We start from the raw sequence: 288,358 nt of genomic DNA, 5'->3' as shown, positions 1-288,358 counted from the left end.
ACTTAACACGCAGGCAGGCTTGCGCGACCAATATTACGAGTAAGGAATTGACAAGTTTTGTTTACGTGACAACCCTTACTAATTGGCTGTCTCGGGTGGTGGTGGTGGTGGGCTTAACGACACCTTTATATTTACGCGATCTCACCCAAAAGAAGAAGAAAAAACCCTCTTAAATGGTCGACAGAATTACGCAGACTCACAGACTTTGCGCACCATGGCACAGCTATCCGGGGTGCAGGTGGCCAGATGCAGCAGGCCACACAACCCCGAGGGCGCTCGGCTAGGAAGCGCTGTGGGGGAGGGAGGGGGGGAGAATCGGATAGGCACGGTGCCCCATTTCATCCTGTGCACCAGGGCCCATGCCAACCACCCCAACCACGCAATGCCGCTGCGTCACTTGAGCTCAGTGTCAACGACAAAGACGCACCGAGACTTTAGCTCACGGCGGTGCTGATGAACTGCACCGCAGAGCCGATCGCCGTGCCCTCCGCTTTGTTTTCACTTTCATGAGCGCGCCGCCGACGACAATGCCATCATCGCTAAACGCTCATTGCTCTTCCACCTTCACCGGCTTATCCGCTTGGGTGATGTTGAAGGAGCAAGTCTTACCCAGGTTGGATGAGCCGCACCAGTCAGCCTAGCCAAGGGCTCCCTCCTGGCTGGGTTGAGGTCACCCTTAACCGAGTCTGACCACGTACGCATGGGTGACCCTGTGCACTCTTCCTGACCTCTTTATTCGCTCTCGTAACTCTCCCGGGCAGCTTATCTGGCAGGCAATGCCAGTGGCATTGTCAGGGCCGTGCGGTAGGGACAATGTAAACAAAAAAGGTGCCTCACAGACAATATTGGTGGCCCAAACGCAGAAATGATTTCACTACAAACATTATATTCTGCATGAACTTTCAACGCTAATAACTTAATTGTATTACATTTGTGGTGAAATAATTCAGTTTACATATTATTTCGAATTATTTTAGGAATGTTATGGGAACGACGAAACATGTTTTGCTAATTCGGATTTTTTTCTTATGAATGTTGGAAAAAAGTAACTACTTGGGTCCCGAAGCTTTGCTTTGTTTGTGTATTCCTCGTGCCGCCACTGTACGCAAGGCGGCTTAGTACGTGTGCGTATCCTTGGAACTATTTAGTGCCCTCATACGTCGCTCATACCGAGCCCCTACCGCTTCATGAATTCCGCGCAGCTTGAACTACTTGGGGTTCCCTTCGCTTGCGCGTTCCTCCCCTGCGCCCACTACTCTGTGTAACTGTATCGGCTTCGTCAATTGGGGGCTTGGTTACCCGAGTGTTTACTTAGCTTCCCTATTACTACTCCTAGTGCCCACCACCGGTGCACTCAGAGGGGGTGGGTAGGGTGAGGGCTTTATGAGGGCGAGTGGGCGGGCGGCCGGGCGGCCGGACGGGCTGGGGGAAACATTTGCTGGGTGTCAGGCGGAAGGTACCTCACCCCACCCCAAAGCTTCCTGCCTCCGATAGCCAGGCACGTGGGTCAGGCGGAGCAAGGGGAGGCCAAGCCTCGGGTCAGCTGACCTGGAGGGAAGCTGGTGTGTTTACAGCGGGGGCGGCTCAAACAATGCCTCCGCGTGTTTGCTCGGCGCGTAAACAAAAGTTGGTGCCGCCGCTCGGCGTTTTACGAGCGCCGCGGACTTGTTTGGACTGCGGCTCCACGCACAAGCCCAGGGCCCAACATGCGGCTCCAAACCGACAACTTCCACAAATACAAAAAAAAAGACATTCGAAAAAACTTGGGGGGCTCAACTCCAAACAAAAAATTACGTTGAAAAAAAAGCGGGGGGGGGTGTGTGGGAGTGGGATCGGTACAAAAGCAAACATGTTCTTAATGCAATGGCAATAAACATTGAGACGCGGACTACCTGGAGTGCTTTGTCTAAGAAACTCTGTTTTGTGAGTCATTTGCCACGTGTAATTGACACTTTTAAGAAAAGTAGTAAAAGTTATATATACTGTGCTTCTGAGTGTGTTACGAACTGGCCTGTATACTGGCAAGGAGCTGCTCGAAGATTTGCTGACACGTTTCTCTCTTTGGTAAAATACTTACGTGGTAGTAAGCCCCCTCCCACCATCGTACATTTAGGTTTTCTCCGGGCACTGCGGTTCCCTGCCAAATGCTCACGCATTCGATGAGGAATTGGCCAAACTTTCAAAGTAGGATTCAGCAGAGAGCAAAAAAATGTGGGCGTGAACGTCGTCCCAATTCATCGCCTTGATCTTTTCCGAAAAATGTACTTAATATTGTGATTAATGTAGCGGTCTCTCGTGGCCAGATCGGTTATGTGGCATGAGCCCTTTTCATACACCATATTGGCATCGATTCTTGCACGCGCGATTCGACGGATGTATCAGCGCAAGACTCGATATGAATTGAGGCATCGTTATAACATCGCTGCTTGAGAGATTATTGAGACTCGCATGAGACCCTCACTGTTGAATAAAGGATTATCGATGGGGGGGGGAGGGTCGAACGATTTAAGACTTGGACTTTGCTGAAACAGCTGCAGAACCCTATGATTGCTGCAGAAATTTTAGCTCAAAGCTGTTGCAGTTGAGTTGATTGGGAGGAGAGGTTAACACAATCCCTTGGCATTAACAAAAATAATCAAACATGTTGAGTTGGCTTCAAAGTATTCTCACGTGCAAGCGCAGATGATAGATGCAAACGGCATTTGATATTTTAAAATATATAAATGTTAGTGGTGTCCAGAAATAAGTTGGGTGTTTTGAAGTCTCTGAATGGAGCCAGCTGTACAGCTGTCCGGTGCGTTTTCGAGTTGTCCCACGTTGTTGGTCGGCACGATGTCTGACGTTTCGCTCCACGATCCGAACGCACATTGGAAACCTATCGAGCACATCCGCGAAAACCTACACGACAGTCAGCTGCAGTTAAAAAATAGGGCACAGAGAACCAGATAGGGGAATTAATCTAAGTTAACTTAAAGTAATTTTTTCATCTACTGCTCGATGAAGGCCACGTCGGTCATGAGGATTGTTAAGCCATACTTCTCCATGCTGGTCAATGAGCCATCGCTCACCACTGATGTTAACTGCGTCCGGTGGATCAAACTCTGGTCACGAAATGTTTAAAGCACAGTGCACTATAACCGCTGCACCACCAGTCCCTTAGACAGAGAGAGAGAAATAAATGCCGCATTAATAATTCTGGGCGGTTATTGGAAGAGGTCCAGCCGAAAAGAGCATAGTTACTGTTGGTTTTCTGAGATATAGATCAAAAGAACGGTGGTCGTGCACATATTTGCTCAGTGATATGAAGCGCATTAGATTCGATGAATGCAATGCACTGGACAGTTTAAGCTGTTAAGCCTTCAGCGATGATAATAATTTTTAAATGGGCTCATCGGAGCAAGATTACACGACTCAAGGGGAGAGGGGGGGGGGTGCAAAATTAAAACAGCGATAGACCTCGCAATGCCTGGGAAACAAAGAGCATTACGCACGTCGTGGGTCCAGTGACCTCGTCAAGGGGCAAAAACCATGACGCAGACTCTGGTCATCCTCAAGGCAGCGGAGGATTGTGGCTGATAGCCATTGAACCGCTTCTGCGGCTGCCTGGAACGCTCTTCCTTCCGATATTAGTAAGCCACTGGAGCTATGCACTTTTAAATCATCTAGATTGAAAAGTAATCGCTTTAAATTCTAGATTTGAAGCTTTCGTGACTGCAAGGAATCATCTTCTTAGGTTTTTTCGGTAAAGTCACGTAGAAAGTAAAATAAAATAAAAAACAAAAATCACGACGTTTCGGAGGCAACACAAGTCTCCGTCATCAGGTGGGATTACATCTTGAATCATTGCCTCACTTGATACAGCTAATCTGACTGTGACGGTCCCACCTGATGACGGAAACTTGTGTTGCCTCCGAAACGTCGTGATTTTTGTTTTTTATTTTATTTTACTTTCTACGTGACTTTACCGAAAAAACCTAAGAAGATAATCGCTTTAAAACTGCCTTTTGTATTACGTTTGTTGTCCCAGCCGCCCTCCTTCCCCGCATCTCCGATTGGCACGGTTGGCTACGTAGAGGTGGAAAAGAAGTTCAACACGCGTAAGCACATACAAGTCTCATTTCACGATAAGCAATGAGGTTTCCTGAAGAGAGCGCGGTGCACCCATGATGCGTGCGTGCGACAAACACAGTGAAACCCACCCCTTGCTTGCTGAGTTATCGTCATCATCATCAGCAGCAGCAGCTACACACATCCCCGGCCATGGCTAACAACATCTGTCGCGAGGGGATATCCGAACCATTCCTGGTGCCCACCCCTCGCTTCCACCGACAAGGTGAGGCATGGTTAAACAGCGCCCGTAAACCGATACGGCACGTCCCCGGTGGCTTTCATCCAGCAGCGGATTGACGAAAGGACCCGCAAGTTGTAAAGGTACATTCTTTTATCTTCTTGGTTCTTTCGGTAAAGTCACGTAGAAGGGAAATAATAAAATAATAAAAATAAAACATAATAAAATAATTCTCACGACGTTTCGGCCACAACGCAAGCAGCCGTCCTCAGGTGAAGAACAGGTCTGTCGGAAAGATAGCCTCTGAATGAATGAATGTCTTTCCGACAGACCTGCTCTTCACCTGAGGGCGGCTGCTTGCGTTGTGGCCGAAACGTCGTGAGAATTGTATTTAATTATGTTTTATTTTTATTATTTTATTATCTCCATTCTACGTGACTTTACCGAAAGAACCAAGAAGATGAATCCCTGCAGTCACGAAAGCTTTAAATCGAAAGTTAATGTTTTAGTGTAAAGTTCCCCCTACTAGCAGGCCGCACACAGAGACCGCATGACGCTCGTGAAGGATGAAGAACTGGACGCGCATTAACCCCAACGCGGGGACAAATTATCCGCGTCGCAGGCTGCAATGAAACGACCTCAATATTTGTCGTAACTTAACGTGCCCGATAACGATAGTTTAGTCTTGGAAGGGAGCTTAGAGCGCTCAGAGCAGATTAAACTACCTGTAAAATGTTTGCGAAAGCGCGGAAAACCACAATTGCCAGCAGCGCCATGAATCAAAACAGTCTTTGCATTCATCCATTCAGAATGCAGCCTGCAAGCTCCCCCTCTCTCTCTCTCTCTATCGCGGTTTCAATAACGTCTGCCCCAGTTACGCTAATATTCTTTAAAATTTAGGCTGGGAGGTTTAACGCGCGTATATGTTTCACGAAATATCACCTAAACTCAACAGTACGGCACACGTCGCCGCAAAGTGACGGCTCGCGAGGTCGACGCATTCGCAGTTTTGCGCAGGCGGCTTTCGCTCCCTTTGTGAGACTTCTCAAACTCTGTGGTCGCGCTCTCCAGCACTGCGATGCAGGCGCCCCTGCGACCCGGTGCCTGGGGGTCCCTGGGTCGTATTTTAGACTTTGTTTGCCTTCAGTTGTAATCACAGTCAGGAGTCTGGGCAGGACCTCTAGCAGAGAACGGCGTTAATAGGATTTATTAAAGAAAGATGTGCAGCGGCTGCGGTGAAGTCTTTCACTTTTATGGGGGGGAGTGAGTAAATAACTAGCCCACGTGCTTTTTTTTTTGCTTGGAGCTGCCATGCACAACATGCACCACTGAAAATTAAATTATTAGTGGCTTAAAGACGATACCCTCAATTCTAGAGCTTGCCGAGTCAAGGCCAGGTGTGGCGAAAACGAGTGCACGTGGGACTCAGCCAAACAGCCCCAGAACGTCCTCAAGAGAAAATGAACGAGAAAATATCTAACCGAATTTGCCCAGGTTAATCGCAGTCAGATATGAATCTCCAAACGTGCGGGGAAAATTGTTCCATTATAACTGCCACCGTTATTGAAGTGGATGGGCAATAATTATGAAGTACAGCCCTTTGTCAATCCACTTGCTGAACGAAGACCTCCCTCACCACACAATGCCAGGCATGGGATTTGTTTGACCACACTTATTTCACCGCTCTGGTCAGCGCTCGTACACTTATGTCGGGCGTGGCAAGGAATCAAACGGCGGTTGTTGGGCTCACAAGCACACCACTCAACTCCACGACACATTATGCACACAAACGAACGGGTATGAAAAATATAAATGTCTTGAAACGCAAATGTGTGCAACGTGAAACCCTTTAGTTCAGTGGTCCTTAACCTTTCCTGCAGCCTGCGCCCATTTGGTTCTAAATCGTTAAGAAATGTATGATGTTGATAAACACACAGGGGTTTGATTAAACAAAGTAGTTGTACTTACATGCCCGTACTTAATTTGCGTTGTCGATGATTTACCTTCTAAAGAAATCAGGCCATGTCTCGCACCGCCAGAAAGGGCATGTCGCATCCCAAGGCCTGCGTGCACCCCAGCTTATAAACCACTGCTTTAGTTTATAGGTTAATATAACATCGAGGAGGCAACACGTCTAACAGTACGTCCACCGCGGAGATGAAGCAACGAAATCAGCAGTGAAACATGCCAGCGCAAGACGGATTGTTGCATCGCAGAGACCTTGAATGATGGCAACAGTTCAGGCAGACCTTCATCCAACGGTGGATTGATCATGGCTGATGATGATAATGATAACCCGAGGATAGTTACAGTGGGGTCAACCCACATATACTTACAAAATAGTGCTGTATAAGAAAGAGAGATGCTGCGCTCGTGCGAGTGAATGAGATCTCGTTGACCAGCCCATGAATCAGTTGGGGCCCTATCTCTGCAGACCCACTCCTTCCCATGCGCCCAGGCCAAGATTGCTATCCAGCCGTGGCCGGTGCGGTATTAGGATGCGAAAGCCACCGCGCAATAAATTTTCTCTTGTCAAAACAGGAAAAGTGCCAGTGGGGGGGTGGGGGGACGCAAAACTTCCTCATTGCGACAACGCTTTTGGCCTCTTCCAAAAAAGAAAAAAAAAGGTGCCGGGTTGTGGCTAGACCAGGCCGCCGCACCGTGACCCGCACCGTTTAAAAAGCCACAGAGAGCGGCGGTGTCACTCGTTTCGTCACACCAGCCCCCTCCAACCCCTCCAAACAAAGACAAACAAAGATCCCCCGTATAGCCTTCACAGGCTGTTGGGGCAAGTGCTGTTAGAGAGTAGCGCCTATGAGGGCCGGCACAGCACACGAGAGGGTTGGGTGGCCAACACCACACCCGGCCGTCGACCCAGGACCGGTTCAGATAATCGTCACCGGAGTTGGCCGTGAGCGAGAATCGAACTCGGGTGGCCAGGTTCGTAGCGCAGCGCGCTAACCGCTACACTACCGCACCCCCACCACACACACCCCCAACCCCCCCCCCCCTGCATTTGTACCTCTCACGTCGACACAAAACCGCACTAACCGCCGCTCGTTTGGGACTGCGTGAGGGGGGGGGGTAAAGGTGCAGCCCTGCAACTGACGTGCTCACGCCACTGCTGGCGCAAGGACCTCCCAAATACTACATGGAGCCCAAGAGTGTCCCCGTATAGAGGGAGCATTGGCCTACTCTTCCACGCTGAGCCAGTAGTAACCAATTGGCGCGTTGTTTACGTAACGGAGGGTTACGACACATTTACGCTTACGCGATCTCAACCCAAAAAAACCTTGATGATGAATAATATTGGTCGCGAAAGCCTCCGTGTAAAACTGAGCCAGATGTCTTGGAGGAGGTGGGATCTGGTGCTCTGTGCGTGAGATCCACTCGGCGCAGAACAGCAGGACGGAGTTTGTAAATCTGCAGCCCCACGTGGTCTGGAGCAGTCTCCTGCCGACTGATGTTCGTCCAGCTGTGACAATCGGTGTTTTTAAGAGCGGACTAAACACATTGCTTTTCTGTTTCCGATTAATTTCGTCTAACGTCTCAATGTTTTTTTTTCGTCTTACATCTCAGATGTCCGCTGAATATGACGCGGCACAAATCTTGCATCGATCGACTGAGTACCCACACTTTACTCCAGCACACGCGACCTGCCGGTCGTACACAATGCCACTGCCGTGCAAACAGAGGCGGTGGGGATTTAACGAACCTGCCCCAATGCTTCGACTGCCGCGCCAGGAGATCGAATCGAACCGGAGGCCTCTGTGTTGCAAGTGCGGGGTGCGAACGGTTGCAACAAGCGGAGCATCACTCCCTGTTCTTTCTTTGGTCAAAAACACAGCAAATAATTCACACCTAGCAGGATAGCTCTTTGCAAACACGACCTAAAGCGTTTTCATCTCATGTTCATATATAATTCTATTAAACATTTATACCACAATAAAAACAGAACTGAAATACAGTTGTAAAAACACACACACACACACACCGCACACTACGAGCAAAGACATCGTGCATTTCGCTTGCTTCTGGGTGCTGCCTGTCGCGGTATAAATCGTCGCATTTGTCATTTGACAGCCCTGTCGGGTGAGCTCCAAAGAACCGCGGAACGCCATTGCCACCGCCGTGGATCACACGCGTGTGAACTAAAATCAAATCCTGCATTAAAAATGTAGCCGTGCCGTAATAAAACGCGCCTGAGCGGGTTTCCAAGGGGAGTTTTCGAAACTTTACGGCGCGGCTGGATTCGTGGAAAGAACGGCCGTTCGGACTTTTCAGACGTTCACGGCACCTCGCCACCGGCCACCGCTGGAGGAAGAAGGAGGCATTTCCGTGCCGGTTGCGGAGGATGTTTGACCATGACCACACCGTTGCTGGTCAGTGCAGGTTGGTCAAGTTATTTTATATTTTTCCCCACCAGGTAAGGCCCCCACTGAGCTTCACAGCTCTTTGTCAGAAGCGACGTGGCCACGAATGATAGCTCAACGAAGTGGCTTATCACGTGGAAAATTAACAGCAGCCACGTACGTTATTTGGCTGCTGTAAACGCATGCTTCTAAATGTGGAAGGAAAAAACGGAGGACCCAGAGAAAAACCAATGCCACCACGGGGAGAACATGTAAACTCCAAATATACAGCAGGCATCAGGGTCGGGATCGGCCTTGTTCAGATGTCACTCACCACTGACGATTAGCCGTGGTTGGAATTAAACTCAAGTTGACAGATTAGTAGTGAAGTGCGCTCATCATTAATCACCACGCCACCGCCCCCCCCCCCCCCCATTTAAACAGAGGACGTCCTTTGATGACCTTGCACTCACCATAGGAACGTGGAATTTCCACGACTCACCCGAGTTTGGGAACCACAGCATGGTGGTTTTTACAGCTTGACAATCTCCCCCTCTAGTTCCCGATTAGTGCAGCTAAGATCCTCGCAGTGGTGGATAACTATCATTTTGGGGATTAGTTCTCAATTATAGGTTTCATGTGGTGGTGGTGGTGGGCCGTAATAAATGAAGTCATGGGCGGTATCCAGCCGGTGGGTCGTAGGTTTTCCACCCCTGGCTAAGTTGGTTGGGCAAATGATCACCAAACCTGGAGCACCAAACCTACAATCATCATCGTTACAGCACCATTTTCCTGGGATAAAAAAAATAAAATTCGCGAGACGTGGTGAGAACCACTTGATGAAATGCGAACAGTGGTTGCCATGCCGAGATACCGGACCCCGGCACAGTAACGTGGAATTTGCACGAGTGTCTGAGCGCTGACTATTACTCAGAAACCCGTGGGTAACCGTTGACCTTTAATTTTTTTCAAGTCCTGAAACAAAATCCAAAACCAACCCCACCACCCCTTTCCCCCCCGAAAAAAGAAGAATTGGCCAACATTTATTTTCCGCCCTTCTCTGCATTTACGCGTAATCCCTGGATACGCGCGATCATCTGCTTGTTGTCTCTGCAACAACAACAAAATCAACAACACAGCCCCGCGGCCTCGGCAACGGGAGGCACGGCACTTCAACAAATCGACAGACGGCGGCGGGCGTCGGGGTGACGTGTGAGCGCGTCTCGAAACTGTGCGAGCGATGCACGAACAAAACAAAAAGTCATCATCATCATCATCGTGCTGGTGGAGGTGGTGGTGGTCGTACCACGGAGGACTGCCAAGGTCTGTGTGTGGGCTCGCGTGGTGACCCCCGGGAGGAGGGGCGGGGAGGTCTGCCGCGCCGAGTTTCTCGATCAGGATCCGCAGAATATTTATATCATCAGGTGGCGCTGGAGGTTGTGGTGGTGCAGTTTGTGGTGGTGCAGGTGGCGGTGGTAGTGGTGGCGGTAGTGGTGGTGGCAGCGGTGTTGGCGGCGGCGGCGGCGGTGGTGGTGGCGGTGATGGCAGTGGTGGTGATGGCTACGCTGCTACTGCTGCTACACGTGGCCGCCTGTAGTGATCCAGCGCTGTGGAGGCAGTAGCCAGGGTTGGTGGATCACCGCCACGCAGAAGTTGCCAAACTCGCTCTCCGGGAGCGTCGAAGAGGTGCCGTACCCTGGCTCGCCAGGGGAACAGCAAAATGTGAACTAATATCAACTCTCCCTTGTGTGGGGCATCGTGTGTTGCTCCCTCGCACGCGTGAGGTTTCCCCGGATGCTCCGGTGTCCTCCCGCATGTGTAAACGTTCATGAATTGGCTGAAAACATCTTCATGTCGAGGTGGCTGCCGAGGTTGGGTAACGCATGCCGCTGGCTTACCGGCGGCGTAGCTACCTTCCTGTTTGTCTGCAATTTTTCGTCGAGGGTATGTGTGCATGTAATGTTGCACCTTTTTTTTTCTACACCGTACGTAGCCAACCGCGCTCATCGGAGGTGCGTGGGACTGACAACAAACTCCACACACAAGGAGCGTACTCTTTGGTTCTTTTGGTAAAGTCACGTAGTTAAAAATAAAATAAAACAAATCACGACGTTTCGATCGCAACACAAGCGGTCGACATCAGGCAAAGAAAGGTGCCTGAACTAATATCAACGTCATCAGGCAAAGGTGCCTGTTGACGACCGCTTGTGTTGCGATCGAAACGTCGTGATTTGTTTCATTTTATTTTATTTCTAACGACGTGACTTTACCGAAATAACCAAAGAGTATGGATTCCTGCAGTCACGAAAGCTTCAAATCAACACACAAGGAGCGGTTCCGTTTGTCCGCTTAGCACGTTCGTCTACGTGCGAGGAGGAAAGACGTAACGTTTGGTGGCCACGTCTCACGTTCAAATTATATCGTAACTACCACGACTATTAATATCATTGTTACCGTTGTACAGGCTCGTCGTGGTCGTCATCGTCCTCGACTGCTGGACGAAGTCTTCCCACGGCCGTCGCCATCTGTGAAGGCCGGGTGATGTCGCGATTTGTCTAGCGCCCGCACACGAGCCGATGTTACCGCTCCATCTCCGCGGTGGACGCTCCTCTCCGATGCGTTCACTCCCTACGGCTGCCGCTCCGTCGCTGTTCTCGGCCCGCTGGCCATCGTCCGTTCCAGCGACGACGATGAAGACGTGGCCAGCCTAAGAAGCCCGCTTCAATTGAATCGCGGTCAAAATTGCGTCTTCGGTCTCCCGTGTAGGTTCTAATTTCATTTCTTTGGAACTGATTCTTCATGGTGTTGTCGTGGTTTCGCTTGTTATCATTGCCCCGGCGCCTCCAATTAGCACGTTCGGCAACATACCCAAGTACACGCATATATATCCGGTCATCCTGGCAGAGGCTTTTTGGGTAAACAATGGAACAAAGACGGGTCGCCGCGTCGCGCGCTTTGAGACGCGCTTCTGCGGCCGTCTGGAACACCTCTTTCTTCTGATATTAGGAAGCCACCGGCAGCTATGCACTCTGAAATCTTGGTTGAAAGATCATTTTTTCAGAGCTGCTTTTTGTGTGTAGTTCGTTGTCCTTTCCCCACTACCTCCGATTATCACGGTTGACTACGTACGGCGCGAAAGAAGTCCAACGTGCACACAAACACACAATCTGTTGTTACATTTAGTTTCGTGGCGCAACGCCTAAGATTAAATTGGGGTTCCTCCCATGTGGCAATCGGCACGACGCCCCCCCCCCTCTACCCACCCCTCTCCACACCCCCACAAATCCTCCACCAACACGCACAAACAAAGATCGCCTGTATAGCCTGTAACAGACTGTTGCGGCAAGTGCTGTTAGCGAGCACCTATAAAGGCCGGCACGGCACACGAGGGGGTGGGTGGACAGCACCACGCCCGGCCGCCTTTGTCTCCCTAGTGGCGATGTTGACACACCGAACCAGGTACTCATTTGAGGCTGAGTGGACCTAGGGGAGGCCCATGACCGGTTCAAATAATCGTCACTGGTGTTGGCCGTGAGCAGGGAATCGAAGCCGGATCGCCGGGTTCATAGCGCAGCGCGCTAACCGCTACACTGCCGCTCCCCACACACACACGCACGCGCACACCCACGCATACACACAAACGCGCGCACACACACACACACGCACACACGCACGCGCACACACTCACACGCACGTGCACACCCACGCGCACACACACGCGCGCGCACCGCCTTCCAGAAAATTTCGGAGAATAAAAAAATATCTCACCCACAGTCGTTATGGTGACCGCGCAAACAAGCCATCGCGAATTAAGGCCGCATTCAGACTTCACCTTTTTTTGGGGGGGTGGGGGGCTTGCGGTTAATTCCAAGGGTGAAGTTCCAGTTTAAAAAAAAATCTCTTTTTGTTGTTTCGGAGAAGCAGCTGCCTCCTCCTCTTTCTCCCCCACCACCCCCTGCACCCCGAGGCTCAGGTTTGAGACCAACATCGCAGGGTGCTCCCATCCCTTCTGCGTGACGGCGCCCAGGAGCGCAGCTTTTCAAACCAACGACAACAACCACAAAGAGGGCCGCGGAGGCGATTCGCGTCGATTTTCGTGGTTGTTGTTTTGTTTTGTTCGGGCCCCCCCCACCCCCAATCTTCAGGTCTGGGCGACGTTTGCAGCGGAGGCTTTGCGAGTTTAATCGATACCTTGACGGCGCATATACCTGATGCATGTAGATACTGGATAGGTGTGTTCTGTGTGTGTTTACGTATAGAGCAAGTATTGTGTCACACGTGGTGTTAAATTAGCCCCGAGTGGTTACAAGCTTACTGGGGGTTTTTTTTTCACCCCATTCAGTGTATTCATATTATTATTATTTTCTCTTGCTCGATTGTCTTAGACAATGAAAGGTTGCTGTTTGGGGCTTAATAATATCACCGTTACAGATTCAGCCACCTGGTGGGAATTTGGTGCGGGTTAAGGTTATGGGAATTAGGATCGCGGTGTGCGTGTGTGAAGAGCGGAGCGGTAACGTAGCGCGAACAACCCGGCCACACGAGTTCGATTCCCGCTCACGGCCAACACCGGTGACGATTATCTGAACCGGTCCTAGGCCTCCCATAGGTCGACTCAGCCTCAAATGAGTAGTTGGTGCGGTGTGTAACCATCGCCACTGGGTAGACAAAGGCGGCCGGGCGTGGTGCTGGCCACCCACCCCCTCGTGTGCCGTGTCTCGCTGGTAGTACTTGCCCCACCGTCTGTTAAAGGCTGTAAGGGGGATCTTTGCCTTTTCAGAGTGGATATATGGTGGTTAAGCTATGATGCTCGAGTTAGCGGTGCTGTACTTCCAATGCGGCGACCTGAGCTCCATTCCCACTCGCGGCTAACATCGGCGACGAACATCTGAACCAGTCCTGGGCCTCCCCAAGGTTTACTCCGCCTTAAATGAGTGGCTATTGCCGTGTGTTCTGCGGAGACAAAAGGTTCTGGCCACGTGCGCTGTGCCGGCTTATGAGGTGCTCGCTAACAGCACTTATCCTCCGTAACAAACTATTAACGGCTACATGGGGTATATTTGTATCTGAAACAGCTAGAGAGAGAGGAATGTGTTTTGTTTTTATTTATTTTATTATTCATCCTTCACCCACAAGTAAATTGCTCAAGTATTTGCCCAACAGGAGTAATTAAGGTTACTTAATCTCACCTCCCATTTGGGGACGTTGGCAGCCCAGTGACACATAAAACCATCGTTTCGATCGGCTTGTCCATGCAAGCAGCTCGGCAAACCCATCCAAGAGATGCGCCCAGCTCTACTGCCAGCGGAAAGATTCCTCTACGATGATCTCACCACCCCCCCCACACACTACCAACGCAACATACCTCTCAATTAAATCACGCACAGTCAGCGAAGGGGCCGACGCGCCGACCGTCCGAACTTCCTTCGACAACAATCGCATCGACTGCTCTTGGCTGCCATGCACCGGTGTCTCCGACTGATGCTCCTGTTGTTGTGGAGTGACTCATGCAGCCAGCTATGGCTTGCAGAGTTTGGTAGTACATGTTGTTCACGTCGTTTATTGTGAAAATTCGGTCACAGTTCCTATGACCACTGTTTCATTGCTTTTATGGCTTTATTTTGGTGATTTTCGAAAAGTTTTTTGGTTTGGCCATGTTTGTTTGTCGTAGTACAGAGTTAGACTGATGGCATAAATCTAAGTTGTCTTGTGGTTGTTGTTGTTGTTTGACTTGCATCCAACTGGGATTTTTGCACACAGTGTTGTTGTACGGTGCTTTTTCTGCAATATGTTGCTGTCTTTTCTTGGATTTTCTGTTTGCACATAGTCACTATAAGATGTTTTCTTGTTCATGTTTTCTGATTTTTGTTTGTTGCGGTTGCACCCGATTCACGAGCCGAATTGCTCTCAGGGCTATACCTAATAAATTAACTTGAACTTGATGAACGCATCACGAAGGGGCCCATTTCGTCGCCGGTCGCAGTCCACTCGGAACTTTAACCGCCAGCGGAAGCGCGCAATTCGCTGCCGGAGTTTTGTGCATCAACTGCGTCCAATTGTCCGTGTCCAGATTTGTGTTTTTTTTATTGTTTGTCAAAGCTCAGAGTCCACCTTCGCTCTGCGCGACGTCGCTCATTCTCCTCCTCTGCCGGCTGCTCGTACGCCGGACCTCCCTTACCCTGTCGTCCGGGCTGTTGGCTCCCTGCCCCTGTTCAAGTGGCACGCACCACTAAAACTGGGGGTGTGCGCGCTATGTCTGTGCGTGTGTGTGCGTGCGAGTGTGATGCTAATGCGGGCTGCCTTGGCTGTCTTGATCAATAAAGATGCTGCTTCTGTTACCGTTCGTGATGCTGTATGCATGTATCCGACACTGTATATGTGTAGTGTGAATAGGTTATTGAGACTGTGTATATGTTGAACTTATTTTGCACCGTACGTGCTAATCGGAGGTGCGGGGAAAGGACAATAAACGAAACGCAAAAATGAAAGGTTGCATATTCGTGACTTACGTGTTTACTATGTATGTGTTGTCACAAGAAACGCTGGACATTCTTGTAAATGAGACACTCCATCTCAAGGGTTAAATATTTACATTTTTTGAAATGTCCAGGTTCCAAGGCCGTCCCTTTCTCCGCCCTGCTGATGATTGCCCGTCTCTTTATCGCGATAAAATAAAAACAAATGTCCGTTGCTCCTGTACGGCATCTTATAGTGGGAATTGCAGTTAGATGCTGTGTAAATCCACGTTGTATTGTTTTGTAAGAGACAAACAAATATATATATGAAGTTGATTGTTGCAAATATTTGCTGTTTGGGGCAATTGTTGAAACGTTTGTGTGGAAAATGTTGGATTTTTTTTTGTTAACTGGCCCAAACTCTCATATGAATATCAACTCATGAACGTAAGATTAATAAAAACGTTATTTTATCATTAAATTAAAATGTCAGTGTTAATATCAGCTTCGTACGTCAATACTTACACGTATTTAAATATAACATGTTAATATCAACACAAATACAACATCGGTATGTTTAAAGTCAAATTCAAACAATGTAGCAATCAATAATCTCAATGTGAATCAATTCGGTTAAAGCCATTCACTGAATCCTGTATCCTCAGAAGTGGGCACCGACGCATTACATATTCTGTCCGTAAACTTGCAATAACAAACAAATAAAACATCATCGCAGGGAATGCACGAGTCAATTAAGGGGGGGATGGGGGGGTCTTTCTTTTTTTTGCGTGTTTATCTGTCCGCTCATTATAATTTACAACTTCAGGACTGAGCAGGAGCGGGCAGGGGGGTGGAATAATGCGGCACCCACAAAAAATGTGCGCGCTGTGGAGTTATCCTCTTCCATGGCACCTTTAGCCACCCTCTCTGAGCGATTATCATCTTTAGTGCGGAATGACCGCGGAGGAATTCCTCCTGTGATCGCCGTCCAAATGTGATCCGTCTTTTAGAGAAGAGGACGCTTCACTCACACGCGGGGGAGGATTTACGGGAGAAGTGAGAGGGGGGGGCGCTCTTAAGAGAGCCCCCACCCTCCCCCTGTCGCAGGTGAACGGAGATCACCTGCGGCAAACCGTTTGGCGTCTTAATTCGTGCCATTTGGTTCTTCACGAAATCCGCGCTCATGTCTCTGCTGTGTGTATGTGTACGTATGCCGGGTGTTAGTTCGCACCGGACGTAGCCGACCGTGCTAGTCAGTGGTGCGGGGGTAAAAGGACAACAAACTGAAGACAAAGACGCAGTTCTTGTGAGCACGTGGCATGACCCTTGCCCCTTGGCGCGCGACGTCGAAAGCTCGGGCACACACGACAGCAGCGGTCGCATCCCGGCTCTACCACGCAGGTTCGCGACCCACTGGGTTCAGGCCACATCGGAGCACCTCTGGCAGTCGGCAGAGAAAGAGAGAGAGATACTCGGCATGTTGAACTTCTTTCACGACGTACGCAAGCCGAACGTGCTACTCGTAGGTGCTGGAGGACAACAAACTAAACACAAAAATCAGTTCTAAAGAAATGCGTCTTCAATCTAAATCGTGTAAAAGTGCATAGCTCCAGTGGCTTCCTAATATGGGAAGGAAGAGCGTTTCAGACGGCCGCAGAAGCGCATCTGAAAGCGCGCGATGCGATGGTCGTCTTTGTTCAATGGCCAGCCAAAAGCCACTGTGACGATGACCGGAGTTCGCGTGATGGCTTATGCTACGGCGGTGCAAAAGGTTAGCGCAATGGACTTGCAATGCAAGGGCCATCAGTTCGATTCCATCTCCCAGTTGAAGCGATGGGTATGTGTTTCTTAAGTCCTCCCTCCTCGCTACAACCCAGCAGGATGATCGCTAGTTAATAGGCAGAACACGTGTGGTGTGTTAAAGTTCTGGTATCCTCACCCCTACCACGATGTCTTGCTCGCATGGACGAGTAGGCCAACTACCCTCTCGAGGTGCTCTCTATTAGAGATATCGTGTTTGGCTCACGTCTCTCAAGCTCACCTGCCTTCATGGAACGAACACTTGTGGTGATTACGGAATGGTCATGACTGAAGCGCATACTTGGAAAACTTGGCTACTGTTATTTTAAGTTGAATTATGCACGTAGAGTCTGTCCTACGGTCTGCATGAATTATAAGACAGGTAGGAAAGTTGCCTGCTGCATCATAGCGCCTTGAAAGAGCTGGCCAAAGGAACACGCGGTTCAAGAGCGCACCTGTGGTATACAGAGCATGTTTGGCATACTTTAACGAAGCCCTCCCAACAGTAGCATAAGCTATTGTTTTCTGCCGTGCTTATATTTATGGCTGGAAAACGCTCGCACACAGACATTCACACACCACACACACACACGTGCAGACGCCGCTGAAACACACCGCGCGGATAAGATTACATTTGCAGGCCTATAGTCAATTTCCAGCATGGAAAAAAACAGCAAAGCCAAAATATTAGTTGGCCATGGCACGTGGGTCACTGGGCCCAAGTTTTGGCAACCAAAAAAGTTGGCAGCCATCATTTGCCCTCTCGCCCTTGCCGCGGGCACCGCCCTACGAAAGTGTTTTGAGCGACACGCAATCTGGCCGCACATTCGGGTGGTGTCCCCTCGAAGGTGGAGGCGCCTGGGGCATCCATCCGTCCGTCCGTCCGTCCGGACCACCCCGCCCGCCCGCTTGCTAAGGGCACTGGAGAGAAAAGCAACGAGGCTTGGCTCACTTTGACGGCAAATAGCAGCGGTTGGAGCATCAGCAGCGTATCGTCAGAGACCGGCGACACAGTCGTTTTAAATTCAACATTGTGCCCAAACAAAAAAGAGGCCTTTCACCAAGATGGCAATGCGCCCATGTTGTACGCGAAACATTCGCAGCGTATGCCGCATAGATTTCGTGTCAAGATGCGCGTCTGCTGCCGTCTGGAACGCTCTCTTCCTTCCGATATCAGGAAGCCACTGGAGCTGTGCACTTTTAAATCAACTAGATTGATTTCATTTCTTTAGAACTGCCCTTTTGTTTTTTCGTTTGTTGTCCTTTCCCCGCGCCTCCGACTTAGCATGGTTGGCTACGTACGGTGCGAAAGAAGTTCAACATACGTACGCGCGTGCATCAATCAGGCGACTCGGGGCCGGGTGTGTGCCTTTGGCCACATTCGTGCACTACAATTCCAAGGCACAGCGCTCTTTTCGGGTCGCCAGCGAGGCTCAGGATTGCCACAAGGATGGCTCGTGGGTGCTCCCGAACAGAGCATCAAAGGGGTTGTTGGATCAAAAGCACATGGCTGATGCTGCTGCTGCTGCTGATGTGTGCTGACAATCAGAGAGAAATGTCTTGGATCAGACGGGTGTTTGTCAGACTGTTTCTTATGGCCCAACACAGCCGACTCGTCCACGTTTCACTAATGGTCTTCGTTCAACGACGGCAACAATTTAAATTTACACAACGGAGGTCTAAATGCAATCCCAAAAAATGAAACCACTTCGTGAAAATAAAAAAAAATAAGCCCCGCGCTCGGGTATAAATAGAGAGGGTGGGAGGAGACCGGCTGAGTGAAAAAGGAATCTTGGCAGAGAGGAGAGACAGTAAATGCGCGTTAGGTTATTATAACGGTCGCTGTGGGTTATCCGGGCCAGTTGGCGCAGCGGGAGGTATCCGGCTCACCAGGGGAATGTTATATTCTTTGGGTCTTTCGGTAAAGAGTCACATAGATAGGTTCAAAGAAAATAATAAAAAAATTACAAAAAAAAATGTGTTTCCATTGCAACACAAGCGATCCTTCTTCTTGTTTCTTTCGGTAAAGTCACGTAGAATGGAAATAATAAAATAATAAACATAAAACATAATAAAATAATTCTCACGACGTTTCGGCCACAACGCAAGCAGTCGTCCTCAGGTGGAGAGCAGGTCTGTCGAGTAGACAGAGTCTGAATGAAATACAAGCAATCCTTTGTGTTGCGATCGAAACGTCGTAATTTTTTTATCATTTTTATTTTTTACCTGTCTACGTGACTTTACATAAAGACTCAAAGAATATGAATTCCTGCAGTCACGAAAGCTTTAAGTCAAGATTTAAGGGGAATGTTGTGAGTTCAAACCCTGATCAGGTGTCGACTCAGTAGTTCATTCCTCTGCGATCCACATGACACTGGTTGTTGTCGTGCAAATACCGGCACCCGCCATCGGAATGGGAAATGTCCACCAGTGATCCACAGTTATAATCAGACAAGCACCATGTCACACACTCAATTGAGCAGGAACATTTTCCACCAACGGGCGTGGTTCTCAACGGCTGTGGCGTGGCGCCTTAGGAGGTGATCTTTTTTAAAAAGGAAGGTTTAAAATAGCGCAATGACTAGCATGGTGAAGTAAATTCAACGAATCACCACAACCCACGGAGCATGGGAGAGAATCATCCAGCAGCGGATTGACAAAAGGGGCTGTATGTACATGTGCATTCTTTTTCAAAATATTTTTTACGGTTTTTTTTTTCTTCTATCCGTAGTAACCTAAAACTATACACGAAAATGCAAAGGGAAACATTACGTGTTCGTCAAACTGCTATAAATATTCTTAAGAAAATAGCACTCAATGTTAGTTGGCAATTGCCCTTTGCCACAGTTGGGAAAAACATTGATTCCGTACGGGCGGAAAGTGTCAAAAAAAAAAAAATGTGGTCGCCCAACTCCTGATTTGAAATACAATTCCAGCCGTTTGCCTAACGCACCGCCGCTCTCAGTCGTACGCTGTTGGAATTGCCAGATTTATCTTTGGAGGTAAAAAAATAATAATAATTGTGTCCAAGTGCTGTGCATATATACGAGGGCAGGTCAATCAAAACATTGTAATTATATGGAATTACTATAAAAACACACACACACAGCACCTATATTTCTAACCTAGGCAAAATATATGCTCAGCAGCTCCAATAATAAAGCAGCGCTATTGGCAACGAGGGATGAAAAGTTGATGCTATCGGGTCCATTGCACAGTTTTAACGTTATATAAGGGAAAAAAAAGCCACCTCCTTTTAAAAGATTAAGCAGAGGCTTGGTTGACGTTTCGTAATTGAGCCCCCCCCCCACCCCTACGGTGTTTTGTAAGGGGGATTGACCACTTTGCGAGCGTTATCTTGGAAATGTACGAACAAAGGGAGACGCATCATTGCCAGGATGCACTGCCGCTTGTGCTTCGAGAAATTTCGGCACGAATCAACTTCCCGGTATTCCCGTGTCTGTGCGTGTGGATGCACGCTGCATAACACGTGCAGAGCGTCAGGACATGGCGGGGCAGCAATGGATCCTTGCACCTATCCGTGTGGAGTTTTGAGCGTTGCCCACCTTCCGTGTGCGTGCCAGGTCATTTCCAGACACCCACGATTTTTTCCCGAGAAATTCAAACACTCTCTCGTATAAATCGCAAGAGCGTCACCCTATTCAGGACCCTCCTGGCAAAAAAAAAAAGTCTTGAGACTCGGCGAGGATTTTACGAGGTAAACAGAGGGCAATGTTGTGATTGCGAACGCAGCGTGGCCTTCACGCGTGTTATGGCTACAGGCAGTCGTCAATCCTGCAAAGTCATAACTGATTAAAATTGTAGCAAACAAATGTCATTTCCAGTTTTATTAAATGCCCATTTCCCGCTAATCATCTTTTATTTATCGTGAAAAATGATTACTTGCACGCTGTGTCAATTATATCAGAGGGCCTATCACTAAAACGGTTATCTTTCCCATATGCTCACTTTCAATAGATTCGTTACACAAATGTGAAATAAAGTGTCACACGACTTGTTGATTATAACCAAAATCGCCCGGATTGCACCTAGGTCTCATCAGAGCTCAAGAGCTAAGCAGGATTGAGCCTGGAGAGTGCTTGGATGGGCAGCCACCGTGGTGTCCTTGCTTGGTTGTCCATTCCCGCACGTCCGATGAGCATGGTTGGCTACATAGGGGGTGATAAAAGTTTGCATACATACAAGCAGGTTGTCATAGGTTGCAGGCGATGCATAAATATCTCATCGCTGTGTTCGCAGGTCCGTGCTCTAGGCCTTCACCAACTTGTACTGACCAGAGTGGTGAAGTATGGTCAAATATTCCCCACGCAACGTGCACGGCGTGGGGAGGCCTTCATCCAATAGTGGATTGACAATGGAGCTCTATCCACATGGACACATAGGCGATGGTTGATATTCCGATTTATTTAAAGAGTTGACAGAAAGTGCGTGTTGTGTGCTTGAGAGAAAGAGGCAAAAAAGGGCATGTTTTTTCGTCTGTGTATACACACATTCATTACACACATTCATTTTAAATACATATTTGATATTTTAGTGTCGACAAAAAATATGTCAACGCTATTACATCGGACAATCCTCTTGGCAATATCACCTTATTAAAATCTTTGTATTTGTCATGATACATTAAAGCCGCATAAAGCATTTTTGAAGCTGTAAAATATAACCGTAAATTACTTATTTTACTGGACTAAAGAGTATATTAAACCGTGCCGAAATAAATAAATATCCGCTACTTTTTTTTTTATTTACGAAAAAAAGTAAAATATATATAAAAGAGACCCATGGAATTAGAAACACAGGACATAAATTTCTCTTGCCAAAGTTGCAAAACAAATTCGTATCGAGCCTCACTCGCACCCCCGTAGGTTCAATCTCAAAGGAAATTAGCGGCCGAGGCTCTGTGGATTTGGCCCAAGACACCAGGGGCCAGACCGCGAGATTAGAAGCCCCGCTAAAGGCGCGTCAAGCGGGGGTTAACGCGCCACCGCAGCGCACTCCTCTGGGCGAAAGTCAATATTTATACGCTGCGTAATGAGTTGGGCCCATCGCGCTCCAAATTAGGGATCGCAATGACGGATGGAGGCAGGACGCTTAAATTACACTTTGTTACCCGGCCTACTCATCCATCCCGAGCGGATCAATATGGGCAAGGACGGCAGGCGATGCGGTGTGGCGCTCAGACACGCGCACACCCTGCTCACGGTCGGCGCGTCCAACGCGTAGCCCCCCCCCCACACACACACCCCGCCCCTAACACCCTCCCCCCGCCCCCGCCCCCCGAGAGATGAAGTCCGCGCTCCGAGTCGTTTTGGGGCCGTGCTTTGGCCACATTCGCCAAGACGCTCTTGTTGGAGGCCTTCACCCGGCAGTGGAATCATTCTGGCTGATCATGAAAATGATGATGGCCTTGCAAAAAATATTGTTAGGTGTTTTTTTTTATTTCGTTTTCCCACAAAGCGGCCAGCAAACAAACAGCACAGTTACCGTATAATGGCAGATGTGTAATGCGATGTAATATACACAATGTGCAATTGCGGCATGTACGTTTAATACGTAAGATTTCATACATGTTCTTGAATTGAGCACGGTTATAAGAAATAGACGCTGGGGAGGGGAGGGGGGGCAGAGTAGCACGGGATAAACAAGCAAGACGCGAATTGTGTGGCCTGCGGAGCGGTGGTCGACCACAGTCACGGATGAGTTTGAACGAGTGGTGGAGCGAGTCCTCGACGACACGGGCGGAGATGTTGACGGATGAGGTTCACGGGAACAGTCACAACCACCATTGCGGTCGAGGAGAGCGGCAGGGGGGAGCGAGCTGGGATTTGACAGAAACACGAGTCTCACACACACACTGCGGATGGACTCGAGCACTATCGCTGGCTGCCCCGGGGGCTCTGGACAATCGAGAAGGGCACGGCCGGCAGTAAAACCTGGGCGGCTTGGCAGGGAAGCGTGCGGTAATGCCACGCCATTATCACAACAAATGAGTCACAAACGCAGGCCATCACTGAGTCAGCGTTCGTGCGGTCAACATATAGCTAATCTGCTCTGATCGATCGGGGGCTCAGTCGAGCCGAGATTAAAGCAAATTAAATTTTCAGTGTGTGTTTTTATTAGTAAAATACACAGCGGCTGTTTGCACGCTGGGATATGGATCCACATTTTAGTGCCAACTACATCTTAATGGGGGCACAGGTGATTCAATTGCAAATGCCACGGAGTGGAGTATTGAATTGAGGCAAATGCGCAGATTGCCTCTGCGACCGTCGCTTGAGGCGGTTGTGGGGAAAGATGGGGGGGGGGGAGACACAAAAAAATCTTGACAGCTCACGTGTTTATAATAGTGCCGTTTGAAATAATTATAATTGTAATTAGTACATCGGGGGAATGCTGCCACGGTGCAACGTTTAGCCCACTGGATCCGTAATCCAGAGGTCGCAGAGTTCCATTCGATCTCGAGGCGCAGTCGTTGTAACAACGGAGAGGGAGCGTTTTAAATTTATCGGAGGCCAATCAAGAACTAAATGGGGTGGGTGAGCTCGCATTTCAGGACTGCGGGGTCACAAGACCACGAGAGGACTTCATCCAGCAGTGGATAGATCAGAGCTGTTGGGTGGCGATGATTATGAATGTGATGTCGGCTTCCCTTCGATGGCACTGCTGCGATGTGTATTACTATATTTTGAATGCTACGTTTACAGCAAATTCTAATTAATTTATCAGTTCAGGATGTGCAACTCCCTCTGGAACTGGTGTGAATGTTCACTGCTCTACTAATGGAAATGTATTATGAAGTAACAAAATGAAGCGTGCAGATTTAACAAAAACATCTAACATTTCCGTATTTTGAGCGAATCAATAACCTGCTAGTGTTTGATATGAAACCCCTGACCAATTTGTTCGAGAGAAAGGAGAATCAAATTCAGTCCGCTTGTAAGTATCCATATGTGTATGCTTGTTAAGGAGAAACGGCAGGACTACATATCGAGCAATGAGCTCTGTGAAATGTCAGCTGAGATACCGCTTGGCATGATAATCCAGGGCTACGTTGGGTCATCCACACAGTCAGAACTTCACAATAAGAGAATCCCTATGGTCACATCGGTCAGAAAACCAAAAGCCTACATGATCATCTTTGGCAGAGAACAGAATATATTCAATATACATGCACTGTATGAAGACGTATTGAAAAATATATTGCTAAATCTTTCTCATGTAACTTTGAGAGCCAACTTCAAATGCATTAAGTGCTACTCGAGTAGATATTTGAAACGGGCCCAGATGAAGGCTCGGATACCTCCGTGCTAGACACAGCTGCTGCTGCTGTGTGCGAGACAATGATTCAATTGCACACGCGCTCAACGGCACTGCTTGTCCCATGCACTCACAAATGCCCGGCCATCACTTGCACGATACGCATGAGCGCCACGCCACCCAATTACGCGGCACCGCAAAGCCACGGCACCTTTCAGATTTTTTTTCCATTCTCCCTTCCCCCCCCCCCAAACCTCGCCGCTCATACCTGTGGACAGGATTATAAGAAAGAAAGAAAAAAAAATCTCCAATTTTAATGCGGTTGCGCGATCGGCTTCGTGTCACGAGATGACTAATCTGTTCACATCTCTCGCAGAGCAGTGGGACCTTTTATGTTAGGGAACGGCCCGTGGAAGCTGATATTACAGAGCTACCGCTGAGATCCGTCCGAGTGACGGCAGTTCCACACAGAAGGGGGGCAGCGCATTCCCGACTCGCTGTGCCACTGAGCGGAATGTTTGTTGTATGACAGTTACATTCTCAGGATTTTTTTTTTTCTTCAGGCAAATAAAGTGCTGGGCCAAATTTGAATGCGATGGTGTTCATTGTGCAGAAGCCATGAACTCATTACACCTGAGAACCAGATTTAAAATCACACAGTTCAAACTCAGCAGGATTCAAATCTTAGCAGCAACAACTCGAGGCTCTGACCTCTGAGCCACCCGGCCAACTGGGACGGGATATTTTGTTTTAAAGCAAAGCTGTGGAAGAAGCTCCCAACAAGAAGTGGGGTTCACTGAGCACCCTAAAAAGCCAGAGCGAGATTTTAAAGGAAGTTCTTGCTGCAGCAGCAGTAGCCCGACTCGTGTGGAAGAGGTTTTTGCTCGTGAGCCTAGAGGCGAGTCACATTTCAAAAGTCAAAAGCAATAGCTGCCATAAACCACGCAACCCGATGTGGCACACAACCACCTGCAAAGGAGTTCGTTTTCAGTTTTGCGAAAAAAAAAAAGTGCAAAAATTGAAGCCAGTTGCGGCGAGATGCAGCGAAGTTCTTATTGACATAAAGCACATAATAGTTCGTATTGTTAGGCCGCAGGCTAGAATGTACACATTCCAACCAGTCTTTCATCATTAAATGTACCGTATTACTCATTTCATATATGCAGTACTGGTTTTATTTTATGGGGTTTTTTTTCCGAGCGCGTTTTTTGTTGTTCACAGGGAAAGGGGTGGGGGGTGGCGGCAGGAGTCATATTTTTGCGTGCAATCTATAATTATTTTAATAGATTAATGCAAATAATAACACGGTATTGAATAAGCGCTAATGCATGGTAGACAGCGTACATTTCATTTCGCGTTTGTTAGTTGCCCACGACACTATGGGGGTGCGTGCTCGCGTTGATGACTCAACACAATCAACTTTCGGCACATGCAGTGGAGGCCAAAAAAACCCGTTCTCTTGAATGTTGGTGAATTCATGCATTTGTTTATAACCGGCACTCTTGGCCACTCGGGGAAATAGAAAGGAAAAAAAAGTGACGTGTAATTTGCTTCACTTAAAAGAACAACGTTTGAGTATTCATTTTCCACCGGTGCAGCGGCGTGGCCATCGGTAGAGCAGGCGGCGCAACTGCAACTGGGCCGCAAAGAGCGAAGGGGGAAGAGGGGGATTTAGAGAGAGGGCCCTAATATAATTCCTTGCACCAGGGCCCATGCCAACCATACAGCGCCACTGCCCCAATGCACATCGCTGCAAGCCCCGTGTGTAGGGAAGGCACACGCGCAAGAGCAGAATGTCATAAAAATAGAAAATAACTAAACGTAACACCCTGCGCTGCTAAATCTTTCACGTGTTACCAGATCTTCGGCGCAGCACCCGCCAAAAAAAATCCCAAATTACATTTCTACCGTTATAAACATTTACTTCGTTACCGTTAGCACGAGCATATAAATGCACGGACGTGTAATTATGCAATTTTGTTCCATGTAAGTGCTCATTTTCTGCCAGTATTGTGATGTTTTTGTTTTAATAATACGAGATGCATAAGAACCTCCCTCCCTCGTTCTTTTTTTACGCGATTTTATGCAAACCGGGAACGCTTATTTAGAGTGACACAGGCGCGGATATATTTTTTTTACTCGCGAGCACAGAAGGGAGGCAAAGACCACGCTTCAGAATAACCCCTTCCTGCAACGACAATGAATCTCGGTCATTCACACGGCCTAAGTTAAAAAAATTGTTTCGTCTTTCTCTGCTCTTTTCTTTTAAGATGAAGAGTTAAGGTAAAGGTAAAAGTGCCACCCTGAAGTTGTTTCCTCGCGCCACTGCTTGCGTGGGAGTCTCAAATCAGGGTGGGGGGGGACTCCAGAGAACCACTCTGGGGAGTGTTTTTGGCCTACTCTTCCACGCAGGTCAAACGTCTTTACAAAGGTGACAGTTGCCCAGAGGGAGGGGGGCTGGTGAGGGTATTCCATCGAACTTGCTTTGGATTGCAAGTCCAGTGGTGCCAACCATTCCACAACTGGCAGAGTCCTAAAATGAAGTGCATGCACACACAAGGGAGATGAAGATCTCCCATGTGGCCTGACAGACTGTTGAGAGGACACGGTGTAAGCGAGCACCTATTAAGGTCTGAGCAGGACACACGAGACGAAACTGTGGCAAGCACCACGCTTTGCCAGTCCTGATGTTTACACACCGTACCGAAGGCTGAGTCAACCTAGGGGAGGCCGAGAATGAGTTCTACGATCACTCGCCACGAACCTTAGTTGTGACCAGGGGTTTGAATCCGGGTTGGAGGGTTTATGGCGGACAAACTGTCTTTATTTTATCGCTGCTGATCATCACACAACACAAGCAAAACTAATGTTAGGCTAAGTCAGCATAGGGGAAACCCAGACCAGGTTAATGTTCAAATTCTCACTGGCATCGCACACAGCCAGGAATTGAACTCAGGTTGATGGGATCGGAGTGCAGTGCGCTAACCACTGCGCCAAACGCCAACTCACACATACACTAAACAAATAGAATATTCCACGTAGTGGGCTCACAATATCGGGGGCAAATTGCTTTCCAGGCAAAGGAAAACAACAGTCCAACATAAACAAACACAACGCTTACTTCATATATTTTTCTCATTCATTCAATACGGCCCACAACATTCATTTGCCTCTGGCTACGAGAGCAGTAATACTTTTACCTAAAGGGATATTGCAAGTGCTCTCCAAAAATAATGACGATGACTTATTGATGAATGCTGATTGATGAAGGACGGATGATTGAAGATTGATGATTCACGATTGATGGTAGCTTGACAGTGACTGATGGCAGCTGATTTATTGACGACGCAGTTGATGATATGATGTATGGGCGATTTTAGAAGATTAATTGATGACATCATTAATGACATTCATTACCATTATTACATTCTGCATTCCGAGCTATGGGCTGACTGTTTGGGGCATCTGAATACTGGACATCTGTGTAAAAGATCCTTCATAGCTCGTCGGATTCCGCGAGGATAAATTACGATTCTGCATGTAGTAAACCTGCAAAAAAAACATTTACATGCCAAAAATGTATACATATGTGTAAAAGCCCCAGTCGAGTAAACAATGGTGTGTAGAAATGAACACGGTACCCAATTTTTTAGAGGTGTCCAAGCATAACAAGGCAGCCACAAAAATGAAGGAAATACTGCAACTATTAACTCGGAGCTTTGTGGCTTCCCAGACTGCCTTTGTGTATTTTGGAACAGACTACAGTGGTAACACAAAAATTGAAGAAGAAAATAAAACCCCAGACTCCTCAAATCAGGACGGCCCACACTCGTCACGCGGCACGGGAACGAACTCCACACAAATTCATTGCCCATTTCCTTGACGTCTTGCCCGACTCCAACGCATAGCTTGCCGAGGCGTAGTCCAAAATATATTTCTTATTTTTCATTTATTTACTTTAAATACCACTACGGTTTAGAATGGTAAAAAAAAAAACCCGCTGGGATCTGTTTTCTTTTATTAAATAAAAATAAGGAAGGGGGGGGATGAGGGAGTTGTGGGAAAGAGAATGAACGAACAGGGTGCCACCGGTGTAGTGCGGCAATGTTTCCCTTCCCCACAGTATGACAACCAAGTGCACGCCCGTTCACGGACATTCTCATCAACCCACTGGCGCACAGAGGTCGCAAACGGGTTTTGATTCCTTACCCGTACCCGTACCCGGCCGCACCAGGGTCGCAAACGGGTACCCGTACCCGTACCTGTCCGTACGGGTATCGGATACCTGATTGCAACCTCTGGGATGAAGCCATGTTGCAGGCGCGGGTGGGTTGATTCTAGGACCTTGAATTGTGAGAAGAGACAAGACGTTGGGAAATGAGTGACAAACAGTTACTCACCAGTGACTCACGGCCTACCCGTACCCGGCCGCACCAGGGTCGCATTTTGACTGCTTGTGTTGTGGTTATTGCAAACATGATGCCTTGTATAAAGGTGTCAGTTTTTGTACCAGTTGAAAGGGTAAAAACCTATCACTATATTTTGCCACTGGTAAAGGAGGTCTCATAGTCTAAACGGATTTAACTCTGCGAACGGCGGACATTTAAGCGCAAGCGCTCTAACACAAGCTTATGTAACTCAGAAACGGATGCCAACATATGCCGCACGAGAGGAAAACGTGGTCGACTGTTGATCGCAAGCAAGCGGTTTTCACTCGCCTTCTGCGGCCGTCTGGAACGCTCCACTTTCCGATATTCGGAAGCCACTGGAGCTACGCAATTTTAAACCAATTAGATTGACGAACTTCCACCGCACCTCCGATTAGCACGGTTGGTTACGTACGGTGCGGATAAAGTTCAACACACGTGCATACATATTGGGCAGCCAGCCCTGATGAGAGGCAATGTAAAGTCGGAATTTCTCTCACTTGATACAGCTATCGTGCGGTGACTGTGCCACCTGAAGACGGAAGCTTGTGTTGCCTCCGAAACGTCGTGATTTTTATTTTTATTTTACTTTTATTAATTTTAATTTTTTACCTACGTGACTTTACCGACAAAACCTAAGAATATGAACAAGAAGGGAAGAGGGCAGGCGGGCAGTGGCGGCGGGGGGGAGAGGAGGCGGGGGGGCGTTGAAGAATTGAAGACGTCTAACCTTCCACGCACACACCGATTTGGAATAAATGACGCACTAATTGGTTCACCTTTGCATGGCCTAGCGATGCGTTTCTGTGGTACATTCCTCAATGTAAATGGTGACACAGGCCTCATAAATCTGTGGCCACTGGGACCATAACTTTTGAAGAGGGGTCAAAATGTTTTGCTATTTTTCCATCGGAAAAATCTGGCATCTGTCTGAGTGCTGGCGCGCATATATTTTTTTCATTTTTTTCCACGGTGCTTTAACTTGGGACAAATTGCTCTCTCTCTGTTTTTGTTTGTCGGGGGGGGGGGGGGCGAAGGTAGAGGGGTGGAGGGGGGGGTGCCCTCTCAGAAAAGTAGAGGCGTCACGGTGCAATGACCAAGTGTCATCCGGGCGTGCACATTCGTCACCTGAGTGATAATTTTAGAAGGGGCCGTTACCGAAATTTTTTTAAGGAGACGGTGAAAAAATTATAATCGGCGCGATCAGCTAAGCGGTTAACAACAAGTCGCGAGCTGTGGTTACGGAGACAGCAACGCACGATCGACCGCAGCCACGAGGACATGGCAAACGAATCATGGGCACTATTCCCTCTTACGTTTGGGTTTTGTCCCGATACTAGGTCACCCTCCTCCTCGCGTAACTTAGGAACTAAAAATAACCATGAGCGCTATTGTGGAAAATACAAGTAACGGAATAAGAAACGAATGCCATCGCGTCGGCCACACGGCCTTCTGGGAGTGCACTATTTCAACAACGATGGTATGACACAAGCATCCAGCAGAGTCAGGCTTGCTTAAACAAATGCTGGTGAGAGCTGCCTGATGTTTTGTAGACAAAAGTCACTCTCTGTGCGATATGCCTCATAACGATCAAAATATCACCCCGGCCACATGTCGTGGAAAGGAACTCCCGCTGACAGCGAGCTTCGTGGCTCCGTGACATTTGCATCGGGAAAACAAATGAGACGTAAATAGTCTACTTCACTTGTATATCATCTCACGTTTACCTTCTTCCTCGTGTATATAGATGAAGGTAAAGGTGCAGCCCTTCAAGTTCTTTCCCCCCCTACTGCTGGTGGAAGGGCCTCCGCTAGACAGAGCTCAATAGATACCCCCTTTTTGTGGGTAAATGTACCAAAAATATATAATAATCTATGTAAATCCTCAAGGAATGTATCCGCAGACTTATAGGTTTCCATTAATTCTTTGTTGTGTTTTTACTGCGATAAAAAATAATCCCATCTTTCGTTAGCGTCGCCAATATGGGACAGTTGAATGTTGGTGTGAATCACTTTTCCCATTGAGTTCAATAAACACCCCCCCCCCCCCCCCCACGATCGCCACGACGTGGGAAAGCGCTCATCTAGCAGTGGATTATAACAAGGGCTCTGTGTGTGCACGCACGCGTGCAGTCAGCATATCCGTCCACTTAAAATGTACTGCGGATGATATGATCGTTCGGATGCAAGTGCCTTGCATGCAATGCAGTTTTACAGGTTTCAATCGCAAGGGAGGTTATTAATTGTGGTGTGAAATGCTGATTGGAGTGCAGTGGTATGGCCTGGAACACCCCCGTGTCTCACTGTGAATTCACGAGTTTTAACACCATTAAGTGGCACCTGTTTACACGCATCCCTGTAAATGTTTGCAATCATCCTTGTGTTTTCCCACGCGTACAGACCAGCAACATTTCTGCTCTCGGCAGCCTTTCACGAGTCAAATCAGTTTCCATTTAAGACTCTTGCAGAGCAGATCAGTGCATCTCCCAGGGTTATAGAGTAACCTGTGGAAATAGATAATACAGAACAACATCTGAGATTCCTTCAAGTGACTTCTTAGCCACACGAGAGAGGCTGTACTTTCCCATATGCCCTGACGTAGAGATATTTGGCACATAGTAAGAAGAACACATTGATATTTAAAACAAATTATGAGGTTAAATATTCGTCAAAATTTGGTACCAAAAAAACGAATATAAGGGTGTTATTATTCGTCAATGATGATCAAGCATGATAACAGCCACGTCACTCGCATAACTGTTACAATATCTTAACACAGAAGCGGAAAGACGGCAGGAACAGTCAAAAACTAAACATTACTTCATGATAGAGGTGTATGGGTTAGATTGCATAAATATTAATTTGGAGTTAAACAAGCCATCACCCGACACAGCCAATTAGTAAAGGGTTTGTCACGTAAACAGAACATGCCAATTCGTTACTAGTACAGCACACGGGTGTGTTTGAGATTAAACCCACAACATTTACAACCAGCATCATCAGGTGACAGCCAGAGTGGTGGAGAAATCATCCTGCTTCGGTCTTAAACATGACTTGACCGACAGCTTATTTGGCGAAGTTAAGTTGGTAGTCGTGCAGAACCAAAAAATTATAATAATAAAAACTCAACACATTCGTTAATCAACGATGTGGCCTCAGCAATAACAAGACTATATAAGAGGTGATGTTTCGGGCAATGGACCTTCCTCATCGCACACCTATACTTATTTATTTGTTTTCAAGGCAGTTTTGCTGATGAATAAGTTGAGTCTCTTGACAGACATCCAGTGATTTGTAAGTTGTGCCATGCCGACATTCACAACATGATACCGTGCTTAGGTTAGCTCTGCCGTGCAGAAAATGCAAATGCAGGTCAGGGGGGAAATAGTTGTCAACAGTTTTTTTCCTTCTAATTTCAATTAGAACAATTACACATTTGGAGTAATTTCTATTTTAATTCAAATGAGTCGGTAATTAAAACACTCTCAGATAAAATGTCGCTTGAAGTTCGTGTTCCTAACGTGCAACGTTGAACTGATCACAACAGCTTTTGTATTCGCAATAACAAAAGGGATCTTTTCACGTAGCAAGTAACAGAATTACAGCACAGAAAACGCAACCTGATAACGACTTAAAAAGAAAAAAAAGTACGCAATAATTTTGGCTTTTCAAGTTCCTAAACTTTATTGCACAGCAGGTTTGGTGCTATATATATAAAGCAGGCCCCATTTAATTGCTGTATCTAATGCGCCTTCACTGTGCTCGTAATTCCGCTACCCTCAAACCGTGCATATACCGAGACTCCATCTCCAGCAAAGGATATCAGTTCCAGGTTCTGTAAAAATGTAGACTTTTAAAAGTTCCTTCAAAGGTGTCCCCTCTTCCTACAGTCTTGTAAAATATTAGACCAATATTTCATGTAAATGTTAAATATTTAAAGGGCCTTTTTTAAAAATTAGAATCCCACCTTGGGGGTGAAACTGGAGTAAAAGAAACAAAACATTTACGCGGAGAAAATCCAACAAAAATCCATACGCGTGAGTCGGCAACCTACTTTCTGTACTACGTTCCACTGCCCACGTTGTGATCCACCAACCCCCTGTCTCCAAAGCGCCGGATCAGAGGCGTGCGCGATCATATCTAGCAGCTTAACAGCCGCTACTGCCGATGATTTCTGATGCTCCGACGATAAATACTACAACGCAAAAACATATATTTATACGCCCCCCCACCACCCACCGCCGCCACCCCACCAAAAAAAATGAAACTAAACACTCCTTATTCATAGAGGACTAAGGCAAGAACGGGAAAGAACGACAACGCATTTGCAAAACAAATCCCCCTTTAAATCACCGCGGTCTCGGCCTCATTCTCCCCGCTGAAAAATACAAATCTAAATTCAGACAGACATCTGCGCGTGGCGTGAACTTAAAACAAATCTTAATAAACACATATATTTGATATTATAGCCCGCGCTCTGAATTTAAATGCAGTATAAACATTGCATTTTTTACGGCCCGGGACTCTGCCGGATAATGTACCGCTAGATGTATATTGGTCGGGTAATTATCGACGATGCCGTGTTAAAATCGTCCATCAGACGCCGGCCTCGCTTAATAAATCATTACCGATTCGCCAGCTCTCATTAGATTAAAATTAAACTGATACATCTTTTTTTCCCCGTGTCTCTGCCATCTGCTAGCGGTAATTGAGAACAAATGTGGCGATTAGAGATATGACAGAGGAGAGACGAAATTCTCAAGCCGAACATTAGCGAGGCCCGTTAGAGCCCCCATTGCATAATAAAGCTGGAAGCAGGCACAACTAACGATTTCCCCAACACTGCCGGGCGGGCGGGCGAGCGGGCGGGCGAGCACACGCCTGTGCCTACAGCAAGCGCCACGGTCCTGGGTGGCACGTGCCCTCTTTATTCCGCGCGATAAAAACCAACAACGCGTTAAGAAGCACGCGCGTGCCACTTAACGCACTTTGCCACGCCGGCTACCGCCCCCGATGCACGCGGATGCGGCCGGTATGGATACGTGTGACGCCGCATGTTATTGGGGAGGAATGGATTTTTCGGGATTTGTTGTTGTTGAAATGAACATACTGTGTGTATCGATATTAATTGTACAAGTGCCTGGCAACACTGGTCCACTGTCAAAGTTGGCGCTCATGCACACAATCATATTTGTGTCATTTGCAAAATATTTAGAGTCTTCGGAGGGGGAGGATATTGGCGTGCTGGATTTACTTCGACTGTGCCATAAGTATCACGATACAGAGAGAGCGACCACGCTTTTACGCAAACTGTTACACAAGAAAAGTGTCCAAACTCGCTTGCATTCGTGCAGTTTGCAACTGAAATCGCATCTTCTTCGTTCTTTCGGTAAAGTCACGTAGAATGGAAATAATAGAATAATAAAAATAAAACATAATAAAATAATTCTCACGACGTTTCGGCCACAATCGTATCGTCTCTCGCCTCGACGACGCCGGACAAGCACGTCGGTTGCGCAACTCGGCCGCCAAAATTTCCCCCAAAAAAAGCTATTCACGTACGAAGATACATCAATTCACGTGCACGGAGTAATTTTGACCCAATGCTACAGCAGGCGGGCGACCTTCCCTTCCAGAGAACGTGGTCGCAGACCATGGGGACGTGAAATTGAACGTCCCTCTTAAAAAGTGAACGCCGCACATCGCGCGCAAGTCCAGCGAGGCCTCATCTGAGCGGCCGTCACTGCCAGAAACGGCAATTAACAAGCGAAATAAAGAAACCATAATTAAAAGAACACACAGGGAAGAAGGGTGCGGGGAGTGCTTGCACGAATCCAATTATGCCGAAACCTCACAGCGGGGATGATAATGGCTTCAGGACGATTGTCCACAACAAACACGAGCCATTCAATAATTACCTTTTTATTTTTCTCGCGGGCAATAGTCTTAGGCCTACACGCATCAATACAGGTATGTACACATACAGAGACAAACACCCCCCATACAGCGATTCTCGGCTGTTGGGAGCAAGTGCTGTTAGCGAGCACCTATTAAGGCTGCCAATGCGCACAAGAAGGTGCGTGTTGCCAGCACCACGACCGGCGTGCCTTTGTTTTCCCAGTGGTGATGTTTGTACACTTCACGAGGTACTCATTTTAGGCCGAGTCGACCTAGGGGAGGCCCAGGATAAGTTCAGATATTCCCCACCGATATTATCCGTGAGTGGGAATTGAACTCGGATCACTGGGTTCGTAGCGCAGTGCGCTAACCCCTAAGCTACTGCTCCCCAAATGCATAAACATACACACACACAAAATATCTCCTCCATGCATTGCCGTGCTAATGAACATTCAACATCAGTACATACAGCCAAATGAGCCATTCTTCACTTAGCGACCGGCACAATCGTTACGAGTCAATGACGAATAACGCTCCACTCAATCAGGACGCTTCACAACTCCGGGAGGAACGACGTGCGGTGCGTGATGTTTCGCTCCTCCTTACCTCGGCACGCTCCTAAAGCCTCCGTAAACTCGCAATGATGCGGCCGGCGAGTGTCGCGGATTTCAGCCGTTTCTCCCGCACTGTACAAGAGGTCAAAAAATGCGGGGAATCTTTATAGGGCCATAAAATTACATGGAGAGCAAGTGTCCAAAACCACATGCAGCTTTGCGGGACTACGTTTTTTTTTAAATTGCTGCTATGTGCAAGATTATAGCTTTCGTTATTCAATTTATGTTTGTTTTAAGGCACGCGTTTTATACACACAGTTGCAAAACGTTTGTTTTCATGAGCCCATCTTATTTTGTTGTACTATCACATGTTGCTTTTCTTTTTTCTAAAACACTATAACTTTTGGGTTCTCATATAATTCATTGTTAGAGAGTGGTGGCGCAGTTTGTTATAAAACCTCCAATAAGCAGGGTTGGCTACGTACGGTGCGAAAGAAGTTCAACATACAAACACAAATACACAACCAATTTCTCGCCATCAAACAAAGACGGTCACCGCATGGCGCGCTTTCAGATGCGCTACTGTGGCCGTCTGGAACGCTCTTCCTTCCGATATTAGGAAGCCACTGAAACTGTGCACTTTTAAATCTGGATTATAAACTCATTTATTTGAAACTGCTTTTTTGCGTTTAGGTTGTTGTCCTTCCACCGCAAATTCAATTAGCGCGGTTGGATATGTATGGTGCGATAGAAGTTCAACATACAGAAACTACGGATCCAACAAACCGAGTTCAATCCCTGGCCACAGCTGTCATCCGTGACGAGCGATATCTGGACCAGTCTTGGCTGTACCCCTCCACCCCACCCCCCTTGACTGACCAGCTCAGAAAAAAGTATGGTCAAACAACCCCCATGAACGGCCTGACACCTTCATCCAGCTGTGGATTAACACGGGGCCGTAAATAAGTCCCGCTATTATTATTCGGCATTGGCATTGAGAAACAACATGACACACACGCACACATTCCGAAAGACTCACCAGAGATAATGGCACTGTAAGCCATCTCAAGGACCAAAATGTTTCCACTCATGCCACAAATTGGGCCAACATGTGCTTTGTGCACGTGCGCGGTGGGGGGGGTTGTGTTTTTTTTGGGGGGGGGGGTGGGGGGGTTTGCGTTATTCACAAAACTGTCAACTTTATTTTACAACTGAGCCTGTAGAGATTAGCACCCCTCATTGTTGAGGCCACGTAAAATCGCGGGTCCGTCTTCCCACTGCCGGGGCGCTAATCTTCAGCGATTTTTCGCGGCAAAAATCTATTCGAGAATCGCGAAAACCCCGGCAGGCAGCAGGCAGCAGGCGGTAGGCAGGCAGGCAGCAGGCAGCAGGCGGCAGGCAGCAGGAGGCAGGCGGCAGGCGGCAGGAGGTGTCTTCTTCTCTGCGAAGCAGCGCGGATTTGTGCGAGCGAGCTGGGACGCCAAGCCCAGCGGCATCGCGAGACTGCCATCTCCTGGGTGGAGGGCAACGCTGTTTACTGCGTTTGTCCCAAAAGAGACCACCTTCCTTCGTCTTCTTGGTTCTTTCGGTAAAGTGACGTAGAAGGGAAGTAATAAAATAATACAAATAAAACATAATAAAATAATTCTCACGACGTTTGCGCTTGCGTTGTGGCCGAAACGTCGTGAGAATTATTTTATAATGTTTTATTTTTATTATTTTATTACTTCCCTTCTACGTCACTTTACCGAAAGAACCAAGAAGATGAATCCCTGCAGTCACGAAAGCTTTAAATCGAGACTTATTTTATAATGTTTTATTTTTATTATTTTATTACTTCCCTTCTACGTGACTTTACCGAAAGAACCAAGAAGATGAATCCCTGCAGTCACGAAAGCTTTCAATCGAAATTCACCTTCCTTCGTGTCTGTTGGTCTGGCGACGTTCGCCCCGCGTTAATAACGATGAAAGCAACCACCGCACCACCGGGAGGTTGCTCCGTCTCTCCTGCTGCTTCTGTTTGCTGACCCCCCCCCCTCCCACCCGTTATCTGCAAATACCCATAACCCCTTGTCATCCGCACCTCCAATGTCCCAAGACCAGGTTCCAGACTTTCGTCTTTTTCTCCTGACTCGGAGGGAAACGAGACCGCAGTTTGGTCAGGGTGTGAATGAAGATGCTTCATACAGCGGTTGGATGGTAGGGGGGGGGGGGAATCAGCGCCCGCGGCCATACGAAGCCCCCCACTTCGAAACGCACCGCAAACAATAGGCTAGCTTCTAAGCCGAACTAATCGGGTAATAGAGGGGAATATTTTTAGTTTGACCTGGCAACAACGCCGCGTTTGAAATATTAGCGTCCTCAGTTGCGTGTGCTCCTGCAAGGGGCTCTCGCAGTAACAGAAGTGTACTCTGGTGCACGCTCGCGCACGCGTGTGTGTGTGTGCACGTGGTGTAACGTGGTGTCACGTGGTGTAACGTGTGGCCCCTCAAAGGCATTTGAAAGTCCTCTCTGGCCCTCAAGTAAGGAAAAGGTTGCCCCACCCCTGCTTCAAGTTCACGAGGAAGCAGACGAGACCGCCGGCTTAACGTCTCCTCTGAGGACGAAAAGGAAGCAATGCTAGTCCGGCAACACATTAACAAGGGGGGCCAGAGGTAATGCATCCAATCGGCGGATGTGCCCCCCACCTCCCATCAGCGAGGAAGCCAATCCAATGGCAGAGGAAAAAAAAAACTCGATCGCAACAGTGCGATAATTTTTGCTGTGAGAACGAGGATATTTATGCTGGCGCCAATCTGCTGGGACACATATGTCTCGTTTACAGATCTTTTTTTTTCCTTTTTTTTCAGTGACCATTACAAGGGAACACTTGATTTTTTGAGGATTGGTTCAGGCCAGGGGTTTTATGAAGCTATACTGGGGTTGCAGCCAGGGTACCGGGGATTAACGACCCTGATCTTAAACGGAGGAGTGCCATGAGGCCCCTTTAATGTCCAGAGGTAGACAAGGAGTTTGCTGTATTTAGCACTACTGTGCTCGGCTGCAATCCAGCGCTTCGGAAGCGAGGGTTGATTGGAGTCATGCAGATTTGCGAAACTCCAAAAACCCCGCCTGGGCTCTGCGGTCCACCACGGCGCACGGCAGCCAACCGCACAGCAAATGGGGTTGTACGCCTATCTGTGTGGAATTCAGAGTGTCACCCCCTCCTATGTGTGTGTTGGTTTCCTCCAGGTGCTGCGATATCCTCCTCCACGCAACACGGTCATAAAACGGAAATGGCCAAAATGTGGCTGGGCTGCTCAGAGGTCAGAGCACTAAGTTGGCATCACTGAAGTCCTGGATTAAAAATCTGGGTAATTCCCAGACTTAATTATTAAGTGTCACCAATAACTGCACACACAATGCAGAGAAACAACTTTGGTTTATCACTAAATGTACTAAACAAATCCCACTCGGCAAGAGAAAACATTAAAACATGTTAGATGACTCGCCATCTAACAAACATCTGTATATCAGTGCCCAGAGTCGATAATCGGTCACATGAAAGGATCTCAGTAGTTTTGTTGTAACAACTTCCACAGGTCATGCTCGAGCACGGGGTGCTATACTGCTATGCCAGCGTTTCGAATGAAAATTATTTCATCACGTGACATGATACCGATAGCACAGTGAGAACAAAATTGACAGAGACGTAAGAGACCAAAACTAAAAAAAAGAATTGGCCAAACATCCCAATGTACGACCATTCTAAAATAAGTATTCAGACTGAGTGAGGCTTCCTGGATAAATGACATTACAATTGAAGCTTGAAAAGGATAGCCATTGGGAGCAAGGCCAAGTGTTCTTATATCCGAATTGTGCTTAGATCAGAAGTCGCCCTTCACCTTCATGCCACCAGAATAATGTAAAGATGTGTTGCTTATAACAGAACTGTGCTAATACAAGGTGTGCTTATATCCCACTTCTACCGTATTGTTGACGTCCGGCCTGGCAGGTCAGCGGTAGAGTAATCGGCTCACAATGTGAAGGTAACGTGTTAAACTGAAGGTGAAGGTAACGTGTTAAACTGAAGGTAACAAGTTTAAATCCTTGTCGGCGGCTTGACTCAGCCCATCGCCCCTCTGGGGTCGATAAAACGAGCACCACATTGCGAGTTAATCGGCAGCGGTTGTCCTACGGATAGGCTCGCCTCCAGATATTAACGACGTGGAATTGAATTCTCACCACTGGCTCGAGACTGCAAACAGGAGATGAGCACCACTTCAATGTTCATTTGAGTAAGAAATCTCCCTTGACTTTGACACGGCAGAGCAATGCTACAGCCTTCAGTTTTCCGAGAACCACACCAGGGCATTAGGTCCGGCAGTGACACAGAGGGGAACGCGCCCCCTGAGTGAGGCCATTTCAATTCCCCGCAGCAGAACTGATTTGGTTTCTCGATCTCGATACATTCGGGCTCACCCCTTGCTTAGCTTCCGAACCGTAACGAGATCAGGCTCGACGGCGGCGTGGCCGCGCAAATAACGTAACAGCGAATAACAAATATAAGCTGCAACAGCCGCATTTTGTTGTATGGCACCATTGGGGGTGGGAGGGAAAAAAAGCATTGTTATTGAGTTACCCCCTTCCATAATAACGTGAGTTGATAAGTCACTTGTCGTTTGCTGTTGGCTTTGAGCAGTAATCCGGTGACATTTATCGGGGGAGTTTTTTTTTTTTGGAAAGGGATAAAGGAGGCCCCCGTTTTTTGGCTAAATAGCTTGAGCACACACACTTATATTCCTAAGCAACTATCTCCATGAGTGGCAGGGTGGATTAGGGGTTGCGTGCTTCCCCTTGCAAGCCAAGAGGTTGATGGTTTAAAAACTCAATCACCGAAGACGTTTGCGCGGGGAGGGGATAAAAACACGCTGATAAAGACGACTGCACCTGCACGTCGCCGCGCACAGTAGCCTCGTCTTTACACGGGGGCTGGAAACATTTCCCTTACCGGGGACCGAACAGGTCTGTCAAATAAAGACCTTTGGCGGAAATCCAGATATTTCGCACCTCCGATTCGCACGGTTGGCTACCTGTGGTGCGAAGGAAGTTCAACATACGTACAGAAAGACAAAGATCCCCCGTGTAGCCTTAACCGGACCGTTGGGGCAAGTGCTGTTAGTGAGTAGCACCTATGAAGGCCGGCACGGCGCACAATGGGGTAGGTGGCCAACACCACGCCCGGCCGCCTTTGTCTTCCCAGTGGTGATGTTTACGCACTGCACCAGGTACTCGTTTGGCCGTGAGCGGGAATTGAACTCGGGTTGCCGGCTTTGTAGCGCAAGCACCCACACCACAACACTACCGCTCCCCCCGTACATACATTCATACACACACACCTTGGCATCATCCAATAATAATGCAAAACATTACGTGCGCGTTGACCGAGTATAGACAGCCCATTGCAGTGACAAGACGTGACGATTGCGCTAATATTGCACCGCATTGCCAGGTCAATAGCGTTGCCCCCTCGTACGCGTTTAGTGCGACTTAAGACGTTTGCAGTGATGGATGGACAGATATCGTTTGGGCCTTTTTCTAAGCGGTAGCCCACGCGTGGCCATGGGCCGTGTGAAATTAAGTCGCGGGTCAGGTACGGCTCATGGGCCGTAAGGTTCCCCGCCCGTCGCTGCCTTGAAGAAACGAACTACGAATATAAAGCGGCGGAACCCAATGCTTGAGAAGCACTTGAAAAACTGCAAAGAAGAATCACGTTGCACCAACAGCTGCTTACATGCTACTTAGTATATAAATGGGCGGCTGCTCCATAAATCGGACGCTGGAACTCGAATGGATTGGCGAGATAGGCAATGACGCAGCGTGGAGTCCACTCCGATAATTTGTACCCCGTGACTGATTTACGGTGCACTTCCTCAGCAGTGCGCTTTGAGTGCCCGTGTAACATGCCCCAAAGAGCAATGTTTACATCAACAGCAGAGCGTGTTACGGACATGTAGCTCCCAGATTTTCTATTGCTATTATTTTATTCATACACATCAAAAAGGGAATGTTAATGTAAAGATGTTTGTCTTTCGCAGTGGAATTATTTCTAGTGTGTGTGTGTGGTTTTTTTTTCACTCTAAACCTCAATGCCTGGGGTAACTTTACTGTAAGGGTTGGGCAACGTTTTCAGGACGGGCTTTGACAGCATGAATAGAGATGAGTCGATAAGAAAGTGTATAAATAAAATAAATAAATAACAATGGGAAGAAAAATGACAGCTTGCTTTCCCTAAAAAGACATTCCAAGCAGCATGCCAAACCTGTCACTCTCACGTCAGCGACGATAGATGTTGGGTTTGTTTGGCTTGTTGGTGAGGTTTCTTGTGCAGAGCTCTACAATGGTACCAGCCGGCTACATTAGGTAGCTTTCTTTTGCGAACAAGATCTTAATTCACGAAGCAAAACCCATTAAAACCAACGCTCACCCAACGCGGGAGTGGAGGCCTCCTGCGCCGACAGAACTGTGCGGTGCGTACATGCGCATGCACACTCAAGCGTGCCCATCCGCCAACGCGTGTTTGTAAGTGCACATGCGTGCGTGCGTGCGCGTGTGTGCCTGAGCGTTGCAGGTACCAATTCCAATTATAGCAATTTCATCTCGCTGTACAGCAGGACATCCAAATAGGAAAGACGGGCAGTCGAGTGGGGGGGTGTGGGGTAGGGGGGGACAAGGTTGAAGCAGGAAAAAAAGGTGTCACATTTTATTCTGCTTTACTTTTCAGGGGCCATTGCTTATGCACTCGACATGCTATGCCCTAGAGCAGATAAGCCTGGTCCAGGCATGTTTGGCTGAAAATTAATGCATACTGTGATGAGAAGGGCGAAAGCACTGAATATGGAACAATGGTATTGCCTCTGACTTTGCCGATCAGGATTCCGCACGCGCGACCATGCCGGATCAACGATGCTAAAAATATATATATATACATTACACGTGCAAAATATATGAAAAGTCAATACTACGTGGTATTAAAAAGACAGGTGATGGTAATACATGCGCATGTCAGCCATTAATTATTTCTTTATTTTGATGCCAGAGGACTCAAATCATGGAGGAATTCTTCTTTCGCTGCCGTCATATTAGCCGTCTGCAGCCGGTACAAAATGCATATTAAAAAAAATGTCAAACGAAGTGACATATTGCAGTAACAACAACAATAAAACTGCTTAACGCCAATTCCAAATACATTTTTTTGGGGGGGAAACATTATATATCACCGCAACACCAGCGGCGATCCACCGAGCCAGCAGGCACAGCTGCAGCCGGCTTGCTCCGCCGTGTGACAATCACAAGGAGGGTGAAAAAAACAGGGGTAAGGACCATCAAACCTTGAAACCCAGGAGAGAAATAGCAGTGTAATAGACAATGAGGAGCTCATTTGCTGGAGCCGAATAGCTTTGATCAAGGCCAGGCGGAAAAACTAAGGACTTTGATAGCATCCCTTCACTCAGACGTCTCTTCCAATAACGGCAATACCCCCAAACGCATCGATTCCAGCCAAGAAGCGACATGCATCAATTAGACTGTGACAGCCGCCCTGGCAATAGCGGGCAGCATGTCGGCAAGGACTCCAGAAAAGGCAAGGGATGGAAACCGGGCTTTGGAAATAGGCCTAAATTGCCTAATTAGTGATGGAAAATGAAAACAACACATAGGATTTGGCAGGAGACGCTCTGATGTTATTGCGGCGAGGGGCTCTTTCCGTGAGGAGTCACGGCCGGGGCCGATGCGTAGACGGAGGGCTCCCCCTACAGCACCGCTCGGGCAAGCCCTCAAACTCACTCGATTTGTCACTTGCGCTCGCTCGCTGTGGCACGGTGTGGCACGGTGTATATTGCCCCGCAGTGAGTTGAAAACCGCCGCGAATTTGGCGACTCGAAACGACGTCGCTCGCCACCGCCGTGCGAACACACCGCGGCAGGAATGAGTGATGTTTACCGGTGCACCGTAATGAGAACATTTCGAGGAAGAGCCGTGCAAAAGTCAGAAATTGAGCGGGCCAAGGACACGAGTTGTAGATGGTCCGGCAAACCAGATTAAAATGATAATCCGGACGACCATCCACGAGTCTGTCGTACAGGCTCGGCTGATTTAGATCCGAGCTGAGACCTCGCCTTTCAATTTTCATGATGCGTTCCCTTACTGTCAGAGGACATTACCTCTTGTTAATGTCAGTGCCGCCGTGGTCACGTTGCGTGCCGGGCAGGGGGTGGGGGCTCTCTTGTGGGCAGTGGAGCGGCGAGGATTCTGTGGACTGTGGGGGGGGGGGGGAGGCGGGGGGGCGTAGGGGGATGGTAGGAGCAACGGAGATGCGGAGAGCGCGAGCGAGCGAGCGGCACACGCTGAGATAGAGACCGCATCCCCGGGATCCGCGGGCGATTCTGCCGCTTTCGCCGGAGGATGCTCGCCCGGCCTCGCCTGACAAACTCGATGCGACAGCGCCAGGATCCGTGCGCGGCGGCGGTTTCCAGAAATTGCGTTTTTCTCCGCCGGCCGCCGTAATCAAATTATGACAGCCGCATCCGCTCGCTTCTCCGAGGTCACCAAGCTGTGTATTTTATTTCTTTTTTTCTCCCCCCCCCCCCCTCTCGCCGTATCTACCTCCGCCCCTTGAATTCTCATTTATTTCATTCATTCCCGGAGTGGCGCATCTATTCCCACGTACGACCTACAAAATACGAGGGGGGGGGGGGGTGATGGAGAGGGGAAACATGGCCTTTTGGAAATATATAAATAAACGAGCTTACAAAACGGGATCACGTTGAAGACAGCCCTCATTGACATTGCCAAAGGTCTTCACTTTTCATGTATAACTACGAGAAAGATGCATCGTATTTGTTTGCACTTTACCCTTTTTAATTCACGGTTCACCAGTGCTTGAACTTTTCCACTGCCTCTGGAAATTCTCGTGCTGCCTCCCCGGTCCCTACAACCACAGCAACGAATAAAAGAGACGCGTCCGACGATTTACATCCGACGTACATAATGTGTTGGACGTGTTGTCAAAAATAGTAATTCGGTACGATTATACTACAACTCACAGTAAAACATTTCTCTACTGATGTACTTTTCTAATTTGTTGTTATCAATGCATACCAAACTATACAGCCACTCACAGCTACAGCACCAAAACTGATGCTTACTCTAAAATAGCACTTGGTCACACATATAGGAATCATCATTATTATTATTATTTGCTCGGGCATAATCAAGAAAATGTTAAACCACATGTAAAAACAATAGCCGGTCTCGAATTGACCGGAATCCCTTTTTGCGAGGCCACAGACACCACAGAAGCAAGAGCAACATTCTAATTCGGGGTGGAGGAGCGGGGGAGGGTGGTGAAGGGGAAAAGCCAGCAATCGCATCGCGAACATTTGCCTTAAATTTGTGTGGCGGGTGAGTGGAGGAAGGAAAGCAGGTCATTGGCGATGCACGATGCAAATCCGTCGCCCCCGGCCGGCGCGCGTACACCGCCTTGGTCGTCTGCTCTCAGCGCCGAGCATGGCAGTGACAGCTCTGGATGGGCCCCCGCCTGGCCTGCGGCAATCTCGACGAAATAAAGCAAATAATTAATTAATAGATAGAAAAACACTTTTAGCAAAGATGCTGATGCAACGCCGCAGCGAAGTAGTTCATCCTCGGTGTCACTGATGGTGAAAAGCAAAAAAGGCACGCACAAACGACGACCCACAAGGCCGTGTCAATAAAATTGCATACATTTCTTTTCAATTTACAATCCAAGCATCATAGCGCGCGAAACTGTCCGCAAACTGCATGAAATTAACATGGCTTTTGGTTTAGTGTCAAAACATGTTGCACTTTCAGCATTGTTCACTGTCGACGGCGGTTTATCATGACTTGAAGTGTTGGACAATCATTGAGTAAATACTGTGATGTGGATAAGGCATGAGGTAAATTATAATTGGAAAAATGCATAATGCAGGCACATCCTAATATCGCTTATTCCTGGGACCATCCACAGGAAAGGAACAATGCGATAAAAGTTCATGCCTTAACTCTTCAATTTCCTGCGTAACAGCGCCCCCTTACGGGTGAAGCTGATATAATTTTTATCACGATAAATTCATCGTACTGTATAGTGTAGTATAACAAAGCAGTATTACAAAAATGTTAATGCTGTTATCATACAAGTAGGTTCTTTTTACATATTTGATGTGATGTAACATAACACATGCAGATTTCTTAAGTTCACAAATATATGTTGAGCCAAGATCAAGATACGCATGAATACATTACAATCCTTTCTAGTAATTTGAAAATTCCCTTTTGTTGGTTTTATATTTGAAAGCTATTTTTAGTTAATAGTACAAACATTGGATCGCTTAAATATACACGAGAAAATTTAGTAAAATCCAAGACACAAAAACAAGTTGAATACATAAATTACAAACACCTTGCTATATTGAATGCTAAACAATAACAGATTGTTATGAAACGATTTTACCAAATGAATCACGTTTCAAAAAACTTGTAAATAAATGCCTTATACCAAATGCCAAAAATATGAAACGAAATTATAATGCCGTCCCCAGGCATTAAACGTGAATATTAAGTCATTCATAAACAGACGTAATAAAACGAATTTGTAGCAGTTGAAAATTTTACTAAATACATTTTCAGAGATAACAGATTGTTCAGCATGCACATCGCTATTGGTAGCACACACACACACACACCACTTTGCCCAACTGATTCTGGGTAAGAACAACCTATTACACTACATCATGGACACAATCCGCCAGTATTAATTACTCTCGACTCCCACTTGACAACAGTAGGGCCAATTCCCAAGACTTCACATTGTGCAAGTCGTTTCCTGCTGCCCAGACATCATCTGATGTTCTGCCAAGTGTTGGGGAAGGGGATACAAAAAAAAGAAATTTAAATGAGTTGGAAGTTCATTCACTGTTTACTTTGGAATGCTGTTCCAGTAAAAAAAAATCCAGAATTCAGGATGGATCCTTTCCCATCGTGTCACGTGCAGTACCGTACACGGTCCTTTACTCCGTTTTATTGTCTTTGTAAACGATAGGAAAGTGAAATGTCATTCAAGGCAATGGACTTTCAGAGCATAATAAAGAGCTTGACATCACCACCAAATTTGCCAAAAAAAAAACACACACACCTGCATTACTTTAATACAATATATATTTAGCAACAACAAAAAATGCCTACGCCCACAATGCAGAACGTGTGATAAAACCGAATGCTTACCTAACAGTTTAAAATGCACGGCACCACTTGCCTGTGAAAAAAAAAAGCCATTCTCCGGAGAGAAATGCATCATAATTGCCGATCAGGCCGGCGAGACAGAGGTCCTAGCCGGTTAATATTGATGTAGGACATCCAAGGTTGTTGGTTGTCTGTTTTGATTCGTGCTCAGGCCAAAACGCGCTGCTTTGGACGCCTCCGCTGGGAATTAATGTACATTATGCATTTCACTTCTGCCTTAAATGTGCATTCCCTTGTCAGTTTAGCATTACAGCCCAGGCTGAAATAACACTTGGTACTACAGGACTGACCGCACTACACAGCCCGATAATGGACAGAAATTAAAGTTTAATTGAGTGCGAAGTGCACAGCAACCAAGACGGGGGTTTTTTGGGAGGTTTTGTGACAAAATAAAAACGTTTAAGTCAGCCACACTGCAATAGTATCTCGAATTTCTGATTTAAGGATGTTTTGACATTATCGTGAACCATTAAATCCATGCAACGGATTTTTTAAACGTTTTTTTACATAAATTAATTACGCAACAGATCCGTAGATTAACGTAACGTTACCCACAATAGTTGTAAACACAACGGCTTATTACATTTGACCTTTCACATGGGGGGTATTTTTTCCCCCAAAAGTATATTAGTGTGGGTTTCTTTGAGAAATGCACAATAAAAGAACAATGGGAATTCGAGCTGCCAGTACTTTGGGGCTTGTACAATAAACGTCGCAGGAAATGCAGACCATTTCCCGCTATTGTACTATTGGGATTTTGTCCATTCTGTCCATGCAAATGCTGACGTATTGCAAAATACCCGTTTGCTATTAAACGACAATACATGTTACACTTCCTTATTTTTTTTTACAATGCTTCATGGTCACTTGTAACTTGTGTTGAGGTCACTTACCAGAAATATGAGGGGCATGTAAGCAGTAAACTTGGGATTTGTCTTCTCATTTAAGCTGTCTTACGGTTAAAAAAAGAAACAAAATAATAATTTGCACAAACACTATCGTTAAGTTCAATGAAATATGTTGATGTGAATCCTAAAGTACATACATATTTTTGTTAGAAGTTGAAAAACTAAGATAAATTTCCACACCACAGTGAATAACACAGACACAGAAAAGTGCGTACGTACATTTTTTTAATACGTTTTAAGTCCACAGATGTTGAAATGGTAAAAGACAGAGTACATTTAGTTACATTAAACAATTACCACATCCACTCCAATTATTTCATTAATCAAAAACATCACCATCATACACTGTTGATTTAAAAAGGATATGTTGATAATTTGTCTCTCAAAGGTAAGGAGAACTTGCATGCAATAAGGTTTATAAAACTAAAATTAACGGTGCATTACAGGTTTTTCTATCAGTAACACTAAATGCCATATATTCGGTAAATCAATACTTAAAGTTAAATACAAATTGGTCACTTTTTTGACATTCAGAACATTTACAGACATGTATTACTATTTAGTGAATTTCATTAGCCATGTTGTCGGCATTTGTGGAATGGTTTCCTCACGTCAGAAATTAATGGAAACATAATTGACTGCTTGAAAACATAACTTTATATTTTGTTAAGCACATTCACAAATTAACAACCCAGTATGGCAGGTTTCAAAAAAAATGTCAACAGACTGTACGAGGAATTTAAGCGTTTCTATACGGTATGCTTAAGTGCAAGGGTGTGATTCCAGTTTAAATAGTTACATTTACAAGATACACTATTTTCTTTACAAAGTCTCTTTTAAACCAACGCAGCAATCAGTGATAAATCACAGCAGTAATACAGCAATTGTATTTTTGAAAATTAATTTAAAATCACTGGTTTGCATTGCTTTAAATAAAGAATTTGAAAAAGGGTTGACTTGATTTTCATAAAGTGGTTTTCTTGAAAATGTATTTTCATTGTATGCTGAATATGAAAAGAAATATAACACTTCCGTGTGATCGTAACTTCTAACCTAAACGCTATCCTACTTTTTACAATTGTGCCACCAATTATATTCCAATTGCGGGGAAAGGAGTCAATCACGTCAAAACAGGTAGCACTTTAGTAACTTTCTACCGACAGCAGTGACATCTCTATCAATAAAGGTCCAACAGGCGACGCCATGGAAATATATCTGGTGACTCCCCTTTTGATAACTCGGCTAGCTGAGAGCATTCCTTCACCATGTGCACAGCGAATTCCAAAACCATCCATGATCCGATTAATGTTTACAAAATATACCACACCAGGTCTGAGCTCAGCCAAGTTACGCTGAAGTTTAATCCATCAGTATTTTTTGTTTGTTTAGTTAACGGTGACTGCAATAGGTCTATTGCTGAACAAAGGATGAGAATCTGCTTCAAGCTTAGATAGCTGCTTGGGGTGTTAATCCTGCATATCTGCAGCGCTGCCTCAGATTTTTTTTCTGGACATGGGCATTCACTCCTTTGGCCAACTACCACTCATCGCGTTAACATGATGCCTACGTGTGTGCTGTATCATCAACTATGCACTGCTGAAACCTTCACATCAGCTTAATGATTTAACATGTACAGTTGCGCTGAAGGAACGTTTATAAGCGTAAAGTCACCTTCGTTGGTGAAACACACACACAATTTTACAATTTGTAACAAAAAAATGTGTAAGCTATATAATATTCCAGCTAATATTCATACACAGCTTACGGTGCTACAATTTTCCTTGCAATCGGGAATTGAGGTAATTGTGACGCTTCAACACGTCACCGTTCAATAAAGCAGACGATTCACGTGAACATCACAACTGCAGCTCGATTATTCAACTATGCACCGATCATATCATCCTTGCTGAAATCAATCTAAACTGTGGGGAAACCATTACCTCGACTCCTGAACACAATAGCGGGTTATTTATATATATATATATGTAAATGCTGTCCCGACATTTGCCTTCTGTGATGTTACACGCGAGGAAGGTAAACTTATGCCGGGCACTGGTCTTTACTCCAGTGACTGCAACATCAGCAGCTGCTTGAGCACCTTCGTCTGGCTCGTCTCCCTTATCTCCCCGGCAAGGAACATCTCATCCACCACCGTGTATACCTGCAGCGGAACAGCGGCAACAAAATTACAAGGGGGAAGTGGACAAGCTCGAATACAATGGGGGTGGAGATCTCGCGGGGAAACTAAAGACACAAGGACAATACTGGAATGGGGGTGGGTGGGGGGGCACTTGGCTGGCTGCTCTTTAGTATCCTATAATTTTCCACATCATCAAAACTCAATAAATGCAGGGACAACACTACTGAGCAAGAAACAAAAACTTTTATGAGTAAATCCCATGGGATATATTTTCCAATTTTCTGCAATTTTCAAGCCAAAAATTTGTTTTTGGCAACGCGTGTTTTTAATACACTCCAGAGAGTGAAATGTTTATGACCCAACAGAGTGTGTGTGTGAGTATGTGAGTATGCACAAAGGGCAGATACAACCATGGTTGCCAGTGGGAAGTGGGATACTTTAAAGCACAATCTCATGCATTTGTTTTTACAAAATGTTCATTTTTTTAATGTTTTAAAAAGGCTGTTCTCGTTCACTCAGACAAGAACTGATGTTAAACAATCATAAACAAAATAAAAAAAACAGTGTGAAACAATTAAAAGTACACATACCTTGTAGAAATTGAAAACAAGGTCCAATTCACATACATTATGAAAATATTCATTCAGCACCTGAAATAAAAAGGATCGTGTTATTATAAACGAGTGAGATTTCCATCTACAGCACAATAAAATACATAAAAAAGGCAAACTGCATAATAATTTGGATGTTTTCAGCGTGACAAAAAAACATACCTCCACAAAATTGTGTATGGCTTCCAAGTAAGCCAAATTGTTGTCATTTACATCCACACATATACAGAAGTAGAGACCAGCATAGCGACGGTAAACAATCTTGAAGTTACGAAACTGTTAAAGACAGAAAAGGCATAACAATGTTATAATGTCCTAGAATAGCTATGCTGTACAAATCAGTATGCATGAGCTCATTCACCGAGCTCCAAAAAAATTCTGCACTAACCAGCATGGTTATAATCGCCAAACATTCCTTCATCCAGCATTGGATTGGAAAACATCTGCAAACTACATTTTTTATTAATATAACCCTCATGTTAATGAACTCCCAAATATGCACAATAAAGCACAAATGTAAAACAAATACGATTTTACCGGTGAAAATTACATCGCTGTTAAATTTAAACAAAAAAGTTTACATTTTCAAACAAAACTAAATCATTGTAACAGTGGCTCAGGTCACACAGTGCTCTATGAACCAATACAGGAGCATCGTCTGTCTAATACAGAGATGAAGAGTTGTGTTGCTGGTCTGTCACCTCAACAAAGTTGGTGTGCTTGGCGTCGCGCACTGTCACCACCGCGTGCACCTCCTCAATCAGCTTCTGCTTTTCGTCATCATCAAACTGCATGTACCACTTTGCCAAGCGCGTCTTGCCTGCTCGGTTCTGAATCAAAATGAAGCGAATCTGTGGAGACAAAGGGTAATATGTTCGTTGTTAAGCTCACCGCCGAAAGGGGTTTTCTGGATGATGGTAAAATGTTACATTTCATATACGAGTAAATGCATTTATATCGTTTAAAATCAGAGTATTTCTAATTCAGACAACTTAACAATGCAAGTAGCCATTTCTATACTTAAAGGTAGACTTTCAGGAGGGTTCTGCATTGGGGTTTTTGACCTGTTGATTTTAAAGTGTTTATCATCCGAAGGAAAAGTCAGCGTACCTTAAGAAAACCTGACCACTCATACGAGGGAAGATTTTCAACCATGGATGCACTTGCTAAACCTCCATTTAGGGACTTTAAGTTGACAGATGAACAGTTTAAAACTGCTAATTGCAAAGTTTACAATGACCAGACCACCGCGTTATAGAGCGTTGAAACCCCAAAAATGCCTGACACTGGCAGCCATGCAACAATACGTCCCTCTTGCTATTCGAAAGCGACTGTCAGGTCAATGTTGATGCAACATTCATTTCGATAAATGTACCCGATGCAAAAGTCACGTGAACATACAGTATGCACGTGAACCTGTACAATAATCTAAGCGTACAAAGTATTAGCGCGACCAAAAGAATACATATTAATCGATGGGTCGTTAGTGTATGACTGTCAGCCATTCAACCTCAGGCAAAAATAGTGATTGAAATGACAAAATTTCATTTTAGGCAAATTCCAATACAGCTGTAAAAGAAAAATCCACTAAAATAATTTAAAATCACTGGTTTGCATTGCTTTAAATAAAGAATTTGAAAAAGGGTTGACTTGGTTTTCATAAAGTGGTTTTCTTGAAAATGTATTTTCATTGTATGCTGAATATGAAAAGAAATATAACACTTCCGTGTGATCGTAACTTCTAACCTGTCAGCCATTCAACCTCAGGCAAAAATGGTGATTGAAATGACAAAATTTCATTTTAGGCAAATTCCAATACAGCTGTAAAAGAAAAATCCACTAAAATAACGAACAAAACTAAATGGGTTGGCGCTGTTAATGCATTTGAAGGCGCAATCTCTTAACGACTGTGTAGTAAATCCTTCAACACGTCAGTGGCTACCAGAGAACGCGCCTATTCACGTTCGCTGGTAGCGGTAACGACTCATGTGGTGCTCTTGCATGTGTACGTGTGTGTGTGTGCACCGCTGCAACATAGTCCCTTGACTTGAACAGCAATCACGCGGTTTATATAGTCGTCGTTTTGGAATTGGCGAAAAACCATTCGAGTGTAGCAGGACAGTCCCCAGACACTTGAGAATCAGTAAGGATTCTCTGCATAAACGATGCCGCTATAACAGTATCACGCATCTTAAACATACAAATGGTAGGTGGGGTTCACGAGAGCCCATACAATCAACATGCTTTCCCCCACATTTAATAACATAAAACAGCCCCTTTTTTATCCGGTGAAATCTCAAGACACCGGGCGGTCACGCCCACGCCTAGAGCTTCGGCTGCTTCTCGCTGCCCGTCGTGGCGGCGCCGAGGGCGGCGGAGAAACCAGGCAAGGCAGGCTGCGCCTCGAGGCCTCAACTCGCAAGGCGACGGAGCGCGCGTGGCAAGCACACGACAATCATTGGCGAGAGTCAGACGCCTTCGGTCAAGCGAAGAGGCAAGCGTTTGCAAACATCGTACCATTGTGAAATGTCCTGCGGTCGTTCCAACTTCAACTTCGCCGAGCGTAAGTGCCGACGATTTGCCGCTGTATAACCGGAAGTCCGCGCGCGTGACGTCGCGTCACTTCCGGTCTTGTGAGGGCGGGGCTGCGTGGTTCCGCGGTCACGTGACCCCCCTCCCCGCCCTCGATTCGATTGCTCCAGAGACGACTTCCAGTATCGATTCCATTCCAGCGATGGATTATTGATGTTTCCTTCACAATTTTGTGAACCGGAGCAGTTAAAAAAAAGATGCAAAAACGAATATATATCGATGACATTCAAGCCCAATTTATAGAATCACTGCGGGCGAAGGGGGCGCGAGAATTGTCGTTCATCACGCAATCCTTCACGGTTCTTAGGTTTTTCACGCACGCCACATGGCTTTTGATTTGCTGTTACAAGCCACGCACGCATTGCCCATTGTCTACGGGGATGTTGCTCGCGCGGGAGACGCCGTGTGGACGGCAACTCAGATCCACGCTGTGCCCACCGAGGCGTTAAAATGTGCGGCCACAAAGCACCCATTTCAAACCTTTAAAACAGCCTGCCTCAGCAGCTTTCCTCTCTCTTTTTCTCTCCTGATGGCGATCGCTGGTGTTGCGATCGAAACGTCGTACTGTTAGGTTTTTTCGGTAAAGTCACGTAGGTAAAAAAATAATAAAAAAAATAATAATAATAAATGAAAATAACTAAATTTTATTTTGTTAATTTGGTTATTTTCTTTTAACCTATCTACGTGACTCTACCGAAAGACCCAAGAATAAGGCGAAAGTCACAGCGAGGCACATGCCCTCTGGTGGACATGTATGGACACAGTTTAACACGTAGGCTTTCGCGACCAATGTTATTCATAATCAACGTTTTTGGGTTTAGATCGCGTTATTTATAAATGTGTCGTAACCCTCCACCACCCGACACGGCCAATCAGTAAAAATGTGTCACGTTGACAAAAGACAAATAGTTCACTGCTTTAGCCCACCGGTGTGTTGAAGCCACAACATTTACAATTTGAGTACGACGTTTCGCTGGTAATTGCATCCAGCATCATCGGGCAATTCGCCAATTGCCACAACATTTACAATTTGAGTACGACGTTTCGCTGGTAATTGCATCCAGCATCATCGGGCAATTGGCGAATTGCCCGATGATGCTGGATACAATTACCAGCGGACACACCGGTGGGCTAAAGCAGTGAACTATTTGTCTTTTGTCAACGTGACACATTTTTACTGATTGGCCGTGTCGGGTGGTGGAGGGTTACGACACATTTATAAATAACGCGATCTAAACCCAAAAACGTTGATTATGAATGTATGGACACAGCAGCCTTTTGAGGAGCGCTATTGCCCAGCCACCGCATTGCCCAAGCAGTTTCTGTAGGGCCGGATAGAGGGGGACCAAAACGGGCACTGCACGGGCTCGAGAAGAGATGAGATCGCTGATGCGGTACGGGAGGCTGTGGAGCTGAGTGGACTTGCCGATGACCGGCACCAGCGGTGTCAAGATCGGCCTCTGTGGAGGAGGAGGCTCGTGAAGGATGCTGCTGGGCAGTTAGAGGCAGTCGCCCTCCAGCAACAACAACGGAGGGCAGAGTGACGCTCACAACAACGAGCGGAACGCCGGGCGATTAACATACAGAAAAAGTTGGCACAGCAGTTGGGTGCATTTGCCAGTCATCTCAGTGAACCCATGGCACCTGGGTATGTTTCGCTTGACCTGTCAACGAGCTTTCGACACTTTACGTGGCCTCAACGTGCACCTGGCCTGGCACGTGCGCGTGAAGACGTCACCGCCACCTCGTGGCGAATGGCAGCTGCTGTTGTTGTTGAGTGAGCGGTAGTTGTAGCGGCTAGCGCACTGCAATAACCAACCCAGTTCAATTCCCGCTCACGGCCAATACCAGCGACGATTATCTGAACTGGTCTTTGAGCCATCACGAGGTCGACTCCACCTCAAATGAGTACCTGGAGAGACAAGGGCGGTCGAGAGTGGTGCTGGCCTTCATAGGTACTCGCTAATTGACTCTGCTGCCGCTGCTGCATTGCTTGAGTTGATCACGGAGTCTTAAATCGAGTTCTAGATTTTAGCTGACTGTCCCACCTGAAGACGGAGACTTGTGTTGCCTCCGAAACGTCGTGATTTAATTGATTTATTTTCATTTATTATTTTATTTTTTTATTTTTACCTACGTGGCTTTACCGAAAAAACCTAAGAGTCACAAATCGATTTATCATATTGGGCTCGCGGAATTGGGGCTTCATGGTTGGGCAGCAGAGGGCAGTGAAGAAAACTCCATCGTTGTACCGTCACTTCTACGCCTCCACGTGCATGGCACCCCGCATTCGTAAATCGAGGGAATTCCTCTATTCAGGGATGGTCTCCAGTTATCCCATTCGGCATTTCTAATAATTTTAAACCACACTGAAATGTGACCGAGAGGCAGCAAAAACACAATTTACTATTTGCAAAACTGATCTGAATCTGCAATGTCGACTTAAACTTGAAGATACCTTTTTTTCGCAGTCATGCTTGTAGTCTTGCCTACGATGTCGCTTGCCGTGAAAGTCACGAATGCAAAACTGATTAAAAGCAAAACACTTGATTCGTATTCTTGGTTCATTCGGTAAAGTCACGTGGAAGGGAAATAACATTTGGAAAAAGTGGCGTTTTTTTCCTTAAAATTTTTTCCCAAAATTTCTTGCTGTGGTTTTCACACCTGATGATGATTGCTTGTGTTGCAATCGAAACGTCGTGATACTTTTATTGTTTTATTTTTATTATTTTATTATTTCCCCTCGACGTGACTTTACGGAAAAAAACAAGAATATCAATCCCTGCAGTCACGAAAGCTTTAAATCGAAACTTGATTCGTAATTGAACATTTTCGTCAGATCACGCGAGTACAATGTCAATGTGTGTATTGTACCCTCCACCCAACAGGCAAATACAGTTACCACGTGAACGAGCGCGTTTTTATTGCTACAGCACACGATACGTTGAAGAACAATCCACAACGCATACCTTTATTGTAAAATAATATTGAACTTTTTGTTAACGTGATTTTATTTGACTCGTGCGGAGGAGCGTGAACAAGACATTTGCACTGTACTTGCAAGATCCGACGCAAAATTAATTAATCACAATCAATGATTAACATTGGTTGTGAAAGCCTACATGTTAAATTCAAAAAACACTTGTTGCTGTTTTAACTTCATAAATAGTGTCTGTCACGCGTATTTAACGAGAACTCGAATGAATGTATGCACTGGAGAATTAAAGTGTATGGTCATTCATCATAAGAACTTGTCTATTCTAACTTTATTTGGTTATTCAGTCATATCTGAATAAAGTGAGAATATTAATGGTAATCGAGGCTGCAGAAACCTCAAATCTATCTACTGCTGGATGAAGCACTGACTAGGTCCTCAGTAATTCCTGAGATGACAATCTATATCGCTCCTACGGATCAATTAATCACTAACCCTCGACGGTTGATTGCCCTGTCGTAAGTAAATCTCCGTTGTATATAACGCCCTCTGTATAGCCAACCATGCTAATTGTAGGTCGGGGAAAGGATATAAATGTAGATATTTACCAACAAATGCAGTAATTACTGAAATTCTTACCATATGTATTTTACTGTGGCTTACATGGTCTTCGTAATGTTATTGTAATATGGAAACTCAAATAATAAATATTGTTTGCAATGGGACCGCCATTACGCCTGGATATTGCAGACTATAACATTTTATTTCATTCAGTGGCAAATGGGTCATCTAAGCTCTCACAAATCAAGTCTTTACTAATATATAAATGAAAGAAGAAAAAACACTGTATGGTGGAACAGCTACTCTGAGATTGAAAAAACAACAACATACAAATCAGGAGGATTGCAGCAAGCAGATCTCTCACCAAGGCTATTCAGTGACGTAACCTTTTTTCCCTCCAGAAAATGAATTGGATAAAGAAATGAATATAAATGGAGAAAGTATTAACCATCAGATTTGCAGATGGCATAGGTATTACAACCAAGAGAAATTAACTACAGGAGATAATTTATAAACTTAAATGTTGCAAAGTCTGGGCTAAATAAATTAAAGCATAGCAAAATGGCACGTACAAGTTCAATGAACAAAATCAATCGTTGGAGGACCACTACTGGAAAACACAATGGTGTATGTATGTATATACACGTCTTTGGCAATCAATAAAGATGGGCAGGGATTCGATTATAAAATAAAGAGGTGAGCAAGAGCAGGTTAAATTGAATTTAATAATGAAAATCAATACAGCAATGTGCCTAAAAAGGAGCATTTTCAATCGGTTGATATTGCCCGATATGACACAGATTGGAAAATTGGAAACTGACAAAGTAGATGAAACTAAAATATGTATACAAAAATGCATGGAGAGATGCATGCTGGGAATTAAAAAAAACACAGAATGAGGAAAACATTTAATCACAGAACAAATGTAAATTAAGACACCGACTGGTAAGAAAAGTGATCTTGGGTAGCACACATCGGTTAGAAGGAATGATGGCTAAGAGGAGACTGGTGGTGGAATGAAAGCCAAAAGAGAGGACACCCAGGAAGATGAGCAACAGAGATGAAGCGATGAGATTAGCGCTCGTGCAAAAGCGAGATAATAGCATCACAAGAACATAAAAGATGGCAATGACTTGGGAGGGCCTTCATCCAGCAGTGGCTTGACCATGGCTGTTGATGACCAAGTTGTAATATGTAGTATTAGGCAACTCAAATACTAATTATTCATTTATTTTAGCAATGGCACTGACAGCAAGGCATTATACTAGACAGTAACACGTATTTCTGGACGAAAATGTACACAATTCACAATGACTCAACCTGTGACCTGCAAGAATATTCTTTCTTTCAATGAAATGCTGCCTATATGGCAAGCAAATGCATTTACATATCAGCACCTTTCTATCTGCAGAGCATGTTCTGTGAGCTTAATATAGTGTAGCATAGAAAATAATTAACTTAATGCTACAGATAAAAGTGCTTTACTATACCGTACTTTTAAAATTAAAGTCATATACCATAGCTACAAGAAATGCAAAGGTAAATCAGAATGTCATTTAGGAATAGTGGAACAAGCACGACCAAACATAAAAAGTATACTTGAGTTTACAACGAAAAACCTTAACATTAAATCAAAACTGTGTTCAAGTAAATATATTTTCTTAAAATATAGCCAATTACATGACTCGGAAATAATGTTACAAATGCAAATAAACAGGACAAGTGTACCTTCATATCGACAAAAATGTACGGATTCATATAGAATGAACTCTCCTGTGCTTAATATGCAGCGGTATTAAACACTTTATAGTGTACCATTATTCAGGAACATTTTTCATGTTGCAAAGTGTTCGGATTTTTTCCCTTTAACTCACCAAGTGCGATTGGCCAAATTCAACAATTGTTTACAGGCGTTGACATTAATATTTCCATGCTCTAAAGGAATTTTTTTTCGTTGCTTTTATTACACGTAAAATAGTTTATGTTTTATAAAATCATGGTAATGGCGTAAACAATGTCTGACACTGACAGTGGTCACCTCGCTTTAGACCGAACCAAATAACAAGAAGACTTAGAAACACTACATTTTGGCAAAGAGAAATCCTCAGTTAAAGCCAATAAATCCGATCCCTAAATAAAGTAGTAATGGCTGGAAGAAACTAGAGCGAGAACAATTTTAATTAAAAAATGTAAGAGGCCACTGTTGTTCATTTTACCAAAGTAAAATAATTTTAATTTCCACAAAAACAATATTCAACCGCTTTGCCTCTTTAAAATGTTTCCGACATCACATTAGATCAGACCAGTTAAACAAAGTGCCAGAGAAAGTATCCACAAACATTGAATTCCTCTGAATGAAATGTTTTGTTTTGGCGTACAGTACTCTTACCGCAATATATTTTAGTACAACGAAAAAAAAATGCTTCGAGTTGAAGATAATTTCGGGCATTCCGAACGGGTTAAATTTGGAAAATGGTGAAAACAACTTTGGATACGAGAGCTGCATACAAAGTCAAATGCTTTCTTGAATATTAACAAGTTATCAAAGTCTAATTGACAAGCCACCTAACCATCTCAAAGCAGATGATCGACAGACATTAACCCGAAAATGTAAGGCTTTGTTTTGTATGCATTTACATCAATTCATGTCGGTTTTAATTTATTTCTAAAAATGTAATCTCAACTACCAATATTGCAAAGAGTAAAGTTCAACAAGTTTATGATTTTTATCTCATGAATCTTAATAGGAAATAAAAAGCCAAAACTAGTGGGGTTTTCTTTGCATTATATGTTAATGTGTGCAATGATGCAGAACAATAACACTACAAAATGCGTACCAATATGGTGTCGGGGTATACTGAGAACCAAATGCTATGTTCCTAACATTCACTCCAACGTGGCAGCCTAGCACACATTAACTTTCGGTAAAATCACAACTAGGCCCACCCAATTGACATAGCAACTCTTTTGGGGAAAGCATAAAATGACACGTGTCAAAACGTTTAAAAAGTTAGTGTACTATTCCGTTTTATTTATTCAACCTTTAATAATGGTATCACCCGCCCATGCGTTGACCTGCCGACTGGTAATAACATCCCAAAGCTGGTGGCCAGACTGTGAACTTTGGCAAAGCTTAAATATGCAAGGTTGGTTATTAACATCCTGCTCGAACCATAGCCATTAAACCGAGGAAACTTGGAAGATAAGACGCAATGCCTCTGTCCAATTCCAAAAAGGTGACTCGGCTCGTATTCAAGTATGGTATTGGTCAGTTTGAAAAAAGATTTTAGCTGCAAGTAAATAACAGAAAAGCATGCATTTTACTAAATTAGTAACCCGATGAAGTTCCTCATTTTGACTGCACCTGCACGCAAAAATGTTGTCTGCAGAATATAGCAAAGCACAAAAGTGTCTTGAAACTCATTGGTGAGCGCCTGCTACTCGGTTCTTGCGGGACACGGTTTAGCCACATCGCCGAAAGCCAAGCAGTTGAATGGAGAGAGAACGCTTGAGCAGACATGCACACGTGTAGGGATGCACCACCCACCGAGTGTTTCACAAGCTGCCAAATTGGAGTGAATTCAAGCAGTTACAATAGTTTGAGCCTGCACCCAATGCAATGAAATGCAAATTGTACCACTGTGAAATAAACCATATACATAAACAAATAAGGTAGTTAAATAAGTGGTTATAATAACCAAAACATTTTTACTTGCATTACTTGATTTTTGTATGATGGAATGGATTTAAATAAAACAACCCGAATATGGCATTGCTTATAAACAGAAGCCATTCAGGATTAATCTGGCATCGTACACACGTAAATGCTTTTAAACATTTTCTAAGCATATTAAGGCCGCTCAATCCACCTGTGCACACACGTCGAGCCTGCTACTGAAAACATCTGCCTTATAGTAGTTCAGTTTTATTTTTTAAAATGATGGTTTTGCCTCACTTTGGGTAGTTGGCATCAACACATGTTAACCATAGCCGACGCTCATAGATTGTCAATTTTATAAAATGTCACGAATAAAGACACCCACAGTATGGACATGAAGTTTTCAGTAAACCCTTTTAAAAAGAAACGTGTTGCATACAAGTTGGTAAAAAATAATAATGGTTAAATATAAACAAACGTGTGTACAAGGCCTTTGATGCCACTGATTGGAATATCCATTTTCAAAAAACCCGTAGGATCACTGGGAATAATAGAATAATATTAATTACTTATTAATATTCCAATGTACAACTACAAAAGCATACACGTAAATATATAATCAACAAAGCAAAACATGTGGCATTATAAATGTTTTCAGACCTTAACCTAAGTCTTTAATATACATACCAGTTTCCATATGTAACAAAACAATGTGGAATATGAAACACTATTATAATGTACAGCAATAAAAATGATATTAAGTGTTTGCAAGATTAACAAAAGCATATTCATTAACAACAAACGACTTAAATGTAGTCCAGCTGCTACTAGATTTATAAGACAGTTTGTGTATAGAAAAATAAAACCAAAGTAATAATCGTATTTACAGTCCCTGAAAAAAGAATGTACAGCTTCATTACATGCAAAATCATATTCATTAACTCACACAGCACAGATGAACAAAGGCATTCAGTTTCATGCGTACACATATCAAGTGGAATAAACCGCAACAGACAGCTGTGCTTGGTGTACGAGGAGGTTATGAGTTAACAATACTTACGACTAATGGCAATTGTAATTTATTTTGCCAATAATTATATAAAAGAAAACATGAACCTCAGAATGCAGGGAATGGCACTTCATCGAAGTTAAAGTGTTGTACAAGTTACATATGCCAGCGCAGCTAAAAATATCATACATTTTATTAATACCTCTAATTTCTATGGAAACTATTGGACTTTTTTTCTGCTCATGTTTTTATAGCAACTATGTAAAAAAGGAATTTTTTTTAGAAACACATTAAGTGATATTGTTTTTGTTGGTGGCGTTCAAGTCAAGCTTTGAGTGTTTAAATAACAAAAGTGGAAACCCTAGCTGTACGCACTTTTGTAAACAAGCCATATTTTTGTTTCTGGGACGGACTTTGAACAAAGCACCACTTGAAGCGCGGCACCACTGGCCTCATTCTATGCCACCACACCACCCACGGCTGCTCGACCGTGGACTGCTGTGGCATGCGCACAGCCTCAAAACGTGCATCGCCAGGTTCACACGTCTGCGCACCTCAAAAAAGCCAAATGTTGAAACCAGAGTTGTGTGCCGCCTTCCGCAACATTCATTGGTGGATGACGCGTCATGGCATGTATGGTTCTTGACGCTTAATAAGCTGATTAGTGTTGTTTTTTTTTCTCTTCCCCGCAATGAAAGGTGAACAGAGAGAGAAACAGAAAATCAGTTCCTGTAACTTTCTTAAAGGTTATAAAAATTCAATAAATTTTTATTACATATTAGTCCCAATATAATTATTATTCATGATTGATGTTCTGAGCAACACGCACGTAATACTTGATGTGCAACTTGCCTTTAAATGGCATCTTTAGTTGTTTTTCTCAACATCAAGATATTGCAAAGTCATCAAGCATTAACAATTACATTTTCACTATCAAGATACAACCTTAATGAAAAGTTACGTCATTTAGTTTAAAGATGCCCAGCTTTGACAATGATAGAAACAAAAATGTACTTAAATTCTCCATGGTTTTTATAAGGACAATTGTAATTTTAATACTGTTTTATTTTTCAGGTCAAGAACAACCGGTTGACGTGTTCAACATTACCATTAAAGACGTAAAGTGCAGTACACTGTTCCAATATTATAGTACTACCAGGATTGATTATCTCACAATTTCAAGCACACATCAACATTAAAAAGGCCACAAGATTTTGCTTTCTTCATCATAACGATTCAAATCAAACTCGGTTCATACAAGTGTCTGATGTTACTATGTTGAATCCCCTAAATTGGGATAAACTGGTTGAGTTTTTTTTAATCAGCGACAAGTCAACATTAATGATTTGTAAACCCAATCAAATGTCCCTTTCATCTTCTGCCATGTGACGTGGCGCTTCGCAATAATGACTAAGGCGACGTTTGTTCACACATACAGGTCCAGTTAAAGTTGGGGTCGAGAGGCCTAGTCCGTAGTTTCAATCCACACGGGTAGTTTTTGTATTCATCCCGATTTAATTCCCCCCAAGGGCTTTGCAGAAGGTGGAGCCAGACATTCCGCAAAAAAAAAAAACGTTTGTCTCTCTCTCCCCGAGCCGCTCTATTAAATCACTGCCCTGTGCTTGCCTCCACAGCAACCACATGCCACCCCGCAACTGTAGCAGCCCCTCAGCGGCAGGTAGCAGCACATACAGGGCGCGAGCAGGGACAGGCCGGCCAGCACAAACCAGCGCTGGCAGACACGCCCATCGCCATCTCCATCGCACGAGCACGGGTCCGAGAAGTCCCCCTCTGGGTCCGACATGCAGTGGTAGAGCACCGTCTCGGCCAGCCACAGGCAGCTGGCACGCTCCACGCAAACGCGGGCGCGGTCGGGTGCGTCGGCGCAACGGCGCGCCCGTCCCGGCCGCGACGGGTCGAAGAGCTCGCCGCAGTAGATGCAGCGAGCGCGCTCGCCGCTCGGCTCCCCCGGGTCCCAGCGGTGGCCCCGCCGCGGCTGGCTGCGCACCACCCGGAGCTTGTTCTCGAGGCGGTAAGCGTCGACGTAGGGGTACGTGTACTCGTGCTTCTTGTGGTGGTGGTGGTCGGCAGCGGAGGGCGACTTGTCAAAGGTGACGTAGGAGCCGGCGCCGGCGTCGGCGTCGAGTTCGCGGCGGCACATGGCGGTGTGGCGGTAGTCCTCGTAGCCGCTTCGCAACCAGCGCTCCTCCAGGGGATTGATCCTCTCGATGAGGTCACTCTCGTCGAAGCTGACTACCTTCTGCTCTCACGGGCAATGGCGAAGAGGATAAACAGACAAAGGCAGGAAAGGCAATGTGAATTAACCGTGGCACACCCACACAGGCCACGGAAGACGTTTTTCATTTGAATGCGTACAACAGACACGAGATGTGCACCGTTTGAAACCTGCCTCGGGGAATGTGTGGACTGTAAATCCTGAGACGTGAGGAACGAGTGATTTTTCATTTGTAGACCAAGCCGTGTAAGGCAATTTTTTTGATGGAAAGAATAAACGCGAGAGAATGCAATGTGTTTAAAGACCCTTCTGAATCTAATATGAAAAGTTCTCATTCTATCTAAAGTTGATTGAATTTCCTGTTCAAAAGATTGCAGCTTTATCAACGTAATTTCTGAAAGTTCCCAGCAGGTGGCAAACCAAATGCATGGAGCGTATACAATGTGCTTGCACACATGCAAAATACATTAGTGTTCCGAGCGGGTCCACAGGAAATGGTCGTCACAGACGCACTCTGGAAAATAGGTTTGGTTTACAAAACTAAACATCAGCATACACAGGAGGAAAATGGTCATTTCCTTCAGCATCAAACAACGTTAATTATTAAACCGTGTGTTTATTCCGTTTTCCAAACAAGAAATCTAACAATGGTTGGCGTTTGTTAGGAGAAGCCCCGTGCATCTTTTACAGATTGGAAATGACAACGGCGTGCAGCTTCCGAATAAGCAAAGGGAGATTACTAAACGTACGCAGCAGGTTTTATAAATAAAAAAAGACTGCCAAGGACAACGGACGTGCCCCAGTACAGTGGTTTTTTGCAGGTGCACTCGGATTAGTCAAACCTGTCACCCTGTTTACCAAGTAACCCCCCGTGAGACCGTGCATGTGGCCGCTCTTCCGAGAACGTTTACTGACAATGCGCAAGCCCCCTTTCCTTTTCCAGGTGAAATAACTTACAAGCTATTAGGGCCAGCCGTTTCCCTCTTTAAGTTCTACCATTCTGAACATGCCAGAGGCAACTGGCACCATTTCCCAGTTGTACTTTCAATCAGAGGAATCTTACATTGCCATAATTAGAGCGTTATTACATATACATCGCACAAATGTTCAAGTGTATAAAGATTGTTTCGTGCGTATAAAGCTGACAATATTAGCAAATAGTTTCTGTGCAACACGTTCAGAAATATACATTGTGTTGAATATCTGCGTTTATATGTTCGTCATGCATAACAAGAGGTCGCTGAACAAAAGTAAATAATTGTTGGAAGGACTCCGTTAGAAGAAAACGCAGCATAAAATGTGAAACTAGAGAAATTGCTGAATGAGGATTTAGGATTTTTTTTTACGAGATAAATAAATAAAGATGAAGGTGAACAAGAGCAGAGTTTAGCGTCTTTGGAAAACTGAATGTCATCATGAAAAGCAGCACATCCTTGTGCCTGTAAAAGAAAGTTTTTAATCAATGCATATTACCTGCTATGACATGGACCACAAATGCAGACACTGACAAAAAGAGCAAAAGCTGAAAAAACATGCAGAGAAGCGTGGGGAGATGCATGCCTGGAATTGCACTCGGAGACAGAGAGAGAAACAGATGGATCGGAGAAGACACACAAGTCGGATACATTAGCCGTCAACGAGTGGGCTTGGGTAAGGACCTATCACGAGAAGGAATAATGGCCGATGGATAAGACAGTATGCTGAACTTCTTTTACACAGTATGTAGCCAACCATGCTAAATCAGAGGTGCGGGGGAAGACAACAAACTAAACACAAAAAGCAGTTGTACAAAATGAGTTTTCAATCTAGATGTCACAGTGCATAGCCTCCAGTGGCTTCCTAATATCAAAAGAGCATTCCAGACAGCCACAGAAGCGTATCTGAATGCGAGCGATGCAGTAACGATCTTTTGTTCGATGGTTGAGTAAAAAGCCGCTGCAAGGATGACTGGAGTTTGCGTGACAGAATGGTATTATTCAAGAGAGAACACGCTGGGAAGGACAACCGCCGCAAAGATGGCATTGCGAGACGAGGTCTTGTGCAGGAGTGAAGTGCATTGTGGTTTTATGAGAGCATGAGGAATTCCACTGGCCTGCAGAGGCCTTCATCAAACAGTGGAAAGGGAATGGCTACGCTTGTCAACAATGAAGCCTGAACAAATGTAAAATTGCTCACGGACAACTCGAACACCTCTCTCTTTAATGTAGCGTAGAAGGGAAATAATGAAATAATAAAAATACAACATAATAAAACACAATTCTCACGACGTTTCGACCACAACGCATTATTATTTCCCCTCTACGTGACTTTGCCGAAAGAACCAAGAAGATGAATCCCTGCAGTCACGAAAGCTTTAAATCGAAAGGTAAACATCTTTGCACGTCCACACCTCCCCAGCTGCGAATGGCTCAACAATGCCACCGATGTTCATCCGGTCGCGGTTGGAATGAAGGGTACGACGAGTCATAAAACCAAGTGGGGACTGAATGAAAACTTTAGGGGGCGTTAATCTAAGCCCAGCATTCCGGTATTAAAAAAACACTTGAGAAGCTGACTTTTGAGGGTCTTCAAAAGAAACCACATGCCGCATGTCACAGCCACATAACATGGCTAATTTAGCGGTGGGGTCCCCAAGCATTTTATCCATAATGAAGGTTTTTTGGGTTAGATCGCGTAAATATATAAACGTGTCATTAAACCCACCACCACCTGACACCGCCAACTCGTAGGGTTTGTCACGTACACAAAACGTGCCAAATAGCCACTACTTCAGCACACCGGTGTGCTGGAGAGTAAACCCACACAACATTTATAATTAGAGTACAACATTTCGCTGGTGATCACAACCAGCTTCATTAGCAGGCGATAGCCATGATTGTGAAGAAGTCCTCCTCCTGAAGAACCCCATTATTTCCATGAAGACATTTAGTCAATTTACAGCTTGAAATGGTACATGCAATTGTAAAGGTTAAGGAAAAAAACCACGACTGAATTCAACAAATACCACAAGGCAATTCGGGAAACATGCGATCCAATGCAAAAGGAGTGACTAAACTGGAACTGCCTGGCACGTGACGTTTCTGCACAGCACGGAGATTTCAGCCAACGCAACAAGTCAGCATCGCTTCGCAAAACTGAGCTTCGGGGGAGTGTGCTTCAAATATTTTAATTTACGGGTACATGGTATATTTCAAGGACACACCATATCAACTAAACTATTTTTTATTTTATCAGGCAAGGCCCACTAAGCTATATAGCTTTTTTTCAGAAGCGACCTGGCCACAAATGACAGCTCAACGAAGTGGCTTATCACGTGCAAATTTTAAGGAGCCAAATACTCTAAACACATCGATTCTAAATTTTTGTGAAAACCAGAGGACCCGGAGAAAAATCCATGCGACCACGAGGAGAGCGAACCCGCAAATTCCAAATATATAGCAGCAGGCGTTAGGGTCTGGATCGAACCCACGACCCTCCCGCATACCAGGCGAGGTAGTTAACATCTCGCCACCGCGGCGCCCAGTGCAGGAGGAGGACTGGGTGAGCAACAGTTGAGACGGACCTGCACAACGCGCTCCGAAGGCAGCTGCACCATATGGCGGTAGTCCTCGTGCGCGGGCCGCACCAGACAGCGGCCCCGGCACGGCTCGACGGGCCTCGGCGGTGGTGGCTCCCTGCGACTGGATGCCGAGGAGCTGTCGGTCGCCGTCTGCCACGCCAAAACGAAGAGACGCCGCGAAGAATTAGCAAGGGCGCCTACCCTAGTCACAAATGCAAGTCCCGTCAAGGATTTCGCTCAAACTTGGTCCCGACAATGTATGTTCATGACTTTGCTTGGATAGAAATTATATAATATTGCTGGCAATGGACCACTTTAAATACCTGACCTACATAAATGCGGCTGAGCCTTGTTTTCTTTCCGTGAAATGTCCCACTCTCGAGGCACACAGGGAAAAAAATGTACGATCATTCTTTGGAGTCTAAGGAATGATCATGATTTGTCTTGCCTCTGTGAACATGTGGGAACATGTCCTGCACATTTGATTTAAAAAGAGCTCCTTTGTCTGATGCTTTAATGTAAAAGTTTGCGGTCAGCAATTTCATGCAGGTGTGAAGATTAAGCAATATTTTAACAGATTAAAATAAATTATAAGACTTTTTCCTGCAGGCTGCAGCATTTCAGATATGTAACTGCCACAGTAGTCGGGTCCACTCTGTGCCCCGTATGACAGCATTAAGCCTATAGGTTCAAGTTCAGAACAGGATCTTCTAAGTTTATTTGGTTCAACATGAAAAAGCACTGGAATGTTGACACATGGTAAAGTCCACCAGGGGATCAAACATAACTCTGAATGAACTTACGGCATTGACCTGCTGCATTCTAACCCCCCCCCACCACAAAAATTAAGCCACTACAAAGATCACATCAGGCAGATGAGACCGCAAATTAAGCACAAGCCACCAATTTGTTACAAAGATGAGACTAGCTACCCATCAACTGGTGAGAAAATTAAAAGAAGCATTAAAAATAAAAAAAACAATACAGCATTGTAGTCCCAATGGAAAGAAAAGTTAAACTTGCAAATACAAAGACCTTCAATTCGCACAAAATGTTCTCTTTTTAGGCAATGTTGCTATTTTCTTGGCATGCTATGGTAATTACTCTCCGTCGTGTTTGGAACACCTGTCTGCCATCGCCGTTAATTCCCAGGGCTAAAGGTTACACTAAGAATTTCAGAAGTGTGGAAAGAGCGAGGTCAGCTGAATGCAGCCTATGGATTTGTATTAGAAAGTGATGCCAACTTTCAGAATGACAAAATTTCAGAAAATTTTACAAATTTTAGATATCTGTAAATTGGAATTTGCTTTAAATATCTGAAACGTATAATGCATGGCAAATGTTTAAACAAATTATCAATAAATACACAGACAGCTATCATATCTATGCCTTGGGTGACAAGTGCAAAGTTCTATTCGTTTTTTTTTACATGAAATGTATGTTGTTGTTTTTAAACAAATGTTGCAACAAAGTTGGCTAAACTACCCACAGGAAATGGATAGCAAGAGCAAAAGAGTTGTAACAAAATATTTAATATTATGTTAACAACAAACCTTTTTTCTTATCAACACACTGCAACAGCCACGATGTTCACTCTGCAAAAGTATGACTAATGTGTGGTGGGAGGTCAACAAAGAAAACACAGAAGCAATGGGCACGTTTAACAAACGTCGAATTCAGCTCTTGAGTAACTGTGAAAATTAGGGAAACACCCACCCAGAGTATGTCACGGAGTGGAAGTTTAACATTTTTTTTACATTTTCCAGCTGACGGTCTGCAAGAGCACATTTTGCCACGTTAAACGTCAGAACGGCACTATGAAATGAGTTTGGACTTCAGAGAATCTAAGTGTTTCTATTGGCGATGCCAATACTGTACCAAGCGCCGAGGTCCAACAGCTGCCCTGCAGCCTTTTCTAATGCATTCAGCATGTGAGCTATGCAGGCAGAAAAATGTAAACACAAATAGGCCCCGATTGAACAAAAAACTGCTCACTTTAATGTGCCCTACCCTATTGCCAATCCCCTTTAAATTTCATTACCCGTGTTTGTGACGTGTTAAGTAGGGTGCACTTCCCGTGAACACCAGAAAAGGGGCTATGGCTGGATGCAATTTAAACAATAACAATAATGAGTTGTACTTTAAACAAAAGTTGACGAAAATATATTTTCACAGAGAGGTCTAAAAGGTGTTGTAGATATTCCCTCCACCCACCCCACCTCCATTGATACCGAATCGAAACAACAAAAAAACATCGCTTTTAAAATCATCAATGAATGGATGGAATGCTCTTGGGGCAATGTTTACTTGACAGCTGAAATCCTACCGGTCTGTATGGTGTTACGAGTGAGGCACCGCCAAATGTGTAAGCTGCAATCAACCCCACTTTGTGACGACCAGTCACCCTGGCGCCTAGTTTTGTGTGTGTGTATGCGCGTGCGCATGTGTTATTTGCACACATGTACGTGTGTGTGCGCGTGCGCATGTGTTATTTGCACACATGTACGTATGTGTGTGTGCGCGTGTGTTATTTGCACACATGTATGTGTGTGTGTGTGCGCGTGCGCATGTGTTATTTGCACACATGTACGTGTGTGTGTGCGCGTGTGTTATTTGCACACATGTACGTGAGTGTGTGTGTGTGCGCGTGCGCATGTGTTATTTGCACACATGTACGTGTGTGTGTGCGCGTGTGTTATTTGCACACATGTACGTGAGTGTGTGTGTGTGCGCGTGCGCATGTGTTATTTGCACACATGTACGTGTGTGTGTGCGCGTGTGTTATTTGCACACATGTACGTGAGTGTGTGTGTGCGCGTGCGCATGTGTTATTTGCACACATGTACGTGTGTGTGTGTGTGTGCGCGTGTGTTATTTGCACACATGTACGTGAGTGTGTGTGTGTGCGCGTGCGCATGTGTTATTTGCACACATGTACGTGTGTGTGTGCGCATGTGTTATTTGCACACATGTACGTGAGTGTGTGTGTGCGCGTGCGCATGTGTTATTTGCACACATGTACGTGTGTGTGTGCGCGTGTGTTATTTGCACACATGTACGTGTGTGTGTGCGCATGTGTTATTTGCACACATGTACGTGAGTGTGTGTGTGTGCGCGTGCGCATGTGTTATTTGCACACATGTACGTGTGTGTGTGCGCGTGTGTTATTTGCACACATGTACGTGAGTGTGTGTGTGCGCGTGCGCATGTGTTATTTGCACACATGTACGTGAGTGTGTGTGTGCGCGTGTGTTATTTGCACACATGTACGTGTGTGTGTGCGCATGTGTTATTTGCACACATGTACGTGTGTGCGCGCGCAAACCGGACTTTCTCACGTAAGAATAAACGAAGGAGATTCTACTACATCGGTGGCTTGTAGCCAGCAACACAAGGAAATGCTGCTTTGTAATGTGCAAGTTAAAACCAGTGCGATGCGATTAAATAACTCATACCGCTATAGGGTGAACAATATCCTACAGTGCTGGGTAGGCAACTTCCATCTTTTTACCAAAGCGCATTTTGATTTGGCAAATATAAAACCTGTACGGTCAAGTACACCCAGATGTCATGAGCAAAACACCCCCCCTTTGCCCCCCCCCCCCCTTGTCTTCCTTGAGCCTGAGAACCGAGCGAAAAGAAGACTGCGGCAAACGAATTGCAAAACCAACAGAGCGGAAGCACCAGCTTCCACACCGCTGCCGACAACCTTACGCAACAGGCAACTTCCAAGAGGCAAGCAGCAGAGGCAGTGGTTCCTTTTTTTTGAAGGAGCAGACGCCAATTTGCAGATCCTCTTAGATTTAACATTCCTCACAAAAACCTGCGTTAGGCATCAGGCGTTTTTTCGCCGTCCACCCCACCACCACCACCACATATTATTTACATTGCCATGGCCTGTAATGTGGATAATGGCACAGGCTTTAATGATGCAGTGCAAGAAGTCAGTGGGTTTAGTGTGCACATGTTTTAGAAGGGAGTCGAAAAACCAGCAAGCACACTTTTGCCAGTCCCGGCAGAATGGATTACAGTTGTAGGGAGAACACTGTTTTTGTGTATACTGCGGGACGGAAATTCTTGCGGCAATCATTTGTAACGTAATCGAAAATTGCAACCCAGTTGTTTGCACAATTGGCGAGTGGTGACTTTCCTCGAGTTCAATGACAATTGGCCCTCCTTACCGCCTAGGTTACGCAATGGCTCCTTAGCCAAGGGCAAAGAGCAAGGCAGTGGAACACCTACCACAGCGACTAGGCAATGTTTACACTGTACACATAAAGCCTATGAACAAGCAAACTCCATATGCTCGAAAACACACATCTTCCTGGCGAGATATGGCTGATATTTTTGAGATGCGTGTACTTCTTATGGTGTGAAAGGCTACGTAAAAGATTAGCGTAACATGCGAGTAAGAAATGTGAGCTTAAATGTAAAAATAAATGAAAAAAATTGCTGCCAGTGACATTATCGAGCTAGAAAACTCATTTGAACGGTATGAAGTTTTCTAATGATAGTTTATTAAAGTGGCTAGGCTAAGCCCAACAATAATACAATGATCCCCTTTGTTTTACCTCCTTAAAATAACGATTACCTGTGAATGTTTTAATGACAACATCAAAAAGAGTTTGGCATTAGAAGTACCCCCTTCTTTGGGGCTTGAGCCTACTGAATTTTTCCACCAATCCCACATAATTACAAAATGAAAGCCAGATGTGCAGGGAAAAATATCAAGCAAAAAAAAATCATGAGCTTCAAAATGTTAAAACAATGTCCTAGTCTTTGCTTCTAGTCCAATGGTATTTTTTTATAACCTTGAAAAAGGAGGGGAAAAAAAATGCCAAACTAAGAAAGCTAAATATGCACAAACAAATTAATCATAAGAAAACAAAATGAGAGTATTGGTCGGTTATTTATTTACAAGTTATGTTTGAGACTTGGCATCTATACTTGTGTGCAATTTTGCTAATTCCATGCCCAACCCAGGCTTTGTACAGTTAATGTGTTTTCCATAAGGTCTACATTCGGCTTGTATGAGCACATAAAACAAATGTATAAAGTATCGCTCATATGTTTAAGCCGACTACCATGGCAGGATTTTACACACGCATACTGTACACGTTGCCATTTCATTTCAGTTACTGGAAAAATTTGGTCGCAAAAGCAGAGATGTTTTGTACATCTGTGCGAAAGAGAAAGAATTTGAAAGCAGGATGTGATTTTTAAATGTGATGGGAATGAGGCCAAGTGGAAAAGCATGGAAAAGATAGAAATATACTTCATGCCCCAAGTCAGTGGAGGGCTGTTGCAAGCAGAAAGGTTAACATTTAACAAGCAATGCAATTAGCTTAGGAGCAAGCTGACCTAACGGGGAAAACACAAGTTAGACATTCTAATGCAATTATTTGATTTGTTTTCAATGTATTTACTCTATCATCGGTGCAAATGAAAAGCACAGTACACCGGGACGAAATAACGAGACAAGCACTCACGGTGAAGACATCGTCATCCCCAACTTCAGATTCATTTTGCAACGTGGAAGATGACGTTGTGGACCCTGCTGGAAGACGAAGAGCGAATTACGTGCGGCAACAAAATGCGTGCCATTACAGAAAAATTTCAAAGAGTAAAAGGTACACCACACACATCACTAAAGCCCATTACAAGCAAGGGAACTCCTTTTGTCAAGTGGCATTTGGCCCGCAGTTCTTACACGAATGTATGATATGACAAGACCTCAGCCTATTACAGGTCACATGTGAAGTTACTTATTGCAGTACACCAATTTGTTCCTATAAAGCGCACTTATCATCCAACTTTCCAAGCATATCGTCGACCAAGTAAAAACGTTATTCTTCGAATAGCTTAGAAAGATAAATAAAAACACACGTGTGGAACCAAAAAAATCTATGCCATGACACTTCACTATAAAAGATGAAATTGGTCAGGATACATTTGCAGAAAGGATGAAAACCAATGGACACAACCAGTGGCAGAATGGCAGGAAAACACATGAGCGAACGACCACAGGGGAGAAGGAGAATGACATCAAGGCACATGTGCGAGTTAAGATGGATTGCAGCTGCGCAGCGCGGAGGCAGCGGTATATGCAAGTGCACTTTTTTATGCAAGTGCACAAAAATAAATTGTCAAAACAAGCACGGAAAGGCATGACAATGCGTTTACAAATCGAATCTCACAGTGAAGGTCAAATAAAGAGGGGAAGCGCAAAGCAGAAAAAAAAAATGAAAAACCGAATGTCCCGTGACTTCCTCTACCTTCGCTGAGGTCCTCAATGGCCTTGCGCACTCCGCGGTCAAAAGCGCGAGCATCCGCCGGGCTCTGGAAGGTCAGGCCAAACTTCTGCTCGTCAATCTTCCAGTGGTGGAAGATTGGCGTTACCTTGTTGTACACCACATCCTTCTTCAGGACACATTCCAGTACGACCTGTCAACGAGGCGAGTGGTCAGCGGTTAGCGGTCCAGGCGAGGGAGTCGGAGCGATGAGCAAGGTGGCGAGGCGAGACACGCTCACTGCGGAGATTTAGAGAAGTCGTCTTTAAAGACGATGGAGACAAAGACAGTGGCTTTTGGATGACCCTGTTCAATTTAATCTGACAAGAGGCCCCCTTCAATCATTCTTAAGTAAAATACGTTGTACACATAGGAAGTCTGTTTGAACAGCAATTGATGGATCATATGACAAAGTAGTATTTATAGATACACAATATAGTTTTAATATATGTATGCGTAGCACGAACATGGCTCACCGTGAGGTTTTACGTCACGACACTAATGTGTGTAAGCGCCCTAACCTTTGAAGAATTTCCATGGATGAATGTAGTTGTGGCATGGCATGTGAAGGCCAACGTTTGCTCAGCAAGTCACAGAATGCTCCCAAATTGACAAGAGCCTAAAAATCAACATTCCGTCCTAATTTTATACTGATTGTGCTATCATTGTCGTGTCATACGAAATGAAAAATGCAAGGTTGGAAAAGAGTCCATGGATAGAGAGAGTACATCACTAATACTGAAACATCTTCAAATGACCTCTTACACTAGTGTTTGCACATTTCCACCCACTCTGCTGAAGGAAGATAAGTTAATTTTTAGGCAGTCAAACCAATAATTTTATTTATCAGAGATTGAAAATTGGCGAAACTAAGTAAATAAACATAATGTGATTTTTGGTTGTTATTTAAGTCACTTGTGATCGGGCGGAGACCATCAACTCGGTAAGACTTGAGAATCCAGTTTTGATCGCAGACTCCTGCCACGGAACGTAACGGTACCAGCTCAGTGCTCTAAGACCTCTGAGTTTGCAGGCCACCTCCAATAAACTGCATCTTTTAATGCTATGGCTGCAACACATGCTGTAGATAAGATTACCAATCGGCTCAATAAAAAAACCCTTAGGGCCAAGAATAAAACCAAGTCATGCCTGATTATTCTGTATATTCACAGTTACCATAATAATAATCTGAATACATTTAAACAACCAAGTGTTACAGCTCTGGACTGATGAGCAGTTTTCAACTAAATAAAGGTTCAATTTAAAATTTGATGCAGTAAACGTCTGGCAGACCGTTAAAAGATCCAATGCAAATTCAGCTTGAGGAAGTAATTTTTTAATATATATAAATTTTAATCTGGATAGCCTTTCAACGGTTTCTGTAACTAATTTATTTTGTATTCACTAATGTCAGGAATACGTTCAAGATTTTCCAACTGTATACATTACTACGTTGTTGCCAATTTAGTTGGCAGCAGAGGGCAGTGTAGCAAACTTCATTGTTGTAGTGTACGATGCCGCGTCTATGGTGCACGCCTTCACCAACACGCACTACTACGATAATGAGCCAAGAATGTCTGTTTGTGTGTAACACGCGTGACGTCACTCCACATGCCGCACCCCCCCATCATTAATATTCATGAGTGGGTGGATTTTTACACTCGCGCAGAAGGTCGAGCGGAAATAACTTTGTTCGAAAATTCGCTTTAAGTTTGACGTTTCTTAATTGAAAGTGAATCTAATAAATAATTCTATGAATCTAATCAATAATTCTACGCGGCAACAAAGTGGATTTGGTGTCTTTATTTCTTCAGCACTTGGGACAAAAGGTAAGTCTAATTTATGCTTCTGCATTATGGTATAATAGACATTTCTCTGTGATTTTCCAGATATTGTATCGAATTCCCATTTATTTCAACCCCAGCGACCGGAAGCAGAAGAGAATAAAGTATCAGAGCAGTGAATTTGAACAAATTGAAGGTCAGTTATATACAGTGCTACAGTGACATGAAGTGAGGTGTTTTATGGCATACTTTTGTGCAAGATTCACTGCCATTAAGATACTCTGCTCAATTTTTTTGTAAATATTACAGATTCTGTCCTAGGATGGGCAAACAAGCTCGTGGTCAAATAATGACACAGTGTGTGGGGAGGCCCTCATCCATAAGTGGTTTTCAAAAATTGCCACATATGTACATATGCTACCAGCTTGTGAACTTCTAAATTGTTGTCCTTTCGCAAGTGTGTTCGAGCACTGGGCACAAGCGTGCCACCCCCCCACGATTCTCCGCGGTTTAACTGCACACGCGTGGAAATAACTTTGTACACACTCTTGAACGGCAATGCGGATATTATTCACCAGCTTATCCTTGAGACGTTCTCCCAGGATGAGGAACTCATTGCGCCCGGTCTCTTCATGGTGAAGCACTTTGTAGATGCCCACTCGGCTGATGCCTCCGCCAGCCAGGGGCACCCAGCCGCCCGTCGAGTCGTCCCTCGTCATCACGACAGCGCGCACGCGAACGATGTAGTTTTCACTGTCGCGCACAGGCACGCGTGGCAACACAGGGCCACAGTTAGGGAAAGCCACGAAACTTTGCGGCCACAAAAAAACACACTGCCTATATGTGTGTGTTTGTGCGCACTGGCAACTCGCTTGCAAGGAGGAATGAGTTGCGTGGTGTTGCACGTGCGAACATAAGAGGATTGAAAGACGTGCGCAGGTGCGTCATTTTGTACATCTCAACATTTACTCGTAATATTACGAAATCGTGTTTTACATTTGAGAGACAAAAAAATAAACACGTGCATTCTCTTTGAGTGTTTGCAAAAATAATATTCCGCCTTTTATTGTTGTATCAGTCGCGGCCATAAACAGCCATGATTTATCCACGGCTGTATGAAGGTTTCCCTCAAGCAGTCAAAAATCTGAGCCCACTGCACCATCCCCACTGGCAAATCCTCTCTGGCACATGCCCTCCTTCGGTTGTAACTCCATTGTTAGTTCCAACCGCTGGCAATCATGCCTTCTCGTGACATGTTCTGCCCAGCCCAATATTCTTGACAGAAAATGTCATGTCTCTAATATAATGTCTCTAACATGCCATCAAATCCTTCCCCTTTCCTTCTCTCCACGCTTATCTGTACACCACTCTATGCTTCATATGCACGCTTTGCAGAATTTGCTCAATTAACTTAATCAATAACCCACGTTGGTTAATGCTGCCACCATTTATGCATATGCCTCTTTCTGCAATCCAATTTTCACAAAACACCTTCGAACATCATTACAAATAAGCCAAGGTGAAAGTGTGTCTCCGTGCCGAACTCACCATCTAATATGTATTTTGTTAATTCCTTCAACATGTGTTATATACGTTCAATACAATCATGAAATCAAAACCATGAGCCTCTGATCACATGGATATAAATTGTTTGTGCAGATCATTGGGAAAAGAATAATGGAAAATGTAGAGGTCAACCAACCACAGCAGTAAGCTGGGTTCAGGATTTACGGTTTTTCTCCCATTTACTCTACCACAAGCAAACCAAAAATTGGTTTCTGAAATTTTTTAATGAATATCAAATACCATTATGCTTGGCCTTTGTAGACTACGAAAAGGTATTCGACCCAGTGGAAACTGATGCGGTCATCCAAGTTCCCATAAACTAAGCACGCGCTAAGGCCTAAATAACAACTATTTTGAAATAATCAGTCATTGTTGAAGAATATTCCAAAGCAGATTGAAGGGAACATGAATGAAGACAACTCAAAAACACCACTCATCTCATTGTTGTTGCTAAAGCCTAAACTTGTAAACTATCCTTTAAAAAATATCCAGTAAGTATAAATTGATCACTTCCAAATGTACAAGGTTCGCAAAGTCCTGCCAAGATTTGTTGTACGTGCAGAACTTCAGTGCTTCATATAGTTTATTACTTCCAGGTTTATAAAAAAATAAACAGAATCAGCCTTTTTTCTATATAAAAAAAATCCAAATGTGTTTTGCATGTAGACTTTAACGGATGCAAGACAAAAACATTACACGCACAAAAACAACTGCTTTATTTCAAAAAAAAAATGTACTTACGAAGACATACTGCACCATTCATTTACTAACGTGCCACAATGCAATGGCACAGAGCGAGAGAGAGAAAGCCGCTGGGCCGGGCCAGAGTAAAAAATGGCATGCACCCAGTTTTGACTGCAGGGTGTGGGTGTATGGGTGGAGTGTTGCCTTGCCGAACTATAGACTTGGGCCTTAGCACTGGCTCGAGCGCAATCCAGATTGTGTGCGACACGCACCGTGTCATGCGGCTGTTGTTCTTAAGGGTCACGCAAGTCGCAGAGAAAGCACTGCTTTAGAGTTAGAGTGAGCCGAAATGTATCTGAAGAAAACAATAATCATGAAGGCGTTATACAAAGTTGTGAAGCCAGGAATTCCAGCGTGATAATGCCAAACAATGAAGTGACACGTGGTACGCTTGGCATCTGTCCACCGCAATCTAGATCCAATGCATGAATACGCATGGATCAAAATTTAACCGAGTCACAATTGGGTGTACGGTATATAAAAAGACATCCTAATATGGACATTATAAATCCTAATTTCTAATTATGAGCTTTACATACATCTTACTGCTAGAGTACATCGTTATCCCAGGGATACCATCATGGACCCTCCGGGCTATATGTTCCAGGCACATTATTCTCAGTGGTATATTAATTACAAGTAAATCCCTTGCCATGTGGTTCTTAAAAGACCTAACTAACCATAATGCCATCATGTGGCATTCTGTTCTCCGGATATGCCACATTTTCAGTCGTAAAATGTTTCACCAGGAAGTGAGATGGTCGAGTTAATGCTCTCTTTATAGAAAAGATGTTCTATGCAGCTTAATAGCGTTATCCTGTCATGAAAAATGCCATTGCAGGATGAATAATAATTTAACAAACGCCAACCAGTTCTAGAAAGTTGATATCACAAATCATCAAAACAGTAATAATAATAAAAAAAACAGCACTGTGATGGTGGTCAATGTAATTGGAAGAATGATGGATGCATGCATTGGCGAAACGCATGTTGATGGAAATTTGTGGTAACTACATGAGGCACACGCTGTTAAGATATAAATTGGCGCTGCTGTACATTAGGTGGAAATTTAAGAGATTTGCATGCAACATGAATGAGCAGTTAAACCGCAGAGATATACATTTTTGCAAAACAAGGAAGTAAACCAAATCCCTCAAAACCAGAAGCTTATCTCAGTGGCTTCGCTTGCATCACTTCCATCCGCTTTGTGGCATTTATGTTAATGGTGCAGTGCCCTACGCTGTGAACGAAAAAAGTATCAACACCCAGAATGCCACTCACAAAAATTCCAATGAATAAAATACTTTAACTGGTGGAGTAAACATAGATTGTTATACATAGACATTGCGCGTGAACAATTTTACATAATACGCCACTTTACATTCTTGTATTCACATGCTGCGAAAATATAAACCTGCAGACACATTTTTTTCTTTAAGAATGCCTGCTTGGCAGGGCGATTGAGTAGTCAAGATAACACCGTTGGCCTCAAAGTCCACATTTTGACAGCCGAAGCATCTATCTCGGCTCCATTAATAACTTGTTATGAGAACATTATCAAACACCTGGCTGTGCCCAAGAGGGCCCCATCCCATCTCCTTGCTTATGAATATAAAATATCCCAAAGCGCGTTATGCAAAGGTATCCCACTGTGTGCCCCGTGTAATGGTCAACCTTGTGTACGATTAAACACCAACATTCTCCAAATTCTGCAACCGAGGCAACAGGGCCTCTCCTTGTATTTAACTAGCTCTGTGCAGACTTAAGTAACTATGCTGTAGTGAGAGTAAAACAATCCTGTACATTTGTGTTTAGTCTTAAAGAGTAACTGCTGGAATCAAACAATGAAGGCTATGTGTTATACCTAAATAATGTAATATTATGGGGGGGGAATGTATAAAAAGCAGAATGATGTGAATGAGAAAGTTACTGGATCTAGGTGCTGAGCATGCTCATTAATAATGGAGACTAAATTTAAAATGGCTGCTGTGATTCTAGAAATGCATACGTGATATTGTGCAATGCCATTGTGCCAATTTCGATACAATTTTTTTTCTTTTCCAAAATATGTATGACGAACGCACATGCATTTTTCCACCATTAAAAATACAAATGTGCTTTGTAACTTCCCAGAAAATGTGTATGCGCCACGACATACCATCCCCGCCAAAATTTAGCCTCTAGTTCATGAAGTTTCCAAGACAAACAAAGCAACTTAGAGGATGTACTGCAGGCAACCCAGCGAAGGCCACTGTCAAAAACAAGGGGGGGAAAAACAAAGAGAAAATAAAAATAATACCACAATCAACCATGGTTCAAGCATTAATTTGGGTGCTCCACTTTTAGCCACAAAGAAAGAGGAGGAGGAGGAAGCAGCAAGGGAGGAAGGAAGGAAATGCGGTTTATCCTAATAGCTGGCCTCCTGTGCAGAGATCGCTTCCAGACATGCCAAGCTTTTCAGACAATCCTCCAGGACATATCTGGGACCCATTAGAGCCAGCACCGTTACATTGCAGCATTTGGAAAAATCAAGTGCTTGGCCTCATTTACCGAGAGATTACAAAAAGCTGAATATTTTAATAACTAGCAGGCTTGTAACATGTGTTACCCTTTTTCCACAAGGTAAAAATGAATACATACCTTATGCCATGTTGCAAGTGAAAAAAATGCAATATTATTAAAACAATAAATTTGGACCATGACTATCCATTCATAATACAATGCATATTTCTTCAAAGATAGGCCAAATACATGTTCAATTCCTTAGCCGAGGAATGGACTCGTACCACACAACATCTGAAGTCACTTTTCAGGTAAGGTGGAAAGGTGAATGATTGGCAAACCAATCATGCCAATAATTGGTAGAGACAAGAGTTAACTAGCACATATGCAGAATTCCAATGCATATCACACTGTATAGCCACTTAAATGTAAAGTCTAAAATGCTACATAGTTTTAATTATGAGTTGAAGGGGTCAGCATATCATCAACCACATATCTAAGGACACATCTCTCTCCGTCTCAACATGTGATTGTGATGTGCATGTATCATGCTTCCAAGGACATCTTCTTAACCACTTGACCAATTCGAACAGCATTTTTAGGGCTAGTCTGGGCCCACCACATCCCAGCAGAGATTACTTTTCAGAACAAAAGTCGATGCTTAGCTTTTCCCAAAACGTGTAATTCTGGTATGCTTTTTGCATACTCATGATATCAGGTAGCCAGATGGTCTTCAAGCCCAACATACACAATGCCACTTGGTTTGAGATCTAAACCCATTTCCAAATGGTAAATGTTTTATAAGGGCATTATTTAATAAGTGTTGTCCTTACGAGCGGGTGACCTCTGCCATCCAATGTACGCATGTTTTGACTTAAAGTTACTCAGTGTCTGAACCTCACTGCCATTTCAAACGTTATTTCCTCAACTGTTAATATTGATGTGCTAAATAGTACTGCTTAAAACGCTTTATTGGTGCATGTACATCCCTCATTCTTAATGGTTTAATAGTATAGACATGGTATTTTTACCTTTAGCGAGAATTTTAAATGCTGTATACACTATGTTGTCTGGGGAAAAAAAAACTTGCTATATTAACATGGAAATTTGAGGCAGATTCATATCGTATATGGTTACAGTACAGTAAAATCCGCGGTAGGAAAATTTTAACGTACTTTAGCTGACCATACAATTTCTCACATGTACACACGGTCCATGACATTGCACGCTTTCTGCAAGCCATTGCTTTTGTTCGTCATAAATTGGATATTTAAAATACATTAAAAATCTAAATACAACGTATACAAACTTGTATTGATATTTTCAATGCCAACTTATGTTTTCCAGAATTTGAAATTTGGGCACATTTTTTTTCTCAGCTGACACCCCCACTCCATGTTTGCGTCGATTACATTTTGCCGGACTGTCACAAATATTACTCAAACAACATGTTTGCAATGAACGGCTATTCATTTTCACCAAAAAACTACCACATGAACCAGTTGGTAAGTTTTTTTTTCTCTCATGGCGTTCTGAATGGGGCCATTTTCCCAAGTAATTTATATAATTAACAGTATTTCTACTGGGAGCACCCATGGAAGCCACAGTGGAAACCTAAGCATTATTGTAAGTACAGCACAATTTTACCTGCGTTTTTTAAAATTAAATTAATCCCCACAATTTATATTCCCAATTGACCACTCTAACTTTGTAATGGGCAAGTAATCCGAATCACACACAGACTTTAAATACTACTAAATAACGGACTGGACAAATGAGTGTCCCTGAAATATTAACGATGACAAATCAATATTTTTTTGTAAAGATTTTCCCAATATAAGTTTGTTTCAAAAATACAAGAAAACCAGGTCTACGTGACTTTACCGAAAGAACCAAGAATACAGGTCAGTACCGTTAAGACATCCCTGTGTGTTGTTTTAAAACTTTAAAACGGAGAACCCATAAAGGAGTGCCTGTCTGACTTGCAAAAGCCTTCGTATTAATTGCTGCAATTTGCCTTTCCGTACCGCACACTAATTTCGCATTCTTGAGCGCATGTGCACGCCCTTTTCCTTAATTAAAGTGACCAACTTCTGTTGCGCTCATCTGGCGAACGGAAAATAGCATTTGTGCCCCGAACAATGTACCGTTTTTGAGAGCCTCTAAATACTAAAGTATATGCTTGCGAGAATGTTATGGTCATTTTCTTTCCCCGAAGCGTAGCATTGTTGAAGTACACTCCAAACCTCACTTTGAGCAGACCTGAGGCCATCTCTACCACAACAAACCTGTACAGTACATACACGGCCAAACTAACGAAGAAGAAAAATACACAAGTAATTACGAATGTACAAAACACCTAAAGTAATAAATACAATTCAGATATCACAATAAACCTATTTTCCAAAGAGATTTTTTTTACCGTTCTTTCTTACACGATTACAGTTAATGCAAGATAAAAAAAACTGCCCCAACAATGAAAGATAACTATTACTCTTTGTGAAACAAACATCAGCCGGTTCCTCAATTCTTCATTGTATTTTTTTACTTTCTTAATTTAATTAATGCACACGGCTCCACTTGTTAACCTTTTTTCCACAAATGTCTCGTATCAGTTTTTTTTGTGGGGGGGGGGGGTAATCCACTCCTTCCTCAAACCAAACGAGACGGGGAGATTTCCCGCCCCACACACAAAAAAAAGTGGCATGCGTGACAAGGTAGGTGCTTTTTTTTTCTATCTCCTCCCGAGGTTCTCTTTCCCACCCGCCACCCCACCCCACCAACAAAAGGGTCAGAGCTGTAGACCTCGGCCCCCTGTGGATGTCTTTCCTTCCATGCTGATCCCCTTGACCTGCAACTTGCGTAGCACCGACAGTGTTTTTTTTTGGTATTTCTGTATACAAGCAGATACCATTGCCATGGCCCAGTGCATACGTTTGACAAGTACACCGCTTTCCCTTTCACCGTGCCAACGTTTACTTCAAGGATAATTCATCAACTAACGCACGTCCGTACATGTGCGCGTCCACGGTTAAATTTGGAACGTGCCATTCGGTTGCGCGGGAAGAGAAGGAGCGAGGCGGGATGCATAAAAAGGGCCACTTGTGGTCCCAAACACACCAAAAACCAGGAGAGCTTAGTGGAAGAACTGGGGGGGCGCGGTGAGGGGGCGCGCTTCTTTCACGGTTCATGTCCAGCGTTACAAACAACTTTATAGAAAGAAAAGCACACGTGGGCAATAAAGGGTGGAACAGTCAAGCAAAGTGCAGAACACTACGCTCCTCTACTTTACATCCGGAAAAATGGTTAAATGTGTTCCATCACCGCTTGTTAAATTTGGATCCAATGGCTTTAACAAAAATCGCTGTTCTGCCTGTGGGATGCCCGAAGGCCAAAAAAGTGGCGGCGTCAAAGCGTATAAGCGGTGAGCGTATTTGCAATCAACACGTTCGCAATACCTGACGCGGGAAGGGGGGGGTTCGAAGTGTTATTTCATTGGCTTCGCAGATTGCCTTGTCAGCATATTTGTGTTCATACCGGAATAACCATGCACAAAAACACAACACGCTGCTGGCGCATTTGCACAATGCTCGCATTGTATCGCGCCGTGTTTTTGCATGCATGTGATAGCGTCGCTACCAATCGAAGAGAGAGAGAGGGGGGGGGAGAATGACCGCTGTTTTAATCGACTTCCCCACCCCGACCGGTTGTGATGCAGACAGCCTCTAAGTAACCTGCATCACCTCTGTGCAAGGAAAACACACAATTTCAACCACAGCACAAACACACACTTCAAAATACAAACTATGCTGCTGCTGCTGCTTTGAAAACATTAACTTTTTTACACTTTAACCAAAAACAACCCACTTTCTATCCACGGCTGATGCATACAAATCAAACCGGAGCATACAACTTTTTTTTTACACGGCAAAAATCATAACATCACGGTGGTGTGTATTTCCCAAATGAAGCAGTCTGGCTAACTCGCGATGGAAGATGGCTTTGGAGCTCGAACGCTGTAGTGTTACAAAGAACAACAAGTTGTTGCGTGCATTTGCAGACCGCGCCGCATGAACAACAGCTGGGAATGCTCCGTTTGCTTAAATGAGCTTGGCAGGTATTCAGACGGCCAAGCACTCCCCGGAACGACCATCACCACCCGCGTTTCGGCGACTTACTGGCCATGCACCCCTCTCGTTAACCTGCCTCTTGAACAACTTGCGCACGTTCGACGCCTTCAACAAAGGCAGGTCACGTTTGGCACAACGTGCGCAACAAGAGTGCGCTACGGCGAGTCGTAAAATTCCAGGGATTAAGCCAGAGGTCCACTCCGAATAAGACAAATATGCCAGCCCCGGGTTTCCCACCCCCCACCCCGTGCAGTGCCTGTGGTCAGGTGTTGCCAGTTGATTTAAAGTGAGTGCATGGAGAGCGGTGTGACATTTGTGGCCACGGCTTTGACGAGTTAGTGTTCGCTAGAAAAACAGCTTTGGCACATTTGTGGCACGCAGAGTCGAGTTAATCCATTTGATTGATGCGCATACGTTGATTTTACATGCAGATGGTGGTCTGTCCCGTGCACACGATGAAAAGACCATGATGTAAACATATAAGGATGGTGTTCAGAAGCAAAGTTTGTTAAACTGCTTTGAAATTAAGACCTTAAAATTACACATGTACGAACACCAGAGAACTGGGAAAAAAAGTTACCCGGTAAAAAAATTCAAATAAATGTAGTGCATTCCATGTAATTTGGAGCATTGCATCATTACATTATTGCCCTTTTTCTATTCAGGTGAACGATGCTCATACTCACACGGAACATCCTGTAGGTTTATATTACAGCACTGTACATTATTTGAAAAAGGCCCACATAAATAATACAGCACACATGACAAGCTGCATGAGTGATGAGCACCCACACTGTTAGGGGCACAGCAAAGTTACACTTGCAAGCTACCCTTGCGGTGCCCCAGCAATCAATTTGATATTTTACTCCACACCGATTCTACCCCGCTCCCCGCCAACCCACCACCCCCAACTATACCCTGGCTCAAAACTATCCAATGATATCCATATCAGCTCCAATAGACAACCAACACTTAACAGAATCAACCCCTTGTTTCAATACAGGTCAGGCTCCCAAGTTAAACTGCTATGCCAAAGCATTTTAATAGCCTCCCGAAGTTAAATTCTTATTTATCGAAAGACGCGACGCGAACGCACCACAAAAGCAATTTGTGGAGTTTGTGCGCGTGCATTTTCGTATACAAGTCGCCAGGAGCTTCTGGTGTCGTTGGGAGCCGTGCGGCCCGTAGGAAAGTCGGTAATAGTTCATGCAGCTGCTTAACACTACTGCAGGGATATGAACGAGTTGTGTGTGTGTGAGCGCAGTGCAAGAAGGGCAGCTTCTAAAATGGCCCATATGGCAAAGAGGTTGGAAATCTGGTTCAGGGCTGTGTCCTGGAGAAAGAGCGGATGCAGTTGAAACTGCATCAAGGACAGTGTTGCGTTAGAAAAGTAGAATTTGGCAATTTAAAGGGAGGAATATCTGGCCATCTTTCCCTGCGTAACACACATCTGACCATTTATTTCTCCCTCAACTGGAAAACGGTAACATTAATAAAACGTGACGCATATGACATACTGAATGTAATTGTGTTGGTTAAATCACTCGCGCAATTGTTAAATGTTAACTATTGGTACGCTCTTTGTAAAGACATGTATGGCTTGTGTTTTGTACGATCTTGGAAATGAGACTTCATTTTCATATATTTGTCGTTTTCTTGCAAAATAGAGAAATAACCTTAAAACAATAAAGCCAGCATTGGCCACTGTTATGTCAAAGGTTCCGATGCAATTTAAACACAAAACTTAAGATATCTAAATTCTACAGTAATATAAATATGGGGGTGTCTGCATTCAAATTATGACAAAGTATGTGTCCTTGAAATGTACGTTTTAATAAAAGAGCTGTAGTTTCATGCTAAATATTTTAATGCACTGTATTTTCACAAACTGCGTAGTTACGGAGTTTACGGGCGGGTTTGCAGGTGTTCAAAAGAATTCAGAAAACGGCACTCTAACACGATACGCTACAGCTATGGAAAATGTAAATATTCTAATCTTTCGCTTCACTAATCTACCGACACTTAATACACTGTGACAATAGACCCGTAAAGGAAATCTACACCAGACACAAAATAGCTCTAGGGGATGATGCAATTGTCAAGCTTTGCATTCATTGGGCAACATTTCAGGCAATAGACCCTTCTTCAGAGCACTATGTCGATAATTATAAAAAAAAAATTTTAAGCCAGTTTTGTTGCAGAGTGTGTCGATTATTTTTCATTGTGCTTGGGGCACCACCGCCAAAACAGAAATCCCAAATAATTTGAATTAATTAGGATACCGTTTCGCTCAAAGCACTGTGATTGTCTAGACAGGAAAGATGCACTTGCATGTGCACGCGATCTGTGCAAAGCCTGGGGGCTTATTGTTGACACAATCATTTCCACTGTGCAGTATAAATGAATGGTGTTAATTACTGATATGGGTGGCGCAGGCAGATTTAACACACATGCAACAACACAACATGCAATGATGCACTTCTAACATCCCAAACGATGGAATTACTGGGGATAACACTGAAAATATTTTTTTTTACGATTAGTTCTACACTCAACATGTGAAAAACATCGCATGACATTGTATTCCGGTGGTACATCCTTAAGTGTGTATAATCGGTTTTATTTGAAAAACAGACATTCCCAATTACAGACTGCTTCAATACAGCTCCCAAAATACCCCGCTTGAAATAAAAGCTTTTGAATAATCGTTTGTAGCACGATGGCCATTCTACAGTAAAAGCCTCAATTACCATCCAAGCTGGTGCTTTTAAAGTGCTTCTTTAGCAACGTTCAGACCATTATGTATATTGTTTCAAAGAAGTGTAACCCCTCTCAATGCCCAAGCATTGCACTTTATACTAAAAATAAAACCGTTGTTCAAATTTAAACACCCAGCGGCCTTGGTAGCGTGATGAGCAGAACGCAGCACATTACTCTCTGCGATGCTAATTGATGATTGTCAAAGATAATCTACCGTAAATGCTGTAACAAAAATATATATTGTTTTCCCTTTATGCAAGAACTTACATTTAATTAATCCGCACGCAACTTTGTCACACAATTGTGGCTATTCATGAACGTGGTGCTGCTGCTCTTGTGCTGAAAAATATGGTAAAGCATCATTTGTACGAGATAAAAAAAAAACTGACTCCAATGACCTAGGTGCAAGCGACAGCTCTCATACATATGCAAGCAGGTGACTAAGTGTTAAGTTGGTCTCTGAAACACTGCCATGTAATGCGAATTGCATTTAATAGGCTTGCCAGTATGGGCAGGTCCCAATAATACCCAACGCCACAGTTAAAGCACTCAACTACTTCAATTATTCGAGATACCGAGGCTCAAAGTACTGTACAGTTCCAAATCGTCTTTGCCTAACATTCATCACGTTCAATGTATTAAAAGCAACTTCCTGTATGGAATACTTTCGTAGCAGGTAATACGAATACAAACCCCCAATATTATGCTTAACCAGCGTGTAAATATGCACTTCGCTTTCTTGCATTTATAAAGCTAACCGATGGTCAACTAAAATGTCGGAGTCAACGTCCCACTAGGGGTCCATTGCTGGAACTGAAAAGCAATTGGTCTAAGGCTTGAGTGTCTTCCTTGGGTAGAGGATAATGGGGGTTAAAGGCCCTGTCTTCATGGTCACTAAAATAGTCTCCTGAAACAGTTGTTCTGTTTGCCTGTCATCACTAATGAGCGAACGTTTTGCCGTCCACCTGCTCAAGAGTTGTATACGTACAACATAAAACAAGTGTCTGTATGCATACAGTTAAAACCATGTGTGACATATCCTAGAGGTTTTTTTGAAGATTGCAATACAGTACTTCCTAAGCCATTAACAACGTTGCTGCTAAAATCAGAACCCCCCCCCCCCCCAAAAAAAAGTGCACGGCACGTCCAAGACAATCCATTCATCTCAGACCGCTGCCGAAATGTCTTGACAGTGGACTAGTAGAGTATCTTTCATTAATAAACATCGTCAATATCACCGGCTACTTTTCTGACAATATTTATTAGAACGGCAACTTTCTTATAAATATTAAATCAGGAGGGGAAGCGGCCAACGGCTCCACATTAATAAATGCATTAACCATCAGATGCATTAACTCCCCTAAGGCACTACAGTAGTGTACACGCAGTGGGTAAGTGGGTCATGCGTCCATGGCAAGTCTCCGCTAAGATCACGGAGACCCACGCAACAATTGACCAAATGACAATAACAAAGGGTGAACATTAGGCCATCATGGGGCAGTGCTGGGCCCGATGCACCACTTTAACTTGGCTACATGGTTTAAACAAGAAAATGTTTTTCGAGTTACGGTTGTTGAGATGGCTATGTTGGCTGTCCATTAGGCCATGAATAAAATGTAAAACTCTAACAAAGGCAAGTAAAATTTAGCACTATTTGTTTGGCGTCATATAGGTCCATTAAGCCGTGCGAGATAAGCTGGTGTGTTGCTTGCAAATGGTTACAAGGTTACATTGTAACGTGGGTAGCAATCCCTCTGTTACGGCTGTCAAGATGTTTCATTTAAAAGTGATGCACAACGCACATTCAGTACTTCTTAAGACTTGGCTTGAAGTATACGTAATGCAGTAGGGGTGGCGAGGCCATGTGTGTACATGAGTGTACATTTCTGGTAGTGGTATTCTCGTGTGTTAAATCGTCCGTGGATTTCACACTTCTCTCACTCCGTCAATCAGTCACCTTTGTCCAGAACGAGGTGAGAGCCCATTGAGACAATTGGGCTCTGCTGTGTAATAAGGAAGGCGTGTATTGCACATGTTTTGTGCATCCTTTGATGGTGCAATAACGTGAATAAGTGCATCCTGTGGGGAACTTGTTTCGTGAGAAGCTCTATACATAAAACGGTGACGACACTGGTGATGATGTTGGGTATCTTGACGATGATGATTACCATTCCCTTCTTGCTGCCCCCGTAGTCTGGAACTGCCTCCCCCCAATCCGTCCGCGCTGTCGAACTCCCTTGCACAATTTTCATCAGCCTATGACAAACACTGCCTATGTCAATACACTGTCACCCCCCCCCCCCACCGTGTCTGTACGTGTTAAATCTTAAATTACATTGATACGCGGCATACATCCTCACTGTATTGCACGATGATGGTGTCGACGACGACGATGATGATAATAATGACGCTACGTTTTTAAAACACCAAGCGAGGAGACCTCAAACAAAATGCCGATGTTGAAGAGAAGTTATTATCCACGTGCTATAATCACCATTCTCTCCCCCTCTCTCTCGCTGTCTACTTGGTATCTTTAATTCGAGTGGGGCGTGTGTGTTGCTTGTTCGTGTGTCTCTTCTCTTTCATACTCAAGCAAGGTCATTCAAAACAAAAGTGTGCGCCGAGAGAGAGAGAGGGAGCCGCTGGGCGCCTTCATGAATTTATGAATGAGAGGCGCCACGTGACCCTAGGCCACTGTAAAAAGCACTCAAAGGCGACCACCGCCTTTTGTGATGGTGGCAGATTAGTGTACACACACACATATCATCATCATCATCACAAGAGCACGTCCGCACCACGTCCGATGGTGTTAATCGGTGCGGGTTTAGGAATTTAACAAATAAAATTAACAAAATGACAACGGAGGAATCTCGCACGCCCGCGCTCGGATAGCACAGGCCCCTCTGCCCCCCCAACTCGACATTCACAATTATAATAAAACAATCCACGCGGCTTGTAACGTCGTGTGCCATTGTTACACCATCCCCTTGCCTCGTCTTATAGTGTGCTTCGGTTATCACCATCGTTATCATCATCGTCGTCATCGTCGTCGTCGTAAAGAGATAACCGGCCACACATTAACGCCCCACTGCCACGGCGCATTGTACGACGGGTTAATTATTAGATTGTTTCACGGGAGTCCTGGTGGGTGGTGATGGTGGTGGCTTTTTTGTGAATGAACGTCCCCGCGTGCGAATGGAGGCGAACCAAAAACGAAACACGCCCCGGTTAAACACACACACACACGCCACACCATGCCGGCACGAACCTCATCATCATCCTCCTCCTCCTCAACACCCACTTGCCACCAACCCCGCTTCACACGACCAACCTTGCTCCAGCAGATCAAACAACAACAACAACAACCCAGACGAGCTGTCACCGACCCCACCGCTCGACATTCAAAGCGGCCGAACACACGAATTGGTTACACCGCGCACTGTACGCGCACTGTACCGTCAATGCAAATCTCCTCACCACCACCGCCGGATAGACTCACAAACAAACCACACAACACCGCGAGAGAAACGCGGTCGATAAAACAGGTACTAAAGAGTGTGGTGTTTACTCACTCGTCTGCGCTGCAATCCTCGCTCATGGTTTACGACTCTCCGCTCTGGGCACCATCTGCTGCTGAGGCTCTCACATGGTCCGTGCATGTGAACGATTACTCCCCTCGGCTCGAGCCTTGCCTTGCCTTGCTTGCTTGCTGCTTGCTTGCTGCTGCTGCTACGAATAATGTATAATACGTGGAAGGCGATTAGTTAATTGGGGCGATGTGTGAAAGCAGTGTTAGAGATGTCCCGAAAGGCGAGCACGCACGCGCACACACGCCACCGACAACCCAACAAAAGTGTGTGTAAAGAAACAACAAAGAAGATGATTTAGGACGGGCACGGGCAAGGACGTCGCCGAGTAAATAAGAATAAGAAGAAGAAGGGATGTTTGATATGAAGAGGGAAAAAAGTTTGTAAACTCGCTTACTAACGACGGGAGTAATAAATATAAAAGAAATAAAAGTGGAGCGGTGCGCAGCGCGGGTTGGGTTTTAGTGAAGCGCGTCGCGGAGCGCTCTCCGGGCGAGAGGAAGTGATGCGGTCGCCCCTGCACCCCCCACCCACCAGCCCCCAGTCAACCCAAGCACTCACCCCTGACGTGCGCCGCGATTGGAAAATAGGTCGTTTCATTAAAAAAAACCCATCCCTTTGTCTATCGAGTAAGGGCTTCCCACCACGCCGTGTCGCTGCGTGGGGATATATGTGGCCATACTTCACCACGTTGGTCAGTGCGGATCGGTACCATCTATACGCGGTGACATAGAAGTACAGCACAACGCGATGTGTTGCAACGCCCTCTGCTGCCCATCACGCAGCCCTGCATCCACTCACATTGTGTGCCGCGTTTAAAACGGAGAACGTGCCTGCGAAATGTCCCGACGGTTCAAGGCTCCCTCCCTTCCTAAGGCTCGAATTTTTCCTTCCCTCCACGTTAACGGGAATTGTTTTCCACTTTGCTCAAAACTGTTTCCAACTCTCAACTCTTGAAAGACTCATGCTGCCACCAGTTTGGACACGTCTTTTTAAAATGATTATTATCATAGACCCCCCACATGATTAGGTCCACAGTCATAAATTGTACATAGGGGCAGTCCATAAATGACGTCACGCAATTTTAGGACGATTTTTGACCCTCCCCCTTCGTCACACGGCGTCACAAAAGTCAGACCCCCCCCTCAAATATGACGTCACAAAGCTCTGCCCCCCCCCCCCATCGTCACACATCGTCACAAATGTCTGACCCCCCCCCTCCCCCCTAGGTGCGTCACGTCATTTATGGACGGCCCCATATGTCATCGTTGATACCATGGGTCCTGTTGCTTTGGTCAGAATGGGCCCCGACTAGACTATGAATAAAACATACTTGTGCCATGACCGACTGAAGTATTCTTATCATGCACGTGTCATGTATATGTAAACAAAAAAAACAACTACATGCATCGTTCCAAGTTTAACACAACTTTTCATCATACTAAATGCAGCATTGCAACATGTACAGCGTACCTTGTACACTGTATGTAAACAGACTGCAAACTACTGCTTAACCATCTTGAAAAGGCGTCAGTGGCCAGTTACATTAAACGCATTAAGATATGTTTTATAATACGGTATTCATTATGGTCTTTTTTTTAAACAATGTATGTTTGATTTTAAATACATCATGTTCCGCTTTATCATGCACAACCACGCTCATATAAGCCCCAAGGTCAGATGGTAAAACCGTGGGTAGCATAAGAGAAGTGAAACCAGTTGCTTGAATACAATTCGTGGACATATTCACTCACATATTTACACAGAACCATGAAATAGACTACGTCAATAATGAAATGATACTCCAATAATTCCTCCTATTAAAATGGGGATAACAATTCAGGTGATTAATTGCAGACCAATTCGACTCAGTGCACATCATATCAATTGCACACGAATAATATTTAGAAGCCGAGAAACCACGTGAGAAAGCCACGTTTAAGAAATAGTTCTCTACCACTAATCACACCATACCACGAATAAGACCGTTAAAATATGGAGTGATTATCTAATGCATCATGCCTATCCTTTTTAGATTATGACAATGCTTGCGACACAATAAATCTAATAACAATACATTTCATGGAATCAAACATGTCGACGGTGCTGAACTGTGTTTAAAAAGTAAAAATAGCAACAAACGTGCCATATCGTTTTCTTTATCAGGATTATAATATGTTTTTATACTGGAGGAATCCGATGAGCTATAAATCATTTTTCCACATATATCCAGTAGGGGCGAGTAAGAACGTTACAACATCAAAACGGTACAAAAACATGATAGTAGTGAAAAGTACAAGAAAGGTAAATAAATCGCCCAAACGCATACAAATACAACTAAACCATCCCCATCCTACTTAGGCAAAGCCCACTCAAGTATCAACTTATCTTTCAAAAGCGACTTGGCCACAAATGATAGCTCAACAAAGTGGCCCATCAATTGGACATTTATAGCACAAAATAATCTCCAAGGCTGCTTGACATGGGCAAAATTGGAAAAGTCCGCTGAAGGTGTGTTAATCAACCAGCCAGTGAAACAATACTGTGCAATTAAATGTCCCCACGATTAAAAAAAAAGTGTTCTCTGTTGGTGGTCCAAGATTGGGTTGGAAATTCCACATTCGTATGGTGGCGAGGTAGGCTATTTAGTAAAACCATCAACTTTTGACAGAAGACGTCAACAGTGGAAATATTAAATATATATATAAACGTATGCATTGTAAAGACAGGTTTAAGTAAACTTCCTGGAGTTATTCATATTTACTATCATACTGTATTATTGTGCATGCAATGAGAACATTGTACATGTAACGTGGTTGTCACATTACATACATGCCAGACATGATGGGATTCGTGCCTTCCAACTGTTTGTGAGCACACCTTTGTTGTTAATACTATCATTCATAACCTACTTGTTGAATGAATGTAACTGAATTTGGTTTTATAACGTACAAGCCAACCATCTACGGTAGACACAAGCAGTATAAACGCTTATAATATACTCCAATGCAACTTTTTTTAAAGTAATTTTTTAAGTGAAATTACAAACTTTAATCATTGTCTCTAGCTTATCAAAATAATAAAGGAGTGAGTGAGGGGGGGAGGGTCCTAATGATGAGTGTTAAGGGTTTATTGTTTATAATGTCTGCAAATTATATGCAAATAGCCTTTGACCAAATCAGAAGCTACGCAGAGTTCAGCTCCCATAGGCGACCAGCATCCACAACAGATGTCCTGGTTACAGGCTGTGGAGTTACGCCGCATATATATATCATTGTTGTACTGAACTTCTATGGTGCCCACTTCTACGTGTTCGCGCCTTCTCCAAAACGCACTGACCAGCAGTGGCATGTCACGCAAAATGACGTGGCGATGTGACATTTGGGCTCACCGAGTGAACGAAGCTGTGCATTAGCGAGGGGACAAATGAGAAGCAACGCAAAGGTCAAATAAAATACCGTGCAGCACTGTCCACGATTGTATGCTAAGTAGGGAGACACCTACCGCAGATGCGAGGGTAGTAGAAAATCTGGCCCCAACTGGTCATGGGTGAGCAGATTTATGGGTAGAAATCATTTGCACCTCATGCTATAGGGGGGGGCACAGTGAGTTTTAATTTGCCCTTCTGCTCGTGTTGTGTAACAACCGGCGAGTCGGTAAAAAAAACGGATCTGCTGTTGAATACAAATCCAAGCCTCGAAGCACCAAATTGCTAAACGGTGCCTTGTGAGGGCTATGCCTGGGGTCAGGTAACGGGTCTGGTTTTTGTTGTAATATCTGAATACCGAACAGCAGTAAAATCAAACTACAATGCGTCGTCGCATATTCGACTGTCACGTATCCGTCATGAACAATTAACCGCTCACACTCAGTGAAGTCTTTTTAACGTAATTTTTCCATAACCCTACCTTTTCGTTCAAGGTAATGTCGGTTCTAAATCCCACGAATCCATGCGTCCGCCCCCCCCCCCCCCTATCTAAGGCGCGGCAAAGCGCTTTCCATGTCTAAAGCAGTTTGACATGTATTAATTTTCTTTTGACCAGTCACCTCTTTTTTGTGTGTTTTTGTTGCGTGCTTGAATTGTTATTTTACCAGAAGATGTTCACGTATCCGAAATGCTCACATATCCGCATATGCGACGTTTCACTCTGCTGTATTGATATTCACAGACACCTGTGTAATAATACTCGATAAGAAATATAGCTTTTGTTTATATTACCCGTATAATTGAATTAAGCAAATAATAATAACCGCTCATTGTTTATTCCCAAGTACAACGCAGCATTGCAGCACGGGTGGTTCATGATGACACGTGGTTCGGCTTCCAAACACTGCACTGTAACTGCGATCAGCAAAGCGATAGGTGCTGAGGTGGGGTGATTTTTTTCTGTAAGTGAAAAGAAAACTTTCCCCGAAGAGTATATTCTGCGTCCTGTCGTTCTGGTATGCAAGCCTTGTCAAACTCGCTCCGTTTCCCATGACACACACACACACTCTGACCACGTGGTATACCAGGCTTCGCAACGTTGAGTCCACGGGGTACACTTCTAGTCAGAATCAGAATAATGATTTTATACTTCAGGAAATCCGGTGAGCTATGAAGCTCTTCCCCCCCCCCCCACACACACAGACGTCCAGTAAAGGGGCAGGTCAGAAAGTTACTACAACAATAATACAAAAAACAGATATGAGTGCAAAGTATAGGAAAGATAAGCGAGTCATTATAGATAAATACATAAGAATAAAGTAGAAAGGACACGTTGCAAAGGTATATCAATTCCTGTCGATTCCTTTTGTCAGGACTCATCCCTCATATGTGAACATCATCATCATCATCATAATAGTTTCTCATTCAACTTCATATCTTTTCGCAATTTGAACCATTGTAGAAGTCGCCTGCTTAATACGTTTTATGGCATGAAAATGCGTTAAAGTTGGCTATTACTGAACCCTTGATGATTGATGATAATTATCATCATCAACACGCTTACTGTAGCCGTCAGCAGGTGAACTGAATCCATGCATAACTACAGTTGTCCAAAACCCTTGTTTATGTTTTTGATGAATACGTTTTTGGTCGATCCTGGGTCTAGACGAGTAACTGTGTGCGAAATGTTATCAGTCTTTTTTTTACCCAGGACTTCCTGGTGAGTTCCAAGACTCTTTTGCACAAGGGTTGTGCGTTGGGATGTTTGGCAAACTCCATACACGAGCGTTTGGCTTGTGGGAGGAAGCTGGAATACCCAGGAAACAGTCCCACGCATACGCGGACGTAACACTCAAAGCTCCACACAGATGGAATGAAGAATCGTTTGCTGCACTGCCACCACCTGGCCACCTTGGAGTACAAGCCTATAACGCCTGACATTCATAAGCAATCTCCCATCTCTAATTACTAACCAGGCTCATCGCCGCTTAGCTTCTAACGACATCAGTCACACTCACTGGAGGCGAGTTAGGCATACTTTTAACGTCCCAATTAAAGACGTCTTGACAACCCTTTGCACACGCAATACAAAATAAACTTAAACCACAGCTCATTGCGTTTGCAAAAGATGCCATGACATTGACCCACGTGACGTAAAACAGTGCTTATCGGAAGATGTTGGCAAACAAAATACTGTACATCGATACATTTTGCTGTTGACACATGTTTTGTCGGCTGGGGCACATGCGGATAGCACATGGCAGATGCCCTCTAGGGCAAACGCAGGTTAGGACAATGTTGTTGTATTGATGACACCGAGGACTAGAAAATTCCCTTGAAATTTCACAATTTAAATCTCTACCCCCCCACCTCCCACAGAGACTCCATTTACCTCCACACGTTACCCAGAATTTTAAGAATTTATTTTACAGAACTATCACCAACTCTCATCTCATTAAATATGAACACCACTGGTCGATTGATCATTTCTGGTGAACTCACTGCCATACGAAAAAAATACTCAGAATATTAGAGGAACAGAAGGAGTGTCTATAGGAATGTTTTCACCTCCTTAAGATTAGCATGGCGAAACACTTGTTGTGTTTATTACCTCGGTCAAAGTCTCATAAGTGATACATCATCATCAGTACCATAGATCCCTGGTTCCTTACGGTCACAATGAGCCTTTACTTGCCTGTAAAATAAATAAAAAATGTTCAAATAAGTGCTGGAAATCTCACAAACGTTTCTTGGAATGCAGATGGGACAGTGTGTTGTATCTGGAGAGCATGGGGCCCTCTATACGCAAAACTTATCTGGCTCCCCCAGTGTGCATGGCTGAGCTACCTGAATTCACACAAGAGCCGATGATACAGTATAGCCAAGAGCCACATCCATAAACGTTCCTGCTCATATCACAGGTCTCTCTTGCACGCGATTCTTTGAATGTTATTCCTTTTCATCTCTAGCTGCAAGAAGCCACTTCCTAAATATAATGCAGTGATGATGTTCATTCCAGATGGAGCGATGAGGTCAGCGAATGTGCAGGCGCTGGGTGGATTGGTCCATCGTGGGACTGTGAAGAATGCTGGCGACGTGGGGAGGCCTTCATCCCCCGTGCATTGATGGCGGCTAATGATGTTAATTACACTTTGTGGAACATCAAAAGTTGTTATTTTATGGAGAGACAGCCACCGTCGTGGGAATGTGGAATTTCCACGCGTAATAACGACCATTCACAGCCCCTTTGTCAATCCACGGCTGTAAGAAGACCTCCCTCCACGTGCTGTGTTGGTCGTGAAGGGTTCTTTGACCACGCGTACGTGCAGGTTGTGGAGCCGGGAGAAACCAGGACTGGTGTATTAGCTTTGGCCGAGAATGGACCTCGGGTCGCGGGGATTATAGCACAATTCAGCAACCACTGGGTCAATATACTTACTAACTACGGTTTAGTGGTAAAGCAAGGTCAAACAACCCTCGCGACAAAAGTGTGTGGTAGAAGCCTTCATCCAGCAGTGGATAAAGCAGGACACTCCGAAAAATTGTATCTTGACGGCGAGCAATGTTGTCCTGATAGGATAAAATAGGAAGCAAAAACAAGTAACGATGCAACCTTGGGTATATGTACAATGTGGTGTCTGATAAAGAGTCAAATGGTTTTCCAGCAAAGGAGAGTGCCACCAACAGGCACAGCAGGGCATGACACTTTTGATGAACGCGTCGCGACATCGTTAAAGGTTCTCCATCATCAACTGCGAGAAACATTTTGGCTTGAAATGTATTAATGCAGACGCCAGCAGGCAGCGGCTGAGTGGTTAAGCTTGACTTCTGTCCGTTATTTTTTTTTTAAATCGAATGTTGTGCGACTCGTAATTTTGGTCAACAAGTGTAGCTTTAAACCAAGATTAAAACAAGCGGGAATATTGAAATGTTTTCCTGATAATCAATTTGCGTTGAATTACTGTGGGTCACGATCTCCCTTTCCCAGGAAAGCCTTTCAGCAGGGACGTGGGGTCTTGATTGGGGGGGGGGGGGGGGCACTATCATACAAAGGTTGAGAAACACCGCTTTACAGGCTATTCGATGCGTTGACGAAGATGATTGTTGTTCCTGATAATGTATTCACATGAAAGTATTTACAAAAAAAAAAGAGTTACAAATTCAAGGCATTTTTTTTACATATTCTTGAGGAATATCCTTTTATTTTATATTATTATTACAAGGTGATTAAAATTCCATCCACACAGGCATAACTAAACAGCATTGAAAACAAAATCCAAAATAACTTTTTCGTAATGGAAGCCTTGTAATGCAAAGTCCACAAGTGAATTTTCAGACACTCATTTCTTCTTTAAATATACATGTCATATTATACATTTGGAGAATTTTTTTTGTCGTAGCTACATTCTTACTTTGTTCCATGACAATCTGTTGGCGAAATTAACGTACCAAGGGGTTGCAGCAAATTCAACACTGGAAAGTAATACGTATAAATCCTACGTGAGCTTCTGAAAGGAACACTCTCACGTCGAAAGATAAAGGTGCAGCCCTGCAATTGCTTACTCACGCCAATGCCGGCAGAAGGGCCTCCAACTACAGAGAGCCCTAGAGAACCCCTCTAGAGGTTATTTGGCCTCACTTCCGTGCTGGAAGAGGTTGGAGTGCCCACACTTCACCCCACCGCAACACACGACCTGCCCATTCGCTCACTACGGTGTGCCCATTTATACTGCTGGGTGAAACAAAAGCAGGTGATTGAATAGATAATGTTAATAGTGATGATGATGATGATGATAATTTAGTTTTTGATTGCGCGCATTCTCCCACACGGGCCATCTAAGAGCGCTCCACACGCTTTGATAAAAGAGGTTTGATATTTTTGGGGTGAGATCGCGTAAAGATATGAACGTGTCGTTAGACCCGTCACCACCAGACACAGCCAACAGGAGGACTCTTTCACAATTCTGGCTGTCGCCTGATGCGGCTGGTTCTTATTACCAGTGAAACGTTGTTCTCGAATTGTACATAGAGTGGGTTTACTCTCCAACACACCGGTGCGCTGAACTAGTAACTAATTGGCATGTTCTGTTTGCATCACAAACCTAACGAATTGGCTGTGTCAGGTGGTTGCGGGTTTAATGACACATTTCAATGTTTACGCGATCTAACCCCAAGAAAAACTTTAATTATGGATACATACTGGTCACGAAAGCTTAAATGTTAAAAGTGACTTACATCTCATCTGAATACATTTGAAGGGCCCCTCCTGTGGTCAGCTGTTCCCTGTGAGGCACAAGGTGGCTCAGAACCTGGCCTGCAAGTGGGCATGAGCATTTCCAGTCGGGAACAATGATTGCCATGTGTATTCCCAGTTGAGTAATAAAACAATAACAACAACAGCAAAATAATATATACTGTGCCTATTGCCATAACTTGCCACGCCATGGGATGGAATGGAACCAGTGCTGCTCACATCCGAGTCGCCGTTATTATGATACCATCTCTGTTTCAAGCGTGTGACTCAGCGGTGCAACTATTGAGTGTGCAGGCAGTGCAACTGCACCATAGCCCATACCGGTCAACGGGGCCCAGGCAGCGGGTAATGGAGAGGGTTGGGTGGCGTGGGTGGGGTGCGAATCGACCAGGGGGGAGCCCAACGTAATTCCTTGCACAAGGGCCCATGCCAACCACGCTACGCCACTGCTTGTTAACGTGACCAACTTACGGATTACAAGCTCGGACAAAATATGCTTAAATGTGTGCGAAACACCACAGGCTTGCTGGGAACGCATTTCCCTCATGACTCATTGATGCAAAACTGCTGCACGTTAGGAGTGCACATCATGTTCAGTTCTCTGCCGCGTGGAAAATATTTGACAATTTTCACAAAACCAACGACGAGATAAATCCATCCACCAATTGTGCACCTCGCCTCAACAATCCAAGACGTCTACATACTCTGGATATTCATAGGACATTAACCCAGGTCTTTTGCGGGGGAATATCCACATTATCACGACGCAGAAGCCAGGAGAATGGTGAATGCAGTTGTAACTTTGACTGTAGTGGGTATGAAACTGCTGCGCGGGTTTTCGCGGCTGTGTTGTACATTTCTCTGATGTGTCTTGTGGTGCATGTTGTCCAACGTTTCGCCCCAGGTACTTGGGACCTTCCTCCTTAGTAACTGAAGTGAGCCCGCTCACTTTTATTCTTCCCTCAATTCGGTTTCCAAAAAAAAAAAAGATCAAAGGACGTGGAGCGAAACGTCGGACACCATGTGCCAAGCGCATCGGAGAGCTATTCGTGCCATCGCCCGCAGAAAAAGTGCTAGCAAAGTCTTCTGCTGGGCAGTCCTTGCTTATTACTCTATTGACCACAACGCTGGTGACACCGTGCCATAAGAGACGGATGGCCTGCTCCGGCGACTCGATATCAAACACATTCATGAGTAGCCCTCTGGAAAGGCCACAACGCGTGATGTGTGTGTGGTGGGGGGAAGGGGTTGCCTGTCTGTGTGCGTGTGTAGTTAAGTGTTTTGTAGGTGAGTGTGTAGCACTTGCCCCTACAGCCTGTTAAGGCTATAAGAGGGGGGGATCTGTGTCTTGTTTTGTGTATGTATATGAGCATGTGTAGGTTTCTATGTGTAGGTACTTGTCTGTGTGTGTAGGTATGTGCGTGTGTGCGTGTATCATGTGTATGTGTAGTAGTATTTCAAGGTGTGCGTATGTATATAGGTGGATCGGTGGGTATGCATATAGGTATAGATGTGGGCTTAGGTATGCGTAGCTGCATGTATGTCAAGGTATGTTCACATGTATACGTGTGGAGACATTTTTACAAGTGCATGCATGTGCATTTCGGTGTGGGAGGACACGTGTGTGTATGTTTGTGGGGAGTGTTAGTGAAGTGGAAGCGGTTAGCGTGCTGTGCTCACGGCCAACACCAGTGACGATTATCTGAACCAGTCCTGGGCCTCCCCTAGGTCGACACAGCCTCAAATGAGAACCTGGTGCGGTGTGTAAACATAACCCCTTCGTGCGCCGTGCGGGCCTTCATAGGTGCTTGCTAAGAGCACTTGTCCCAACAGTCTGATAAGGCTGCACGGGGGATCTTTGTCTTTGTATGTGTGTGTGTGGAACACACAACAAGCAAAATGCATTCCGTGCAAGAATAATGCATGCGTTGGCGGTTGTTGGTATGAGCCCGGCCGTCTGGGTTCCACTATGGTCTCATTTTCGTGAGTGCATTGGCGATGGCTAAATTGTCAGTTGATGAATGGGTCGATTTGCCGATCAGAAAAACAAATCCAAACAGCCACATGGTAGGAGGAAGGAATGAGTCACACGGCTTGGTATACATAAACAAACAGAACATTCGTTTACAAGGTCTGAGCAAATAATTTAAATAATAAAACGTAATTATGACCACAGCCTAAATTACATACGCATGTATAGCAATAACATGGCGACAATGAGTCGTTATATGGGTTAAAATAGTTGTTTTATGCTCACGATATGTGTCCAACCATAAGTTGTGAGAATCAATGATTTTAGATTATTCAACATGTCGTATGTAATTAGTTCACGTGACCCCTACAGCCATTGCACCGCTATGTAAAATAAAAAACATAATCGATCCTTCAAACGAATCGCGACCACGCATCGTGACAATTCATCGAATCTCAAGGAAGCGAAATAGTAACAAGCCTGGTAAACCACATATTGTCCAGAATATGAGCAGGGAACGTAAAATTGTAATTTAAAAACGCAATAAAATCCTCAACACAGTGTCATGCAGGGAGAATTTAAGCGCGGAGGCGAACCGAGAGTTTAGAGAATTGCAGCAAAGTGATTTATTCTTAACAGACAGAGGGGACACATTTTCTGTATGATTTGGCAAACAAACACACGCACAACAATCGATGATTGCCTTAGTGCACAGACAGGCAGACTTCCTAACCAAGGGCCGAATAGGACTTTCAAATACCTTTGACTGACCACACATTAAACACCCCTCCCCCCCTACTCGGTCACTTATGTCACTGGAAGAGGCCCTTCCAGCGAGAGAAGTGACAGCGTGGCGCTAAAATTAGAAACACGGCGTTGTCAAGTTGCAAATTATTACCCTCGAGTACCCGATTAGTGCAGCTAAGATGCTTGCAGTGACGGATTTATATATTGTTGCGGAGGGAGAGGGGGGTGAGGAACGTGCTGAAAGCCACTTGCTGAAGGCTCAGTTACAGTCGCCCGTTCTTTATATTTTCTCGTCAAAATGAGCACACGCTTGAATGAGAAACCAGGGCGGAATGCATGGTGAGACAAAAGCGTATCGTATCGTTACCCGTTCTGTCTTCGCGTTTTAACACGTGTTTAAAAGTTTTCCTGTTCATATACAAAACTGTCCAATGATTTGCATGCATTTCAACGTTCCGGTGTTTTGCTGCAAAACCCAAATCAATTGGCACGTTTGACCATGACGTCACAACTTGATTTTGTGCGTCCGTGTCCGGTGGTGGAGGGTTTTTAGCTCGAGTTGACATTACACCCACACAGTGATCTAACCCTAAAGGAACCAGTTTATGAATCATAAAACTGGACCGTGAGGCATATGCAGGGACGGACTGGTCATAGGGCAGTCTGTGTGGAGAAATTGCAAATGTGATCGGAGTAAAAGAAAAAGTAATGTATTCTTAATTTAAACATTTTTTTGCCTCTAATGCGGTGGTTCTTAACCTTTACTTCAACCTTGCACCCCTTTTGTTCTCAATCGTAAAAAAAAATAGAACGTTAATAAATACAGAGGGTTGATTAAACAAAGTAGTTGTACTGACGTGCCCGTGGCTTAATTTATATTTCGATGATTTACCTTCTACAAGAATCTGGCCATGTCTCGCACCCCCAGAAAAGAGATTCTCGCACCCCACCCCCCACGGGGTGCGTGTACCCCAGGCTAAGAACCACTGCTCTAATGTGTACGCTTCATTGCTTATTTACACTCTCAGTTGACATTGAGTCCCATATACTCGGCAGCCTCAAAGATACTTGCTCTCCGGCCCCATTGTTTTTTTTTTTGGACCCCGGCCCCCAACGGGCCAATGAGATCGCACGGCAATAGGGGCCTGCTGTGTTTACAAAATGCCCCGGTCGATTTTTTTTGCTTTGTCCCAGTCCGTCACGGGCCATTAAGTTTCCCACCCCTGCCTAAGGGCACGAGAGCTCCCATGCAGTTGCGTCTCTCGATCTGGGTGCAGGGTGGGATGTGAGCAGACAAACACAATTGGCAGTCGCCAGTCTCATCTCCGGCCACGATGGCATTGGCTTGGCGAATGCTAACCTGATGGCGACCCGTTTGACCTACTTGGACATCTGTGAACACCGACTGGACGCCTGTTTTAAAAAAGAGCTTAATAGCTCCTCGGATTCCTCCAGTTTAAATCAATTTTATGATTCCGATTCTGAACTACACACGCCACGAGCTTCAGCCGTTGCGCTCACTGCAGGGCACAGCTTAGTCGCTTTATTTGTGGGCAGCAGGAACAGGAGAGAGAGAGTCGGGGGTAGAGCAGGGGGCAGGGTAGAGGATGTCAAACCAAAAGCACCAATCCCATCTGTACGGCAATGCTCGAGATGGCCCCTCAATATATTCCGAATATATATTATCTAGTTAAAAAATAAACCTTAATCCAAAGTTTGTTTCTTCTTCTAAAATCTCATATAAAAACACAGTATGCTTCTCCCATGTATGAATCGAGCTTTAGTGTTACCTTGATTTATTCCAAGCGATCAACATGTGTATTGTTACGTTTAACGAGAACAGTTAAACGTTTGTTTTGTCCTTTATGATTGTTTTAATATTGTATCACATGATGAAGTAATTTACATTTGTAGCTTTTAGTTTTTAATAGTTTTGTTTTGGTTTCCGCATTATACTTCACAGTAAAATACTCCCGACTCCACACAGTAATATGCGCAGAGGTCGGGAATAACTCTCAATAGCCAGGCGAAAATAAAAATAAATGTAATGCCACAAAATACCCACACTTAACACGTGTGTGTGAAGCATTCCGAACTCAATTCTACGACCAAATAAACGATAAATGACTTCCTACCAAAATGTTTCATTTGCGCGAAAGGATAAGCACTACGGTAAGAAAATAACCTCTTTGTCGTCAAGAAGGGCGGGACAAACCAAAAATAAAAAGAACTAAAACAGAACATGGTTCACGAAAAATAATTTCCTCGTCATTGTATTTGGAAGCAATAGGCATTTCAACCTCTGCGTACAGCTGGGTTAAGAGGAATGTGTGAAACACTGCGGCAGATTTCACACGTCCTTTGGGCTAAACGACAAACTTAATGGCTGAAATATCAACGATAAGCATCATCAGATGCCACACTCTCACCGTTATTGGGACTCGCTCTATTGCACGACACGCGTTAAACAAGCGTGGCACGTTTCCGTGGATTAGACAATATATGTTCCTGCTGCTGCTGCTACACGTCAATCTCCAGTGTGCAAAATCTTGAAATGAAGTCAAAGGCAAAATGCGCACGGACAGAAACAAGTGCTAGCCTCTCGTGATGAATTTCATGACCGCTTTATAAAGACCGTGTCTATTATGAAACAAAAGCTACACTTGTTCTCACGTTCGGTTTCACATTGTCAAAAAAAACATCCAAGTGGTTTCCGGCTCATTTGAGTTTCGGGTTGGCGCTCATCTGCTGTTAACAGCCTCAGAGTCAGTGGTGGAAATTCCACGTTACTATGGTGGTGGGGCGAGTCTGTCCATTGAACAATGTTGAGTTTTCCACAAAGCGGTACTTTGTTGACCTTGGAAGGACAAAGGGCTGAGTTGACCTTCCGATTGAGATGTGAATTTCACACACTTCCACTTGCGAGCCAGGCATTCTACTGCTGTGCCACCTGGCTGTATATCAGGTGTTGTAGTCACAAGATATTTCCAGTGTGGTCAGAATGAACACTCTATATATACTCTATATATATTAATTATGGCTCTATAGCAAGGGCGTGGGAATCAGATGTAAAAAATAAAACATTGATAACGCCTGGAAACAAATACCTAAGCACAACTCACACATATTGCTGATGAGTAAGGCGACGATTTTGGCACGGTAATTCTTAGTAAAATTCACAGCCAATGTGGGAAAAAAAAACTAGAATTCATGGAAAGGTCATGGAACATTCCCACCGTTGATAAACAGCTTTTTAAAGGGAATAAAAGGTAAGCGCCTAATCGAATGCGTTTCGTCGGTCACTTCCAAGTTTTAACTTAATAGACTTTTATTCAAAAGTCACGATTACCCCGAGCACTCCGCAACCTCCGTCGTCCACCGTGCCAAAATCGTGGCCCGACCGACGAGTGCAGCGACGACAAGACACGCGGAGCACATTTAACCTTTCGTCAGTTTTTCACGAAAAAAATTTAATTCACCCGTGATGCAACCGCGTGTGTGAAACAGCAACAACAACAAAATGAAGCACCGATGTTGAACTCCAAACACGTCGGAGTAACCTTCCACTCGCGCCGATAAAAGGTGGGCAAAGGAGTTGTCAAACGAGAGGGAAAGTTGCTCAGCCACTCTGTTCCCTTTCTGAGCTACTGACGGCGGCCTGAACCCCCCCCCCGCCATCAATTGCCCGTGATGCCGTTATAGAAGTTACGAGTTACAAATCAAGGAGCCAACGTGGTAAAATCCTGACTGCCACTGCAGCGAGAATGTACAAAATAGACAAAAGTTCTACACTCCTCTATGTTTTACAGCATTACAAATGTTTAACCTGTGCACAGTCATTTAAATAGAGCGTATATACATATATGTATGTATGCGTGTATGGTTGCATACATATATGTATAATCGGACGTTTACAGATATATGTATGCAACACGAGGATCACAAAACTTTGGGAATGAGACGATCAAGGTACGCGTATCACGAATATAATGTTATATTCAATAGAGCCATCCGCAACAATCTAACGTATATATGTTGTACGTAAAGATGGGAATTATAAGCCTAAACAAAAAAAAAGATGAGAAGTATCCCTACTGTCTCATTCCCAATGGTTTTTGGTGACGCCCAATATGTGTTTTTTACGTATTTTCTTTCATTATATTAGTGCTGGTTTCTCAAACACGAAAAAAAAGCTACATTTTCTTTGTGTATGGCATTCAGATATTCAGAGAAAACACAACAATTCATCGGTTTAATTCCAAAACAGAAACACATCCCCTAACCTTTATTTTATATATAACTTTTTTGTTTAACAATCATATAAATCGGTGTTAGAGGAGATGCCGCAAGGCATTTCAATGGCTTCTTTTGTCATCAGTGTTCTTTTCTCGGATACTGGTAGGTTAAGGATTACAGCTTATTATGCCTCAACGTCCCATGAACTTGTATTCTTTTTAACCGAGCATCATTCCTGTGCATGCCTCACACAGCTGCTGTACCACACACTCAGTTACGTGCATCCACATCACGAGACGAAGGTGGGTGCTTGGTACATTCCAGGGCCTAGTTGTTGCGGCCGCTTCTTGTCCGAGTCGGCGACCAAGATAATATTCCCGCACCCGGCACACCACAGCTAGTATATCGCTCGCTGCGGCTGCTGCTACTATGGTCACAAGGCCACCTATACCAGACTGCCAGCAGACCCCGTGAAAACATCGATAACTTAAGCGCTGGTACAAGGATATCCACAGCATCGTCCAGAGGCTCCTGGAGGCCCAGAATTCCACGTCGGGTCCCTTTCTTTATTCGTTGGCAACATAAAAAATAGCTTCCTCGTGGGGCCCTCTCTTGTGCGAGGCCCAGGAAAAATTGCCCATTTTGACCCCTCCCACTGGGTGCCCCTGGATATCCGTATGGGGGGTACAGTATAGTGGAACCTCGTCTTAACAGCCTCGGTGGGGAAAGAGAGTATGCCTAACCCAAATTCCCACTTTCATCGTGAACCTATAACATCAGAGCAAAATTAAAAAAAACCCCGCTGTAACAAATCCCATTATACAAGGACATGTTAGCGACTCGTCGGGAGTATGTACAAGTGGAGCCAAAGTGTCCGCAGCAGAGGCTGAGAGCAATGAGGTCGTGGCCCTCCCGTTAAGTCCTCGTGCGAGCGTGAGGTGGAAGTCATTTCAGCTGACCCTCGGCAAACACAAACCTGCGCAGCGCAGCGCGCGTGCCACGCAAGGCCGACGGAGCCGAGCGGCAGTTGGCCGGTTTGAACGCTCGACGCCGTTGCCGCCGATGCGCTCCGCAGACATCCCATCCCTACATTCACCTCCAGTTTGGCACAACATTCGATAAGAGCAGCGGTGCGCGCTGTCTGTACGCCGTACATGTGCGCCGCTGGCTGGTCCGTTTGCACCTTGCGCACAGAGAGGGTTGGCCGCGCTTCAGAGGTTTGTTCTCCTGCACACGGGTTCTTCCTCCGACCGATGTAATCATCCCCAGAGCAAAAAAATATCGAATCACCTCGGGATGACGCGGGGGGGGGGGGAGGGAATGCGCCCTCCTGGCTCGATGCACCTTGCGTTGCAGAGGTGCCCTCTGTTCGGAGTTGTCATAGCGGGGTTTAATTTTTTTCTTTACCACAACGGTGTAAATCTAGATCGAAAACTCATTTCTTTAGAAACTGCTTTTCGTGTTTTAGTTTGCTGGCCTTCCCCCTGCACCTCCGATTAACACGGTTGGCTATGTACGGTATGAAAGAAGTTCAACATACATACAATATGACTGTAAAAAAAAAAGAAATTGCCAATCCCAACATCTGAAAAGCCACGGCAAACATCACGTCATGGCAAGACCAGTCTTCCGTTCACTTGCGTTTTTGTTGTTTTGTTATGAAATGTATTTGGTGCGTAGTCATGTGGTACCGTATTGTGGCAATCACGTGGACGTATTTTAGTGAATAAATGAAAGGTCACCTAACTTAAAAATTGTCTACACTATAACATAGTTTAGTTTTGGGTGCAATGCAATAACACAGCAATTGAATAAAAACAAACGCATGTATGATGGTTTAACACAACCTAGGTATATAATCGATAGTACAATGGCAATTATTGCAGATACTCGAATACAGGACGGTGCTAAGGGGTTCACGACGACTGAAGGGCATCGTGAGATTTGGCGCCAACCGCTTTAAAGGCATCGGCAATTCCTCTTTATCGAACTGCTGGACAAAGCCCCCCCGCCCCCCGACACGAAAATAAAAAAAACTGAGACTCCTCCAGATACCCGCAGCCCCAACTCGCTCCCACCACCGGTCTCTATTTCAGCCCCATTCCATCTCCACTTGGATCAGGGCCCTGTTTGTTTTTTTCCTCGCCCGAATACCGTTCCGTCACGAGGGGGATGTCCTATATTACCCCTCCACACACACACACTCACCCCGCCCGCTACCTCCCTTCAGTTAATGAGTGCGATGTCTCGGATTCTTATTTGTTCTGTAATCCAAGAGGTTGCACCTCTGGGTCTGCTCGAGCGATTCCAAGAATGTGCGCTTCGGTTCGGTTCGGTCGCTCTCGTAGTTGTTGTTCACAAGCGTGGGAGGTCGCGGTGTGGAGAAGGGGGGGGGGGAGTCAAGGTGTCGACAAACGTACGGATCGGGAGGAGGGAATGGAGGCAAGTGGAGCTCTCTATAAACATCACTTTACTCACTCATTTACTCGGGAAAGCCACACCGAGCCCTGAAGACTCTTCTTGTATTTTTTTTCTCATGAGGCTCCTGCTACCTTGGGATGTTTTGGCCCAACACCAATTGCGTTGTGTGGGTTTTTTTTTCTCTCTTTTTTTAGGAATGGAAGGAAACGGTGAACAAAAGAAAAAAAACCCCAACCCAGAGGAAACCCACGCAGAACAGAGAGAGAAAGGTACACAACTCCACACACGGAAGGCTGCCCAATGCCGTAGTTGCTGTGAGGCACAGGTGTTACAACCGCGCCACCCTGGTGCTTAATTCTGTCTCATAGCGGGGCACGTGTAAGCATGTGCATGAGGAATATGGCCATCATCGCCCTCCCTTCATCTATCCACTGCTATGTTATTGCACCCCCCAATATTTCTCCATCTCTCGCTGTTGTCTCACCACCCCATCGAGCTGCTGCACACGAGATATCATTTGTGGGCAGGTCGCTTCGAAGTCACAAGTTCTTACTCCAGGTCGACTTTACCAGATAAGATGAAATCTAGTTTAATTTTATTTGTATATTTTTTAAAAGTGATTTTCATCTTCCCCATGCTTTACACTTCTTTCGTGTTTTAATACTGTTTGTTGTTGTAACGTTCTTACCTGCTACTACTGGACGTCTGTGAAAAAGTGTTTTATAGCTCATCGGATTCCTCCAGTACAAATGCATATTCTGATTCTGATTAAATTTCACGGTTCCGTCTCTGATACGGTTATTCATCCTCTGCAGCAAGGGAGTAAACACACCCTCGTGGAAAGGCACACTCTTCGGAGCTAAAACCCTTCTTGGTTTTAATAAACACGTGAAATAAACAGCCCGATGCTTTAGCCTGCTTAATTCCAATCAAAGCAATGCATTAGAAAATAATAAATAAGATGAGAAAAAATCGTGATAATGACTTGTGAATGACACTATAAACATGTTTTGGGAACTGGATAAAAAAAAATGTTCGACTTACCACTTTATATTTTGATAAAATGACGAGTAAAACACTGAAGCACTCTTTGTTGTACAATTTAGTCCGCGAAACGGGGAGTCCAGGAATGACCCCTGAGATGGAGCTCACGTGGCAATCTGTATTTATTTATTCACAAACTCATTATCAAAATTCCGCGTGTAACTCAACTTGCCGAGCTGCTAACATGAACAGCTGCTCGTGAAGTGTTGTTAGTATTGTTGTTGTTGTTTCGTAGCTCAGGGAGTGTCGAATCAGCCCTTTGTATTTGAGAATAATGTTTTTGTTCTACAGCAGGGCATGGGAGTCTACCTAATCAGGTATGACATTTCCGAAGCAAATAATCAGCATTGTACTACCGTATTCACAATAATTTTGTTCAACTCAACGTTGGTAAAGGTGTTAGCAATTGTGCATGATTCTCTGTGTGAATCTGTCGGCCCATCTGTGTGGAAATCTTTGTCCGTGCGCGTTGATGTGTCTGTCCATGTGCCTGTATGTGTCCGTCCGTGTGCCTGTATGTGTCCGTCTGTGTGTGTCTGTCCGTGTCCGTGGATGTGTCTGTCCGGTTAAGAGATGCAACAAACCTCGGCTTCGGTTCGCTCGTCACCGTACGACGATGATGTTTTTTTTTGCGCACACGTTCCATTTTCAAAAGTGGGCACTGTGCTCTTACCCTAAACATTACCCCAGAAAAGAAATCAACGACCTAAGGCCCAAACCAAAAAATAATATATCAATTATATCAGTAAAGAGTAGGAATAACAGTTGGCGTAGTAGCTATCGAGTGTGCAGGCGGTGCAACTGCACCGGTGATCCCACGTCGCCAGATGGGTCCAGGCGTGACGTGCTACGAAGAGTGTGGGGGGGGGGGGTGAATTAAACTGGACAGGTTGACCCCACTTCATTCCTTGCACCAGGGGTACGTGATCGTAGCAATAATAGCACACAACAATAATCCTCTTGATGAAATCAACTCCACGAATCATAACCCACCGCGCCCATTCTTCTATCGCTCAACTGCCCAACTCCATCCACCGCATCCCATCCTCGGCAGCCCCATCAACAACAAACCCCCCCCAGCACCCTCCAAAAAACAAAGCACCGCAGCTCCTCGACGTGGTGGGTGGGAAACTGGCCTCCCAATCGCCGGGTGTTTTTGTTGCTGCTGTTGTTGTTGTTGTTGTTTAATCTCCTAGAAGGCCTTGATGTGACAGTAGGCCTCGAGGCCCGAGAAGAGGATGTAAAGGAGCCAGAGCGAAAAGAAGAAGCCGCTGGTGAGGATCTTCCCCGTGCGGCCACCTCCCAGCTCGCCGCCAATGCTCGGCCGGCGTCGGTAGAGCAGCACGCCGACGCAGACGAACGCGAAGACGGTGAAGAGGGTGACGGAGAAGGCGAGGGTGCCCGGGTCCACCCGAAAGGGTTCGTTCTGCATCCACCAGTAGATCGCTGCGATGGACCACGCGATGCCGATGCCCAGGAAGACGTTGACGCCGTTGCTGCCCGTCACGTTGCCGATGGAGGCGTCGGCGTACTGGTCCTGGGTGGCGCTCACCTTGCTGGCGAACGTGTCTGCTCGATCGGGGCGTCGGGGGGGGGGGGGCGCGTTCCGTTAGTTCGGCGCTCTGCTCGATCGAGCGCGGCAAGCGACCGGCGCAGCATAAAAAAACATTTTTTTTATCGATGGGACGGGGGGGGGTGCAGAGATGGATAAGAGAGGCGATGGATAATGAGAAGGGACGGACGATGTGTTGGCGGCGGCGTGAGTGTGCAGTGAATCGGGTAGCGGTGTTGATAACCCTGAAGCGAAACGACTTAAAAGGGGGAGACGTAAATCGGGGTGTTGCTGTATTTCATTAGCTCTCTGTTTAGCATCTGATTAGCAAAGCAGCAGATAAGCATAGCATGCAAATCGTTCAAAATGAATCGAATTCTCTCCCAAAGTCCTCTCGTCGTGGCTTGGAGACATCGACCACTGGACATCTGTGAAACTCCTGGACACCTGTGAAAAAGAGCTTTATAGCTCTTCGGATTCCTCCAGTATAACTACTGATTCTTATTCGACGTTGGCATTTAGCTCCTGACCATGTTGCCATCATAAGCAAGCACAGAATCGTTTATATAGTTTCCATAAAGAATTAAATAGTCGATACGGTTTCCAAAGAGGTACGTAAAGGTAGTAGTAGTAGTATTACCCTTGTACATTCAACTCTGGGAGAGGAGCGTGCTGACAGCCGCCATGAGAAAAACAAAAGGAATTGCACCAAAGCCGTTGTCGATATCAAACCCGTGGGATTAATGCTCGCGCAATATTGTCTGGCGGTGGCTCGGAGATGTTAACTCCCTCGCCTGGTATGCAGGAGGTCGTGGGTTCGATCCCAACCCTGAAGCCTGCTGTATATATGGAGTTTACAAGTCTCTCTCTCTCTCTCTGTGGTCGTGTGGATTTTTTTGTGTTGTTTTTCCCTGCACATAATCAACTTCACGCGTTTAGAGTTTTTGTTTGCTGTAAATTTCCACATGATAAGCCACTTTGTTGAGCTATCATCTGTGCAAGGTCGCTTTTCAAAAAAGAGCTGTATAGTTCAGTGGGCTTTACCTGGTAAAATAAAATAAATGTTTAGTAATGGTTTAGGGTCGCTTTTAGACTCGAGTGAATTGTAGCCGCAGTCATAGTGAGACGTATCCTGGATGTGGTGTGCCGAGTGCATAAATTGAGTCCGGTTCTCCAACTCGGCAGTAACCCAGCTGAAATGAAGGTCCTGGTTAGAGTTGGTGTCACTTTTACACTGTAATGTAGGACGCACTCCAAACTTGTGCCCTGTGTCAATAAAGCAATATAAATCTGGTCACACGCAGACACACACACAAACCTGATTTATAAGACTCACTTTTATATCAATATATTTAAAGGTGACTATTTAAATCCCGAGAGGATGGTAGAAATTTGTGGTTTTATAGGAATACACCGTTCAAGGTTTGCGATTCAATCCAATAATCAAGTATTGTTACTTTTATTATTTGAACACAAAACGCGAGCTCATTACTGCTCGTAGCGCAGCTCACAAATCCGGGAATGGAAGATCCTGGAGAACCGTCCCGACCGAGAATAAATTACAGGGACTCCTCTACTTACGAACATTCGATTTACGAACTTTCAGAGATACGAACAAACATGTCCGTATGTCCAGTTGCCTGTTCGGACCGAGAGTCGTAAGTTCAACCACCACACAATAGATGGCGGTGGTGGCATCTACATCTACAGAACATGAAGAACCAGTGTCATCTACGTCTACAGGTTATACGACTTTTAAAGCCATTCCCCGTGTTTAGTGTACACGCCGTACAACACGTTTTGAATCGACAGGAGTAAAGTTGGACTTAGGAACAAATCGACTTACGAACAGACCTCTGGAAAAGTCACGTAGAAGGGAAATAATAAAATAATAAAACATAATAAAATAATTCTCACGACGTTTCGGCCACAACGTAAGCAGCCGTCCTTGTGGCCGAAACGTGATAATTATTTTATTATGTTTTATTTTTATTATTTTATTATTTCCCTTCTACGTGACTTTACCGAAAGAACCAAGGAGATGAATCCCTGCAGTCACGAAAGCTTTATATCGAAATGTAGACCTCTGGAACCTAACTCGTTCGTAAGTAGAGGAGTCCCTGTATTACTACTACGTAAAATAAAAACACATTGTTACACATCGCATCGCCTCTTGTCGCTGCCGCGGAGGTGGTGGTGGAGGGGAGGTCAACAAGGTCATCTGGCCCGCGGTTCACCTGGCACAGACGTTCCCAACGCGACGAAGACCACGGCGGTGACGGAGTCCTTGAGGCCGATGGTGCAGCCAAAGTGCGAGGCGAGGTCGCCGATGAAGGCGGTGAGGAGGCCGATCATGAAGATGGAGACGATGAAGCAGGCCCAGCCGTTGAAGTACTCGGTCGGCGGCACGAAGGCAAAGAGGACCTTCCAGAAGACGGACAGGAAGTGCATGACGTAGTCGAAGCAGGAGGGCAGCTTCTCCTCGCCGGACTCGTCGTCCTCGTCTTCGTCACCTTGGGGGCGGCACGCCACCAGGACGTCCCGAGGCAACGGGCGAGAGTTTGATGCGTAAGTGGGCTTTTCGAGACCAATATTATCCGTGGAAGAGTTCCATCTTCTTGGTTCTTTCGGTAAAGTCACGTAGAAGGAAAATAATAAAATAATAAGAATAAAACATTATAAAATAATTCTCACGACGTTTCGGCTACAACGCAAGCAGCCGTCCTCAGGTGGCGGCTGCTTGCGTTGTAGCCGAAACCTCGTGAGAATTATTTTATTATGTTTTATTTTTATTATTTTATTATTTTCCTTCTACGTGACTTTACCAAAAGAACCAAGAAGATGAATCCCTGCAGTCACGAAAGCTTTACATCGAAACGTAGAAGAGTTGTTTTTGTTGTTGTTGTTGTTGTTGCTCGGGGTTAGATCGCGTAAATATATACAAGTGTCGTTAAAACCGCCACCACCACCACCGCGACACGGCCAACCAGGAGGAGTCTTTCATAACTCTGGCTGTCGCCTGATGAAGCTGGTTGTAATAAACAGCGAAACTTCGTGCTCGAATTGTAAATGTTGTTGGTTTACTCTCCAAACACAGCGGTGTGCTGAGGAAGTAACTCATTGGCACGCTCTGTTTACGTGACAAACCTTACTAATTGGCTGTGTCGGGTGGTGGCGGGTTTAGCGACACATTTACATTTTTCGCGATCTAACACAAAAACAAGCTTTATTTTGGGTAATGGATACGAGTTAACACGTTTTATGAATTGAGCACAGTTATTGTTGTTAAAAGATTTGGGGGAAAGTGATGATGATGATGATAGGAGGGAATTCCCGAGTGGAGCAGTGCGAGGGAAGACGCAGAAAGAGAAGTGAGATGACCTGCAGTGTGGTGAGTGTGAGTCAGTGGGTGGGTGAGTGTGTGAGAGGTGAGTGAGTCGTGCTGTGACCTGCAGTGTGGTGAGTGGGAGTGGGAGTCAGTGGGTGGGTGAGTGTGTGAGAGGTGAGTGAGTCGTGCTGTGGCCTGCAGTGTGGTGAGTGGGAGTCAGTGGGTGGGTGAGTGTGTGAGAGGTGAGTGAGTCGTGCTGTGACCTGCAGTGTGGTGAGTGTGAGTCAGTGGGTGGGTGAGTGTGTGAGAGGTGAGTGAGTCGTGCTGTGACCTGCAGTGTGGTGAGTGGGAGTGGGAGTCAGTGGGTGGGTGAGTGTGTGAGAGGTGAGTGAGTCGTGCTGTGGCCTGCAGTGTGGTGAGTGGGAGTCAGTGGGTGGGTGAGTGTGTGAGAGGTGAGTGAGTCGTGCTGTGGCCTGCAGTGTGGTGAGTGGGAGTCAGTGGGTGGGTGAGTGTGTGAGAGGTGAGTGAGTCGTGCTGTGGCCTGCAGTGTGGTGAGTGGGAGTCAGTGGGTGGGTGAGTGTGTGAGAGGTGAGTGAGTCGTGCTGTGGCCTGCAGTGTGGTGAGTCGGAGTCAGTGGGTGGGTGAGTGTGTGAGAGGTGAGTGAGTCGTGCTGTGGCCTGCAGTGTGGTGAGTGGGAGTCAGTGGGTGGGTGAGTGTGTGAGAGGTGAGTGAGTCGTGCTGTGGCCTGCAGTGTGGTGAGTGGGAGTCAGTGGGTGGGTGAGTGTGTGAGAGGTGAGTGAGTCGTGCTGTGGCCTGCAGTGTGGTGAGTGGGAGTCAGTGGGTGGGTGAGTGTGTGAGAGGTGAGTGAGTCGTGCTGTGGCCTGCAGTGTGGTGAGTGGGAGTCAGTGGGTGGGTGAGTGTGTGAGAGGTGAGTGAGTCGTGCTGTGGCCTGCAGTGTGGTGAGTGGGAGTCAGTGGGTGGGTGAGTGTGTGAGAGGTGAGTGAGTCGTGCTGTGACCTGCAGTGTGGTGAGTGTGAGTCAGTGGGTGGGTGAGTGTGTGAGAGGTGAGTGAGTCGTGCTGTGACCTGCAGTGTGGTGAGTGGGAGTGGGAGTCAGTGGGTGGGTGAGTGTGTGAGAGGTGAGTGAGTCGTGCTGTGGCCTGCAGTGTGGTGAGTGGGAGTCAGTGGGTGGGTGAGTGTGTGAGAGGTGAGTGAGTCGTGCTGTGACCTGCAGTGTGGTGAGTGTGAGTCAGTGGGTGGGTGAGTGTGTGAGAGGTGAGTGAGTCGTGCTGTGACCTGCAGTGTGGTGAGTGGGAGTGGGAGTCAGTGGGTGGGTGAGTGTGTGAGAGGTGAGTGAGTCGTGCTGTGGCCTGCAGTGTGGTGAGTGGGAGTCAGTGGGTGGGTGAGTGTGTGAGAGGTGAGTGAGTCGTGCTGTGGCCTGCAGTGTGGTGAGTGGGAGTCAGTGGGTGGATGAGTGTGTGAGAGGTGAGTGAGTCGTGCTGTTGCCTGCAGTGTGGTGAGTGGGAGTCAGTGGGTGGGTGAGTGTGTGAGAGGTGAATGAGTCGTGCTGTGGCCTGCAGTGTGGTGAGTGGGAGTCAGTGGGTGGGTGAGTGTGTGAGAGGTGAGTGAGTCGTGCTGTGGCCTGCAGTGTGGTGAGTGGGAGTCAGTGGGTGGGTGAGTGTGTGAGAGGTGAGTGAGTCGTGCTGTGGCCTGCAGTGTGGTGAGTGGGAGTCAGTGGGTGGGTGAGTGTGTGAGAGGTGAGTGAGTCGTGCTGTGACCTGCAGTGTGGTGAGTGGGAGTCAGTGGGTGGGTGAGTGTGTGAGAGGTGAGTGAGTCGTGCTGTGACCTGCAGTGTGGTGAGTGGGAGTCAGTGGGTGGGTGAGTGTGTGAGAGGTGAGTGAGTCGTGCTGTGACCTGCAGTGTGGTGAGTGGGAGTCAGTGGGTGGGTGAGTGTGTGAGAGGTGAGTGAGTCGTGCTGTGACCTGCTGTATTGTGAGTGGGAGTGGGAGTCAGTGGGTGGGTGAGTGTGTGAGAGGTGAGTGAGTCGTGCTGTGGCCTGCAGTGTGGTGAGTGGGAGTCAGTGGGTGGGTGAGTGTGTGAGAGGTGAGTGAGTCGTGCTGTGACCTGCAGTGTGGTGAGTGGGAGTCAGTGGCTGGGTGAGTGTGTGAGAGGTGAGTGAGTCTTGCTGTGACCTGCAGTGTGGTGGTTGATCACAGTGGGGATGAGACGAATCAGTGTCTGGTTAACCGAGTCTGCACCATGGGCAGAATAATCAACGCGTGAAGTTCACGGGAACTAATCGAATGTTTTTGTTTTACCAGGTAGGGCCCACTGAGCCACATAGCTCTTTTTCAGAAGCGACCTGGCCACAAATGACAGCTCAACAAAGTGAGTTGTCACGTGGGCATTTTATAGCCACAGCGAAATACTCTGAACGAGTGATGTTGATTCTAAATCGTCGTTTTCCATCATGTGCGTAGCACTCCGATGTGCCTTCTGGTTCCACCGCGTGTTATTTCGACAACGTGTCGTCCCGACGTTTCGCTCCACGTTCCCAATTGCAAGAACAGCACGCGGGCAAGCAGGCCCCACGCACGGCCATACAGATGTTCATAGGATGTGATTGTATTCTGCGCTCCTGCAATGATTGGGGTGTTCTGCGAAGGAAAACAAATATCTATAGAAGCGTCATTCTCCAGAAAAAATAGTATGTTGTTAAGGGTAAGATGATTAAGCTAATTGTCGTGGCCTTGTGTGGGGAGAGGGTACCCCAAATTATTCCCAACTATGTCAATGCAAAACACCTCTCAAATCCATGTAAATACTTATTCATTGGACCGATAACTAAATATATAGAGGGCCGCAGAGCTTGGAGAGGGAGTGGGGAGTGGTGGTTGGCATTATACTGGCAGGAACCACCTGGTTCCACCAGCCCACAGGGGATTATTGTGTCCGTCCGTCCGTCGTGCATGCAAAAATGGGAGGGGTCTGGGTTAGTTGAGGGGTGGAGGGTGGGAAGGGGCTGGGTGAGGAGGGTTTGGAGGGGCTGGGTGGGGAGGGGAGGGTTGGGAAGGGCTGGGTGGAGAGGGTGTGGCTGGGTGGGGGGTGGGAGGAGTGGGGCTGGGTGGGGAGGGGCTGGTCACCCCGTGGTGCCCTTATAAAAATCAACGTTTAACCTACTCACGCCGGCTTGTGCCCGCCCTCACAGTCGGCCATATTTGCGGAATACACCACGCCGCCGCTGACCCTGGCCATTGACCGAGCAACCCAACGTTCCTACCAGCTCCCTCCGCAGGAATGTGTTTAATACTGATGGTGATGGGGTAGGAACGTTCAACAGGATTGAGATCAAAGCGTGCCACTAGAGGGCAGCATCCGACTGCTGTCGAGAAATGAAAACCCATAAATAAGAGCCTCAAGGGCAAACCTCCCAGCAGTCTAAGCTACTAGACATTTGCTACGATGTCACTACTCCCGTCTCGGGCCAACATTCTGTCACTCACACAGGTTTCCAAAAACCTCCACCCCCCCCTCTACTCACACCACAGCACAAAATCCTGCACACGCGCTGATCTACGGCCATCCGCGAGCCGAAGCCCCATTCAAACTATCTTGCCAAACATCCCCATGTTAAGCAAGACCCTCAGACTCATTGAATCCTTCCTTAGAAACAACACATTATTACGACCTTTATTAAAACGAGCCCGGTTTAGAAAGACGCTGCCGCTGCTGACGCTGCCTTTGAGCAGAGGCGCTGTCCCCCCCCCCCAACCGAACTCCCACCACTCCCCAACCCCCCCCCCCCCCCCCTACATTTCCGTTGTATCTCACGGACGATTTCAGAGGTTCGCTTTCAACGTCCAACCGCGGGGGGAGGTGGGCGGCTTCGTGCACACAACCGCGCACGAAGGCCACTTGCAAAGCGACGGCGAGACGCACCGGCGCTGACGGTCAGCGCGTCCAGGAACTGCTCCCTCCACGAGTGCGTGCCCACCACCAGCGCCAAGTTGGTCTTCTTGATCAGCTTGTCGACGGTGCTCTGCGGGGCGAAGGGAGAGAGAGAGGGAGCGAGGTGCGTGTGTGCGAGACAGCGAACAGGGGGGGGGGGGGCGCTAAGGGAGCTGAACTCGATCGCGAATGCGCGTGGTCACGGTGTCGCAGTTGGTAAGCGGCGCGTCGTGGCGAGCGAAGTGAATCTCTCGCGGCCTCGAAAGTGTCGGCGCACACCGCTAATTAATTGCGTCTCAGCGTCGGCTCTGACGCGACGCCGTCTTTACTTTTAGTCCACCTGCACCAGCCCAGCATGCGCGCTCTCTCTTTGTATCTCTCACCACACACGTGTCGGTGATGTGCAGCGCGTCTTCTTCGAACGCTGGGGAGCCGGACAAGCCCCTCTCTGTACCGACGTGGACGGCACCCTCGTGGTGTTCACCTTCTGAAGCGCTCGCTCGTCACCGTGGCGTGCGCGATGAACACCACCACCACGTGACTTTTCTTTCGTGTTGTGCGCGGTGCATTTAGCGCCACAGCGCGTGGATTTATTGCGAGTATTTGTTTGCTGGTGACTTTGTGGGTTTCATATCGGAATCGCCTCCAGTGCTGTTGCTGCTGGCGGCAATAGAAGTTGTTTAAAAGTCAAGTCTCTTTCTGTCTCTCTCTTTGTTTCTCTGTCTCTCTCTCACTGTCTCTCTCTCTGTCTCTCTCTTTCTCTGTCTCTCCCCGACCAGCAGACGCCCGCATTGTGCGAGGTGCCGCTGCCAGTTATGACTCCGAGTCCTCAGTTCACCCGCTGAAGCGCGTGGCACGCAGACAGATATATTCCGTGGGAATGAAACTAACAGCTGGGGGACGTTGGCAAGCAGCGGATGAGTAATTTCCCGAGTGCCAGGTCAATGTGCCTCGCCCCACATTCCGAAATCGTTTACCTTCCAATTATTAATTATATTATGTTCGTGCCGGTCGTGCGCTTCAGCGCTGCAGCCGGGCGTGTCCCATTGTATGTGAGGGAGGCAGCCCGCGAACGGCAGAATCGCTGTGACGGGGGTGGCCAAGAGGCTGAAAGGTCGCCCCCAACGCCGAGATGCTGGGTTCGAACATCAGTGCCGTCAGAATCTTTAATCGTACTGCAGGAGGAAATCCGATGAGCTGTGAAGCTCTTTATTTTTAATAGATGTCCATTAGGGGTGGGTTTCAGGCACCCGTGATTTATCCCGGGTTTTCAAGTGCAGTGAGTTTCTCATCCCAACACACACATTTTTTATGGCATGCGATGAACTCTGTAGCGGGATGTGTGCTCCTCCTAGGGTGTGAGACGAAGGAAAGTCACTTGAAGAGATCTCGGAAGTAGTTCTGTGACATTCTCTTTTGCGGGCTGTTCTCGAACACAAGGACGGGCGATGCAGTGCTCTGGGAGGTTACGGACAGACAATTTGGTCTCATTGTATGACACCAAGAAGACAACTTGAATAAAACTGGCAAAGAGACGCTTTAAAATATATATTTACGTAATGTGACGAGTGGGGTTATGGGAGAAAATGTCGGCTTTCGGTTCACGCTGTCCGACTTGCAAAAGGCTGTCACCTGGACCAAGTTGACGGGAAGTCGGCTGCTTTCGTGCACAATCTCCGTGAAATTGCTCACTCGGCGAGAGGCACCGTGTCCAAGGATGGTAAATATAGAAAATGTATAAATAACGCAGTTTTAAAAAAAAAATGACATCAAAAATTTGTAAGCAAAAAAAAAACCTTGTCACTGAGGGCTGCTTCACGGATGGCAATTCCAAAGGACACACATGACGAGGCCGTGATGGCAGACCGCAGTGGCCCGTTGGCATAAACACAGTTCAACCGACTTGCACTTACATATATAGGCACACGCGCACCGCTCATTGCGTGAATTCTGTGCTTATTGACAAAGACTCCTGATTCATCATCGTCATGAGTACGTCGCTGGATGAAGTTCGGTTCAAAACTTTTAAATTATCCCTCTAAGTGATTCTTGAATTCGATGCTTCGCGTGTCGTGTTCGCTTCCTCATTTGTATTGTTTCTCTAATTCTTATTCTTGGTTCTACTCGGTAAAGTCACGTAGAAGGGAAACAATAAAATTAAAAAAATATATCTTATATATAATATATATTTTTTAGTTTATTGTTTCTCTGCAGTCACGAAAGCTTTAAATCAAAATCTCTAATTCTTGTTTTTAATCCACGTGTGTCTTTTGATTTGGTCCTCCAGCCGAAACGTAACATCGGCATTTAATTTCCTTACAATTTTAAAACGTTCGTTGTATACACACGCAACTCAGTGCGTGCAGTTTGGGCCGAAAACATTGTGAATTGTCGCAAAGCGACATTCGATTCCTATTATGTCGAGTGTAGATTGGGCCTTAACACTGGGGGTTGTCCCAATGCGAGATTCCATTATTTCGATGTTGAACGCAGCGACCCAGTAATCTCCGAGAGGCAATTCGAATCAAACCCGAGCGACGATTATCGACGCACGCATATCGTGAACGTGGGTATCCAGTTCTGCTCGATGCCTTACAATCGACCGCATCGTTCATCAGTCGATCAATAATAAACAAACATCAAACAAACTGGGGTTAATCAGAATCCACGGGTTAATCCGCTGCGTCATCCCATTATCAATCCCCTCCCCCCTCCTCTCTCTCTCTCTCTTCATTGGTGGATCGGCTAATATCGGCAAGATCGGTAATCCCGAAGCAGTCCGCTTTTGATAATTGTTTTATTTACCCTTCCATCTGGCAACAAAACTGACACATTTTTTTACAAGGAGTCATGTTTGCATAGACCACAATACCTGCAGTCATAATGAAAAAAAACATAACTCTGATAATGTGCACTATCCTTGAAGTTGATTGGTCCACACCCGAGACAGCTTTCCTTAGAGCCTAGTCTCACATGGTGTTGGATCAAAGTCCGCTTTTGTTATGACCGCACCGCCACCGACCGCCTCTCCCACCTTGAACTCGTACGACTCCTCGATGATGACCTCCATGCGCGGATGCTCCCCCAGGACGGGCCGGCCCATCTCCGCGATTCGCTTCGCCTCCTGCTCCTCCACGCTCAGCGGCTTCCTCTCTCCGTCCTCTGCACGGCGGCCACCGACAGCGCCGACAGAGTGGCGAGAGTGGAGAGAGGCAGGCGAGAGAGGAGAAAGAGAGAGAGAGGAGAGGCCACGGGAAGTCGCGTGGGCTCTCACAGCTGAGTCACACACAACTCCGGCTCGCTGCCGGCTCGTGGCATTTAGCGAGGTCCCTAGCAATAACATCGCGCGCGCATTTGTGCGTGCGTGTGTGTGTACTCGTGCGGGAGTTCTGTTAGTCTGTTACTGGATTGAGGGGCTTTGCCATGCCGTGAAGGTTTGCGGGGGCTGGGGGGCGTTACGTGAGAATACTTCACCGCCACGCCAATGTGCCGGTGTGCCGGCGCTTGGCATGCAGACTCTGGGACAGAGTTGCAGCACCGCAAATGGATTTTGCTGCACTCCCCTCTGCTGACCACGCGGGTCGTGTGCATGGTTGACCATCGCCGGTATCGTCATTAGGCTTCTCCTCCGTGTTGCTATACCACCCGCGCAGCAACGCACATTGCATAGGCGATGCAAGACAACGCGGCTTCACTTCTTCACTTTCATTGTCTCTTTACGCTCATCTACGTATCGTGGAGCGAGGCTCACCACCGATGGCGGCATTTGGAACGTCAATGTCGGCTCGGGGTCACTGTGACTCGGCTGCTGAACCCCCCCCCTAACCCCCCCCCCCCCCACCGGCCTCCCAATTACAGCGGTGGCTCGGAGCCCGCATCGTTTGTGCAGTGGCAGCTTTAATTTCCCCCCCCCTCCCCCCACAATGTATTGAACGTTGAACATCTGGCACGATGCAAGCAATCGTCACGTTAGTGGGGGGGGGGGTATAGCAGATCCCAGCACCGTGACAGCCTATGCATTATTTATCCAAGTGCGTACAACCTCCCAAAGCCTCCCCTGCTCAAGCCATGTTGGTTTCAAATAACTGTTTCAACTCTGCCAGTAGGGTGGCAAGCTCTGTGTCTGTACGGCTGTACCGTATTGTGCTGCCGACCTCCTCTATGCGTCCCTACTTCACCAGCGTCAAGTACGGGCGAAGATCTGCCACGACCTGCATGGTGCGCGTGGGGGGATCAGGGTTGCTACTTCCGCGGTGCAAAAAAAAAATCCAGCCCATATTGTGGGTAAAAATAATATCTCACAATAGAGGGGGGGACGACGACAAGTAAATGTGATCATTATATGGTGGATTGTTACGGTATTTACATGAACAACAAAATAACGGGGGGCTTTTAATGACCCAGGAAGACTTGTCTATTTTTCAGGACAGCAGCTACCTTCTCAAAGAAGATAATAATCATGGGGAAACCAGGACAGGTGGCAACCACATCTGCCAGTCTCTTGTCCCGTGCAGGGACTCGTGATTGGCAGTCCAAGATGTGGAAAACAAAAATGTAACAAACAAAAAACTTACGGAAAATTTTAAACATGAAGTTGAAAAAGTAAGTTTGGCAAAAAACGTTGTCGAGTTGAGATGGCAAAGTGATTCTTCTGGAATCGGCACTTCTATTGATCCATCTTGAGGCCTCCTTTGCCAGTACCAAAATATAATAATAGGTTTTTCCTCTTTTTTTCTGGCAACAAAACTGAAACCTTTTTTTACAAGGAAACACGTTTACATTAACCACAATACCTGCGGTCAGAATGCAAACAAAAACACATTGTCCTTGAAATTGATTGGTCCACACCAGAGACAGCTTTCCTTAGAGCCTAGTCTCATACGGTGTTCGACCAGATGACGCCAAAAGGCGCACAACTCAGAGACAACGCACTATCAGAGTAATGAGGGCTCGGGATAAGCGTCCATTTCAACACGTCTGGGTACCAAACCTCCTCAGCGAAATGATCCAGAGAGTGGAACTCATTCTCGAGTTGAATCGTGCACAATGTATCTCATCGTGCTATACCGCCTTAGTGACACGTGTGCAAAATTGAAAATTGAGGAGAAACTACAAAAAAATCCAGATTAATTTAAGCGACAACTTTATAATTACGAGGAAGGCTAAATAAACACGTGCGATGCCAATACGATTTAGCAGCTGAAAGCCTGTGCCGAGTGCAGGCATTTCAATTAACTTTAATTGACCGAATTTGCATGGGAAATATTGAAAGCTGAATTTAATTGAAAAAAAAAAACCTGCCAATTTTACTTTCTGCCTGGTCCGCAAAGTAAGATGCGTCGAGGTTTGCCAAACGTGCTATACGATGCTCGTGCATGCGCACGTGTACCAGCACGTGTACCAGCACGTGTACTAGCACGTGTACCAGCATGTGCGCATGCAAACCAAGCAAAAGCTGAGGGCCCCCAAGTAGTCCAGGGGGCCCTGGATGCTTGAGTTGTTGTGGTTAAATTTCGATTTAAATTTCGATTTAAAGGGTTGTTATTAATGCTAATCCTACTCCCTCCCTTTGATGCTGCTAATCCTGCATAATGCACGGGCATAATATGACTTTAAAACCCCTCCGCCCACCTCCTACGCATTCCACAAGTAATGACTAATCCCATATCTGCATTTCCCATAAATATGCTAAATTCCTCTTGATATGCAAATTATTTTGTCAAGGCTCTCTCCCCCCTCCAACCCAGCTTAAATATACGCTGCCAAGCCTGGTGGTGTTCATTCCGACAGACCTGTTCTTCACCTGAGGACGGCTTCTTGCGTTGTGGCCGAAACGTCGTGAGAATTATTTTATTTATTTTTTATTTGTATTATATTATTATTTCCCTTCTACGTGACTTTTCCGAAAGAACCAAAAAGAGTGTTGTGGTTAGTTCGTTGGCCTTGCCCCTGCGTACGGCGCGAACGAAGTTCAACGTACGTACCTAAACCGAATAGTTATGCATCAAAATATCAGCTCAAATTGAAACCAAATAAATCTAACAATTAACAGGAGCTAATTCAACTTTCTGATCAATATCTTGTCTTTATTTATCTTCTCTCGTCTCGTTACATCTCTAGTCTTGTTGACATTTCTCTTATCTTACCACACGTTACGTCTCTTGTTTATTTCTCATCTGTCATCTCACAAGGGATCTGCACGTTCATTTCTTCTCAGGGCTCCCAATGGGCCACCACCACCACTGGGCAGCCCGCTTCCAACTGCAGTATAACAGACTTAATTCGAGTAAAGGCTCATTCTGACGAGTAGAAACCAATGATCTATGTTATTGATGATGCTCTGTGGATGGCTTAGGTTAACAATCAAAACACCGTGAGTGAAAATTTTCACCATGATAATCATGAGATGTTTAGTTGTTTAAATGCCTCAACTATTCAAAGTGATTTCAGGTTGTAGCGCGCGCCGTTCGGCACGGTGCCGATTGAGCAAGTGCCAATCAGGGACCTGTTGTATTGACGATGAGACACGTACGATCGATGACCTTTGAACTCAGCTACAAAAAAAAAACACCGAGATGCTCCTCTTGGGATAGCTCCGTGGTGCGGTGGTGATGTGGCTGTGCGACTGTGCTATCCCACTGGAAGCGAATGGGATGACATCGCCGGCAGTGCGTGTGTGTGCGTGTGTGTGCGTGCGTGTGTGTGCGTGCGTGTGTGCGTGCGTGTGTGCGTGTGTGTGCGTGTGTGTGCGTGTGTGTGTGTGCGTGTGTGTGTGCGTGTGTTTGTGCGTGTGTGCGTGTGTGTGCGTGCGTGTGTGCGTGCGTGTGTGCGTGTGTGCGTGTGTGCGTGGGGAGCGGTAGTGTAGCGGTTAGTGCGCTGCGCTACGAACCTGGCGACCCAGGTTCGATTCCCGCTCACGGCTAACACCAGTGACGATTATCTGAACCGGTCCTGGGGCCTCCCCTAGGTCGACTCATTCTGAAATGAGTACCTGGTGCGATGAGTAAACATCGCCACTAGGGAGACAAAGGCGGCCGGGCGAGGTGTTGGCCCTTTCGCGGGGGCTCTCCTCCGTCGGGGACATTTACGAGAAGCCACGGGAACATTTCTGCGAAACCGCCGCCCTCTCTGCCCGTAAACAAAAAGCATCAAAGGCTTCGGCGAACGTGTGATCGGTGAGGGCGGTCTCATCGAACGCAAGGGGCTGCTGCTGCTGCTCGTCAGCGGGGTGAGGAGGTGGTTCTCATCACGAGGAGTGTTTGCCCTGCGGTTTGCGCTCTCGTCGAAAAGGGGCACCCCCCCAAGTTCGAGCCCACGATTACACAACGGCCCGCACAATTTAATGAGTCGTTCGTCACGGAAATCTGCAATTGACATTGGCGATTGATTTTGATGAACTCTTTATCATCCGTGCGCGTGATGGTTGGCGACGCGGGGACTTGCATACAACGGTGTCAGGATCTTAAATCCATCCCACTCACCCCACTATACCGCTGTTCACTCAGCGGCTGAAAAGGGTACGACTCCTGCACAGTTACTTGCGCAGCAGGTCACGTGCAGTGGGGTCAACGGTGGGTGCCCCCACCTATTCCAATATGCCTTACCCAGCATGCAGCAGAAACAGTTGAGCGAGAAGCCTTTCCGACAGCAGTGACGTGAGCAAGCAGTTTCAGGGCTGCACCTTTACCTCCACCGTCTAATGACGGGAAAGTGCTCGATGTGAAAGCAACGATAACTCTTACGCCTGGAGCTAGGATCATTAACCCAGATAGGATGATGCATCACAGTTGTGCATCGGTGATTTGGGGTTGTTATTATATCCCGTAATAAATAGGCACTGCAGAAATTAAATTATACATTGTACATGTTTAGGTCAGTCGACACTTCAACTGTGGTTAAGATAATTAGTTATAAATGTGTCAATGGCATGGCAGGCATGATTCCTCTTAAGAAGAATTAATTAATCGCATTATAAATGGCTCGCGTTAAAATCAGCATCGTAAAATGTTTATATATACGAATATGTGATTCTTTTTTCTTTCTTTTAAAGCCTATGTCCCAGTGCACAATAAGGGTTTATTAAATGGATTTTCTGGCACAAACGTGGACATTGGAAAGTGTTGTTCATGTGCGTGTACGCATGCATGTGGCTTCGTTACTCAACAACAGCCTAATTTTTCCTGCACGGTCCATCCGTATTACAACTAAATTTAAAACAATCGATTCAACAAACCTTGACTTTTTTTATCCTTACAAGGGTACATGCTTCAACCCATTATTTGGAATCCAGGGCTCAACTTTTACAATGCAGAGCTCGGTTTTAAGAAGTGAAATACAATTTGGACGGGACACAGCGTCTCAGCATAACCTCGTCTCAAGCTGCACAATTAAGCGGGATGCATGATTCACGGAGGGAACGGGAGCGGTATGTGTTTTGTTTGTAAATATATATAACGTAACAGGTAAAGTGCAGCCCTGTAATTAAACTAAAGCTCTTCAGAAGCGACCTGGCCACATATGATAGCTCAACAAATAATCGAAACGCATGTTGATTTTAAATGCAGAGGGATCGAACCCACGACCCTCCTGTATACCAGGCGAGGTAGTTAACATCTCGCCACCGCGTCACCCCATGGTGGCTCGTCAATCTGCTGGCCGTAGGGGTCCCGTTAGGGGAAGCTCTAAAGAGAGGGCATTTGGCTTTCTCCTCTTCCTCCTCCACACTGGCGAGGCATCATGGAAGAGGTGATTGGACTCACACTCTTCCCCCACCACACTGCAATCTGCCCACAGACGACTAATTGTGGTGCTTTCCAGGAGATCGCGTTTGCGATCTCCGTGTCGCAAGTCCAGCGTGCTGACCATCGCACCGTGGCGGCAGCCACCGCATCAAAGATCAAAGATCCCCCATATAGCCTGAACAGACTGTAGGGGCAAGTGCTGTTAGCGAGCACCTATGAAGGCCAGAACGGTACACGAGGGAGTGGGTGGCCAGCACCACGCCCGACCGCCTTTGTCTCCCTAGTGGCGATGTTTACACACCTCACCAGGTACTCATTTGAGGCTGAGTCGACCTAGGGGAGGGCCCGGGACCGGTTCAGATAATCGTCACTGGTGTTGGCCGTGAGCGGGAATCGAACTCGTGTCGCCAGGTTCATAGCGCAGCGCGCTAACCGCTACACTACCGCTCCCCACTACATGTACATATATACACACACAACTACGATATGTTTACACTGGGTTTGATGAGGTGCACTAATTTTATGCTTGCCACGTGATCCCACTCTACGTGTTCCAATGGACTTGAAAGTACGTGCCCGTTGTGGACAACTGGTGAGCGACAGTCATGAAGATCTGGGGTAATAGCGGGCGTGGAGGATCACGGTTTAAGAAGCCTTGGGCTGTGTGAAAATAACACGCGAGTAAATGTTCCCGGAGTTATGGTTTGCTTATGTTTACGTAGAGTAGGTTAGCGTTTGAACAGTGTACATGGAACACAGCTGTAGGTGAATAAGCGTTGTCTGGTGGACCGTCTATAAACTTTCACACCGTTTACAGGAAGTGCACCGAATGTGTGTTGACTATTATTACTGCAGCTACGTTAAAACATTGCTGGTATTTGTATCCTGTTTAGACAGCATGGAACACTGATTGGGCTGACTAACAACATGAGTTTATCTTTATTCCACAATAATAACTATGCTGGACCCATTAATATACTATACACATTATGGATAAGTGTCGGAGTTCAATATATTCAGATGTCACATTTTTAGGACCATTTTGGAAACATTTTCATATTTGGCGGATCGTTCACGTTATTGCAATCATTTTTAAGTGTCATCAGGCCGACGCGACGAAACGTGACACCACTTTTTGGCAGGAAATGCATCGCATAAGATTTTTCCAATCAATCCAAATACAAATATTTTTTCCCCGATCATCTATTTCACAATTTAGTATCATGGACGGATGTTAAAAAATTTCATCTGAAGTCTGAAGCTCATCTCTAGTTTCTGTGTACAAGCATTGAGATTAATTAGACTATTTTGGTGCTAGAAATGTCCAAATGATGGGCCACTTTGTTGAGCTATCATTTGTGGCCAGATCACTTCTGAAAAAAAAGTTGATACCTCAGCGGGCTTGGCCTGGTAGGATGGGGATGTTTCGATTTAAAGATTTCGTGACTGCAGGTATTCATCTACTTGGTTATTTCGGTAAAGTCACGTAGAAGGGAAGTAATAAAATAATAAAAATAAAACATAATAAAATAAAATAATTCTCACGACGTTTCGGCTACGACGCAAGCAGCCATCTTCAGGTGTTGTAGCCGAAACGTCGTGAGAATTATTTTATTTTATTATGTTTTATTTTTATTATTGTGACTTTACCGAAAGAACCAAGAAGAAGGATGGGGATGGTTTAGTTTGATTTGTTTGTGTCTGGGTGATGTGTTGACCTTCCTTGTACTCTGCACTGCTGTCGTGTTTCTGTGCTGTTTTGTTGTAACTTTCTTACCCACGCCTATTGGATATGTGTGAAAAATAGCTTCATAGCTTCTCGGATCCTCCGGTATAAATACATATTTTGATTCTGTACATTTTATATATATATATAGCCTATTCACATATTACTGGACAACAACTGGCACTTGATTTTACAAAATATTTAGCATCCATTCCTCCATATCTACTGTACAGACGGTTTGTTGATCTGTTGCAAATGGGGAGAAAAATGTAAGGCTGCGTGCGTCGACAGAGCCTCAATTCGCCATCGTGCATGGACATTTCCCAATTGTGTGGCGGTCGACAGCATTGGCGCCTGGTGAGAGTGCGAAAAAAGCGCGGTAATCACGCAACGTTAACAAACACGTAGACTTTTGCGGCCAATATTATTTATAATTGCCATCAGGCTGTCTGCCCAGATGATGCTCGTTGTAATTACCGATGAAACGTCGCCCTCGAATTGTAAATGTTGTGGATTTTACTCTCGAACACACTGGTGAGTGCTGAACTAGAAACGAATTGGCACGTTTTTGTTTACGTGACAAACCCTACTCGTTGGCTGTGTCGGGTGGTGGTGGCGGCGGGTTTAACGACACACATATTTACGCGATCTAACCCCCCAAAAAAACTTCACATTGATAAAAAAAAAGTCTGCCCATCCCATCCCCAACGTTACGCGATGGCCCACTTGGCGGCGAAATAATTTTACACGGCCAAAAAACAAATCCTACGCTCACGAGTTTCATCCAAATCAATCGATTGTCCACACTTTTCGTGCAGACCCGATTGGTGCTTTTCAGCTCATTATCAGCGGCGTGTAAACACAGATTTCAAGAGCCTCCATTTCTCGGGAATCAATATTTTGTGTGCCTGTAAATGCAGCAAATTACTCTATTTTTTACGGGCTAACACAATAGTGGCGGTGGTCCATGGTGAGCCAGAGAGAATGCAATTATCGAAATATTTGTTTCGCGTTCGCGTGAGCCAGTGCCCTGATTTACAAAGTTGGCTTCGTATAAAACATCTCAAATGTGTAATTACACACACGGGTTCATAAACATACAGAATGCAGCCGCTTCGACTACGCGGGCACCAATAACTAAGGCGGAGTGCTCGGGATATGGATCTTGTCAGCTTTTTTTCGTACAAAGGCGTCAAAATAAAAACTATATCTAGTGCTACATTTTTTTGTTGTTGCTATTTTTCATATCGTTGAGGTAGACTTTGTCTAATGACATCTAAACATACGTGAAATTTATACCCGGGCGAGCGTGGAATGCGATAAATAAGTTAATGTTGCAAGGGAGACTAAGAGAGACCCATGGAACTAAGAAGTCAAGAGAATTGTGTAAATGCCGTGTGGTCAGTGTTCATGGTTAGTTTGGTCACAAAGGGGTTATGCTGCAAACCACACGCAGTTTTACACAACACGTGTTACTGATGTGTTGGCACCACATCACTCGTGTTCTTAAAGGAAGTCAGCGCAGCCACTGACGAACAGAGATGGATACGTGCATTGTAAAATGGGCTCGTTCGTCCAGTTGTAGAGATTAACAAAGGGCCAGATTCATATCTTTGAAGAATCAAAGCCAACCACATCGCCGTCGTGATTTCCGGCATACTCTCAGTTCCCAACACAATTTTTTTCATTCATCAATGAAATACGGTTTAGTCGAATTATAGTTCTTTGGAATATAGCTCGGATGGATACAAATGTATAGGTTGATTTCTTTTCTCATAATTCGTAAAACAAATTAATGGTAGGACATAATGAATGAGTATTAAGTTTAACATGACCTACAAGTTAATATATTCCAACCAATCACAGACAGCTTTAATCAGGAAGCCACTATGAAAGCAGCCAGTATTAGCTGTTAAAGAAAACCAATTCCTATATGAAGGATGGCGAAGCGACTCAACTTAGAAAAAAATCAACATTTATATTAAAAAAAAAGCAGAGCTGTTCTCGGAACTTTTTTTTGCACGGAAACCCGGCGAACGATTGCAACGCGGAGATGTTGCCGTAAAACAAATGTTCATCGACAACACGTGAACAGAGACCGTGGAGTTATCCGAGGTTTGGTTAAAGTTTTAGTGGCATTTAAATCGACAACCGAAGGGGTTTCTACCTGAGAAATTCACGATGGCAGCAGAAATCATATTCTCTCTGCTCTGTATTTTCCTGTACAGTGGGTGGCCTATAGATGTTTTTTTTTCACATTCAGAGGGAGGAAAACATGTCATTGCAAGGCAATAATCAGTGGCGTGGCATTCGTGGACATCGAGAGTAGGAATGAGATAAGCACAAGCGGTGAACAACTGCAAATTTACAATCGATGATCTTTATGTGAGAAATAATTGATGAGATGCAGTAAGAGGGAGTGACGGTTCTTACCCTTGAACATGCCACCTGGCAGATGAATGTGGAAATGAGAGCAAAACAACGGAGAAAATATGAAAAACAATATGCAAATGAATTATAAAAAAAACATGTTACTTTGGAATATATATTTTCATTTTAAAAAAAGCAAGCATTTATTTTAAAAGTGTATGAGTATTCTTCACACTGTATGACACGTTAAAATTAATACTTGTAAGATATATTATTAACAAATAAGCCTCCTTAAGCACATACTCAGTCAAACAATGAAGCGACATAATAACGATGTACATTTTGCATCTTTTAAGAATACGTGAATGTCTAATAAAAGTGTACCAAGTATGTGAGAATAATTACTTTTCCTAATAGGTTAGCAAATTCCTCATACCTGTTCTCACTAGCTCACCTACAGACAGAAAACGATAAATATTGCATAATCGATTAAATATCTTCACATTTTCAATTACCACGACGTTAAAGGAAGATGCAATCCAAAAATGAACAAATGTTCTCGCGCACTGGGTAGCTTTTCGCTATGGTGCCCTCTAAGCGCCCCCCTGTGTTTTCAGGTTGCACTGCGTGTTGCTCGCCACGATGTCCGACGTTTCGCGATGCATGCTTACGCCCAAACGCACGAGAGTGCCATGATAGTGTACGTGCCCCGTAATTTCGAGAGTATTTTATTTTTCTTTCTCTCATGATATTCGAGGCATGGCCGCGTGAGCGGTAGCACGTTCGGCTCTTCTTGCAGAGGGTTGCGGTTCGACTCCGGCAGGCCGCCCTGTTTAATTCAAAGGTAAACTAAACTTTTTAAAATTTGTATTTTCACCAGGTAAGGCCCACTGAGCTATGTAGCTTTTTTCAGAAGTGACCTGGCCACAAACAATAGCTCAACTCAGTGGCCATGCACGTGGAAATGTATGGCAGCCAAACACTCTAAACGCGTGATGTTGATTCTAAGTGTGGAGAGAAAAACAAGAGGACCCAGAAAACAATCCACGCGACCACGGCGAGAATACGCCAACTCCAAATATACAGCAGCAGGCGTCAGGGTCGGGATTGAACCCACGGCCTCCTGTATACCAGGCGAGGTAGTTAGCATCTCGCCTCCACGACGCCCTGCTGCGGGTGCATTAACCACGAAATACGCGCCAGCTGCTTCACAGTGGACGTTTAAGATCCCCGTTAAAGATGCCTGCGTCTTGGTTCGAAATTTGGGAATCGCTCACAAATTACTTGATGGGGGGAAATGCTCAGTGATCGCTGCCCCCTGCTGCGAAAACTTAGCAGGAAGCTCCCGAGAAAGGGTCTTGAGGTTCAGAGAGGCTTTTTTGGGGGGTAAACAAGTTTGAAACAAACATTAAATGATTAACTTAAGCTTCAAAATCATGTAGGGCAGCCCGGAACACGCAACTTGGATACCTATCTACAAGATGCGAGACATTCGTGGTTTTTGGATTGCACCTTAAAAACAAAGCAAACAATTGAATATATATTTAAATCTACGTGACTTGATTTGCATAGTGTCTGTGTGTATATATACGGCTGTGTGTGTGTATATATATAAACACACAGCCCTTTGGTCAATCCACTGCTGGGTCAGGGCCGGCCCCTGCCATTCGGGTCATGGAGGTTACATCTACCATATGTCACCTCGCCGATCAAGTTCGAGTCGGTGAGCGTAGTAGTGGGAGCATTGAAACACGGCACAACAAAATTGATTTCGCCACGCTGCCCTCTGCCCCCAGCCACTTGGCACAGGCATTCGGCAGCGCGTGACAACCTGGCGTGCATCGCTGGCGCCAATGGCAGCACTATCCAGGCTCGAGGCTGCTTAGCTTGCAAGACGAGACGAGATCGAGCGCATTGCGCGCGTGAGTTGTTCATCGTGTGCGTACATATGTAGCATTGTACATATTATGTGGCGTGTCCGATAAATAACCGTGGTAATCGTGTTCCGTGATTGGCAAAAGAAGCAGCGCGTGGTGGTGGGAGAACAGCTTTGAGAACGAAAGTGGAAACGGAATGGAATCTTACCAGGCTCATTCAGTAACATGGCTGTTCAAGCAAGAAATGAGAAAACACGGGAGGAAGAAAAAAAAACGGCGATTGTAAATAAACGATACGAGGAAGGAAAGACAAAAAAAATGTGTGCGAGTCAAGGCGGGTGTTGCGGAGTTAATCCGCGATGGTAACGCCTCTGATTCTAATTGTACCGCTGGCCGCTTGGAGGCAATGGCGCGGAGGTTTAAAGAAAACCTTCACCAGCGTGCCAACTGCTGCACCTGGAGATCGACTCGAACCGGTGCCCTCTGGCCTGCAAGTTCGGTGCGCTAACCAACGCGGACGGGTCAACGCCTCGGGGGTTCCACCCGCCACGTTCTGGATGGAATTCCCAAATGTCATTCGTAGAACTAAAATCAAGCGCGTCCACCCCCACCCCCTTCTTACGCTGCCCCAGAGTTCGCCGTTGCGCTCTGGGTCAGGGCACGGAGCGGCGCGACCCGCAGGCGGTCTCCCGCGTGGTGCCACCGCCAAGTGAGGGGGGGGGGGTGGTGGGGGGCGTGAGGACGAGGCGCTAGCGGGCAGTGCGACTTGCCAACCCGTCGTAGCGTTGTTTCGTGAGCGTCCCTCGCGTGCGATGCGAAGCGTGGCGCTAAGCTCCCCGCGGCCCAACGGGGTGTTCAACCGCACCCGAGTGTATTATTTAGTTCTTCTAGCGGCCCTTTGGAAAAGGCGTGCCGTTCGTTTGCGGCTGCTGTGTTTTAATTGTTGCAGGTGAGGCCCACTGAGCTATTAGATTATTTTGCAGAAGCGACGTGGCCACCACAAAACGACGGCTCAATGTTAGTGTGGCTTATCGTTATCGCGTGGAAATTCATTGCAGCCAAATACTCTGAACGCGTGATGTTGATTCTAAATGTGGGAGGGGAAAAATCGGAGGACCCGGAGAAAAATCCACGCGACCACGGGGAGAGAAACGCAAACTCCAAATATACAGCAGGCGTCAGGGTTGGGATCTAACCCACGACCTCCTGCATACCAGGCGAGGTAGCTAACACATCGCCACCGTGGCACCCCTGTGTATGCTGGCGTTCCACGTTAGGCGGAAGGTGTTTTCGTAAAAATGTGGTGGGTGGGAGGGCATATTCTGGCGGGTGATTGACTCCGTCATATTTCTTCACCTCCAAGGCCAGCCACTATTAAGCAGCACGTAAAAACGATATATGTTTTGAGACACTAGGTGGCGGGCGGAGTGATGAAAGTTAGATTTCCTACGAAAAGTATAAATATTTACGCGATCTAACCCCAACAAACCTCTACTATGTATACATATGATGTTCGCACTAATTTCACTTGGGCGCGCGCGTGGTCAGATGTCTGGCGACTGCAACTGAAGACATCTCCCAAGAAGCAGATTGAGCAATCGCTGCCTACGACGATGATCCTCAGTCACCTTTTAGCTTCATAGCTCAACTGCGTCTTGCCGGGTTGTATCACGCATCGCCCGGCTTGACATCGGACGTGGAGCGAAACGTCGGAACATCATGCCGATCGATCAGCGGCAGCCACCCGGAAATGCGACTGAGAGCTACGATTCTTCGTCGTTTAAAAAAACATCAACAAACGTCCACTTTGGCTCCCCCAACCCCACGTAAGTCTTGTCAGTTTCCTTTGAGCGGGGCATTGTATCCTTTGCGACAGGCGGGCGCTGTCGAGATGTGCTCTCGCCTCTTCTTTAACCCCCCCCCCCCCACTTATATCAACGTAACATTTTCATTCACGTATTCATAACGTGGATGTGGCGTGTGTTTTTGCTTGATAAGGGGCTGAAAAGAAAGAGAGAGAGAGAGGGAAAACCAAAACCAAACCAAATATCCGTGCAGGAAATACCTTTACGCAGCGAACATCACAGGGCTCGCGGATCAAAAGGTCAACAAACAAAGAAAAAATATAAAGAGAGAGAGAGCGGGGGAAAAAAAACCCATGCATACTGGATGAGTGTCACTGCACCACACGATAAGAAAGTGGGGTAAACAAACGTGCTGCAATTTGAGGCCCCAAACCAACGCAGCTCACAACGAACTTGTGGCGGCGGCGGGCGGGGTGGGGGGCAAATTAATGAATGAATCAGGTAAAATAATTAAGCGAGTTTGGAATGTCGCGGTGAGTCACCACGCGGAATTGCACGAATGTATCGTGAGCGAATGGACACGTCAAGGGTGGGGTCTTGTTTTCTTTACAATAATGACAATTTACAATAAATAAAAATATGATGATAATAAAAATAACACCACCACCACCACGGCAAAGCACTTAATCATGGGGCGGGATGACGATGGGAGCGTGCAGATCGATGGCGGAAGGGGTTGAAGTTCCCGAACCTGTCGTGCCTTGGTCTATCCACCTGGGTTCGCCAAGAACGAGAAAAAAATTATCTTGCTTTTCGTATTCTTCATCGTCTGTTATCTTTATGTGAATTGTCTTTCTGTGGGAACACACAGAGGGATGGGGGTGGGGGAGGGGTGGGTAGGGCGGGGGGGGGGGGCAGAGGTTTTGTTTGGGGGGCGGGGAGTGAGTTGAGGAAGTGTCACACAAGGGGGAGTGCAAGGGTAAGGAGTGACTCGGATTATTAAACCCAACGCCATGCACCTGGCACAAGGCTTATCCTTGTTGGTTAGTACGGATGAGCAATGGCAGGGTGAGTGGGTCGGCCAACAACACTTGGACAATTCGACTCACTTCGCCTTGCAATAAAAAACAAACCAAGCGATTAGTCAAACAGGTACATCATTGACGTCCTAGGGGTAAGTGCAGAACATCAGCGCGTAGCGATATCACATGGCGGAACATCGGATGACACGTTTGAGATATACTTCCGTTCACGTCCTCCGAGAAGTCAAATTGACAGCGTCATTATTTTGAATCGAAGATATTTAACGTGAACAAAAATTTGGACGGGGAACTCGTTAATTTCACCATGTGATATGTGAAACCGGTGAAATTAGCCGCGTTAGAGAGGGTGGCGCGCACACGGAGTTAAGGATTCCCACGCAAGGCATTGTGGGTATACAACCTTTTCTTTCGCTCATCTCAACCATCCGCGGCTCGCCAAGCTCAATAAACATGTTCTTGTTTTTCTCATACTCTTCGTCGTCAATTACTTTGATCGCAATTATTTTGCTGGAAAGAAGAACACAGTAACACAACAACAACAACGACAAATCACATACCGGGAGGGTGAAGAAATAAAACACCCACGACAATAATTTGGGTTGATAAAAAATATGAAAACACACACGTCGCACTTACTAATTGGCAGATGCATTCATTTACATTGCACGGACAATTAATAACGTTGTGGATTGCATCCCCCCCCCCTCCCCATCCGACCCTAACCCCCCCTTCCCCTCCAAACTCGACAAGTGGCTCAGAAGTGCATCGTTACAGTTCGTTCAACGTAGCGCTGAATCGTGAACCAGCTCAGCGCGGAATCCAAAACAGCACTTCGAAACGCAATGCGAATATCAGCAGGCGGCGTTATAGCCTCCCGATTTTTCCAACAGCTGCTTGCGAATTGGATGATGTACTCTGCAATAGTTTCATTTCGTTCGCGGGAGATGGGCGCGGTGCGTGGGTCTGTGGTACCACGGCGGATGCTGCTGTTTGCGTTAAGTGGATGATTGTTCAAAGTGGCGCGGTGTTTTAGACTTTGGCGGCCACAACGAAGCCGTTGGCGCCGCTTCTCCCCTGTCGCCCTCCGTCGCTGCAGCGTCAAAATAAAAACGTCTCGCCGAGTAGGGAGGGCCAGGGACACGAAACACAAAACCACTCGCTCTCTCTCCCTCTGGCGTGCACGCGCGCGCGTGAACCCATATCCACATCGGCGTCAGTCATTTGCATTGTCAAAGTGACAAACTGCTGCCTTCGTTATAAATGTATATTTATATTAAAATAAATCTGCATACGCTGTTGTTTCTGGTCGATCGTGCTGCGCGCGGGTGTGTCACGCGGTAATTACGCGCACGATTTCCCTTTCCAAAAGCTTCGCCGTGTTTAATTGGCTGCTGTATTGATGTTTGATGGTTATTATTTTTAATTCACAGACACACACTCGCTCTGGTTCCCCCCCCCCCCCCCCCCCCAGTTAACGTATTTTTAACACATGTATCTGATAGCGTGTCGACTAATATCCAACACTCCGACTGACGTTGTCACCCGCATCCTGCCTCGACAGGCGAAGATGTGTCTACCATTCCTGCCAGCGATGTCGCTATCGAGTGTGCAGGCGGTGCAACTGCATCGGTTCGCCACAGGCCCGGACGGGGCCCAGAGTGCGTGGGAAGGGGAATTGAGACAGCGACGGGCCCCGATTTCACTGCTTGCGCCCTGGGCCGATGCCAACCACCACGCTCAGAGGGCACCGATTCGTGTGAAGGGTATGGTTGAAGCACTCATCCCTACGAACGCACGTCACCCACACCCCCCCTTTCTGGAACTCATTCGTTATTCATTAGATGTTACAACAGTTCTGGCGCTACACGTGGCAATAGGGATCGCACGGAATCAGCTGCCAGGTACGCGCAAATGTCAGAAAGAACAAATGTTAAATGTACAGCGGCAGTTCTAGCAGTTGTTTTTGTCTTGTTACAGACAGGCATTTGATCTTTTCTCACTCGATATTTTCCGGGTCTCTGGCTGACTGTAGCAGACACGTGGCCAGTAGCCACAACCAGGTGGAGAGGGCTGCTTGATGCGGTGGTATCGGGTGTGCGTAAATATGTCCATACGCGGCTTAAATGAAGAGCCCTGGTTAAATAGTTAGAGTCGCAGTCGTTGTAGCTGTTAAAGGCATAGAAGCCCTGGAGTGATTCGACGCATTGTCACCAATTGGGATTCCAATTCGATGCAGTATTAAGGGGCCGTCCATAAATGACGTCACGCGATTTTGTACGAACCCCCCTCCTCCCGCCGAAAGAGAGTTTCGAGACTCAGCGAGGTTTCACCTTTCCTGGGTAATAAAAATATAAATAAAAACTAAAAAACAAATCGATCTCCAATGATGGGAGGCAGGCAAGCAGGCAGGCAGGGTGAAGGCAGAGTTTTCTGCAAGGCTTGTCGCATATCAACATCCCTCCCCCACGCAGTGCCAGATTTTCTTGGTAGCAAAAGCTAAATTTATGTAGCTACACAAGTAGCTAGTGCGGGGTCTGTAGCATATGTTATGAAGGGGTCCTAAATAAAAAAAGAAACCCCACGTAAATATTAAAACACTAATTTTTTACTTGCATATTAAAGTAATTGTAGTTTTACACTATGAGATCTCTTTTACCAGTGGCAAAATATAATGGTAGGTTTTTACCCTTTTAACTGGTACAAAACTGACACCTTTATTATGTAGCTACACAAGTAGCTCCCGGCTGTCAGTTTTGTACCAGTTAAAAGGGTAAAAACCTACCATTAATTGTAGTTTGTCATTTGCTATACGGCCAGATAATACGACAAATCGCTAACCTTAAACACCCAGTCGTTCGTAAAAGTTGAAGGCAGTATAGTACTATAGTAATAGAGCAAGTGCAGAATCACTGAACCGGAATTTATAGCTTGAACGCATTTAACGCGGGGCCCTTGAAAGTGCGGGGCCTGTAGTACTACATATGTAGTAGCTACTACATATGTAGTAGCTACGACATATGTAGTACTACATATATATGTACTACTACATATGTAGCTACTACATATACTACATATGTAAAGTACTTACTACATATGGCCGCATTTGGTGCCTCTTCGCTCTGCAGGGAAGCGAGCGAGCGAGCGCGAGAGACTTTGACTTTTAAACAACTTTTATTGCCGCCAGCAGCAACAGCACTGGAGGCGATTCCGATATGAAATACACAAAGTCACCAGCAAACAAATAATCGCTACAAATCCACGCGCTGTGGCGCTAAATGCAGCGCGCACAACACGAAAGCAAAGCCACGTGGTGGTGGTGGTCATCGCGCACGCCACGGCGACGAGCGAGCGCTTCAGAAGGTGAACACGAGGGTGCCGTCCACGCTGGTACAGAGAGGGGCTTTTCCGGCTCCCCAGCCTTCGAAGAAGACGTGCACATCACCGACACGTGTGTGGTACGCGTGCTCCAGCCGGGAGAGAGAGAGAGAGAAAATAGAAGTTCCTGTGCGCATTTCTTAGCAGCTCGAATAAATCATCCCGTTGATTGACTTGTGCGGTGCACGTGCGCGACATGCCGCCTCGCTAAAATCGAACGCTTTCCATTATCATGCAAATTCGTTTCTTTTACCCTTTCCCGCCCTTCCGAGTGGACGCGGCGCTCTCTATGCACGCGCGCGCACAAAAGGTGCGCGGAGGACAAATATCTCCCGTGTGGCCTCCGCAGGCTGTCGATGAGGGGGTGGGGGGGGGGCAAGGCAAGTGCTGTTGGATAGCAGCTTTGGAGGGCAAAACGCGCAGCCCACGTCGAAGGATGAGTCGACCTGCGGTAGGGGGGTGTCTCGGGCGGGGTCAAATAAGTACCGCTGATGTCGGTCGTGAACTTTGGGGATACCCGGGTTCGTTGATACTCCGACTGATGCTCCTGCTGCTGTTGTGGAGTGACTAATGCAGCCAGCTATGGCTGCAGAGTTTGTGTTGTTTATGTCGTTTATTGTGAAAATTCGGTCACAGTTCCTATGATCACTGTTTCATTGCTTTTATGGCTTTATTTTGGTGATTTTCGAAAAGTTTTTTGGTTTGGCCATGTTTTTTTGTTGTAGTACAGAGTTAGACTGATGGCCTTAATCTAAGTTGTCTTGTGGTTGTTGTTGTTTGACTTGCATCCCACTGGGATTCTTGCACACAGTGTTGGTGTACGGTGCTTTATCTGCAAAATGTTGCTGTCTTTTCTTGGATTTTCTGTTTGCACATAGTCACATAGTCACTTTAAGATGTTTTCTTGTTCATGTTTTTGTTTTTTGTTTGTTGCGGTTGCACCCGATTCAAGAGCCGAATGGCTCACAGGGCTATACCTAATCAATGAACTTGAACTTGACCTTGTTGAGCAGCCCCCTAACCACTGCGCTACCGCTTGCACCCCACTCACTCCCATTCCGGTATATAAAGACAAAAATCCCCCGTATAATCTTAACAGACTGTTGGAGCAAGTGCTGTTAGCGAGCATCAATGATGGTCAGCAACGCTACACGAGGGGGTGGGTGGCCAGCACCACGTTCGGCCGCCTTTGTCTCCCCAGTGGCGATGTTTTCAAACCGCGCCAGGTACTCATTTGAGGCTGAGTCGACGTAGGGAAGACCCAGAATTGGTTCAGATAATCGTCACTGGTGTTGACCGAGCGGGAATCGACCTTGGGTCCTCTGCCCGGTTAGTAGTGCAGTGCGCTAACTACTGCGCCACCGCTCCTCACAACCCTTGTACACATGCGCACACACGCATGCTCGCTCCCTATTCTCACACGCGCACATACACCTCAATGCACAAGCGTGCGCTTTTCAATCAGTGAATAGACGCACTTAGGTGTAGGGCATTTGTGTCGCATTCAGGATTAATATATGGCGAGTGGCTAACAGAAAAAAAAACACTTTTCATAACCGCACAATGTAGAATGATCTTATGTGAAGGCGGTGTGGCATTGGGGGTTGTTTGATGCATTGACTCGACTATTAATATCAATGATCAATCCAGCGGTGTTTTTTTTAGTGTACGCAGATGATATGCAAGTTATACACTCGTGTTACCTTCGGGCTTAATGGAGCGAATTAAACTGCATGTATGAATGAGATTGGGCAACAACAAAAACAATAAAAACGAGGAGATGAAACAGAAGAGCTACTTGAATCGAATCGCAACCCCCACAATTGGCGAGAATTAATGCGTCGATTCACGCGGAGGGGATGCACGCGAGAGAGTCTGTCTGACTTTATGTGGCCGTGTAAAGATGAACAAACATTAACCATGGATACGAGCACGATTGATAAGAGCTAACCTTAATTCTATTTATACCTGACACCTTTAAAATGCAGCTTTACTGGAACCTCCCAAGCAGATTGAGCAGAGTGAGACTGTGAAATGTTCACATTTTCAGACGCAGTCAATATGGTCTCTCTTAGTTTAACACGAAGGCTTTCGCGAACAATATTATCCATAATATGTTTCTGGGTTAGATCGCGTAAATATAAATGTGTCGTTAAACCCGCCACCACCCGACACAGCTAATTAGTAAGATTTGTCACGTAAGCAGAACACAAGTCTGGCTGTCTGCCTGATGAAGCTGGTTGTAATTACTGGCAAAACGTCGCACACTCAGATTGTGAATGTTGTAGATTTGCTCTCCAACACACCGGTGTGCTGTACTAGTAACGAATTGGCACGTTATGTTTACGTGACAAACCCTTTACTAATTGGCTGTGTCGGGTGGTGGTGGGTTTAATGATACATTTATATTTACGCAATCGAAACAAACAAAAAGCTCTATTATGGATGGGCTTTCTTACTTTCCAGACTCTGAGTCCTTTGTCAATGCACTGCTGGTTAGTAGGGGTCTCTCCGCGCTGTGATTGTTGCGGTGGGTTCTTTGACCTTGCTTCGACATCTTGCTCAGTGAGCGTTGTTGGGGGCATAGAAGTGCAGGACAACAATCCCTTAATATTCGCGGGCGCACGACCCTAAGGTAACGACGCGAATATTCATCTTCTTGGTTTTTTCGGTAAAGTCACGTAGAAGGGAAGTAATAAAATAATAAAAATAAAACATAATAAAATAATTCTCACGACGTTCCTGCTGCTTGCGTTGTAGCCGAAACGTCGTGAGAATTATTTTATTATGTTTTATTATTTTATTACTTCCCTTCTACGTGACTTTACCGAAAAAACCAAGAAGATGAATCCCTGCAGTCACGAAAGCTTTAGACGCGAATATTAATACTTGAAACTCATTGGCAAAATAGGGTTAGGTGGCATAAATTAAAAATTACATTTAATCACGAACATGTAAACGTCATGTATCTGTCGATGAATACGTCTCTTGTATCGTAGTATTATTGAACTTACGTTACATTCCCAGATCTGATGAGATGGGAAGCATTTTGGGTGATTTGATGTGGTTAGAGAACGGTAATAGTTTATGTTAAATGCCCCCTTCAGCAAAGGTTTGTAAACAGGATACATTTTGTTACGTTTGTTAATCTACTAAAAATAAAGCTACAGACATCGAGATTGTACGATCAAAATAGAATGTGAATATTAAACAAAACAGCGGGGTTTCTGTTTGTTATAGCTACGTTCTTTTAATCGCAAAACTTGCTTTAAAATAAAAAAATGCGATGTCAATGCATGTTGGCCAATTAAAAATGAAAATACCCCATTGCCTGAAATAATCTGACAAAAAAGTTCATTATTTTGACCCACAACATCCTCACGTTTATTCATTGCGTGCAGCTCATCTCACTGATTGACTTGCGTGCAGTGTACATCAGACAGGCTGGCTGGCTGGAGTGAGTGTCGTCTATTATCATGCAAATGCGCCCTCCTTTCTCTCAGGGTTTTTCTCTCTCTCTCTCTCTCGCCCAGGCTATCACACGCGCACACACACAAGCACAAAAGACAAAAAATGCCCCCTATAGCCTTAATTTACATTTGCGGCCAGTGCTGTTAGCGAGTAGCAACGATGAAAGCCAGCGCGGCACACGAGGAGGTGGGTGGCCAGCACCACGCCCGGCCACCTTTGTCTTCCTAGTCGCGAGGCTTTACACACGGCACCAGGTTCTCAATTGAGGCTGAGCCGACCCAAGGGAAACCCAGCACCAGTTTTAGATGGCCGTCACTGGTGTTGGCCGTGAGCGCGAATTGAACCCGGGCCGTCGGGTTGGTAAAACTGTGCGCTAACCACTGCACCGCCGCTCCCCATACAAATACAAAGATCACCCGTGTAGCCTTAACAGACTGTTGGGGCAAGTGCTGTTAGAGAGCACCTATAAAGGCCGGCACGGCACACGAGCGAAGATGTTTACTACACACACCGCACCAGGTACTCATTTGAGGCTGAACCGACCTAGGGGAGGCCTCAGGAGTGGTTCAGATAATCGTCGCTGGTGTTGGCCGTGAGCGGGAATCTAACTTGGGTCCCCAAGTTCATAGCGCAACGCGCTAACCGCTACACCACCACTCCCCAGACGCACACACAGACACACAGAGACACGCGCGCGCACACACACACTCATCGTCGCACGCAAATCTCACCCCCCCGAAACAGAGATGTGTCCTGTCATTGCCCCGAGGGTACAATCGCACAACATAAAACGCGAACAGCAACAACGACAACAACACACACGCGCGCGCGCGCGTTTAACTTTCACACGTACGACGACTGGCACCAAACGCAGAATGGCAGATATTTTGACTGCTCCATTTATTTGAATGATTGCCCAGTTATTCTTGGCTTTTTGAGTCAGCAGCGTTACGATGCCCACTCTGGACCAGATGGGTCCCCCTTTGTGCTCAATAGTTGGATAGCGCCGTTCAGTGTCATTAACGTTTACACACTCTCAGCTATCATTAAGCGTAAAGCTGTCACTCTGGAGTGTGTTTGCTTACTGCTAGATGCGTTTATGGGGGAGGACGTGTTAAAATGAGCACACATCATTATCTGCTGCTGTAGACTCAGTCCATCATCCTTCAGGGTCGATAAAATAACTAGATTAGTCTATGGGGAGTACGTGTTAAAATGAGCAAACATCATCATCTGCTGCTGTAGACTCAGCCCATCATCCCTCCAGGGTCGATAACATATGTAGATGAGTGTATGGGGGAGTAAGTTTTAAATTGAGTAAACATCATCTACTGCTGTAGACTCAGCCCATCATCCCTCCAGGGTCGATAACATATGTAGATGAGTGTATGGGGGAGTAAGTTTTAAATTGAGTAAACATCATCTGCTGCTGTAGACTCAGCCCATCAGACTTACAGGATCGATAAAATATCTACCACTTTGTGGAAAAGTCAACAGTGGCTGTCCTACGGAGAGACTCGCCTCCACCATAGGAGTTTGGAATCTCCACCAATGGCTCCGCAGCGCTGTAAACAGCACATGAGTACCGACGCGTCAATGCTCACTTGAGCTGCAAATGACTTTGCCGTTTCATGCTATTTAATCTCCATATATAAAACTAACAAATATATTTCTGTCTGGCAGGATGGACAGACGGACAGACGAGTCACTTGCAAAGGACGTGTGTTTGCTGCGAGTTTGGATCTGAGCGTTAAAAAAAAAAATCCGTAGAAAAACAAAGGCAGAGCCCACTCACCCTGGAAGAAGTCGTTTCTCCATGACAGTGTTCGTAGACATTTAGGAACATGGCTTTGTAGAGTCGTTGTGTTCTCTATGCCTTGTACATGTCCACTGAATCTTTAGAGTGCTCAATATGTTTGACTTAGCATGATGTCCGAATCTCGTGACAACACATACCTCTTCAGCATGCAATATATTAGGCTTTCTTTTCTTTGATTATTTTTCACTTTTAGTAATGGCCTGTCACTCACACATATTAATTTTAAATGAACTACATTGAAATAAGCTGCGACGATGCATTGTCCAAAGTCAGAAAATGCATTAGTTCTTGGAGTGTTGTTTACCTACCTGCAAGCCAGAATATTGATTAATAATAACAACGACTCGTAATAAAGGCGTTTGGGTTAGATCGCGCAAGTATAAATGTTGCGTCTAAATCCTGCACCACCCGACACAGCCAATAAGTAAGGGATTTGTCACGTGAACAAAACGCATATTAGTTACTACTTCAGCCCACCGGCGTGTTCGAGAGTAAACCCACAACATTGACAATTCGAGGTACGACGTTTCGCTGGTAATTACATCAACCAACATCATTGGGCGATTTGCCAGAATAGGTGGAAGGTTTCGACACATTTATACTTACGCGATCTAACCCAAACAAAACTCTATTAATAATATTGGTCGCGAAAGCCTGCTACGTGTTAGAATAACAACGACTGTGCAGTCCTTTGGCAATAGGGCGCTGGGTGGAAGACCTTCCAATGCCATGCGGGTCATGGGATATGTTTGACCATAACGCACCACGCTGCTCAGTACGGGTTGGCGAAGGCGATTGGTCGGGAATTAAACTGGGTAACGGAATTGGCACCTTCTGTTTACGCGACAAAACCCCTTAGGGGACGTCCATAAATGACGTCACGCAATTTTGGACGAATTTTTACCCCCCCCCCCCTCGTCACACGGCGTCACAAAAAGTCAGACCCCCCCCCCCTCAGATATGACGTCACGAAGCTCTGCCCCCCCCCCCCCCCAATATATTTCCATTTTGAAAATAAAACATGCTTCAAATCGCTTTAAAATATTGTAGTGCGTATTTTATGTGGCGCTGCACTCTAATGTTGTAGGAGTGTTGTTATAACAATTAGTGTTGTTATAACAATTAGTTGTGTTATAACATTTCTATATTTATTTAAAGTTGCGCATTTTGATGTGACGTCACATTTCTCAAACCCCCCACCCCCCCCCTCGTCACACATCGTTACAAATGTCTGACCCACCCCCCCCCCTTAGGTGCGTGACGTCATTAACGGACGGCCCCTTACTAATTGGCTGTGTGGGGCGTTGGCGGGTTTAACGACACGTTTGTATATTGATGCGATCTAAGCCCCAAAAGAACCTCTTACGGATCAAACGGAGGCTTTGCACTCTGACTGTGCCCCTCCACTCCCACGACTGCGGGACGAAGAGCCTCCACTCGAAGACGCTCAAAGAGAGCCCCATCGAGCGTGTATTTGGCCTTTTCCTCCATGGTGGTCACACCTTCGCTGGACGATAATAACGTTCACGCGCTTTAGACGACATCAGCACCTCCGATTTATAGAACGTTTGGCTACGTACGGCGCGAAAGAAGTTCAACGTACAGTGCATACGTGCGTACGAGAGAGAACGACTCAAGAGGTGTGAGGAACCGCAGACGAGCGGGAAAGGCAACCAAGCAAATGCCCAGGCTCTGCCGTTCTAGATTTATGAAGTTTTTTTTTTACTCATTCCATTAAGGGGCCGTCCATAAATGACGTCACGCACCTACGGGGGGGGGGTCAGACATTTGTGACGACGTATGATGATATTAGGAAGCCACTGGGAACTATTTCACTTTTAAATCACCAAGATTGAAAACTCATTTACTTCAAACCGCTGTGGTAAACGGTGATACACCGTGTAATTTCATGCCTATGCAGGTTACCATATATTGATTAACTGTAACGAACCCAACCGGTAATATGTGCTGTGTATTTTCAGATTAACAGAACCCATTATAATTTATGTTATGACATTAACCCCCCCCCCCCACCCGATCTTCGCACACCGGTGTGCTGAAGTAGTAACGAATTGCCACGTTTTGTTTTCGTGAACAACTTTACTGATTGGCTGTGTCGGGTGGTGGTGGGTTAACGACACATTTATATTTACGCGATCTAACCCCCAGAAAACCTCGAGTATGATTGGTTTGGTTTGTAATTTATTATCCTTCCCCCACAACTCCGATAAACACGGTTAGCTACGTAGGGCGAGAAAGAAGTTCAAGCTGCATGCGTACAAAGTGCATACCCGAAAGGCGGGTGAGAAAGACTCACAATTCTAGATTTGAAGTTTTCGTTAAAGTCACGTAGGTAAAGAAAAAAGAAAACAAATTAAATCACGAAGTTTCAAGATACAGTCATTTTGCTGTGACGGTTCCACCTGAAGACGGAAGCTTGTTTTGCCTCCGAAACGTCGTGATTTAATTTATTTGTTTTCTTTTTTTAACCTACGTGACTTTACCGAAAAAACCAAAGACTCACAAGTCAATGCGGAGGCGGAGGAATCCGCGTGGTGGTGATGCGACCGATGACCCCCACCTTTCATGCCCAACACATTTGGAAAGAAGTTTGTCCGACCAGTAACTTCTAACTGCTCGGACACATTTTTTTTGCCAGGAAGCGTAAAAAGAAAAGTAATTGCCTCATGGTTTAAGGAGTAAAAATGGATTTCTAATGCTCAGCTGCAAATCTGTTCTGACAAGCTGTAATTAGTGGGAAATCATTACGAGAGTTGTGATCTTATAAGCACCCGAGCACAAGTAGAATCACTTAATTATTCCCAATCCACTCAACGTCTTAGCACCACATTCGCGAGAGCGACACTTTTACACTCTCACATGGACACTTGGGAGTTCAATTTGAATTAAAAGTATTTTTTTTGTCTTCTTGGTTCTTTCGGTAAAGTCACGTAGAAAGAAAATAATAAAATAATACAAATAAAACATAATAAAATAATTCTCACGACGTTTCGGCCACAACGCAAGCAGCCGTCTTCAGGTGGAGAACAGGTCTGTCGAGACGACAGAGTCGTCTCGAAGACGGCTGCTTGCATTGTGGCCGAAACGTCGTGAGAATTATTTTATAATGTTTTATTTTTATTATTTTATTATTTTCCTTCTACTTGACTTTACCGAAAGAACCAAGAAGATGAATCCCTGCAGTCACGAAAGCTTTAAATCGAATTTTTTTTTTTGCTGAAGGGGTCACGCACGCTTGCAATTCTATTCCATTTCTTTGCGTAACAACGTAAGGGTGCAGCCCTGCAATTTCTGGCTCATGCCACTGCTACTGGAAGGGCCTCCACTTTAAAGAGTGGTAGAGAGCCCCTATAAGAAGGTATTTTTGCCTCCTCTTGCACGCTGGCCAGACGTGTGAGTACCCACGCTTGACGCCACCGCACGTGACCTAGCGATTGACTGTGGCTGTAGTGTTATTCTGCTCGGTCGACTAATGGTTGGAGTATTTGCATAATGGTTACACTACTTTGTGCTGTATTACCTCCACTTGTTGAAACTCACTGTCTGCAGTATGCAATGGAAAAGTGAGATTTGATAGAGACCTATTGTCTCTGTGGCTTCTAAACCAAAAGGTTACATCGCTACGTTTGCGTGACATCGCCATGCTCTGCGCTGACTGTTTTTTTTAAATCCCGCCTACTAATGAGAGCACTTTTGTTCGACTTAATAAATAACGCGAGATGTGTAATGAAATAGTCCACGACTGGTGGACGACGAACAACAACAACAACAACAAAACGCGGACTATTTGTTGGGCATACGCCACGGCAAAAACGGTGCGTTCGGTGATTCGCAAGCGCGGACGAAATTCCACGGCGATGGCGGCAGCAGAAGGAGCGGTCTCCTCCCTTCTCGCTCGGACAAAAAAAACACAATCTCACACGAGCGCTGCTGGCAAGAGCTGCCTTCACGTCCCAGCGGGCAAGATTGAGGCTATGAAGAGGGCTGCACCCCCCCCCCCCATCAGTGGCGTAGGCGAGGCTGGCATGAGCCCTCGTGCAAGGGCTGACATCGTGGGGGGGGGGGGGTCCCTCTGTCACAATTCCTCCTGCCTCACCCCTTCGTAGCCCGGTTCCAGGGTCCCGTCCGCCCGTGCTGCCGGCGCGATTGTACCGCCTGGGCACTCGACAGCTACGAGGCCGATCTCCAGGCGTGACGCGGATGAGTAATGATGGGCACGTTGGCATCGCTCCCGCTGGAAGGCACCGCTCAGCACGTGGTCGCTTGAGAACGAGTCAACGGTCTGGCCCTGCTGAGCTTTCATTTGTATCACGTGGCGTCGTTCAGACGAGTCATCATCGGTATCATCATCGCCGGACGTGATCTAGTACGCTGCTGGACGAAGGCTTCCCCAAGCAATTGCCACAATTTGCCGCTTATCAAAATCTCTCGGAATGCGACAATCTATCTAGCTCCTTCCTGCACCTGAGCCCATTTAATCGCTTTAATTCCGTGGGGGGTGGGGGGGGGCACTGTCGGCCGTGTTGCCTCGTTTGGCTGCCACTCCATCGTGAGTCTCGAGCGAGCCAAGTTTGAGAAAGGTTACTCTACCATCGAGTGGCGCAGCCATCGAGGGGCCCAGGTTGCCGGGCTGCGGAGTGAGGCGTGGGCAGGGGAGACATCGTACACGCGGGGCGACGGGAAGTGGGGCACTGAAGCGCTTCATAGCTCAAGGCCGTAATTATAATATATTGGGAGGGCACCCCCCCCCCCCCAAAATTCAAATATGCTCAAAATGTCCCCCCCCCCAATATATTGCTGTAAACAATATTTTAAAAAATTGCTATGCTATGTAAATATCTGGACTTGTCTTCATATAAATCAATGCATAGATTTCTGTTAATGTGATTGTGGTTATGGTTGTACTGTATTAATCCCTAATCTCTGCCATTACATACAATGAAAACAAGAAAAGGTAAAAAAGAAAAAACAGAGCAATGTAATACAATACACTATTAGACATTATTGTAAAAAAAAAAAGTCCATGTGTTAGTGCATGTTTTACTCTTTTAGGCAGGAAATTAGTTTTCAAATTTAGATTTTTTTTCTGGGGGGGGAACCCCTAGACCCCCTGGAAGATTTTGTCCCCCCCCCCAATGTTGACTCCATGGCTACGGCCTTGTCATAGCTCATCGGATTCCAGCATCAATAAATATCCTGATTCTCATTCCTTGCACCGCTGCCTCTGCCTCCACCCGCCACACAAAACTATCGGCCACTTTGCACTGCCGCCTCCAGAGGAAGAGTGAGCCGTGCATGCTTTTCTTCCCGGTGGGAAGGACCTCGGCTCCGTAGAACCCATCCATCGTAAAAGGTGAGCGATGTACGACACCGCCAAGCTGGATTCTAGTCCTTCACAAATCGTCGACACAAGCACAGGCGGCCAGAACCGGGTACTCGTTTCAGGCCGAGTTGACCCTGGAGAATCCCCAGCCGGCCACAGAAACCAATTCCATCTGTCAGAGATTTAGGTGTCCGAGCCTGCATCGGAATCCCAGAGGCTGTGAATGTACCGTGCCGCAACTCCACGGCGAGCAGAGGGTAACAGGTTAAGGCGCTGAGCAAGAGTTTATTTGATTGATCGCCGTTTGCAACTCAAAGTGCATTGAGGAACTGAACTCGTGTCGCTCCACTTTGTGAGAGGGTTAAGGCGCAGCCCTTGCAATTGCCGGCTCACGCCACTGCTGGCGGAACGGCCTCGCTCGACAAAGAGCTCCGGGGAGAGCCTCTCTGCAGGGTATGTTGGCCTACTCTTCCACGCTGGGCAGACACAATAACAGGATAACAATGAGAGTAGAGAAAGAAAAAAAACTGGGTCCAAAAAGAGAAATCGTGAGTCATATATGATGCACGCATAGGCAAATCGCATTCATTCATTTTTCTGTTCAATTTAAGTATTTATTTTCATGTTTATTTTATGAAACTGTGACGGTAATGAAAGAAAAATGTAAATTACGCTAAAAGTGCCCAATTCCTTGGCGAAACCAGAAATGTTTCATTAGCATGATAATGAGCTCATTTGCATGCCACTGTAGCACGCAGCAACGTTTACAACACTCACACTCCCTCTTTACGATCCCTTGTCACCCACCCATTGAAGACGTCTATTTACGAGTAACCCTGTGTGCTTTCCTTACATTAATAAAATGCGAAAGGTAAAAGTGCAGCCCTCCAATTGCCCGCTAACACCACTTCTCACGGAAAGGGCCTCCGCTGGACGGGAGGGCAGGAGACCTTCTTCTCGAGGGTAATTGGTCTACTCTTCCACACCGGATGGAGGTAGGAGTACCCACGCTCTGCTACATCGCACACGACCTGCCGATTGACGAAATGCCGCGGTGTACCCCAACACCGTGTGCGATTCTTTTGTGGACAGGGGTCAAAGGGACTCTGGAACCTCGCCCGTAATTTTAACTTACTGCGATTGGAGACAGAAGTCCACCAGCGTGCTGACCGTGACACCACTGCAGCAGCAGTGCAAGAAATGCCAGAAGAAAATGTGAACTTTAACCTTGGGAGTGACCTTTTTTTGGGTGAGATGTTAGCTACCTTGCCTGGTAGAAAGGAGGTCGTGAGATCGATCACGATCCTGACGCCTGCTGTATATTTTGAGTTTGCATGTCTCTCTCCCCATGTTTGTGTGGATTTTTCTCTCCGGTTCCTGCGGGTTTTACCTCCACGTGTAGAATCAACATTTGGCTGCTATAAATGTCCACATATGCCGCACCTGAAAAATAGCTATATAGTAGCTTAGTGGGCCTTACCTGTTAAAATAAAAAAATAGTTTAGTTTGTAGTTTAGTTGAACTCAAAATTTTAGGCCTCTGAAGATTAGAAAATCAATTTTAGGAACAAAAAGCAATTATCGCATGTTTTGCCTTTATTATATTTCACACCTTTATGCCAAACCATTGACTGTAACAACAACAAAAAAACCCGTCTGTAAAATTATAAAAAAATAAGGAGTGTGCGTGCACAGAGCGTACGCTTTTGCCGCACACGGTCTGCAAATGCGGGAGCGTAATTCCAGAATGTTGCTGGGAGAAGTTTTATTTTCATAACAATGAGTCGCAAATCCCCAACGGACGAGGCGATAAAATGCTTCTACACGCACGACATGTATTCCCGTAGGTAGGCTATAATCCCTAAAGTGCTCCGTGTGCAAGAATAAAAATAATAATACGCAGCAACAGGAACATCTAAAACAATCAACAACTTTGTGGAAGCATTAAATGACAAAATAGAAAGTGTCAGCAAATGCGACCAAAAAAAATGAAAGCTACCGAATACATATTCTTGGATCTCTCGGTAAAGTCACGTATATAGAGAATGATGAAGACCGCTTGTGTTGCGATCGAAACGTCGTGGGTTTTTTTTCGTTTATTTTTCATATAATGTTTAATTTAGATTTTATTTCATTATTAGTTTATTTTTCTACCAACGTGACTTTTCCGAAATAACCAAGAATATGAATTCCTGCAGTCACGAAAGTTTTAAGTCAAAATTTAAGTTACCGAATGTTTTCTCTGATAATCCCCGAAAGTTATTGTTGTTAATCATAGACATGTATATCATAAACAATCGCATTTATGTATTTATGTATATCTATCGGTGGCTGTGGCTGCTGCCGTGTAGAATACAAACCATGCGGTATTCTGTGTACATGCATTCCTGTATATGCACGGCCCCTTTCGATGAGTGTTTAATCGCTTCGGTCAATGATGAATTCAGGAACACATTATAATTAATATTCAAATAAAGCAATTAAATATATTGTGTTATTTTTATTATTTTATTATTTCCCTTCTACGTGACTTTACCGAAAGAACCAAGATTTTATTGTTTATTTTTTATAATTTTACTATTTCCCTTCTACGTGACTTTACCGAAAGAACAAAGGATATGAATCCCTGCAGTCACGAAAGCTTTAAATCGAAACATATAATTCATTATGGACAAGCCCGTTGCCAATCCGCTGCTGGACGAGGAACACCCAATGCCGTGCAGATAACGGGGCTATTCGCCATCAAGCTGTTGAGTCCTGGTTGGTGAAAGCGGGTAGCATAGAAGTACGGTATAATATTGGATTTTGCTGCACTGGCCTCAGCTGTCCACCACGTAGCTCCTCGTCCACCTGTAGCAACGCCGTGCATGGCGATCACACAATCAAGTGCTGTCCAGGCTCAAACGCTGCTGAGCTTCCCTGCGAAGACCTATGACTATTTTAACACGTACGCTTTCGCGACCAATATTATTCATAATCAACGTTTTTGGGTTTAGATCGCGTTATTTATAAATGTGTCGTAACCCTCGACCACCCGACACGGCCAATTAGTAAAAAAAGTGTCACGTTGACAAAAAACAAATAGTTCACTGCTTTAGCCCACCGGTGTATTGAAGCGTGAAACCACAACATTTACAATTTGAGCACGACGTTTCGCTGGCAATTGCATCCAGCATCATCGGGCAATTCGTGTCGGGTGGTGGAGGGTTACGACACATTTATAAATAACGCGATCTAAACCCAAAAACGTTCATTATGAGCCTATGACCAAGTCAAACCGACTGCGCCCAATCTGACAAGAGGCGCAGTGAGCTCTACGTATCACCAGGGGACGTCCACTGAGAGACGTGGAGCAATGCAATCGGTTCGTGAGGAGGTGCTGTAGGTGGATTGTTACATCGCAGGGCAAGTGAGAGGCTGCGCGGCAGCTTGGGGCAAACCTTCATCCAGCAGTGGATTGAGCATGGCGGCTGCTGATGCTGATAACTAAAGATGACGGCGTGTAGTAAGCAGGGCCGGTGGGTGCTTGAATCAATCGTATCGAGTCGGTCATGCCGAGTCTTTTGGCTACCGGCGGAATCGCTGAATCCAGCTGTCGCTGCCCTGATGAAATTGAGGGTAATAATCTAATTCTAGATTTGAAGCTTTCGTGACTGCAAAGATTCATACTCTTAGGCGTTTTCGGTAAAGTCACGTGGGTAAAAATAAATTATAAAATTTCTAGAAGTCATAATAGAAACAAGAAGTCACAGCTTCTCGAGACGCTGGCCTTCCTCAAGAGATGCCGTGGAATTTTTCCTCACTTGATGCAGTAATTTTAGCTGTGACGGTCCCACCTGATGACGGAGACTTGTGTTGCCTCCAAAACGTCGTGATTTATTATTTTATTTATATTATTATTTCTATTAATTTTATTTCTATTTTTTACCTACGTGACTTTACCGAAAAAGCCTAAGAGTGTGGTAATAATCGAAGCAAATGCGAAAGCAACGCAATTAAGTAGCTTCCATTCACACAATCTCAGATTTCCGTGGAGCCCAGGAATGATCTGCTTTCGAGTGGGGGCGAAATAATGAGGCGTATTTTCTTTCTTAGGTGGAAATACTTCATAAGCGTTTAATTGTAATCTTAAGCTATTTGAAAAAAAAATGTAACAGATTTTTAAAATTCAGTAACTTCAAAGAAACACGTATTTCGGAGTTGTTGTTTTTATGTCTAACCAATTGCATCGCATTTATTCTGTGCTCATGGGCGGGCATAGCGTTGCACCGTGCAAGGCTCCAATTGCAACGTTTTTGAAAAAGTAAATAATATCACAGCACCACGTGAGCAGAAAGTGAAGGTGTCACATCACGTGGTGACATCACAACGTCTGCACCTGTGACCGCTAATGAGTACCTCTTGTTAACAGGTCATCTCATCTCTATCGTTCATCTTGCCTCACCAGATGGCTTCATCACAAGTGGATGCCTTGATACGAATCCAGGATCTCAGCGATGTTGGCACAGTGTACGCACCTGGCCATTAGGGGCACCGCGGGGGCGAGATATAATATTATGTCCCTTGCCTGATATGCAAGAGATCGTGGATTCGATCCTGACCCTGATGCCTGCTGTATATTTGTAGTTTGCATGTTCTTTCCTTGGTCCCGTGGATTTTTCTCCGTTGGTCCCCGTGTTTTCTCTACACATTTAAAAACGTGCGTTTAGATTATTTTGCTGCTATAAATGTCCACATGGTAAGCCACGTCTTTGAGCTATCATTTGTGGCTAGTCGCTGCTGAAAAAGAGCCATATAGCTCAGAGGGCCTTACCTGGGAAATAAATAAACTCGTTTACTTGTAGTTAATGAGCCCCTGCAGCTACCAAATGCACCTGTTTTTGTTTTTCTCTGATATAGAGACAATCAAATTGGTTCCTTTCCCACCTCTAACCATCACGATGACAAAATGCCTACACTGTCATGGGCACATAGAAAGAAAAAAACACCAATGGACTGCTAAATAACGTTATGCTTGAGCAATATCCACCACAGCAACCATAACATCCACAATTTGTGCAATATCAGCGGCCCACAGTAATGACAATGCAACATCAAACACGACCATGATAGCACAACGACAACCACAAATAAAGCACAAACAGTAACCACAATGATGATGAAAAAAATGGAAAAGTGAATTATGGACCCACGTGACCGACATGATGTGCGGGAGGCCCATATCCACCAGTGGATTGAAAAATGGCTGTAAATTATTGTTATTATTATTGCAGCAAAATGTCTCAGTGAATTAAGGATACCAGTTGTATGAAGGATAATCATAATTATTATTTGCATTTATAGGGTGTTTAAATGCCTCGGCAACTGAGATAATCTTACGTCTCATCTCAACCATATCAACGGTTCTGCTGCAGTCCAGCCAGCGGAGGGAAACTCACAGTGGCAGTTTTCCCGATTTAATTAGAATCATCAAGAGATAGGCCCTGCGCCAAACCGCAGAGAAAAGCAGCAGGGAGTTTCAGGGTCAACGAGGAACGAGAGGCGATCAAGGTGACAATGGATGGCACGCGAAGAATTTAAACAACAACAACAACAACAAGACAAGCCACGAAGAAGCGCTTTCAGTATGAAAAATAAGCAGAGGGGTTCACCCGTTCTAGCAATAATTAAACAGGAGGTGTTTAGAAACCCCGCGCCCACCTCCTACGCATTTCCCATAAATATGCTAAATTCCTCTTGATATGCAAATTATGTTGTCAAGGCGCTCTCCTTCCCCCTCCAACCCAGCTTAAATATACGCTCCAAGCTTGGTGGTGTTTAATTCTTCACCTGAGGACGGCTGCTTGCGTTGTAGCCGAAACGTCGTGAGAATTATTTTATTATGTTTTATTTTTATTATTTTATTATTTCCCTTCTACGTGACTTTACCGAAAGAACCCAGAAGATGATTCCCTGCAGTCGCGAAAGCTTTAAATCGAAATTTAGGTGTTTAGACGTTCAAACATTTTGCTCCGATGATTGTATTGCATTGTCTTTGAAACTGATGGGCTTACACCACATCATGTTTTTGTTTACATGTTCACCAAAATCACTGTGTGTGGCTAATGCAGCACTTGATTCCTTGCAAGAGATTCCTTTTTAGTGTTTGAACATCTTATTTTTTCATACATTGATACTGGCCAAAAGAGAGTCCCATCACCGGTATATTTTCCCAACGATCACGAGGCCACTCCTACCTATTACGCAATCCCAACACACTCTTTAAACCCCCCACCCCACCGCTCCCTCCCTTTCGAAACGTAACAAGACTCCCGCGGGGCGCCTCATACTGTGTGTACATCGTATGTAAATCTCGTCTCAGCGTGGAAAGGCCACGGCCTTCGCCGAAGGGGATGAGGGATCTAAGTGGCGAGCGTGGTTCTTTTTTTTTAGAACCCCCTGCGATGCAGCGCGCACGTGCCCCCCCCCCCCACCCGTAGCCTTGATAGATTGTCGGGGATAAGTGCTGTTCAGCGAGCGCCTACGAAGGCCGGCGACTGTTGGAACACCAGGGTGTGGGTGGCCAACACCACGCCCGGCCGCCTTTGTCTCCCCCAGCGGTGATGTTTACACGCACCGCGCCAGGTAATCATTTTGAGGCCGAGTCGACGTAGGGGAGGGCCCGTGACCGGTTCAGATAATCGTTACCGGTATTGACCGTGCAGCGAGAATCGAACGAGGGTAGCCGGGTTCGAAGCGCAGCGCGCTAACCACTGGGCAACCGCTCCCAAGACGCACACACGCACAAATACGAGCAGCTGCCGCTGTCATTGAAACAAATAAAGTATTTTGAATGTTTCTGATGTTGCCTCGGAAAAGTCGCAAGTCTTAATCAAAGTGGTTGCACGATGAAAAATAATAATTCATCGCGGAGCTCAACAGCTTCTCACAGTTCGCGTTTCAGGACACGCCTAACGGATTTTGGCAGAGAGACGAACAAGAGACAGCGCGGTGGGAGGGATGTTTTAAACGTGCATCAAGCAGAAGGCTCAATGTGTATGCTATTCTGCGCACAAATCAGACGAGAGCTCTAATGTTTATATAGAAATAAATTAATGTTTTTATAAATAAGTAAGTGCCCATTTCCTTTGGGGTTTCTTTTTTACCACGCGGTGCCCCAAACTATATTTAGCCGCAGTAGCCAGAAGCCTTAACCACTCGGTGAAAGGTCAAAGGTCTATTCGGGAACTACCGTCAATTTACTCAAGTGAAGCTTCCTTCAGCCCGCAGCCGCTGACGTTAGTTGTTCGTTCATGAACTCGGGAGAGAGAGCGACAAGAGAGAGACAGAGAGAGACAGAGAGAGCGACAAGAGAGAGAGACAGAGAGAGAGAGAGACAGAGAGACAGAGAAAGAGAGACAGAGAGAGAGACAGAGAGAGACAGAGAAAGAGACAGAGAGATAGAGACAGAGAGACAGAGAGAGCGACAGGAGAGACAGATAGAGACAGAGAAAGAGAGACAGAGAGAGACAGAGAGAGAGAACAACCGTCGCGCTCAACGTTAATTGATAAAAATTGACTACGGGCAAAGACGAGAATGTTCGGGTCATCAGAACCTTTGGTCTGCCTAATTAGCCAAGCAAGCGCACGTAATGTAGGTCGTTATATAATGGGTTGTACCTTAATTAATGACGAATCCCCCCACCCCACCCCACCCGCTATTTGATTGACCCCCACAGTCTAACACCTCTGCTCCGCCCGGTGCCTGCCATGAAACGGCGCTACGAGTTCGCCGCCGCCGCCGTCGCCGCCGCCTTCCACGAGGGCTCGCGGTGTCCCCCTGCGCTGCCAGATCGATGCAGCTCCGTCCGGTCGTCCCGTGCGGGGGTGCGAGCGGCTCGCTCGCCAACGATGTGCGCAGCGAGACCCCCACGCGCTTCAAACCCCCCGAGGATCGCCGGCGGCCACGTGCCAGATGCAACCCCCGCCGTGACGTAACTCTCCTCGGCAGGGAGCGTTCAACCGGATCGAGCGACCTCCACTCGTCCTCGCAGTAGTGGCGGCGGTGGCTTGTGGCTGGAGCCCATCTGGCGGAGACGGTCGATCCGCGTCGCGCGCTTTAAAGTTGCGCTTCTGCAGCCGTCTGGAACGCCTCTTCCTTCCGATTAGGAAGCCGCCACTTTGAAATCATCTGGATTGATAAACTCACTTCGTGAGAGCTGCTTTTTTATGTTTAGCTTGTTGCCCCCCCCCCCCGTATCTCCGATTAGCTCGGTTGGCTACGTACGGTGCGAAAGAAGTTCAACAGACGTACGCGTCACACGGCCCGTGACTTCATTTCGTACAGCCCACGGCCAACTTCGGAACGGCCCACAGACAATATTCATCGGCAAAGCCGTAGCTAGATGCGTTTGTCGCACTGGTTATCGATGGCTCTAAGCATTGCCCATGTGGAGTTTGGAGCGATGAGTCGGCTAAGCATGAAGACGCTTGGGCAATTTATTGCGTCGGGGTAACCTTGACAAATTGCGACAAGCGTGGGGAAGCCGTCATCCAGCAGTGGATAGATTACGGCTGTTGCTGCTGATGATGATGTAAGTATCTTCACCACACGAAGTGGGTGCTGGAGGGGATTCTATTGGACCGAGCCACGCTTTGTTCCCAGCTCTCGTTGGCTCGGACACTTTTGTCGCCGCGAATATCGCTTCATGCCCGGTCGCCGCGCGCATCGCTTTGCGCGACCGCGCGTGTTGCGTTTACGTGCGCGCGCGCTTTGCACGTGCCCGCCAAAGGAACTATTTTAAATTCCCCACGTGACCCCGGGTGAGGACAAGGTTCCTCCCCCCTCCCTCTCCCCCCCGCTGCTATAACACCGACCTCCACAGCGCGAGACGCCGCGCCACGTGGCGCTCGGCTCACCTGCGGATCGGTATCGCGTGGCAGGCGAAGACGTGGGGGTTGTGCGGGAGAGCGAAGATGGAGCAGGGGCTATTGGCAGAAGGGGTGGGGGGGGGGCTTGGGGGGGGGGCTTGGGGTGGGGGGCTTGGGGGGGGGGGGCTACCCGGTGTTCGAGTCAAAAATGAAAAAGGGGACATTGCAAACGTCCCACGTGGATTTACGCGCACTTGGTTAGGCAGATTGCAATGCGCAGAGACGTCGTCTGAAGGAGGGCGACATTTAACTCCACCGCACGTGGACGTGACGCGTGTGTTGGGTCTGCATCGAGCGCACGCATCACTCTGACGCCCTCGCGCTCCTAGCTTTTGGATGAAGCCATTAAGTAAGTAAACACAGTAAATACATTGCGGATCAATCAATAATAACAACATTTATTTGTTTGTTCCCCGCCCTACCCTAAGAGAGCCAGTCCTTATGTTATTGGAATAACATAATTTCATTCTCCAGCAAAGCTTCTCCGAGTCTCGAGGGTCGTCTTGAATCGGGACGTTCGGCCAATTCCTTTGCAAGGGACGATTGCATGTCGGAGGAAACAGGAGCACCTGGAGACATCCCACGCATTCGAGGGGACAATGTCCACACGGGGAGTGTTGTTACAAAACCCACGTGCTCCGTCGCTTCCTCCTGGCCACCTCACAGCCCAGCCGCCAAAGCGCTGCTTCACAATCATTCGCCGAGCTTCGAGACTCGGCGATGTCCTGGACAATTCCCGATGCGTTGTCAGGACTCAGGACGCCGCGTTCATTACACGGCGGACGAACCGCTGCGACCCACCCCACTTGTCCTTTCCCATCACAAACGTCACAACTTTCACTCGACGTTGTTGGGTTGTTTTTTTTTGTTCTTTCTGCAAAGACACCGTGGGAACGCGGCATTTTTATTTTTGCATCAATCGGTTCTGGCTCACCGGTGAAGGCGGGCGACACATTTGCCACTCCGTCGCTCGTTCGAGTAGCGAGACCACCGCTCACTTCCCCACCCCTCGACCCCCCCCCCCCCCCCCCCGTTTGGGGTTCGGGGGCTGAATTTCTGTTGCGCAGAAAGCGAGGCCGGTGTGCCACACCGGTGACCCCGGGGCTCGGCTGTGACGCCGCTCGCGATCTCGGCCCGCCGACGTTCGTCCTTCATCAGCTCTGCTCGTTCCGCTGCGTTCAGGAGCAACGCGACAGCCCCCCCCCCCCCACCAGCACCTCCCCCCCCCACCAGCACCCCCTCCCCCCACCAGCACCCCCCCCCCCTCACCAGAACCTCCCCCCCCCCCCACCAGCACCCCCTCCCCCCCACCAGCACCCCCTCCCCCCCACCAGAACCTCCCCCCCCCCAGCACTACCCACACCCGTCGAGTTTGCTCGTCTAAGCCTCCTCCCGGACTGTGTCGAGAGGCGGTGTGTGGGTGTGCCACGTGTCAGACAGACAGAGACGGTGGTGGTGTAGATGTGTGAGAGAGAGGGAGAGATTGGTGGTTTAGATGGGGTTTGTGTGAGTGTATATGTGAAACAGAGAGAGAGAGAGATTGGTGGTTTAGATGGGGTTTGTGTGAGTGTAGATGTGAGAGAGAGAGAGGCTGGTGGTGGGGATGGGGTTTGTCTGGTGTAGATGATGTGAGAGAGAGATTGGTGGTGTAGATGGGGTTTGTGTGAGTGTAGATGTGAGAGAGAGAGAGGCTGGTGGTGGGGATGGGGTTTGTCTGGTGTAGATGATGTGAGAGAGAGATTGGTGGTGTAGATGGGGTTTGTGTGAGTGTAGATGTGAGACAGAGGCATAGCGACATTATACTGCACGCCCCAATGTGACTCGGGTTCGATTCGTGGCTACGATGCACACCACCAGTGACGACTGAGATGTGACTGTGGCCTTGAGCCTTCTATATTCTTTCGTCAATGTTTCTGCAATTCTACGCCGATTGCTGCATCGGCATCAAGTCACGAGACACATTTCCCTTTCAGATCTCTCGCATAGCAGTGCAACCCTTCGTGTTGAAGTCCAGCCCACGGAAGTGGCTATTGCAGAGCAACCTCTGAGATACCAGCGAGTGACCACTGGTTCACACAAAGTAGCGGGCAGCACTTCCGCTCACTCTGCATACGAGAGTGAGCTTCCGCGCACGACAGCACAAATCATTGTGGGGTGTCAAGATCAGCCCTGGGGAGATAAAGGCAGCTAGGTGCTGCTCGTCACACCACGAAATCATGCACCACCTCCACCTTAACAGGTGCTGGTAAATATAATTTGCATACACATTGATTTTAGAACGGGACCTTTTTGTCTGTGTATGCGCATGCGCTACGAATTCATAGACCCGAGTTCGAATGGCCAACACCATTGGCGATTATCTGAACCACACCTGGGCCTCTGCTAAGTCGACTCAACCTCAAATGAGCACCTTGTGCGATGTGTAAATATCGCCACTGGGGAGACAAAGGCGGCTGGGCGCGGTGTTGGCCACCCACCCCCTGGCTTGCCGTGTCGGCCTTCATAGGTGCTCGCTAACAGCACTTGCCCCAACAGTCTGTTAAGGCTATACGGGGAGCTTTGCCTTTGATATCCAGCAACGTTGAAATTGAATGTGTTCGAAGATGCCATGCCTTATTACAAAGCTCTGCCAAACCCTTGGCAAATGCTCATAAAAAGGCAAGTGGTTGCACTTTAATGGTCAATCTGCTTTCTAAAACACAATAACAAAACCAGCAGTGAAACCAGGAACGACACACACACTTCAATTTCTTCCAATAATGAGCGTTTCCAATTTCATGTTTTTTTCCTGCATGACTTTTTTCTCAAAGTTAAACGTATTAAAGGAGACTTGGCATTCGAAATGTAACCAATAAATGTTCCGCTGGGTTATTTATATCTACGGGATATGTATACACGCCGCGCGCATCCTAACATCATAAATACACTTTCATCGGAGGGAAAATATAATCAATGCCATTATTATCCCATTCATTTTAAGTGCAAATTGCCGTGGCAAAGATTTAAACAGTAAATGCAATGATAAAATTACGCCGTCTTTTTTTTATGGAAGAGGAAATGAAAATACGATCATACTAGGCATAGATGTAGCGTCGGCTCATTCTAAGACAATATTTTTTCTTTAATCAACACTTGTGCCCCGGAGACGGAATTGAATTGGCAAAGGTAGAAAGGCACACGCCACTGTTGCCTCACGTCATCTCCTTCTGCAGAAAAAAAAATAACCAAGTTAGAATAACAATCATGCCTATGCATGGACGGATGTGGTGCTTATCCCATGGTTGGGGAGGGGTGTGGGGGGCCCTAACAAATATTTATTTTTTGGGGGGCCAAACCATTTTCAATGTATAAACTCCTGTTGAGATGAACGACAGACGAGAGGGCGAACGAGTTGGGTGAGAGCCAGGAACGGCGGAGACGTAACAAGCCGCCGCCGTCGCTGGGAATGGAACTCAGGTTGCACCACTGCGCTGAAACTCAAATTCATCGCTGGCCGAAAAAGCTACTGGCATCAACATCTACTGACTCTAGAAGAGCACAACTTTCCCTCGGGCCGTGCCGGACCAGCCAACGCTCACAACTGCTGCCTTGTTTAGAGACACGGGTGATAAACTTTTACACGCGGTCATAATCGGACAAACCCGGGGCACGCCCGCCACAAATCCTGCACTGCACGGAGCTTTTTTTTGGATTTGTCGCTTGTCAATTTATTTAAGCGCCCAACGGCTACCAAGCAAAGTCGTAAAAAAAAAAAAATTCAGGAGCGTTAACTGCGACTTGATGTCTACGGAGTCGATAAGTCGACGAGCGGCGTCGAGGTCGTGTTAATTAGGGAAGCGAGCGGTTCCCCGTTGCATCGCTAAAGCACGCCGGACGAGAAAGGAAAGGGGTCCTCTCGCATCCGATGATACACCGGGTCTACAGCCAAAATGCTTCCGAAATAAAGTAGACCACCTTCACTAATTCTGCGTCACTGAGAATGAAAATGATGCTAAAATTGCTGACTGGCTCTAGTTTGCGAGATATGCTACTGGGTCAGCATGTACGACCCTTGACTTGGGAATGGCGGAGGATAAGTGAGTTATAAACACAATACATCTTTGACTGGATCTATGAATAAATTCATAACTGAGTTTGGACAGTACTTGCTTTTTGAGCAAAACAATGAATGATGCGATCTGAACCCGGTATTGCGTCAGACATTATATGAATTGCATCATGTTATTCCTAGAATTCATGGATGATGCAATCATAACTAGGCTTACCTCCCCTATGCTGAACAAATTGCCCTATATCGGCTCTAGAAATCAGACAGTGTCGTGCTCTATTATTTGTCAGTGTTTGATTTTGCAAAGGGACACATTTCTGTTTAGCCAAAGTGAGCAGAGATGCCTCGCACTTGTGTGAACAGAGCAGATAACTTCTGCTATGTTTGTGGTGAAGTGACCTTTGCATCACAAAAGCTCAGTATAACCACTATGGTTAAGAAAGCCTATCACCTTTGTTTTGGCTGCAAAATTGGAAATCAGGAAAAGATGTGGGCCCTACACATATGCTGCAACACTTGTGCAACAAATCTTCGCCAGTGTTTGAACAGGAAAAGGAAATGCATGCCTTTTGGAGTGCCAATGATTTGGAGCGAGCCAACGGATCACATCAGAAATTGTTACTTCTGCATGCGCCTCCAGTTGCTAATAACCAGGGGAGCAGTTGCACAATTTCAGACGTTTGAAGAACTTTTAACGCGTCCGTGTACATCCGGCCTTTTGTCCATCCGTCCACTGCTGGATGAGGGCCTCCGCAACACTGCGTGGGTCACGGAGGCTGCTTGGCCATACTTCACCAGGCTGGTCAGTGAAGACGGGGAGCATCGGCGTGGAGGCATGGAAGAAAAGGACGATGGGGTTATGCTGCGCTGTCCTCTGTCACCCGTCACGTAGCAGCAGCCTATAGCAACTTGTTATGCATGGTGATCAGCAATTCAGGGACTGATGATCGCCATGACCAAGAATCAAACTCATGTCACAAGCTGCATAGCACAGCATGCGAACTACTGCACCACCACCCCACTCAATTGCAATAAATAAATACATTATATTGCAAAGCGTAGCATGATTAAAACAAGATGAACATCACGAAATCAGGCAAATTTAAATGTTTTGTCGACATTCCTATTCAATGTTTTTGCTTTCACCTTTGCTGATTACACAGTTGGCTAAACAGGAACGTGATTAATTACACTTGAAGGTCAGCAACGCGAGGTACAATTCACGCACGCGCGTCCCACCTTCAGTTTCCGTGCACTGTCACGTGATGTAGTGATCGCGGAGTGACGCAGCACAACATCTCCCTGGGGCGGATCAAATTGAGTACCAACGTTTTGGGAAATCGGCAATGGGACCAGTGCGGGGCTGGATTAAGGTCATTTTGTCCCTGGGGACCCCGAAGCAAACCCCTCCCCCCCCCCAGTATCCTCCACCACTCCCGCTGCGTCGGGAGTTCTCTGTCGAGAAGTTCATTGACAAAGGGCTTCTAATTTCATTGCATCCACCCGGCGTGGTGGTCACGGAGCAGTGGTTCGCGTGCGCATCAGAATCAGCATGTTTATGTCGACTGCAGGAGGAATCCGATGAGCTATGAAGCTCTATTTTTGCACAGATGTCCAGCATGGGGCGAGTCAGCAAGTTGCTACGGACCACACAACCTCAGTTGGATTCCAGGCCACGGCTGACATCAGCGGCTAGGTAATATCCGAACCGGTCCTGGGCCTTTCCCTCGTCAACTGACCAACTTGGTGAAGCAAACAACGCCCGTGACCGACGCTGCATGCACGGGGAGGCCTTCTTCCAGCGTTAGCGTGACCAAAAGGGGCCATTATTATTATTCATCAATGCAGCTGTGACCTATGCGATGAATCACCAATCACATAATTGACACTGCACTCAGTTGTGTTGCCTGAACACCAAAAAAAGCCAACCGACTCAACAACAGATGGAGGATTTCGCCATGTTTTGTTGATCCCTTTGAAAAAAACGCAACCGTCCATCTGTCCCGTGGCCATCTTCAGTGGCCGCGGTGTTGATTTTAGATTCCGTGCACCCTTGCAGAAACTGGCTGACCCAAGGCAGCTGCCTGGGCCCTTCTGGGACGTGGCTCTGATTCTGACGTGAAACCGAGCGCTCCGTGTAATTTGCGCGCGTTGACGATTCGGGGGGGGGGGGGGGGATCAGAAGGGGGGGGGGGAGAGACGGAGCTGATTCACAAGCCGTCGAGCGAATCGGCAAAATGGGGGGTTGGGGGGGGGGTGTGGGAGGGGGTGGGGGGAACTGCCCCCCTCTCTCCTCGAGCTCGTGCATTGCCTCGCCGACGGCAGAGACGGTTGCCCATCAGCTCCTGGGCCAGTGGGGTGTAATCAGGTTGGCATGGGCCCAGGTGCGAGGGAATGAAATGGGGGCCCCATCCCTGTACAATTTCCATCTCACATATTCGTAGACCAGCTGCTGAGCTCCTTCCAGCCCACGGTCTCCCAGTGCAAGTTGCTACGCCGACGCCGAGGTCAATTACCGCAGAGATGGTTGCGAATCAATTGAGCGAATCAATTCGCAATCAATGGAAAACATATTTTATTTATACCGATTGTGAGTTTATCGAGGCAACATTTGATCTTCTAGAGATGCAATTAGTTTTTGCAAGAGAGCCCTGCGTTTACACGTTGGGCCATACACACAGGGTGGTAATGAGTAATTAATATCTCCGCACAGATAGATGACATCCACAAACTCAATCCTCAGCAGCAGATCACGCTTTCCCACCTGATGACGGACGCTTGTGTTGCGCCCGAAACGTCGTCATTTATTTTCTTTCATACCTACGTGACTTTACCGAAAGAGCCAAAGAGTATAGATTCCTGCAGTCACGAAAGCTTCAAATCAAGTTTGGCACGTTTCTTTTACGTGCCAAACTTCACTAATTTGCCGTGGCGGGTTTAATGACAGATTTATATTCACGTGATCTAACCCAAAACACCGTTATTGTGAAAGGCTGGACTATTCATTGCTGCGGCCGCGTGGCGAAGGAATCAGCCTCTGTCACGCAACAACTCCAACTGGGAGGGGCCTCTACAGAAGGAGACACCCAATGCCAGCTCGTGCCATCTGCACGGCGGAATTGAGACGAAGTGTGTACAGTACGCGTGCTGAACTTCTCTCGCAACGTAACATAGCAAATCGTGCTAAATGGAGGTGTGCGGGAAGGGCAGCAAATTAAATACAAAAGGCAAGTTAAAAAGAAATTAGTTTTAAATATAGATGATTTAAAAGTGCACAGCTCCAGTGGCTTCCTAATATCGGAAGGAAGAGCATTCCAGACGGCCGCATCTGAAAGCGTGCGATGTGGTGACCATACTCTTTGGTTCTTTCGGTAAAGTCACGTAGTTAGAAATAAAATACAATGAAACAAATCACGACGTTTCGATCGCAACACAAGCGGGCGTCATCAGGTAAAGGAGTCAGCCTCTAAAGGCAAACGGTTTATAAAGGTTTGGGAATGGGCATAGCCCAAGTGTATCAACAGCACCAGAAGCATGGGCGGTGCACTAGTGCCAATGCAGCAGCAATGCCAATGCAGCAGCAATGCCAATGCAGCAACAATGCCAATGCAGCAGCAATGCCAATGTAGCAACAATGCCAATGCAGCAGCAATGCCAATGCAGCAATGCCAATGCAGCAGCAATGCCAATGCAGCAGCAATGCCAATGCAGCAACAATGCCAATGCAGCAGCAATGCCAATGCAGCAACAATGCCAATGCAGCAACAATGCCAATGCAGCAGCAACGCCAATGCAGCAGCAATGCCAATGCAGCAGCAATGCCAATGCAGCAACAATGCCAATGCAGCAGCAATGCCAATGCAGGAGCAATGCCAATGCAGCAACAATGCCAATGCAGCAGCAATGTCAATGCAGCAGCAATGCCAATGCAGCAACAATGCCAACGCAGCAGCAATGCCAATGTAGCAACAATGCCAATGCAGCAGCAATGCCAATGCAGCAACAATGCCAATGCAGCAATGCCAATGCAGCAGCAATGCCAATGCAGCAGCAATGCCAATGCAGCAACAATGCCAATGCAGCAGCAATGCCAATGCAGCAACAATGCCAATGCAGCAACAATGCCAATGCAGCAGCAACGCCAATGCAACAGCAATGCCAATGCAGCAGCAATGCCAATGCAGCAACAATGCCAATGCAGCAGCAATGCCAATGCAGGAGCAATGCCAATGCAGCAACAATGCCAATGCAGCAGCAATGTCAATGCAGCAGCAATGCCAATGCAGCAACAATGCCAACGCAGCAGCAATGCCAATGTAGCAACAATGCCAATGCAGCAGCAATGCCAATGCAGCAGCAATGCCAATGCAGCAACAATGCCAATGCAGCGGTGGCCATCTTTGTTCGATGGCTATAACCAAAAGCTGCTGCTGCTGCTGCGAGAATGAGCGGAGTTGGCGTGACGATGGTTTATGCTCCTGCTCAAGAGGAGTGGCAGGGCTCTGATGAAAGTGTTGCAGAAGAGACAGTGCAGCGTACAGGGGACCGTCTTTGAGCGCCTCGCGCCATCGCCAAAGCAGAGGAGCCGCCATTTGTGGCCAGGTCGCTTCTAAAAAAGATCTATATCGCTCAGTGTGCCTTACCTGGTAAAATACAAGTTTAGTTTAGTAATTTTGCGTATAACCCAAGGAAGGTGGGGCTGCACGTTGTTGACGCACTACAAACTCGCACGGTGGCCTGAGTTTGATTCCCGGCTGACATTGGTGGCGAGTGACGCCCAATCTGGTTCTGGCGGGCCCCCCACCCAACTTCTTCACGAACCCGCGTCAAAGTGGTGAACTAGGGTCAGACAGCCCCCCACAACTGATCTGGCATGGGGGAAAACTTCGCCCGCCAGTGGTTGGCAAAAAGGCCGTGAACTTAAATGCATCTGTCGTGATTTGGAGCAGGGGTCAAATTTCTGTTTTCATTCACACAGAGTTCACATTTTATAAAATGTTAATTTAAACAAAGAAGTGGCCAGGTGGACCAGAGGTGGAGCGGGTGGCTTGGGAACGGGTGGCTTGCGATTTGATCTCTTGGTGGGTGGCTGAGTCGGCCCGTCAATGCCTCTAGGGTTCATTAAAACAATGAATACCACTGCATGGGGACCTCGAAACTGGTTGTGCTATGAAAAGACTCACCCTCGCCATATCGATAATTTCGACCAATGGCACCAACGACTCACCGTTCAATCGAGCAAGAATTCACTTCGCATTTTTAGACAACAGAGCCTTATTGGGTCTCCAATACTCGAGTATATTTCTTCCGACTCATGTTCTGCTTAGGATGCTATTTCATTTCACGTGTAGTTTTGAGTCGATTATTCACTTGTTTTGGAATTGCCATTACCTTGATTCAGTGGTGCTAAGCCCTCTAGTGAGGTGAGGATGACCACGGCTCTTTACAGGTGCCGCTTTGATAATGTGGCCAGGATTTCCCTTCCAAACGCCGCACTCCGCCCTGACACGCAACAAATTCCACGCAATCTGAATGATCGCGCATGCTGCATACAAATGTCCCCATCCCAGCCCATGGGGATTACGCTGTATACCCGTATGCCGCGTTATCTATTAATGTGTACACTCCATGCATATTCCGACAGCTGGGAGAGAAAAAATAAAACCCGCACATATTTTAGCTCACACATCAACAGCACGGCAAACAAGCCCATCTTTATTTTTTCATGATTTTGAAGCCTCGTCTTAGTGGAAAATTGTCCCCGTAACCCAAAGTGTCTCGTTGGTTTTCATATCCGTTGCCGGCGAGCCGTCGGAATTGCATATTTCTATGACAGGAGACCACCGTGTCCAAAGGAAAAAAAAGTGTTGTCTGTGCCGCGTGGAGCTCACTCCACCAGCCTGCTACACGAGAGGACCCAGTGATGGGACCCATGATTGAGAACGCGGTCGAATTATGTAAATGGGGTTTGAATTCACACGCGAAATGTAGGGAGCCTGCAGCTCGAGCCCAAAAGCTATAAAATATCCCACCCTATCTCAAAGCACGAAACGTGTGATACACGGACATACACGCGTGGTACGATGACGTACACGTGTTGTACGATGACGTACACGTGATCAGCGCTTAACTTCTCGCTGAATGTTTTCCGGGCCACTGGGAGACTGTAAGCGTGCGACTACGTAGACACAGCCGTAGCAAGCGGTATACTGGATGTGGTGTGCCGAGTCCGGCGATATTTTCTTGATTGACGACCCAGACAGGCCTGGCGGAAATTAAACACCGCATGCAAATACACGACGGCTTGTTATATGTAACATGAAGTGGTAAACTGCAATTGCTTTCATATGCCGCTATCAAAGATTTTTCATATTTTTATTAAAAAAAAAAATTCAATACCCCTTGTTTGGAATCCACACGGAGGCGTAGGCAGATTTATTTGTGGATTAATCGATCGATGGATGGAATTTGATTGATATGTTGTTTCGTGCGATTCAAAGCTACTTCTGACCCGCAGCATCACAATAAAAACAACACCGCGCCATCGCAGACAGCGGTTGCACTCAAAAGTGCCACCTTACCTGCACCCGTGCATCAAGGACAAATCATTCCAAGAATATGAAAACTAAAACGGGTTTCACCCTTTATGTCAATAAAACAGGTGTTAAGACGTTCAAACACCAAATAGATGCCTTTTGCGAGAAATCAAGTCTGCTATAACCACACGTACTTGTGGTGAACATGCAAACAAACATGCTCTGATAATAATAATATATGCATTGTCTTTGAAAATCACTGGCCTACACACGAAGGCTGTCTCTGGTGCAGACCAATCAGTTTAAAAGACAATGCAATGATATTATCAGAGCATGTTTTTTCTGCATGTTCACCAAAAGTAATGTGTGGTTAACGCAGTGACTTGATGCCTTGCAAAAGATTTCTATTTGGTGTTTGAACATCTTCACAGCGCTTTTATTATTGCCTGAAATGGTGAACACATTATTATTATTATCATTTTCATCCTGTGATATTGGCAAAAAAGAAAGGTTCCGTGACATTCCACGAATAACAAGAATCTCTGTGCAAAAGACAAAACCATCCTTCGCGCTTCCAAGAACCAAACGTGCTTTCAAATTGACAGTGTAGGGTTTTTTTTTCTTCCGAACAGAGGCACAGGTCTCTTTCTGAGCCGTGGGGGGGGTGGGTGTATAGGCGAAAATGCCGATAGGCTGCCAAAGTTCACGTCCGCTTGAAAGCTCATTAAGAAGTTTCATCGGCGTAATTGCTAACAAAAATATTGTGCCATATTAAAAAAAAAAGCCAACAGACAATGGGAACACACCGACCGCATTAGCAATCATCTGATTAGTGGCAAGTGGAATTGGCTCGTCGTGCATTAACATTCCCACCGCGCGCCTGGCGAGTTTTTGCCTCTGTCCCTTGCCGTGCTCCGAGCCGCACGCATGCACGGCACACACGCGCGGTGCCGTGTGATGGATTGTATTTACCGCGCATTAGCAACACAGTCTTGCGGCGTTCCACCGCAGGGCTGCAGCGAGGTTTTGCGCGGAAGGGTCCTCCCTCCCCCCCAACCAAGCGTCCCTGACTTGGCAGGGACAGTCCTACGCTTAGTTTTTTCGGTAAAGTCACGTAGGTAAAAAATTAAATTTAAATTAATAAAAATAAAATAATAAAATTCACGACGTACAGCAAATCTGGCTGTGAAGGTCCCACCTGATGACGGAGACTTGTGTTGCCTCCGAAACGTCGTGAATTTCATTATTTTATTTTTATTAATTTTAATTTAATTTTTTACCTACGTGACTTTACCGAAACAAACTAAGAGTATGAATCCTTGCAGTCACGAAAGCTTCAAATCTAGAGATGTTATCTCCCTCGCCTGGTATGCAGGAGGTCGTGGGTTCGACCCTGACGCTTGTTTGCTTGGACATTGTATGTTCTCCCCGTGGTCCCGTGGATTTTTCGCCAAGGTCCTCCGGTTTTTCTCTCGACATTTAGAAAAATGCGTTTAGATTATTTGGCTGCTATACATTTCCACATGATTAGCCACTTCGTTGAGCTTTCATTTGTGGCCAGGTCGCTTCTGAAAGAGAGATACATAGCTAAGTGGGCCTAAACTGTTGAAATACAAAAAAAAAAGTTGAAATAGTGTAATGTCAAATTGGGCAGGGTTCACGGATGGAGAGAATAGCTGCCAGTTCACAGTATGTCCCGGTTAAATCTCCCAGATATACTGGACATCTGTGAAAAAGAGCTTTACAGATCATCGGATTCCTCCACTCTAAATTAATATTCTTATTCTGAAATGTGTTGGCTTAAACCTTTGCGCACTGCTTAAGAGTCGTCGGCACGTCTGGCTAAGCCGGCTTGGGGGTAACACGTTTTGTTTTTCATGACACGGGTACTCTGACCTGCAGATTCAGTGTGGCAGACGACACGTGCTGTGCTTCGAGGGCTGCCCAAGAAAGAGCACGCGCTGAATTAAAATTCCCAGCATTGGCCAACGGCATTTGCATGCAGTGAGCGTTTAAGAAAAATCAAACCCAATCTTCGTAGCCAATGACTTTAATCCGACTTTGGATTTTTTTTTTCAGGCAGCATTTGCCAAGCCCAGCAGGATATATAATCAACTGCAAATCAAGCTTCACTTTGCAACATCCCATCACCACCAACCTCATCTGTTCCTTTTGACGTTATTCTCCCCAACGTGCAAGACAAACGCGGTGTTGAACTTACGTTGCATTTGGCTGCACGCGTCAAAATTAAAAGCCATCTGACTACAAGATAGATGAGGTCAGGTTCATGGCTTTGGTGATGATGTACCACAGATGATTCAGAGTCACTTCGTCAGAGATTTTGAAATGAAGAAGTTTTGAAGTGGCTGGGTGGCTCAGGTGTCAGGGCACTGAGCCCAGACCCCCCAAAATCCTGGGATTTGATCTATTAATGAATTGTTGACGGTTGATAATTAATCTAATCCCGGTCACCAATAACTTCACAACAAAATCTCCCATTAATTGTTTTATTCCTTTTTTTCCTCCCCTAGTTTACCCAGGAAAGCCTCACTTTGTCTCATTGCTACTTTTTTTTTCAGGAGGATCCTGCCAAATTTTCACAGAAGGGAGCAAAGTTGTTCTCTATGTAAATTCCAATTCAGCAGAGTTTTTGCGGTGTTGTTTCTAAAATGTGGCACATTTGGACCATGACGCCGACGCACAACGGGTCTGCTCTTGCAAATGACGCCCCGGAAATGTTTGCCATCCACTGCGAAACAGCCAGCGGGGAATTTTTCACGGGTTAACACACGCGCCATATTAATCAGGGTAGCCACTTGACTCGAACCGTGACAAAAACAAATCCAACTCTGAGAATTATAAAACGAAATGACAGTTGGGCTTTACCGCCATATATTGAACAGCTCTGTAACAGATTGCATGACAAAGTGTAACACCTCCAAGTGTGAATAAGAGGTCACTCTAAGGGATCTCAGAAGTAGTTATGTGATGTGTTTTTCTGCGCGCTGGGTCTCGAACACAGTGAACAACGTAAGAGTTCAAACTAACACTTTATTTTACACAGCAATACACCCAATATCAAATATGAAGTTAAGAACGACCCAGATTGTCACCACAGTCACGAATGTCAAACCGTGAACCGCGTAGTACAGCAATGCCAACTTTGGTTCATTTGCCGGCAGAAATGCAGATATTCACCCGGCTAATTCTGAAGCAGCCCACTGGCTCACTCGCCAACCTTGACACGGGCATATAAGTGGTGCCGGTCCTCTCCCCCGTAGCACAAAGGAAGAAGACCTCTCAATTGCATCCATTGTGATAGCACGTTTGGGAAAAATAAAAAAATAATTAGGAAAATAAATAACGGTTTCGTTCACTCGACACAAACCCGTTATTCTTTGTTGAGGAGCATTATGGGTAAAAGCAAATATAGGCAGAACTCGGCTGTGTCCCCACATATAAATAAAATATTTTTAGCCCATCGACCTGATGGCTTTATACATCAAGATCATCCAGCAGCATATGGTTTCTTTCAATACAGTTATTTTCTTTGGCGTATTTACTTACAAAAAAAAACCCAATTCTATTCATAAAGTTTTTAGTGTCAGCGATTCCCCTTCCATGCGTGTGAAATGTCATTTTCATTTGTCTCTATTATTTGCGCAGAGCTTCGGTGCCCGTGGGCTGGGCGCGAATTTAAAATAGATAGAGGCTGGAGAAATGTAATCGATTGCTTGGTGGGCTTGTAGCGCCACTGCGGACGATAGGAGTGTAGGTGTGACGGGAAGCGAGAGCTCCGTAATGGGATTTAGACGCCGGCAACAGCGAGCCCGAAGCCAGGCACATCACCGGATGAACACGTGCAGCTCTTAACGTACTGCTGGTGGCAAGTGCTGTTCGCCAATAGCACCGAATAAAGGCCGCAACGGCACACGAAAGAAGGTGGGTGGCTAGCAAATCACGCCCGGCCGCCTTTGTCTCCCTCACGGCAATGTTTTTTTTACACACCACATTAGGTACTCAGTTGAGGCCGAGTCGACCTAGGGGAGGCCCAGCATAATCGTCACTGGTGTTGGTCGTGAGCGGGAATCGAGCTCGGGTCACAGGGTTCGTAATGCTGCACTATCGCTCTCTCCCCTTAAATACACACACACGCACACGATCTGCCCGTGACCAATTCAACCCAGAATTTGGCCCAATTTAATCAGATGTCAGAATCTGCGCTGACTTGAGCGTGCAAAGTGCTTGGATGGGTGATCACCATGAAGCACGTGAGTTCGAATCGCGGTTGGAGGCTGGACTACGGATGATAATAAAAAAGTTATATATAAAAAAAAACATTATTTTATGAACTGTACTAGTAATGGAATGACTCCACGACTCCAGGAAGTGGCCCCGAAGCTTGCCATAACGTAAGGGACCGTGGCCAATTACAGCCAATGTCAGTTTACCGTGGACAATTAGAGCCAAGCCGAAACATAACATATAAAAAATAATTATTACAAATATATATTTTGTATTTTTTATGATGGAATATAGTATTGTCATCAGTATGACATAAGCATAACAAATTGGCAGTCGATACCACATTGGGAAGTGGGTTAAAATTGAGTTGCAAGATTTGAGGATACAACAACGACAACAACGACCACAACAACAGAGTGAGTTAAATGAAAGCGTGTAAAAAGGACGCATCACTGTGGGAGGAAGGCAACGGTGGTTGTCCTATACAAAGACTCAGCCTTGCCATTAACAGTGAATGTAATTAAGCAACAACTTACAGCCCGTTGTCAATCCACTGCTGGATAAAGACCTCCCCCATGGCCGTCAACGTCATGCCACTTGTTTGACCATAGTGTGGGGGGGGGGGGCAACCAGAATTGGTTCAGATATCACTGACCACTGATGTTAATCGAGGCCAGAAATCAGATTCAAGTCACTGGGCTCGTAACGACTGCGCCATCATCCTCGCCACGGGAATGGTGAGCTGCCACCACTGACTGAGAACTTAAAGAAACAGAAGATAAGCACCGGTCCCTTTCTCAATTGAATGGGAACCACTTTGACCTCAACATTCCACGAACTCCAGTCTGTCTCCACAGACAAAACTAAATATGATTTGTAACTTTCGATTGAAAGCTTTTGTGACTGCAGGGATTCATCTTCTTGGTTCTTTCGGTAATGTCACGTAGAATGGAAATAATTAAATAAAAATATAACGTAATAAAACATAATAAAAACATAATAAAATATGTTTTATTTTTATTATTTTATTATTTCCATTCTACGTGACTTTACCGAAAGAACCAAGAAGATGATTTGTAACGTCGTATTCTATTATATTATTTAATTTAATTTATTTTCTTTCTACGTGACTTCACCGAAAGAAACACAGAGTATATATTATTTGGTTCATCGGTCTCTTGCATTTTGCTGACCGATATTGTCCAGCAGCATTTGTTTAATTACGCAAAGTCTGACCCGGTTTTGACCTTCTGATTCTCATCAACGGAGTCGGGGATTTGTAAATTAATAACTGCAGGGTTGCCCAGATATTATTGGCAAAAGCCCTCCGTCTATACAACGGGGCCCTGTTTAAAGCACAATGTAATATGGCGCACATTCATTCTGCGTTTGCTCTGGGGCAACACGGGCAATAACGCATACAAAACTGAACTCTCCGTCTGCATCTCCACATCAACATTAAATTGTGCTGCGAAGATTGAAAAAAGAAAACACAAACAAGCACCTAAAACAAACACAAACAGCACCTACTGCTTTCACTTGTGTAGCACACCGTGTAACAGCTCACCTCGTATGTTCGTCTTTGTTTTGCCAAACAGAGTTGTTGTTGTTGTTAGTGTGGGTGCGTGGGTTTTTTTGTCATCACTTTGCTCTTACGATTCGGTGATAAGAACAGAAGTAAACTCGACCAAACTCCGCGTACGGCGAGATGCACACGTGAGTCCGAGCCGTGGGAAAGTGAGGTTTGGCACCTTGTTTGCAAGCAAATGAGATTTAAGGCTCTGCAAACACCAATCTCTTTTGTTTACTTATATAAAGCAGGAGGTGTTAGGTGAGGAAACGTACCTGTGGTTGGAGGTAGATTAGGTGTGTGTTTGCAAACACACACAGCTGTTTCGTAACGTATTTACGAAAGTAGCAAATACACAATTTTTTGTATTATAATCGCTGTCAATAACTGCTGACCTAGAGTTGAAGAGATGTTGAGAGCTCCCTCCGGTAGAGGCCCTTCCTCCAGCAGTTTTGCGAGCGAGCACTTGCAGGGCTGCACCTTTACCTTAACCACCTTCACGAGGAGCGGTAACACGGAGGTTAGCGCTCCGCGTTTCTCAACCTGCAAAACCTGAGATCGATTCGTGGCCGAAGATAGCGTCAGAGGCGAGTGATAACTGCATTTGAACCCATCATGGTCCCCTCCATCCATCTAACTCGCACTGAGCGGCACGGTGAAGTGTGGTGAAACAACCCTCAACACAGACGCGGCGCAAGTCAGCCTTCCTTTCGGCCGACGATTGACAAACGGGACACGAATTATATTACAAATAATACAAGTATAATTTGCCCGGTATATTTTGTGCAAAATCGATTAGCTGCGGTGTGCAGGTGCTAAGTGGAGTTCAGTGTTAGATCGCGGGGATTGTGAGCGGTGGCAACGGCTTGGTGAGACGTTCACCCAGCCGCTGCATCGATATACACGAAGAGCGAGGTGGACCAGAGATGGCAGTAGTGCATCGATGGATTAGTACATCTATCTGTGCGGAGTTTCCAGCGAGAATCCCGAGTATGCGGTGGGTTTTCTCCGGGTACTCCAGGCCGAACAATTATTTGTGGCATTCGGCAAAACATCCACACATGCACACGCATACACAGGCACAAAGATAACAAAGATCCCCCATATAGCCTTAACGGACTGTAGGGGCAAGTGCTGTTAGCGAGCACCTATGAAGGCCGGAACGATACACGAGGGGGTGGGTGGCCAGCACCACGCCCGACCGCCTTTGTCTCCCCAGTGGCGATGTTTACACACCGCACCGGGCACTCATTTGAGGCTGAGTCGACCTAGGGGAGGCCCATGACCGGTTCAGATAATCGTCACTGGTGTTGGCCGTGAGCGGGAATCGAACCCGTGTCGCCGGGTTCATAGCGCAGCGCGCTAAACGCTACACTACTGCTCCCCATACACACACACATGCATACACACGCACCCACATGCACGCACATACGCTCATTTATTTGAAGTCTCACTTCTCTCCGCTTCGCAATTCTCAATTGTCTCAGGCTGATGGAGTCTGGGTTCGCTTTTTGGATTCAGAAATCATAAGTGTCTTCTGAGCCACAGTGGCTGAAGGTGAATTATTGTGGTTATTTTGCTGAGAATCACCTTCAGGAAAAGCGTACGTTACTTTAAAAATGGAACAAAACAATTAGATTGCACATTAAGCTTATTCTTTGGGTATTTCGGTTAAGTCACGTAGAACAAATTTTTTTCTACAAAAAACGACGACGTTTCGATCGCAACACAATCAATCGTCGACTTTACCGAAAGACCCAAAGAATATGAATTCCTGCAGTCATGAAAGCTTCAAGTCAAGATTTGTACATTAAGCGTCGGGCTTAAGCACAACAAGGATACAGGGAATGTATGTCTCTTACTCGCAATGACATACAAGGATAGGAGACAGATAGGGTAGATGGGTGGGTGAGTAGGTGAATGGGTGGGTAGGTGGATGGATGGAAGGTGTGGATGAGTGAATGAATGGGGTAGCTAGATAAATGGAGGGGAAGATGGATAGATGTATTAGTGTAAATATGGATGGATGAATGTGCGGATGAGTGGAAAGATCAGTGTAAGGATGGATGGATGTGTGAACAGACGGATGATGTATGTGTGGATAAATGTGTGGATTAATGCGTCAATGGGTGGATGAATGGGCGATGTATGGATGGATGTGTGTGTATGGATGGATACATGGATGTGTGGGGTAGGCGAATTCATATATGTGTGGATGGGCAAATGAATATGTGGATGGGTGGAAGGGTGGATGAATGGGAAAGTGGATGCATGGTTGGATGTATGAATGGGTGGATGTGTGGACAGATTAGACGAATGGGTGAGTGGATGGATGAATGAATTGGTGGGTGACTGAAAGGGTGAGTGCCTGTATGTATGTATATACGTGGATCAACAGGTGAGTGCATGTGTAGATTTACGCGTAAAGGGGTGTATGGATGTGTGACGGGGTGGATGGGAGCAGCACTAGGAGGTGAGTGAGTTGGTGAATGGATGGGAAGGTGCAAATTAATAAACACAATTACCAGACAGATGAATGCGTAGTGACACATGACCCGATCAACAGGCTGGCATGTATCTAGAAATATATGCCGACATGAACACGAATAGACTGTGTATATTGACAGACAGATTGGTTAAATATACCGCGATGGAAAATTAATAATTGGTGAACATATTGTGATTCCCGTTCGTACACCATAACAAAGTAAATTCGCACAAATTACTCCGGTTATCTGTAATTTCATTTTCAATTAAGCCCAAGGAATTCGCGTTTTTCGATTGTGTACTGTGGGTTTTTTTCTCCCGTTACAGCGTGAAGGCTCATTAAGAGCATTAACTTCGCATCAGCAAACCCATAGCGGCACCACGCCGCCTAAACGTTGAACATTAAACAACACAACCAAACCCACACACACATACACGCGCGCGCGCACTCACACACCTGGTCGCACACACATACACATGCGCTGCCATTCGCACGCAGCACGCGTATATTCGTACATACACACTCAAGCATAATTGATCAAATGCATGTGGGCTAAAAAGACAAAGACATCCCTCTCCCCAATAGCCTTCATAGACATTTGGGGCAAGTGCTGTTTGCGAGAACCTAATAAGGCCGGCATGACACGTGGGTGGGTGGACAACACCACACCCGACCACCTTTGTCTTCCCAGTGCTGATGATTACACACTGCGCCAGGTAAACACACGTGCACAATAGCAACAACAACCGCAGTTCGCCACTAAGTGCGGCGACGTCACCACGTGAAGTGTCGAAGGCTCGCTGGCAGGAGGTCACGGGACGGAGCTGGGTTCCATTAGTTCACTGAGATGACCGGCAGATGCACTCAGATGACTGGCAGATGCACCACACACACACACAAAGACTGTTGGAGCAAGTGCTGTTCGCGATCACCTGTGATGGCCTTCACGGCACGGAAGGTGGTGGGGTGGCCAGCATCACACCTGGCCACGTACAACAAAGACAAAGATTCCCCGTATAGCCTTAACAGGCTCCTTTGGGGCAAGTGCTGTTAGTGAGCACATATGAAGGCCGGCATGGTACACGAGGGGGTCGGTGGCCAGCAGCACGTGCAAAGACCAAAGAGACACAAAACATATACACGTACAGTACATACACACACGCTGTGTAAAAACGCACACACGCGCGCACGCGTGCTCGCACACTCGCTGGGGATAGACTACACCAAATTGAATAGAACAAATGCATTTTTTTTTACAGCGCGAAGCATCAAAGGCAGAGAAATGAGACTTTCGTTTGCCTTGCAGGGGAGGAAGCCGCTGTAATGGTTCGACCTCCAATCGGAGCGCCCTTCCACTCACGCAGAACGAAAAGCTTCGGGGGAATTTTTTTTTCAGCCGCGCGGATTTGTGCGGGTTATTATTTATTTTTATTTTTATTCAAAGATATTTTTAGGAATTTCTGAAACTTTGAAGACGAGCCCTGGGGGTTTCCAGCCCTAGTTATTCTCCCGGTAAACCTCCTCCTGCTCGACGTATCTGCGCTTAAACGGGAGGGGGAGGAAGGGGGGTTGGAGTCGGTAGGCAGAGCGGTCTGTTGCCTCGGAGCGCGCTCTAGCTTTGTGCGTACGCGTGTGTGCGTGTGTGTGTCCACCTTTTTTTTCTTCCGGTTTTTGTTTTTCCCCTCGCACCTCCTGAAGGATCGGGCAGTAGCGTGAACGTGTTAACAGACAGAAGTCCTTCTTGGGACGTGAAGATGAAATATTTCAAACATTGCTCTGGAAGGAGCCATAAGCTGAACGGCTCGATGAAAATATGTAACCTTGTCGTGCAGAAATTCACATTTGTCTGTTGATTTATTTGTAAGTTTACCCACTATCTTCCGCAAAAGGGACGCGTAATATGTGCTGACGTTCTAGGCAATACTCATGTAATTCTATCTACCTGGATCGCCATCACCATCGTCATCATTGTCATCAATGTCATCGCCAGCCAGAATGGACCCAGGCTTCCCCAAACCATCGTCATCTCTCTCCGTTCCTGCGTTGCAGCGGCAATGCACCCCGCACCTCCGATTAGCACGGTTGGGGCTACGTACGGTGCGAAGGAAGCTCAGCCTACATCGGCATGCGTACATACCTCGCGCAGATGCGTAATTCCCACGGGAGAGGGATCGCTTAAACGTCAAGAGGCGACAATCTACGGCGTGCCACCCGCTCGAGAGAAGCTACCGCGTGGGGATTTTCCAAGAAGCTCAGGGGATGGTGTGAGCGCACGTGCATCCGAGTAATTTTTATTTAACAGTCGGGGGGGGGGTGGAGGGACATTTTTTTAAAGCGACCGCAGGGGTGATATAAATAGTCCGGAGTTGTAATGATTCATCCACCCCCCCGTCAGCCACCCACCCAAACTCTGAATTGTCACAATTCGGTGGAGGTAAGCATGATTCAATTCGCGAATCAATGTTTTCCTGTCTGATCTTTTATTTCGTGCCGTTGGTTGTTTTTCTGTCTCGTTCGTGAAGTTCGTTTCTCACAATTAGCCGGAATGTAACGTGGGTGTATGATGTGTAGAGTTTTTTACAATTATTTTTTCTCATAATTCAAAGATCGACTCTAGAGAGTAGGCGAAAGATGAGTGGAAATTCTTGAGTTGTGGGTTGTGGCACCGAATGGAGAAAATTCATTTGGGATGGAAATAAAGGGTAATGAGGAAGTTTTAGGGCAAGTTTAGGAGGAGAGAAGTCTCATTCGAAGATTAAAAAGGTAAGTAATAAGATAACCCTTTAATCAGCTGCAATGCAATCATCAGCTGTGTCCGTCCATCTCCAATGGGGGGAGTGTAGTGCGATAACCGCGATATGAACTACATTTATTGTATACAATTCCACTGCTATTAGGGAATTATCTGAGATAAAACTAGCCAAATTGATCAAAAGGGTCACCCACAATGGTGGTGATGAAACCGGTGCCCCAAAGAGTTGGGCCTGGCCGCCAAAGCAATGATGTCATTACATGTAACGTGCGGAGATGACGTCATTTGACATGCGATGTCACGCGACACCATCCCATTGTGCCACTTTGAACGTGGCGTTCTAAAGTGGCACCTTCGATTCTCACGATTTCCCGTACCCCCCAGTAGCACGGTTGGCCACATACGGTGCGAAAAAAGTTCAACATTCCGTTCATACGTTCGTACGTACGTTGTCGTTAGACAACAGATTCCGTGCGACTTTGTCTCCCCCCGCGTTCTTCATAACGACACGCAACGCTCGGCGGTGACGTCGACGCATCAGCGCGCGTTACGCAGAGAAGGCAATCGTCGTTCCGTTCCCGCCACGGCGCTCGAAGCGCCTTCGACGTGACCGAGGGAGCAAGAGGGAGCGTCTCGGGCGCACGAGAGAGCGCCCGCCCGCCCGCCCGCCCGCTCACAAGTGGCATGCTGATTCCAGGGGTGAAAATAAAAACGCATTATGAATATTATTAATAATTAATATTATAAATTAATACAAAACTCGGTGGGGTGGTGGTGCTGGTGGTGGTGGAGGGGGTCTGGCAGAGAGGCGGAAGTGTAGCGGTTAGCATGCTGCGCTACGAACCCGGTGACCCGAGTTCGATTCATGCTCACGGCCAACAACGGTGACGATTATCTGAACCGGTCCTGGACCTCTTCCACTAGGTCGACTGAGCCTCAGGTTAATACCTGGCGCGGTGTGGGGAGACAAAGGCGACCGGGCGTGGTGTTGGCCACCCACGTGTGCCGTGCCGGCCATCATTGGTGCTCGCTAACCGCACTTGCCCCAACAGTCCGTTGAGGCTATACGGGTGATCTTTGTATTTTGAACGACGAGAGTGGTGGTGGGGCTTTCGTGAAAGGGGCCAGGAATGCCGTGCCACCGGGGAGAGACTGCTAATGAACTCTAAACGCGTGGCCCCGAGCGCCGGGAATTTCCACATCGCTTAGAAACCGTGAGATAATCTTGGTTGCATCTGGGTGATCCCTCAAGCGCAGTGCGACCCACAGCAGCGGCGAGGCCTGGGAAAAGGTGGCTTAATTAGAAATAATGCCTGCCTACTGCCTGCCTTCCACACGTTTGGCCACAGAATCATGTTTAGACAATGCAGTACGTACAAAGACAAAGATCCCCCCCCCCACATATAGCCTTTAACAGACTTGTTGGGCAAGTGCTGTTAACGAGCACCTATGAAGGCCACTGCACTGCGACGAACCCGGCGACTCGAGTTCGATTCCCGCTCGTTACCACCAACAACTGGCGAATATATGAAACCGGTTCTGGGCCTCCCCTAGGTGGACTCAGCCTTACATGAGTATCTGGTGCAGTGTGTGAACATCAGCGCTGGGGAGACAAAGGCGACCGGGCGTGGTGCTGGCCACTCTTGTGCCGTGACGACCGTCATAGGTGCTCGCTTACAGCACTTGCACCAACAAGTCTGTTTAAAGCTCATACGCTGGATCTTGGTCTTTGCTAATGCGCAGGCGCGCGCGTGCGTGTCATACATTGCCCGCGCACTTATTTGAACATTTTTTATTTTCGGATCACAAACAGTCACGTGCAGCAGCAGCGGCAACTGCGTAGCCGCCACCGATCGGCAAACAGACGAGTGTGTGTCTGTCTGTGTGTCTCGTGTCTGTGTTTTGTCTCTCTCTCTCAAATGTAGTTCTACCTGATGACGACTGCTTGCGTTGCAATCGAAACGTCGTTTTCTATTCAATTTATTTGATTTTTCTACGTGACTTTACCGAAAGAACCTAAGAGTAATTCCTGCAGTCACGAAAGCTTCAAATCACGACGAGTGATATCTCATCCTGAATTGGGTGATTTGAGGCTCTCAAAATTGCCTACGATTGCCTATTCATTGAGTCTCTGACCCCCCTCGACCCCCTCTCTGCCACGTGCTTCTTTGCCGCGTGAAAATTACAAATAATATTTCACTGTTAGCCAGACGCAGCCTTATACTCCTCGAATGGCTGTAGTGGAACGATGTGCTCGGATACGAGCAGATCATCATCATCATCATCACCACAGCCAGATCTCAATTGCACTTTTATTAGGAAGCCACTGGAGCTGTACATTCTAAAATATTGATTGCAAACTCACTTCTTTAGAACTCCTTTCCCGCACCTCCGATTAGCATGGTTGCCTACGTACGGTGCGAAAGAAGTTCAATAAACAAAAGCCAGTGCACAACTCATCCCCGCCTCCAGTCATTCATCAACATCGCCGTGAGCCATGGTCAATCCACTGCTAGATGAAGGCTTCCCAAAGCCAGTCCCCCAATGCAACAATCCACCAAGTAACTTATCAACGAGCCGATCTCATCGCTCCATCTTCTAGGCAGGCGATCTTCCTGCCCTTCGGCCACCATCTCCTCTGGCGAGCCCATTTCGTCTTCTCAACGGTCCAAATTATGTCTTTAACCTGTGTGTCTGCCCCTTAATCCATGTATTCAGAATCAGAATTTGTATTGATACTTGAGGAATCCGATCAGCTATAAAGCTCTTTTTCACACATGTATTCCCATACCCCCCCCCCCCCCCCGCACTTAAGGTTTAGCCCCCCTTTCAAATCTTACAATAGTCCAGCAAAAATATAATTACGTCACAAAACATGCACAGGGCGTGAGAGCTGGAGCAGAATGCAAAATAAGCCCCAACATCATTCCATTTCTCACAGAAAATGTTGTGCTTAGAGCTTGTTTATCGTTCACTGTATTGTACGCCACCCCCCCCCCCCCTCTTTAAACAGGGTCAGGCTCAACAGGGCTTGGTACGTTGTACGATACCTGCCCTGTAACCACCCCCCCCCCAAACCTTCCCTCGCAGTCTCACGCCACCGCCAGGCAACCTGCTTGTCGAGCTCGGGCCGGGGGGCATTGCCCGCGGCGGCCACTGCCGACTTGACCCGCGGCCTTGACCCTCCTCGTTACGTCTCAATTCTCTCGCGCCGTCACCGCTCGCAGCGTTACATTCGGGCGCACCGAAGTGGCGTTTGATGGCGAAGGCTTTTTCTTTCTAATATGACCCCGAGAGCAATTCAAATCTGAGTTCAAAATAATTAAATTAGGTACCTTTTAACTTTTAGCGGTAACTTAGGGCCGGAAACTCGGGGTTTTCTGCGGTGCTGGCTCCCAGCCTCGTTAGCGGATACACTCAAAGTAAAAATAGTAATAAATAATTCACGGGGCATTGTCGGCGATGCACTGCTAGATGGAGCGCCCAGCCCCCCCCCCCCCTCTCCCTCCCCACCCATCCCCAGGCTCTGGCGTCTCGGTCATGGAGGTTGTTTAACCGCAACATCACCGTAGCGGTCAGGGTAGGTTGGCAAAAGTGGAGCACGCGTGACCCCCCGTTCCACACAGCACCGGTGACTTGATGTTGTTTCGTGGCTGGGAATTGAACTCGGGCGCATGGGGCTCAGAGAGCTCTGTGCGCGAAACCACAACAACCGCTCTCCCAGGTAGAAGCCACCGGACGATACATCTCGGGGAATTCTCTCCAATTGGAGAAGCTTCGGGGCACCTCGAGTCAGCGTTGGCACTGGAGTGGCTGGGGCATACCGGGTTGCGAGCAGCGCATTCCTCAAGCAAGGTGTGTTTCAGTTCACTTGCAGGAGCCGGGGTGGACTTTTGCAAACCAGGACAAAAGAGATATGACGGTGGCTTCGGGAGGCATTCATCCAGTAGCAGTATATCGATCATGGCTGATAATGACGTTGATGATGATAAAGGCGCAGCTCTGCAATTGCTTGCTCGTGCCACTGCTGGCAAAAGGCCTTCCGATCGAGAGAGCTCCAGAGAGCACCCTCTGGAGGGTATTTTGCCGACTCTTCTGCACGTGCATCAACGCCTTGGAAGGGATGGGAGTGCTCACACTTTACCCCACCACACGCAACTTGCGAATCTACTGTGGTGTAGGCATTTATTTTGCTGAATGCCTGTGAGTGATTCAAGAAAAGTGCCCCATTATTCCGACTGCTGGGCTTTGAGATCGAATAGAATCGGTGGATTGTTAACTATCTCGCCTGGTATACAGAAGGTCGTGGGTTCAATCACAACCCTGACGCCTGTATATTTGGAGATTGCATGTTCTCCACGTGGTTGCACGGATTTTTATCTGGGTTCTCCGGTTTTTCCCTCCACATTTAGAGTCAATATCACGCGTTTGGAGCATATGGCTGCTATAAATATGCACGTGATAAGCCGCTTCTTGGAGCTCTCATTTGTGACCAGGTCTCTTCTGAAGATCTGCGTAGCTCAGTGGGCTTTACCTGTTAAGATAAAAATTGTTCCTAAAAATAGTTTAAATTGGGAAGCAAGTTAAAATTGGTTTGGGGGAAGACTCAACCCATCATCGCACTTGGGGTTTATAAAACGAGTACCACATTGCGGGGAAGTCGACGGTGCTTATCCAATGGAGAGACTGGCTCCCGCCGTAGCAATGTGGAATTTCCAGTGGGATCAACCATTATACCACTGTGTCAGTATCCCAGATGTTTTTTTTAAGATGATGAAATCACAGATGGAATCACTTCACTTGCAATTGCATTTGGCTCGTACATCCTTACCTGTTGACATTTTGGTAAAAGAGTCACTCTATAAATCTCGTGAATATTTCTGTAACTTAATTCTGCTCTGTGATCAGAATACAAAAAAACCAATCGAGACGACCCAATGCATGCTGCGGGCAATTCATTTTTTCATATTGATTCACATTTGTGCAATATTTTTTTTATATCTCATATTGCACAACTTTGTTTTTTGCCCCCAATTTCTCTTCGCTCCGTTGCTCCGCTTTGTTTGCTTCGCTTGTTGTCATTGTTGATAACACCGGTTCACTCCTGCAGCTGAGACCTCATCCTGGCCTCTTCGAGTTCCCACCTCGTCAAACGAGATAAGCTCAGTCCTCGACAAACAGATCACATCCTCGGATATTTTTCGTTTGCGGAATTCATGCCCTATTCCTCGCCCGCCCACCCCACGCCCTTCACCCCTCCCCAGTGTTCAAGGGGCGGCACACAAAGCCGTGAATGTTGTACATGACAGAATGTCAGCGCCCAGCGCCCGCGCTCGGACTAAGCGCTGGAAACCCAAGCGTAAGGGACATATTGCCTTTGACATTAAACGGCATCAGTCCGTCTCATAGTCGTCAATCTCCAAAACTGTTTCTGAACCCATTTCCCAATTTTCCGACTGCCACTGTGGAGCTTTCTTGGGTCAAACGACGTTTGGCCCGGGAGCAGATTTTGGCGGCGCAGGCAATTCCACGCACCGCAATTTCAAGCTCTTCTGCACGACCCAATCATTCTCCGCACGCCACCAATGCCGACGCCTCCTCGCCAATGCCCGTTTAAGGGCCGCGCGGGCAGGAGACCTGCTTACCATGACGCCTGCTTACGTACGGGCGCTGCGTGGCGACGGTGTGATTGTGCTTTGCCGGCTGAATCGTCCGTCACGCGCGCTTACTGTAGCGCCCACACGAAATCCGCTTCCCTGGTCGCGAGCGGACGCAGCGACGGGAGACGCAGCCGAACACGCCGCGCTGGGAAACAGTTGGGCGATTTTTTGTTGTCGCAGTTTTTCAACTTTACGTTTTCTTTGCCATCAGCCGTGATCGATCCTCTGCTGGATGAAAGCCTATACCCGCGGCGTGTCTGCCGCGGTGATCTTTCGGCCACACTTGACCGCGCTGGTCAGTGCGGGATGACTGAAGGTGAGGACAAGGCCCACGACCGGTACACCTCCGATTAGGACGGTTGGCGACGTAAGGTGCGAAAAAAGTTCAACATACATTCAGATATCACGCGCCGCCCTCTTTTGCAGTGGCCGCGAAACTCGGGTTTGTTTGCAGGGTCCATCGCACACCCGCTCCACAATATTCGTGATGTATAATCGTGAAATTATTCCCCCAATATTAGGCTCTATCTTGATTTGAAGCTTTCGTGACTGCAGGAACCCATACTATTTAGTTCTTTCGGTAAAGTCACGTAGGTAGAAAATAAAATAAAATAAATAAACAAAAATTAGGCTCTAGCCCAATACAAACATGCCCGGAGCTTTGCTCTTGCTCTGTATGATGTTCTCACCAAGTAATGATCATTTAATCTGACTGTGGCCATAAGGCACGGCCTGCGTTATATTTCTTCTTGGAGAGGCCTCTTGCCATTCTATGGTGGGCAATGACTGACAAGGATGAATTCATCCAGGAGAAGTTCCGATCCGAAAGCTCGGTCAGGGAGGCTCTCTAACTTTTCCCTTGCTGCGTGCTTTATTTATCCGTGCCTGCAAGTCACGTATTTAAAAAAAAAACTAACATACAAACTCTTGACGAATTGCAGCGAGAGACAAAAAAAAACAATTATCGAGCAGACAGCGTGGGCAATTCCACATGGTAATTTTTCATCGTCTCCAAATGATTACCACGCGGCACTGGCAGCTGCATTTCACACGATGAGTATGATTTGCGAAGGCTTATGAACCAAGAGATGATAGGAGAGAATGGTGTCATTGCAGAAGGTGAAGTGACACAAAAAACCTCCCCGACGATGTTTGTCATCGACCAATATTGTTTAACCGGCGTTCCTAATCGTGGCTTGAGGATGTGAGGATAGCAAAACGAAAAAGCTCAGCGGATGTACTGCAGTGATTGCCAATGCACGTGAGCATGCAAAGGAGACATAGAACCAGATGGGAAGATATAGAACCAGATGGGAAGGCCTAGGAATCAGACCAGATGGGAAAGCTTAGAAGCACTTGGAAAAATACCTGGGACCAAATGTAGGCAGAGGCTCGGTACAATTGTACCTATCAATAACAACACCTGACGAAAAAAAAACGCGATGTGGAGGTAAATGGCACAGACACCACGAGGGCAAGCACACGTTGCCAGCTGATGATGGCTTGCCGACACACTACGCACGAATGGCTTTGGAATCTCACAATCTCTTGTGGCCCATTTGGAATTTTGCAAATGGTGTAAATTTGACCGTGTAATCGTGGCCTGTCGCCAGCATTCGCGTTTGGCAATGTTATAATCCCCAGCCCTGGCATGAGATGTGTACTGGGGATGGCCTGCGGGGGGGAGGGGGGTGACGGAATGTTGAAGCCAATGCACCACTCACCGCTCACCGTGACAGCAGAGTCCAGTGAATGACAAAGACAATATAAATGTACAAAAGAGTCTCGAGACTCATATTCAGGAGGGTCCCGCCATGTGTGGATGTTTGGCTTCGTGTGGAAGGAGCGCGGATAACCTTGCGAAAACCCAAAGCTCCGCACAGATGCATACAAGAATCTATTGCTGTACTGCCGTCTGCAGGTCACCCTTGCAGCACCCGACATTGCCAGAGAGCCTCGCATGCGAATACGAACCAAGCAGAACTTCGCTTGGCACAACAAGGCGCTGGCATTCAGAACTGTCGTCTCGTGGTCACGCACTTCACAGCCCCACGACAACCACGCCCGGTAGGCGTTGCTGGCCACCAACTACTGCGCAGGCTCTCAATGCTGATTGGCATCCGATATCTGATGATGAGAAGTATAAGACATTTAGGAGGACATGGGCTAAAGCAATCGCTGCAGCATGGGCTATCGGTGGTTGTTCAACACCCCCTGGCGTGGCAGAATGTTATCCAGCATCCACCGTCACAGGCGGTGTCTACCATGGGCAGTATCCACCACGAGCGGAAACCTTGGTGTGTATACCATCTGTTTTATAGCCACACATCCTATTTATTTTCATATATATAATTACCCCCGACCCTACAAACATATTCTCGATAAAGCATATTAGAGTAACATTCTGCAACAAAATATTCCGCATGAAAAGCCACCCACAGTGACCTTGTCATCATATTTACACGCGCGAAATCGCCATGAAAAAGGCCTTCCAGAAAATAATCGCAAGCGTTTGTTTCCGTACCAGGGTACACCGGATGAGCCATCTTTATTTCATTTATTTTTGGCCAACGGGCTCAAGGAATCCGTGTGGGCATTTGGTGCCCAGCTGCCGTAGCACTGGGAGCAAGAGTTGCGGCTCCGGGCGGCTTTACACGAGGCTGTGAAGTTAGTGGATTATAGAAGACCCAGTGGCTTGTAAAGAGGGCAAGCCACCGCATAGCTCTGGATTATGGCTGAGGATGACCTTAATCCATGCCTGCACCTTGATGATTAATTATTTTTTTTCAGATTTTTTTTTTATTCCTGCACATTTGTCAAAACGCGCTCAATTTTTGTTATCTCCGCACGCAAATTACTGCTCAATTAAGCTGCCACGCTCTCTACGCAGCGCGTCAACACAACAATTAGTTTGCGAGAGAAGAAATAAATAAGTAACCGGCTACAACGCTAAAACAGACAATCATTCCCCCCCCCCTCTCGATCTGTCGTCTCCTCCTTTTGTTTTTAATAATATTGCACGTGATCTTTCTGTCAACGGGCGGGGGGGGGGGACTAAATTTAGCACAGTTTGACGCACACTGACGAGGAAAAATGTTGTGCATCCGCGCGTGCCGAGTAAACAAAAGTCAAAGCCATTGCTCCCTGCGGCTTTAGGGCCCGCAACGCCGATGCGGCGGCCGCCGGCACATTGCCACATCGCGCTGTCTTCTCATAAAACTTCAAATCAGCGTGGAAGAGTAGGCCAAATCCCCCACCCTCCCCCACCTCCTTGAGGTCTAGAGGGGCTCTTCACAGCTGAGCCAGCAGTGGCGCAAGCAAGCAAGCAAGCGTCAGGCCGCGGAACCTCCACTTTCACCCGCACCTCGGTCATATTTGAGTTGCCAGTGGAGCAGAGCATCTCTTCCCAGGTAGAGGCGAGAGCTCACCGAGCCGTCTCCTCGAATCCTACCGCCACATCTCGCGGTGTCTTGCGGAGCGTTGCCGCGGCTTTCATCCGCGTCCACGTGGCGAGTTGCGAGCGGCGGAGGGAGGGCGCTTACAGGAATTGTGGCTGCGAACAGCGGCCCGCCATAAGATGGGGGCCACGTGTCAGGCCGACGCTGCGCTTTGCGTGAAGATTGCGGCTTCTCGCGGAGGTGGCGCGAGTCACGCGTTACGCGCCTTTAATTTCTCTCCAACGCTTCCTGACCTTTCACCGTTTTCGTTGTTTTTTTTTGCTTTGCTATTAACACAGCGCGCGCGTGTGTGCATACATGTCTCTGTGTGTGTATATACGCCTCTGTGTGCTCGATTTCATCCGGGGGGAATTAGAAATGACTGGAAAATCTCGTCGGAGTCCTTTTAGAATTTGTTCCAATTTTTGCGATGCAATCCTTTGGGAGCAAAAAAAACATGAATCCAGCTCGATTTCTGTTTCAGCATTTGTTGTTTTTTGTCAACGACAGCGCTCTACGGCCACGTGGTGACGCTGCTGTGGGATGATGGTGAGCGCACACTGGACCTGAAATCCAGACGTGGCCGGTTCAGATCCATCTCCCAGCGACTGCGGATTTCTTAAATCCCCCACACCCCGCTTCTATCCACCCCACAGTATTAGCAACCGCGGTTAATCGTTCGGCCGGTTGCACGCGGTGGGGTCAAGTGTGGGTGCCACCGGCCTCTTCCACAGAGGTCTGCTCAGCAAGGAAGAGATGGCCAAATAATATTCTAGTGGGACCTTCCACCAGCAGAGTGCGCGGGCGCGAAATTGCAGGGCTGCACCTTTGCCTGTGCTCGTGTGCGATTGCAATGCGCTGCGCGTGCGTGCCTGAGAATTGTTCCACAAGAGCTCGCCAGCAGTGTCTCGACTGAACAAGAAAGCAACCTCGGTTGTCATGTCGTACGGTTTGTTAAGCGCGTTATGTGTTCGTGTTTGTGTTCACAAATGTGTATTTCCAAGAAATGAATACCTCCAAATCAACGGTGATATTTCTACTCATGTGTTATGGAGAAGGGCAATTGCCTGAGAAATCGCCTATGATACAGGGTGGCCCAGCAAGCCAGGACACATAGGGTTATTACATTTTATTTGAACACTGGCACTGAACATTGTATTTGTTAATTGTTTAAGTTAATAATTTATACGTTGTAATTATGTCTATATTTATTATTCTTCTTCCTGTGGGGTCATATCAAATCTGTTGTTTACAAAACTCGACCAAGAACCCCCCAAAAAATTGAGACTTTACATGATTCATCTTCAAAGATTATACCTCCGATCTTTAAACAAACATATGTCCTAAATTTATTTCAAGAGATAATTCACGCATGCATTCATGTTGATGGAAGTACGTTTGACCATTTGTTAAATTAAATTAAATAATCCCTATATTGAATATAACCCTATGTGTCCCGACATTTGGGCCACCCTGTATATATTTTCCGTTTAAGGCCACAAAGTGTTATGTTGGGGTTTTGCATTGCTCTATTAGCAATTGGGAGAGAAGGTTGGGAGTAATGCACCACTCTATTGACTGTATAATAGTCAGCTGCTTGGCCATACTTCACCATGCTGGTCAGAGCGTGGTGCAAGGACCGCTTTAGAGGATTGCTCAACAGTGATACTGGCCACAGCCGGGAATCGAACCCTGGTTAGACAGATTAATATCACAGTGTGTTAACCACAGTGAGACTTGTTCTCAATAATAATGATGACAATAATATGCCCTTCATTTACCCCTGATAGCCTGAGTCTCAAGACACTTATTCAGAAGGTTCCTGCATTGGAAAATAGTGCCAATCCCATTGATGTGTGTGTTTGGCTTCTGGGGGGGGGGGGGTGGGGGGAAATCTGGATAACCTGGAAAAAAACCCCACCGATAGTAGGGCAGATAACATTCAAGGTTCAGCACAGATAGATGCAATCCACAGACAGGTCTAATCCCCTTCTCAATGAACCCACCGCTGTATCGATATCTCCTGTCCACCTCACGGACCTACAACATCCAAGCACCGCTACGAACTGGCCAGGCTCAACGCCGCGTAGCTTCCGAGCTCCGCGGCACGCACCGCAGCTTCAGGCCCATAAACAAGGCCGGGGTGAAGGTAACGGAGGTTGGGGACTGAGAGCAGCGGACGACTGCGGCGGTGGTGTGAAGGGGGTGCCCATGTAGGAGGAGGAGGAGAGGGATCTTGCCTCGCAAAGCCACCCGAAGAAGCTCCAAACGAGAAACGTCAGGAGATCGGCGATTTACGAGCCCGTGGTGAGGAATTACAGCGGCAGCCCGCGGATGGGAGGCGGCGGAATGGGCTTGGAATGGCAGCGTTCACCGCGGCCGCCGCCACCACCACCACCACCCTGCCTCGCCCGGTGACGGCGAGCGCCACGCATTGGCATTCACGGCGCCCTGCCGCCGTGTCTCACGCCTCGAGCCCCGCCAAACCCCTTCCCCCCTCCCCTCCCTCCCCACCTCCCTCCCCTCCCTCCCCACCTCCCTCCCCTCCCTCCCCACCTCCCTCCCCTCCTTACTCCCTTCCCCACCTCCCTCCCCTCCCTCCCCCCTCCCCACCTCCCTCAACTCCCTCCCCACCTCCCTCCCCTCCCTCCCCACCTCCCCACCTTTCTTTCTCCCCTCCCTCCCCCCCTCACCCCTCCCTCCCCACCACCCTCCCTCCCTAACCCCCTCCTTCCCCACCTCCCTCCCCACCTGCTTCCCTTCCCTCCCCCCTCCCGACCTCCCTCCCCTCCCTCCCCTCCCTCCCCACCCTCCCTCCCCCTCCCCCCCCCTCCCTCCCCACCTCCCTCCCCTCCCTCCCCACCTCCCTCCCCTCCCTCCCCCCTCCCCCCTTCCCCCTCCCCTCCCTCCCCCCTCCCGACCTCCCTCCCCTCCCTCCCCACCTCCCTCCCCTCCCTCCCCCCTCCCGACCTCCCTCCCCTCCCTCCCCACCTCCCTCCCCTCCCTCCCTCCCTCCCCACCCTCCCTCCCCCCTCCCCCCTTCCCCCTCCCCTCCCTCCCTCCCTCCCCACCTTCCTCCCCTCCTTACCCCCCTCCCCACCTCCCTCCCCTCCCTCCCCCCTCCCCACCTCCCTCCCCTCCCTCCCCACCTCCCTCCCCTCCCTCCCCACCTCCCCACCTTTCTTTCTCCCCTCCCTCCCCCCCTCACCCCTCCCTCCCCACCACCCTCCCTCCCTAACCCCCTCCTTCCCCACCTCCTTCCCCACCTCCCTCCCCTCCCTCCCCACCTCCCCACCTTTCTTTCTCCCCTCCCTCCCCCCCTCACCCCTTCCTCCCCACCACCCTCCCTCCATAACCCCCTCCTTCACCACCTCCCTCACCCCCTCCCTCCCTCCCCTCCCTCCCTCCCCACCTCCGACACAACGCTGCGAGTGCCGGGCCTCACCCCATGCCGACATTGTCCACCCTCGTCAAGCGGCGATCGCTCGCGAATGTTCGCACTCGGCGGCGTCGTCGTCCTCACGATCGTCACCGTTGGGCCAGTGCTCTATCCGCTGCTGGACTACGGCGACCGCTAGCCGGTGAAGCGATGCAGCGGTGCATCGTGCGGAAGCGCATTCCACCCTTGGATGTTGTTATACGGTCATATGGTGGGGGTGGGGGGCGTATGACCATACTTCACCACCTGGGCACCTGGGTCAGTGCGGGTCGGTGCAGGTGCAAGGTGCCTCGTGACATGGGGAGAACCTCTGATGGCGACAGCGTGGGGAGGCCTTCATGCAGCCAACAGATTGAGCACGCGGCCGACGATGACAATGACGATTAATCCAAAAGGGATGTCCAGAACGCTAAATGGTGGCACGGGGATTAAGATGCTGCTCGATGTTCGTTGCCGTTAGCGTCTCAGCCCCGCGTTGAATATTCATAGCGTGCGTTGTTGCAGAATAAATTATGACTTTCTTAACTCGCCATTTATCTGCCTTTTCATTGCTTGTAATGAGACTGGGTAATGCAGCCTCCTTGACAACGCAAGGGCTGATTTGCATTCTGCCACAGGAGCTGCAATCCGTCGCCATGATTCGCGAACCCGACTTGTGGCTAAGCAGTTACATAAGGGCATGATCTATTGCTGCTTTGTTTCAGTGTTTTATTTATTTTCAATGCCACAAACATATGCATGGATTTTTTTTCCCCCCATTATATATCACAGCGACGGGATAACACAAATCAATGCCGTAATTCACGCGGCAACTTAATGGCGGTTTTTTTTCCCTCTCCTCGCTTTAAACAGCCTTTGCATTAAATATTAAAATGCATCGCACTGATTTTGTTTTCATTCAAATTAATCGCTCCGCTCCATAATTAATGTCCGTGCGACGTGCGCGCGTGCTGTCCACGTGGCCGCGGGCGCACGAGGTTTCGCCGAAATAAATTTTGCCGCAAAGTTACAGCGGCGAGAAAAAGAAAAACATTACTCACACCGGAGCCTTGAACTGGTAAAGTAAAAAAAAATCAAACCAACGTGCAAATTCATCACGCGGAGCAATAACACCACCCCCAGGCCCGGGTGGCACACAGAGCTTGAGAGCCCACGGCCCTCAGCGAGAAAAGTCAGAGTTCAATTCCCGATCGGTGGTGGTGGTTGTGGTGGTTCACTCAGCTGTTGGTCCCACGAAGGTCCGATCGATTCGAGGCTCTCTCTGGTGAATTCCTGGGCTGCGCCGTGCGACGTTAGGCACGATGCCCGACGTTTCGCTCCACGTGCCGGGGGAGAGCTGCTTTCGGAGCGTGAGCAGTACGACCATGAAAAGCTGCACGTAAAAAAATTGCACCGCTTTGTGCGTTGGTTGGCAGGAGCGATGCTACGGAAAGACTCGCGCCCGCCATAGTAATGTGGAATTTCCACCACTATGAGCAGCACTGCCCCGTGCTCAGTTGAGCAAGAATCTACTTCACCGTTTGTTTTTGTCGCAATGCATACGCGGCATGTTCACAAGTCTGAACGTCGGGTTATTTGGCAGTGAGCGTAACGGGTGCACGGGCCAGCTCTTGATTGTCCGGGGTAATAATGGGGAGGAGTACCACCGAATGGTTTGCTGAAGAAATAAAAAAAACAAATCAATTTCGCGCAACATTTGCCCACGTGACAACTTGATTTGATTGGTTCTGTTGAGTGGTGAGAGCGTTGCAGTTAAAAACTGACATTCCTACACGGTGATCTAACAACAACAACAAAAGAGAAACCAATTTTCAATCGGAGAAAATCAATAACGTAACGCAAAGTTTCGAACAACACGTGGAAATAAAAGTGCGCAAAAAATAGCACGCAACGTTTGTGAAAATTCAAAAAACTACAAATCAACATTGCCTGAAGAACTGGGAGCAAATGTGTCCGACTGACAGCGGTGGCAGTGGTGCAGCGATAGACTAATTGTGGTCGGTTTCATTTTCATTCACGCTCATCAGCTCAGTGCGGTCACCAACGCTCACTGCTGCGAAGGCTTTCTTCTGAAAACCATGTCGGTGGAATCTGCACTTTAACACTATGAGGCCCATTAGCTTGGCTAATGCCAGGTACAATGAGATATTCAGCAAATGCTGATGGGGCTTCCCCTCCCCCGCTCCACACACACACACACAACGGCTGTGTTTTTTGCGTGGTGTTTGAAACAAATCGTTTTGCAACCCGCACAATTGTGTGCATTTAATAATTTCTTTCATTACAAATGCGTGCGTGCGGTTCTCATCGTGCGCAAGCTTTGATAGCTGCGACTCTCACCATCGCGTGAAATAATTTGGACGTTTTTTTTTCTCTAAAAGAAAGCCGTGACAGCAAAACGGCGTCTGCGTGTCAGCGACGGTGGCGCTTCATTAGCCGTGCCCGGGCCGCGCTTCTCGGGCAGCCGTCTCTCGCCGGGGATCAGCTGACGGCCACGTGGGACGCAATCAACGTAAAACAAATGGCAAAATGTTGTCGATTTGGGCAAAAAAAATCCACCGACTCAGCTTCTCACGGAAAGGTAACGGGAGCAAAAAAAGCATTGCATTCCACATCTAACTTTCGAATGCCATTACAGTGCCACTCTTATTGTGCCGAAATCGTTACCGCTCTCTGCTCAAGAGGAATATTGGCCGCGGCAAAAAAAATAAATTCAATTGACTTATTTCTCCCCTTCCAAAGGCGGGCGCACGAGTAGCCCGTGCAACACACGTGTTTTTTTTATTACTTTGGGGACATCTGTGCATATGCCGCTATTGCAAGGACGCCGCTTGGCCACCCGCTGAGTCGGCGTCTTCGTAATGGTCAGCGTGAAATAGCGAGAGAGGGGGACGGGGGGGGGGGGTTGGGACGGGTTGAATTAAAAATCGCGCAGCGAAATAAAACCCCAGAGTCGGCCGTTGGTTTTATTTAACCAGGAACAGGGGCCTGCACTGTGAGCCTCAAGGCTCTTGCACGGGGATTGGGGGGGGGGGGTCCTTGCTTGGCTTCCTTCGTTGATAATCTCTTGAGTGTGAGAGGAGAATCGCGGAGTGCCCCGGAGAAAAGCCTCACATGTGTCAATGACGCGGCAAGTAGGCGAGCGACCTACTTTCTGCGCTGCCTTCAACAGGGCCACGCTCACAGCCCCGAAGGCAGGTGCCTCCTCGCTCCCCAACACGTGCAGGGCGCAGGCCGCGTCTGACTGTGCGTGTGAAACACGGCGCATTCAGTGATCGCCTTGCGCTATGCGAACGGCGTGAACGGCGAATACACCGTCGATGACATGTTACTGTCTGCGTCAGCCACCGAGCTCTTTGCCCATGAAGAGGAGGTCGGTCCCAGGTAGTCGTTGAAGCCAAACGTTCATAACACGCGGGACTCTCGGTGGAGGGGGTCTCCAAATTTGGAGGGTGCATTCAGGGAGATGGGAAATCAATATTCCATCAGCAGGAGCCGGAAAGAGAGGAAGACCTAACGGAGAATGGCTTGACGACGACGACGCAAGAGATTCGTGACAGAAAGACGTGCGCACGACTGGAGCATTTTTGGCACGGGGCAGAGGAAAGTGTAAACCAAGGACGAAAGTGCAGTGGACACCTACGGGCAATCTGCCCCATGGAACACGGTGGTGATGATGACGATGACCCAAACAGCGTTCGCGTACCAGGCTGAGTAGCACTCGTTGCGTACACGTTGCCCCTGCGTTCCCGCAAATGTGTGCCATGAAGGGGCGCAGCTTGATCGATTCCCCCACGTTCCTCCCGACCTCGAGTCACTGGTCCTACGCACGCACGGCTTCGTTTCTCGCTCAATATTTTCCACGTCGCTCGTGGGCCAGAGGACGTGGAATTCGACTTGTTAGCCACAGACACAGCGAGGGGTACGCTGCACGTGGCGTGCCGGATGAAGGAGGGAATAATTCTCCGCGTCGCCGACACCCCGGACTGACCCGGCTGAAATTAAGGCCCGGTCGCGGGCAATTCACGCCGCGCTTTATCGCAGGTGGAACATGCACGCGGCGAGCCGCGTTGCTGCGCGAAGTGCACGCACCGCCGGTCCGAGGGCAGAGTGCGTGGGTTTAATTCCTGGGAACCCAATTGTGCGGGGAGGCTCAGCGACAAGACACCTGCGTGTGACCTAAATTTTACAAGCGGCGCCCATTAAGATCACGATAGAGTCAGAGGCCCCCCCCCCCATCCCCCCCCACCCCCCCCAACCCTTGCCACAGGATTGGCCCGAGGCCAACAACATCCCCGCTCGAGCCGGACCTTCAGGACGAATTCTTCCAGACGAGCCTTCAAGGTTAATCGCTCCGAGACGGGCGAGAGGCGTGACGTGGCGGCCGGCACGCCGTGTCCCCGCGATCGTGCGACTTTCATTGTGGCGCGGCCTCGAGTTTGGTGATGGAACAAAATAAAATAAAATAAACTTCTTCGATTTGAGATGCCCTCCCGCAGCTCGATGACGGCGCCGTCTAGGGGTCGGGGCTCCCTCGCTCTGCTGTTTGACGGCACGGCAACGGTGAGGGAGCGGCGACCGCGGCCGTTGAGCGAGCGCGCGTGCCCTTTGTGCCGGGCCGAAAATGCGAGAAGAGTGGGGCGAGCAACGATGCATCGATTCGGCGATTAAAATCGATTCTTGGTTATTTTGTACGCACCCATGTGTGTTGAGCTTCTTTCGCACCGTACGTAGTCAACCGTGCTCATCGGCTCACGCCATCGTTGGCGAATGATATCTTAACGTCCCCCCACCCCACTTCTTCGCACCAGCACGGTGAAGTATAGTCAAACAACCCCCAAGACGCCCACGACGCAGGAGGGAAAGGCCTTCATCCAGCAGTGGATTTACAAAGTTGCTATCATTACATGTTGTCACTCCCACATATCATTGATACATTTCTGCGTAATAGGGTGGAAGAAAACAGGACCGACGAGATGGACATTCTTTTTTTTTAAACGACACAAGCAAGAAAGTCTCAACGAGCAGAAAAAAAATATCGATCCTTGGACCGAGTCACGAGCCAGTGAAATGTGACACATTAATTGAATCCCTTGTGGCAGGGAGGGGGGTTGAATTTTCGCTCGCGCAGAAACAATTATCTACCATCATTGAGAAGCCTGGGAACTCTCAGCGTGGCTTTACTAGAAACTAAACAATGTTTCATCTTACCAGTCAAGGCCCACTGAGCTATATCGCTCTTTTACAGAAGCGACCTGCAGATCCCAAATGATAGCCCAACGAAGTGGCTCATCACATTTATTGCAGCCAAATACTCGAGACGCGTGACATTGGTTCCAAATGTGGATGGGGGGGGGAGCACCGGAGGACCCGGAAAAAATCCACGCAACCGCGGAGAGAGAGAAACACACGCAAACTCCAAATATACAGGAGGCGTCAGGAGTCGGGATCGAACCCACGACCTCCTGAATATCAGGCGAGAGAGAAGCGAACCGGAGAGAGAACGCCCCTCTCTCTCTCTCTCTATCTCTCCCCACGTACGCACACTCGTATTTATTCATCCAGCCCTTTAAATTAATAGCCCAATACACTCTAGAAACGCACGTAAATAAACGGCTGAAAATTGCAATAACTCTGCGCGGGGGGGGGGGGCTCGTGTGTGGGAGCTCGGCATTACCTGGCCCTAGAATAACGCCGGCGAAGATTCATAGTTATTGGACGAGGAGGGCATTTGCGATTTAAAAAATCATATTTTCATCTTTTATAGCTCAACGTACCGTGAGTTATGTGTACAGTGTATATCGTAAAACGGCACGTCACGTGGATGCGAAAAGCAAGCCGGGATTGTTTTGGTTGTTGTGGTAAGGAGGGGGGGTAGAGTTTAAAGTGGGAAAATGTTATCATGAAAGATTGGTTTGATGACATTGTTGAAAAATAAATAATCCACGACAACCTATCGAAAAATTGGGTTTCCCACTCGTGTACGCTTTGCGCACAGAACCGCAACAACTGTTGAGGCGGCTCCAATGCGAGTCAGGTCCCAGCGGTTCACTGAACCCTGCGTGGCTCCGGAGAAGCGACGGTGAACTGTGACCTCGCACGCCTCGACTAGCGCTTGCGAATTTTCCATTAAGCGCGGCCTCGCGTATTATCACGCAAGAGGCGCGCAAGTTATTCCCACCCCTTGCACGCGCGCTAACAAGATACTGTTACGCTGCGCATCCGATGAGAGATAACACCTGAAGGGAGTTCGACTCGTCACGTGTTTCCCTGGTCCAATGCTGCCGTGGGTGGGTGGGTGGGTTGGCAGGGTGGCGGTGGGTGGGTATGGGGGTGGTGGGGGAGAGACAAACCAATATTCCATACTCACGCTAGCTCTGACAATAATATATCACGGCATTCATTCTAAATGTGTGCTCGCCGAAATACCGACTATTATAAATTCCTCTGCCGCAGAATAATTTTAATCATGTTGACATTTTTGTCGACTACGTTTATTTACGGAAGTTAATTTGACACGACTTAATTTGGTTGCGTGCAGATTTTTGTTTTTAACCTAATGCGAGCAACCCTCATGTTCTTTGGATACGGCCATGCCTGCCTCCAGCCAGCCGGCAAAACGTATAATATCGTATGAAGTATGAAAAATACCCATCCCTGGACGACGCTCTTCCCTCGCCCACAATAATTAAAGTTAAGTGGCAAATGTAACGTTTTGGTGGTGTTTTGGGGCATTTATTGGTGTCAGTCTACTTACACTTAATCACGGGTGGCTGAAACCTGGAATTCAAACACATCATTTCAACGTTACTTGCTCAGTGCTCTCATTCGGTTTATGGGATTGCTGCTGTAACATTCTGACCCCTTGCCCCTCCTGGACATCTGTGAGAAAGAGCTTCACAGCTCATCGGATTCCTCCAATATCAATAAAGATTCTGATTCTGCCCCCTTTCCCTTCGTATTGGTCGCGCTCTGTACCGGGCTCCTGTCGGAATAAAACAATGTAAAAGGACTTGGTCGGCTCCTTTGAGGTTCTGTATCCTACAGCCAAACACAGCCCTCTCTGTGTGCGAGTCTCCAACTTAGTATTCAGTGTACGCCAGCTTTCATTTAACCAGGTGAGAGTCGTTCGAAATGCATTGCCCCTGTTTCAAGTGAGGCCCGTGTAACCACAATTCCGTGAAGGCGACAGCGATTCCTTTAATGCCTTACCTCTGGATCATTTTCAAATTAGGGTTAAAGGATTCATTACACGATGCGGTCACACACTAAGGGGGGCTCACGCGTCGGCAGTGGCACAGTTTTTGGGGCACGTTAAAGGCGAGGAGGTAATTATGAAGTGACTTTTTGTTGTTGTTGTTGCGCGTGGCACGTGTCAACCAATCGGTGCTGTGATTGGGGAAGGAGAGACCGGTCCGCCATTCTTGACAGGGGAGAAAGTCTCGTGAATTGACATCCAAATTATTCGGACGGAATGACCTTTGTCATGGGCGCGGGCATTTCACGAATGCGTCAAGCGACTGGCTCATTCCGTAAAGGAAGCCATATTTTGAACGACAACTAAAAAATGAATGGATCATTATCTTTAAATTGACATCCCATACGCATTGTAAAGGATGATTGTGAAATCTTGACCCGTGAAGTCGTCTGATATGTGGAGATGCCCTCGTGTGAACGATCCCATGAAGTCGCCTGATTGTCCGCACCGCGGCTCCGGCCGCCGGACTGCGAATGCGGTGCCGTGAAATCCGTTCATCGTGTAACCTGCCAGGGCCCATTATACACATACGCAGCAAGCACGAACGCAAATTTGACCTTCAGATGCCATGCGAAAATAGGCCATTCGCAGCGCTGCTGCTGCTGATGATGATGATGATTCTCTGGATCATGAGCGCGGCAACCGAAATAAGCCAAGAAACTGAATAAAAAAACAAAATTTATCCGCGGCACATGCCACAACCTTCTTCAGGCGACACCCAGCCCGCCCTCCGTCGCGGAAGTTGCAGGAAATGCGTTGCCCTTCAGCTGAAACATACAGTGGACGATAATCTCGCAGTACGGCGAGACAATTTTCCGTCGATTGACAGCACGGAACGCCGTGGAGCGAGCCCGCGAGTGTCGACCACGCGCCTCGACTGGCATCGCCCGCCCTGGGCCCGGGTGGGACACGGCAGGTGAGCGCAGGTGCCGCTCGCTCGCTACCTTCTCTCCACCCGCGGGGAGACTGCACTGCTGCGGTCCTCCAGGGTCACGTTTGAGGCCGTCGCCAAGTGGCACCAAGGGCAGGCGCCCTGGACTTGCGATTCAGAGGTTGCCGGTTCGATTGCGCATCCCAGCTCGGTGGTTAAAACAACGGCGCAATTTTTATGAATCCCTCTCCCCCCCCCCATTCCCCACTCCCTCCTGTCAGCCCCGTGGTATGAATGGTTGGCACCGCAGTCCATCGGCAAGTCTCGTGTTTGCGGGGTAGAGTGTGGGTACTTGTACCTCACGGTGGAAGAGTAGGCCAAAATGCCCTGCAGAGGGGCTCTTTAGACCAGCAGTCAAGTGGAGGCCCTTCCACCAGCAGTGACGCAAGCAATACATTGCAGGGCTGCACCTTCGGCTCGCTACCTTGTAGGTTATGTGTAGACTCTAGAGTGCGATGTGTGCGCGTGCGTTTGTACTTCCATGCACGTGAGTGTGTGTGCGGGGAGAGCGTTGGCGCATGAGCTAGTGTCGCTACGCTACCAGGCTGCTGACTTGAGCAGTGTCAAGGTTGACGGGTTTTGTTATTCTTAATTTGTGGATGTAATTGTTTCATGTCACCCCTTGCGGCTATTGGGGGCGCTATCATTCGCCACAGGCGTCAAAAAGACAAACCGATTTTGGAATAAAATCACAACCCTGAAATCACGACAATTCACCAAATCACCTGGGGATGCGAATCATCCCACTCCGAGCGCCGATGTCGGAGTGTACGTTTTCCAAATCTGAAAATCGCATTCATGACTTCTACAGAGAAGTCGTCCGTCCATATGTAACCATCATACCTCAGGTCCTCATTACAAGAGCAGATCATGAAGTGTCAATGGACTTCGCCACCTGGTTAAAGGACAATGACTAATAACGCCCAAGAAAGTCAAGAGAGTTAAAAAAGAAAGCACGACTCCCGGTCCAACTTTTTTCCATTTAAATATTTAGCCAAGGTGCATAAGTGAGCTATGAATATCGCACCGGCAACGAACGCGGGTAGCCAAAACGATACAGCGCTTCTCCTCCGCCGAAGAATTAAATCCGCTTTATTAAACCATCGCTTCCGCTATGAACACGAACGGAGATGAGTGTCCACGTAAGTGACAGTCCCCTTAACCGGACACCCAAACGCACTTCTATTACCCAGCCATGCGTGGCATGGGCACGAGGAGTGTGAGTGTGTGTGTGTGCGGAATGGCAGTGCACATCACCTTGCAGAGAAATCCACTTCATCACAACCGCGGGTTCAGCTCCACGTTAATTAACGTCAGGGGTGTGTGCCCAGCGTGGAGGAGGGAGCGAACGCGCACACAGGCGCATCATTAAAACCCACGCGGAGGCGAGAGGATGGAGCGGTGGCGCGGTGATTAGCGCACTGCGCTCTGAACCTGGCGAGACCGATTCCATATCCCGGCCACGGTTAACATCAGTGGCGATCCTGACACTTGAGCAACCGGCACGGGCAAAAACCATGGTAACGTGAGAGCCTATAACACTTGGCATGCATGAATGGTGGTCACCTATTAAAGCACGACCCAAGCTCTACACTGCTTAGCTCCAGCGTGAGTAGCAAAGTGCAGTGCAGCTAAATCCATTGATGTTACTGTACATCGCTGCTGCCTCGGCAATGCTCCCAAACAATGCAACGTAAATGGAGATTGCAATGTGGCCACTTTAACAACCGGCAGTGTCCAGCGTGGTGAAGTATGGTCAAACTCTAGATTGAAAACTAATTTATTTCCAACTGCTCTTCGTGTTCAGCTTGGTGCCCTTCACGCGCAACTCCGATCAGCACGGTGGGCTACGTACGGTGCGAAGGAAGTTCAACATACAGAGCTGATTTCATCCTTAACACGACGTACCTAGCCGCCCCACGTTCACATTCACACCGCGGCCTTTGCAGCCACCGCCGCCACTGCGTTAAAAAAAACTACGTGTCCTCCACACGACGGTTTGGCAGCTGCTGCTACAACTCTGGGCCCAAGCCAGCTGATCACACCAACACGAGCACCTGCTCCAAAGCAGCAGCAGCAACCAAAACGTTGTGTGGATGAGGAGGAGCAGCAGCCTGACCAGAGTGAGGAAGCCTGCATCCAGCAGTGGATAGATAATGGGTGATGATCATGATTCTCCTCCACCCGTCTCTGCCAGCCTGCCTCCAAACCACTACGATATAAGCATACGACAATCCTTAAAGACGTTCAAACTGGGAAACAGGGCTATAATTTGGAGGCCGTTCATTTCGAAGTTGGGTTTGAATGCTAAATGAACATGTGTCAGAGCTCTGTCAAGATGAACACGACTGTGGTGGAGAGGAAGAACATCAGGGTAACGACAACATAATGATCGTTTCTGCAAAAACACACAGGGATGATTAGGGTTGGCACATGATGTAATTGGTGACAGATGGTCTAGACGTGACCTGAGACTCGCTTCTTGCAAGCACAATAAATTATCGCTTTGTTCAACGTGTCATAAAAGTGAGATTTCCAATGTTTACGTAATCACAGCCTTGACCCCACTTTGGCCTGTCCCGGGTCAAAGAAGCCCTCTTTGTACGAAGTGCGTCGCCGACTCTCCCCGCGGCCCGGGGGCTTCCCCACGCCAAGTGGGTTGTGGGAGTTTCCTGGCCATACTTGACCACCCGTGCTGGTCAGTGGGGGGTTGTTTTTAAGGCGGGAGAGCATACACACGGGAGTATGGTCAAATAATACAGGTAGGAACAATGTTCCACACTGCCCACCGGGGATTTTTTTGTCTGTCTGTCTGTCGTGCATAAATATATATTCAGTAAAACCTTGGATTGCGAGTAACTTGGTCTGCGAGTATTTTGCAAGACGAGCAACATTTTTAAATAAATATTAATTTGATAAACGAGCGAGGTCTTGCAATACGAGTAGTGCGTGTATACGCTTTCTCTGCCGAGCGTCACGTGATCACAACTGATATACGAGTGCTTTGGATTACAAGCACGTTTCCGGAAAGAATTATGCTCGCAATCCAAGGTTGTACTGTATGATACAAACAGCTCTTTGATTGGTGGAGACCGACTGCCGGGTACGGAGAGGGGAGGTGCCTAAGGGAGGAGGGTCAGCGGAGGGGCCTGAGGGAGGGGGTCAGGGGAGGGGCCTAAGGGAGGGGGGGGTAAGGGGAGGGGCCTAAGCAAGGGGGAGGGGCCGATAGTTAAGGGGGCTGGCTACCTGGCTGGCTGCCTGGCTACCTCAAGTCAAGTTATCTTCTATACAGGTAGGAACAACAGGTTCCACACTGCCCACCAGGGATTATTTGTCTGTCTGTCGTGCATATTTGTCTGTCGTGCACGAATGCGCTGTCCAACCAAGTTCCTACCTGCCCACTCCGAAGGAACGTGTTTGTTTTCGCTGCGTTGCCCTCTGAGGCCTATGACAACGAGAATCAGCGTTTAGCAAATAGGGTGCTTTGATCAGTGACCACCATGCACTAGAGGTGTTATCCACTGTAATCTCCAAGCATGCATCCCCGGCTATTCACAGAAACCTTAGAATATATATTTTTTTCCCAACGCTGTAAAACTGAAATATATTCGTGAATATAAATGGAGAAATAACTCACCAGCTCGTGTCTGTTGAGAACTCAGTCATCATAACAACTAACGGAAATCACACCCTACGGAATGGTTGAAGAGGTTGAATGAAGAACACAGCAAAGTTGAACCCCGGAAATTTTTTTACGAGCAAATCAAACGTCGCGTAAAACAAATTCGCGAAAGAGAATGAAGTATTCTTTCGAAAGAAAAATATGGGGCACAATTGGAAAGCGGTGCAATATGAATGGCTCGGGCAATTATGAAAGACAGACTGGGATCGAGATTATGAACGGATTGGGGTGACATAGAGCATGATGGAGTGGCCTTGGTTAAACTGAAGTTGATTACAGAAAGCAACCCGCGATACGTGCCGGAAACAATAAGAGATGTCTAAGACTGCATGTTAACCACCGTGACGGATGAAAGCACTCAACACCCTCGTCAACAACACGGCGGCCTTGAAAGGAAACAAAAAGAACACGTTGAGTACGTTCTGTGTTTCATTTTAAACCCACGGCGTTTGATAATAATAATAACAATGAGCGTGTCGAGTGTCTGATCGTGAGTGCGTTGTGCATCACCGCCACACAATTTGCACCGCGATGCAACGTGCGGATCGCAGAATGGCAGACACCGACGGAGTGCCCCGGCAGGCATCTGAACATGTCGCAGAGGGAGAGAGAGAGGGAGCCGTGGGAGAGGGAGGCGACCGACAAGAATCGAACGGCGTCGATTCTCAAGCTCAGGGTTCACGCGAGTGTCGTCAGCTCGGGCGTCGATACGGACTTGTGACCGACTCGATGCTTTGCATTACACACAAAATAAAAGAAACTCTATGCAGTGAGCACTGATGACACAGGAGGCTAGGGTCACGTGGTGCCGGTGACACCAACAGGCTCAGCCATCGAACAAAGACGGCGGCCACCGCATGACGCGCTTTCAAATGCGCTTCTGCGGCCGTCTGGAACGCTCTTTTTTCCGATATTAGTAGGCCACTGGCAATGTGCACTTTTAAATCGAGATTAAAAACTCATTTGTTGAGAACTGCTTTTTGTGGTGAGTTTGTTGTCCTTCCCCCGCACTTACGATTAGCATGGTTGGCTATGTATGTTACTAAATAAGTTCAACATACATAGAAAGCAGCTTCAGGAGGTGCTCACTGACTGACCTCTGTACCAGCCAATGCAACAGAATAAGAGGTATTTGAACGCTATATAAGTACGTATTTATGGACTAATGAAATGGAAATGTCACTTGTGCTAGAGCAAGCAAATCGTAAGATACTGCAAGTTCAAATCTTGGGTGGGGTTGACTCAGCCCATCAACCGTCTGGGGTCGATAAAATAGCTACTATTTTGTGGAGAAGTCAACAGCGGTTGTTCCTGTGGATAAACTCACCCCTGTAATAGGAACGTGGAAGATCCATCACTGGCTCAGGGCCGTCAACAGGAGAAGTAGCACCGCCTCAGTAACTAATTTGAGCAGAGACTCGCCGTTACTTTGTTTGTATTTTCGCCGACAGTGCCATTGGCGTTGGTTGCAGAGTGAAGCTTCGTCCGCCGCACTATCGGAACCCCCTGCTGGCACCGAACAAACCTGGAATGAGACTCCGCAGGACTTCTCCAAATGTCTCATTCAATCAGCATGCCCTCTTCACCTGGCCGCACTGCATTTCACGAGCAATTACACTTCACAATGAAGGCTGGGATAGAGTGCGGCTGGAACCAGGTCCAGAATGGTCCGGCTCCCCTCCGCCCGTACGATGCATTTTCCAGATACGGGGTCGCGATTCAGCTCAAGAATGGATTCTCTCCACGCGTATTGCCTATTTATACGTGCTGTGTGTTTAATGTAGCGGCCTCTAGCGGCAGCAGGGGTCACGTGAACCCATTACGTACAAGGCACACAAATCTGAAATTACGTTTTGCACGCGTGATTTAGCACGCGTGTCGCCACTCCGAGTGTCACGGTGCATTCTTAATTTAATCAATGTTACAGTTAAATAGGAATTAATTTAAATGCAAATATTCGCGCATCTGGCCCCTTGCAACAACAACAACAAAAATGGGACAAAAAGTCCTGCGACCGGACAAGCGGAAGTGAAGATTTTGCGACGGTAACGCATTGGGGCCATCTGCGGTCTACAGCATACGGTGTGCATGCGATGGAGGACATTGATCTTTCGTATCTAAACTAAACACATTTTTATTTATTTATTTTACCAGGCAAGGCCCACTGAGCTGTTCAGCTCTTTTTGTTCAGAAGGGACCTAGACCACGCTGAATCTGCAGGTCAGAGTACCCTCGTCGTGAAAACAAAACGTGTTACCCCCCAAGCCGGCTTAGCCAGCCCTGCCTATGACTCTTAAGCAGTGTGCAAAGGATTAAGCTAACACATTTCAGAATCAGATTATTAATTTATAGTGGAGGAATCCGATGAGCAACACAGCTTATTTGCACAGCGCCTTTCTCCATCCGTGAACCCTGCCCACTTTAACATTAAACTATTTGTTATTTTACCAGGTAAGGCCCACTGAGCTGTATGGCTCTTTTGCAGAAGCGATCTGGCTATTACAAATGATAGCTCAACGAAGTGGCTTATCATGTGGAAATGTATCGCAGCCAAATACTCTAAACGCGTGATGTTGATTGTTAATGTGGAGGGAAAAAACGGTGGACGCGGACAAAAATCCACACGATCACAGGTAGAGATAGACACGCAAACTTCAAATATACAGCAGCAGGCGTCAGAGCCGGGATCGAACCCACGACCTCCTGTATACCAGGCGAGGTAGCTAACATCTCGCCACCGTGGCGCCCGAAGCGGCGAAAGAGAGCATCAATCTCTCCCCCGCATAGTTTTAAGGAGTAAAGGTCGAACGTCTGTGCCCTGTGGTGTTTAACGTTGTCGTTTGTTGTTGCCTACGAACAAACCCCAAATATTCGTTTTGATCGCCTTAAAATCTGTTTCCCTCGCCGATCTTCCACGGCACCTCCCCCCCGGCTCCCCGCCAAGGCTGCCCTCTTCTCCTGGCATTTTACAACGAAGCCCCGAGATAATTTTTAGTTTTTAAAGACGGACAAAAAGCCAAGTATTTCAACACCGCTGGTGGTGCTGCTGGTGGTTTTAGACTCTTTGTGTTGCTGCTGCTGCCGTAATTACAAAGCGGGATGCACACATACAAGCGAGCGAGGTGCCAATCTGTAATCATTTCATATCACTTTTGTTAACAATACAATGCAATTAAAATAATTGTGACACCAAAGGAGTCCATTAATAAGGCCGTGGAATTGCACGCCGCGTTAGCATTTGCGGATTCGATTAAAAATAGCCGCTCCGCATTGCTCCTTCCCCCCACTCCCCCCGCTACTGAAAGTGGGTCGCACTCTAGCAATAGCGGGAGGAATTATTTATAAGTTAAGGGGGGGGGGGGTGGGAGGGTGTAGGGGGGGGTAGGGGTATGTAACCAATGTGAGCCATTGCAACTCAAAAATAGGAAAAGCATGAAGCAGTCTGGCTCCTGACACACAGAGACGAGAGATCAACATTCCCCGTATCGCCTTCAACAGACCGCTGAGGCAAGTACCGACAGCCAGCCAGAGCGGCGGGTGGCCGACACCACGCCCGGGTCGCATGTCTCTCACCAGTGCACCAGGTACTGTTTATTAAGGCTGAGTCAACCTAAAGAAGGCCCCGGGGACGGGTTCAGATATTTGGTCACCAACTGCTGGACAGAGGTCGCAAACGGGTTTTAATTCCTTACCCCCCGTACCCGGCCGCACCAGGGTCGCAATCGGGTACCCGTACCCTACCCGATACCCGGCTACCCGTACCCGGCCGGGTATCGGGGAGGGTACGGGTACCCGATTGCGACCACTGGGATGAAGCCATGTTGCAGGCGCGGGTGGGTTGATTCTAGGAACTTGAATTGTAAGAAGAGACAAGACGTTGGGAAATGAGTGACAAACGGTGACTCACCAGTGACTCACGGTCTACCCGTACCCGTACCCAGCCGCAATCGGGTACCCGGTTGCGACCTCTGCTGCTGGCCCTGAGGGAGGGAGGGGGTGGGGGGTGGGGGGGAATCGAACTGGGGTGGCCGGTTTCGCGGTGCGTTGCCACTAACCGCTCCTACGCAGCCGCGCTCCCTCGGCCCCATCACCCAGAGACCCACCCCTTCCACCGGCGATCTCCCGCAACCCCACGCGTGGCTCTCTAAGGACTGCTGCTTCGTCGCGTTATTTACCAAGCGGCCACCACCGGCTCGTATTCACCGCACAGTGCGCTACGGCTCTTAAAATATTGAGAGGGGTTGACCGAAATCGAAACAACAAAATGGCTCTTCTTGTTATTTTCGCTTCCTGACCCCCGTGTACCCCAAACAAGAGCTGGCGCGGTCTGCCTTCCCCTGCCATGCCTGTTGGAGTCAAGCTAGCCCGTGCGCGCCTGACTTTAATAGGACCTCTGCAATTATAAACTGGTAGGAGTTACTGTAATTGGTAAACGGTACTGGCCGATGACAGCCTTCAAGCTACAAAGGACCAAAAGGTGAAGAAGAAGATGATGATACATTGTTTGAGACGGTGACAAGGCAGTGGCGTTATCATCCACTTTTATTTTACACGTATATGTGTGGCCCCTCCCTCTCCCTCTCTCTCTCACCCATATTTGTGCTGGGACATTAATACCCTGGAAAATATTTCGTCTTGTCAAATCTGGCACACACAGTGGCCATGGTCAACTTGGGTTGGGTGAGCTAACAGAATGGACCATTTGCCACACGGCCCGTTTACCAAGGACAACCAATGGTCATCGATTAGCCTGGCCACAGTTCAAAATCAGAATCTTGATTTTGACTGGATGGAATCCGATGAGCTATAAAGCTCTTTTTTTCCACACATGTCCAGTATGGTGGCGGGTCAGCAAGTTACAACAGCAAACAATACGAAAAAAAATCGTTAGGAGTGCTTAAGAGAGAAAATGGTAAGCAAGTCACGAAAATATAAGTAAATTAGTGCGATGATGAGTTGAGTCATCCCTCAAACAGATTTGAACTTGCTTCCTACCAATTTAATCATTTTTTTTCATTAAACTATTTTTTATTTAACCAGGTAAAGCCCATTTAGCTATAAAGATATTGTTAAGAAGTGACCTGGCTACAAATGATAACTCAGATAACTCAACGAAGTGGCTTATCATGTAGAAGTTTCTAGCAGCCAAATACTCGAAAGGCATGTTTCTAAATGTGGAGCTAAAAACCGGAGGACCCGGAGAAAAATCCACACGACCACGGGGAGAGAGAGACACACGCAAACTCCAAATATACAGCAGGCGTCAGGGCCGGGATCGAACCCAGGACCTCCTGTGTACCAGGCGAGGTAGTTAACATCTCCTAGCCACCGTGATGATGATGAGAGAGAGAGAGAGACAAGCAAACTTCAAATATACAGCAAGCGTCAGGGCCGGGATCGAACCCAGGACCTCCTGTGTACCAGGCGAGGTAGTTAACATCTCCTCGCTCTACCGCTGAGCCACGTGGCCAAATCGTTGGGTGCCGTCGTGCGTCTCCCCACGTGTTGTCAAAGCGAGTTCCCTCCACCTCTCCTGATCTCTCACTGCCCTTCTCGGTTGTTGTTGTTGTTATTGTTAGATCCCACTGTGCCGAGTCTCCGTCTACTGTGTCTTCCCAACAGAAGCGCCCCACGTAGCTCGTTAGGGAGGGGCTGTGTAGTGCACAGCGAGACAAATGCGGGCATGCTGGCAGCAGCCGCATGAAAAACACCGACGCACAAAGTTTCCTATTTGTGCCTCGCAGCGCAGCCTCTGTTGTTGTTGTCATTGTGCATCGCACCTTTTGTTTGCATTCATTTATCGCGGCGGTATAACCGGACAAAGTTAATGCGTAACAGAGAAAATTACAGCCGCAATGAACACACAATCTACAGCGCACTTGCCTCTGACCCAGCTGCAAATATTTCTGCTGTTTTACCCAAACCCCAGATCACGGCAAAGGGAGCGGAGAAAGACAAAGAGAAAGCACACGCACACACGCGCGCAAAACAAAACGCTTCATTTGCTGCTCCCCCTGAATGTGTACTGAAACGCATGCAGCGACAACAAAAACAGAAACAGCAGTCAAAGCAGAAGCGTGCAATTACTAAGGCAGCGGTTTTTTTTGTGTTCGAAGGTGAGCATCTCAGAGGGCGAGATACACACAACACACACTCCCTCTGCCACGGCTGCTGCTGCTGCTTTGGACCAGGTGCTCGTGTTGGTGTGATCAGCTGGCTTGGGCCCAGAGTTGTAGCAGCAGCTGCCAAAACGTCGTGTGGAGGACACGTGTAGTTTTTTTTTATTTTACGCTCCGGATCACAGCGGCGGCGGTGGATGCTGCAAAGGCAGCGGTGTGAATGTGAACGTGGGGCGGCTAGGTACGTCGTGTTAAGGATGAAATCAGCTCTGTGTGTTGAACTTCCTTCGCACCGTACGTAGCCAACCGTGCGAATCGGAGTTGCTGGGTGGATTCCTGCTGCCATGCAAGAATCTTGAGAGATGTCGACGGTTTGGGGATTAATTCTGACTGGCGATGGCAATGATGACGGCAATGGTGATCCAGGTAGGTAACATTTAATTAGTATTATGTACAAAGTCAAAATATATCATGTGTCCCTTTTGTGGAAGTTCTCGGGTAAACAAATAAGTAAATCAACAGACAAATGTGAATTTCTCCATGAAAAATTTTTGCTTTTTTTTTAAGTCCATCAAGTTATGGCCAAGCCGATCCGGAGCAATGTTTCAAATATTTCATCTTCACGTCCCAAGAAGGACTTTTTTCCGTTTATAAACTCACGTTACTTCCGATCATTCAGGCTTTGATGACTTTGATGTTTTGCTCTCAATGGGCCCCATAGCTGCAGTGGGCATCTCTTGCGAATGCCATGCGGCAACGCAGCAAAAGGAGGAATCAGGCCCAGGAGGACAACCAACATGGAGATGGAGCGATGGGAATGGCCCCGTGTGGACCAGCAGGATGGGACGCTGTCTTGAGACCGTGGAGGAATGCTCACGGCTTTTGGGATGCCTTCATCCAGCGGTGGATTTATCACGGATGATCCTTACTATAATAGTACGTACTTGCCTCGCTCAGGCACCTAATTTCTCTGAAGGTTGATGATCATCAAAGACAAAGATCCCGTGCAGCCTTAACAAATTGTAGGGGCAAGTGCTGTTAGCGAGCACCTATGAAGGCCGGCACGGCACGCGAGGGGGTGGGTGTACAACACCATTCCCGGCCGCCTGTGTCTCCCTAGTGGCGATGTTTGCACACGGAACTAGGTACTCATATGAGGTTGATATCACACACGCACACACTGACTTGCTCCACCTCTGTTCAACAAATAACACAATATAAATGAACGAACGAACCACCGCACAGCAATAAAGCACCGGGTGTCACAACTGCTATGCTGTATAACACACGCGCGTACGTGTTCAAGTGAAAACAAGCAACCTGCTTGTCTTGTTAAGTTCCCAACAAATAACACAAATAATAATAAACAGAGGAGCACTAAGCGCAGCAAATGAACTCCAAAAATGACGTGTGCAAGCTGGCGCGGCTTGCGTTCCGTGACCGACACGCGCCCCGCTCACCCCGAGTGTTTGAAACGTCTCCCGCCGCCCTCTGCGGATCGCTCAAGAGCTATTCCTCTCTCCTGCGGGAAGGGATGTTTGCATCCTTCCAAATTGGACCTCATATTTGATCCGCCTCCTTGCACACGCGATAAATCCTTGGCGATATCCATCACGAAAGTTTCCCAACAACAAAACTACCGTTCGCCACCAAGTGCCGGTGACGTCACCACGGCGCTGGTGCCATGCTAGGTGTACTCCGACATGGGGTTTTGCCAGAAGTTTCCATTGCACCTACTCACGCGCATCTCGAGGAACACGTGACGACGCCACAGCCGCCGGCTCGCCAGCAGAAGGCGGTACAAGAAGTGGACTTATCGCCATCGGTTTCCATCTGTACGGGGATAGAGCGTTGCCCCCTCGCACTGGGTTTTTTTTTTTTCTCCGGTCACTCCGGTTTCCTCCCACTTGTATATACACTTCATATTTGGCTAAAATCATATTTAAAATATTTAAAAAAACACGTGTAGCCAAACCCTCTGGAAATAAGCGTCCTTTGCTTGGATAAATATAAACACAGAGTATTGATTAGCTATTAGCCACGCCGTGACATGGGTCGTGGGGGTCATTTTACCACACTTAATTAGTGAGGGTTGGTGTCGGCGGGGAGCATAGATGCAGGGCTTGGGATTACAGTACAACAATGGATTGTTACTGCACTGTCCCCGACTAACAATGAAAATTCTCCACAGCAGCCTATAACACCTGCTGCTGGATGCATGGTGGTTCCCTCCTCAAAGCACTCTCTACGCTCGACTGCCCTGCCTCCCCTGCCTCAGTGCTCACGTTGTGAGTGTAACGATGCTGGGCTCCATCGATTAACGAAGATTCGTAAACTCACGGTACATTCGTCGAATCGTGCACGTAAGGATCGATATTTCTCTATTCGTACAAGCCCCGTGTGCAATGGGTTAACGAGACCCCCGCAGTCACCGCAGGCCACTAAATTCACACGTGAATGAATTGTGCGGACCTTAAATCGTAACCATTACATCGCCGGGGAATGGGCTTGTGTGCAAATATTGGAGTTAGACGTGGCCGGGAATCGAACTCGGGGACGCCAGGACGCGTGGACAGCGCGCGGTGCGTGCAACACTGAGCCCACTGCCACCACCGATGAAAACAATGTTTTACAGCGCTCGCATTAAAACCACCAATTTCCATAGATAACCAGGACACCGTGTGTGTGTGTGTGTTTGAGCAAATTGTTAACATTCTGCCCGTGTCACCTTGGCAGGTCTAATTACGGGGGTTCAATAAGTTTTGAAATTGAGCCGTACGCTGGGACGCCACAACATAAACCGTAACCGTGCTTTGTTTTAATAGGGCTTCCCTATAATATAACAATTTTATGAGCCTATAGAAATGTTTGCCCTGGCACATTTAGCGTATGCAAAGATCTCGCCAGCTGTAAAAAAAAAAAAGTTGTTATGGATGGCTGCAATATTTTGCTTACCATTATTTTTGGGTTAAGTCATAATTTATATGCAGACTGCGAGGTGCGGGGATCGTGCGAATGACGTCGTTTTAAAGTGAGGTCTTTTAATTTCCCCTCGTGAAATGTGCTTTCGCAAGCCTTAAGCCTCGCCGCTGTTTGTCGCTGCCACTGAAAGGTTTTGCAAATTAAACCAAAATGAGGCCTCTAATTAAAAGACACGCACAGAAACTTAACAAGGCAGGCTTGAGATCTATTAGAGGGGAAGATAAAAAAAACCCTCTCCAAGTCGTTAATCATGCGAGCGAGACAGAGAGAAGAAGACCGTCCCTGATTTACTCAGCGTTAGCGTGATGAAGTATGATCAAACAAAACCCCACGACCCGCACGGCCGTAGGGAGGCCCTCATCCAGCAGTGGAGTGTCAACAGGGTCGTGCAAGATACACGCTCGCATCAAAGGAAACACAACGGACGTGAATATTGCTCTTCGCGAACTTGCATTGCAATTTCTGGAAAGAAAAAAAAAACACCGACGTAATGAAAGTGACCTTCTAAGAGAAATGCTGTGCAATTTTGTTTCTTCGTATTACCAATGAGAAATAGGAAGAATTATTTCACCGGGCTACTCTGGATGCATAAATGTAGCTAAGTGTCTGTGATGAACTCTCTGATTGAAATTCTTGACCCATAATGCTTCTCACCCAATATTTTTCCTGGCTAAGTCTCTGAAAAGCTGATTCCAGTCTCTGAAAAGCTGATTCCACTTTTCAAATATTAGATGTCCTCGTACACTCTGTATGTGTGGACGAAAACCTTTGGGTTCTGAAAGAAACAATTACTTGGGCCTAAAATGAAAGTTATCCGTAAAATGTATTTGTTTCATCACAGAATAGCAAATTACAGTAGATTTTTTTACATCTATTAATACATGGATCATTCACATGCCTATTCATCATCATCGGAATTGCTTGCAGCACGGAAAGGTGGGTTATAAGTGGGGCCACATTTCAGCCACCAAGAAAATGATTCCGTGCCCAACACACCACATCTAGTATATAATTCGATATGGCTGTGGCTACTACTCATCACATGCCACCTACTTCGGTCTACCGGCGACCCGGAACATATTTAGTGAAAAACTAAGCCTTGGACTTACATAGAGACTCACAAATATACGTGGAGACTCATAGACTTACATAGGGACCCATCGACTTACACAGGGCGAAATTTCTGCCAGGTCCGTCTAGATTAGCGACCCAGCAAATACATCCACACTTGGCACACCACATCGAGTATGCCTTTCAGTCTGGCCGTGAAAATGACAGTCGTCACCTTGCTTTACTCCTGTCTGCCAGAGGCCAAGGAAATATTCCGTGAGAAAGTATCAAGCCCTGGGTATGAAGCAAGAGAAACAGCGATGCCACGAATTGCTCATCACTGTCACTGAAAATGGGGCAGTGCGGGGACGAAATGTTAACTTCCCCTGCCTGGTATGTATGGGTGCGTGGGTTCGATCCCGACCCTGAGGCCTGTATTATTTGGAAAATTGCATGTTCTCCCCGTGGTCTTGTGGATTTTTCTGCGGGTCCTCCGGTTTTTCCCTCCACATTTAGAATCAGCATCACGCGTTTATAGTATTTGGCTCCTATACAGTTCCTAGTAATAAGCCACTTCGTTCAATGATCATTTGTGACCAGGTCGCTTCTGAAAAAAGAACCATATAGCTCAATGGGCCTTATCTGGTAATTTTTTTGTTAAAAATAATTAGTTAGTTAGCTTTGGACCGACTGCTGGGCAAGCGTAGCCGAGGCACACCAGCTTACGTCAGCCTCGCCAACGAATGTAAATCAGACCTTTTCACTGCCGTCACGACGCTGGGTCTCATCTCTCAGGCCATTAATGAATCCCGAGATGAGATGTCCCCACGCGCCACTTTGGCTGCTTGCGAGCGTCTCCGCCACCGGAGCTGGAGAGTAATTTGACAGCATGGACCGATTCTCTCTCTCCCGTCAAGACGCATCTTCCCCGTTGCCATTCGTGTCTCCGGACGACGATGATAATGATGATGACGATGATCGCGATGATGATTATGCTGCAATTAAATTAAATTATAGAAATGACTGTTTGTGATGAATTGATGATGTGATGGTTATTATAATTATTAAACTGGAATTTAATTAAATGATACTTTATTTATGAATGTCTATTCGGAATTGATGATGATGGTGATGACAATTATGAATATGATGATGATGGAGATAATACTGGAATTGAATAATACCAATCATGTCTGATTATGGTGATGTAATGATCCTACTCGTGTAGCAACCAGTTACTATTATCCCTGAATAATCGGTCACTACACTAGCTTTCAATTAAATATTACGTCTACGATGATTATTGTTCGGCCAGAAATCAGTCAAATAATGGCAACTGTCTGGAATCATGATGTTTTCACAATATAGGGTATCGTGATTATATAATACCGTTCTAGATTTGAAGTATTCGTGACTGCAAGGATCCACACTCTTTGGTTCTTTTGGTAAAATCACGTAAGGGAAAAAAAAATGAAAATAAATCAATTATATCACGACGTTCGAAAGCAACACAAGCCTTCGTCATCAGGTAGGACAGCCACATCAAGTCCACTCCATCAAATTATTTATTGCTGTGGCTGTCCCACCTGATGACGGAGGCTTGTGTTGCTTCCGAAACGTCGTGATTTAATTTAGTTATTTTCATTTTTTTTTCACCTCCGTGACTTTACCGAAACAACCGAAGAGTATATAATACCATGGTGTTGTGATTATTATTGTTATTATCTGCGTGTGACCGATCTCGTCAGATATCGAAAGCTGAGCAGGCTTGAGCCTGAAACAGCACTTGCATTGCAGGTTGTCGTGATCGGCTTCTGCTGGGCTAAGTGGTGGGCAGCAGAGGGCAGTGCACCAACATCCACTGTTGTACCGCACTTCTATTGCCCCCACGTCTTGACTCTTCCCCCCCAAACAAACCCCCCACACCGAGTGCATTGTGGTCAAATGAACCTCGCAATCCACACGGCGTAGGGAGGCCTTCATCCAGCAGTGACCGAGGGCTATACATTAAATATTTTTCGACCGACAGTGAATGAGCACGACGTACATTATTTTTATACACATCATGTAGTTAAGTGAATTGAACATTTTATTGAACTTCAACCCGATTTATATGGCGACCACCGGCCAATACCGCTTATTTCGGCAGTCAAATACAGCGTTGACAAATGACACGCGGGTAAATAAGACGCCTGGAAATTGCAGTCAAGAAAAATATGTGTCGGCTTCCCCTACGATTGCGAAGCGGTGTAATGGGTTGATGAGAGCAAAAATGGAATTGAGAAACATTTGAGTGTTCGGTTGTGTTCTTTTGTTACGCACATATCAAGAGGTATTTTTCCCCCCCATAGAGGAATTCAACGCTAATATAAAAATGACAGCTTGCAAGGATGAACCGCTACTTTTTTTTTCAAGAATAAAATAAACTAATTTTGGAACATCAAAACAAATCGGGGTGAAAATATGGCAAAGGCAATTTAGCAAAAAAAAAAAAACCAATTGCCTAAATTGTACGGCGCAAATGTGTTTCATCTCCATCATCCGCGTCCCAATTGTAATTTCTGGCGGTCGCAAAAAAACACCGGAATGCTTCACTGCAAAGCCTTTAATGTTTGTAACGAGCTAAAATACCACTTCACGCGCCTCCACACTGGGTCAAGTTGGGTCATTTCAACTTGCCGAGTTAAATCGTGCAAGAGATCATAAAAAGTAGGTAAATAATTTTATATCAAACATATATATAATCTTTCTCATTTTAAATGTCAGCTCATTCAATAAATTACACGGATGGAAAGTACATTATAAGATAATGGTCTGGAATAATGATGAAAGTATGTGTGCTTTACGTTTAAGAACATGTGTACGCTTCCTGATGCAATCCACGAGCTTGCACTGGTTTCACATCTGCCACACGTTCTACTCTTATTTCCATGAAACAAAAAACTAAACAATTTTTTCTTTTTATTTTACCAGGTTAGGTACGACTGAGCTCTGTAGCTCTTTTTCAGAAGCGACCTGGCCACAAATGGTCGCTCATCGAAGTGGCTTATCACGTGGAAATGTACTGCAGCCAAACACTCTAAAGGCGTGATGTTGATTCTAAATGTGGAGGGAAAAAACCAGAGGACCCAAAAAATCCACGTGACCACGGGTAGAACATGCAAATTTAAAATATACAGTGGGCGTCAGGGTCAGGATCGAACCCACGATCTCCTGTATACCAGGCGAGGTAGTTAACATCTCCCCACCGTGGCACCCATCTGAAACATTAATAAACGGACGGGGAGCGGTAGTGCAGTGCTTAGCGCGGTGCGTTATCAACCCACTGACCCGGGTTCCATTCCCGCTCACAGTCAACATCAGTGACGATTATCTGAGCCGGTCCTGAGCCTCCCCTAGGTGGACTCAGCCTCAAATGAGTATCTGGTGCGGTGTAGTAAACATCGCCACTGGGGAGACAAAGGCGGCCAGACGTGGTGCTGACCACCCACCCCCTCGTGTGCCATTTCTAGCCTTCATAGGTACTCGCTAACAGCACTTTGCCCGAACAGTCTGTTAAAGCTACACGGGGGATCTTTGTCTTTGATTCAATGCATTCTGATTCGTGTATCTTGCATGCAAACGGGTGCACGTCAACGCTCACAGGAGCAACGAGTGGCGCTACCTTTGACCCCAATGTAGACAAATGTATCGACTCTAACGCTCAGGATGTTATGCGCACATTGAATTGTACGCGCGCGATAATCCATTTGTTATCGTTTTTGAAAATCATACGCGATTGACATTTCGATGTGAGGTGTGGGATAATGGAGCAAACGGTACCGCAGCAAAAGCGTTCAAACTCAAGCAAAGAGAATCGATTCTCGAATCAAATCACCGCCACGAACCGCGACAATTCATCAATTCGCTAGAGCGTGCGTGGATCTTTCCAGCGAGGCTGAGCGAGTTTTTTTTTTACGCTAACTCCACGACACTATCGTTACCGCATGGTCCACTGCTGGATTGCGACGTTCCATCGGCACCTGCACACGAGCTGATTTAATCGTTCCATCTCTATGATAGACGTGCTCTTGGGAATGCTGCGGTTATAATGGTTTAATACACACTCTGCATGTATCACTAAAAATCATTTTTATGCCAATTAAATTATACCACGTTGAAATATTATAATAAAGTCAAATTACATGTTTCGATATTAAAATAATTGGTTAATTACCATTGCAACTTTTCAGTTCTCGTCGAAGTTAGTTCCTATAAAATAAACAGTCTGAGCAGTGACAGAGTAAATTAAAATACAATATGTTCCATTATTAATTTTATACACTTGAACGAATTGGCAATGCCTGCATTTCTTCACCAACATTATCCAAATGTGGTTTTACGTTGGGAATTTTTACACATATATACGGTTCAATAAAAACGAGGCACCTACATTATATGACCTGAAAGTTTAGACTGCGCCACCTGCTACAAGTACTTTCATTACAGCGTAGAGAAGTGTGCATGTATAATTAACCATGAACACCATACTCAACCACTGCACACATACACAGGTTACTACTAATATGTGCTTACCTTAGCATGGCACAGGATTGAGACATATTGTTTAATATTTCATCTAATTTCTACCGCTGCCAACGCAGCATCACCAACAAATAATACATCCGATTTTGAATAAATACATACACAGGTACGGAACAGCAGCGTATCAAACAGGTACTATACGTGGCACGTAACAATTTGAACCTCATGGCGGTACCCCGGGGTATCTATAGTACCCCGGCTCTCGCATAATGTCCGTCAAGGAGTCATTTTGAGTCTGTTGATGGTCGGCGATGCGGCAATCGACTCATCTCGACGAGCTGTACACTACGATGCACCGCTACGGTGCGTACCGCGAGCGTTCAGGGTTTCAGCGCAATCGTCCTCGCTGCGTTTCGACATCGCGGAGTGGCACTGATTTCGGATTGATTGGTACCCCAGTCACGGAGTGAAGTACACCCCTGGAAAAAATTGTGTCCCAGAAATAAAATATTTAATTGCCTCGGCCCATTTTGTATGATTTGGTACCCCGGGGTACCGCCATGAGGATCATTTCCCAATTCCACACCTCACATTCATTCCGCTCATCACCCCCCATCACCCCCCATCACCCCCTAGCGTCACCCCCCCATCACCCCCTGACCCCCCACCCGCATTGCGAACTTTTGTCAATCCACTGCTTGGTGAAGGCCTCCCCATGTCGTATCAGTCATGGGCATAGTTTGACCATACTTCACCATGCTGATGAAGCTGATGAAGGGGTGGGGAGTGGGGGGGAGGGGGGCTAAGCCCAGGATAGGTTCACATATGACTATAAGAATAGATTTTACCCTTTCTGGCAATAAAACAGTTGTGTTATGATGTTAAAACACCAAACTGAAACCTTTGGCAAGGAATCATGTCTGCATTTACCACAATACCTGTGGTGGACGTGCAAACAAAAAACATGCTCTGGTAGTATATGCATTGAAACTGATTGTTCCGCACCAGAGACAGCTTTCTTTAGAGCCTCGTCTCACACAGTGTTAGACCAGAGGACGCCAAAAGGTGAGCAGCACAAAGACAACGCCACCATCAGGACATTGAGAGCTCGGGGTGAGCCGCTACATCACGGGACCTCCCTTGCCATTATAAAAATACAAGAATGAATTTTAATCTAACTGGCAATAAACAGTTGTGTTAAGATGTTAATACCAGAGGTGGGACAAAGTCATTGTTATGCAAGTCCAAGTCGAGTCGCAAGTCATCAAATTCATGACTCGAGTCTGACTCGAGTCCAAGTCACATGACTCGAGTCCACACCTCTGGTTAATACACCTAACTGAAACCTTAGCGAGGGATAAAGTCTGCATTAACCACATATACACGTGGTGAACATGCAAACGAGAAAACCATGCTCTGGAATCGAGCTCAGGTCGCTGGTTTCATAGCGCGGTGCGTGCGAACCGCAGCGCCACGGCTCCACCCCGCCGCCGTAGGTGGTTGTAAATGAAAGTTACGAAACAAAATCCGTCGGAATATATATATATATTTTTTCATATTGAAGAAAAAGAGCTCCGACTACTTTATAACGGTCTGGTTTAAGGCGGAAATAGCTATAAGAGAAGTCTCTAAAATTGAACTTCTTGAAAAATATATGGTTCAAAGGGATGCCAACAAAACGGCATGAAAAGTAATTTCATGGCTACTTCCTGCCACAGGCACGGATATAAAAATGCCCCAAAGGATGAGCCAATCCAAAGCCTTTCCCAAAAACTCACTTTTCCCTCTCCCCACAACTTCATCATTGCTATGTTTAGACGACAGATGATCCAATCCCCGGCTCAACTCTAAGATTGTGCTAGCCATCTTCAAGATCCTCCGTGGATTTCACGGTGTCTACCTATGCCCAGCCCTCTCATCTCACTCTACTCTCCTCAACGCACTCTCCTGCCTCTCCCCTCTCATCTCACTCTACTACCCTTCACGCACTCTCCTGCCTCTCTCTCTCATCTCACTCTTCTCCCCTCCACGCACTCTCCTGCCTCTCTCTCTCATCTCACTCTTCTCCCCTCCACGCACTCTCCTACCTCTCTCATCTCACTCTACTGCCCTCCACGCACTCTCCTACCTCTCCTCTCTCATCTCACTCTACTCCCCGCCACACAATATCCTGCCTCTCCCCTCTCATCTCACTCGACTGCCCTCCACCCACTCTCATACCTCTCCCCTCTCATCTCACTTTACTCCCCTCCATGCACTCTCCTACCTCTCTCTCTCTCATTTAATTTCTATCTATTTCCGTCTGTACACGTTTCGCTTTAGCAACCAATGCTTTCTGTCAAAAACCCCAGTCACCATGTGGTCAGTGGGAGGTCACTCCTTCTCCTCTGCTGCCCCAAGAAGTCTGCAACTCTCTTCCCCCAGACATCTATTCTGTCGACGTTTGCCCCTGTTCACGTTGAGGCTCAATACATGACCCTTTTCCACCTCTGCCTATGAAGTAATGTCTTCTGGTCTGTAACAAACACATAAATATCCCTCCTTCCCCACGTAACGGCCGTGTCCCACTCTTTTCGTACAGCGTTCCAAAACGCGGTTGCTATTCGACGCTGTACAATTCCAAATCGTATCGCGCATTGCAGAGGAAAAAAAACCACACACATATTCAGTATCCTTAGCTGCCCCATTGCGCATACACTTTCCCATTTAATGCAACGAGCAATCAATTCAAAGTCAATCCAAAGCCGGCAATCGCCGTCATCAATTTTTCACTCTCGTGTCGAACGAGATTAGCCAATAGCGGACGAACAACCGCAACTTCGTCTCCGGCTCCACGACCTATCACCTGCCCCGCGACTCCTCGCACATCTCGCGGCAAAGAGAGCCACTTCCATTATTTATCTCAACCATTCCCCCCCCCCTCACCCCCCCCCCCCCCCGTCTTCATGCACCTCGGTCAATTTCTCCGCGAGCAATCGGCGTTCGAAATATTTTATTGAGATAAGGCGGCGTTTAACATATGACTAATTCAGGCGTGTGGCACGCGTGCTCGCAACGCGGCCAGCGGCGACGCGTGAACGCCCTTCACCTTCGTGAATTATTCAAGTCAAAATTGCGATCACGCAATTTAAATGTACCCTTTGAATAGTGTTCAACTTTTACGCCGTATGTATATGTGGGAAAAAAAATACGTGCGGTGCACGTCATGCGCGCGTGTATTGGCGTAAAAGATTATTCTGTTACGTCATAATGTACGTTACGCACAATAATCATGAGCGTGGAAACCGATCCAGAGTTTGCTTGTACTGAATCAATGCTGTTGATATTGTGCACTCCCAGAAGGCCGATGGGTTGTATAAGAAACACTTTGTGTTTTTTTTTTAATATATGGAGAGATGTACACACACAAAATACTTCGATTGATTTGTTATTAACATAAATGAGCATGTTATTGAGTCCTTGTAATATTACTGCAGTACACACATTGCCACATATATATTACAAAGCACATGAAATGTTGACTTTAATTTATTTTATAAGTTTATACTTATAAAACATTTTATTGATATTCATGCAAAAATATAAACTGGGTGAGCGGTGGCACAGTGGTTAGCGCACTGTGCTGGCAGTGACCTGAGTACAATTCCCTACTACGGGCAACACCCGTGGCAAGTGAAATCTGAACCTACAAATACTGACCAGCAAGGTGAAGTATGGTCGGACATCGGGAAGCCTTCGTCCAGCAGAGTATCGGCATAAGGGCTGTACATTCTAATAATTATATTTGTTATTACTACTGCTGTACCATTGAATCAATTACTACGTAACGGTATCGATGGGGCTTGCACACATTCCTTAACGACTTAAAAAAAAAAACAATTTGACCGTTCATCGCCCAGTGAGTACACCGCAAGCGTATTACCTGTAACGGGTTTACTCACACAAATGCTTGCTAAGTAAAAGTGCTCAATCGTCCGCAGGGACCAGGTAGCTATGCCACGTTGCTTGTCTCGTTATACTGGTGGTCCGCGTTCATTAACCCCCGACACCAACACCCGCAAGTACTCGGACACAGCCATTAACAGTTTTTCATTTCATAAAAAAAAAAATCATGTTTTTGGAATAACCCTGTGAGCCATTCGGCTCTTGATTCGGGTGCAACCGCAACAAGCAATAAAATTACAAGATACGTTAAAAAATTACTGTACGCAAATTGAAACATCCCCTACAAAAACAATTAAATCTTCCAGAAAAAGCACCATTTGTTTATGCTGCGTACAAAAATGTGCGAAAAAATCCCATTGTGATGTTAGATCACGATAACAATCATAATACAATATAGATTAAAATTTTAAGTATAACTCAATACTGCATCAAAAAATCGGACTAAACTAAACCTTTCTAGAAATTACAAAAATAATGCGATAAAAAGAATGTAACGGTGATCAGTGGGGCAGGTGCTGCTTGCGAGCACCCCGCCGCTGCCTCCCCGCGACGGACATTACTCACAACAACAGGAGCTCATTTATGGCCGAGTCGATCTAGGGCTGACTCAGGAACCGTCGCCGCTGATGTTGGCCGTTGACGGGAACCGAACTGGGCTTGCGCGTTTCGTTGCGCAGTTTCGCTAAATCGTTGTGCCGCCACTATCCCACGTCCAGCCTGCAACAGACTGCTGGGGCAAGTGCTGTTAGCTCTTCCTCCTCCCTCCCAGCTTAAATAGACGCTCCAAGCCTAGAACGTGTCATTCAGACTCTGTCTTATCGACAGACATGTTCTTCACCTGAGGACGGCTGCTTGCGTTGTGGCCGAAACGTCGTGAAAATTATTGTATTATGTTTTATTTTTATTATTTTATTACTTCCCTTCTACGTGACTTTACCGAAAGAACCAATAAGATGTAGCGAGCACCTATGAAGGCTGGAAATGGCACACGAGGGGGTGGGTGGGCCAGCACCACGCCCGGCCGCCTTTGTCTCCCTCGTGGCGATGTTTACACACTGCACCGGGCACTCATTTGAGGCTGAGTCGACCTCGGGAGGCCCAGGGCCGGCTCGGATAATCGTCACCGACGTTGACCGTGAGCGGGAATCGAACTCGGATCGCCCGGTTCGTAGCGCGGCGCGCGCGCACATGTCTAGACACACACACAAACACACACACAAAGTCCGTAGAGACCCTGCCATATGGTCAGTGGCTCAGTCACACGGGAGGTGACATGCGGATGAGCGTGGCGACGCAGAGCACTTCCTAGCGCCGCGCTCTATCACAACCCGCCAGCTGCTCCGGGGCGAGCGGACCTCGGGCGGGCGACGAGTCGACCATCGGGGCCATCGCCGGAGCGACTCTGCGGCGCGTTTTGTTGTCACTCAGGTTGCGGCGCGCATCGCTAATTGCAATCCCCACGTCCCGCGGAGCGCGCGGACAGAGAGCTCTTGCGAAACCCGGCTGGGAAGCACGCGCGCTCGTTTAGGAGGGTGGCGTTTGCTCTCGAGTGCGCAGGCGGTGCAGCTGCACCGGGGCCCAGGCTGCCCCTCTGGAAGGCTCTTGACACGTAGCGATACGTAGAGCTGTGCCAAAATCAAGACTGGAGTAAGAATGCATGTGTGTTTAGCAGTGCGTGGGGGGAGAGCGGTAGTGTAGCGGTTAGCGCGCTGCACTACGAACCTGGCGACCCGGGTTCAGTTCTCGCTCACGGCCAACACCAGTGACGATTATCTGAACCGGTCCTGAGCCTCCCCCTGGTCGATTCGGCCTCAAACGAGTACCTGGTGCGGTGTGTAAACATCACCACTAGGGCGTGGTGTTGGCCACCCACCCCTTCGTGTGCCGTGCCGGCCTTTATAGGTGCTCGCTAACAGCACTTGCCTCTACAATCTGTCACGGCTATACGGGGGATCTTTGTCTTTGTGGGGGGCGGTGGCTGTGTAGTGCTCATCGACCCTAGTTCGATTTCCGTTCAAAGGCAATATCAGTGACGATTATCTGAACAGTCCTGGGCCTCGCCTAGGTCGACTCAGCCTCAAACAAGTACCCACTCGGGAGACAAAGGCGGCCGGGTTTGGTGCTGGCCACCCATCACCTTGTCAGACCTTCCCGGCCTTCATTGGCCCTCACGAACAAAGCCACATTGGTCTGCTAAGGCTATAGCGGAGGTTTGTTTGGCTGCCCCGTGGATCTGGCTTCAAGTGCTTGTGTGTGTGTGGCAGCTGCAGAAAGAGGCTTCCCCATGGACTTGAAGGCATCAGCAGTGTCAAGGTGCAAAGGCTTTGTCTGCGTGGGTTGACGGTGGTGTGAGGAGGGTGGCACCTTGAGCGGGGATTGTTTCGCAGGGAGATTGGTCTTTCTCGACAACATCTCCAGGGGGCTGAGGTGGCAGTGAGTTGGGAGGATTGTTTTTTTTCTCTCCCTGACGCCGATGTTTTCAATGCTTCCTTCGCGCAAAGCCCAGCCGGCCGGCCGGCCGGCCTGCCTGCCTCTCCATCTCCGTCTAAATGTCTGCCGGCTCACGTAGGTGAAGGTTAAAGCACAGCCCTGCATCTGCTCTCTCACGCAACTGCTGCCGGAAGGGCCTCCACTAGAGGGAGCTCGAGAGAGAGAGCCCCCTCTCGAAGATAATTTTGGCCTACTCTTCCCCACTGGCCTGACAAATTGTGAGATGTGGGGAGCGCCCAGCAGAGTAGCCCGCTGCACGCGACCCTACCGATCGACCGAATAACCCCGGTGTGTGCTGGGTGAACAAGGGGGCAAAGGGTCGAACGGCAAGAAACGTACGCCGCTCTTTTCAACGGCCGTGCATGGAGGTCAAATCGAACCGGCGATCTCTGAATTTCGAGTCCGGTGCGCTCACCGCCAGCGGGGTCACGCGCGCGCCCCCCGCCCGCGCGCGTCAATGCGAGCGAGCGAACGAACCGCGTTCAAGCGCACGGCATCCTAAGCCACGATGCCGCGCGCGCGATCCACATTAATCCCGTAATGAGTCCGATAAGCAGAGATTATCTCGCGCCAGAGAGACAAACCATGAACCGGAACCGGCTCTTCCCACGCGCTTTCAAATCATAAAAGTTTACGATCCACTAAAGTTTTTTTTTTTTTGCACAAATGCGGTTACTTTTGTTGTTTTTCTGCCGAATTCACCGCGGCGTCGCGTAACACCTTTAAAAATTTGCAGCTCCGGTCGTTGCCGTGCAGCTTTTATGTAATTGAGTTCGATTCGGCCGGCCGGGGACTGTCAATAACACCCATTCCCTGCAAAATTGCCCAGCGCTGTATTTATTTGCTACATTATTATACGCCGTAATGAACATCTAGGCCACGTGGCGGCGGCGGCAGGCTGGGCAGCAACAGGACTATTAGTATCGGCCGTCGATGCCCTCGCTGGGTACGTAATTTATATTCTGGCTCGGTGAGCTCTGGCTTCACCATGGAAGGAAATAGCCTGGTCCACAAGCAAATAAAATATGATCGAGGTATCGGTAAAAGTAAAGGTTCCGCGGCCCAACAATTGCTTGGTCGCGCCACTGCTGACAGAGCTGTGGAGAGCCCCTCTAGACCACAAGGGGGTGGGATTTGGCCTACTCTTCCACGCTGGTCTGAAGAAGAGGAAGAACCCACGATTTACCCCAGCACTGGCCAATCGACTAACTGTGGTCACACCCATCTATCCTGCCGGGTGGGCCAGGGGCCGTGCCGGGAGATAGCATCTGTGTGCTAACCATAATGCCACAGCAATTACAATAATAATCATAATATTTAGATTTCATTACCCTAATCTCTGCTCCATTGAGAGGCCTTCCACCCAGCGGCGGATCGGCCAACGGCTGATCACGGTGGAAATTCCGCTCGCCCTCGGCAAGGAGCGAATTGCCAGAGCTCACATGAACCAGCTTAAGTCGAGTCCGGGGGGAGGTGGGCTGCTGGTATATATACGCGCGCGCGCGTTGCGCTGCTGCGGGCGACATATCGTATGCGAGTGCAACGATGTTTAATGTATGAACTCGTGAGCCGGACGTGAGCGCTATTGGATGAAAACCTGGGCCCTCAGCGCCCGTGCGTTGAGATTGTTCCTCGGATTATTATTTTTTTTTACCCTTAATATTCACGGCTAGCATCCTCATGAGCGGATGAGAATTCCCATCAGCTGCGAAATGAAATGTGTGCAAGGGCAGGGCGAAAATGTCAAATAATGCATGCTGATGCGAGTGGCGTTTAAGCCCCCCATTATGGGAAAAAAACAAAACACAACAGTACCCTGCAGGTCCCACCAGTCTTGCACACACACACAAGTCTGAGTTAGTTAAACATTTGGAAGTGAGGTGGCTGGGTGGCTCGCAGCATTCGTGACAACGTTTTCCCTCGAAACAGCTCTTGCGAGAGCATGAGTTACAATCCAACTCAGGCTAGGAGATGTTAACTACCTCGCCTGGTATACAGGAGGACGTGGGTTCGATCCCAACGCTGACGCTTGCTGTATAGTTGGAGTTTGCATGTTCTCCCCATGGTCGCGTGGATCCGAGTCCTGCCTTCACATTTAGAAACATGCGTTTAGAGTATTTGGCTGCTACAAATTTCCACATCGTAAGCCACCTCACAGAGCTGTTATTAATGGCCAGTCACTTCTGAAAAATAGCTTTTTAGCTCAGTAGGCCTTACCTGGTAAAATAAAATGGAAATAGTAAAAATTTACTCTGACTTACGATGCAGTTGCTCTTACGACATTTCTGAACGTGCTACAATTGTAGCCTGCCGATTTTCTGCACTCTGGTGTCCTGAGCAATTGAACCGGCACTGCTGAGATCTGTGCGTGTGAATCTGAGTTTCAGCCGCCCGTGATTGAACCAGGTTGTCAAAGTGTAGCGAGTTGGTGGTCTCAGCACATTCATCTATGAGTTTGCACTTGGCTTTTCTCAATTCCAGCCCTGAAAATTAAACATATTTCCTTCTCAAAAACGATCTTATGGCAGAGAGTGCAGCGGTTCACCGATGCTGTATAATTGGAATATATATATGAAGCGCACATTGAATACACGTTAAAGTGGTTAATCATTAAAATATACAAATTGATTGGTAGCCATATTTTACAATTGACGCGTCAGTATTTCTAATGTGTGACCATCAAGGACAAATCTGTCAGCAGAGTTCCGGAGCTTTACAGTACTGAAGAAAAAAAATACAATCGTTAAATGGTTGGCATGTTAATTGACAACTGAAAATGCTAAATTATTTTAAAAGCAAGGCTATGACGCTATATTCTGTATATAGGTATATGTCGTGGTTCAGCAGGGGACAGTGCTTAAATATCAATCGTTGCACTGTACTTCTATGTCCTCGTGTCTACACTCCCCACCTTCACCAACCCGCACTGACAACCGAGGTGAAGTATGACCGTGTGAGTGTGCGAGTCATGAGACTCCCCCCCCCATCCAGCTTTTCTTAAAGCTTGCACTGTGCATTGGGTGAACTTTTACCCATAATGCTTTTACATAAACTAAAGCTGTTTACAGATGTTACTTAACTCAACCATAAGCAATTTTTTTTCCAGGTTATAATAATGATTCAAATTTATATGTGCATTCCATCCTAGGATCCCAATGCGCAAGGAATAACATGCAACAAACAAAAACAGAACAAGGGCAACGGACCAAAGTAAAGAGGGAAGGCCACTTTAAAGAGATGTGGTTTGAAAGCAGACAACATATATGTGCCGACTCCGATTTCCTTATTTTAATTTGCAAGGTAAGGCCCACTGAGCTATATAGCTGTTTTTTTCAGAAGCGGCCTGGCCACAAATGACAGCTCAACGAAGTGGCTTATCACGTTGCAAATTTTAAGGAGCCAAATAACTCAAAAATTCAAAGGGTGAAGACAAATGACAATGGCCTCTGTAACAACAACAGTGATGTGTCTTGTTCGTTCTAATCCTGACTGATGCAGCGCACACAGTGCAAGGCATTTAATTTGGACCAATGCGAAGTCAGAAGATAAACAAAGATTAATTAAACAAGTTTAAAGATGTACACAAAATCCATCGCTTGCCCCGCAACCAAGATCGTACAGCAAGGCAATTCAAATCTGGCATCTACGTGTTTACAATTTGCCAAAACGTTCATCAGGGTCAAACAGCTAAAATATAATAAAGAATCCTCCAAACTGTCTTGGTGTTGTTATCGTTTACTATTGTCTCATTGCCCCATTACTTTGTGAACGTTCACGGAGGGAAATAAAATGGGAGGTTAGTTACAGGAGTGCACAGGTCTGCTTTATCAGCGAACATTTTTATTAGCCTAAATTATTATTAGCGCAAAGTTTTCGGGAGTATTTGGTGGTTTCTTTTTCCAAAGAACCCTAAAAAGATGAAAGTAGTTCTGAAAGTCATGGTCGTAAGAGTTCACAGGAATTTAGAAAACTGTTACAAATCGTGAGTTGAAACTTAGAATAGTTTACAGGCTTGTTGTCAATCCACTGCTGGACGAAGGCCTCCCCACACTGTGTCAGCCATGGGATGTGTTTAAACAATAGGACACTGACCACGATGGTCAGTGCGGGGTTGGTGACATCTGGGGGCAACTTTTTACAACCGGTTCAGACATCGCTTGCCACTGAGTTTAGCCGAAGCCGCATATAGAAATCGGGACGCCAGATTCATAGTGCAGTGCGCTAACCACTGAAATGAGTTCTGCGAAGAGGCAAGTGTGTACATACATTGACTCCTCGCCTTACGAACGAATTAGGTTCCAGAGGTCTGTTCGTAAGTCGATTTGTTCGTAAGTCCAACTTTACTCCTGTCGATTCGAAACGTGTTGTACGGCATGTACACTGAACACGGGGAATGGCCTTAAAAGCTGTATAATCTGTAGACATAGATGCCACTGGTTCTTCATGTTCTGTAGATGTAGATGCCACAGGTTCTTCATGTTCTGCAGATGTAGATGCCACTGGTTCTTCATGTTCTGCAGGTGTAGATGGCACCACTGCCATCTATTGCGCGGCGGTTGAACTTACGACTCTCGGTCCGAACAGGCAACTGGACATACGGACGAGGTTTGTTCGTATCTCTTAAAGTTCTTAATTCGAATGTTCGTAAGTAGAGGAGTCCCTATAAGTGTGTGTGTGTGTGTATATATATGTTTTGACAGTTTTCGGCACAGCACGGGAGACATTCATTATTCTTTGCTACAGTGATAATTAATACGTTCTAAGTTATGCCCCTTCGATAGAGTCGCGTGTGGTGAACTAAAGAGCCACATGAGGCTCGCGAGATGCCAGTCGGTCACCGCTGCATACCCAGGAAACCTTCAATGAGTCTCAACATTCTGTTCAGGGGGGGGGGGGGGCCTTTGCAAAGGGACGCTCGGCCATTTCCATTCACGATTGTTTGGTGCGTGGCAGACAACCGTAGGATCCAAACAGAGAAACCGCGCGCTATGTGAAAAGGCGACACTCAAAGCTCGCACCCGGCTCGATTCAAGAATCCGTTGCTGTCTCGCCATCCCCTGGTCACCTCGCGGGGTGCGGACGCCTCGTGCGTGCATGTGTGTGTGTGTACACGTGCACCCAGTGCGCACGCTCGCGATCCTTCAGCCTGCTAATCTCGAGCTGTCGCCTGTGATGTCGGCGGCAGGGAAGGAAGAACGGCCACATTGGGAACCTCCTCCACGCTACTCTGCCGCGCGCGAGCCGAGCAAATTACTCGCCCGTCGTCCCCGATCGCTCCGTGCTTTCTCGCAGCCTCAAGACAACGTGGACAAATATTTTGCCACGATGGGGTTTGGAGCGTTGCTGTGCGCGTGGGCACGTAGAATGCAGCGGTTTCGAAGCGCTGCACGATACGAACCCGGCGACCCGAGTTCGATTCCCGCTCATGGCCTATACCAGTTACGATTTTCTGAAAATTGAAAAATTAAAACAAAAAAATGTTGTTCATCGGCCTTGGTCAATCCACTGCAGGATTAAAGGCCTCACCAAGCCACTGCCGCCTCTCACGATCTTGTGAAATAATGAGCCGATGCGTCGCTTCATGTCCTCAGCGGACGTGCCCTCGGACGCACTCCAAGACCTCGGCTGTCGCTCCATCATTACTCTTGACCATCGGCCACCGTCCAGTCTGGCGACGTTTCCTGCCAAAGTCCCACCTGGCGTGTCTCGACAGCGAGAGAGAACCTCGCACCGCCGCTGACACACGGTGACATTCTAGATTTTAAGCTTTCGTGACTGCAAGGATTCATATTTATAGGTTTTTTCGGTAATGTCACGTAGGTAAAAAATTTAAATTTAAATTAATAAAAGTAAAATAAAAAGAAAATAAAAATCACGACGTTTTGGAGGCAACACAAGCTTCCGTCTTCAGGTGTGCGCACGTGTCGCCAATTCTTCATCGCCACCCACCCAAAGCCAGCCCCCCCCCCCCCCCCCACTGGCTTTCTCACGCGAGTACCCAGCCATGCGGCTACAGGCCTGAGTACAAGGGGAGATACACGGGGGGGTGTAGGGGGGGGGGCCGTGTGTTATCACCTCGGTAATAATTTGACTGGACAGCCGAGCGTCGTTCGCTGACGCTCAACAAATTGGTTCAACTTCCAAAACTTGGCGCGGCTGGATAAGTCTTCGGACTCAATGAAGACTTCCTGGCAAAATGCTTTAAATATTCATGTTTAATCATTCGAGTGTTATTATTATTAAATGTACATACAATTTCGGCCCATTGGTCATGATTGAATTGCAGAATATAATCATCAAAAGTTTATGAAACACCAGGCACACACCTGGGTTTTGTAACGCTTTTCCACGTGCGTTTTTCTTTGGAAGTATCTCATTAGCAGGACGGATGATGACGAGCAGGTGTCAGGGCAAAATAGTCCGTGCTACGGTTTGTGTCTCCTAGTATTGGCCAACGCTTGGGTCAATTTATCTGGTTTTAGCGAGGATAAATCGCTAATCGGGACGCAACGGCATGCTAAAGTTGTGCTCATATTAGATCATCTTTACTAGAGTTACAGTGCCTCGCACCCACCCCAAGTCACGGATGGACGGACGGATAACGCTAATGCATAAACACTTTTGACCTTGGTTGGATAACGTTAATAAAAACCGGTACGGTCAAATGACTTACAACCGCCAGTTTGGGGCGCTGGGCTTTTTTGCGCACTAGAGCTCTTTTCCAGAAGCGACTTGGCCACAAATGATAGCTCATCACGTGGGAATTTATAAGAGCCAAATACTTGAAACGCGTGATGTTGATTCCAAATGTAGATGGAAAAACCAGAGGACCCGGAGAAGAATCCATGCGACCATGTGGAGAGAGACACGCAGACTCCAAATATACAGCAGCAGGCGTCAGGGTCGGGATCGAACCCGCAACCCCCTGCATACCAGGCGAGGGAGTTAACATCTCGCCACTGCGGCGACCCACTACGCATCGAACAGATTAAGAGCTTGCGCACAGAATGGCATTTGTTTTTACCCAATGGAACATGTCTTCATGGAGGAATTCAATAAAACATATAATTTAATTTATTTGGAAATAAATAATATACATGCTCTAAATCCTAAGTAATATGGTTATGTAAATTGCATACATGCACTACATACGGTACGATGTCACATATCCGACTAGGGTACCACAAATGCAGATGTGGGCAAAGGTGAGATGTGTGACCGTCTATCGAAATTGACAGTTGTACAATCACGGCAGAAGCCAGATAAAGCCACACCTCATAAGAGAACAGCTCCGTTATAAGCAAACAATGTTTGTCACCTAAGAGCCTGGCCTAATGACAATCTCCAAGCCCCCAGGCCACCTCCCACCTCCACGACTCTGTAGACAGCGAGGAGAGCGCGTACAATCAAGTACGCATGTACGTTGAACTTCTTTCGCACCGTACATAGCCAGCCGTACTCTTTGGAGGTGCGGGGGAAGGACAACACTTTAAGATGTTTTCTTGTTCATGTTTTAGCTTTTTGTTTGTTGCGGTTGCACCCGATTCAAGAGCCGAATGGCTCACAGGGCTATACTAAATAAATTCAATGAAACTGAAAAACTGAAAATCGCCCAGACGGACGGAATCGTGGGACGCATGCAACGTAAAGTGCCAACGCCTCGATCTCCCTCGAACACAGCGGACGCCACCACCACGTACTCAGCTCCCCCCATGATTGTAGTGTGCGTGCGTTAGAAGCCGCCCTGCAACTCCCTCTCCACGGGGGCCGGGGTCGATGACGACACGGCGGGGGGGGGGGGTCGATGACGACACAGGGGGTGATGACGACACGGGGGGGAGTCGATGACGACACGGGGGGGATTGGCGATGACGAGACGAGAGTTGGGGGGGGGGGGCGATGACGACACGGAGGGGGAGGGGCGATGACGACACGCGGGGGATTGGCGATGACGCGACGGGGGGGCTCGATGACGACATAGGGCGACGATGACGACACGACAGTTGGGGGGGTCGATGACGACACGGGGGGGGGCTCGATGACGACACAGGGGGCGATGACGACACGGAAGGGGAGGGTCGATGATGACGAGGTGGCCGCCTGCGTCACGAGTGGACGACGAGGGATGCGACCCCAAGTGCGACTGTGGCCACGAGTCCCGGACCACGTGACGTTTTCGCATCGACCTGCCCCTGCCCTGAGGTGTGTGCACGTGCGTATGTTGAACTTCTTTCGCACCGTACGTAGCCAAAACGTGCTAATCGGAGGTGCGAAGTTATAACCGGGGCAGCCCGCCAGATTCAAACCGCGAACCTCTGCATCTCGCTTGGCAGACGTACCGCATACCGTAATGCAATTAAGGCGGTGAGCCGATTGAGACGCGCTTAAATCTGAACCAAACTAATTTAAATACAATTTATCATAATTGCATTCAAGCTCAGGGCACCTGAGGAGACTCCACCAATAATTCGAGGCATCAACGGCAATATCCCACGCACAATAGCGGTGGCGTGGTTTCACTGCCTCCGCTCTGACGGCGTTATAAATAGCGCAGGAGTTCAGAAACGTTCACATTACCGTCCAATCTGACGCCACTCCTGAAGGGGAGGAGGGGGGGGTAACAAAAAAAACAATCTCTCCGTTTCTTTTGAAAGTCAATTTGTAGAAATTAGAATTGACTGGGGGCTCATATTACTGTTGAAATTCAACACATTATCCCTTAATGGTACCATATGGTGAGGAAATTATATATATATAAAAATACAGGTTATGAAATTCATGTTTTTTTTTATTATTTGCTTAATTAAAGCTGCATTTGCATAATTCATTATAAAACATAGTCTATTCCTGCTGAATCAATTAATTTAGAATGCATTAATAACTACAACACACCGTTTAAATATATAGAAGGAACGAGAAAATATCTGTGAAATTTCATAATTTAATCCCACATTCCCCCCCCCCCCCCCAAAGACATCGTTCATCCTCCGCACGGTGCCTTTATATTTTGTCCTCATTTTTACAAATTAACTAAACCGCATTCCCATCCCGGACAACGGCACACCCACCGCGGCTCACGCAACGCGCTCCGAACCCGGCGACCCGCGTCTGACACACAGCCCAGGGGTTACGGTCAACGTCCCCAGCGAGTGATGTCTGAACCAGGCTAGGTCCACTCGGCACTGCACGGACAACCAGACCCCCCCCCCCCCCCCCCCCACAATCAACAGAATCCTTCATCCAGCAGTAGATTGATGAAAGGGGCTGCTTAAACTGGCACGCCGGGAGATCGGTGCGGGGCATTAATGTACCGTGCGATGAAGTCCAGCGTGCCGTCCGTGACACCACGGTAACATTCTATTCCATAAATTAATTAAAAAAAACACGATCCAAACGAATATCAACTTGAAGCAATAATTAACAACCACGACAGACTGCCATCTTAAGGTAGCTTGAAATCCAGATAATTAGAAATGCACTCGTGCCAATCTCCTTAAGGCATCGGCTTGTCAACAACACTGCGGCAGCAACAAACAACATCATGGCAAGTAAATAAGTTTCGGACAATGACCGGGAGGGCAATTTCTTTCTTTCAATGTGGCAAGTGACCCCTGGTGGCGCTAATTAAATATCGCTCGCGAGATAAACTGCAACAGCGGGCAAAGAGCGCTGCACACAATCGCCGCAGCCCGTCGCCACCGTCGGCAAAGCTGCCCGATGATGGTCCTCCTGCTTGATAACTCCACCGCTGGGCAACTCCGCAAATTACGCGCACTCACTACGTCGACATTTCTAAATCATCCCATGCGTGTTGGACTTCTCTCGCTCACCGTACGTAGCCAACCGTTGTTGATCGGAGTTACGCGGGGAAGGAGAACAAACGAAAAAAACAAAAATCAGTTCTAGAGAAATTATTTTTTTATTCAAATTTAAAAGTGCACAGCTCCGGTGGCTTCCGAATACCGGAAGGAGGAGCGTTCCAGACGGCCGCAGAAGCGCATCCCGAAGCGCGCGATGCGATGACCACCGTCTCCGTTCGATGGCCAGCACAAAAGCCACCGCTGTCGAGGATGACTGGAGTTCACGTGATACTCCACGCACCTTGTCGAGATCAGCAAGGTCAAATGACACGCGCGGGCAGCCCAGTTTGGGGGCCGTGGCGGTCGGGGGCTTATCTGCCCGGTTGCAGCTCGACGCGGTGCGGGAGCCGCATCGGCGCGGCGGCACAGAAGTGCAGTACAACAGCAGCGGATGTCGCAGCGCTCGGCGAACGCGCGTGCGTTCGGGGACGAAGGCGAGGATCGTCCACGCGGGAGCACGGAAGCAGCATCGTTGACGTTACGTAATACGGAATGGAGATAATTTGAATCATTCGTTTTCCTGTAACTTTCCAATGGAATTATTGCAGACAAGCCGCACCCCCCACCCCCCCACAAAAACAAGCGCGTGTACACAAGCATGTGACGACGACGCCGCCGGCGTTCCACGTAAATTGTTTCAACAATTGTTTCAACGATTTTACGAGCGATCTCGTTTGCTGTGTTTGTCAAACATTTTGCCAAGTTTAATACGGCTAGAAGAAGAAGAATAAGTAATTAGGTGCGCTAAGCACTGACATGCATAAACGAATGGCATCATGCTCCTAAGCTAAAGGGCAAAGCAACCCTCATGTTGGGTCCTAAATTATCATTAAGTGCTGCGGCCTACCGCCAAGCGTTGCTTTATGCAAAACGTGCCCTATAAAGGCGCCGTGTAATAGATCTGGCACCACTCTCTGCTAATGGCAACCTTTTGGGCAATAATCCCCCAGAATATAGCGACGGAACGTGTCCACGTCGTATTTGTCTTGCACTCAACTCCGGCCGGCTCGGTTGCAGAAGCGCATCTTCTGCGGCCGTCTGGAACGCCTCTGCCTTCCGATATTAGGAAGCCACCCGAAGCTATGCACTTTTAAATCATCCGGATTGAAAACTCATTTCTTTATAGTTGCTTTCTGCCGTCCTTCCCCGAGGGCACCTCCGATTAGCACGGTTGGTTTACGCACTGTGCCAAATAACTTCAACACACATACACCCATGCACATTGGGATGATTGAGTGATACATCCAGCAGCGGACTGACGAAGGGGCCTGCACCGGAACGTGTACACGTTGACGTGTGCGGCCAGCGTGGCCACGTGGTGCCCCTTGTCCCTTCCCGATTCCGTTGAACAACCGCGGTGGCGGCCTTCGTGCTGCGCATTGCGTCCGCTCGCTGCCAGTCCATCCGTCACGCGTCCGCCGCCGTCGTAACTGCGCCCGTCAGTCACCTGTCCTCGCCCGCTTGCCGATATTGCACTCGCTAATCCATCCCTCATATCCAGACATCCCTTCTACATGCACTTCCCAATCGGGTCTGGCTCCCCCCCACCCCCCACCGCCGCCCCCGCCTCTGCACCTTGCATTCCACCCAGAAATCCATCCATTCTACCATCACTCCGTGCGTAACTGCATTCACAGCAGTCAAGCTGCCCGAGTTGGACCACGACGATAAAGATCTCACTCAACTCTGGCTGGCAAAGTGGTGGTGTGGTGTTTTTTTTATTAGTTTGACGGGAGAGGGGGGAAGGGCAGTTACAGTCATGATTTGACCAAGTAGTCTACACCGGTGGCAGCGTCCTCGGCACAAACTCGTCTCATGTCAAGAGCACGCTCCGGTAGAATATCGGCGAGATGTTACGGCAACCTCTCTGCTTGTGCGCTCGGCAACCATGTCCAGGCGCCAACCCGCTTATCTTCGGAGATTTGACAAGATCGGACGCACTACCGAGCGATGTGAGTCATCGGTCAACCAGCATGCACCTCCGCCTAGCACGGTTGGCTACGTACTATATGATACCTGCAGTAACCAGGTTTATTATAAGGCTGCTACAGGGCTATGTTGTCAACAGAAAGCAGAGAAATAAATAGTTGTACTCTACTATGCTCTGACGGCTATGCTCCTCACCATACTCGATCTACACTGATCAGTACGGTGCTGCCAAATAATTCCCACGATCCAAACAGCACGTGGGGGTCCTCATCCAGCAGTCGATTGAGAAAAGGGTGGCGGTGCATGGACATTTTCCTAAGGTTCCTGGCTGCATCATGACTAAACTAAACTATTGTTTTTTTTTTTACCAACTAAGGCTCACTGAGCTACGTAGCAATTTTTTTTCAGAAGCGACTTGGCCACAAATGATAGCTCAACGAAGTGGATTATCACGTGGAAATGTATAGCAGCGAAATACTCGAAACGCGTGATGTTGATTACAAATGTGGAGGGAAAAACCGGAGGACCCGGAGATAAATCCACGTCACCACGGGGAGAGAGAGACACGCAGACTCCAAATATACAGCAGCAGGCGTCCGGGTCGGGATCGAACCCACGACCTCATGTGTACCAGGCGAGGTAGTTAACATCTCGCCACCGTGGCTCACAGTGGCCTGCTTCTCCTACATGCGGTGTGTCGATTAAAACTGATTCACACACTCGCAAAGAATGTCAACTGAATTGTGTGCGCGCGAGAATAGATGATTTCCAATTCGTGCAAATCATACAGTGGATGCAAATTATATGCTTGTGTTAGACATGGAAATTGCATGCCTAGGTAAAGCGTAAAAAAAAAATGTTAATGTGATGTATGAAAATAATATGAAAATATGACAGGTGAAAAGAGCATGAGAAACAATACAAAAGAGACAGAATAAAAGAGAAAACGCAGTACAAAAGAGACAGTTAAAACGAGGCATTAACGAATTGAAAATTGGATCTAATTACATTACAACTCTGATACGTGACAATTCATACAATCGCTGGTGGGTTTTGGTGGGGGTCTAAATCGTGACGTTCACGATGGGGCGACAGTGTATGACTGCCCCTCTCTCTCTCTTTCAAAAAAAAAATTTCACAATTGCCCAATGTGTCTGTGAAGCATTCTGAGGATGCAGTCACATTGAGGAGGCAATATAAGACTCGCGTTGTAATTGTATATATCGTACGGAGGCCGCAAAAAGTGTGTGGCCCAGTCGCCGGCCATCTGCCAGAGCTCACCCTCCCCAAAGAACGTTTAACCTCCATGTCGTGTCTCCGGTCAAACTTTACGAAGGGAAATCTTTATTTTTAGCGCCGTTTCTCCCGGTTATGCTGCCATGCTGCGAGATGAAGGATCACCCCCATGCACCCCCTCCCCCCCACTGCCCCCACTGCCCGCCCTCCCCTGTGGAAACCTCGTGAAGAAACTGACCCAGAAGAAGAACCCACAAAACAAAACTTCTACTAATCAAAACATGCGTTTTTTTAAATTAAATCCTTTATATTAAGTTCGCTTGCTTGCTTGCTTGCGTGCTTGCTTGCTTGCTTACGACCGTGCAAATCTTTCGGTCGTTTTTTAACCCACTTCCCGTGATCCAATCGAGCTGACATTTTCCACACAGACTCGTTGTGCGTGACAATTAATTTTCGTGAAAATATTTTTCCAAAATTTTACACTGTTTTGGGAAAAAAAAATATTTTATTACCAATTGCTTAATGCTGGCTGACAATCATCTGACCCATAGGTGGCAGCCATCTCAAGCCAGAGGATGAGAGGACTCTAGCCGCCACGCATATAAAGGATTTAGAGTGAAAAACTTTGTTTTTACGGGTTAATTATTTATGTATGTCACGCACGGCCCTTTCTCAATCCACTGCTGAATGAGGGCATCACCACACCATGCGGGTCGCGACGGTGGCTTGACGGTACCCGTGCGTCGTGCCAGTCGGTGCCCGGAATTGGCGAATGTGGGGACGCGCATCGACGCGGCAGCATAGGAGTACAGTCCAGTGCGACGATGAATTTTGATCCACCGACCTCTGCTGGCCTGCCACGTTAGGCCAACAGCCAATACAACGTTTCACACGCAGCGATGCACCCATCCTCGCTCTGCTCAGGCTCAACGCTGCTTGGCTTTAGAGATCGGATACTATAGGGCGCTGTTCATGTGATTTGGTCATCGTAGGTGCAAGTCAAATCAATTTGCTTTTATTGCCAATCAGTAGATGCTGCTCCTTTGTGTCGTATAAACGTAATTTGGCCCCTGTCGATCATCCGATATATTTATGGATTATGGCCATGAATGTGATGGCTCGGCTGAAATCCGTTTAAAAACAGAAATGTGTAAACTGAGCTCAGACCATCAGCCCACTCAATAGACAGTCATTCGTAACGTGGTCTAATCATGGGTGGCCACGTGGACTCAATTCGAGGATCTTGGTGGCATTGGCTCATTGCTTCAACATTGCTTCAACAACATTGCCATTATGAGCTCCCTGGAGCGCCCAGCTACCTCATTATACGAGAGGGCTTTACAAACACAGCCAGCCCCTGACTCGGAGAGAAATGAGCGTAGCCAGTGGTGTTTGCTAGCCCACTGGGGGCCATAAGCGTTATTCTTTTGGGTAGTCACCTCCCAAATTCATGAAATGCTAGTGAGATTACAGAAGTGATGCTGTGTACAAGAGATGGAGTGAGACCATAGATGCATAGGCAAACATGAAGACGTTTTATGTTTATTAGGATTTGAATTTGAGCTGATATTTTGACGCATTTCTACATTTTTATTCATCTAGGTTCCCTCTGAGCTGCTTGGGAGCTCTGCGCTTTCGCTCGGTTGGCTTACCCTGAGCGCCTCGAATGGGCGTAGCAGCTTCAAGACAATGTGAATCTTCCACCTCGAGGTGCGTCTCTGGTGCGTCTCTGGTGATTAAGGAAATTCACAAAGCAGCGGTCGGCCGATGAAAGCGTTAAAGAAAGGAAAAAAGAAAGGACAAGGCAGATGTTTGCGTCCCAACTTCGTTGTGCGCTGGGTAAGCATTGTGCGTAAAGGGGAGACATTTACGCTCATTAGCGGGCAGCAGCGTGCACCTGGGAAACGATAAAATTTATCATCGCATCAGCAGCCGTGCCTTACGATCGCACGTACACGTCATGTGAGTGCTCACGCTTGTCCCATCAGCATTTATTAATAGGTAACAAACATAAAAAAAATGATAATAAAAAAAACCCTCAAGGTAATTATAATGACGCAGTGAAGGACTCTCGGCTGAAGAAACTGACAGCTTCGCAGTTTTTTGTTCCTCTTCTTTTCGCGATGCGGTTTTCGCGTTTCTTACTTTTTTGCTTGCTTGTTTGTTTGTTGACGCGTTCATTGTCGGCACACGCGGACGCACACCCGGCCACGCGCGCGTCGTGGGATTAGCGGGCCAAAGCGGCGGTCACTCGGGACGGTGCTGGCATCGCAATGCCACGCATTATATATTTTGTAATATTTATATTGAAGAAAATAAAAGGTCCACACGCGCAAAGCATTTTCCTACGCGTTGATGCCATGGGATTTATGCGTTTGGTTGTACGTCCCCAATATAATTACGCACCCATACTTGACACTCGTGCATCCTATAGATAGTGCGTCTGTGCATGCGTGACTGTACACATGTGTGTGTGTGCGTGCGTGCGATGGGAGCGGTGGCGCAGCGGGTCTTAGATCTCGCTTACGCTGACTCGGCATCAAATGTGTACTTAGAGCATTGTGTAGAAACATCAGTAGTGGGGGAGACAAAGGTGGCCGAGCGTGGTGGTAGCCTTAATTTATACTCGCTAACAGTAAATGCCCCAACGGTATATGTAGGCAAAAGGGGGATCTTCATCATGGTGTGCATGTGCATGAAGGTTTATCTGTGCTTGTGTGTGTGCATCTCGCCTAGGTCGACTCAGCCTCAAATGAGTACCTGGTTTCGGTGTGTAAACATCGCCACTAGGGGAGACAAAGGTGGTCGGGCGTGGTGTTGGCCACCCACCCCCTCGTGTGCCGTGCCGGCCTTCGTAGGTGCTCGCTAACAGCACTTGCCCCGACGATCTGTGAAGGCTACACGGGGGATTTTTGCCTTTGTTTCGTGTCTCTGCGACTCCCCAGCATCCCAGGGAGTGCGTGTCGGTCAAATTAAGCTCCCCTGGCAGGCACCATCGGCTGCGCGACTGCAGCATTAATTATCGGAGGGTTGGCGCCTTTCTGACAGAAGCTGCTCCTGGGATGGGGAGCACGGTTTCTGGGGACGTGGGGAGGATGTGGGGGAGGTTGCCGGGGGGGTTGAAGGAGGAGGGACACGTGGGAGGGGTTGTGGTGGGAGAATAGGGGGCACCTCCATTACCGCCGGCTCTGATTACATTAAATATTCCACAGGTCAAATGCATCTTTTTACAGCCCCTTATCAATCCACTGCTGGATGAAGGCCTCCCCATGCGGTGTTCAGTGAAGGGTGGTTGCCTGATCGTCCTTCACCAATGCTGGCCAATGAGGCTTGGTGGATGTGGGGTGGGGGCAGGACCAGTTCATATATCACGCGGCACTGAGTGTTAGCTGCACCTGGAAATCAAACTCAGGTCACCGGATTCATAGCGCAGTGCGTTAACCAAGGCACCATCCATCACGCCATTAATATTATTGTGTGTGTTTGCCCTGTTGAACGGTGGCGCAGTGGTTAGCCCGTTGCGCTGAGAATACAACGACCCGTGTTCGATCCCCACTCACGTTAACACCAAGTGACGATTATCTGAACCGGCCCTGGGCCTGCCCTAAGTTGACTCAGCCTCAAATGAGTAGCTGGTTCGGTGTGTAAACATCAGCAGTGGGGAGACAAAGGTAGTCGGGCACGATGCAGGCGACCCCCGTGTGTCGTGTTGACCTTCACAGGTTCTCGTCAACAGACCTATCCCCAACAGTCTGTTAAGGCTACCTGGGGGATCTTTGTATGTGTGACCCATTTCGCACACGTGCGCGCCCGTGCGTGCGTGCACGTAGACCGATCTCATAAAATACTTCCTCGGCGCGAAATGAATAAGAAATAAGCGGCCGGGACAATCAATAGCCGCCTGATATTCGTGCCGCAACTTGACAACAAGCAACATGAATTAATAACGCGCAAGATTAATCGGGGCAGTGCACGCGATAATCTGGAATGCTGCGAGGCTTTATGTGAAGAATGGAAACTGGCTCTTTTCCCCGAGGAAAAGCCATTAAGCTTTCAATGGCATTATCATTGCCCCACTGTGCATCAAGATTCAAATCATGCGCGCTCCTCAAAATACCAACGTCGTTTTAATGCCGGTTATTCGCATGATGTTTACGGTCATTCCCATTCTGCCCCCCCCCCACCCACCAACTGCCACCCTCGGCCGTGTTAATCGCAGCACCGTTAAATGTTTATGTCGAAAGGGGTTTACTTTATCTACTGCTGCGTAGTGCTACAATTCAATTTTTGACGATCCGTGGAAATTCATTTAGCAAAAAAGCTGCGGTTGTTTTTATGTGCCCTGTGTATATGTAACAGAATCAAGCGGGGAATGTTTGGTCGATTGCAAGGCACATAAATGTGTGCTCTGTCACATTGTTCTGCTGAGGCTGTAGTAGAGTGCAAGAATTCAGATTGTGTGTGAGAATCGTGTATATTGCTAAACAAGATAAAAAAAAATGTGTTGCGAGGGAAACCATGGGGAGATCATGGCAGAATGCGGTACGTATAGTACCTGCATATCACAGCCCGCATCTGCAAATACTCGTTTTCCCAGGCAACCTTCCCATACAAGTAGGGACCAGAGCTCAACCCAGCTTTATATTCCCGCGACTGGATGAGATGGAGCCCATTTCAGGGCGATTTTGCCCTAAGCAACAACAACAAAGGATGTATCTAAAATCGACAGCGGTGGAAAGGTTTTACGCGACCTCAGGTGTTAGTCGGGATCACGGGTGATCGGTCATTAAATCAACTGGCTCAGGTGCGCCCAATGCAATCAAAGCATGCTCAGTGGAAAAGTTGAGGAGGTCTCAATTTCATTGACCCTACCCACCGAGGGCTGTTCTTGAGCATAACCTCAATAACGGGCGCGTAGGGACCCTGGATCCACGCCGGGGCTTTAAGAGGCTTCACAGCCCAGGGGGTGGGGGGGGGGAGGGCTCGAATTTGTTTCGGGCCACAAATAAAATATTACAGATTTCCCTCGATTTACGCGGTAAATGCGTTCCGAACGGCGGGGGGAGGGGGGGGGCGAAGGGCACAAATGGGAAACAAACTACACGAGACGGCCGCCTGCCTGCCTGGTGGCGGGCGGGTACGGTACACACACAGCGTTGTCACACGTCCGACCGCGTAACCGCATTTCAGTGAATTCAGACCGCGTAACAGAGAGGAACTTTGGGTAGAAATATATGCTAGCCACGTATATATGTGACACTAAGTCGCAGAAGCCGAACTCGCATGAAGCAAGGGGAACCTATATTATACACTGCTTTAAAATGTTTGAAATACGATACTGTAAGCATTATGACAAATCCTACACAGGTGATTTGGCAATTAATGCCAAAGAATCCCCGATGTGCATTACTAGCAGTTACGTGGCCAAACCAAAATAGATTCGTTAATTTGAACTAAAATTTTATCTTTATAATCGGTAGTTTAAAAAAACAGAACTGAAATAACCAAGGCGAGTGACAATTGAGCGTTTTGGCTGGCATTATGGGTTATGGTGGTGCTAAAACAGTCAAAGGTTAGGGAAGGAATATACAGTCCTGGGCCCCCATCGTATTTCATCCGGCCATGCCCATGTTGCGTTGGCTTGGCGATCGGGCCGTTAATTTGGACCCAGGAATGCATTTACAAGGTTAGGGATGCCCTCTTTCTTGGCATAAATAAACAAGTACGACCACAAAAACCAATTTTCCAATAGATTTCGGCGAAGCACGTGTTCACGTGGGTACAAATGAAAAAAGCGAATCCGCAGGACACCGATTTCGATTACATTTATGCAAGTGCCACAGGGTGGATGTGTGGTCACGGGAGGCAGATAAGACGTTTGTGGGGTTAAGTTGGACAGTTTTTTTTTTATATAAACGAGCAATCACCATTAATAATCACCCTGTCATTGGTTAAGTAATTGCCGAGTGTACTGATAACTCTGGAATGGACCCACCTGGGATATCCCACACTGCAGTGGTACTTTGCAGAAACACTATTATTAGATTGTGATACTGACAGCCGAGTGAAATGTTTTTTTTTCTCCCCTAAGGGGGGAGGAAGAGAGAGGAAATTAAGGTAAAACAGACAAAAGCTTATCCCCAGTGTCGATGCATGAAAGCTGGTGCACATGCACTCGGACGCTGGCGCAACGGTGTAGCGGTTCGCACCGCCGCACTTGCAAACATCCAGAGGTCGCCGGTTCGATTCGATCTCCCGGTGCGGCAGTAAAAAACTAAACATGGTGCAAGTTTTCTTAGATCGCACGTGCACACCACCACAGTGAATTCAATCGCCAGGTCACGTGTGATGGGGTCAAACGTCGGTTTCGTACTTGCCACCATTTTCCAAGATGTCTGGCCAGCAAGAAAGAGTAGGTCGAATTACCTTTCGAGTGGGGCTGTCTGGAGATCCAGTCTAGTGGAGGCCCTTTCCGCTAGCAGTGGCACGAGCAAGCTATTGTCAGGGCTGCACCTTTACCTTTTACGCATCCACCGATGAACACGGTTGGTTACGTACGGTGCGAAGGAAGTTCAACACACCCTAAAAACCATGCCCACCGCAAAGACAAAACCCCTCGCTCCTATTATCAAAACCCCTCCAGAATGGAATGACATCTCGTGACGCGGGAACACATCAAAGATTAATTCTATTTTCCCACAGGTTGTTATTGCAATCGATTTCCTAGTCTTTTCATTTAACCCCGCTTTACATGTTTAAAGCTGGAAATTACAAACGAGCCCTCCCCGAATTCTCCTCTCCCCACCCCCCCCCCCCCCCCACGTTGGCAACGCGATCGTCGTGAAATCATCTGTCCAATTGTCTCATTAATACGAGTTATTCTTTGACGTCTTCTGTGCAGAGGCCTTTCCGGGACCTGCGTGATAAAAGAAAAAACATCAAATTCTGGAAGGGAGTACCGCTGCTGCTGCTGCTGCCGCCGCCGTTGTAACGGTGAGAGCACGCGCCAGACTTGCGAGTCCATAGGCCTCCGTTTCGACGCGATCTCCCGGCGTGGCAGTTTGTATAAATCCACCAACTAATATAAATCGATTCATCCGCAGTCAGTCGATAGATGGTCGCATGTGCATGGGGTAAAGTGTGGGAAGTCCCACTTCTCTCAAAGCGTCTGGCCTGCGTGGAAAGGGGCTCTGGAGGGTGACCTCGAGTTGGAGACCCTTCTGCCAGCAGGGGCTTCACTGAGCAGTTGTAGGGCTCCACCTTTGCCTTTAGAAGGTCCCGATTTGCAATGTTGTCGATTTAAATACCCTTTTAGACGGGTTTCCTAGAGCTCCCTCATTCCCGAGGCCCTTGCAGTAGCTGCGGTGTGCGCGAATAATTGCAGGGCTCCCACTTTTGCCCTCAGAAGGTCCAAATATGCAATAATGATTGATCGTTTGCCAATACAGTATCCTACAAAGCAGCTGTTTCCATGGCAATATTGTTTTTTTTATTCCTTTGCACTCGGCCTTTGTAGAAACATTGGCTGCAGACCTGTGAACAGACCCTTTTTTTGCTTCATGTTTTCTCTTAGTCTTTGACATTCCGTGAACTGGAAAAAAATGGAAAGCTGATGCAGAAACGTGTGTAATTCATCCCCTCTCCTTAAACAAAAACAGAAGGGTAATAATAGCACGAATAAAAACAAGCCGGAGAGAATTCCGCACACACTGACAGCGATTTGAATAAAATACAATTATTGAAAGCGTCAGAAATAATGTAGCACATACATTATTCATGAGCAAGCTATAAATAAAAACAGCACAACCTTGACCCCTGCTATAAAACAAGCGAAGACTTTGATCTTATAACCATAGCCAGAACATCGCTGCTAGTGCTGCTTCATTAAATATATCTCTGCCTGTGGGTCTGAATGTATGTGTGGGGAGCGGTGGCGCAGCGGTTAACACACTGCGGTTAACACACTGCGCTACGAACCCGGCGACCCGAGTTCGATTCCCGCTCACGGCCAACAGCAATCACGATTTATCTGAACGGGTCATGGTCTTCCCCTAGGTCGATTCAGCCTCAACCCAGTACCTGGTGCGATGTGTAAACATCGCCACTCTGGAGACAATTGCGGCCGGGTGCGGTGCTGGTCACCCACCCCCTCGTGTGCCCTTCCTTCATAAGTGGTCGTAAAGACTATATCATGTTTTTTCAAACGTTTGAATGCTGCAGGATGACTTATCCGACTGCACTATGACGACGATGGTGATGCACGCGATGCGCGCACCATCTCCGAAGCCTCTTTTCTGCGGTGGTTTCTTCGACGAGAGACGGAATGTAAAAAAAAACATGATTTATGATCGACATTACTAATTCCCCCCACACAGCCTAATTCCGCCGAGTCCATCACTGACAGCGGCGAGCCACGTGAGGTTGTATTTCACCGTGCAGCCATCAACGCCGCCCCCTCTCACTATGGCACACTCCGGCCTCTCCCGTCCATCGATGGTCGGAGGCGGAGGGATGTGGAGCTCTGACATATCTTCGGGCCCCCCACCCCACTTCCATCCTCCAGTTCGTTATTCGGGAGGGTAGCCGCGGAGTTCAACTCGGGGTCAGCGTCCGACCTGCCCATCTGTCCCAGCCCAGCTGGAGAACACAATTATCTCAAGTGGAGGATCTGAGGAGCAGGAGAGAAACGCAGCGGTGTTTGGGAAGATCGCAGCAGGATGTGCGGCTGGCGGTCGGGGTTATGCGGGGGTGAGCGAGGCTGTTAGGAAATGTAAATTTGTCTTTTTTTTTGGCCACGGCGACGCACGGGTGAAAATAATGTGCCGGCTTCGTCACGAGCCAAGCCGCTATACCTTGTGATTCCAATCGTTGATGTACGAGGACAGTGTTCGATGGTTGATTCTTTATTTGTTCCTCTGTGTCAGCGGCGCTCCGCCCCACCCCCCACCCCTCTCCTTTGGCTGCCACTCCATCGCCAGTCTCGACCACGGGCCCATCGTCCATCCCTCCTAGGGACATGTCGTGCGGAATCACCTCCATGTCCTTTCCTATTTAAGTGCAGCATTGAACTGAACGTGGAAACACGGTGTTTAGACTCGATGCGTAAACGAATGCGACACACCACCCCGTACGCAATTCACGTTAATCTAGAAGTAAAACGCAGTGAATTATTCATATTGTGTGTGTTATGTTGACAACAAAGACAAACACATCCCCCGTGTAGCCTTAACAGACTGTAGGGGCAAGTGCTGTTAACGAGCACCTATGAAGGCCGACAGGGCACACGAGGGGGTGGGTGGCCAATACCACGCCCGGCCGCCTTTGTCTCCCTCGCGGCGATGTTCGTGCGGTACTCGAGGAGGCCCAAGACCAGTTCAGAGAATCGTCACCGGTGTTGCTGTCCGTGAGCGGGAATCGAACTCGGCTCGCAGCGCGAGCGCTGCTGCGCTAACCGCTGCGCCACCGCTCACCCCACCACGTCCCCCCCCCCAAAAAAAAAGCCACAACGCGCAAGTCAAACGCGTCCCGTCGTTGCGCACGCATCCACATGCTGCACACTCCACGCTGCTGCTGCTCCTGCTGCTGTTGGGGCTGCTGCTGCTCCTGCTGCTGCTGCTACTACTGCGGCTGCTGCTGCTGCTACTACTGCTGCTGTTGCTGCTGCTGTTACTGCTGCTGCGGCTGCTGCGGCTGCTGCTGCTGCTCCTGCTACTGCTGCTGCTACTACTGCTGCTGCTGTTGCTGCTGCTGTTACTGCTGCTGCGGCTGCTGCGGCTGCTGCTGCTGCTCCTGCTACTGTTGCTGCTGCGGCTGCTGCTGCTACTGCTGCTGCTACTGTTGCTGCTGCTGTTACTGCTGCTGCTCCTGCTACTGTTGCTGCTGCGGCTGCTGCTGCTACTACTGCTGCTACTGCTGCTGCTGCTGTTGCTCCTGCTACTGTTGCTGCTGCGGCTGCTGCTGCTACTGCTGCTGCTACTGTTGCTGCTGCTGCGGCTACTGTTACTGCTGCTGCTACTGCTGCTGCTGCTGCGGCTGCTGCTGCTGCGGCTGCTGCTGCTGGTGGTGCTGCTGCTGCGGCTGCTGCGGCTGCTGCTGCTGCTGCTCCTGATTCTGGTGCTGCTGCTGCTGCTACTGCTGCTGCTACTGCTGCTGCTGCGGCTGCTGCGGCTGCTGCTGCTGTTGCTGCTGCAGCTGCTACTGCTGCTACTGCTGCTACTGTTGCTACTGCTGCTGCTGCGGCTGCTGCTCCTGCTGCTGCTACTGCTGCTACTGCTGCTACTGCTGCTGCTGCTACTGCTGCTACTGTTGCTACTGCTGCTACTGCTGCTCACCCGAGTCCGTGAGGATCTCGTCGTGAAGCGACGCGCGCGAATTGAAATCTCACGCTGCACGGAATTGCAAACGGATAAGAGAGGGCGCGAGTTGAACGAGGAGGAACCTGCGTGGCTTAGCCAAGGGAACCGGCATCATCGGAAGCACCCAGCCCATCAGCCCCCCCTCCTCCCTCCCTCCCTGCCTCCTCCTCCTCCGCCACATCAGCGCCCGCGTCTCAATAGGATCGTGGATGGCCGCTTCCCTGCTGCGGCAGACCCGCTGCGCTTAATCTCACCCCACCGCAACCACGAGCAGTCTGTTCCGTCGTTGCGGAGGGAATGTCCGGCTCCGAACGGGGGTATCCCCACACCCCACACACCCCACACCCCCCACCCCCCACACCCCCCACACACCCCACCCCCCACACCCCCCACACACACCCCCCCACACCCCACACCACACACCCCCCACACCCCACGCCACACACCCCCCACCCCCCACACCCCCCACACACCCCACACACCCCACCCCCCACACCCCCCACCCCCCACACCCCCGACACACACCCCCCACACCCCACACCACACACCCCCCACACCCCACGCCACACACCCCCCACACCCCACGCCACACACCCCCCACACACCCCACACCCCACACACCCCACACACACCCCCCACCCCCCACGTAATCTCCCGCTCATCCTCCCTCTCACATCCACCTTGCCGCCGCCTCCTCCTCCTCCCCAAAGACGAAGATCCCCCGTGTAGCCTTCAGAGACTGTTGGGGCAAGTGCTGTTAGCAAGCAGCACCTGTGAAGGCCGGCACGGCACACGAGGGGGTTGGGTGGACAAACACCACGCCCGGCCGCCTTTGTCTCCCTAGTGGGGATATTTACGCACCGCACCAGGTACTCATTTGAGGCTGAGTCGACTTAGGGAGAGGACCGGGACCGCCTCACTAATTCCATCACTTCACTTGCCAGCCTCCTCACCCCAACCGCAATCCTCCTTACTTCCCTCACCACCCCACTCACCTCCCCCACCACCCTCACCACCCCTCAAATTCCCCCTCACCTCCCTTGTTACCATCACCCCCTCACCCTCACCACCCCTCAAATAATCCCTCACCCTCACCACCCCTCAAATTCCCTCTCACCTCCCTTGTTACCATCACCCCCTCACCCTCACCACCCCTCAAATAATCCCTCACCCTCACCACCCCTCAAATTCCCTCTCACCTCCCTTGTTACCATCACCCCCATCACCCTCACCATCCCTCAAATTCCCCCTCACCTCCCTTGTTACCATCACCCCCATCACCCTCACCATCCCTCAAATTCCCCCTCACCTCCCTTGTTACCATCACCCCCTCACCATCCCTCAAATTCTCCCCCATCACCATCCCCCCTCTCCTTCTCCACCCCCTCGCCACTCCGCTCGCCTTCCGCTGTCGGCATTAGCATTCGCAACGTAGCCGCTGCCTCCTCCTCGCGCTGCCATTGCAAAGCACTTCCCTCACGCACAAAATGGCGCTCCTCTTCTCCTTCCCGCTCTCTCTCTCTCTGTGTGTCGTTGGTTAAAAAAAAAACAACGGCGGGTCTGGTGGTCGTGGTGGTGGTGGTGGGAACCATGACCCCATTGTTTTATTTTGTGTGCACAAGCACGCGTGCGTGTGTGTGTGAGAGAGAGAGAGTTGAGGATGTGTTTCCAGCCATCTCAGTCGGTTCACCCGCAACGCGTCAGGGCTCTGTCCGATGACCCTCCTGCCAGCGAACCCTCCCACGCTTCTCATGACTTCGAAGTGTACCTAGCCTGGCACGAACGCCGTGGGCGATAATTGGTGGCGGATTGCGGCTGTTACCGTGAGGAGGGAATGTGTAGCCAGCCATCGCAGACGGTTAACCCATAACAGCAGGCTCCGTCGTGTTATCTCTTGCCAGAGAGATTTTAACATTTTAGGTAACTTAAAAGTGCACCTAGCCTGGCACGAACGCCGTGGTGGTATCATCCTCCCCCTGAGTACTGTAGTGAAGATCAGTCGTTGTGTGTCTGTGGTGTACGGTGGGGAAAGGTGAAACAGTGGCTAGCGCACATGATGTCAGGGAATTGATTCCCAAACCTGCGATGGGCCTTACCTAGGTTGACTCTACATGAAATGAGTTCCCGAGTGCTGTGTAAAAAAATATAAACATTTGCGCTCAGAAGACAAAGGCGTACAGGCGTGTTTCTGGTTAAATCACCCCTTCACGATGCACAAGTGTAGCTTTAATAGGTGCTCACTCATTGCGCTAACCCCAAAATCCTTTAAGTCTAAACATCGGTGCAAGTGAATGACATGCAATGCAATATTTATCCTATGAAGCGTATCATTTCAACAACAACAACAACGACAGCTCAAGAATGATTCACAAAAGAAGGGGACACAAGAAACGGGGAAATGTGAATGAAAGAGAGGCTACAAAGGAGCAAGAATGGCAAAGAGCACATTGGATGGATGGGAGGCAGTCATTCATAAATCATGGAAGAAAAACATCAATGGAACGGTTTTCTTAACCTGGATAGGATCTCTGCTAGATCAACTCAACCTTAAATAGACGCCTGGTTCGATGTGTGAAGTTCAGTGCCAGGGAGACAAAGGTGGCTGGGTGTTCGTGTGCGAGGAATTGCCGAACTGGTCCTGGGCCTTCCCTAGGTCGACTCAGCCTTAAATAAGTACCTGGTGTGGTGTGTAAACAACAGCACTAGAGAGACAAAGGTGGCCAGGCATGGTGCTGGCCACTCCACCCCTTCGTGTGCCGTGCCAGCCTTCAAAGCTGCTCGCTAAATGTGTCCCAACAGTTTGTTAAAGGCTATACGGGGGATCTTTGTCTTTGTATGAGGTGATGGAGCCGTGGTTTGCATACTGCACTGCAGTGCGAACCAGCGACTTGAGTCGATTTCTCAGGTATATCTAATTGTATCAGAACTTAATGTCATTGGCCTCCCCTAGGCCAAGCCAGCCTTAAATAGATACCCGATTTGGCGGATTGTCAACATCAGCACCGGGAAGACGAAGAGGAGGGTTAATAACAACAATAATATAAATTAATAAAGGGACCTTAAACAATCGTTCTCAGGGCGCTGCGCATGGAAATGCATAAAATAGTTTAAGAGCAACCACGGCAAGAAGAAGTAGAAGCGAGAAAGACGTTTTAAAATAACTGAAGAGAGAGGAAGCCATTTTAAACAGAAGCGTTTTTAGTCGAGATTTGAAGATCTGTAAAGTGTCTCTGAAGTCCTCCGGCCTGGAAGGCGCAACGAGTTACAGAGTTGAGGTGCCGCAATTTGCTAAGGCACAGTCATCACCGCCACGTGTCAAGCCTGAGACCGTGGGACAGCGAGCAATGCACAATCTGAGGAACTTAATGATCTTGATGGAATATACGTGGCTGAAGGAGGTCATGAATGTAGGGAGGAGCAAGTGCATTTAAGGCCTTGAATACCATGGTGGCAGGGTGTCGGCCGTTCCACCTCCTGGTGCTCGATTTTGGCCTTTAATAGGAGCTCGCTAGCAACATTTGTCCCTAGAGTTATTAAGTCTATACTGTGCAGGGAATATGTTTTCATTTCGTGTGTGTGTGTCAAATTCAGGATAGTTGCCACTGGGCAAAAACTGTCACGAGGCAATAAATGGCATAAAGACAAATGAACAAAAGCAGAGTGAATGGATAGGTGCAGAAAGGCAGCCAAGAAAGGGAACACGCATGATGGGATGACCGAAGGCGACACGGAGAGATGAAAGCAGGGCAAGGGATGAATTACAGCAGCGTAGGACCAACCCGAGTTACCAATAACAAAGGTAGGAATTCATAAAGCCAAGATGATGATTCGTGATGATTTGTGATAATGAAGACAATGATGGCAATACGTGTGATGAAAATGTAAATTATGTGCGTATGAAATTGGTGGTGATGATGCTGATGATGATAATTATAACTCAATGATGGGGATGATGGAGAATTATTACAATGATGATGATAATAATGTCGATGATGGTAATGATGATGATGATGTAATAGACTTACAGAGATTAATAATAATGCATAAACGGACAAGCTTAGGAATAATAGAAAAATGTCGAAAATAAACATATCCAGTAGTGCAACAAGACCTTTAAATTACCATAACAACAAAAATTGTATTACCATACAACAACTCACTCAACTGCATAACCCCATCTAGACAGGCAGAGACAAAGACCCCGTTTAACAGACTGTAGGGGCAAGCATCACGGTCGACTACCTTTGTCTCCCAAATGCTCATGTTTTACCGCACCAGGTACTCATTTTAAGGCTGAGTCTACCTAGGGAAGGGCCAAAATCGGTTCAAATATTTGTCACACGTGGTTATTGGTCGTGAATCGACCTCGAAGCGGTGGGTTCATAGCGCAGAGCGCAAACTAGACTGCCGCTCCCCAGGCAAAATCCCAAAGACAAAGATCCCCGGTATAGCCTTTAACAGACTGTTGGGGTAAGTGCTGTGAGCGATCACTTATGAAGCTTGGCATTCAGACGCTGTCTTTCCGACAGACCTGTTCTTCACCTGAGGACGGCTGATTGCGTTGTGGCCGAAACGTCGTGAGAATTGTATTTTATGTTTGATTTTTATTATTTTATTATTTCCCTTCTACGTGACTTTACCCAAAGAACCAAGAAGAAGCTTGGCATGTTACACGGTGGGGAGGGTGGCCAGCACCACGCCCGACCGCCTTTGCCTCTCCAGCGTCTCGTGTGAGGCTGAGTCGACCTCGGGGAGTCCACCCAGGACCGGTTCAGGTAACCGTCACTGATTTTAGCTGTGACCGGGGATCGAACTCTGGTGGCCAGGTTCGTAGCGCAGCGCGCTTAATCACTGTGCCAGCCCTCCCCACAGGCAAGGAAGGCCACACGCACACAGACACGCACTCTCTGAAATCTCAAGACGGCCAGATGTGTTTGGAGCCACTGCACAGCCCACGTCCACGGTGGTGATTAATGACTCATTCTAATTCTCCCCTCTCTCGCATATTTCCCTCGAGGCTGTGAGTGTACGCGATGGTGAGAAACCGGGAGGGGGGAGGTGGAGCGGGGGGAGTTCCCAATGCCGATGTCTGATTGGAATCACAACACAAAACCGTGGCTTCAGAGAAGCTGAGTCATGATCACCCAAATCTGTCAATCCAGTTAAAAGCAAAACATTTACGAAAAAATTATAATAACGTATTATATCACCATCATTATTATCAACCATGGTCAATCCACTACTGGATGAAGACCTTTCCCAAGCTGATGCCGCCTCTCATGATCCTGCAATGGAATAATGCGCCGAGCATCTGCGCATAAACAAATGTCATTGCTCCATCTCCTCGGCGAGCGTCTCTCTCTCTCTGATGTGCATTCCTGGGTTGCCACTCCGTTTTTATTTTTAACCATTGGCCACCGTCCCTTCTAGCGTTAATGTGACCTGCCAAAGCCCACTTACGCTTCTTAATTCTGCAGTTTGGACGATGTCATTCACCTGCGTGTCAATGTGTTAATTCTCTCTCTGTGTCTGTCTCAATATAAACTTAGAAAATAGGGCCGCACCACAGACACGGAACTGCTCGGGACAAATCTCCTGGCAGCCAGACCAGTGGCCGATTCTGTGTCTGTCCGTGTGGAGATGGCGTTACAGTGACGCAATAAAAACTACTGTTGTGAAGAAAAAAATTGTAACAAAAACATTTTACATTAATATGTATACTTATTCTATTTCAACCGGCTTCCTGCACTTTGAATAAAACATGCAGTCAAGTCCAAAAACATCCTGTGCATTTACACGAAAAATTAGGAAAGGTGTGGAGATAATTGTAAACTGAAACCCTGCAGCATAAACTTGGCATCTGTCCAGATACCACATGATATAAACATTGCCTCGAGCCTGTGTTTTCTGAAAAATAGAGAACTCGAAATCATGAATAATAAATGTAACGACTTATCATCTGTGACGGATGTTGAACTCTTGATGATGTGCATTGTTTGTGGGATTTCATGACCCACATTCTATATGATTCAAAAGGACAGAACCACCCTGACAAATTAAAAAAATATGAAAAATCTTCCCACGTGGGGTTAAGGGTGCCCATGAATGAGAAGCAAAAGCCCATTGGAGATGAAGACCAAGGCGCAGCCCTGCAATGTCTTTCTCGGCCCACTGCTGGCACGAAGGCCTCCAATAAATTGAGCTCTAAAGTGCAGCTCTAGAGGGTATGTTGTCTTGCTTATTCCATGCTGGAGAGGTGAAAATATCCACATTTTACCCCACCGCATGTGATATGACGATCGACTGTGGTGTGTTCGTTTATCATGTACTGCTCAATAGCTACTAATAGACAACTATTCATATTCCAATTTTTTTTAAGTTAATTTGAAAAGAGTTTTTTTAATGTTATTCTCATTATGCCCCATGGTGTGAAGAAATGGTCTCCAAACTCTTGTCCACTCCGTTTCTCTGGCCTCTCTATTTACGTGCTGTGAAGGAGGCCCATTGCCCGAAACGTCGCCTATTGTATAATTTCCATTTTAAGGCCACCGTGCAATTGACAAATGTGTCGAGTCTGTTTTGTTGTCATTCAAACTGTTGAGTGGTGAGAGGCGGTAGGATTTATGAAACGTGTCCATAGTTTCAGCTGCCGCGCCTGGAGATAAAATCGCCCTCTGGACTGAAAGTCTGGCGTGCTAACCATTACACCACGGCGGAAGCCATTGCGGATGTTTATAAATTATACACGATAACAACACGCGTAACGGTACAATTGTGGTCAAAATTGATTAATTTTAATTCCTTTTTAAAGTATGTTGTTACTCATTAAAAAACATTGGTGGGTCTCAGGAATTTGTAATAAAAGCTAAAGATTTGCATCGTCTTGCTGAATAAAACATTAAGCGGAAAGATTTAATTTTCTTGAACTCTAGTAAATTGCACAGGATGTCTTTTGAAGTGTTGCTTATTTGGCTTTCAGTTTCGCTCGCTCGGATATTGTTCATGAAACAAACACGCCACTTTACACATGTGCACACACGTATATAAAACATTATAACGGCTGCACACCGTTGTAAGAGTAACTCATTAGAATTACAAAACACGAAAACTCAAACGTACAAAACAAAGAAAAAAACTGGGCCAATTTTGACCGAGTCTCGGTAGCCCTTGAAACATTAACGCTGGAATAATTTCCTTACGTAACGTTCAGAGAGAGAGAGAGAGAGAGCGAGAAAGAATTTCACTCTGGAGGAGGTGGGAGGGTGGAAACATTGTCGCCCCCTTCCATCTCTCCCAGTCTCGCCGAGGGTTTGCGTGAGCGTGGGGTAAGCCCGGAGGAGACGCTCGTCCTCGTCCTCCTCATCCTAACCACCCCTTCTCCCATCATCTTATTATTTAGTTTGTTGTCTTCCCCGCGCAACCTCCGATTAGCTACGTACGGCCGCTATGGCGTGAAAGAAGTTCAACGTACAGCCTCTTCTCCTATAGCGCGGCAGTTGCGTTCCTGAAGAGCACCGCGTTATGGAAAAATCGCGTGATAATAAAGAATGTATAAAGCACGTAAGATGCGTACGCAGGCTGAGCAAAGACTTGAGGCGCGTGGGTAACATCTAGAAGCATCCAGCAGCATCCCGCCGTGTGCAGTGCTACACCGAGGCAGCCGTACAACCGCTTACTCCTACTCGCACGACGTAGTTCTGTTAACTCGATCGCGTTATATCAAATTCGCATCCGCGTTATACACAGTTTTCCTTAATCCATTCATCGCGTTATATCCAATTCGCGCTATGAAAACGCGCGTTATAGGAGAACAGACTTACATACCTACGTAGGCGGTGGTTATCCAGACCGAGGGGCAAACGGCACGCGAAGCGGGCGCGTCGTATTATAACGTTAATAATTAGGTAGATTCACAAGGTGCCCTGAACAAACACAAAATCTCACAGTGCCGTACATATAAAGGAGTGTCCGTTTAAGTGAGAAGTAAACTGGGGAGAGACAGGCTGAAGAAGCAAGATAGGGAACGAAAGAGAGAGAGAGAGAGCGAGAAGGCATCTTTAAATAGGCTGGGGTCTTCAACGGGCAATCTGATATGGCACTGCTGATTTGGAGACCCGGGTCGGTCGAGGGAGTCTTCAACTGTTAATTTCCCTTCTCTCGGCTGATGCAGAATCACATCGATTGTGTCCACCCCACTGCTGGATGAAGGTCGAAAGTCCACCATCCAATGCCGTTGTTGGTCGTGTCAGTCACGGATTGGTGAAGAGGAGTGGGATGGATGGGGGAGGGGGGGTCTCAGAACCGATTCAGATATGACTCGCCAATTGATGTTAGCCATGGCCTGCAATCGAACTCGGGGGCACTCTTGTCATAGTGGAGTGTAATCCCCTTGGCACCACCACTACCACTCCCCACCCCCATCCCCCCACTGAGCTATTATGAAGACTAATGACTCTTCATTAAGCCTTAGGACGTGTCAGCAGTCACCGCGGCGCGAGGAGTGGCCCTCCTCGTCAACAAGGAACACCGATCCCCCGCACACGACCCTCCTACGATCAGCCCACCCGGGTTTGATCTGCAATGAGATCCGAATTAAAACAAAAACATTTTTTTACCAGGCAAGGCCCACTGAGTTATATCGCTTTTATTCAGAAACGACCTGACTATCACAAATGTTAGCTCAACGAATTGGCTTATCACGTGGAAACGCATAGCAGCCAAACACTCTAAACGCCCGGTGTTTATTCTAAATGTGGAGGGATAAAACCGAAGGACCTCACAAAAATCCCACGCGACCACGGGGGGAGAGACAGAGAGAGAGAGACACGCAAACCCCAACATGTACAGCAGCAGGCGTCAGGCTCGGGATGGAACCCACGACCTCCTGCACCGGGCGAGAGAGATAACATCTCCTCGCCACCGTGGCGGCACCTCCAATGTGCAGCAAACCCGAAATGCAAGCACGACGGACGGTGGCGCTCGTCCCTCAGGGCCGTGTCCGCTCACCGAGCCTGGCCTCCTGCCTGAGAGACGCCGTCGCACGCTGCAAAATGATGAAGCTGCTGCCCCGACTTGGCGTAAACGCAGAGCCTAAATAAATAATTGCGCCTTCGAGACTCGCGGGTCAAGTGCTATTAGTGAGCACCTATTAGGGCTGCCACGACACAACGTGGAGTGATGTAGCCAGCGTGAAGCAGGCCTGTCTCTGGCTTCCTGTTGCTCATGTTAACTCCGCTATTGCAAGGCATACTTCTTTTAAGGCTGAGTTTACTGAGAAGAGACCGGAACCGCTTGGTACTGGTGACAGAAATGATCCATGCTTAATTGGACCATTCCATACATAGCTAATAGGTTATGATAATAATGGCAATTAGTTACTCAGCAAAGCTTCGCTGATAATTATCAAGACTTGTCAGGAGGTTCCTGCATGAACTGGGATACTAATTAACGAGCGTTTGGCTTCATGTGGAAGGAAACCGAAGGAATCAGAGAAAACTCACAAATTTTCTATATATGTTTTTACCAGATAAGGCCCACTTAGCTATATCCGTTCTTATTCAGAAGCGACCTGGTCACAAACGATATCCCGATGAAGTGGCTCATCACGTGGGAATTTACAGCAGCCCAATACTTTGACACGCATAAATTTCGATTTAGAGCTTTCGTGACTGCAGGGATTCATCTTCTTGGTTCTTTCGGTAAAGTCACGTAGAAGGGAAATTAATAAAATAATAAAAAAATAAAACATGTTTCTAAATGTGGAGAGAACAAGCGAAGGACCCGGAAAAAAATAATCCACGCGACCACAGGGAGAGACATGCAAAAGTCAAAAACATAGCAGGCGTCAGGGTCGGGGTCGGGGTCGGGATCCGAACCCACGACCTTCTTCACACCAGGCGAGGTAGTTAACATCTCGCCACCTCGGCGCCCACAAGGTTGCAACTCAACACTGCCATCACGTGACCACCTCGCATCCCCACGCACACAACTCAAGGCGGTTACCAATTGACGCAATAAGCGGACTCGAAGCAATGCTGAACTTTCGCAATTCGACGAGATGTGGCGCATCCAGGCTGAATCGGCCACGTCCTCTGTCTCTGTGTAAACCATTGCCCAGATACCGCGCATCATTCGCTGTTGCCACGGAGACTTCACAGAAATGAGAAAAAAACAGCTACATTCATTAACTCTGGAGGGCTCTAGGCCTGCAAAACAAAAACAAGGGCTTGATAGCTCATCGGATTCCTCCAGTATAAATAATTAGATTATGGAGCCTCACAAATGACCAATATCCACCCCCCCCCCCACAATTGTCTGGGTCCATGCTGGTGCAGTTGCACTGCCTGCACACTCGATAGCAACGCCACTGCCTTAAACCCGTCGTGGGGCTTCCCCTAGGTCGACTCAGCCTCAAACGAGTACCTTGGTGCGGTGTGTAAAAGCATCACCACTGGGGAGACAAAGGCGGCCGGGCGTGGTGTTTGCCCACCCGCCCCCCTCGTGTGCTGTTCCAGCCTTCATTAGGTGCTACTCACTAACAGCACTTGCCCCAACCGTCTGTTCCAGGCTATAGGGGGGAGTCTTTGTGCGTGCGAGCGTGTCTTTAAACCGTTTAGAAAAAGGGGGCTTCACGCGGGACAAGCGAGCTTCAGATCCGTTTAGCGAGAAAGTGTCCTCGCCGCAACAACAAAAAATGAGAAGAAATGAAAGAACCTCAAAAAAAATTAGAGGAAATAAAATCGGGAGATGGTTTTATTTTAGCTTTTGGCGACTTCACGCGGGAAGCTGTCGTCCGATTGGACAACCCGCGAATCGGAGAGTTGTTTTGAGAACGCGCCCCGAGCGGAGTAAGTGTGATTGCGGCTTCTGCGCGGTGCTGACAATGACGTGCGTTGAGTTATTAATTGGGGGAGGGTTTATTTTCGTTCGCCCCCCCCCCCTAACTGTGAACGACTTTTGCCAGTCTGGTGAGTTTTGAAGGAGACGTGCGCTGGCTGGACTACGGTTGCAGCGGTAGTGGTTAGCGCGCTACGCTGCGCTAGCAACCCGAGTTCGATTCCCGCTCACGGCGGACACCGGTGACGATTATCTGAGCCGGTGCTGGGCCTCCACTGGGTCGACTCAGCCTCAAATGAGCACCTGGTGCGATGTGTCAAAACATCGCCACTGGGGAGACAAAGGCGGCCGGGCGTGGTGCTGGATACCCACCCTCTTCGTGTGCTGTGCCGGCCTTCATAGGTGCTCGCTCACAGCAATTGCTGTTGCAGTCTGTTAAGGCTACACGGGGGATCTTTGTGTTGCGTGTGCATGTGTGTGTGGCAATGCATGCATACGGGTGTTTGTATGTGCGTGGGGAGCGGTGGTGCAGTGGTCAGTGCACTGCACTATGAACCCGGCGACCTCCGTTCGATTCCTGGCCACGGCTTACATCGGTGTGCGAGTGGGTCCTCCCGTACGTTGACTCGGCCTTAAATGATGAGTAGCCGGTGCAGTGCGTCAATATCGACACTGGCGAGACAAAGCCAAGGCTTACAACACGCACTCGCGTGCCATGCCAACCTCAATAGGTGCTCGCGAACAGCACTTGCCCTAACAGCCTGCGGCGTTACTGGAGATCTCTTGTCTGAGATTGGGAGCTTTGAGGAGTGATTGCCACTGTGAGCGTTGCCACGCCAACTGTTAACTGTACTGCAATATGCATCCGCTAACGAGTTCACCTTTGAAATGTTTGCCTTAAGTATTAATGCTATTTAGTCGACTGAGAGCTGTGGGTGGATTTTTTTGTTAATGCTGCACGGGGCTTTTGAGCGCCAGTGATATAGTGGCTATTTATATTAGATTTGACCCTTAGCTGATCCCTTACCCGAAAGTGCCCTTGCTTCAATGCACAGCTGCAAAACGGGCTTCATTGGAGACATTTACGCGGAGCAGACGCTCGTTCTAGATTTGAAGCTTTCGTGACTGCAAGGATTCATATTCTTAGGTTTTTTCGGTAAAGTCACGTAGGTAAAACATTAAAATTAATAAAAGTAAAAGAAAATAAAAATCACGACGTTTCGGAGGCAACACAAGCTTCCGTCTTCAGGTGGAACCGTCACAGCCACGACAGCTGTATCAAGTATATATACGGAGTGGTAGCTCATTTACTTGATACAGCTGTCGTGGCTGTGACGGTTCCACCTGAAGACGGAAGCTTGTGTTGCCTCCGAAACGTCGTGATTTTTATTTTATTTTACTTTTATTAATTTTAATGTTTTACCTACGTGACTTTACCGAAAAAACCTAAGACTACAGACGCTCGTTCCTTGCGCGGTGACGGGAACCGGGACTCCATTCCGCGCGCCCGCTGGATCCGCGCCAGGTCTTCCAGGGGACTTCTCGTCAGATCTGTCTATTGTAGCGTTGCGTGGAGCGCTCCTGCCATTCATCATCAGCCATGGTCAATCTACTGCTGCATGGAGGCTTCCCCAAGCCGTCGTCCCTCGTGAGCATGCCGGGCAACGATCCGCCCAGCACCTGCACGCAAACTGATTTTCATCGCTCCATCTCTTCACGTTGGATGTTCGCTAGGACGCGTTGCAATTTTTCGGCTGCCGCTGCGTTATTATTGTCGCCAATGACGTCCCTTAAACCGCCTGGCGTTTGTTGAAATAAGCCAGACTGCCGGTGAGATCCAGAATGGTCAAAACTGGATCTCGGCTTCTCTTGCTTAAACAAATGCTGTTTGATGATATTGGTCCGGACAGCCAATTGGCCGACGACTGCAAATAAATATTTGTAATTGTACGCGAAGAGACAGAATGGAGGTCTGTGTGAACAGTATGTGTCATCTGAGTTATATGTAGCAGCTGTCAATCATTTTAATGACCTGCATTTTTGCGGCTGGATGTTTTTGCGGTGGGAGGGAGGAGGAGGAGGAGGGGAGCGGGGCGATGTAAATGCAAGGGACCTCTCATCCTGAAGCTGCGGAGTGGCGTTTCGGATGATGTTTTTGGTCCTCTTTCGGACCGTGAGCTCGCTAACCTCGGGGATGCTTTTGTTGTTCGGAGCCAAGGACACGGGGAGCCCCCAACATAGCAAGAGATGTCAGAACAATTCAGTCAACTTTAGGATAGTATTATTAAAGACAAAGATCCCCCGTATAGCCTGAACAGACTTGGGACAAGTGCCATGAGCAAGCACCTATGAAGGCCGGCACGGCACACGAGGGGGTGGGTGGCCAACACCACGCCCGGCCGCCTTTGTCGCCCCAGTGGCGATGATTACACACCGCACCAGATACTCATTTGAGGCTGAGTCGACCTAGGGGAGGCCTACGACCGCTTCAGATAATTGCTACTGGTGTTGGCCATGAGCGGGAATCGAACTCGGGTCTCCAGGTTCGTAGTGCAGCACGCTGACCGCTCCCCACTATTAAAGGGCCTATTGGCACCTCCACCTCCGATTATCACGGTTGGCTACGTACGGTGCGAAAAAAGTCCAACACATACATACATACACACCTGCCACCATCTCAGATTATGCCAAAATGTTACGCGGGCCAAAAAAACGCAAACCAAAACAGATGTACTTACATTTGCATACTCTTTTTAAACAAAACCAAAAAGATTCACCAACAACATAGCTAATTCGTCCCGCAGTATGTATGGGTTGACCATGTATGCAGTATGTATGGGTAGACTACGGTTAGTCCATCGGCAGGCAGCGTGCGGTGATGCAATGGTCGGCGTACTGGACTTGCAAGCCAGAGGTCACCATTTCGATTTGATCTCCTGGCGCGGCAGCTGAAACGATGGTGCAAGTTTCTTAAATCTCCTCTACGCCTGTGTCCACCGCGCAGTATAAATGCGCACCCAGCAGTTCTCCGATCGCCAGGTTGCGAGTTGGTGGGGTAAAGGGTGGGTATTCCCACCCCTCCAAATACGTCCGGCCAGCATATGGAAGAGTAGGCCAAATACCCTCGAGAGTGGCTTGTCTAAGATCTCCCCAAGTCGTTGCATGAGCAAGCAATTGCAGGGATGCACCTCTTGTAGACGATTGCGAATGCGTAGAGCGCATTGCATTTCAGTTCTAAGCGGTGTATTGAACAGCGGTCTTGTCTCATTAGAAATCCCTCATTCAGCTTTACCGAGCTCGAGCCACTCGTGCTGAATCTCAGAAAATGCAGAGGTGCCTAAAGAACAACGTCAGCCACTTTCTTCTGTACGTGTGTCCATAACAAGTTGAAGGTAAAAGTGCGGCCCCCGCAAGTTGCGTGCTCGTGACACCGCCGGTGGAAGGGCCCCCACTAAGAGGGGCCCCAAAGGATATTTGGTCTCCATTTTCACACTGGGCCCCTACTTGCAGGGGAATCCACACTGGGCAGACATCTTCGTAGAGGGGGGCGCAAATGGCGGCGCGATGTTAACTACCTCGCCTGGTATGCAGGAGGTCGTGGATTCGATCCCGACCCCGACGCCTGCTGCTGTATATTTGGAGTTTGTGTGTGTGTGTCTCTCTCTCTCCCCGTGGTCGCGTGGAATTTTCTCTGAGACCTCCACGTGTTTCCCTCCACATTTTAGAATAACGCGTTGAGAGTATGTGGCTGCTATACATTTCCACGTGATAAGCCACTGTGCTGAGCTGTCATTTGTGGCCAGGTCGCTTCTGAAAAAAACATATATAGCTCAGGGAGCCTTACCTGGTAAAAATAAATAGTTGAGTGTAGGTGGCAATACCCACACTTTACCCCACCACACGCGACCAACTGATGAACGAGCTGTGCCGTACTCATTTATACGGCTGGGTGATCAGAGGGCGGTGGGATTTTAAGAAACCTGCATCGTTGGAAAATGGAATCGGAGACCTGGATCGCATTCTCCAGTGCGCGAGAAATTAACACCAATGGCAGCTCCAGTGCGCGTGTGCGTGCGTGCATATGAAAAATAGAAAAATAAATAACCCATCGTCCAGACGCCCGTGGCCATTATCAGAGCCTCCTACCAACATCAGAGTGAGGGAGAGACTCCTCTGCAGGAGACATTTGCGCACAAATGGGACGCAATCGTGTACCTCCCAGGGCTCCATTCAGCTGTAATTCTCCTTTGTGCCACGTGCCGTTTGAAGTCGCTCCCTTAGCCGCGGTCTGCTGCCCCTTTACAGCTGGGTGACCCCCAAATCGCTGCGCCAAAGAAACAGCCCCACGACAAAGATCGAGATACGTATTGCGATGCCCGTCTGATACCGTGGGCCTCGTCTCGATACCGAGTGTTACTAAAGGTGTCCGCGTATTGTGGCTATCATCCCCTGTAATGCTTGCAGCGATATGTGCTGGTGGTGGCACGGTGGTTGACGCACTGCGCCAATAACCTGGCAACCTGAGTTCGAACCCCGGCCGTAGCCAACATCACCGGCATGTGATATCCGAACTGTTCCTGGGTGCCCTATGAACAACCCGGATCGCACACTGTGTATTGCTTACAATGGTACACAATAGATTTTTTTTCATTATTAAATACAATATGAGTCATATCATGTGAACCGGACAATACGAGACCAGAATCGACATCCATCGCATTAGTCTCGCTGCTCCAGGAACGGCGGTTGCATCCGTGCGATGACGAGGGACGCTTCTGTCACTGCGATAGCTGCAGATGAGGACAATGCGGATATTGTGGGTATCGGATATAACATCTGAGGCAGCAGATGCACACCTTTCCCGTATCAGCCCCAGCGGTATTACACAGGCAGAGCCAAGATGCCCTCGCTCGCGCAGTTGCGTAATCTGAGCCGGAGCGGTGGAGGCAGTCGTGAAATATCGCACGCATACATCTTACTCGACCGTGTGCTGATGGTGGTAGCGATGGTGGAGGTGGTTATGGTGGTGGTGGTGGTGATGGTGGTGGTAGCGATGGGGGAGGTGATAGCGATGGTGGAGGTGGTTGTGGTGGTGGTTGTGGTGGTGGTGGTTGTGGTGGTGGTGATGGTAGCGATGGTGGAGGTCGTTGTGGTGGTCTCGATGGTGAAGGTGGTTGTGGTGGGGGTGGTTGTGGTGGGGGTGGTGGTAGCGATGGTGGAGGTGGTGGTGGTGGTGATGGTAGCGATGGGGGAGGTGGTAGCGATGGTGAAGGTGGTTGTGGTGGAGGAGGTGGTGGTGGTGAAGGGGCAATACAGGGAGCATAGTGGTGGTGTTTGGGGAGAGGAGCTGTGTTAGTGAAATATATTGGGAATATGTAAGTATTCTATAATACAGGTTTTTTTCGGTTACATCGCGTAAATGTATAAATGTGTCGTTAAACCCACCACCACCCGACACAGCCAACTAGTAAGGGTTTACACGTAAACAGAACGTGCCAATTCGTCACTAGTACATCACGCCGGTGTGTTGGAAAGCAAAGCCACAACATTTCCAATCTGAGAACGACGATTCCAGTAATTACAACTAGCTTCATCAGGCAACAGCCAGATTTGTGGAGATGTCCACCCGTTTCGTTCCTTATAGAGGCGTAGATGTGATGTGATACATGCGCATAATGCGGGCCCATTGATCTTGTACTTCCTGTCCATTGTGTCTACCAGATCATGTCTGCTTCAAATTTATGTTTTTTTACACAACCCATCAGCTGCACAGCCTTCTGGGAGTGGACCTACATTAAGAATACAGATGGTGGTGGTTAAGGTAGTGGTAGTGGTGGCAGCATGCGGTGATAATGGGAAGTTAATTGTTTTGACTACAGTGTTAATTTCGTAGTGATGGTGGTGGTGAGTAGGGGCCGTATCGGGATAGTGGTGGCGGTGGTAGTGAGTCGGGGTTATATAGGGATAGTGGTAGCGGTGGTGGTGAGTAGGGGTTGTATAGGTGGTAGCGGTGATGGTAGCGGTGATGGTAGCGGTGGTGGTCTGTGCACTCTAACGGATCGGTAAGCACACAGCGGAGGCGAAATGAAATGGATTTTGGATGATGACGACATTTAAACGATGGGAGAGCGTTACCAATTTGCGTTTGACGTGCGCGGAATTGCCTGTTGAAGGACGGCTGATCTGAGAGGCTGCGAGCGCTGCGTGACCGTGCAATTACCCGCAGGTCCAGCCTGATTAACTCTGGCGCGGGACCACAATCACGCTGGATCACGCCTGACATTTGACCTTGCCGCGACAGCTCTGGTCAAATATGATATATATGCACGTAAGGCTTCTCAGGACCTGTACATGCAAGGATTTGAGTGTTATCCCACTCTGCACGAAGGGTGCTTTCTCTAGGTCGGGGTAGCAGAACCGTTTATCTGAATAGCCCCTTTTAAACACCTGTGGCGAAGCGCAACGCATTAATACCCACCAAACTTTGATCGCACGAGGACCGTGACATTGGATGTGTGCTCAGGACTAGTTGGGAGGGGAGGGGGTTTCTTCTTCTCTGTCCTGCTGCAAGTGCAACTGAGGACACTCGCGAATCGGTCTGCGCAGCCGCAGTCGCCCTGCGCACACAAACCACGTGTTGCATGTATGCGTGTGTGTTGGACTTCTTTCGCGCCGTGCATAGCCAAACGTGCTCATCGAAGGTGCAAATACGAGAGCCGGCGTCCTCTACACTCACGGATGACGACGAAGGCAGCGAACTCGGGTTGGTGTTGCCAGGTCGAACATATTTGCCCTCTAGTACACGATTAGCGACGCTAAGATGCATTGCATGATGGATGAGCAACAATGGACTTTGGGACCCGTTTGGAAGAGGTAGGCCTCATGTGGGAGACAGACCATACGGAATGAGGCCACGTGTCATATCCAGCCCCATGGGCCGTTACTTTACTGCCCCTTTTCTGGGCACTCCAGTTTTCTCAGACGCCGAACGTAAATACAAAAAAAATATTGAGCAGACGAAAATCAAGCAGGCTCCTAGCGAACAAAAGTCTTGAGACTCGGTGAGGATTTCCTGAGCAAGCCTCACAAGGATTCTCCCTCTGACTTTGCGTGTAAGAATAGGGCCAATGATATGGGAAGATGTGGTCAATTACCAGCTTATGCTAAAAGGCCTACATTGTGCCTTCTTAAGTGCCGTTGGTATGACCAACGCCATCATCGCCACCACCACAAGCAGCAGCATTACACCACCACCTAAAAAAAAATGTCTTTTGTCTTTGACCACCGCCACTACCACCATCACCACCAGCAGGTGCAGGATTTACACATGTCAACTCCATAGCCTTGAAGTAGCCGGCCAAACGTAGGCACTTAAACACTCGTAGGAACGAATAAAATCCGCACCTGTAATTTTTGGTCCCGTGAAGTGTCACGCAAAGACGTAGACAATGGGGTTAAATTGCCGGGGGAGGCAGTGGGTGGGGGGGGTGTTGAGGAGCAGCTGATAAATGCGATGTCTCTAAAAGCTGGCCTAATCTTGCAACCATCTCTTCCCTTGTCATAATCTAATCGCACAATTCCAACGGTTAAAATGAGATAAACCATCCTCTGTCCATGGCGCGCAGCCTGCTCTGTAAGCTTTTTATTTATTTTATATATAAAAGGTGGCTGCTCTGGGCAAAGGGAACACGCACACGCGTGTACACACGTACGTACATGCACGTGTGCATGTACGGTGACACACGCTGGAACATATGAGTGCACATGCATACATCCATTCATGCATACGCAACGTTGGCACGCACTACAATACACATGGGTGGACACACGTGCACACACACACACGTGTGCACATTGGCACTCACTAGGACATAGAAGGTACAAACAAAGACAAAGATCGCCCATTTAGGCTACAAGGACTGCTGGGGCAAGTGCTGTGAGTGAACCCCTTTTTAAGGGTGGCACGGAGCGCGAGGGGGTGGAGTGGCCACCCCCCCCCCAGCCGCCTTTGTCTCCCCAAGGCTAAGTCGACCTCAGGAAGGTCCCAGGACCAGTTCAGATATCCGGCACAGATTGTTGGCCACGAGCGGGAATCAAGCTCGGGTCGCCGACTTCGAAGAGCAGTGCGCCAATTGCCGTGCCACCACTCCTCCACACGGGCACAAAGACAGAGATGTCCCGTATAGCCTTTAACATTCTCTTGGGGCAAGGGCTGTACGCACTAGCACACACACCACGCGTGCAACACTGCGCACACACCCACGCGTGCGTGCGCGTGTTCTCTGAGAATCATATTTTTGAGGTCAAATTGAAATCCTTGGCTGTCGTACAATAAAAAAACAATTGTCAGGACAACGCATTGTTTCTCGGCGCAGCTCGCGAGATTGATGTCCTTACACGATGCACAACACCAATCGGTTTCAATATAGTCACGCTTTTGATTACTTACTGCGCGGCGAAATGCAACGCATTACGCCATTGTCCTGATGTACAGCGCTAAGCATCCAGAGCTAATACCCAGGTAAATTGCCACGTAAATAATAACCTCGGGGTTCTACGGTTTAAAAAAATAAAAAGGGGTGAAGCTGCCGAGGCGTGGTGAGATAATACGAAACCGGGGTGGGGGGGGAAAGGGGGGGGAGGATATGAAACGACAGATGCGTGATTAGCAATAGTTGGCGTCGAGTGTGAAGAGAGATCGCATATCACATACCGAGGTATGAGATGTCAATGGGCTCCAAGGTTCTCTGCGATCGTATCTCAAATCCCTTCTCTCTCTCTCTCTCCAGCGAATGCGCTCCCAAGCCTTGTTGGTTTACTTTTTTTGGGGAATTATTTGCGAGATGAACCTGATTACTCACTCCGACGACGATGACGCTGAGTCACCTCGGCTGCCTCTCCACGATTACATTAATTTATGTTGCGAATCACTTTGCGCCTTTGCAAGCGTTCACAACAATTGTAATCGCTTTGGCCCTGCGTGTTAGTCACCCCCGTTACGTAACAACTCACATTGCAACGACGCAACTACCCGGTATTAATGTTGGATGTTGTTTTTTTATGATGATGATGATGATTATTATTATTATTAGTATATACAGAGTTCTGGCCCTGGTAAGTGTTGAACTTCATTCCGTATTGAGCGTGGTGCCTAACGCATCAGCGAGTCTCCGTTGAGGCGCCGTCCAGAATCCCTTCTCTCCCCTCCTTTTATCCCCTTATTTTACCCCCTTCTTTTATCCCCTCATTTGATCCCCTTATTAAACTTTATCCCCTTCTTTTACCCCCTCCTTTTATCCCCTTCTCTTATCCCTTCATTTTTTCCACTTATTTTATTTTATCCCCTTCTTTTATTCCCTCCTTTCATCCCTTTCTTTTACCCCCTACTTTTATATAATTATTAAGCCCCTTTATTTAGCCCCTTCTTGTATCCCCTTCTTTTAGCCCCATTCTCCATCATTTCTGGAACTTTCCCCCGACTCTCCATCCATCTCCTTCGCTTCCCCTAACGGTCTCTCCACCGACCCCTCCTTGACATTTGAGGATTTTTTTTTTAATCTCATCTTATCTTAATGAGATTTTTTTATATAGCGCCTTCACCAAGGCAATTTACAGCAATTATTAAATTGTACATAGCATGATAATAATTTAAAATGAAGAATTGGGGTTATTGTAAGTGATGGTGTAGTTTTGATTCAGTACAACAAGAGGGATTGATAACGAGGGGTTGGTATAGGCCTAGTTGTAGTTAAAGGGGGGGGGGGGGGCGACAGAAAGCTGGGGGCTGAAAAGTCATCGGGCGACATCGCATTGGGACGATAAAATATTTTTTTTAAATCGACGGTACGATCGGCGAACTGGAGGACATCGTCGCTAGGAGGATGATGACCAATGGATGAGACTTGTGTCTGACAGTTACATGCTTATTTCTCACATTCACATCACGAGGCCCGGCCACTTCTTTATAACCCTTGAGCTACACCCATTTCAAACCTTTTAAAACAGTCTGCCTCAGCAGCAGACCATGCTTTCCCACCTGATGACGGACGCTTGTGTTGCGCCTGAAACGTCGTGATTTATTTTATTTTATTTATACCTACGTGACTCTACCGAAATAACCAAAGAGTTGTGATGAAATGTCAGCCAATGGAGAGAATACGGCTGAGAGCCCGTCCGCCGTGGAGATGGAACGTCGGGATCGGCTCCTTCGCAAGAAGTGTGATCGATTGTGGCCTCGCAAGACGATGAGGAATGGCGAAATACCATTCTCTCATTTGGCTTGCGTAGGCCATCGTACAACAGCAACAGAGATCGTAGCCAAAGACGACGAGGCAGGGTGACCTGGCGAGATTTGCACCTGATTTTGAATGCTCGTGAACGCAAAAAAACTCACAAATAAATTAGAAATCCAGTCGGGGCTCTCTTCCAGAAACAAATCGTGCCTCTTATCTGCTCACCACCAGCTTGTCTCATCCACCTCCGTGCCTATTATCGACCACGGCGATGTGATTTATAAATGTGAAACGCGACGCGGCTCTGAAGAGGTCCGGAGCCCGGCTTCCATTCGGCCTTGCGCGCTTTATTCTAAATTAGAGCCGCCTCTGTTCATCATCGTGACCTCCACCGTAAATCTGGCGGCCTTCCACTATCGACACGCAGGGACTTGCCGTGGTCTGGGCTCATTTTGAAAGCATTCACTCAGGGTCTGCCGCGACGTTCATCTGGTTCGCTCATGCGGGATGTTAACGATCGCATTGTCAGATCTCGCAAGCTAAGCAGGCCCGGACACCACGCGAATTGGCATCGGTGCTCGGGCGGCATGCATTAGCCGGTCGAGATAGCCAACTACCAGGTGCTGATCCAAAGAACCGCGCCTCCTACCGCATCCAAGCGACGCGCATGCAGACGGACTCAGGCAACATCCTGAAGAAGCACGCGGCCGACCAGGAGCGCAGGGCCTCGAGCCCGCAGAGCGTCTCGGTGGCCAAACAGATGGACGAGCACACGGACGAGCACACCACTAAGAGTCACTACGAGCCGTGCTCGGACATCTTCCCGGAGAACTGCGGCTCGCGTGCACTGAGCTTCGTGCACCGGGACGGCGACCTCGCCAGTGCAGCGCCCCGAGCCGACACACTGCACGGTCGCGATCGGCCCGGGCCGGGCTGGCTCATCAAATCTGTCTCGGTTGGCTCTTGCAGTGGAAACGGTGGCAACCAGAGGTCGCAAACGGGTTTTGATTCCTTACCCGTACCCGTACCCGGCCGCACCAGGGTCGCAAACGGGTATCGGGTACCTGATTGTGACCTCTGGGATGAAGCCATGTTGCAGGCGCGGGTGGGTTGATTCTAGGAACTTGAGTTGTGAGAAGAGACAAGACGTTGGGTAATGAGTGACAAACGGTTACTCACCAGTGACTCACGGCCTACCCGTACCCGGCCGCACCAGGGTCGCAAACGGGTACCCGTACCGGGTATCGGGTAGGGTACAGGTATCGGGTACCCGGTTGCGACCTCTGGTGGCAACCCTCACCTCGAGACGCACGACTCAATTCCTCCCATCGCCGCGACTCGGAGAACGTTTCGTCATTCGTACTTGGCAACAATTCGGCGTCTCCTCGACAACTGCCATCTGTTCCGTCCCAATCGATCTTCTCTGACAAACCGGATTCATTTTCTTCGGGGAAAAATCTGCTTGAGTGCAGATTGCTTTTGATCGTTGTTGTACAATAAACCAACATGATGTTCCCATTTTATTTGCTTTGTGTTTATTCTTCGTCCCGACAAATTGGTTTGTTCTTAATCGTGAAGGTTTGGTTAATACACCTGCCACTTAATTTCCTTGCTTTGAAATTGACATTTATTTTTTGTGTTTGCCTTTGTAAGCCTGGTCTCTTAACATGGCATGAATTATAAAGGATCTGACTCACCGCCGACTTGATGTAATGATGCAACAGTTAATTGATTGCATTAAATTATTTTGCTCATGATGCACCCATCGAATCATGCGTGGAGAAACGAATGATTTATGATGCATCGAAATTACATGCAAATGAAATGCTCGTGTTACATTCGGGGTAACAGGTTTACAAAAAAAACACAGAGCAAATGAGAAACTATACAAATCAGATGGCACATTGTTTAATAGAATTACCACTCTACCTAGTCATCTGGACGGTGCCGAGTGGATATGTAAACAAGGCTAAGTAGGTGCTGTGTGTTTGAGTGGGTGGCTAAGTAGGGAGATGGCGAGTTAGGTCAATCAGAAGGTGGATGAGTGGGTAGTATGTGGGGATGTAATTAGATGGGCATGCATGAGGGTAAGTGGCTATATAGATATGTGGGTGAGTATATATATATATGTGTGTGTATACAAATAGCACCTGGATCTGTCCCTTGACCTCCTTGAGGTGCACCTAGCCTGGCACGAGCACCGTGCTAACGTCAAACGGCGGTTGTTGGTGAGTGAGTGGGTAGGTGCGTTGTTTGGTGGTTGTTTAGGTAGGTGGGTAGGTGGGTGGGTAGGTAGGTGGGTAAGTGCTTAGGTCAGTAGGCAGGTAAGTAAGCGACTGGCGTTGTGAGTGGGTAGGCGGAAGGGAATGCAGCTGGGTGGACGAATGGTTTAACTGGCAAGGCCAATACACCATCACAGCAGCATCGAGGTCTGCAACAACAACAAAAACCCCGAGCTCCCACACTCCCCTCCGCCAGCAAAACGAGGGTTTAGCAAAAGGCCCAGGGTGTGATGTCAGCAATGTAATGAATTGAATGATTGATAGGTGCACATGAGACTTACATTCATTATATTAGTCACTCCTGACCTTGGAGCTTTGCAATACCCAGGCGGATGCCAAAACCGGCGGAAGGAAAGCTGTTATTTCAACAACATTCCGAGGCAGCAGTTATGTAACAATGTCCCCAAAGGCGTACATAGCACGCATCACTTGCGCGCATGTAGAGCGAAGGGGGCGTTAACGGCACACGCACTCCTCGGTTAATAAGGACGACAATGACGGCGATACTGCGACTCGGAGGCTCGCGACCCGCGCATCGAATCGCGAGCGCAAAGCATCGAAGGCGCCTCCGGCGCGGCCGTCATGCAAACCCACCCGAGAAACGCACAAACAGTTTCCCCGGCCAGCTCCGTGTGTACAGATGTTGACTCAACTCTGTTTTGTTGTTGTTATCACTGTCACTTAAGTCTACTCGGCTTGCGCCAGCGCGCGTCTGATGCGCTAGAGGCATCCGGTGGAGAGGAAGTTAGAGAGACAAGAGAGAGAAAGAGAAAGAATGTAAGTAACTAATTCGCACAAATGGGGTCTAAAGCACAACAACTTGGAGATGTTCTCGTTGAGACTTCGAGCGCCGCGCCGCGAGCGCGGTGCATGCAGCGACCGACCAAGTCGAAGTACGAATGGCGAGTTGATGATTAAAGCGTCGGTATTGATTCTATTTTATTCGGCGCCGCCCGTTCGAGACGGGCGACTCTCATGCAAGTTTGTGAGCTTCGCAGGATCGAGGCTGCCAAGTGTACGACAAATCCCTAGCCCCCCCCCCCCTCGCCAACCAACCCATCTTCCAACCTTCGCCCTAGCGGTCGTCTTCCGTTGACGCAAACACTCACCTGGAGGAGGCCGAGATAGAACGATCAAGCCTCTCGCGCACACCACCACCGCCACAACCGCCACACCACAGCCGAGTGCCCACGCGCGGTTGTTGATTTGGACGGACGTTTGAGAAGAGAGACAAAGTCAAATTCTCGTCGTAGTTTTAGCGTCGACGATGTGCAAACGTCCGATTTTTTTAGACAACTGTTAAAGGTCTGTGGATTAAATTTTTATCAGTCTCTTCTCCGCGAGGTCAACTGCAGCAATCGGGCATTTTAAGATTTTAAGTCCGGTGATTCTTTAAAGTGAAACTCCTGTGCATGTATGCAGCGGGGGTGACCTCTCTTAGTGTTACATTTTGGTGGTGTGAGCTGCAAATTTCGCCCAAACCATTATTGTAAGGTCATCCAATCGTGAATTCTCGCTCACACACACACATATCCAATGGGCATTTGTAGTCTCCGTCAGTGTACTGCAGTCTCGAATGATGTTAGCACATTGTCTCAGTGTGCATCTTCAGTCAGACGTTTTCATGCGTCGTCATAATAAATCACACTTTGGTCCGGTGGGCGGTCGTCGTCACTGACATCCTCGATGATTTTCGTCCACTCACAGATCTCGTCAACTGCGAGCTCCTTGCCGACGAACATCATCGACGCTGGTTTCATCAAAGAAGTTCACAGCGGTCAACATCGGCGGCTCGGCGTCACAATGAAAAAGGAGCGACCTCCTCGCCCCTCACGCGAACTTTGACCTTCGTCCCTCCGGGCCAATCCGGTCCGCACAGATCAACGCGGCAAGGGACATTTAGAGCGAGACAGAGGGAGACACAGAGAGAGAGAGAGACCACTAAATAATAACAAATACAAAAACAAGGGTGGGGGGGGGGAGGTGGGAAGCCCGCCACTTACATGGTCTCGTCGTTCTGGAACTCCAGCTCGCCGTACGTATCCTCAAAATCCTCGCCGCTGCCCTTGGCCGTGCCCTCCACCGTCTTGTAGGGCACCACGACGGTGCCGCGCGCGCCCGAAGTGCGCAGCACGCGCACCTCCATGATGCCCACGCTCTCGCTCACGTGGGCCATCTTGTCCTCGAACGTGAAGATGCCGGCGTGGTCGTCGTCGAAGATGGTCACCGTCGCCACGTAGGGCGGCACGAGCCGCGCAGCGGGGAACAACGCCGCCGCCGACGCCGCGCCGACTCCGACGCCCGCCAATCCGCCGTGGTTCTGCTCGAAGGACGAGTCGAGGGCAGGGCTCACGTGGACGTCGTAGAGGCGCACGAAGAAGTGCTCGTCCTCCTCGAAGATGTCGTCGTCGATGATGCCCACGTTGATCTCCTTCTGCGTCTCGCCGGCCTTGAAGACCAGCGTGCCCTCGCTGTACTCGTAGTCCGAGCCGGCCTTCGCCGTGCCGTCCTCCGTCTTGTAGCGGACGTACACGACGCTGGCGAGGTCGCCGTCACGCCGCACGACGCTCAGCGCGCACGAGCCGCAGTTCTCCAGGCAGATGTACGAGCACGGCTCGTAGTGGATCTTGGTGGTGTGCTCGTCCGTCTGCTCGGCCACCGACACGCTGTGCAGGCTCGACGCCCTGCGCGCCTGGTCGGCCGCGTGCTTCTTCAGGATGTTGCCCGAGCCCGTCATCATGCGCGTCGCCTGGATGCGGTAGAAGGCGCGGCTCTTTTGCTGCTGGATCAGCGCCTGGTAGTTGGCCATCTCCACCAGCTGGTCCATGTCCTTCTCGGGGTACTTCTGCTTCAGCTCCTTGAGGATGCGGATCATCTCGCGGCGGCTCTCGTCCGCGTCGTTCGACTCGGGCAGCACCAACGCGCCGCCGTCCACCATCGAGTCGTCTCCGCCGCCGTCGCCGCCCGAGCCGATCACCTTGCCGTCCATCTCGATGCCGGCCTTGGGCCGCTCGCCCTCCGTCTCGATGATGATGCCGTGCCGCTTGGTGCGGTACTTCTTGTACATGTACTTGTAGAAGAGCAGCCGGCGGTCGGCGACCCACGCGAAGATCACGCACACGGGGAAGAACATGAGGGTGACGAGGCTCTCCCACACCTCGACGATGCCCGGCGAGATGACCGCCAGGATCAGGTAGAGCCAGATGTAGGCGAAGATGCTCCACGTGGCCGTCACGAAGAACACGCGCAGGTGCTTGATCTTGCGCGACTCGCCGTCGGGGATGACGTACACGCACAGGCCGATGATGACGAACATGTTGAAGGCGGCGCTGCCCACGATGGTGCTGGGACCCAGCTCGCCCGCCTTGAACTCGTGGCCGACGACCTCGATGATGGAGAGCAAAATCTCGGGCGCCGACGAGCCGAGAGCCATGAGCGTCAGGTTGGAGACCGTCTCGTTCCACACCCGCACCGTGGCGCGCGTCGTCTCGCCGTTGGCCCGGCGGATGATGACCTCGCGCTCCTGCGACGTGATCACCTCTATCGACGCCATGAAGCGGTCAGCGATGATCGACACGCCCAGAAACATGTAGACGAGCGCCACGAAGTAGACGATGGCACGCGCAACCTTGTCGCCCAGCGACGGGTTCTCCGGGAACCAGATGGGCAGCATGATGCCCTCCTTGCACTTGTAGGAGCCGCCGCACGTGCCGTTGGCCGGCGAGACGCCGACGCTTCCTCCCGGCTCGAGCGCCGAGCCGGCCTCGGCGCGGCACAGCAGCGACGCCAGCGCGGCCGCCGCCAGCGGAGGCGACAGCAGCAGCAGCGGCGGCCGACGACGCGGCCGGAACGCCGGCGGAGCCATGCGAGTGCGGGCGCGGGCGGAGGGGGCGTCGTAGTCACGCCGCTGCTGCTGCTGCCGCTGCTGTCGCTGTCGCCGCTGTCGCCGCTCTCGGGGGTCCAGGACGGTGGGAGCGGCTCAGGCGGCAGGGAACTGGGGGGGGGGGGTCAGGGTTTGGGGAGCCGCCGGTTAGAGGAGAGGTACATTGAGGTGCAATGTTGGTGCTGCGGTGGTGAGATGTTAACTACCTCGCCTGGTATACAGGAGGTCGTGGGTTCAGTCCCGACCCTGACGCCTGCTGTTGTATATTTCGAGTTTGCGTGTCTCTCTCTCATCATCATCACAGTGGCTAGGAGATGTTCACCACCTCGCCTGGTGTCCAGGAGGTCGTGGGTTCAGTCCCGACCCTGACGCCTGCTGCTGTATATTTCGAGTTTGCGTGTGTCTCTCCACGTGATCGTGTGGATTTTTCTCCCGGGTCCTCCGGTTTTTCACCTCCACATTGAGAAGCAACATCACGCGTTTAGAGTGTTTGCCTGCTATACATTTCCACGCGATCAGCCACTTCGCTGACCTCTCATTTGTGATAACCAGATCGCTTCTGGAAAAAAATATATACAGCTCGGTGGGCCTTACCTGGCAAAATAAATAGTTGAATAATCGAATGGTAACAGTTACTTTGGGATGGTAACATCGTGGTAATCATTGCTATTTTTTGTTTTTGATTGGGGCGCCCCTTTTGCATCCGGGGAAGTCTCGGCAGAACTTTGCGCTCGACAAGCGACCCGCATCCCAACGCATTTTGAAAGGGCACCCCCAGTGGCAGCTGCCCCTGTGTGGTACACCGCGACTCGGCACCGACCCCTGCAAGCAGCAGGTGGAGGGCGATGTTCGCTGCCACTGTTTGCATAATCCCGATTGAATAATTTGCGGGTAATGTTTTGAAGCCGACGATTTTGGACCATGATGTGCCGGCACACAATGGCTGACTATACTCCGAGCGACATCAGGGGATCTTTAATGTCCACGCTGAAGTAGACGGACGTCGTGTATTGTTGAGGTGAATACGCCCGGGGCATTAACTAGGGTGGCCTGCCGTATCAGAACCGCAACCCTCTCTATGCAACAAGAAGCGATGCCATCGCCCCTGCATTACAAATGTGTTACACATACCGCCCAAATATAGACATTCGTATCCGAATGCAAATGTGTAAGTGCGGATCAGGGTTTGCATTCATAGGGCAGTTCAAGGACTCAGCAACTTAAAGCGGCTAACATCAATTCTCATGTCAACAGTCGCAATGCTCTGCTGCATGCCAGCCAAGGGCACCCCAGGAGCAGCTATCCGTGTTCGGCACGAGGAGCAGGGAGCACCGTCCAACCTGTTACGTAAATGTGTAATTTTCAAAGTCGCTTAAAATCGGGAAGAGGATTGGTGAAGCCCCATGAACATGCACGTTGGAAGATAGTACAGTACAACAACGCATGTTCCTGCATTCGCCTGGGTAGTAGCCTCATGACCGTGGTCCGTGGCCAGTATGGGAAAGGCGTTGGGCTATAATGTGACCCCGCCTGACCGACGCGTCAACAATTTAACATTTATCAGCGGAAGGGCAATTGGATGAGGCAAGTGCTTTCCGGAGCGGGTTTTTTTTCGTGACGTCAGTGGAAGAAGCCACTTGGGATGGGGGGGGGTGGAGGTTGTGGGGTGGAGAAATCCGCCCAGACCGAGCCCATCGAGGCGCAGCGCGCGGGCCCATTAACATTGTTGTCCAGCGCAGTCAACTCCATTGTCTCGCGGAGGAGAATTCCATTTGTTTTGCACGTCTCGAATTCGGTGTCAATCCACTCCGAGCGAGCGCGAGCACGCGCGGGCAGTCCGGTGCGCGCGTTATGCGACTAGTCACGCAACGTCGATTCATCGATTGCAAACAATTCTTACAGAATCGGAATATCTATTGAGATCGGGGGGAAAGAATCCGATTAGCTGTGAAGCTCTTTGTCACAGGTATCCAGTAAGGGGCGATGCAAGCACATACATCGTGCACGTGAAATTCAAGGGTGTGCAATTTGTGTACAGCACACGATACGCAAATTCATTTTCGAATGGCAATTGATTTATGAATTGCGTTAGAACGTATTAGCCGTCTGGGTTTTGCTAAGGACGCCCGTTATTAAATCAACGGAATGTAAATTAACCGCAGGAGAATATTGAAGGTCCGAGATTATATTCACGGATTAATATAATAAAACTGTGCGGCTCCGTGTCGATCCATAGCTGGATGAAGGCCCTCCCCACGCCATGCCGGTCGTGGGGGTCGTTTGACCATACTTCACCACACTGCTCGGTGTGCGTTGCTGCAATACAGAACCCGCGAACGGATCGGGATTTATATATAGAGAGATGTTAGCCGCGGTCAGGAATTGAACTCGGACGGCCGAGTTCACAGCACAAAACGCCACCACGACCTCCACCTCCCCAAACATCCACTGCCAGCACGTGTTTACGCACACAAAGGAAACTAGTCGGGTTGTGAAAGTAAACAATCGGTAGGCGAGTGCCTTGTTTTCGCATCGTTGTTTTAAATAACGTACACGTCATGTCCCTGTGCTTGTCGATGTCTGTCTGCTGCGGACGCGATGGTAGGGTTAACCGTGACAGACGCCTTGCACCGAGCCCACTCATAAATTACGAATTCCAATATTAAAACGCAGACATCTAATTACCATTACAGGTATAAATGATGCTCGCACACCACCGGGTTATTCGCCGGTCAGCGAGTGAATAACCTACGGACGTAAACAATGGTTTATAAACGACAACAACAATAACAACAACCACTAACATCATCAGCCATGATCTATCCACTGCCTGTTTAATACCTCCCCCCCTCCCACAACAATCTGTCGCCATCCGAGATGGATGGAGTGGACTACGTAACGGCGCAGAAGAAGTTCAGCATCCACTCACACATCGTGAGCGGCAGCTGAATGGGTTGTTAATACTGTAAGGTCGCCGCATCGCTGTAAAAAAGAAACATTTTTCTTTGTTTTAACTCATCATTTATTCTACTCAACCGCTGCTCACACTCCTCTCCCACGCACGGATCCACACAAGAGATTCGCCAACAAAAAATGAACCAAGATGATAATGACAACAACAACAGCGAGCACACGTACAGCGAGTCTGAAGCTCTACACCAATTAAGCCCTTTGAGGTGTCTCAACAGTGAGGCGCTCATGTTCTTGCGCACGCAGTCGATATTTGCCAGAAGGGAGTGCATGTTTAAATTATTTATTTCGATGCGTCCATGTGCCTGCTGCGTCGCCTTAACTCGTCCATGGCGAGCACACCCCGCTCGCCGTGGATGCCCCCCTCCCACCACCGCCAATAAAAAAACAAACCTCTGTTATGGAAATCACAATGGGGTTGGTCGGGGAGCGAGGCGCGTTCTTTCTGAGAATCGCCAATCTTCAAGTTCCATTCTCGCCAGGCCTCACGGAGTCGAGTGTCGTCTCCGACCCTGACGATTGTCCACTCGTGGCGCTCGATTGGCCCTCTCGCCGTGCTGTTATTGCGCACGACGGCAACGTTCCCGAGCTAGATGCCGATGTCGAGGTCTGCCAGCCACGAGAGGGCAGCGAAGAAGAATACGACGAAGAAGAGCCATTGCCCGAAACGTCGCCGATGATACGTGTATATAATTGTTTTCCTTTTAAGGTCACGGTGTCGTTGGTGGATGTGTGGAGGTTGGTTCGTGCACCACTGCCAATGCAGTAGCAGCATCGCCAAATAATGAGTGTAATCTTTAAATGGTTGTTTGAGTTGCAAATACGATAGAATAACAATACGATTGACTTTCATGAAACATTATTCATGCAGAACATCCTAGGGAGCTTTACAAAAAATATGAAAAATAAAACATCAGCTTATTTGAAGATCCTCATTGATAGGCAGAAAGACATTAGGTACTACTGAGATAATTGGTAGGATGGTATACGAGTGGGTAGGCAGACAAGTAGGGGGTGGATGTGTGGGTATGTAAGAGGGTGAGTGGGTAGACCGGACGGTAGGAGGTTAGGTGAGTGGGGAGATAGGTAAGTGAGTAGATTGGTAGCTTGATAGCAGCTTGAACGGGTATGCAGTTAGAAGGGGCGATGTGTTGGTAGGCATGTAGATACCACCAGGGAAGTAACTGAGTTGGTCGGTACTGCTTGGTTCTGGGTAGGTGCCGGGCAAGGACTGCTATGCAAAGGAGATAAAAGTAAAGTCAAAGTTAGTTTTTTTCTCAAATGAACAACTGAGGCGGTACGCATCTCATCTCGCGTTCGCAATTTAAATTCCACACTCCTACGACTTTTGGGTAGATGGATAGACACGCAGCCACAAACACAAGGATCCCACGTGTAGCCTTAACAGACTGTTGGAGCAAGTGCTGTTAGCGAGTGCCTATGAAGGCCAGCACAGCACACGGGTCTGTCCGCCTTAGTATCCCTGGTGGCAGATGTATACACGTCGCATTAGGTTCGTCAGCGCCACACACACACACACGAAGACACGTGTGCACATACATTCATACCATACGCTCGCGTTACAAATGTGACGATTCGTGGCTGGCCTGACCGGGGCACGCCATGTGTGGCTCGGCTCGTGTGTGGACGATTTTTTTTTCCACTGCGCTCGCGAGCCGGGTGCACACGCGCGCTTTTAATGCGGCGGCGACGTGCGGCGCAGTAATGAAGCATCTGCATACGCAAATGAGGGTTAATATCAGCTCCCCGGATCGGGTGGGTGGAGGAGTATTTGGGTGGGTGGGGGGGGTGGATGGGAGGGTGGGGTGTGGGTGTGGGTGGGGGGGTGGGTTGGGGGTGGGGGGTGGGTAGGGGGGTGGGGGTGTGGGTGGGCGGGTGATGGGTGGGGGGTGGGTGGGGGTGGGGAGTGGGGGAGGGTGGGGGTGTGGGTGGGAGGGTGGGTTGGGTTGGGGGTGGGGGGTGGGTGTGGGTGGATGGGGTGGGTGGATGGGGTGGATGGGGTGGGTGGGGGTGGGTGGGGTGGGGTGGGTAGGTTGGGGGTGGGTGGGGTTGGTGGGGTGGGTGGGGTTGGTGGGTGGGTGGGGGTGGATGGGGTGGGTAGGGTGGGTGGGGTGGGTGGGGGTGGATGGGGGGGGGGTGGATGGGGTGGGTGGGGGTGGATGGGGTGGGGTGGGTGGGGGTGGATGGGGTGGGGTGGGTGGGGGTGGATGGGGGGGGTAGGGGGTGGGGTGGGTGGGGGTGGATGGGGTGGGGGTGGATGGGGTGGATGTGGGGGGTGGGGTGGATGGGGTGGGAGTAGATGGGGGGGGGTGGGTGGGGGTGGATGGGTGGGGGTGGGTGGGTGGGGGTGGATGGGGTGGGTGGGGGTTGACGGGGTGGGTGGGGTGGGGGTGAATGGGGTGGGTGGGGGTGGATGGGGTGGGGGTAGATGGAGTGGGTGGGGGTGGGTGGGGGTGGGGTGGATGGGGTGGGTGGGGGTGGGTGGGGTGGGGGTGGATGGGGGGTGGGTATGACTGACGGTTTGCAGCCCGGCTCCCGAGAGAAGCAACGGCGGCGACGTCGCCTGTGCCGCTCCATCGCGTCCTCGTGGGGTTCTCGGCGGAAACGCCCAAGGCTCCAGCAGCCAAACACCGGAGCAGCCAGGCAGACGCTTTAATGAGGTGCGCGGTGAGTCATGAGCCATCGCCACCCCTAACCCCCCACTGCCAAGCCCACAATTGTACAGAACTCTCCCGAACACCCACCCACCCCGATCACGAAGCCGCATCGGTTCCGTGTCTCCCCCGTTCTCCCCGTCTACCGTACGTGCATTCACATGTTGTTTAGTCCATCGGCCAATGATTATCCGGCAGCATTTGTTTAAGCAAGAAAATGTGGATGGGGAACACTGGAGGTGGAAGACGCTGTTAGCGAGCGCATATTAAGATGAGAGCGGCAAGGCACAGAAGTGGGCAGCATCATTCTCTGTCTCCACCACTGCTGATGATTGCACGCTGCGACAGGTCGACCTACTCATTTGAGGCTGAGTCTACCTCGAGGGGGCCCTGGATAGGTTCAGGTAAGACGACACCGCTCTGCCATCCTAGTGCATGAGCAAGATTCAAAGGCGGCTCACCGGCATCGTAATGTGGCACAGAGCACGAAGCACCACTCCACCACGACACCGCACAGACGCACAGACACGGAGTCGCATTCCAAAGTAATACTGACCAGTCACGTGACAGGAGCATGCTTAATTTACAACTTCATTGAAACGTTCTAGTTTTTTGGCGTGTAAATAAGAAAATTCTTAAAACGTTTTAGATAAAAAAAAACAGCAACGGAGAGTAAAGAGATTTGGAGATCTTAGTAAGAACTCCCTGCCCCCACTAACGGCTCGCAATCATCTGTCCCTCGGAGTATTTTTTTGACTGTGGAAAATTGATTTTGTACCAGCGAGTTAAAGGGGGAGAGGGGGGGTTCAACAAACCCCATCTTGCCAACCCATGCAATGCGCTTTCCACTAAAGCAGCGGTTTATCGTCTCGCACCAAACAATTATCTTAATGTGGCAGCACAGTGTGTGTGTGTAAATCAGGCGTCTTGCTGTATGCACGCCTTGGCACGTGTGTTGTATGTGTGTACACGTACGTGTGTATCTTTCCACATTTTGTTTATTAAATGAGGTGGGTTTTTTCGTAAGAATGATGGATAATGTTCAAGAATAATAACAGTAGCAGCCAAGAAATGGAATTTGTCCTCGAAGACGGTCCACCAAGAGGGATGAAATCATCTCACGTGCAACTCCTGGGTCGATGATCGCATCGCAGGATCATGAGAGGTGGCAGCGGCTTGAGAAGGCCCTCATTCAGCAGTGGATTGACCGTGGCTGATGACGGAAGGACATGCTGTTAGCAATCAATCAAACCCATGTTGTACAAGACCAATAAACGATCTTTATTCCATTTCAGCACCCCCTCTGTGGACAGCGCCCACACGTCTCAATGGGGAACCCTCCTTCGATGGGGACTGCGGGAGTCATCTCAGTGTCTTCAATTGCCCTCTGCAGCTGCGTGTGGTTGTATATCTGTGTGTGTGTGAGAGAGTGGGGAGCGGTAGTGTAACGGTTAGCACGCTGCGCTATGAACCTGGCGACCCGGGTTCGATTCCCTCTCACGGCTAACACCAGTGACGATTATCTGAACCGGTCCTGGGCTTCCCCTAGGTCGACTCAGCCTTAAATGAGTACCTGGTGCGGTGTGTAAACATCGCCACTGGGGAGACAAAGGCGGTCGGGCGTGGTGCTGGCCACCCACCCCCTCGTGTACCGTTCCGGCCTTCATAGGTGCTCGCTAACAGCACTTGCCCCTACAGTCTGTTAAGGCTATACGGGGGATCTTTGTCTTTTATCTTTGTGTGTGAGAGTATGCAGTGGGGAGCGGTAGTGTAGCGGCTAGCGCGCTGCGCTACGAACCTGGCCACCCGAGTTCGATTTCCGCTCAGCGACGATTATCTGAACCGGTACTGGGCCTCCCCTATGTCAGCTCAGCCGGAAACGCGTACTTGGTGTGGTGTAAAAATCGCCACTGGGGATACACGGGCGACCGGGAATGGTGTTGGCCACCAAACCCCCTCGTGTGCCGTACCGGCCTTCATAGGTACTCGCTAACATCACTTTCCCCAACAGTTTGTTTAGACTATACGGGGGATCTAAAAATGTATCTTTGTATGCAGTGTGCAGATTGAGCGATTGTGCAGTGGTTAGCACATCGTGCTTCGAGCTCAGCAACCTGAGCTTGATTCCCAACTACGGATATCATCACTAGTGAGTCATACCTGAACCAGTGCTGGGCCTCCCCTAGGTTGACTCCGCCTTAAATGAGCAGACAACCCCCTTGATTGAGCACAGCACGGGGGGAGGCCTTCATCCAGTAGCACATTGTCAAGGGTTGTAAACTCAAATTATAATTCTTACATGCAGTGCTGTGTATAGTTTTACAATAAGTTGTGTCCCATCGTCAGTGGCTGGGCTGCGACCATCAACCTCGAGGTGTGGTGCTGCATGCTTGTAATCCAACGGCAAGGAATCACGCAGAGATGGAGAAGCCTGCATAAGGCATTCGCGTGCATGACGATGAGGTGCTAAGTAGAGTGCGAAAGAAATTCAACATACATATACAGTTCGACGTACAAAGGAGACCGCACATCAAGTGGGCCTCTGAGAGGAACATCTGCGCAGGGTTGGAGTGTTATTCCCTCACTACTGTTGCTTTCACCAGTCTTTACAGTATTCCAAAACATACTGAACCACTGACAAAAATAATTGGTCATATATTCTACGCAGGGCCTTCTCCGAAGGGGGTTTAATATCCCTTTGTAAAGAGAAGACGTCCATTCCCTCCTGCAACCCTAACAATTATGACGCTACCGTTGCTACCGGCATCACGTCACGGGTAGAAGACGTCTTGCAGCTGTGTAGCGCATCACTTGTTCTCAGAGGAAGGAAAAAAAAGGCCACGGACGATGATGTCACGGGAACAATTCTGAAGCCACGCGCATTGTACTGCAACCGCCACCACGTGGGCTGTGGTCATCCGTCTGAAAGAGAAGCTTTACGCTCATTGGGACTTACCAGCTGACGTAAATCTATAATACCGTTTTTTGTTTGTTAGATTGCGTAAATATCAATGGGTCGTTAAACCCGCCACCACCCGACACAGCCAATCAGTAAAGGGTTTGTCACGTAAACAGAACGTGTCAATTCGTCGCTAGTACCGCGCACCGGTGTGTTGGAGAGCCAAGCCACAACGTTTACAGTGCGAGTGCGACGTTTAGCCAGTAATTACAACCAGCTTCATCAGGCGACAGACAGATTTGCCTGAACTCTAAACTGACCTATTTTTAAATCATCGCATTGTTAATCACATACAATTATGTAATTCTCCAGAGTGAGGATCGAGCCAAATTAAATTAAAAGCGCACGTTTAATGCGATGGGCGCTGGCCATGGATGACCGGGCTGAGACGATTAACTCGCTCAAATCGAGAAGCCGGTTTCATTACGGGTGGCTGAAACCTGGATTCAAACCCAGCCTATCAGCGCTGCCAGCTCAGTCCTCTGACCCCTTAAGTCACCCGGCCACCTTGAGAAAAAAGAATCTATAAATTATTAAGATATAGTCTTCCCACACATTAGATTCCTTTTACCCCCCAGTAATTATACAGGGCTTGAACTCGGAATCCACAGCGCACTGGCTCGGTACTTTAACTCATAGGACCCATGAGTCACTCAGCCATCACTAATGTCTCTCTTACTGCCCCTCACTGCTTCCTCATTTGAGTGGCTCTCACCAGCCACCCACCTAACACCCAGCCTTAAACATCCTCCAATTAAGACGCGTATGGAATGCACAGCATGCCTAATCTACTACCCGATTTAACTGATATTGAGCCGAGACAACAAAGGGAGACAATTTGTCGATTTGTAAACAAAAAAAGTGGAACTGCTTTCTTCGCCGTCTCTCAATTTATCCATCTAATAATGATAATAAAGTAGTATAAACAGTCGTTATCTCCCCAACTTCGACTCTTCAGAGACACAATACATTTCTAATGGGGCCCTGCGTGGCAACAAGAGGAGCGACACATCAATTTCGTGTAATATTTATCCTTAAAGATACAGAGCAGTTGGCGTCTTCCGATACGACCGACCAGTGTGAAAGAGTAGGCCAAATGCCCTCTCGAGGGGTTCCGTTGAGATCCTTCTAGTAGAGGCCCTTCTGCCAGCAACTACAGGGCTGGACATTTATCTTTTCACCTTTACAAATGTAGCAGACGTAACTGATGAATAATGTTTACCAAAGCAATATATCATTTACGACATTGTGACAATACATAGAAAGAAATGATTGTTTTATACATGATTAAACGAAGGTTGAAATGACATTATTAAAATTGTAAATCAAGCAAATAGCAGAAAAGTTATATTGAAAAAAAAATCACTTCGAAAATTAGGTGGTGAGATTGCTCCGATGTCAGGGGACTGATCCATTACCGCTGAAAGCCTGGGTTGGAATCCAGACAACTGCTGCCTGCGATTAAACAGGAGCTTCAACTTGAGCGAACCCATGGTCTCAGTGCGACTAGCTATCAATGACGGCAGAAAAAAAAATCCATCATATTGAACAATTTTGGGGAGGAGGGAGTAGGAGAAGGAGCTCACTGAATTTGACAACATTCCAGGATCTTGAGATTTTAAAAAATGTTTGGCTTGATTGACATGTGACAAACTCTCTTTGCAGAGCAGATTAAAATGTTGCTACTGCTGAGGACAAGCAGGTCTCGTGAAGTGACTTCAGACATTGTTGTGCAATGTCACCTTCCCGGACGCGTTCTCTCACGCGGGTTGATTCACTGCGAACTCCGGGAGAGTTCCAACCGAATATTTTTTTTTTACCTTGTCACGTGATGCCAATAAAATCAAATGCAATTTATTCGGGGGATATATATATATATATATAAATTTCACAAGAGGAATTGCTGAAGAAAATAAAATTATACAATGAAGTGCACATGAAGAATTTGCGGGCTCTTAGATCCTTTCCATTACCACGAATTAGCATTTTAACAATGTCAATCTTCTCTTATTCGTCGACAAGTTACGTTCCGTTCTGCCCTGTGCATGTGACAAAAGGCAACAGCGATCCTCTGTACGACAGAGGAAAGTGGTTTGGAAAAGTGCGTGGTGCAAAGCGTGAGTTCCGATTGCCCTCGTCTATTAAACCTGCCTCGCCAGCTTGATTTAATCGCGCCACGTGGTGTCAATCACGCGTGGACATGGTAAGGACGACGACGACGACGATGCACGCCTACAACTTGGAGATTTGGCGGCCGACACAGAGATGGAGCCACCGTGCACCATGCAACAATGCGCCCGACTTCCAGTATCTGCAGAGGCGGTCTCGCGCGAGGATGCGATGCCTCTGCAATCATCTCATCTCTGCACCCACTCTTGCCGCACAGCGGGGATTTCACAGAACGCGCCCGCCTCTCCATCACATCGCAGCGAACAGACAGCCAGGCGGGCAGGCGAGCAGGCATACGTGAAGGTAGACGGGGCAGACATGTGCACAGCAAGACAGAGACGGTCAGAAAAAACGGGCAGATCAAGTGGCCAGAAAGACAACGCAGGCAAGGGGGGGGGGCGGGCAAAGAAAAATACAGGCAGGTACACAGACAGACAGGCAAGGAAGCAGGCAGGGAGACAGGGGGACAGAGAGACAAACATACAGGCAGGCAGGCAAATAGACGCGTCGACAAGAAGACAGCCTGAGAAGCAGGCAGCCAGACAGATAGGCAGGTAGACAAACAGGAAGACGGACAAGACAGTTTCCACAGAGGGCCACAATCACATCCGTGCTCGTGGCACCCGCGGCTGACACAGACAGAGGGAAGATGCCCCCCCCCCTCTCTCCACGGGCCCCCGAGGCTAGCAGCACCCCCCCCCCCCCATCCCACGCGCCACGCGCACGGAGAAGCCCTATTACCCTCCCCCCATCACCACCCCCGTCTCCCCCGAGAGGAAGAGAGAGCCGACTCCTTGCGCATGTATACATGTTGACTACATACACATCACTGGCTGCGCATGCATACGTAATAAGCTCATTATCCACAGAGACAAAGATCTCCCGCGTAGACTTCAACAGACTGTTGGGGCGAGCGCTGTTCGCGAGCACCTATGAAGGCCGGGACGACACACGAGGGGGTGGGTGGGTGGCAAAACACCACGCCCGGCCACTTTTGTCTCCCCAGTGGCGATGTTTACACATCGCACCTGGTACTCATGTCAGGTTGAGTCGACCTAGGGGAGGCCCAGGTGTAGATATTGGCCACTGGCCTTGTTGGTCCTGAGCGGGGATCGAACTGGGGCAGCCGGCTTCGTGGCGCGGAGCGCTAACCACTACACCCCCCCCCCCACACACAGACACAGACACACGCAGACACGCACAGACACACGCAGACACACGATATCTGAAACGTGAAAGACGTGAGCAATATTGCACAGCATACTTGGAATGCTGTGTGTTTAGTGATGGCAATTCTTCACCACGAATACGTTCATTTATACCAGAACGTTGTGTCTACTTGTGTCCCTTATAGGATAAAGGTTTCCGAGTGTAAATAGAGCTATGCACTCACTCCCTGTGCACAGCGGATGGATTGTGCAGGCTGCACGTGTATGAAAGATATACTCAAACACGCCACGTACAAATAGTATAAACACATGCATGCA

General features: G+C 47.6%; 3 protein-coding genes across 6 annotated transcripts; all 3 read right to left on the bottom strand.

Moving 5' to 3' along the window:
• Positions 1 to 47,465: 47,465 nt before the first annotated feature.
• AP2S1 (adaptor related protein complex 2 subunit sigma 1) lies at positions 47,466 to 52,653 on the bottom strand. The gene is made up of 5 exons (XM_078606280.1): positions 52,526 to 52,653; positions 50,710 to 50,859; positions 50,171 to 50,284; positions 49,988 to 50,047; positions 47,466 to 49,418 (listed from the first exon to the last, which is right to left on the bottom strand). Exons 1-5 carry the CDS (start codon positions 52,526 to 52,528, stop codon positions 49,317 to 49,319), a joined length of 429 nt encoding a protein of 142 aa, XP_078462406.1. The 5' UTR covers positions 52,529 to 52,653; the 3' UTR covers positions 47,466 to 49,316.
• A 4,149-nt stretch (positions 52,654 to 56,802) lies between these two features.
• Positions 56,803 to 90,399, bottom strand: SPRED2 (sprouty related EVH1 domain containing 2). 4 transcript variants are annotated; one of them, XM_078606278.1, is made up of 8 exons: positions 89,907 to 90,399; positions 79,101 to 79,193; positions 77,155 to 78,182; positions 75,208 to 75,385; positions 72,834 to 73,002; positions 72,048 to 72,115; positions 66,562 to 66,708; positions 56,803 to 63,023 (listed from the first exon to the last, which is right to left on the bottom strand). In XM_078606278.1, exons 3-8 carry the CDS (start codon positions 77,160 to 77,162, stop codon positions 62,367 to 62,369), a joined length of 1,227 nt encoding a protein of 408 aa, XP_078462404.1. In that variant the 5' UTR covers positions 77,163 to 78,182; positions 79,101 to 79,193; positions 89,907 to 90,399; the 3' UTR covers positions 56,803 to 62,366. The 4 variants fall into 4 exon arrangements, with proteins under 4 accessions (XP_078462404.1, XP_078462405.1, XP_078462401.1 ...); XM_078606279.1 differs by lacking the exon at positions 79,101 to 79,193; XM_078606275.1 differs by lacking the exons at positions 77,155 to 78,182; positions 79,101 to 79,193.
• A 7,118-nt stretch (positions 90,400 to 97,517) lies between these two features.
• Positions 97,518 to 275,932, bottom strand: LOC144727444 (sodium/calcium exchanger 1-like). Its single transcript, XM_078606274.1, has 10 exons — positions 274,219 to 275,932; positions 135,812 to 135,918; positions 132,772 to 132,792; positions 131,123 to 131,140; positions 130,750 to 130,764; positions 130,484 to 130,552; positions 120,884 to 121,011; positions 117,841 to 117,940; positions 112,812 to 113,087; positions 97,518 to 110,591 (listed from the first exon to the last, which is right to left on the bottom strand). Exons 1-10 carry the CDS (start codon positions 275,886 to 275,888, stop codon positions 110,215 to 110,217), a joined length of 2,781 nt encoding a protein of 926 aa, XP_078462400.1. The 5' UTR covers positions 275,889 to 275,932; the 3' UTR covers positions 97,518 to 110,214.
• Between the last annotated feature and the right edge of the window lie 12,426 nt (positions 275,933 to 288,358).

The sequence above is a fragment of the Lampetra planeri genome, chromosome 25 (genome assembly GCF_965212315.1).
Source record: "Lampetra planeri chromosome 25, kcLamPlan1.2.h2, whole genome shotgun sequence".
Taxonomy (NCBI): Eukaryota; Metazoa; Chordata; class Hyperoartia; order Petromyzontiformes; family Petromyzontidae; genus Lampetra; species Lampetra planeri.
Note: the sequence above shows the minus strand (reverse complement) of the source record. Positions and strands in the feature narration are given on the sequence as shown.

Coding starts and splice junctions, on each gene's coding strand:
- AP2S1 (XM_078606280.1), bottom strand. Junction 50,285..50,709: donor AGCACACCAACTTTGTTGAG/GTGACAGACCAG, acceptor TGTCTTTAACAG/TTTCGTAACTTCAAGATTGT. Junction 49,419..49,987: donor TTGTTTTCAATTTCTACAAG/GTATGTGTACTT, acceptor GTTCCGCTGCAG/GTATACACGGTGGTGGATGA.
- SPRED2 (XM_078606275.1), bottom strand. CDS start 89,932: ATGAGCGAGGATTGCAGCGCAGACGA. Junction 72,116..72,833: donor CATTGAGGACCTCAGCGAAG/GTAGAGGAAGTC, acceptor TTCGTCTTCCAG/CAGGGTCCACAACGTCATCT. Junction 66,709..72,047: donor GGGATGACGATGTCTTCACC/GTGAGTGCTTGT, acceptor TTGGCGTGGCAG/ACGGCGACCGACAGCTCCTC.
- LOC144727444 (XM_078606274.1), bottom strand. CDS start 275,888: ATGCTGCCCATCTGGTTCCCGGAGAACCCGTCGCTGGGCGACAAGGTT. Junction 132,793..135,811: donor TGAGATGAGCGAAAGAAAAG/GTTGTATACCCA, acceptor TTGCTTGAACAG/CCATGTTACTGAATGAGCCT. Junction 113,088..117,840: donor CGCGCTGACCGTCAGCGCCG/GTGCGTCTCGCC, acceptor GCCGCCCCCAAG/GTGACGAAGACGAGGACGAC.